Here is a 263,884-nt window from a genome sequence, read left to right as displayed (position 1 = left end):
TGCTGTTAATATTTTTTTCTAAATATTCCCTGCATACATTTTCTCTAATAGACTGATTCATTGAATATAAAATTTTCTCTATCAAATCAATTGTATATCCTGTTTAATTCAGAGATATGGAGGAATTGGCTGATGTCTTGGCATCAGGCCTCTACAAGGGGGTGGAATTAAAGGGCAGGAATCCAACTATGTCCTATAAGGATTTTATTATCGATGGGCTGGTACAAGCCATTGGAAATCGATTTGAGTCTTGGGTAGACACCATCACAATCAGTGCCTCAAAAATTCTCCACCTGGAAAAATGGCCAGTTGTAGGAAGTCCTGATGTGAAAGGTTAACTTTTGAGAAAAAGAAAATGTGTTCCCAGTTCTTTTTAATTCAACTTGTTATCTCCAAATGGTGATATTTTAATCTGGTTATGATTTAACAGTAAACACTTATCTATTTTAAGGTAATTTTAATCATGATGTAAGAACAAATCTGATAAGCCTTGAACTATTTTGTTTTTGAATAAACTTCAACGTCATATGAATGACAACTTTGTCGCTTAATGTATTTATTGGTGTACTTTTCTTCTAGGGCAATCATACTGAGGGAACAGCTGTTGTGGGGGTATTGGAGGGGACTGGTGGTGAAGGAGAGAAGAGTGGTGTGGTGGTAGAGGACAGTGATGATGTGCCTATGGTGGAGGGAAAAAAAATACAAAGGGAGACCATCAAATTTTATTTTTCTGAACTCTACATGTAGATGGTTTGGTTTATTTTGTTTAATTTTTGTTTAACGTCCTATTAACAGCCAATGTCATTTAAGGACGGCCTCCCGTGCGTGCGACATGCATGCGTGTAGTGAGTGCGTATGTGTGTTTTTGGAGGCTGCGGTATGTTCGTGTTAAGTCTCCTTGTGATAGACCGGAACTTTTGCCGATTTATAGGCATGTAGATGATTATGATTAACTATTGTATAAACTCCAGGAAACCATCAGATCAATATCCTTATTATCATTTATATCTATCATATTATTTAGTTAATTAAAGTTACCATTTTACACTTGCATCAGTTTTCAGTTTTGTTTCATTTCCGGATCCCCCCCGTCAATTGTTTCGTAAATCGTTCAATTGTTTTCCATTTCCGCTCTAAGTGTGTAAACCACAAAATTAATCTACCATATATGACATTCTAAGTGTTTTATATTTATATTCTTCTTTAGGTTTAAGTATTCTCCAAAATGGGAGGATTCCAAAATTGATGGAACCAGACATCATCATCGAACAACGTTTTACAGAAGGAAAAGCAGGCTGTGAATGTATTGAAAATCTGAAGACGGGCCTCAACTCTCTGTGGCTAGTTAAGGTAGGTTGACATACAATTTTGCATTGCTGTGAACATGTCTGATCATTGAAGAAGTAAAAACAACCACAAGATAAAAAAATTACTAAATAATTTCCCCTCATTTTGAAGTGCTGATTGAATTCCTTTGGTATATGATACCTATCAATCTAAAAAAAAAAAAAAAGTGTTTACATGTAAGTATGTCTCGAGAAGCAATTATGAAAAGAGGAAAAAGATAATTTTTGAAAGATCTGATCAAGATCCTTTCATAATTGGTGCTAATATATATATCCTTCCAGGATCTATTGGTAGAATTTTTGGTTTGGTTTATTTTGTTTAACGTCCTATTAACAACTAAGGTCAATTAAGGACGGCCTCCCGTGCGTGCGACATGCATGATTATACAGTGGACCCTCAATAATCCGAACACCTTCGTTCCCAGTCGAAACCGTCCGGATTACGAGTTTTCCGGACTGCCGAATTTCGTGTACCAGGTCAAAAAAAAATTGTCGCGTAAGAGTTATCTCCCTTGATTATATACAAACCGGGACGTTTCATAAACACGTCTAATTGTCAGACTTTTTAACAATAAATATACTTATGTTTCTGATATGATTCTTGTTTTGTTTTGTAGAAAGTAAAAAATAAACTATATTTTTTAAAGAACATGTAAAGTAAAAGTTGTTTTATTTATAGCGGGCATATGTGACCTACAAACAACACACATGTGTCACGTCCCGGAGGTTCACAAACACGTAGAAATTACAAACGTTATATACCTTAAATAAAATACCCGAATTTTACAACTTACCGTCAGTCCATGTTTTTTTTATGATTTTTACGTACCAGAAACCCCAAGCTATCTATTAAAAAGTACGCGACACCAGCGAGAACTAGACCCAAGATGTCCGATAATTATTAAACCCGTATTCACTTAACAATGTGACGCTTAGTTAAGTATCAGACGACTATTGACTAATTTGTGTGTAATCAACCCAGTTCTTGTGATCACTGCTTAATACGTAAATGTGTATGTAATTAATAACATGCATCTTTCAATGAGTCGTCGTTTCACGTAACGGTGTTACAAAGCCGATATCCGTGTTTACCCAATACAATTGTTAATTACCGATCATAAATTTATTACATGTATTTGAAATTGATTAATTATTGTATCACGCACTGTATGTTTGTGCATAAATTCTGTAACATTTAGGTCGTAGAGAAAAAGCAATGTACCGTTATAAAAACAAAAGCTACACATTGTAACACAGGTAAACACCCGGGGCTATGACCTGGCAGCGGTCGCTATGACTACGCACAGTGTTAAACGATAGTCTGTACAGCTGTCGACACGGGTGACTTGCCCCGACATTTTTTTCTCCTCGTGGTGAAAAAATAGTCCGGATTATTGAGGGAAATTTACTAATGAAAAGTACGTTCCGTTCCCAAAATCGGCTTCCGGAATCGGAATCCGAATTTCCGGACTGGTGAGTACAAATAACGTTACGGAAATCCGTTCCCGTGCATTTCCGTCCGGACTGTGAGTTTTCCGGACTATCGGCGTCCGGATTATCGCGGGTCTACTGTATATACATTTATTTTACAGGTTGGACAGGTTTCACCAATGTTTTTACATCTGTTTAGGCCTAGTAATACTACACTGACTACACAAATACACGACGATTTGAAACCTCTGTGCATTCAGCATTCTTGAAAGACTTGAAAGTATTTGAAAATCCGTAGATATGAACCTTAACAATTTTCCTTTTCACTATCTAGGTGTCATCACTAAAGCGCCTGTGTGTGTGACGAATCAGTAACACCCAGCCCGGCAGTTTAGATTTAAAATAACATCGCAGGTGAGACCTATTATAACCTAGGTTTTAGCTCGTTTTACATTGCTATTGACATGTCCTCTAAGCTTACCAAAATGGGGGAAATGGGCTTAATAGTTTAATAACCAACTACAGAAACAGCTGTTGATGGCAATGCTCATAATGAATCTCTGAACCCTCTGTAGCAACATAGCATACTTACAATTCACTACATCCAGCCTCTTCTTAACAAACATCTTGACGACGGAGGAGTTTGCATTACTTGTGCATAGCTCCTTAGTGTACGTCTTGCATTCCTTAGTCTCCGGATCAAAGGCAAATGAAAAACAGTCTTCTTTACACTCAGCGGCACATTTGACAGTGCTTCTCATGTTCTCATGAACGACCAACACATGATCAACGTATTCGGAAAGAGATACGTTGGTTACGCGAATAAATGAGGACATCATCTGTCCACGGGCAGCGTCCACCAAGTAAATAAACAATATTATGTAAACATCTATGTCGAAAAGGATAACTAGCATCATCACAAATAGCTGAATATATCCGCTACAGTCTATTATAGGATAGCTACAACAATGTTCCGTAGAAGTTTCTTGTTTGCTGTTAATAGCATGTCATCATTATTTCATCACTTAAAGCTCATGAATTATTAACACAGTTTATGAATAAAAGAGAACACTTCTTGTTAGTGCGGTTTATTGAAGCCTCTTAGTCGATTGGTAAGGGCGAGTAATATTATTAGGACAAAAAGATGAGTATAAATATGTAAAGACGGAATAACATCAAACAAACTAAATATGAAATTATATATTGTTACGCTTGATATACGATAGTTTAAAATGGAAAAAAAAAATTTGGTATTGTTAAATGCCTTATCAACTTTTATATAAATGAGGCTGGTGTGAGCCCTGGGGCCAGAGGGGCGGGGCCCCAAAAAGGGAACTTTGGTAAATTATTGCTTTAAAACCCTACTCTTCTTTAACCCTTGGTTGGATTGCATCCAAATTTGGTTTGAAACATTATTGGGGGAGGGAAATCATAATCTATATAAATGAGGCTTGTCTGACCCCTTGGGACAGAGGGGCGGGGTACCAAAAGGGGAACTTTGCTGAAATTTTGCTTTAAAACCCTACTCTTCTTTAACCCTTGGTTGGATTACATCCAAATTTGGTTTGAAACTTTATAAGAGGATGACAATCACAGTTGTTATCAATGATGCTTGTGGGGCCCCTGGGGACAGAAGAGTGAGGCCCAAAAAGGAGAACTTAACAAAAAATTTGCTTTAAAATCGTACTCCTTCTTAATGCCTTTATTGAGTACAACCAAATTTGGTTTGAAACATTTTAAGGGAACAGCAGTCATAATGTATATAAATGAGACAGGTTTCAGCCCTGGGAAAAGAAGGGTGGGGTGCCCAAAAGGAGCACTAAGGTTAAATATTGCTTTAAAATGCTACTCCTCATCATTGCCTTAATTGATAACAACAATATTTAGTATGAAACATTATTGGGGAAGGGAAATCCCTAATTGATATAAATTAGGCTTGTCCGACCCATTGGGACACAGGGACATGTCCCAAAAATGGGAACTTGGCTGATATTTTGCTTTAAGATGCTGCTCCTCCTTTAAGCCAAAAAGGATAAAAACCAGATTTGATCTGAAACATAACTGCCTGCATATAAATAATTTATGGTAATGATGCTTGGTTGAAAGGTGTGCCCCTGCTGTAAGTGTTTATCAGATGACCGTTAAGGCCCATGGGCCTCTTGTTAAAGACTGGTATGTCTCGGCCAGGGGGCAAAACCCGAAGCCTTCCACACATGGGCGAGCGCTCAACTGAAGGCCAAAAGTGATGCATTGTCAAGGGAGACATGTCCAGAGGAAAGTTGTAATGAAGAGAAAGATAAGATTCCACATTTACTCGCCTCTTACGATCATGCAAAAGGGGCAGCTGGTATAATTCTTATGCCCTACTTGAACGAAAGTTGAATAAAGGCTGATGGTTGTAAACTAGTGGATAACATTATGGTTAACGTTATGGTTAGCACATTCGGCTGAACAATGATGGTAATAGACAGAAGGTAATGTATTCAGGATTACAAATGTTAGGTTCATTGCCCGTTTAAAGATAGAATTATAATTACTTCATGTCGTTATACGAACATTTTGTCTTATTGTAACGAGATAGAAAACAGAATTATGACGGATGTGGTTCGTCATACAACACATTGTTTAGCACCAAATGTACACAAGCTGACATCTTTCCGAGACCTTGAAGTAATAATAACACGACTAGATAATCAATTATACATTATACCCAAACCGTTAATGTGTTTTTAATTGCTGTTTTAAATCAAAATACCTTCAATGTATCCCACCATTCTACAGAGAAATGTTACTAGCATGGTCTGATATTTATGCCTCCATTATTTTTGAAAAAAGGCCGGAAAATATTTGTCAGCCCGTGTTTTATAATCCATTGATTGTAAATGAAAATGGTACCACTTTATCTGAAAAAATATTTATAGATGCCGGTCTTGTATATTTAAAGGATTTTACTTACGAAGTTGTAGAGGGCTTCCTTCCCATCAGTGCAGTAGTGGAATTAGTCCAAGAAAATCATCCAGACATCAAAAAGACAGAAATATCCATTAAGTATTTAAATATCATCAGGCTGTTGTCTCTAGATTTTTTAAACACCATTGTAAACAACTGTTTCACGTGCACACGTGACACAACCCGTTATATCACTGAATATGAATGAATCGGGGTCACGCACTGTCTCACGGCACACAGGGGGTATCTATCGTGTTCTGGTAAGAATGAACTTTACAACACCGGCCGCGTTGTCGTTCTGGTCGAGTTGTTTTCCGGCCCAACGGGTGGATACTATTTTTCGAGCTGTACACGTGCCTCATTATCCGGTCGAATGTGTTGAACTGCACTATAAAGTTGTTCATAATGCGATTTTTACGAGACAGAAACTTCTAAGGTGAGGTTTTTCGGATTCGGCTGATTGTCCGGTTTGTCAGAAACAGTCAGAAGATGTATTTCATCTGTTTGTATACTGTCCAGAGCTATCAGTTTTAAAAGGTTTTATGGTTGAAATATTGGAGAATCTGTTTTCGACTAAATTGAGATCTTATGTTTTCTCTTCTTTCTGAACAACTTTCTTCTTCCTAATGTCTCCATTGACAATGCCTCACTTTTGGCCTTTAGTTGAGCGTTCGCCGCCGTGAGGAAGGCTTTTGGTTCTGTCCCCTATAGTCGAGACATACCAAAGTCTTTACAAATGGTAGTTGCTACTTCTGCTTAGCGCTCAGCATATTAGGAATGGGACGACTGGTTCGCCCGTTGTCAGTATAATGTGACCGGGTGGGATGTGCTGCTGGGTGTCTTCGGCAGTGAGGTAGCACTTTAAATCGGCAAAAGTTCCGGCCTATCACAAGGAGACTAAACACGAACATACCGCAGCCTCCAAAAACACACATACGCACTCACCACACGCATGCATGCCGCACGCACGGGAGGCCGTCCTTAAATGACCTTAGCTGTTAATAGGACGTTAAACAAAATAAACCAAACCAAACCAATCTTTTTTCGAAAGTAGCATGAAGCATGAACCTTTTTAAGAAATATTTTGTAAACGATAATAGAATGGTTTCTGTCGCTTTTGATGGTGTTATTGTCAGTTTTTGCGTATGTAATACAAAAGTGTACGGGTATATGTCACCTGCCATCATTCATGTTGAAAGCTAAATATCTGTGATTATACTGCCTGACAAAAATTCTGTGATATTTTAATTGTCTTTCTTATTATGCATTTCATCTTTGTTTGAACTGTGAGGAACCTCAGGGGCCCCAACCCCTGAGGCCCTATGTCTGGTATATTAAAATTTTATTTTTAAGATAAAAAAAAAACAGTGTTCGGGCTTGTGAACATTTTGCCTTGCCGGTACGGGATCGAACCCACCTCGGTGTAATATTATTATATTATAGCTCTTATTCAGCATACAGTGAACACACAAACATGTTTTTATATATGTGTGTTTAAGTAAATTGATTTTTTATAAATGGTAATATTCTACATGGTCTACAGCAAGTCATGAAAATTGAGATTGAAATATTTTAAATAAGTTAACATTAGTATCGTGCTCTAGATTTATTATTTGTTACTTCTTAGTAGTCGAATATGATGACTATGCCTCTGTTTGTGTTTAGACATAATAGTATATTGTTACGTCCTGATATTAATAGGACGACCTCGTGGGTTATCTCGAAAAATGTTCAAGCTGTAAAAAAAACCGAGTGTTTGTACGTCGATAAATCATTCCTCAACTTTTCAAAAAGAAACCAAATACCCATGAAGCTGGTTAGTCTCCTAAAATCAATCGCATATCACTTTCTATTCAGTCAACACTAAAATATAGAATCATCAAGGTCCGCAAATGTTTTCAATTTATATTTATTATTATGTTTTGCTCTGCAGAATGCCTGGTGCTGTGCCCAGACGATTTGAATGTGTTTTATGCTCAAAACGGACAAAGCCGAAAGAGACGCGTAATGTTACAAAGGAACTGAGGAAATTCTTGCAAAAGTCTTTTCTTATCGATAGCACAGACACTGATATCATCTGTAGCACATGCAGACACAGATTCAGAGATAGGCTCCCAATCAAAACAACCCATTGAGAACAGTGACGGGAACTTTCTACCTCCACCGCAGAAAAGATACCTGCCATCCAGTCCACCTTCTGTAAACTTGCCTATTCAGTCAACATCAAAGTCTCATGCATATTGCTCGTTTTGTAAGCGACCAGGGCCCAAGTTGATAGTTGTGCCGTCAGAGTGCCGAACATCAGTCTTCGTACGTCATAACATACTTATACCTGCAGGCACGAGATGCTGCCCAAGTCATGTTACAGATGGCACACTGGAATTATATTCCATGGAGAAACTAAAAACTACTGACCACGTCTTTGTTAAACGAACAACGGTATTAGATATGCTACAGCGAATGCGAGTTCTCTGCCAGAAACACCGGTATACATGTGTTGACTTTGGTGATGTACTGTTTTTATCGGAAACAGATTATATGTCACTAGTTGGATTAAGTAAAGACAACTTTAAAGATATTTGTGACGTTGTGACTGATTTGATACGGAACACGCCTGTAAGGAGCCAGCGAACATCTGTAGCCATCTTTCTATGCAAGATGAAATCAGGAATGTCGAACAAGTTTTTGGCAACAATTTTCAATATTTACAAGTCAAGTATACGCCGAGCCATATCGACTGTAAGGAAAGCCTTAATGACAAAGTTTGTCCCAGATAACTTGGGGTTTGGTCACATCTCACGCAAGGAGGTCATTAAGAATCATACACGGCTATTTGCTCAGATTTTATTTGGAAATGTTGGACAACAAGAAGCTATCCTTGTTCTGGATGGTACATATATTTTTATTGAGAAAAGTAACAACTTCCATTTCCAACGCCGATCATACAGCATCCATAAAGGAAGACCTCTAGTGAAACCTATGGTAATTGTCACAACAGGCGGCTATTACATCTCTATTATAGGACCATATTTGGCAGATTCCAAGAACAATAATGCATCAATTTTGAATCATATTCTCAAGACTAACATCCAAGACATCAGGTCGTGGATCAAGGAGGAGGATATTTTCATTATGGGCAGGGGATTTCGGGATTCCATTTCACTTTTGGAGGACCTAGGTATCAAAGCAGAAATGCCACGTTTTCTTGTGAAGCGGCAGAAATTGACAATTGTGTTTAAATCAGTCTTTTTAAGTTTAATATCATATATTATAACAGTCCTTATCTTATTTTACTTTAACGCTTGTAAATGAATACAGGACTTTCCTTGAATTTACCCCACGAACTTTTTTTTGAAAAGATGTTGCCATTCTTTAAATAGTTGACATAATTTACATACAATTTTTCCTTGTAGGTGAGATGGGTTGTAGAGTCATCAAATGCAAGGACCAAAGGCTGGAAATATTTGGACCACACTCTTCCTACTAATCAAGTGCCATATATCGGAGACAATATCCAATACTTCCGGCCACTTAGCTCAAACGATGCTGCTCTGCAGGTAGGGCGTAAGAATTGTACCTGCTGCCCCCATTGCATGATCGTAAAAGGCGACTAAATTTGGAATCTTATCTTTTCTCTTCTTTCTGAATGACTTTCTTCTTCCTAATGTCTCCCTTGACAATGCCTCACTTTTTGGCCTTTAGTTGAGCGTTCGCCGCTGTGAGGAAGGCTTTGGGTTCTGTCCCCTAGCCGAGACATTCCAGAGTCTTTCAAAATGGTAGTTGCTGCTCCTGCTTAGCGCTCAGCATATTAGGAGTGGGACGACTGGTTCGCCCGTTGTCAGTATAATGTGACCGGGTGGGGTGTCCTGCTGGGTGTCTTAGGCAGTATGTTTCAGTAAGGTAGCACTATAAATCGGCAAAAGTTCCAGACTTGAACAAGGAGACTTAACACGAACATAAAAATGTATCGCAACCTCCCAAAACGGACTTCAACATTTCAGACTGTCCGGGGTGTCAAACGTGATGTGTTCAAATATGGCGGTCTCCATCCTTCGCCGGCTTTTCTCCAAATGAATACTCGATGATTGTTTCTGATTTCAACTTTGCACTCATCACTGAAAATGACTTTCCTCCAGTAGTCGTCCACAATTTTTATGTCTCCCGTTTTTCACCGAAACCTGTTGACGAAATCGCTCCAAAAACTGTTGGTGGTAAAGGTGGTCTCTTAAACAATTTAGCAATATCAACAGGTCGATTACCTTGGAAAATCGTTGTATAACCTACTTCTCGGCCGCAATCAACTCCATGAATCTTTAAATAATGAAACCCCAGATTACTTAAGAGAAATTATTGAACCATATATTCATGATGAAACCTTAGTTAGATATCCACTCCGTACAGTTCGATTATTTGACCCCCCTTTATATCGTACAGTAACTTATTTTGAAAGTTTTTTCCCATCTGTGTTAAATGAAATGAATAGACTCGCTCCTGAAATCAGTAATATTCACTCCACTAATCAATTTAAAAAACTTTTAAATAACAATCACCATATTATATCCTCTACAACTGATGTATTTAAATATTCTGGCCGGCGTGATATAAACATTATTCTATGCCAATTAAGAAACAACGTAAGTAATCTAAATTACGACCGTTTTAATGATCATCTAATTGAATCTCCAATGTGTCAATGCAATCAATCTGTTGAAACTATATCACATTATTTCTTTGAATGTAATTTATATCAAAATCCTCGTCTAGTACTTATACAACATTTAAATCATCCACATCATAATCATTTTTGTACCAACGTCATTGTCAATGGATGTACTCTTTGTAATAATATTCAAAATTTTAGCATCTTGACACATGTCTCAAATTTCATCCTGCAATCAAAGAGATTTTGAAATCATGTCTGATGTATAATGATCTAATATTTTTAATATTTCGTTTTAACCCCTGGTGACTCCAATTATACAGCAATATAATTAAATAATTAAATAGACATCTAAATACATGTTTAGAATATGTAATATGAAATTGAGTGAACAATGTCTATTTATTCTTGATTACCAAATATACTTGATTAATGTAATAATGAACTCTGGGCAGTCTATTAACAATTTATCTTCTGTTAATCTATTTTATCTATAACCTTATTTGTTTGTGCTTATATGTAAGTGAGGTAATTCCTATAAAGGTCTTTTTGAAACAATCATTTTATTTTCAAGAGTTGGTGTAACTCTACTAACTTAATATGTTTCTATGGGATGAAATTGAATTTTGATCCTCTTCAGTGGATGGCTTGTGTGTTAAACATATGGACTTTATGGCCTGTATCTGTTGGGGGAATAAACTCAATATCATCATATAGATACACCTACTTTACAAAATACACTATGTTTGAATATTCATTTAGTAAATAATAAAGCAATTAGCAAAACTAAATATCCAAAGGGTTACTATTTAATGTTAAAATTAATAAATCCTTGTAATTATTAAGGAATTACCTCCCCTGATACCCTCACCAACCCTCCATATATGTATATAGGTCTGTGTTTGTTTACCATCTATTAAATATAAGGAAAGGACTAAGATAGGCTATGCCTGATGTCCAATCCTATTGACTTAACATCATGTCAATAAAATATGTTGAAATTGAAATTGAATCAACTCCATGTGCTCGATACACCTGTCAAATTCTTGTTAGTAAACAGCGCGAAAATGTAAACAACCAGTGGAAAAGCGCTCATGCGACTTGAAAGGTATGGCGCAACAATGGTTACGTGTGTATTTTGGCGAGGGTAAAGAAAGAAAAAAGTGTCTTTCTGTCCCGAGCAATTTAAAATTAAACCAAGCTATTGTTTCTTGTGTTGATGTTTCAGTTATTTGATCAACAAAATTCATTCAAAATTACCGGAATACAATATATTGTGATTGTGATATATCACAATATTTCTTCAGATATTGCAATATTGAAAATTGATTGCAATACCCAACCCTACTGTCAGTTCACAGACTTTCCTGTGCATATTGAAGCGAATTTAGGGGTTGGGGGTTGGATATTAGTGTAAAGATCGTGACTGTCATGCCCATTACAAGAGTTGAATTTGTTTACTATCTGTCATAGATGTGGGATTATTCGTGTAGTAAGAGCATGTTCATCGTACAACAATTATGTAATAGAGATGTATTATGTATAGTTTGTTTCAGTGAGCTAAAAGTAACGCATGAAAGCTGGTAGTTTCAAAACGATGGCTGGTCAGAGCATCACACTGTACATTATTCATTTACGGCCGCTATGTTTGGAGCCTTACGTCGTAGGCATTCAGCGTCTCAAGACATTGTATTTAATAACTTATCATTATTTAGACCTTACCTTGTAAATACATAATAAATCCGGCACGTAATAATTCCAGGTTTAAACGCATGCTATTCGCTAAATTCATGTATTGGATATTTAAGTCATTCCCTCTCGTAACTTTCAAAAACGCTACTCCTCCTTAACCCTTGGGTGGATTACTTCCAAAATTGGTTTGAAGCATCATCGGGGGAGGGCAAGCTTATTTTTATATAAATGAAGCTGGTCTGACCCCTGGGGCCCCAAAAAGGGAACTTTGGTGAATATTTGCTATAAAATCCTACTCCTCCTTTACCCTTGGGTGGATTACAACTAAATTTGGTGTGAAACATCATTGGCGGAGGGCGGTCATATTTTATATAAATGAGGCTGGTGTGAGCCCTGGGGCCAGAGGGGCGGGGCCCCAAAAGGGGAACTTTTGTGAAGTTTTGCTATAAATCCTACTCCTCCTTTACCCTTGGGTGGATTACAACTAAATTTGGTGTGAAACATCATTGGAGGACGGCAATCATATCTTATATAAATGAGGTTGGTCTGACCCCTAGGGCCAGAGGGGCGGGGCCCCAAAAGGGGAACTTTGATGAAATTTTGCTTTAAAATCCTACCCCACCTCAACCCCAAAGTGAATTATTACCAAATGGGTCAACATCCCATCAGGGCTCACGTCAGGGTGACCTGTTGGATTAGCCAATCAAATGACTACTTCCAGAATCTTGGAAGTGAATTTTATATGTCCGAATTAGCATGACTAGAGTGCATAACTTGTATAATCTGTCAATTTGTTTCAAGTAATTTCGTCCCATAAAGCATATAGCTATAAACTGTGCCGAAATGGTTTGCTTCAGATGCATGCTGTGACGAAATGTTTTGCTTCGATGACATCGACAAAATGCCAATTCGCCCTGAAAGTGAAATACACACATCTCGGAGGTCATCAGAACGTGACCCCTTATGAGATGTTGTTAGATGTTCATGTAACGTAGTGATAATGACCATCTAGATTTTAATTAGATTGATTTGGTGTAAACTTCATTGGAGGAGGACAATCATATTTTATATAAATGAGGCTATGTGACCCCTTTGGCTAGAGGGGCGGGGCCCCTAAAGGGGAACTTTGATGACATTTTGCTTTAAAATACTACTCTTCCTAAACCCAAAAGTGGATTATTACAAAATTTGGTGTGGAACATCGTTGGAGGAGGACAATCATATTCTATATAAATGAGGCTATGAGGCTGGTCTGACCCCTAAGGCCAGAGGGGCGGGGCCCCAGAAGGGGAACTTTTGTGAATGTTTGCTATAAAATCCTACTTCTCTCTAACCCTTGGGTGGATTAATACCAAATATGGTGTGAAACATCCTTTGGGAAGGGCGGTCATATTTTATATAAACGAGGCTAGTGTGACCCCTGGGGCCTGAGGGGCGGGGCCCCAAAAGGGGAACTTTGGTGAATATTTCCTATTAAATCCTAATCCTCCTTAACCTTTTGGTGGATTACAACCAAATTTGATGTGAAACATAAGGTGACGGAAATCATATTTTATAATGAGACAGGTCTGACCCCTGGGGAAAGAAAGATGGGGAAAAGGAGCGCTTAGGGTCAACATTTCTTAAAAATGCTATTCCTCCTGAATGCCTTAATTGATTACAACCATATTAAGTATGAAACATCATTGGGGAAGGGCAATCCTAATTGATATAAATGAGTCTTGTCGGACCCATCTGGGGCATGCTCAAAAAATGAGAACTTGGCTAAAATTTTGCTTTAAGATGCTGCTCTTCCTGGATAAGCTTAATGGATAAAAACTAAATTTGATCTGAAACATAACTGGCTGGGTATAGATAATTTTTGGTAATAATGCTGGATTGAGGGGTGTGTTCCTGCTGTAAGTGTTTGTCAGATGACCGTTAAGGCCCATGGGCCTCTTGTATATAAATGAGGCTGGTCTGACCCCTGGGGCCCGAGGGGCGGGGCCCAAAAAGGGAACTTTGGTGATTTTTTGCTATAAAATCCTACTCCTCCTTTACCATTGGGTGGATTACAACTAAATTTGGTGTAAAACATCATTGGGGAGGGCAATCATATTTTATATAAATGAGGCTGGTGTGAGCCCTGGGGCTAGAGGGGCGGGGCCCCAAAAAGGGAACTTTGGTGAATTTTTGCTATAAAATCCTACTCCTCCTTTACCCTTGGGTGGATTACAACTTAATTTAGTGTGAAACATCATTGGGGGAGGACAATCATATCTTATATAAATGAGGCTGGTGTGAGCCCTGGAGCCTGGGAGGGGCCCCAAAAGGGGAAGCTATAAAATCCTACTCCTCCTTAATCCTTTGGTGGATTTCATCCAAATTTGGTGTGAAAAATCAATGGGTGAGGGCGATCATATCTCATCTAAATAAGGCTGGTTCACGTGTGAGCCCTGGGGCCACAGTGGCGGTGCCCGGAAAGGGGAACTTTGGTAAATTATTGCTTTAAAATCCTACTCTTCTTTAACCCTTGGTTGGATTACATCCAAATTTGGTTTCAATTATTAAAACAGGATGGCAATCACAGTTTTTATAAATGATGCTTATTGTGCCCCTGGGGACAGAAGGGCGATCGTGGCCCCAAAAGGAGAACTTTACAAAAAGTTTGCTTTAAAATCGTACTCCTTCTTAATGCCCCATTGATTACAACCAAATTTGGTTTGAAACATTTTAAGGGAACAGCAATCATAATTCATATAAATGAGACAGGTCTGAGCCCTGAGGAAAGAAGGATAGGGCACCCAAAAGGAGCACTTAGGTTAATGTTGCTTTTAAATGCTACTCCTCTTTAATGCCTTAATTGATTACAACAATATTTAGTATGAAACATCATTGGGGAAGGGAAATCCCTATTTGATATAAATTAGGCTTGTCCGACCCATAGGGACAGAGGGACATGCCCCAAAAATGGGAACTTGGCTGAAATTTTGCTTTAAGATGCTGCTCCTCCTTTAAGCCAAAAAGGATAAAAACCAGATTTGATCAGAAACATAACTGCCTGCATATAAATAATTTATGGTAATGATGCTGGATTGAGGGGTGTGTTCCCACTGTAAGTGTTTCAGATGACCGTTAAGGCCCATGGGCCTCTTGTCATATTTAATACGCAGATTTTTGGTACCTTTGCGTATTCTTCGCAAATGACATTCTTCATTTGCAAGTCTATTTGATGATAATACCGTTTTGAGATTATTAGTATTTAATACGTAGAAATTTTGCTTTGCTGCGTATTAATATCAAATGCTATTTAAGGCTGATATTTGTTACTCTTACAGGTTGATTGGTTTTTATTGGTTTAACGTCCTATAAACAGCTTAAGGTAATTTCAGGACGGCCTCCCGTGCCTGCGATATGCATGCGTGTGGTGAGTGCGTATGTGTGTTTTGGGAGGCTGCGGTATGTTTGTTTGCCCTGCAGGTAGGGCGTAAGAATTGTACCTGCTTCCCCCATTGCGTGATCGTAAGAGGCGACTAAATTTGGGATCTTATCTTTTCTCTTCTTTCTGAATGACTTTCTTCTTCCTAATGTCTCCCTTGATAATGCCTCACTTTTAGCCTTTAGTTGAGCGTTCGCCGCTGTGAGGAAGGCTTTGGGTTCTGTGTCCTTGCCGAGACTTACCAAAGTCTTTAAAAATGGTAGTTGCTGCTCCTGCTTAGCGCTCAGCATATTAGGAGTTGGACGACTGGTTCGCCCGTTGTCAGTATAGTGTGACCGGGTGGGGTGTGCTGCTGGGTGTCTTCGGCAGTATGCTTCACTGAGGTAGCACTTTAAATCGGCAAAAGTTCCGGCCTATCACAAGGAGACTTAACACGAACATACCGCAGCCTCCCAAAACACACATACGCACTCACCACACGCATACATGACGCACGCACGGGAGGCCGTCCTTAAATGATCTTAGCTGTTAATAGGACGTAAATCAAAATAAACCAAACCAAACCAAACCTGCTGGGTGTCTCCGGCAGTATGCTTCAGTGAGGTAGCACTATAAATCGGCAAAAGTTCCGGCCTCTCACAAGGAGACTTAAAACGAACATATCGCAGCCTTCCAAAACACACATGCGCACTCACACACGCATGAATGTCGCACGCACGGGAGGCCGTCCTTAAATGACCTTAGCTGTCAATAGGACGTTAAACAAACTAAACAAAACAAAACAAAAATGGATGACAGAAACCACGAGGGAAGACGAGATATATGTCCACAACAAAATAAATAATACAAGAAACCGACTCCGGGCGTACTTTTAGAACTAACATGGGTGTTTTGATAGTAAATGTACATGGGGGCGCAGCTGCACAAATGTCTAACACGGCCATCGATGCTAACTATGATGAAACATTTTGCGATTCATTCATCAAGCCGATTAACCCGCAGCATCTGACATGCCACTCGATAATCTGGAGAAGATTAAAATATCAGCTACACCTTTGAATATTGAATAGATAGAAATATCTTATAAAACCATAGCTCTGTCTGTGTGTGCAGAGTTGAAATGTAAATTTGTTGTAATATAATAATCAGTATTGTTTTCTGTCTATCTTCCAGGATGTCTATACAATTTCACTTTGAGATCTTGTATGGCAATTTATTGTAATGCAGTCAATAGTCAAGAGTAATAATAATAGTTATTATATTTCATTTACTTCCTCTGTTCTGTTTAGGTATGATATTACTCATTTTGTATATTTCACTGCACTAAATATGATTAAAAAATGTAGCTCGATGATATTTTGTATGGCTATTATGCGGGATAGATGGAAAATGGGTTGTTTGAGTCAACTATTTAATATTTCACATTTGTTGTGAATTCTTCAAAAACATTCCTCTCGGTCACCAATAGTCGTTTTGTTTTTTCATTGGTAATTTTTTTATTGATTTTGTTTTACAAATGACACAAGTATAATTTAATCAAGGAACAGTATGTCAGTAGTTGTTGGATGTTTTTGAATGCAAAATATTGTTTTTTTTAATAATTTTGCATGAAATCTGGATTAAGTTAACTAAAAAAATGTGTGGGAAAATATCGCTCGCACGACATCATTATCATTATAGTTTACTTCCTAGTTGCAATTGCGTTCGAAGTCCAAATTTCAAAAATCAAACTGAACATCAGCGATATGGGCAGATGGCTTCTTGACGATAAATCGGGGACATATACTGGAAATGCATGAGTGCATTGGCATGATTACTGAAATATTCAGGTGATTGATGTAGAACCCATGGCCGTCTTGTGTACATTAACTGTGACAGCGTATAACTCCACGACGGACGGGCGATTTCTGTGCACATGTACATGATATGAACATGTAAGGTAAGGTATAGCCCACTTGACACATTCCTGTCCGCATCATTTCAGCGATTGGGTTGAGTATTATTATCTACCTAGACGATACCATATCAGATCGTCGCTTTGCATTGCAAGTCTGTCCTGCAGGTAGGGCGTAAGAATGGTACCTGCTGCCCCCATTGCATGATCGTTCCCTGGCCGAGACATACCAGAGTCTTTAAAAATGGTAGTTGCTACTTCTGCTTAGCGCTTAGCATATAAGGGGTTGGACGACTGTTCCACCCGTTGTCAGTATAATGTGACCGGGTGGGGTGTGCTGCTGGGTATCTTCGACAGTATGCTCCAGTGAGGTAGTACTATAAATCGGCAAAAGTTCCGGCCTACCACAAGGAGACTTCACACAAACATACCGCAGCCTCCCAAAACACACATACGCACTCACCACACGCACGGGAGGCCGTCCTTAAATGACTTTAGCTGTTAATAGGACGTTAAACAAAATAAACCAAACCAAACCAATTGCATTGCAAGCAGGTTTTGATGGTGTAAATCCCGAATACAACTGAAAATCGTCTGACCTTTGTGTGTGAGGGGGGGGGGGGGTTAAATTTTAAAGCTTTGCGTTTTAAGAGATTGTAGCTTGGTCAGTGTTTTTTTTTTTACTCCCGGTCCAGCTTTTGTTTTGCTCCCGGTTCATTGACTGATAGCTATGACGTAGCCTGTGAGAAAGTAGTCGGCACACAGTATTATTTAAATATTACAAAGTCTAAAGCTCCGATAAAATGTCTTTCTAATGTAATACTATTACTATGCCAAACCAAATAGGAGTCACTGAATGAACGTTTACAAATTAGAATTTTGATTTCATGAATATCTTTTGAACGAATCATTTTCCTTGCGTTTGAGTTTACGAACAAAGTCAGTGATATCACCCTTGCCCACCTGACCCGCACCAATGGCAGAAACAAGATGATATTACCCACACAGGACCGCTCCGCTGACCCACACACATGACAAACAAGATATTGTCCACACGGGACCGACGTGTATTCCCTGCGATTCTTAGTTTTATTTTTTATAGTTTTTTAACCAAAGTAACACACTCGACAACCCATAATAATCAGGTTTTATTGCCCAAATCTCCAGATTTAAAAGAAACGCCTTCAACGAACGTCTTGTATTTCGCGGAAAAATAGATCCGCTATGCTAGATGTGTTCCATCACTTACACGTAATTTGTTCCGAGGACGCAGGGAACAAACGGACAAACAAACGCGGAAATATCAACCTGGCCAATAAGTTAAACACCCGACGGTTTCACCAACATTCTAGATTTCATCAAAGGTACGTAATTTCGGTTAGGCAAGAATTTCCACCATACCATCGCGACGTAATTATCACTACCATTATCTCGCTTGTATGGTCCGTTAAGATTACAATTATAACAGTCCTTGTACCACCAAGCGCCTAATACGGTTTCAGGACAATCGAGGGGCGTTGTGTCCTTGTCGTGCGTGGAGAATCGGCGCCCGCCATGATAATCCATCGCGTCATCTGCAAAAGTAAGCAATACAACTAAAACCAAAATATAAAGTGGATAGAAACACATTTGGGTTACCTAGATAGCTTGCTCTGAAGTGTATATCTTATAATATGATGTCAATCGTCTCATAGGATCACGACATATTAACTGGTAAACTTTGTGTAAAAGAGACGGAGGTAGAAATCAAGGCGAAGTAGAACAAAAAAGATATTAGAGTATACATGAAATTGACTTTAAAACGTTTATTGGTAGGTAGTTGTGTCTGCATTAAACTGCATGATGCTCGCACTAGACCACTGTCCAGGAGGTATCTGGTTTGCTTTTAGAAGTAGTCAGCTGGCATTTATGTGATCTGTGATTACATTAGACAAATCAGGTTATTTGCACAAAGATGTTTACCATGCTTAGAAGTCAAACAATTACTAACTTCTGCGACATGCAGTGAAATACAGCATGCAAATTGTTTGTTTTTGAAAAAAGAACATTAACAAAGACAAAATTTCTAATTTTCAAGTTTAGATGTGTTAATGAATTGTTTGAAAACAAGATATGTGTAGATATGTGCCATCTGAGGTGTGTATTGGACGTGTACAAGGTTTTCCTTGAACAAAGGATACGGGATAGCAGACGACACTGCGATCAAGCAAACGACGGAACCAATTACGGCCTTCTAGCAATTTACCGTTAAACACTTTTTATTTAACAGTATTTGTCTTACAATAAAAAATCTTTTACAACAGCATAGTGATTCTAAAATTTATTTTCAAAACTGAGCATATACAAAATGTTAAACTATCTAAAAGCTGTTGATATGTATAAAAAAAGTAAGTGAGTAACCATGGTTTTGTTTGGTTTGTTTTATCTTGTTTAACGCATGTCTGTTACTGGAAGTTTTATATTTTCACGTTTCGCGGGTGTTAACCAATCAAAGTGGGGACCCGGCACGCGAATTTCGCGGGATGGAGTCCCGTTCTGACATTCCATCGTCAGTCACGACCCAGCAGCCGGTGAGTACAAAAGGTTTTTAGGTCTAGGGCGCGATTCATTCCTATATTTGCTACGGAACCATACCTAATGTCTGGAAGAGGTGTAAATTAGTCTATTTATAGCAGGGGTTTCCCTGTTTATTACGTCAGTGTCAAATGTAGGTCATTATTTACGTTAGTGATAAGGCTATCGTGTCGGTGTTTGCAGCTACAGTTTAGTGTTTTACGAAGTCGATATGCATTTATAGACTTAGGAATTTAACCAGTATTAGTAGAAAGTAATCATACACTTCTAGAGTTATATTAATACTAGTGAATACAGTGAAATTTTAGAAGTAAGCTAGATATGGACAACTTTTAGTACTTATATAGTATGTTATAGTTACGTTGTTGCGTCTGGTTTAAGTACCTGTCGTTAAGCTTTACCAATATAAATTGTTAAAGAACTGTTATTGTGGCGCTGCCCTGCATGTAGGGCGTAAGAATTGTACCTGCTGCCCCCATTGCATGCCTCCCGGTACACACATACGCACTCGCCACACGCATGGGAGGCCGTCCTTAAATGACTGGCTGTTAATAAGACGTTCAACAAAATAAACCAAAACAAAGCCCCCATTGCATGATCTTAAGAGGCGACTAAACTTGGGATCTTATCTTTTCTCTTCTTTCTTCTTCCTAATGTCTCCCTTGACAATGCCTCACTTTTGACCTTCAGTTGAGCGTTCGCCCCTGTGAGGAAGGCTTTGGGTTCTGTCCCCTAGCCGAGACATACCAGAGTCCTTAAAAATGGTAGTTGCTACTCCTGCTTAGCGCTCAGCATATTTGGAGTGGGATGACTGGTTCGCCCGTTGTCAGTATAATGTGACCGGGTGGGGTGTGCTGCTGGGTGTCTTCGGCAGTATGCCTCAGTTAGGTAGCACTATAAATCGCCAAAGTTCCGGCCTATCACAAGGAGACTTAACACGTACATACCGCAGCCTCCCAAAATACACATACGCACTCACCACACGCATGCATATCGCAAACACGGGAGGCCGTCCTTAAATGAACTTAGCTGTCAATAGGACGTTAAACAAATAAAACCAAAACCAAATAAATGAGGCGTTTGTTGACTGTCACTGAGTAGGGTAGGTTTAGGGGGAAACATATACGAGTCTCGTTGACCAGAGGCTGTAGCAGCTCTTCTGACCAAGAGCCATAGACTCCGACTACCAAGAGTATAGACCAGGGCATAGAGTAGTCTATCTGGAGTACAAAAGATAGATAGACCCGACCACGTTTAAAAATGTTTGTATTGAAGTAACGGTATTCCTGGAATACAAAACATCATATAAGAACGATGACATTAAAACTCACATGAAACGTTTCCGGAAAATCCTGTCACGGAGAGCTGGTACCCACTGGATTCGCTTGCGATGCTGAATTCCGAATACTGGGCATAAGCAACAACGCCAGACCATGAGACCAACTCTATCCGTAGGATGGAATCCTTGAGGGTGAGTTGGTGGATTATATCAAGTCCTATCAAAATACCAGTAAAGAAATATTTCATAAGTATACACAGTAATCCGTAACATTGTAGCAGTGGTACGTGATATGCTGTATCAAGGTGTCAATGTGTTACAATTCTTTTTTTGTAAAAGGTTGTTACGTACTTGACTAGTATCTGTTACAACTGAGACGGATGTAGAAACTGTTAGTAACATGTGTTTGTAACAACTACACAACTATTTTGTAACGTACTTGAATAGTAACTGCATGTCAATTTGTTATAAATGTTTGTAACAACTAAACACCTATTTTGTAACAAATAATCACGTACCTGACAGAATATTGCGTGTCATTTTGTTACAACGTGTCGCTTTACAACTATATTTGTAACAAACTGGCCAGCAATAACCTGCCAAGTATGTCAACATTTTTTTACAGAAAAAGTTATAACACATTTGCAACCTGAATAGCATCGTTCCTAAAACGGTGTATAATGCCCTAGTTAAACATCGTTTTTAATTTATTAGCATTTTTCCTACGGTTAAATTGAAATTCAAGAAACCAAAATTTTATTATTTGTCTTAGTTGGAATAAATAGTTATTTATATATTTCTTGTATATATTTTCGATGTATGATGAAAGCGTGTATTTCTGGCTTCATTGATGACCGTCGTCTGTCTAAAGATTATACATACCAACCCAAAAGTTTCCGTTCAAGTCTCCGAATCCATTTTTGTATTCCGCCCAATTTCTGTAGAAATTCACCTCTCCGTCCTGTCTGTTTTGTATCACCTGAAAATTCGTTATAATTAAGTCTTTATCTCCGATCCTGACTGACATGCATTAAAAACCAAACGGTGAATATAGATCTGAACCATACAGCTGATCAGTCCGAGGACTCTTCCGCGATGCGAGGTTATAGGTAAATCCATTAGGGTTGTCGGGAAAATAGTCTGAAAGGATGTTAAAAGGGGATATGCCACATAATTCATTTAACGTTATGATGTTTGATAAAGGTACTTAACACGGAACTGATTGTGGTTCCCGTTGAAAATCGGTGCGAAATGAAATGCTGCCTGACGCAATCCAAACAACAGTTGTGAAGAGCATTTGACTTGGTTACCTGCCGTAGTCCTTCCCCAGCATGGTACTAAGGCAGGTAATCAAGTCTTATTAAGTATTGTATTGCCATGCACGTGTATTTATAATATAACCAATTGGTTTAGTAACTTTATTGTGATTTCCTTACTAAATATTATCACAAATATCCTTGAACATTTTTACATGTGTCATGTAAATTGCCCGATGTAGCCGATATGATACAAGACACTAGTATCAGCTACCGAATTGCTACATATCACATTGTTTCTATATAGACAGATATATCAATATACTGTGCACTCAGTCGTAATCGGACTTGGCCGGTTTGAAGTGTTTTTCGGATTGTAGAAAGTTATTGTATATAATCAAATGTACAATATACTGATATTATACTTTATATTGTGTATAATAATAGTATAATCGTAGTTTATATACAAATGTAAACATCTTCTTTGTGACGATACTCGGTATTGCTGCATTGAATTTAGAAAATTCTCCTACAGTCCGATTTTTTTAAAAAAGAAGACGATTACTGGTAATTTTGTACAGTAGTACATATATCCTAGATTATGTCATTGTCTGACTCTCCCTTTCTTCTATCTCTTTCTTCCTACCCATCCTATCTCTTTCTCCCCTCCTAATGTGACTTGATGGGTTGTCCTGCTGGGTGTCTTCGGCAGTATGCTTCAGTGAGGTAGCACTATAAATCCGCAAAAGTTCCGGCCTATCACAAGGAGACTTAACACGAACATACCGCAGCCTCCCAAAACACCTATGACATAGACTAACATTATAATCCCCTTTGCATACACGTGACGTAACAAATATGGTCGACTTCAGCAAATATTTTTTTGCCCGTTGCCTATCATAACTACATATTTAAAATGCCGAGGTTGTAATGCAAAAAGAAAATAAAAACAAACATTTCAATATTATCCGTCGCGTTAAATCACGATCCTCTGCATGTTACCTCCTTCGGCCACATTTCGCTGGATTGGTACAAATGTGATTTATCAAGTTTAAGCTGGTGAACGATAAAAAGGCAATCTGCAATCAATACATATCACAAAAGAAATATTAACCATTGATTCAATCGCATCATATGCTTACAGTTTTCAGTAAAGATGACAACAGATAGAACCTGTTTGCGTTTCCAACAAAAACTGCCATTTCCGCATGTGTTCCTATTATATTGTCGCTTTTTATATGCTTCAACCTGTCTATGCAGTCTCCGATTGCCCGAGTCCCCAATCAGGCTATGTTATAACATTTAAGTTTAAAACGAACAAACAAATAAAAATGGAGGTTATATGAAATGGTACGCTTGTGGGTTAATGTTGCACCCCATTCTGTTGCTCATTGGTATATTCATGTAAAATATACTGGTTCGGTTTGGTTTGGTTTATTTTGTTTAACGTCCTATTAACAGCTAAGGTCATTTAAGGACGGCCTCCGGTGCGTGCGACATGCATGCGTGTAGTGAGTGGTATGTGTGTTTGGGGAGGCTGCGGTATGTTCGTGTTAAGTCTACTTGTGATAGGCCAATTAGTAGTGACCAGGAGCAGCAACTACCATTTTTAAAGACTCTGGTATGTCTCGGCAAGGGGACAGAAAATCCAAAGCCTTCCTCACAAGGGCGAACGCTCAACTAAAGGCCAAAAGTGAGGCATTGGCAAGGGAGACATTAGGAAGAAGAAAGTTGTTAATTAAGAAGAGAAAAGATAAGATCCCAAATTAAGTCGCCTCTTACGATCACTTACGCCCTTCCTGCAGGGCAATTGGCTATGGTGTATATATACATGTACATACACTTGTATACATGTGCTTTGTTACTAAAAATAGACATTAAAAATATTTTTTTCTTAAATTAAAAGAATTCCGGTTGATATCGAATATTCTTATTGTTATCAACACAACAACTTCACAATATCTATTGAATGCACAGTTAGGCAAACAATTTGTTTACAAGATGCAAAGCAGCAAATTTTTCGACCGTTCTCGGCTATAAATAGCCCCAGAGAACTAAAAAGCCAATGGGTGTACTTCATCAACCTACATTCTCAAACTCCATTTTAAACTGACCATTCTTTGATGCATTTTGACATAATTCTTTTTCGAACCACTATCTTTTCTCATATCTAGCACAAACTTATACATCATTCAAAAGTGTATATTTTAATGGCTTGTAACATAGCTTGCCTTTCATTTAAACAAATAAACATTACTGACTGTATACTGGACTTACAGTCCATGATCCGTTTTCTGTATCCAGGTCACAGAACACGTCATAATTTAATCCAGAATTCGGCCTGATTCTGAAAGACACCAGAGCAATAAGCAGAGTTCACTTGGCTACAGTCGGAAGGATCTACAACGATAGAGAATACAGGTTATATGCAAACATTTGTAAGGATAGGTCTTTATTTACATCACAACATGCGTTGATCAATGCTTATTACGCTCCATGCTACCCGCTTGATGTTCACCAAACGAGGAAAGTGCAAGGAATCAGGCAATCCAATTTAAATCTAGATGGTCATTCTCACTACGTAACATGAGCGTAGTGAGCATGACTATCTAGATTTTAATTAGATTGGGAATCAGGTAACTGGTACATCTTAGCCTGCCTGATAAAGGTGGTGATTTCAGAGCTTATATTGTGAACTTTCAATTTCCTGAAAGTTAATATACCAGTTTCAGAAACCTTCGGTGTCCATATGTCGTTGTTAATTTGGTAGTTATTAGCCAATTTCAGAGATAATAGCTGAATACTAACAGGCTTTGGTACGTAAAATCCAACAGCAACAATCTTGGGGACGTAAAGTTACCAGGCAGAGCTAAACAGCACCCAGGAGTATTAAGGGATCAAACAAAAGACATGCAAGTGTATAGCATCTGACCTAGGAATTCATGGAATACATTTGTACTTGTTTCATCAATCTAGATGTCATCACTCTATGTCAAGCATCAGTAAGATTTTAACGTATTTCGTCACTGTTACTTAAATAAAGTAACACAGTAACAAAGAAATAACTGTTGATGAGAATGTTCAGTATGTACCTCCGAATCCTCTATAAAAACACGACATACTTACAATTTACTACATCCGGTCTCTTTTTAACAAACATTTTGACGACGGCGGAGTTTGCATCACTTGTACATAGCTCCTTGGTGTATGTCTTGCATTCGTTGGTCTCAGGATCGAAGGCAAATGAAAAACAATCTTCTTTACACTCAGCGGCACATTTTACCGCGCTTCTCATGTTCTCAAAAGCGAACAACACATCATCAATGTAGTCAGAATGAGAAACGTTAGTAACTCGAATAAAAGAGAACATCATCTGTCCACGTGCGGCGCACGCGAAGTCGATCAGCAAAAACATGTAAACTAGCATTATCACATATAGAATACAATATCTTCAAGATGTTAGATAATTATCACTAGCACGTATAGCTAAAAGAAAACATCAGGTTCAACTTATAGAATAGCTACCGCCTTCACACTTAGGTATATTTTTCCGTTTATTATCAATTACTGCATTTCAGCAGGTGAAACTATGTTGTAAGAACCTCCTTAATTATTTATATCCAGTAAAACAACATGTAAGTAATCAATATTTTTCCACTTATTAACGAGGCCTTTTGCTTGTCAAACGAGACAGAATTAGGTCTCCTAGAGCACCATAAACGTACTAATCGGTATCGTAAAACCGACCATACTTGGTTATTTGGATTTTAACATCCACTTAAAAAGTCAGAAAAGTTCCGTATTAGTGCGGGTGGGAACGTAACATAAATAGAAGAAAACAAATTAAACAATAATGTGTTGTAAACTCACTGGTGATGATTGAAGAAGGTCGCAATAATGAAACGACTACTTTACTGCTCTTTATTAGTTGGACACATATATTATTACTCACCTAGGTCGGCATCAAAACACCTAGAGTCTAGACGGACAACCAAACAAAACCTGTCGTCGAGGCGGGCAGCCAAACAACCTATCATCATCTAGACGGGCAGCAAAAATACCTTTTCATACGATGGCGCATGTGAGCCATGTACTTACAACAACAACAATGATAATGTTGTACATGCAAACTTGACAATGTGTCAAAAGTGACATGTCGGCACACACGTCCAAGTAGTATATAGTTGTACATTTAAAACTTGACAAAGTGTCAAAGTGACATGTCGACACACACGTCCAAGTAGTACATAGTTGTACATTTGAAATTTGACAAAGTGACAAGTCAAATTGACACATTTTTCAAGGTCTCAGTACCCAACAAGAACTATTTAGATTTAGTTATTTAGGTACAGTTATACTTGATAACCCGTGGACCTTTTTGTACTAGATTAATTCAACAGTCTCAATATACCGCCACTCGTTTTCCGTAATCATACTTGTGCGCGCCGAGTTCATTTTTGATAACGACAAAGATTTATGTCTCGCATAGGGTATGTGTTTGCTGTAGACAGCCAGATTCCTATTACTTTCACAAAGGTCCGGAGAAGAATAGGTCCTGGTCTAAGATGTAAGTATTTTGGAATTAGCTTTGTCCAAAAATACTTGTCATACTTGTTAATGCAATTTTTGGGATAATGAAGGACGGGCCAACATTACAATTTAGTTCTAAAAGATCAGGAATCACTAAGATGAGGGAATTAGGGATGTTACCTGTGATTTCACTGAAAACGGCTTGAAACTCACAGTATGCATTAGACCTATCGTGAATATCTAGGAACGTCCTTTTCATATTTTCAAAAACCCTGATATTCTCCCATTAAGTTTGATAGCTTCAATGAATCAAACTCACGTTGAAACTGAACGATATTTGTGTTTATCAAGATACATGTATATAAAGGACAGTGCTTCTGCATAAAGCTTGGTTTACTCGTTTTGTTTGCTAATCAGAGGTCATACAACAACATATCACTATGGCCATATTATGGTAATGCATTTTAACATATGGAGTGTGATGACAAACGTATTAAAAATAAGTCGATAAAGTAAAGACGTTCAAATTGTATTTGACTAGTATAAGCTTCATGACAACCGGAATAAAACGACCCTAGAAGTTCTATTTATAGTAACAGTATCTGTGACAAGAACATGTTATGCTGAGTAGTATTAATGGCGAGGGGTGTGAATTAGAGGATGTCGTTTTATGATGGGTGGACTTCAATGATGACGATAGAGCCAACACTTAAAATCTATATGGTTATTCTCTCTACGTTACATGAACGTAGTGAGAATGAGCATCTATATTTTAATTAGATTGTCGCCTAGAGAGGGCAAATGGAGCTTTCAAATATTCAGGTTTTAAGACTAAAGAGTTAAGATTGTATATAGACAATGTAAAAATATGATAATAAAGATACATTGTTGTATGTGTTTCCGTTTATATACAGAATTATTCCCTGTGCGACATATCCTTTATTTAGTTAATTATCGCAAAATATTTAACAGCTAACCTCCCTCCGAGACCTTAAAGATCAGCGTCACACTTAACAAACTCTAACAAAAACAAAACAACTAAATGCGTCGTATACCAGAATAGAGGAAATACACGTAGTTGCTGAATAATATATGAATGTACATGGCACGAGAGGTGGATTCGTACATTATAAACGACTGACAGTACATTTGCTAAGGATATCTGGAGACGAAAGTATGTACATCGTATCGTAGAGACAATAACATAGACTTTAAAAGACATAAAAAAAGAAAAACAATAGTTAAGTGCAGCTGTGACCATCAACGATGACACGTTTAGTACGTAGATCACTTTAAACGTGTCTGGCGCAATGTATAATTTAAAACAACGTATTATCAACATTAAAGGTAAAATACAACGAAAGAAAGCACTCTCGACATTTACCTAGCATTTGGAGTCAGAAAAAGAAAGAAAGAAGCCGTGATGTGAATGAAGTCGTAATTCTATCTCGAATTCAATCAATAACTTCTTTTTTTCAATTTTTGCAATGAATCAAATTCAGGAGGTACAACTAGTTACTCCTCACTTTCAATGTCTCTTTGAGCAACATTAAGACAGATGTGTTCAATACTTGTTTTATACAGTTATTGTATGGGTGTGAGGAAAATAGCACTTTTTTTGTCCCCCGAGACATGAACGATTTCCCGATGTGTTCAACATATTATCAAGTATTTTTTACATTAACAAACTCAACTATAACTATATATTTTCAAGTGAATGAACAATTAAATGAATGAACTAATTGTAACATTACATTGAATAGATATTAGAGTTGTACCTGGATAAAAATCCTCTCCGACTGTTAACCATACACATACTGGTATAATGAACAAAACTGATATTACTGCCATACTCTCTGTTCAGTCTACTTAATCTTATGGGGTTTTTTTGTATGTTAACTCATAACATAACCAACTGTGAATAGATACGATTAATGCAATCAACATTCTAATAATATATCAAAGGTACATATGTATTGCTATAAGATCTATCTGGTCTTGTATATTTTGTACATGTACAGTTTTGCTGCTAAAATTAAAATAACACTGACAGTACTTCCTATTTTTAATATTGTTATTTTTTTACGTGTTGATTAAATGATATAAGTTGTTTAAAACACTTTTTGCGTTGCTTTTCAAATGATTGACAGTTTAAAAGTGAGTTATAGCAAACTGCTGCCTGTATATGGAGCCAGTGCTGCCCTGCACTGTGTATCTGACACGTGCATCATCATCTTCATCAATACTATCTTCATCATCGTCATCAACATCATCGCCGTCATCAGGAATCGGGATCTGCCTGTCCTTGCAGATGTTATGCAGTACAGCACAAACTATTATAACTTGACATGTCTTTTGTTGGGAAAGTCGTACTCCTCCGTGAAGGACATGCAGCGCTTTAGCTGACCGATGCCTCTTTCAACAACACTTGTTCTTTTATGAGCCTGTAAAAGATTTACCACCAGTTATCTTTACGTTGTCATCAAGGTTCGATTCCACAAATTATGCATTATATTAGGCCTACTTTTTGTTTACCTCTCGCTTTAAGCCCATATATGTATTATAGCATGGACTTACATGGAATTTAAATCCATGATAAATAACCAAAAGGCCCAGTGATCTGGTATTATCTGTAGTATGCTGGGATGAAGGGCTACCAAGTTTGTTCGAATGAGTGACCTTGACCTACATTCAAGGTCAGAGGGGTAAAATATGCTAAAATCTTTAAATGGCATCTAAATAACAAAAAGGCCCGGAGACCTGATATTGGCCCTGTAGCATGCTACAATGAAGGGCTGCAATATTTGAGGAAATCAATGGCCTTGACCTACATCCAATGTTAAGGTTCAAATAAACCATGATTTAAGAATTTAATACGCCAACAAACTTTAAAAAAAACTCCTGCAATAACTGCAGGGTCCAAATATGAAAAGATCACTGCACTGCAGGTGAGCCCATGGGCCCTTGTTTCTCGACACACATTTTCCAGTTATAAGTGTTATATATAAACCATGTCTCTCAATATCAATGAAGTAGTAGTGAGAATGACCTTCTTGATTTCAATTGTCCACCATGTCCTATCCCATTACCCGTGGCGGTAACCCGTAGCCCCCCGAAAACGTTTAAAAAATCTGTGTAGGAGTACATAACAATCAAAGGAACAACACGGATGCAGACATAATTGTTATTATTACTTTACTGACCCTTTGTAACAGCTTGACATTAGGAGTATGTAACCCCCACCAGCCACATAACTGCCATACTTGTTGAAGGTAGCACAAGCGCGTACAGGTCTAATCGGGTAAAAAGAAAAAGAAAATGTGTACAATATGGCATGGGGGATACAGATTTAAAATTTAATTGGTAAGTTGTCTGTGTACCATATCTTATTACCATAAATGCTTCTGTCTGGAAAAAACATTCTATTCTTTGAACAATTTCAGCAACAGGAAAACACACATTGAGAGCGCAATCACCATATTTTTCAAAAATGTCAAAGGGCAGAACTCGGTCAGTTTAAAGATAAATCCTTGAATTTCAACAGAACTTTCTAATGGTGTATGGCATAAGATATTTCTAAGGAATTTGAAAAGTCATTTCTTCAGCGCGGTTAAACTTGGAAATAGGAAATCCAGTGGCTAGACTATACAACACGGACAGAGTATTGGTCTTCTCTCCACCCCTTCCCAAATAACAACACAAATGCAAATATAAATTTGCCGAACTAGCGTGCCTGAATTTAGCAGTCGTCGTTTAATAATGCCTAGATAATCAGTAATATATTGGCTCCAGATGATCACAAAAACAATGGCTGTATGGAAGATTCGTATGACTATGATGTACAAACAACTCCCCATGATCAGTTCAACACCTGTCGCCCAGAAAAAAACGGAGATAGCCCCCGGAAATCTGTATCCAATTGGCTGGAAACAATTATGGCCCATAATAGGAGAACCTAGGGGTAACGTAGGACCAAGTAACAAAGCTGTCTAAGATCGAAAACGAAATAGTTCTAAGAAAAAATTTGCTGTGTCCGCACTGTTGAGATGGCAACTCGAATATGACCCTACACTACCACGTGTACGTACCCATACACGTACCCCGCGCACTCCATGCACGTGCAACCCACGACCGTCATACAGTGTCGATTGAGACAAATAATTCCCGCTATACTGTCGAAACGCGGGAATATTTAATTATCTCTCACGTCGGGTGAAGCATGCGGTCGCTAATGCATTTTACCAAATTAGAGTTGTCTCCCCTACACCATCTATCGCATGTTTGAAGACTATCAGGTATCATAACTACTCCAACAATGGTAAGAGGTTTTACACGGCGAGATACTTTTGACAGGCGCCGGTCGGCAAAATCATAGCCGATAGAAAAAGAGCCGACCAGCGTCCTCTGATGTTATAGGAGTAGTATCGTAACTATTTTACAGAGACTGTTACCATTCCCTTACAAAAATATGGATAGACATTACATCTACGTATTGTAATCATTAGAATTTTTAGCTCAAGATAATTTCGTTTTTGTGTGTATTTGGAAATTCGCTAAAGGGTGCAATTTTTTACCGAATTTTAGTCTGGAAATTTGCTATACACACGAGCGTACAATCTAATTAATATCTAGATGGTCATTCTCACTACGTTACATGAACATCTAACGACATCGCATAAGGGGTCACGATGTGATGACCTTTGAGATATGTGTATTTCACTCTCTGGGCGAATTGTCAATTTCTCGATGTCATCGAAGCAAGTCAGTTCGTCACAGCATTCATCTGAAGGAAACCATCTCGGCACAGCATGTATTAACATGTAGCTTTATGCTCTCTGTGACGAAATGACTTGAAACATATTGACAGATTATGCAAGCTATGCACTCTAGTCACGCTAATTCGGACACATACAATTCACTTCCAAGATTCTGGAAGTAGCCATTTGATTGGCTAATCCAAAAGGTCGTCCCGACGTGACCCCTTATGGGATTTTGTTAGATGTTCATGTAACGTAGTGAGAATGACCATCTAGATTTTAATTAGATTGACGAGCGTAGGTCTAAAAACACATAGACTGTAAGAAATTCCGCGGTCCTAGTGGATTTTTTTCTCACTGCAAATGCCTCAATAATAACAGCGATACTAGGCTATTGTTTTCAAGATATGACGACTTTCTTGGACGTAAGTAACTTGTCAATTGTGAATATTTGTTTAAATTAGTGCAGTTATTATAATTGCAATGGTTTTAAGACGTTTCTTCAGACTATAATACAGAGTGCATTCAAGAAGGAACTGTTGCTCATTTTCAGGAGTTACACAAGCAATATGTTTACTCAGCCTATTTGACATATCTAATTTGGGGTTTTCTTGCCTTAATGGGACACGCAACACCCATAAAATGTTATTCCAATTGAAACATATTCCCGATCGAACGTGTGGCATACAAATTAGATGTAGTCAGGAGATATGTTTGGCTGTAACAAACACCGGGAAAACGACAGAGCAACGCAAGAAATAAATTGGAGAGACAATAGCCCCCTCTAATTTACCCGAAATGATCCTGAGATGGTCCTGATCAAGTGTTGTTATCTTTCGGGTCGGTCCGAAATCCAAGGTGGCCGTCATGTAACAGTGCCACTATACTTGCTACAGAGTATGTATACTACGAAAGTATAAAGGTCTTTAGAGTTAGCTGACCGTTAAGGCCCTTGGACCTCTTGTTTTCATCCTGATTTTGAAATAATTTGGGGTTTCTTTCAAAAATTTGAAGGTTTCCAAAAAGGTCTACGTTGAGAAAATTAGCATTTAAATGCATATTGAATTTTTGCATCAAAACAAATGTTTGGCGGAAGATCACTCATGTCAATCGTCATAACAACCGGTTCTTTATGTCCTGACCGTGTCGTTCCCTTAATCCAAATTCAGTTCTGAGATTATGAGCCGATATCCTTGGCTAACCTTTTATCTGCCTGCATATAAAGCCGGGCTATCTACATGTACATATGCTTGTAGATGGAAACAGTTTTGAATGCAAAAATAGGAATCAAGTTTTCCTTTGCAGCTGACCAGGTATCATAGCTAGAAGCACCTGGTGTACATACGCCGATCGCGACTTGACACGTTCCTGTAATCCAGAGTAAAAAATAAACCCCATAGTCCGACCCCTAGTTCACTTGTTGGAAACCTTAAGTGATCTAGCGGTTGGACTCTCGCCCTGTGGTTATTATTTTCTTTTAGATCATAGGAACTTGTCAATCCCCTGTTGATGCTGTTTTTTAGTTATTGATATTAAACTGGTGATCAATTGGTGAAAACCGTGTTTGAAAACTAAAATAGAGAAGCTTTTTGTTGCACTATTTACGTAGAAATCTAATGAATAGAAAAGTACAAAGAGACGACCAGGTTAAGAGATGAGCTGATTGACTTATAATGGACTCCCAAGAATATATTTCATCAATTTTATATATTTTTTAGTTAACTCGACATACAAATTCGTTCACTAAATCGATTAGCTCTCGTGCAGGCTGCAGAAGAGCTACATGTATCTCATATTTCACAGCATATAATAGTACTGGTTCTATGGCATGATCAGGTATGTGCTAGGGATCGCTGAATCTAGCATTTAATTCGAATTCAGCTTCGTATGTTATTTGTTCTTATAATTCTCCCTTTGTTTTAATAACGTCATGTTGATGCGAAAAAGGATGTGATGTGAATTTCCCACTTTTCTGTCTTTTGTGTGTTTATATATATTTGCATTAACGATCACTGCATTTTTCCAATTTTTTAATTTATTCCTTGAGCGCACATTTACTAGTCGATAATCAAACAACATCATCAACTTATAAAACAACAACATCAACATACATAAGGAACTGTACATGTGACTTATAAAACAACATCATCAACATACATAAGGTACTGTACATGTGACTTATAAAACAACATCATCAACATACATAAGGTACTGTACATGTGACTTATAAAACAACATCATCAACATACATAAGTTACTGTACATGTGACTTATAAAACAACATCATCAACATACATAAGTTACTGTACATGTGACTTATAAAACAACATCATCAACATACATAAGGTACTGTACATGTGACTTATAAAACAACATCATCAACATACATAAGGTACTGTACATGTGACTTATAAAACAACATCATCAACATACATAAAGTACTTACATGTGACTTATAAAACAACACCATCAACATACATAAGTTACTGTACATGTGACTTATAAAACAACATCATCAACATACATAAGGTAATGTACATGTGACTTATAAAACAACATCATCAACATACATAAGGTAATGTACATGTGACTTATAAAACAACATCATCAACATACATAAGGTAATGTACATGTGACTTATTAAACAACAACATCATCAACTTATAAAACAACATCATCAACTTATAAAACAACAACATCAACATACATAAGGAACTGTACATGTGACTTATAAAACAACATCATCAACATACATAAGGTATTGTACATGTGACTTATTAAACAACAACATCATCAACATACATAGGTACTGTACCTGTGACTTATAAAACAACATCATCAACATGATAAGACAATGTATATTTCAGTCGTTAATTACAACACATTCTGATATAAGTGGCCTAAATAAGGAGTTCGGTTTTTTTATTATAATACTAAGCATTTAGTGAATAAAACTCATTTATTTTGGTGTAACGTCGAGTTGTATTAGTGAGTCATAAACATTCCAAAAAAACGAGGACTGTCAGCGCAAGGTTTAAAATAATAAAAAAAATGTGACCGATTTAAAAAAAAATGACTAGATATGCGTACAATACTAATTACAGTTGGGATTTTATTGGCACTCGGACGTAACGTTCACACAAAAATCATTTTATACACGTTAAAATCACATAAATATCATTCTCATAAAAAAGTAATAGATGGTCGAAAATTCAATTATGTTTGATTTAAGGTGCTAATATTAAATATGATAAAGAGATCTGTCAGAAATGTATACCGATAAAAACGGTGTATATATTTGACAGCGCTCAATAAGTGTCGGTAACTACATTAAATGGTCGTTATATATCACTATATACAGAAATAACAACCCTACTCGGTCTGTGTAATTTACAGTGACGCCCCATTAGACGACTTACGTCATATGGTGATGATATACCAAATATAGAAAAACATGTAATATCTTACCTCCAGACGTCTTCTTAATCCTACATTTCACACCTCTACTGTGTGTGTGCGCGTGATTATAGCCGTTATTTTTCATTCTGAGTCCTTGCCAATATGAAACTTGAAACGGAAGACTACATTATTTTAGAATTTTGGAAATGGCAGATGTAAATATTTCCAAAGATTCGTCAGTTTGAGATTCAATCAGTCGATTTTGGAATGAACCACCAGTTTTATTTATTTATTTTCAAAATAGACCAGATTAATAGAAATCGATTTGTTCACTTCCTAAAAAAAGGTATAATTTGAAATCCTCCAGATTAATAGAAATCGATTTGTTCACTTCCTAAAAAAAGGTATAATTTGAAATCCTCATAGAATCTATATAATAAAATATTTCTAGATGACGGCCAGCATTAATTCGATCAGCCTTTTTTACATCACACTGTCATACATTTTAGAGATACATGACACAGTTAATGTTTATAGAGTCGTAAATCTGCATTGTTAAGAATGTCAAAAGGGCCTCTTGACGCTCGAACGTCGATAGAAAGTGTCACTCCGTTAAATAGTAAATCACCATATACAACACTGCATGTCAGATCTGGTTAGTAAATCTGAGGTCTCCCAGGTATACGAAAATATGGCTACGTCACAGTGAACAGTCCACGCGTCGCTTTGTCGATACTTACTCTCAAGATGTGGCGAGCCTCCTTAAGTTGAACACTCTTCAAATAGTCCACCGATTATTGATTTAGTAGTTATATATCTTTTAAAACCCATGTTGTCAGCCATACCTCGTAATACATGTAAGTCGAATAAACACTGAGAACAGGCATATCTATAGTATCCAGACCTAATGTCCACCTCGGCAGTAAACTGTTTAAGGGCCATACACGACCTTTACTCCAATTTGAAGATTTTTCCAACTTCATTTTTTTCTGTATAAAATATTTCAATTTCAGTAATTTGTTACCATAAGCCACCCACCTACTAAGCTACATTCTCACGTACGCACGAACGAAATCTCTTTCGCATTTGTTGTGGCGGCTTGTAAAGACCACTGGCAACAAATCGGCCAATTTCGTGAATTTTCGGATTTTTACTTTGCATGTTATCGTCGCCGGGATGTTTAAAGTCCTGCAAATATTTACTAGTCTGATAGAAATTCACAAGCCTGAGTGGCACTTCCTTGTGGTGTGTCCAATTTCTCATTCGAAACACCTTAGATTTTCTGATGGTACAGAAATATACCGAATACGACATGATTCCGATACTTTCCGGAAACGGCCGAGATGTTGCCATTTACGTCTTTACGTACACGAATTCAATTTAGCTCTCCGTTGTGCCTTAATTTACAGCGTTGAGAAGGCGTAGTCTTTTCTTTCCAGACGTGCATAACTAATCACCATTCCCCGTTTGTTATTGAACGTTTTGGTACGATTGTTTACCGTATTGATCTCCCTTAATCCACGTGTCGGGTATTGACTTTTTCTACTAAAGTTAAGGTATGGTTGTTTATCTGATGTACTTACTGGCGGATTTAAGGTGGCGTGCCCCCCTCCCCCCAAATTGTATGAATTTATCGTAAAATATACTAGAATGCAGGATTTTGCATTTACCTGCCAAATTTTTTTCCAAAGGGGAGTACCCCCGGACCTGTCTTTCTATCAAAGTAAAAGCTGGGTTTTTTTCTCCGTGACAAAACATCGCCAGTTACGCGAGCAAGCTACCAAGAATGGCGCACTTTCGTTAAAACGTACAGCTCCCTTGTGTGAGATTTATAAAACTAGAGATAGATACATATATACCGCTCAGCAATCCAACACCCAAATACCTTGAGGATATTCCAGATAATGGATCAGGTTGGACCGGAGAAGTCAGTGATACCGAGCGGGTATCACTTCTAGGAAATGAGTGCAATCCATCATAGTTTGATAGCCGTGTGTACAATACAATTATTTAGATTAATCAATATCTAATCACACCGATAAGAGGAGAGAAAAGCTACCCTCACGCCTCTCTAAGCTGTGGCACGGTTCAACAGAAGTTCAGATCTGCAGTACAAATTATCCGTCTTAACGTGACTTCGCTTCACACAGAGTGTGCACGAAATAGATCTTTGGTAGCCAGATACATGTCCGTGTTTATAGGACCGGATCGTTGGATACTCCCAACTTAAAAAAATAAAATTGAATATATTTAATGTGGCCTTGAAGCAAAAATGTTTTAGTACGCTTTTTGTAGGTATTGAAAAATACACGTTTGCTAAAAGTATTTACTTATATAGTTTAGTTCTCTTGTACCAAGAAGGGCCCAATGGGAGTTTGGCGATAATCCCCATGCGTTGTGTTGCTTGAAATGGTAAACACTACCAGGATATATTCACAATCGATGTCTATTGAAGCTACTTCAAATTACTTTTCTTTACTGTTCTTGTCGATGACGAAGACATAAGGATGAAATGAGTGTATTTTATTTGAGGGCGATTATTTTTAATCCGAAAACATCTGTGATTTTCAAACCTAACAATTATGAAACACCACAAGGATTTAAGCCTAATGAATCTTGATTTGACTTGGGAACACAGTCCCTAATGTTCATGATAACATGCAACGGGCCGCTCGAAAGTTCTTCAACGAACTAGCCACCAGCTACTACAAGGAAACATCGCCTCAAAATGATAGCGGTACATTACTTGTTACGTTGATATGAATAGTTGTTTACCGATACAGCGTGTGTGATCCGTTGTTAAACCGCCTCGTTAACACTTGAAGGCGTTACGGAGATGACTGTACCCACTAAATCGGTGCACTAGATCAATTGCTTATAAGATAAAGTTACATAGTATACAACCAAAAGTGTCCATATCTACATCAACTAAAATATCTGGTACAAACTTATTATCATTTATATCAGCGTATCGCCAGTCACATTCCCAATATACACAAAACGTGTGTGTACATATTGATAGTAATCAGGGGTGAACTCCCATATCCAGAACCTGATAACCTCTTCTACTTTTCCAGTAGATTTTTTTTCAATGAAGCAGTACTTTATTTACAGGATCTAGGTGTGTGGTGTATAGGTATTGACTGGAATTATTCTACAGGATAAACAACTTCAGAACAATATGCCATTATTATAAAGACGTTGTGTCATCCATATACGATTGTTCGTTATGTACTAATTCACCTAGTTACGGAGATGAGTAGCGATATGGATATACTGATCCGATCACGATGGATGCATGTACGGTGAGTAACTATAGAGATATTCATTTTTAGGTTGTATGTTTTCTATAGTTTCTATAGCACGATGACATCTTATATAATCATACGGCAAACCTTGGCTGATACCGGTACCCTACAGTGATACTGGTTACGGAATCTGCCGAAGTATAACAGCTTTAACAACAATGCATCACAAGACATATCTTAACATATATATCTGGTTGTAGACTATTGGAACCACAGATTAAGACCCGAGGTGTGTGGTTCGATCCCTACCATACAGGTGAAGGCCATAAGTGTTTGGTTAGATCCCTATCCTAAAGGTGCAGATTCGAGGTGTGTAGTTAGGTCCCTGCCCTAAAGGTGAAGGTCATAAGTGTGTGGTTCGATCCTTACCATAAAGGTGAAGGTCATAAATGTGTGGTTCGATCCCTACCCTAAAGGTGAAGGTCAAAGGTGTGTAGTTCGTTCCATACCCTTAAGGCGAAGGTCATAAGTGTGTGGTTCGATCCCTACCATAAAGGTCAAGGTCAAAGGTGTGTGGTTCGATCCCTTTCCTAAAGGTGCATATCCGAGGTGAGTATTTCGATCCCTGCCTTACAGGTGAAGGTCAGAGGTGTATATTTCGATCGCTACCCTAAATGTGCAGATCTGAGGGGTGTAGTTCGATCCCTTCCCTAAAGGTGAAGGTCAGAGGTGTGTAGTTCGATCCCTACCCTAAAGGTGAAGGTCAAAGTTGTGTGGTTTGATCGCTACCCTAAAGATGAAGGTCAAAGGTGTGTGGTTCGATCCCTACCCTAAAGGTGCAGATCTGAGGGGTGTAGTTCGATCCCTACCCTAAAGGTGAAGGTCAAAGGTGTGTAGTTCGATCCCTACCCTAAAGGTGAAGGTCAAAGGTGTGTGTTTTGATCGCTACCCTAAAGGTGAAGGTCAAAGGTGTGTGGTTCGATCGCTAGCCTAAAAGTGAAGATCATGGGTGTTTAGTTAGATCCCTACCCTAAAGGTGAAGGTCAGAGGTGTATGGTTCAATCATTACCCATGCCGGTTTGTGTTTATTTTGGGAAATGAGACAAAGAACGGCCCTTGTGTTCTTGGGCAAAACTCTTTGTTTACAAATACTCACGATACAAATGTAGTATGTAATAGGCCTTTAATACGTTTTCGGTGGAGTAGCCACCAGTTACCAAAATGACTGTGAACTGTGTTGTTAAAAAACCCAGCATACAAACATGAAAATAACCACTACGATACATATAAAAACTAAACCCTAAGACACGTATATTAACTTAACACTACGACACTTATATAAACTTAACTCTACGACACATATATAAACTTAACACTACGACACATATATAAACTTAACACTACGACACATATATAAACTTAACACTACGACACTTATATAAACTTAACACTACGACACTTATATAAACTTAACACTACGACACATACATGTATATAAACTTAACACTACGACACATATATAAACTTAACACTACGACACATATATAAACTTAACACTACGACACATATATAAACTTAACACTACGACACATATATAAACTTAACACTACGACACATATATAAACTTAACACTACGACACATACATGTATATAAACTTAACACTACGACACATATATAAACTTAACACTACAACACATACATGTATATAAACTTAACACTACGACACATATATAAACTTAACACTACGACACATATATAAACTTAACACTACGACACATATATAAACTTAACACTACGACACATATATAAACTTAACACTACGACACATGTATAAACTTAACACTATGACACATATATAAACTTAACACTACGACACTTATATAAACTTAACACTACGACACTTATATAAACTTAACACTACGACACTTATATAAACTTAACACTACGACACTTATATAAACTTAACACTACGACACTTATATAAACTTAACACTACGACACATACATGTATATAAACTTAACACTACGACACATATATAAACTTAACACTACGACACATATATAAACTTAACACTATGACACATATATAAACTTAACACTACGACACATACATGTATATAAACTTAACACTACGACACATATATAAACTTAACACTACGACACATACATGTATATAAACTTAACACTACGACACATATATAAACTTAACACTACGACACACATATAAACTTAACACTACGATACATATATAAACTTAACACTACGATACAATATATAAACTTAACACTACGATACAATATATAAACTTAACACTACGACACATATATTAACTTAACACTACGACATGTATATAAACTTAACACTACGACATGTATATAAACTTAACACTACGATACACATATAAACTTAACACTATGACACATATATAAACTGAACACTACGACACTTATATAAACTTAAGACTAAGACACATATATTAACTTAACACTACGACACATATATTAACTTAACACTACGATACTTATATAAACTTAACACTACGACACCTATATAAACTTAACACACCGATACAATATATAAACTTAACACTACGACACTTATATAAACTTAACACTACGACACATATATAAACTTAACACTACGACACATATATAAACTTAACACTACGACGCATATATAAACTTAACACTACGACACATATATAAACTTAACACTACGACACATATATAAACTTAACACTACGACACATATATAAACTTAACACTACGACACATATATAAACTTAACACTACGACACATATATAAACTTAACACTACGACACATATATAAACATAACACTACGACACATATATAAATTTATAGTACACCTTATTTCTATCGTTTTTTATTAAATGTTATTACATAATTGACAGGTGTGTAGGTGTTTGTAGATTTTTGTGTGTTTAAGGTGGGAAGTATTATTACAATGGTCATGCGTGCCTTTCTGATTACTGGTCTTTTACATGCAACTAGATTTTGTGTAACAGAAGACCAAAAGATATAATAAAGGTTTACACCAACACACAAATATTGACACAGATAGCATATCACATTTATCATTACTTAACATCAACTCACACCCCATAAAACCAACAAACGTGTGATAACAAAATAGCCAGAGTATCACGTGACCCCACTTCCTATCGACCTACACAACGGAGATCATTCCAGGACAAAGAACGCAGACGTATATATGTATATTGAATCGAAATAAACGACATATAAAAACATTATGACTGTATACGACTTTATAACTGACCTTAGGGATGGGCACTGTTAATCCCCTAATAATTGGATTACCGGTATACGATGATAATACCCTAATGATTGGATTATACGATGATAATATGCTAATAATTGGATTACAGTGTATACGTTGATAATATCCCAATACATGTACATGTATATACGATGATAGTACCCTTTATTAGTTGGTTTGTTTTTTTAAGAAATAGGTGCAATCAGAGTCTAGTTCGCAATGGATAAATCAAAGAGGGTTAAAAAAAATATCTCTCAGTTGCAATGACAGAATAGCGGTGTTGTAATTTCAAAATCATCCACAATGTACATGTATATCGTGGCAGACCATAGGGACATGAGAATTGAGGTGCATTTGTTAAACGTTTGAAAGGTTGCTATAATGACAAGGTTATAGCATGTGTTGTGACCACAAGTGTGATTTGATGGCTAAACAAATCAACACGGAAATAACAAGAAAATTTCCCACAAGTCCCTGTGATACAGATTTACTTCAATGATCGTTTTATGGGAATTGATTTTGTAATGGTCAAGCTATGCTGACACCAGCGCTAGATTAAGTCCTCAACGACCGGATAAATCATTCCAATACTTCTATCCATAAATAATTTGTGTGAAAGTACCGTAAAACAGTGATCAGTTCTCTCGATAACGATTACTGGAAAACTCAGAACAGATAAAAATGCCTTAAATTGATGGATTGGTAATTATAGCGGCCTTGGTCAAAGGAGAAGATAACCGATCAATGCGTCTCAGGAAATCACCCATAATACAATGGGTAGTCCATAAATAATACTGCGGTAGACACATTGGGTAAATGTAGGAAAACAGAGTCGATCAAACACTTTTAGTCTTGCTAAAGTCACATATAGGTAGCGTTTCCTTTCCTCTTCTCGCAAGTGTTATTATATTTGTAGCCCGTAACAATTTGAACGTCTGTCAGTTCAAATTGTAGATGATATAGTTTACAGAGGTGCCAGCGACCTTTCGCAATATATCACTCTGTACACTGTCATTCCCAAATCCAGAATTAGGGAAAACCTTTGTTCTCTTTTGACAAATTTTCTTTTCCAAGAAAGGCGAACGGCGATATAGTTGTGGAATATAATGCGGCTGGAATGTTTGGGTTTCTGATCGACAACATCTTGTGAGTTTGGTGACCAGTTTTTCTAACAAACTACTAACATATCCATGGTAACCAACTGACCATTTTTAGACTAACTTGTCGTTGTTGTTCTACCAGACTGATTATATTGAGAAGCTTACCAGAACAGGTAACAGGGACCTTACAAAGACCTTTATTTCACCTAGATATACTGACGCTGTGCTATCTGTAAATAACAAAAACTTTTAAAATTCATTGACTCTTTCCATCGGATATACCATTTAGATCTTGAAATCAAGGACACGACAGACTTTTCGACATAAGCTACTTCCCTCGATCTTTACTTAAAACGTAACAAAATCGGACAGCTGACAATTATGCTATGTGATAAGCGTGATGAATTTAATTTCCCAGTTGTCAATATTACGTTTATAAATAGTAACAACACGAAAGACTGTCTTCCCTACGGAGGGTACATATCACAGTTGACTTCTGTATTCAAATACTTGTTCCAGTTATCACCTTGACTACTACTGACAAGGTTTCGAGAGATGCAGCCTGACCAAGGCAATGGGGAAGCCTTATGATCTCCTTTCCCTGTGCGATCCGAAGTCAGTCTTGTTCGATAGTCTTGTTCGATACTTGCTGGTGTGCCTTGTGATTCGGTTATCCTCGTTTTTAGAATGTGACATAACCTGATTTGACCTAGATTTACATAACGGGCGTCGTTGATGAATCAGAAGACGCTCGCCCTCCCGGAACATCAGGTCATATTGTCTTCGTTTCTACCAAAGGTCTCCGTACACAAATCTGTTTTATGTTCGCATTTTGATATCGTTTGGACAATTTTAGTTAGAATCACAGCTTTGTTTAGGACTTGCACAACTAAATCAGCCACTGTTTCACCAGAACCAAGTCCCAAATGAAAATGTGTGTGTAGATATTTTCTTGACTAATTGACATATGGAATAGGTATACATTCTATATACGAGAATAAAGAAGGGTGTATTCAGACTTGAAAAATAAAAAATATACACTCCTACTGAAAATAAAATGATGTAGGACTATAAACGGGAATTCACAGTGAGGTGTTTCCCCGACCACTTTAAACATCAGGGTTACTGTCTTCCAAGTACTGGCTTGCTCTTATATGCCGTTAAACCTATACAAACTTCAAGCTTTGATTTAATATAAATTACACACCATTTCAACTTCAAATGAGCGATTAAGGGGATGGAGTCACTGGTGATAACATACAGTAAAATGTTTAGTTGCTTGTATTAGTTAATGCCGGTATCCTGTGTTGTTTTATTGTCAATGTCCAATTAACAAGACAAAAGGAAATATCATCCCTCGAACACCCTCTCTCCCGCGCATATTCCCTTCGTTAATAAATAACATAACCTACCGTGGGCTGATCTATGCATTGCAGAACATTTACAAAACAACTTTTTTTATCGAATAGTTCTGTTAGTAATAGAATCACAGCTATTAGGTCCATTTCCATTGACTGTCAGCCTTCTGCTATCACTTTTTATACCAGTATATTTTTTTTTTCAGTTTGTAGCCAAAAACAATTAAAACCCAGATCAAACAGATAGTAACTACTGAAGAGAAATCCCATTGCCAAACTTCGCCCCTTTTCTATGTGGTGTGTGTAATTTTGTATCGACGTTCTGTGGCAGATTCCAGTTGGATGTTTGGCGCGTTGCCATGGGAATCAACAAACGTGGTTATTATTTCTGAGTTTCAGAAAAGAAAAAAAAATCCCACATGTCATAATTGCATTCCCAAGTCCGATCTAACCTTAATTTGTACCTGCAACCTGTAAACTCCAGACGGAATTTCGTGAGAAGGCCTCGCCGCTCCTCAAAGGTAAGATTAGATATTGATCAAATTTCATTATAGATTTAAACTGAGATCGAGAAACTCTTTTAGGCTTAAGTCCAAATGTTCGGGTTTTTTTTATACAAAGACTGAGACTGATGATTTTGATCTCTCGGATACGTTTATTTTCAAAAACTCAAAAACATCTTTCAATTAATCTTGAACACCCACTCCTAAAGAACGTTTCCTTCATCATAACTTTTGATTTCCCTACGCTTTCCACTACCATTCTCCAAACGTAAAGAACGCATGTTTTCCCTTGAGGAAGAGTTTTCTTTTCTAAGAAAGGCGAACAGCGATAAACGCACATAGTTGTGAACTGTACGGGGGCATATTTCGTAAACATGCGACTAGGGCTCATAGAAATACACTGAAGATGAAAACGTGAGAAATGGGTGTTGGCGCGACAGTAAAATGTCGCTTTGACATTATTTTTCTCTTAAATCTCGCTTTGGTACAGGTTGAGAACGCGTCAAAGCGCCATCACCCGATTGCCGTAATCATCCACCATACCCAGGACTATAGTACACTTGACATATAAATATCCGATTATTTTTATCCAAGTAGAAACTATCTCTACGTAATTAGATCCTGTATATAGTTGATGTGAATGCCGGTATGTGCTTCTAGGGAAGGTTATCGTGCTCTGGTCGATGTTCGTTAAATAATCAATGTATTTCCCCCTTTTGTACAGTTAATTTCGTGAGTAGCTCTGTTGTTATCTGTTTGAAACATTAAAACTGTAGATATGTGACATGTTATTTCTTACTAGAAATACTTCCGACCTCAATAGCTACACAAAATGAGCCGACCGCTCTGAAATATTTATACCGTTACGTGAGGAAGACTGCAAATACGTAATAATAAAAACAAGTTTATAACAATCGTAATTGTCCTTCCGAAATTACATTTTTTAAAGTTTCTTTTTGATTGAAGTATACAAAAGTCAGCAGCCTGCAAGTCTCATTTTACAAACGAGATGTCTCACCAATATAACGCCTATCTCACGCCAAGAGTCACTCGTAAAGAACATGGGTGCTAAAAAGATACCATCTCTTAATACCAGTAACAGGACTGTAAAGAGGACACACAGGAGTCACTGAGGCGTCATCTTTGTAAGACATTTAGGCCTTCATGATATATAATTGTTATGTATAGCGATGTATCCAGTTGCGCATGTTATGTTGCTATGATAAATTGATAGTAGACCTATACAACATATGTCGAACACTGGAGGTCGAGGACTCGTCAATGTTGTCTGAGGCCTTGATTTGCTGAAATCCATATAATGATAATATAATGTATCTTCATTTGGTCCCACATTTGGTTGAGAGATATCATAATTTGAAAAATTCAGAAGTGATATATGAGTATACATCATAAAAATCATGCAAACACACTCGCATTGCATTGAAAAATAAAAATAATAAACACGTGTGTCACCTTTACATATAGGTCAAAGTGGCAAAGAGGAAAATTCTACCATTTATAATATAGCATAAATTAAAACAGAAACAATGTGTTATAACGTGCTATATATATAATAACTGATGGTAAAATGATTCCATTAACATTTAATATTTATAAATACGTCAATAACAGCAGCGTCAGCCTATTTATAGATATTGTTGTAGCATTTCGTCAATAACAACAGCGCCAGCCAAATTTATAGATATTTGTGTACCATTACGTCAATAACAACAGCGCCAGCCTATTTATAGATATTTGTGTACCATTACGTCAATAACAACAGCGCCAGCCTATTTATAGATATTTGTGTACCATTACGTCAATAACAACAGCGCCAGCCTTTTTATAGATATTTTTGTAGCATTACGTCAATAACAACAGCGCCAGCCTATTTATAGATATTTGTGTACCATTACGTCAATAACAACAGCGCCAGCCTTTTTATAGATATTTTTGTAGCATTACGTCAATAACAACAGCGCCAGCCAAATTTATAGATATTTGTGTACCATTACGTCAATAACAACAGCGCCAGCCTTTTTATAGATATTTGTGTACCATTACGTCAATAACAGCAGCGCCAGCCTATTTATAGATATTTGTGTACCATTACGTCAATAACAATAGCGCCAGCCTTTTTATAGATATTTGTGTACCATTACGTCAATAACAACAGCGCCAGCCTATTTATAGATATTTGTGTACCATTACGTCAATAACAACAGCGCCAGCCTTTTTATAGATATTTTTGTAGCATTACGTCAATAGCAACAGCGCCAGCCTATTTACAGATATTTTTGCCACCGATTACTTTCAATTTTCTGACTGTAAATCTCATTGAAATGCTTTATGTACCTTGAATGTGTTTATCGACTCACTTTAAGTAACAGCTGTAGGAAGGCTATTCCAAAGTGCTAAACATTATTTACAGTATTTGTTGTTTTTTTAACTTTGTTATTTTATGTCTTCCCGTTGTGGAAGATCTTGCTTGAATGTCAAGGACACTGTTCACTTGGGTAATACAATTAAAGGGCAAAGAGTATTAATTATTTTTAACGTTACAACACATCATATTATTTAATTACATTGTATGTGTTTGAAAGGCAACCATTTTATAATCCGCACCCACACGTATTCGTAGTTTTCAGAAATAATTTTGCCTAGGCAAAAATCGAATATTGCCTAGGCAGAAATATTTTGCCTAAGCAATATTCGATTTCTGCCTAGGCAGAAATATTTAATTATGACATCATTCCCGCGCCATGGTTACACGATTTGTGCAAGGCTAGTTTCACGAATTGCCCAAGGCTGTTACACGATTTCTCCTTTTTTTGTACATTTCTGCATTCCACCATTCAGGAATAGTTGTCTTTCTATAAAGGGTCCATTTTGTTCCATGACGCAATTGCCTTGTTTACATCCTCTGTGAGATTTCACCTCACGTTTCCTCAAAGTTAGAAGGTTAGGAAGGTCGACACAACGTTTAATTATTTCAGTTTGGTAAGTTTGGGGTGTTTTATAATTTTAGTAGAACATGGATGGTAACATTCCGTAGAATTAAGACGGGACACATACACGGTAACAATAATCCTGTATTTCTAGTATTTTTCTACATTGTTTTGTTAACGATAGAAATGAATATTAAATAAAATATTTCACAAATAATTCCGGATCAAAAGCCACTAGTAATCAATGTTAACTCTTTTCGTCTAGAACAGAAATGTTTTCATTCCGCAATAAACGGGAATAATTACCGCACTTGTGGTGGGTCTACATCACCTTTCCAGACGGAAGACGGAAATACCAAGTGTTAATTTAATCCAATTACCGTTTTGTAATTTAGTCACGCTGTTTCTTTCGTAAACCTAATTATCCTTTCTATCGCATTTCCGTTGTACTAGTTTGGCATATACTTCTATGCAGAGGCCTTATTTTCCAAACAGACGACCAACTGACTGAAAGCGAAACATTTAATGACGGAGAGATTCTCATTCAGGGACATGAATCGCAACATTTAATATGGCTTGGAACACATTGACATGCTCATACCTTTGTACCTTATTCCAACATTAACGGTAAATATTCCTCTTACGATCAAACTTACAATAACATATCTATAAAAGTGGTCCAAGGTAAAAAGACTGGTGAGAGAAAAGATCTAAGACACGAATACACTCGCTCCTATGCAAAGGTTTTTTTTGTAGTTGAACGTTCTGTCAACAAATATGGCCATCCGGTGTGTACAAGGCGCATGCGTGTGGTGACTGTGTTATGGGAATGTTGCGTTATGTTCGTCTTGGTGCTGACTTTATAGTACTATCCCACTGAATTATACTGCCGAAAGTTCACATTACACCAAGTCCGGTCACATTTCACTGATGACTTTGTGTTATGATACTATGATGGACGAGACGGGACACGACGGAATGGGACGAACAGACATTAGTAACACTATATGCCTCAATTAAATGGCGGGGAAATAAAAAATAGTCGACGGTAAATTGATGGCAGAACATTATACAATTCCCATTCAGCACTTTTTCTGCAATTCAGCATTGCAGATGGTCGTTGCAACACAGGAACCTGTCACAATTTATTCATACAGACGTTGCTACATATTATGCTTCATGTACATTGTAGACACAGTACGATATTATCAACAGCTATCCCATAGGGACATAAATAGCGACTGGTGCCTGTGTGTTATAGTAATTACATGCCTAATGATTTGTTTTGACATAACGATGTTATGTAATACACAAACAAAAGTACATCTGTAGCGCGTGCTGGAATATGTAACCTTCAGGTAAGATAGTAAACACATTCCCTGAAAGCCTAGTTAGCTTAATTTGAATTTGGGGTACAAAACATTTTCGTCTTATTGAAAATTTAGTAAATCTTGAACTAAAGTATACAAATAACAAGAAAATACGCACATGTACAGGGAAATTCTAGCTCCAAGTCGATAAACGAAGGAAAATAGTAAAAAGGGAAGATTTGCGAAGAACTCTAAAAAAAGGACAAAGGAAATAGGACCGTGCATTTAGGGAGGGTAAGCGTCTTCTACTTCATCGATGTCACCCACCATATACCAAGAATCTAGGTCAGAGTGGTTAGAGGGGCCGCGGTGGCACAGTAGTAACACACTCGCCTATCATTTGGCGGCAGGGTTCGGTTCCCCGATCGGACGTGAGAAGGTATGAGATCAACCACCCGACTACGTGGATTTTCTCCGTGTACTCCGGTTTCCACCTACGGTAAGACCCGTTCGCGCTTCCATCCGGGCCCACAAGTGTGAGTTATTTTAAGTTGATAAAATTTTGTTACGCAATTGTTGTAAAATAAATGAAGGTTACAAATCTGGATAAAACCCGGTGCTATGATTAGATATGACGAACGTTCCCACATTCTCAATCAACTTGTGTATCTTTAGAACCCCTCTGTTGTATTCAATACCGAATCAGTCGTAATATTGCGGAAAACTGGAATGTTTTAAATCTCAGACTTATATTGAAAGCTGACAGGAGAAATTTAACGCTGTATATCTGATTTTTACCTATACGTTGACAGACCAGTTGGAGAGCTGTCTCACACAGATAAAGTTTCCTGTATTGTTGTGTGTCTTTGTCTTCTACAGTTACCAGGTATGACATTGCAGTCCAGTTATCAAATATACACCGGAACAGCGAGTAACAAAGCCCTTTGTTTTCATAAAAGGTATACTCTACATGTACTTTAAAATAAATATCTCTATTTCACAAAGATAACTTCCTCTCAAACAGATTCACATATGAATTGAATTTCAGTTTGGTGATGTCACTTTGCTTGCGGTGTTGTCACCAACTCTCAGAAGCTGTCTCATAGAAAATACACCAAGGGAGGTAATAGTAATGTCTTGCTCCTAGTTCTTCCCAGCGTTTATACCCCCCCCCCCCCCCCCCTCACCGATTCTCATGCATTTTAATACTATCTAGTTCCCTTATTCCCCTTTCACTCGAGAGAGTAGCTCTGGATATATACATGGTGTCTCATGCAAGTAATGAAATGTAATTTGCAGCAATGTTGTGTTAAGGGAGGAGGTCAATTTCAAAACTTTAGAAGGAGAAATGACGGTGGAGGATGAGGCGGGGGAGGGGGGACTACGTGTGAGTCATGTCTGATAAAACAAATTAACCTTTAACTTCATTGTACGTTCACATCCCCGTCACTTTTAACCTTTCGCCATCAATGGTTAGAAAATAGGTGATTGTAATGTGTGTGTGGGAAGGTTATATAATATACGTCTGTAGTACTACTGTTTTCTCTAGTGAAGATAACGGCGCTGTTCGTCAATCATGATTCAGACATTTTACAGTTCACAAACCTTAAGAATTACGTCAAATATCTTCCCTTCTGTAACTTAATATTTGTTCGATTTTGATGCTACCATGGATACCTTTCTGGATTTCCACACTTTACGATACCTAATAAATGGGCTTTCCGCTGTTGTAATTTCGTGTTTGTAGTTATAAATAAACTGTGTAAATTATCATTTATAGATGACATTCCTTTGTGTTTGGTGGGTGGGTGGGGGTATGGCCTCTCTCGACGATATGTCTCGATTTTCTGTCCAATTTATGTCTATTTTCTGTCCTATTTATGTCTATTTTCCGTCCTATTTATGTCTATTTTCCGTCCTATTTATGTCTATTTTCCGTCCTATTTCCGTCCTATTTATGTCTGTTTTCCGTCCTATTTATGTCTATTTTCCGTCCTATTTATGTCTTATTTATGTCTATTTTCCGTCCTATTTATGTCTATTTTCCGTCCTATTTATGTCTATTTTCCGTCCTATTTATGTCTATTTTCCGTCCTATTTATGTCTATTATCCGTCCTATTTATGTCTATTTTCTGTCCTATTTATGTCAATTTTCCGTCCTATTTATGTCTATTATCCGTCCTATTTATGTCTATTTTCCGTCCTATTTATGTCTATATTCCGTCCTATTTATGTCTATTTTCCGTCCTATTTATGTCTATTTTCTGTCCTATTTATGTCTATTTTCCGTCCTATTTATGTCTATATTCCGTCCTATTTATGTCTATTTATGTCTATTTTCCGTCCTATTTATGTCTATTTTCCGTCCTATTTATGTCTATTTTCCGTCCTATTCATATCTGTATATCCCGTCCTATTTATATCTATATTCCGTCCTATTTATGTCTATATCCCGTCCTATTGATGTCTATATATCCCGTCCTATATTTATGTCTATATATACGTCCTATTTATGTATATATATCCCGTACTATTTATGTCTATATATTCCGTCCTATTTATGTCTATATCCCGTCCTATTTATGTCTATATCCCGTCCTATTTATGTCTATATATCCCGCCCTATTTATGTCTATATCCCGTCCTATTTATGTCTATATCCCGCCCTATTTATGTGTATATATCCCGTCCTATTTATGTCTATATATCCCGTCCTATTTATGTCTATATATCCCGTCCTATTTATGTCTATATATCCCGTCCTATTTATGTCTATATATCCCGTCCTAAATTTATGTCTATATATCCCTTCCTATTTATGTCTATATCCCTTTCTATTTATGTATATATCCCGTCCTATTTATGTGTATATATCCCGTCCTATTTATGTGTATATATCCCGTCCTATTTATGTGTATATACCTCGTCCTATTTATGTCTATATATCCCGTCCTATTTATGTCTATATATCCCGTCCTATTTGTCTTTATATCCCGTCCTATTTATGTCTATCTATCCCGTCCTAAATTTATGTCTATATATCCCGTCCTATTTATGTATATATCCCGTCCTATTTATGTCTATATATCCCGTCCTATTTATGTCTATATATCCCGTCCTATTTGTCTTTATATCCCGTCCTATTTATGTCTATATCCCGTCCTATTTATGTCTATATATCCCGTCCTATTTGTGTCTTTATCCCGTCCTATTTATGTCTATATCCCGTCCTATTTATGTCTATATTCCGTCCTATTTATGTCTATATCCCGTCCTATTTATGTCTATATATCCCGTCCTATTTATGTCTATATATCCCGTCCTATTTGTCGTTATATCCCGTCCTATTTATGTCTATATATCCCGTCCTAAATTTATGTCTATATATCCCGTCCTATTTATGTCTATATCCCGTCCTATTTATGTCTATATCCCATCCTATTTATGTCTATATCCCGTCCTATTTATGTCTATATATTCCGTCCTATTTATGTCTATATCCCGTCCTATTTATGTCTATATCCCGTCCTATTGATGTGTATATATTCCGTCCTATTTATGTCTATATATCCCGCCCTATTTATGTCTATATATCCCGTCCTATTGATGTGTATATATTCCGTCCTATTTATGTCTATATACCTCGTCCTATTTATGTCTATATATCCCGTCCTATTTATGTCTATATATCCCGTCCTATTTGTCGTTATATCCCGTCCTATTTATGTCTATATATCCCGTCCTAAATTTATGTCTATATATCCCGTCCTATTTATGTCTATATCCCGTCCTATTTATGTCTATATCCCGTCCTATTTATGTCTATATCCCGTCCTATTTATGTCTATATATTCCGTCCTATTTATATCTATATATCCCGTCCTATTTATGTCTATATCCCTTCCTATTTATGTCTATATATCCCGCCCTATTTATGTCTGTATATCCCGTCCTATTTGTCTATATATCCCGCCCTATTTATGTCTATATATCCCGTCCTATTTGTCTATATATTCCGTCCTATTTATGTCTATATATCCCGCCCTATTTATGTCTGTATATTCCCGTCCTATTTGTCTATATCCCGTCCCTATTTATGTCTATATCCCGTCCTATTTATGTCTATATCCCGTCCTATTTATATCTATATATCCCGTCCTATTTATGTCTATATCCCGTCCTATTTATGTCTATATCCCGTCCTATTTATGTCTATATATCCCGTCCTATTTGTCTATATATTCCGTCCTATTTATGTCTATATATCCCGCCCTATTTATGTCTGTATATCCCGTCCTATTTGTCTATATATCCCGCCCTATTTATGTCTATATATCCCGTCCTATTTATGTCTATACCCCGTCCTATTTATGTCTATATCCCGTCCTATTTATGTCTATATCCCTTCCTATTTATGTCTATATTCCGTCCTATTTATGTCTATATCCCGTCCTATTTATATCTATATTCCGTCCTATTTATGTCTATATCCCGTCCTATTTATGTCTATATCCCGTCCTATTTAGGTTGATTTTCCTTCCTATTTGTGGCTATCTTTCCCGTCATATGTTCGTCTATTCCCTGTCCAATTTAAACTGATTTCCGGTCCTATTTACGTTTATTCCCTGTCCTATGCATGTCTATTTCGCTCCAATTTATGTCTATTCCCCGTCCCATTTACGTTTATTTCCTATCCTATGTATATATATTCCCCGTCCTACTTACGTCAATTTTCCGTCATATTAACGTCTATTTCCCATCCTATCTACTATTCCCCGTCCTATTTATGTTTTATTTCCCATCTATTCCCCGTCCTATTTATGTTTTATTTCCCATCTATTTCCCGTCCTATTTACGTCAATTTCCTGTCTATACCCGTCCTATTTACGTTTATTTCCTATCTACTATTCCCTGTCCTATTTACGTCAATTTTCCGGCCTATTTTACGTCTATACCCGTGATATTTACGTTTATTTTCCGTCCCATTTAAGTTCATTTCCCGCCATAAATACGTCTATTTCTCGTCCTATTTACAATTAAGTTTCCTGTCCTATTTAACTCTATTTCTTTCCTTTTTATGTCAATTTAAACAAATCAATTGCAACTAGATCCTCGTCATGTTCCACTGACGGAATAAAGGCAGATTGTCCAGAAATCCTAACTATTATCTTAGTATATTTATATGTTTATAGAGTTACTTGTAAACAGTTTCAAGAGTACATGTCTGTCCAGCTTGTAGATATACATTAGGTAATAGAATACCGGCAATCATACGAGTAATTCGCCCTCCTATAAAACCCTCTGGTGATCTGTTTGGTATTGTTGTCACTTCAAAGAGAAAATTATCATGTGTATACCCTTCATATCTTATCTATGATATAATATAAGTACTTAGACTCATCAAAACAAAGATAAAAGTGAAGACATCATTTGCACCTGTATAACTTTACAACAGGTGTATGCAGATACAGGTAGATAGCAATATACAGGTGAGAAAGGCACGTGAGACTTTTTTGATCTGACAGCAAATGCTTACATCTCAAGTCAGGGTTTAAAAACAACGTTTGTTTTTGTTTATGCAGGCAGACAATAGCTCTATAAACATTGTTTCATATGGATGGACAAACTTAGACAGTCTGTCTGAAAATTGAATGGATGTCCATTTCAGCTGACATCACCATGATAATTGGTTTGGAGTAGTTTTTGACTAGGGAAACAATTGGAATTAAAACAGGCCGATGTCCTGGAATCTCTGGGTGTCTATCACTTACACAAACATACAGATTGGTGTTGATATAAGTAACTAATACAGGTGTACTGTTTACATTACCCTATTCAGGTGTACAGTGAGCTCAGAGTGGTCAATACAGACAGGGTCTGGGAGTATTCTAATGGTCAGCTTGACCACAGACTTAAAGTTAATCCTAGTGGTCAACACAGTATTTATAAATCCTCATAGAGATACAATTTGACCATTTTTGAGAATTCTAAATGTCAGTTATGGCAGAGACGTATATGTCTATATGTGATATATAAGTCTCTGGTTCTGGTGAATTTCATTTAGTTCGGTACTGTGGTGAATGAGATCAAAGCCAGTTATACTTGTCTCCACAGTTAGTCACATTGCAAAACTGGATACAAAAATAGTATTGACCACTTCATATTAAGTAGATATAGCCACTGACCACTGGCTAACGGAACACTAGTTCAATTTCTCACAGCCAGTTACTGTTACATATGGTCAATGGTCAGTGGTAGCCGAGTACATGATCGTTTACTACCATTAAGGTACTGGACACCAGACAACTTCTAGGATGCATATTGTGGCAGCTAATGATTATCAACAAATTGCGTAAGTGCAACCATTTATTCACAATATCTATTTACTTCACACACTTTTATTTTACAATTAATGATGATTCACAGGTATTAGCACTATATTTATCCACAAAACCTCTCTACAGTGAACACTTTTGTCCGCTATAGAAAGACTTCATTCTTTATAGATATAACTGACAGCTTTCAAAGCACGAAAGGTATCCCTACATGTGAAACTTGTATCCAGGAAACTCACTGTAGGAAACGTCTCCAGGAAACTAACTGTAGGAAACTTGTCTTTAGGAAACTCACTGCAGGAAACGTTTCTAGGAAACTCACTGTAGGAAATTTGTCTTCTTGAAACACACGGTAGGAAACTTGTCTCTTCAGGAAACTCACTGTAGGAAACTTGTCTTCAGTAAACTCACTGTGGAAACTTGTATCCAGGGCACGCACTGTAGGAAACTTGTCTTCAGGAAACTCACTGTAGGAAACTTGTCTTCAGTAAACTCACTGTGGAAACTTGTATCCAGGGCACGCACTGTAGGAAACTTGTCTTCAGGAAACTCACTGTAGGAAACTTGTCTTCAGGAAACTCACTGTAGGAAACTTGTCTTCAGGAAACTCACTGTAGGAAACTTGTCTCCGGGAAACTCGCTGTAGGAAACTTGTCTTCAGGTAAATCACTGTAGAAAACTTGTCTCCGGGAAACTCGCTGTAGGACACTTGTCTTCAGGTAAATCACTGTAGGAAATTTGTCTCCAGGAAACTCACTGTGGAAACTTATCTTCAGGAAACTCACTGTAGGAAACCTGTTTCCAGGAACTCACTGCAGGAAACTCATTGTATGAAGGATTTCGGTTTTATTTGATTTAACCAATTTTCCCCTTTCTTTTCTTTTTTAATCCAAATTAAGGTTAAGACAGGTGTTAAGAATTTTACTTTTTTATCACATTTTTTACTCACCAGAAAAAAAATTTCATGTTGAATCGTTTAATGAATTAAAATGCTTTGATAAGGTAAATAATAATTATTTTTTTTATAAAGTCATAAAAATATATGCAATTCATTATTTTACTGTCATAAAAATTTCAATTATGAAAAGAAAAAAATAATAAAACTAGAAATTTTATTGATGTCACCTTTATAAGTCTGGAATACCTGATAGAGAGGTCAAAGCCATAACGGCTGGTCAGTAAAATGACCACAGTTTTGTGTGAAAGGTGTGGGATATAGCTTAACCCACCAAACACGATCGGAATCGTTATAACCATTTCTCATGTAAACATTTATGTTTTTCGAACCACAATGTTGATTAAATCATGGGGTTGTTAATTTTCAAAATCAATATGTAGTCATACAAGATTAATTTTGAGCCATTGAATATACAATATTTATATATATGACAGAGATATTAATTTAAAGGTATAGCACAGTGTGTATGTATTCTTACCCAATCTTAGGCCTAGTTGTTAAAAGGCACAGTTAAGGTAACTTATATTCCAGATGAATTGATATCAAAATGCATTTTATCCCATTTGATTTTTTCTTACAGTTTACCGATATCATTATATATTTTTTTTAATTTCAGTATTCATTTCATCAACTTGAATAATATTTTCATCAATAAATTAAAGCATTTTTAACAAAATAAGATAAATAAAAAAATGCTGTTAAGCTTACCAGACAATAAAATAACACTTTTTTTAACCATTTTTCACATCTTAGACCAAAGTTTTCGCACTACATATAATGTAAACATGGATGTCTGAAAAATTTAACTTCAATTTGACCACAAGTGCTGGTAATTCTATTTCAATTCACCACATCCACAGATCCCCTATAGATATTCATTGGCGACTATTTTATGACTGTCGGTGGTCCTTTGTAGGGGGAATGGCCATACTGATATACCATATGTAGATGGGTATTATTACCTGGCTATTATTACCTGGCTGTATTGACCACCTGTATAGTCACACTGATATACCATATGTAGATGGGTATTGTTATCTGGCTGTATTGACCACCTGGATAGTAAGACTGGTATCAATAGTCACTTTATAAGTGGGTAAATCACATACAAAACATTTACCATGTGTAATTACCTGATTATCCATATAATTACCTGGTTACCCATATAATTACCTGGTTACCCATATAATTACCTGGTTATCCAATTTAATTACCTGATTACCCATATAATTACCTGGCTATCTAGTTTAATTATCTGGTTACCTACCTGGTTACCCAGTATAATTACCTGGTTATTCAAATTAATTACCTACTAACCCAGTTTAATTACCTGGTTATCCAGATTGATTACCTTGTTAACCAGTTTGACTACCTGGTTACCAGTATAATTACCTGGTTATTCAAATTAATTACCTCCTAACCCAGTTTAATTACCTGGTTATCCAGATTAATTACCTTGTTAACCAGATTAATTACCTGGTTACCCATATAATAACCTGGTTATCCAGATAAATTACCTGGTTACCAAGTATAATTACTGATTGCCCAGCTTTATATCCAGATAACCTGTAATTTTAAACCAGGGAACCAGTAATTACAAACTAACCAGCTTTATCAGTAACCTGGTTACTCATTATAATTGCTAGGAAACCAGTATTATCACCAGGCAATCAGTATTATTGAAACGTAACCCGGTTAATAAATAACCTGGTTACCCAGTACAATTGGCATACAGGTACCAGTAACCAGTATTATCAACAGGTAACTAGGGGTTTATAAATAACCCATCGGCCAAATTGACAGGTAATCATCTATATAAATAACTTGGTTACCCAGACAGTTGCCTGGTAACCAGTATCATAGTATCTAATACATATATATATATATGGACTGTGTGTTGGCAATTCATGCCAAATCCCTGTGTGTCAGATATATTGTCAAATAATGAGCGTTAAATTATTAGATATGGTATGAAGTTTGGGGTACTTAATCATAATGACCACAGAACGACATTCATGACATGAACATAGCCAGTGACAGTATTAGTATTAGGTTCCGACAAAGACTAGGTGATCGGTAACTAATAGACTTGGAGTCTCTACCAAACTCTCAATCTTTTGTGTTCCCTGTTGATTTTTTATTTCTACAAAACAAAATATAAATACCTTTGTGCTACGTTCCACAAATGGTGGCCGGCTGTACACACTTAATGCACAGTGGTAGTTGTAATTTGAATCTACATCATAAGGATCAATTTTTTGTTGTTGAAATTAAAGGTAAATATACTTAAACTGATCCCAATACTGGAGGACACAGGTCAAAATTACCCAAAGAGATAAAAATCTGAACTTTACTGAGGATAAATGTCCACAGCGAATTGGGCATGTCTGATGATTTTTTTACATGTAGGTAATATACTTACAGGTGAGGTGTCCAGACCCTCGTTACAGGTGTGAGCTGATCATATCAGATATCTGTACCATGAGAAACATGGTGTTTATATTAAATCTGTCAGTTAGGACCTGTTTAAAACCATCAAAATTTTCTGATTTCAATCAATTTCATCCTGTAATTCTCAAATAGGCTCGGCACTCATTATATGACTGTCTGGTTATAGTCATTTGTGAAAATAGCCAGTGGTCAGTTACAAGGTGAAAACCAGAACAGTGTCCTGAATTTAACTCTGGGTATACCTGTACCTTTACATACCTAGAAGGAGATCAGATGATATCAGGTTTGTTGAAAACCTACAGGTGAATTAGAAATCATAGCAGTCATGGGACAGGTCATAGCATATTTAACTACACTGGATAATAAACATCTATTTATGGATAATTTGAAAGTATGACCACCAACTTCTATCAGTAATACAGTATTCTTTGGTATTACTTACAATGTATTAATGAATATCAGGAGGGACTTACATACCCAGTGTCTGTAATTGATATCTCAGATATCATACAATGATGATATTTTTGTCACATTTTAAGTTATCTTTATATTTTCAGATTTTTTTCGTTAGGATAAAAATCTTTGAAAATATCAATTTCTTACAGAAAACATACATCTTATTTACAGATCTAAAAGTGTAAATTTAATGCTGTCATCAGAGTTATCTCCCCCTAAGCTATTTATACTTCAGGATTACCCATCTTATTGATATATTGTACTTTGTGAACATTTCAAATATATTTTCATTTTGTTTTAGATTTTAATTTGATATGTACCTTTCAAGTGTCATCAATATACAAAAGTTGAAATTAATCTAAAAATGAGATGCATATGTCACAGTAGCATACACCCTTAAGGTAAATATTGCAAATAAAGGACACTTTTCCAGCTAGTTTTAACATATATTCTGTAAAAAAGGATGGCAAGACAGCAATCATTGAACAACATTAAAAAGGAAAATATTCAAATTTATTGATTTTTGAAGGATACGTTATAGGTACGGCAATACGTAAAATCTAACAGCATGTCCTTGTTATAGATATAATGTCTCTATAACCATAAAATATTATTATGTGACAGTAATTTAAACTATCTGTCTGTAAGCTTGAAATTTATGACAGAAATTACCTGTAAAATGAGAGATTAAATCAGATTTGGACTTTGATAAAGGCATCAAGTCCTATAGCTATCAATATTACCTAACAATATAATGTGACACAGGTGGCAGGAAATCATACAGGTGTATTGGATATGGTAGCTATAACACAGAAAAGTGTCTATTGACACTATACATGTATAACCAAGCAGATAAACTTCTGTAATTAGAATTGTGCATAAACATTTAAATTGAATATATGATGATTAAAAATTTATGGAAAATTTTGAAAAATTGTTGAAGGTTGTTAAATTCATATATCAATTAATATTTATGAATTTAAATGTTCAAAGTTTTTTCATTTGGTGATTAACCCAAGCCAATTATTTGACATATATGTATTATTTTTCTTTCAAAGACATAATTTATATGTCACATCAATCAAACTTGTTTCAAAAGAGTTCTTCTATATATAAGTGGCCTTTATACAAAAGTGTATATGTTATTAGACTTAAGATCACACTGAAGCTATTGTCTAATACCTTTTTGTCTTATCACTAAATTGTAAATTAAACATCATAAAGGGAGGTAACCATAATGTAATACAAATGACTCTGTTTTTTTTCTAAAAGTTGGATACATATGTATATAATATTTCTAGTCCATGATACAGGATACTAGTTTCTGCCAGATGTGCATCTGTAATAAGTCTAAATTGCTATTATGACCAAGTTATGATATTCAGAAAGGTGCCAAAGGTAAAATGACCCTTGCCTCCAGGAGTGACACAATTTTCATCAGCTAAACCCCCCAGATATAAGTGGCCATATTGATTACAGAACCTACATGTGCTTTTCTGTTGGGATCAATGCTGGACCAAATACCATGTAATATTCTCATCAAGGTTTAAAAGATTCACACATTGAAACTAGTTTATGTAACCATAGCAATACAATCAATAGTTCATGAAAATCCTCTTTGATCATCAACATAAAAAAAGTCTGACTTTAATCTTTCACGTTTGTTCGACTGATTACAAAAATGACTGCATGCTTCTAATCATCGTTTACTTTTATAGATGTAGACAAAGACCCACTTCTAATTATCTGAAAGTATGCTTCATATCAAAAGATTCTTCAAGTTATTCAAATGATACAGACAAATTCAAATTAGCAGAATAAAGTACTGTAAGCAATGAGGAGGAAGATCTGCCAAATCACACACTTTAAAACCGAAAACAAGCACTAAAATAACAAAAAAAAAAAATTCTATTAAATTTTTCATTTTCTGAAAACTGATTGTTAATCTTTCATAGATCTTAAAATTCATGAGTCAGCCAAGGGTTAAAATGCTTTAAGTTTAAATGGCATGTGCATACTTATTTTAGTTGTAATTATTTTTTCTTCACTTTTCTTTTTAGTTTTTTGAACTTTTCAAATTTTAGCTTGTTTATTTATTTCCTGGGTTGATCATCCTGTGAACATCCATAGTCATTTTGAAGTAGTGTGTCCTTATTGTAGCTGGTGGCTACCTTATAAAACAATTAACATACAGGAGGCCTTTTGTGATTGCAATTGCTACTCAGAGCATTATTACACTGTAGATAAATTGTCTTGCCCATGTATAGATATCAAGGACAGCACATATGGTCTGTGATGACAGCCCAGAGTAAGAATCGAATCACACACCTCAAGACTTTCATCTGAGATTTTTCATTTATTGACTTTACTGGTTGATTTATAAACACATTGCAGCACCAGACAACAGTTATTAACATGACCAGTGTCTCTACCCACAGATACAACAGATAGAATTTGTTTGGCTTGTCCTTTATTTGTGGATAAACCAATAAATCATATGTAGCAGCCTAATGCCAGAACAGGAAGTACCGTATGTAACAATTTGTTGTCCAGACTTTAATAATTATTAAATACAATCTTTGTGGTTAAAATATACTTCAAATAACTTTTCTAATGGAAAACATTTTAATTGTATGTACTGTATCTCATTTGATTCTAGATAAAATAACCCCTGGTACATATGGAAATGATTTAAGTTTCTATGTATACATTCCTTTGTCACAACTGTACAAAAGAATGTCTCCTGTTTTTGCAGTATATGTATTTCCTTCCATGGAAAAAGTTGTCTCCTCGGGAAATATATGTAGACAGATAATCCTTTAGTCATCAGATCAAACACCAAAATGGGGAGTATTTTTTTCTTTGAGGTGAAAGGATGTACTTGATATAAAAAGTATATTTTATTGGCATTTTCCAGAGGTAATGATGACCATTTAGATAAGATTTATATTCACACTTTAAGGTACCTCTCCAGTCCTATAGCCCATACTTCTCCCACCTGTATGGTAATAAAAAGAAGGGGCGTGTCAATACCTGAACAGTTATCCTGATAATGATCCTGTAAATACTGAAATCCAGTCTTTGGATTAACACTCTTTGTCAATCTGTTTTCATCAGATCAACCCGACTCTAATTTGTACATTACCTAGGTTATTTTTCCATCTGATGTTTCCGATTTTAATTTGTAGGATAAAAAGCTAGTCTTATTCATCTGCTCAATCCGACTTAAATTTTTGGATTAAAATCTCAGCATTTTCCCATCGGATATACCTCTTACTTTTATCATTAGATCACTGTAACATATATTTAAGTAACCAAATCTCTAAGGTTTTTTGTCCAAGTCAAAAATAAAGAATTACTTACCCTGTAAGTTTTCAGATTGTGTGATTTAGTCTACCTAGCTCTAGAAGGATTCCAGTCCATCAATCTGTTACTTCCATGTGCTCCTTAGAAATATATTATAAATTATACAATTTATAAATATTGAGGACTAGTGTGAGGGATGGTGGTACTTTTGTAAATTCTGAAAAGCTATTGGACTTCAACCCTTAAGTTAGATGTTATTTAACCTTAAATCTTTAATTTCACCATGAGGGAGATTAATGTTCTTGGGGACTTATAATGATGTTTATGATTACAAAATGTAAAACCTGAGTATTTTTATCTTGTACCAGGAATCACAGGAACATGTGTAAAGTATTTGTGCCAAGTCCCTCTGCCAGCTAGTATATAGGAATCAAACCTGCATGTCACAGTTAAAAAGTGTTTGGGGACTGGAGCAATGTACCCAATACTATACATATCAGGGGAATATATATAGAAACTAAACAAATCAGGTTAACTCTACCATACTGTTTTTCAGTTGTCATTACTGAAAGACTGGACTTCTTTAATTATACCATTATCAGAAACATGCATCTTAATGCACTACAGCTGCATACAAAGAACCACTGCTCCAAACCACACCACCCTGGTATCTGTTGTGATAATCTCCCCTCCATGATTCTTATCTTAATTCCTATCAGAAATCTGTATCCACATGCAAGGGAAATGAGACCACTTCAGTCCAACCCCCTCCCTCATGGCTCAGTCAGAAAATAAACAAAAGTGAGGCTCTACAGAACATGCCCTAAACTCTCAAATAAGAGATATTCAGTTTGGTTAGCATACAATTGTAGTTAACATTAACATATTTTCATAAATTCCTGCTAGATTTAATCAAAATATATAAAACATGTTTTTAATTATAGAATTATTCGTTCTGATATAGGATACAGTTTTACTGATATATAAAGTTTGGAAGAAAGGCATACTCAGAAACAAGGAATTTCACTGGAAAGATGACTAAAGTATGGACAAATGCATTGTGGGATGTATATCGATTGTGTGGATAGCTTGGTTAGTACACAGTTCTAACTGTATAGAGAACAGCATTCTCATCTCTTCATTATCATGCTGATAGCAATCTCTCAGCGCTTAGGTCCCTAGGGACTCATATGCATATAGCTAATTACCAAATTAGGGTCCTGTTACTAGACTCACCTAGTCAAAGCATGTTTAAGGGCATCTGGTCTCCAAGACACATTATCTGTCCAACAAAATTTAGATAAAAATATCCAGATCATTTAGTTGCCATGGAAATTAAAGATTTGGTTGAAAATTTAGAACTTTTATGTATTAGTGGAATAAATGAGATGCTAAATCTATCAAGGGATATTCTATACATGTTAATGACTACCCAGGTCGGTTTGTGTTTCCCAGGAAGCTGAGAAACTTGCCGGTCTCTAATGTTGTGGTTGTGTTCTTGAGCAAGATACTTTACCCTAATTGGTCTAGATTGCATGCAACCGGCCTTCCATATATTGTTCAGGTAGGTAGTCACCAACTACTACAAGAAGATTCTGCCTCAAAATGGCTGTATTAATGCATGTATTATTGTGCCTCATTTATATGGAACACATGGATTATATGGCGAAGCATGACTTGTTTGACATGTAATTATAAACCATTCTGTAAGTCCCACAGACTGTAGCACCTTGAGAGACTATCTAAAACATCTAAATAAACACTTCTCTTCTTTAACAGTTAGGTATCTGCACATTACTAAATTTTCCTAAAGATTCTAATATATTATCAAATTAAACTCCATTGCTACTTTGGGTAATCTTTCGATTATACACGAAAAATACATTATTTATATACATAATGGTACATAAAACACCTGTCATATTGTTTCTGACAGCCTAAAGGGATATACCCGTAATTTAGCACAGGAACAAACATCATTTAAATTTTGACAACATGGCATTCATGGGAGATTTATCATACATATCATGTTCAAGTCATTAACTGATCTTTGAACTTCTTTCTTCCCCTAAATATCACACAGTTGGTAAAAATTCTATAATTGCAGAAAAAAAACTACCACTCTTCCCAGGAGAGTTAAATCCGACAAACTCCAAGGGCCCAGCAGTAATCAGCATTGTCAGCTTAATATGGGGTTGCGGATCTCAAACAGTGACCATTATCATCATTTCTAAACGTGAAAACAAAATATCTATATTCTACCATACCAAAGACACAAAATCTTAAGCTTAGATACTATCAGATACTGTTTACATTAGAGATACTGGTATATTTCCATTTTCTTCCAAAAATATGAGATTGAAAATAGCTTACACTTGCATTTAGCTCATAATGTAGGACACAAGGGATTTTTTGTTGTTGGAGATATTGAATTCAGTAGTGGCATTCTGCATAACACATTTACTAAGATGAGGCTTAATGTAAAATTTTAGTCTCCAAACTGAATACAAAATGAATAATTGTATTGTCTTGAATCTAACTTAATCTTTCATATATCATATTGAAGTAGGAGGTAATTTATTTCATCTAGAATTTCTGTGCTTAAAATTACAGAAATTATTGCATTTCGTAACATACAGAAAAACTTTTTTTGTCACAGATTTAGAATAGTAACAGAATAATGAAATAGACAGCTAGGTGTTATAAAACCCTTGTGTGGTACAGCTACTCCATAAAAACTAATAAATACAGGTATATACAAATTGATCTTATCTAAAGTAATTTTCATCCATGCAAATAGATACCTCCATGAAATTTCTATAGGCTGCGAAAAATGTTCACAAAAAAAAGTTCAAAACGGAAATAGAGTTACGGTTCATAAATTGTAAAACTGTACATCTATAGAAATCTGATACAAATGGGGTTCTGTTGTGTAACTACAGGTGTGTAGCATACCAGATATGGGCTTAGAAATTAGATAATCCTTCTATATATGTTAACTATTGAAGAGAACCCTCGACAGATCAATCACAATATACCCATTCAAAGTATAATCAGCTTATTACATTAAACAAATTTTATCTACAATCAAAATTGAGAAAATGATATTCTTTTAAAATAGTGAAAAACTTTACTCAGACACATATTGGATTATTGCATATTTTGACAAGCAATGAAGAAAAAATGTCCTGAAAATATTTGCTTGATTTTAATTTTGTCAACCTAACAATGCTTTGAATAAATAGACCTTGGTATACTTTTCAAACACTGAAGGTGTCTACCGAAATTCTAGATCTTGCCTTTATATATTATAAAAAGAGACAGTGTCTAGTCTCAGGCTTCAAAACTGGAAAACGATTCATGAAAATTGATACAATCATATTACCCATTCTTTACAATAAAATTTGAAAAAGAATTTAATTTCAACGAAAATGGAGCTAAGAAAACATATATATATTTCACAGCAATGCATTTTCTATGGTGTAGATACCAATGCAACAAAGTTAAACATAATTGAAAACTAATGGGTGGTCCTTCATAAGTTTAATCGGTTGAAAACTTGAAAAATGAAAAAAAATGAAAATTTACACACTAGACTTATCAATCATGTCTGGTTATTTTCTCCTAGAGAATTTGATATCTTTAAATTTAAGGCTGAGAGCACACGACATACCCTGAGTAATGACACAGGTTATATATATATATATCCTTATCAAATGGTCTATTTCATATTTCATTAAACAACATTGTGATCAGAGTGTGGAAACACTATTTGGCCTGTACAGGGAATACAGACATCCTTCTGACCAATAATTTTTAGAGCATTATTGTTGACACATATTTCTGATTGGCATTTGTCATTTATCAGGTGGAAATAGGGCATTATCAGTACAATCTTCTATTGTCCATGTCAGTACCTCTACATGGATATAGTACCTGTACGTATAACAATGGGTATCAAGATCGAGATTTTACACAATGCATTTGTATACCATACCCTGAAAACTTTATATGCAGGAAGTAAAGCTCTTAAATATATTACAATGGATATTCCTGCAGATGTTTATATTACAAGGATATGAAAACACCTACAAAAATGTCATCACCATCATATCATCATCATCATTAACTAATCAATGCTTAAGTCACAAGTAACATCAGCCAACCATTAATCATATCATGTATCACAACAACAATCATCATCATCCAGTCAATTGAACAGTCACATAAGACAACATGTATCACAACTGATAAGGATTTTTATTAACAGTTTCATGATATTAACAGGAACATGGTACAGTAAAAGCAATACTGTATGACAGTATCAATACATGTAGCTACTAGCTCTTACAACATGCTAAAACTGACGTTATGTTGTATAAATGTATTATGGTATCTTTCAACAAAAGTCATGCTATTACCTTATAGGTTGGCAGTACCAAAGCAGGATGACACAATATGTATACCTCTTATATTAAGGGTCATCTATATAGCAGAATAATGTTGAATTTCAAACACGAATAAATAGCTTAGGGATGTATAGCCTTGTAAAATATCAACTGTTTTGGCTGGATTTGCTGTTTAGATGCCCCTTAACAGAACCTGTTGGGGATCTGAAAGTGCATTGTCGAATAATAACCAACCCTTAATTGGCCAGCGTAGTAAATAAACTTCATAGATAATGATCCGGACTCTATTTCTTATCATATCATTACATGAACCCCTGTGCCCATACTTGATACATTATTGTATTGTAATTACCCTCATCTTTATTTAACATTATGTCAATTTTCAAAGTGGACCCAGCTGCGTAAAAATAAGCACCTGAAGATTGCTACCTGAGCAGTAGTGATAGATAGATACCTTCTGTGGTGAATATTGTAGCCTACTTTGTCATAGATTTTGACTTGAAAGCAGGGCAATATATTTCTTCATGGACGCATTACAAGGCCACTTATGGGACATACAGTATAACAAGTCCTTGATTATTTCAATTCGTAAAAACAAAAAAAAAAGCTGATCAAAGAGTTTGTAGATCTAGGATTACAAGAGGATGGTAAGATGGTTGAATAAATAGGAATAGTGGACTTTTAATAATTGCACATTAATCATAAATGTAAGAACTATCTCTAGTGGACTCCGCCATGTTATCAGATAATATAGGCCTTCATACAATATGGCCCCATCCCCTCCTCCTCAAGGCCTAGCTCCCTGGGGCTGGCTATGCTGTAGGGTGACCCCTCACTAACAGCCTTAGTGCATCTGTCTCATATTTACATTCCTCAATACACAGAGGCAACACCCTCTATACAAAATAAACCCGCCCTACGGAAACAAAATTGATTGGCTGACTGCATACAGAGAAACGTGGGTGATTTAAGGTCACGGTATGGCTCCATTATTTTTGAGGGAGAGAAGGATGGTAATGTATTGGATCGGCTCATGTGCTTGCTCTGTGTGATATTGAGACGAGAGGTAGCAGACGGTTTCTCTCTGAATGTTGGATGTTTTGTTAGCTACCTCGTGTTAAACTTTGTGAGTGTAATCATTGCCGATATAATTGGAATAGTAATTAGTGTCATTGGCGTTCATGGATGTTTTATCAAGAAGAAGTTAATTTTCAACTTGTGCAGAGTTGGTAAGTACTAGACTAACTTTAACCTAGCTATTTTTTATTGGCTAAGAGTAAAGATGAAATGATGGATTCAGTGATTTCATTGGAATAGAATTTACTATAGATGTAGACATTATACATGTATGTGTATGAATTCTTGGAGAAATACATATGATTACATTTAATGGATTTGAGACCAAATTAAATTAACATTTTGCAAAAAAAAAAAAAAAAAATGGAATGTTAAAGTTTCAGTTTTAATAAAAAACTTTTAAATTTTGCTCAATTTTAAACTTTAACTTCTAGATTGTTGGTAAAATATTTTTTTAAACATCAACATCAATTTAGGAAGTTAAAAATAAGAAAATAAGGTGTTAAATTCCAGTCCTGGGTAACATTCACTTTTAGAGTTGGAATACAAAAACAGACCCCACACAGATTCCAAACTACAGGAAATGGTGTTATGTTACTATGAGGGAAGCCAGAGAACCACATGTACAGTCTTCATAATCTAGATCTGGAAGTTATATTGTTATGTATTGATTCTCCATGGACCTTGTGTAAAAAGATTTCAAGCTAAGAGGAGGGAAATGAAGTACACAAATTTCGTCAGTTTTATAAATAGTTTGGAATTTTTACTAAAAATCTGACATCAACATACATATCCCAATTTAGATTAGATTTCAGGATGTTCCAATATTTCACATGTATTTTAAAGAATTGGAAAAAATCCAAGTTGTAACCAGATTTTTTGACATAGCTAGCATTCCACCATATTGTTTCTAGATTGTGGGTGTCTGTGGTTAGTTTTTGGAGTCCAGGTAATACATTTTTTTGACAAGATAAAAACAACAATAGTATATAAGGTTTTAAGTATCAACATTACATGACTTGACCTCAGTTAGCAGTAGACTGTATGTGTAAGTGAACTTAACATGATGAAGCAAACTATGGTGCAAGTCGAAAAGCATAGTTAGCTTCATGCAAATTATGTAAAATCACATTTTCAAAACGGTACTTTTTACATTGGTAATTCCTTAACAAAGCCATGACACGTATGAGTTTGCTGTTTGATTCCTACACCAATGAACATGAAACTTGAGTTATTTTAGATTGGAATCATCTTGTAGTAGCTAGTGGCTACATCACATTGTATAAATATGGTTTTCAGATAATTTGAATTGAATTTATTTTGAAATGAACACTACAGGAATAATTTTTAGCATGTATAACATTTGTAAGACAGTTTTGACGCATTAACAGTGCTGTATTGAAATTATGTTTTTTCTAAAGTTTAGTTTACAAAAAATTTTTGAGTTGGACACAGGAGAGACTACATATCATTATTTTATATATATTACAATATTTTTTCTGCAACAAGCCTAAAAGTCAGGTTATGACAAAAAATTGTGTTTGTTGGTAATTAATATATGGATAAACTATCATCTCCTAAGGCATGCCAGATGAATATAAGATATTTATATACTTGCCTAGACAGATATGTAGCCTTATACAGATAGATACACGTGGTAGCTATAATTGTCTATACAGATAAATACGGTACCAGGTATATAGACTTGAATATATACAGATTTATAAATACTTTAGCTAGATACTTACCTATACAGATAAATACAGTACCAGGTAGTTTTATACAGATAAATACGGTACCAGATGGATATATAAACTTGCCTACACTGATGAATAGGTAGCTATATATACCGTATTTGACCTAATAAGAGCGCCTGCCCTAATAAGGGCGTCCCTACCTTTTTTCAAGGAAATAAATCTTTGACTGAGTGTCAAAATGGTGTTCAAAAGTAATAATGCATGTGAAAAGTTTTGCTACTTTATGTGTTCAATTTTCTTCAGCAAATTAAGTAACTGGAACACAAGTTTTCGTCACATTTTGTCTATTCCTACATATGACATGTCAGTGCAAAGAGCACCCGAAACTAAACACGCAAAAATAATAACTTACCATCTTTATTTGAAGATAGAGTAAAAGACTTCATTCTTGTAGATAAATAACTTTTGTTTAGAACAGAAAGCTTGTAAAAGACATTGTAAATCAATTATTAGGTCAAAGAAAACGATGTCTGATATGATCTGGGAAATAACCTGTGTCTATAAATAGAACACAAAAGAGTTCCATTTGAACATATTAATGGTGGAACACACGTTCTCCGGTCTACAGATCAGCTGGCATATATACAGGAATATTCAAGTGATGTTTAAGCTTAATATATATACCAGTATATGATAATGAATAGATATCTTCATCTGGAATATTTTTATGACTGAATATTTTACTGTTTCCACAGCCTTGGGTATTCTGCTATAAGGTATAGTCTGTTTCCTAAAACTTCAGAATAATTAATCTTAATAAGGGCGCCCCCACTGTCAATTACTCGGGCCCTGCACCCTTATTAGGTCAAATACAGTACATGTACTTACCTATACAGATAAATACGGTACCAGGTAGATATATAGACTTGTCTATACAGATAAATACTTTAGCTAGATACTTGCCTATACAGATAAATACAGTACCAGGTAGTTTTATACAGATAAATACGGTACCAGATGGATATAATTGCCTACACTGATGAATACAGTAGTTATATATATATACTTACCTATACAGATAAATACGTTACCAGGTAGATATTTATATACTTGTCTACACAGATAAATACGGTAGCTATATATACTTGCCTTGACAGCTGTCAAGTTTTTAAGACTATAAGACCTTTATGATGTAAGTTAAGTGGTATACCTTTCTATCTCATTTATCTTGCAAGAAAACAGAAAGAAATACCATACAATAATATATAACAACATCTTTTGATGATGAAAAAATATCTTTGATGGGTTTAAGGCTTTTTAAAGACATTACAGGCCTGGCTCTGGAAGATGAACGATGAACCACTCGTTTATAAGAATCAGAAAGATGGAGGATGTTTCATGTTATAAGAAACTTGTGTTCAGTGCATCAAGATAAAGCATACAGTTCTTTATAAAACTTGTGGCTTACATCCATGATATTTTTTCAATATTTCTTTGTGAGTAGGATTATGGGAGATCTTGTTTTATAAAATACTGTGGTATGCTTTGTGATATGAAGATGAGGCCCTGGTTTGTAAAACTATTTCTCAAGTTTTTGCAATATTTCTGGAACTAAAGCCTATCATGATGCAACTTTCTCATATTTGGATACATTCTGTACAGACCTAGGTTGGCGGTATACTGTGTGATCTTGTTCTAGTAATTTGGGTAAAATTTCCATTTATCTCCTATCACAATCATATGTATAAAAGAGGCTGCTGGTCAGCAGATTTATTATCAGGCATCACTCAAATGTATTTGCATATCTAAAATGGCATTATGGTACATCATTTCAAAATTCATGCTAAGTGAAAAAATACTATGCCTTTGATAATTATTTCATCTACAGTGGGCCACAGTGGCAGAGTGGTTAAGGTGTCTCAACACTTTATCACTAGCCCTCCACCTCTGGGTTGCGAGTTCGAAACCTACGTGGGGCAGTTGCTTGGTACTGGTCGTAGGTCGGTGGTTTTTCTCCGGGCACTCCGGCTTTCCCCCCACCTCAAAACCAGGCATGTCCTTAAAAAAGACGTTAAACAAAACAAACCAAATATTTCATCTACATTATGTAACATGTAACTGCAAATTGTAATCCTACAGTAACTGTATCGATTCATTACTGTGTTCAGTGACATTTTATGCATACAAGATGTACTGGTATCTTTTGAAGTTTTGGATTTATCAAATTTCAATATAGTCAATTTTAGACTTTATTAAATTCAAAACTTCAGTATACTCATCACTATATTTAACTGTCACTTAGTTTCACATTGAATCACAAGCAAACTGAAGTGTCTTTAATTGGTCTCATTTGATTGATAAAAGGCTCAGCTGTATATTTTACTGTAATTGTCTCATTACCAATCCATCTTATTGGGCCACAAATGACACACGGTATGTTTCATAGAAGTATAAAATCAATATTAAAGCAACATTACCATAATGTAACGAGCAATATTTTACCATTGGACTTTTGTGTCGTTACTTATTAAGGTACGAAGATTATACCTTGTCTTTTTTCATTTTGTTTGTTTCAATGTTTATTTCACTTAAAGCCATAAGCATACAAGTATAACAACATGTAAACAATAGTCTTTGATAATATACACTACCATCATTACATTATCATTACAAAATGTGATCTTGTGCATCGTATACAGTTGTTAAATATTCAAAAATACATTTGTACAAGAAAAACTGAATTATGAAGATGGACAGCTCTTGTATATTAAATCTGTAATACAGTTCCTAGTTTGTCTTGAACAGTATACTGGTAATAATAAATGAGTGGTTGATATTTCTGGAAAATGATAATGTCTTAATGCTGGGCTGAACACAATAATGGGTTATGTCAAGAGACATGTTTTTCTGATAAAGGAGAATATTTTGCTATGTTCTGTTAATTATATATTGCTTCCTTGATATTCTGTACTCAATATTTTGACATGTTCTTTCAGTAACGACATTCCTTAATATTTCATGCTGAAAACCTGGTTTCATTACCTGGTTAGATTTCTTTTGAATGATGCACACAATACAATGTATATTGTCTTGAATATTTACCTGTTACCATAATTATTGATTTAAATTTAATTTTCTGAAACTGTTGGTTTGTTTTAAGACTCAAGTGATAAAAGATTACACAAAATTCAGGATCAGATGACTGCACAGCTAATAAATGGATCACAAATTACAGTGTTCCAATAAAATCTACCTGGACAAATATTGAAATCATATCATTACTAGTGTCTGGTGTAAATATTTGATGGTTCAGACTGTGTGATGACTTGTTTTTAACTGATGAATATTTCATGCATTGACACGTATGTAGCAATACGATATTGCACCTGCTGGTCGACTGCCTTACTTTATCGCTGAGTAGTAGTACTATAGCGCCTATAGGTATAGTCTTTCATTAATGATTCCCTGATGCATAGGAATATTGCTTTCCAACTGTCGTTATCACTTCCTCTGTCTAGTCGCCATCAGAGTTTTTCACACAGCCTTCATTTGGTTTCCATTTTAGGGTGTAAATATCATATTTGCCATTTTTCTTTCTCTTTTTTCCTGTATGCAGGAGGATAGTACATGCAGATTGAAATGTGCAGCTGCAGTTTGGTTTTAGTTTGGTTTTTGTATTGTTTTATGTCCTTTCAACAGTTATGGTCATTAAAGAACAGCCTCCTTATGTGCAGGATTCATTCATGTATAATATATTTAATTTGTGAGTACATATACATGTTTTGGGACTTGAATGTGTTTTATCCAATGTTTGTCTCATTTTGATAGCACAGAACTGATGGCGACTTCATTCTGCTTTAGCCAGCTAGCTCACTGAAGCATTCTGCTGAAGACACCCAGCAGGTCACCTCAGCCGTATTTTTTGACAATATGGCAAACCAGTTATCACACTCCCAAAATGCTGAGAATTAAGCGAGAGTAGCATCTACCATTTTCATTGATTCAGGTTTGTTCGGCCAGGGGAAAGAACCCATAGCCTTTCTCACAGGGGCAAACACTCAACTAAAGGCCAAGTGAGGCATTGTCAAGGGAGACATTAAGAAGTTTGTTCAAAAAGAAGAGAAAATGATCCAAAATTTAGTCACCTTTTATGATCATCTAACTCCCTACCAATAGGGAATTTCAGCTGCATTGTTTAATTTGTATTTTTGACATTCCAAAAAAACCTTTCACCTTATACTGACTTTTCATCAAAATTTTGCTACGGTTTTCCATGGCCAAAGATGAACACCTGGGCCCTGTGAGCTCCCGCAATAGGTATCATGGAATCCAAAGCAGAGATGAGACCTAGCAATCTATACTCCAACTATCGAACTAACTAATATAAGTACATATAAATAACGAAATGGCTAAATTCCGACATTCTGGGAAATATGCTTGAATCAACTACGCATTTTTTATTGCATGGTCAAGGCAATAATACAATTATACATATTGTATAAATCTTATATATTTATGTATTAAACATGCAGACTTAAAGCAATTGACCTTTGTGTATGTTTTATATACATTTTGTATTTATAGGTTGACCTTGCTTTGACCTTCAGTGACTTTGGGGAGCACTGATACTGATGATTAATTTTTAAGTTTTAATTATCACTACGTTCAGAATTGTCTTGATGAAAAAAAATAGCCTAAAGAGATAAATTCCAAATAACATGCGTACATGCAGCTATGAATGACTGATTGGAAATTTGACAGTTTAATGCTGAGTGCTGATGAATGCCCTCAGGCCTTTGTAGTTTTCAATGTGTTCAAATTGGCAAAGGTATCTGGCCTAGGCCAAATGAAAAGGACTATTTCGAACGAATTGATAGCCATCAATTCTCTTGTTTCGCCATAAAACTGCACATTAAATGGGATTAAACTGTAAAATGCAAAAACTAATTTCCGATTTCAGAAATGAATATATCGGCTGTAAATGTTGAAATGTTTTACAAGGCTGACTGGGTTTAGAAGGGGAGTCTGCATACTGTATTACTGATAAAGAATTTCTGTGTTGAAGCACATTTTAAAACATACTATAACAAGCGTTTTGCTTTTAAGGGAAATGGCTTTCATGTATTGGAGTTGCTGCTATGAATAATGCATTGGTCCCTGCGAACAGCTTCATGGACATCCGTACATTGATCTTGAGTTGATGACATGCTACAGTAAATTGTGGTATACCCATGGAAACCGCCAAACATACCTCTCATAATGACCCTTTTCAATTTTTTTAACATTTTCAAGTTTTTCTTTACTCAAAAATTGGATATGTGATATTTACAATGGAGTTCATTGGTTAGTCATTTCATTGAGAAATTGCACTTTAAAGGGTTATTAACATTACACAACATCAATATCTTTTCATTCATTGCTTCTTTCCCAACAAATTTTGAAGTACTTAGTATTTGAATGCATTATGATATTTTTTTAAAATAAAATTGAATTTGCTAAAAAAAATTGGTGCTATTTATAAATATTATTTACTTTTCCCATTCAGTATTATTTAAGGTGATTATTATTCTTTTCCTGTAGAGAAAATTGTTCCTCAGGAATGGAAAATTGATAACAATGACATAAAACAGGTGTTCATGAATATTTTTATTGGCTGTCATGGAAATATTAACCTCCTCACCATAGCAAGCTGTTCTGTTCTTCTTAACCTCAGTATCATTCATAAAACGTTATGTTGTAAATGCATCCATAATAGAACAGGAAAGTTAATTAGCTGTGACATCACAACTCATCAATCATTGTAATCTATAGTCCACCTATCTTCCCTAAAAATCCATTATAGAATTTCCCATAAAGTTCATCTGGATCCACCCATTCTAGTCTGTAGGTCATATAGGGTTATAATGTCTTGGCCGTAATAAATCAAATGTCTGGGACATTCTTTTCGTGTATGTTGAAAAAACAATTACAAAGTTGAACACCTTTGGGTGCTATGGTGGTATATAGGTTTATCAGTATAAAGGATTCCTCTGTCACTACGACCCTTAGATCTTCGTCACTCAACCTGTTTGCACCTGATGGAAGTCATTATTACTGAATGGCGATGCAATGACTTGGAAACACTGTCGATGCAATGACTTGGAAACACTGTCGGGCAGTGTTGCAGGTGAGACCCCTAGAGGTCAAACTTAACTTGTAACCCTACAAATTGTAATTATACATTTATTGTGATTGATCAGATCTCTTTCATTTATAATTATAAGGACCTAATTGGAGTTGGATATAGCCTCAGTGTAAGCTGAGAAAGCTTATTTTTGTAGTTAAATCCAATGTAGTTAATCACACTTTCACCATGTCTTGTTAGCTTAATATTTCAAATACTTGATTTTGCCATTTATTTAATACATTTTCCTCAATTATTGATTGTATTTTACTCTATGATTGTAAAAAATGTTTGGTGTATAATGTTATATAGGTATATACTGTTGCTCAGCTGTCACATGAAAGAGTTATTAAGTACTTCTTTGGCTCAATTGGCATTGCATATCATGTTGGAAACCCAGATTTGTTTCCTCTCGGGCATTTGGTGCAGGAATGTGCTTTTCCTGTTCTTTGACACAATAAACAAAAGTCCACCACATTGATCTTGAAAAAACTAGAAACTAAAGTTGTTGTCAAACTAACAATACTTTGCTGTGTGGAACACAAATGATGGATGAGATGAGATGACATGTGCATTTTAGTGTTTTTGTAAACAGTCTTTAACTGTGCTAACTCACTTCCTGTAATTGTTGTATTTGAGTTGGTAGGAAAAGCTGTATGTATCATAACTGAATTTACTTTTAAGAAATACGAATTGGGCCATGATTTTAGAATAATTCACATGTGTTTGGGATGATGAGAACAAATGCTGCTCTGAATTTAAAAGGTGTTTCATTGTAACTTACCTTTTTCAAACAATTTGTAGTGTCTTCTGAACAGTTTGTGTAATCTGAACCCTCCGAATCCTTATATGTAGTCTATATGCCCTTGTGTACTCTGAAACCCTTATGTGATCTTAAACCTTTTTGTAATCTGAAACCTTGTGTAATATTCATCTGAACTCTTGTGTTATTTGAAATTATGTGTAATCTGAAACCTTGTGTAATCTGAAACCTTGTGTAATATTTATCAGAACCCTTAATTGTGTGATGTGAAATTTTTTGTGCAATCTGAAAGTAACCATTGTGTAATATGACATTTTGTGTAATCTGGAAGTGACCCTTGTATAATTTGAAATATTGTGTTATTTGAAATTATGTGTAACCTGAAACCTTGTGTAATCTGAACCATTGTGTAGTCTGAACTATTGTGTGGTCTGAAACACTTGTGTAATCTGAAACCATGTGTAATCTTTATCTGAATCCTTAATTGTGTAATATGAAATTTTGTGTATTTTGAAATTATGTGTAACCTGCGAAACCCTTATGTAATCTGAACCATTGTGTAGTCTGAACTATGGTGTAGTCTGAATACTTTCGTTATCTGAACTCTTGTGTAATCTGAACGCTTGTGTAATCAGAACCCTTGTGTAATCAGAACCCTTGTGTAATCTGAACCATTGTGTAGTCTGAACTATGGTGTAGTCTGAATCCTTTCGTTATCTGAACTCTTGTGTAATCTGAACCCTTATATGTGTCATCAGAACCCTTGTTTAATGTGAACCCTTTTGTAATCAGAACCCTTGTGAAATCTGAACCCTTGTGTAATCTGAACCATTGTGTAATCTGAACCCTTGTGTCATCAGAACCCTTGTGTAATGTGAACCCTTTTGTAATCAGAACCCTTGTGTAATCAGAACCCTTGTGTAATCTGAACCATTGTGTAATCAGAACCCTTGTGAAATCTGAACCCTTGTGTAATCTGAACCATTGTGTAAGCAGAACCCTTGTGTAATCTGAACTCTTGTGTAAGCTGAACCTTTGTACCAATACCGGTAATATATAAAAATGGTTTGTTTTTAGTGGTTTCATCGGTTAGATACTGAGTTGAAAACGGAATGTTTCCACAACTTGGTAAAGATCTCTAGTGTTTTGGATGAAAGTGTATACATGGTATTTTAACATACTCATGTAGAATGTCAATTTCATTTTAAATAGAAGGTAGTATTTATTGACAGAACATAGAAGTATTCAATATTTCGATGAGCATACAAAGAAATTCAATATGGGAGTAAACCTAGTTTTAACCATTTAGATTTAGTGTATGTAACTTGAATGGGATGAAACAAGTTTTGTTGGATTTAACAAGCATACATCACTTTATTCAAAAGTGTATGGCATATTTAACTGCAGTTTTATCTTCAAATAAAATTTGGTGGCAACATATCAGATTTCTTACAGAAAGAAACCTGTTGCTAGCTTTATGAGTAGTGGACAGATACATTAACTGTTGTTTGAAATATATATCCTTCATATGGGCAAAAATGAAGAAGAAATGATTAACAAATGTAATTATTGAAGAGTTTAACATGGTAAAAAATATATGAAGATTGACCAGAGCTTCAAACAAAATGGCCTCAATCTTTTATGGTGAGAAACTTACTTTAGCTAATAAATCTTGAGCCCTGAAAAATCTCCAGGCCTCATAAAGTTAAGTAGGTTTTGGACGATTTTCATCATATACTTGACAAGCACTTGTGTGGGATCAAGATGAACTTGCCTTACAGAGACCATCTAACTCATTCATTGGTATTGCTGGAATGAATTAAATGGATCTTTTACGAACTACCATTATTTTTTGTAAGTACATGTAATGAATCACCAAATTTGCTGAATGTCTCCTTTGCAACTTCAATTGTGAATTTTTAGCAAGTAATGAAAAACACATGTTTTAATAAAATAATGTCTGAGAATTTGCCCTAATTTTGTGTCTATACTTCAAAATCTTGTAGCTGTACTTTTCTGTTCTAGATGTGCCTGAATATTGGATTGCAATCTTTATTATGATTTAAACTATATAGACCTACAAATTGTTCCATACAACAAATCACATCTCTTAATTTATTATAATAGGATTGTACTTAAAATTATTGGTAAGGGTAAAAAAAAACCTCACATATCAGAAATAAGGATCATACATGTGACGAATATTGTCGGATGTCTTTAATTAAAGAACAATAAGTGATTGCCCTCATTTTTAGTATGTTAAGAGTAGATTTACATCTATTGGAGTCCTGATATGAAGTAGTACCTCTACTGGGGCAAATTCTGTAGACAAGCAATAAAATAAAGAACCTCACCATGATCTTGAGCAGTACGTTGTTTTAAATCTGAAGAAATAAGTAGTTACAGGGATCAAGCTGAGGACTTTTGCACACTATCAGTCTTTACCCTAATGATGTTCAGGATTTACAAATAAATGCACAGCCTCAAAATGAAAGGTAAATACATTGAGATGGGATATGTTACTCTTATACATGAAAAGAAGCTTTTTAAAGGGAGATTAAGTAAAAAACACAGCCTATAAGTGGAATTTTTGCTTTGAAATCATAATGGATGTAGTTCTAGTCAGCATTGCTTAAATAATTAATTTCTATCAAAAAGTACTGTTGAGCATGATTCTGATTTCTTTTAAATTCCCTTGAGACAGACATCCATGTATGTAAACATTTAACCTAAATTCTCTCATCTTTTTTATGGTTCAGTGATTAATGCCTTAAATGTTTGGTCATTTGTATGGGTCACTGACCGAAGCTATGTAAGATGTCAACTTTGATAACGGAAGGTTGAAAAAACCCAGGGGGCTATTTTGAAAATGTCTAAAGTGTCCGGTAGACAGACATATAAAAGGTACTCATCCAAACATGAATTGATAAGCTTTTCCGCCAAAAATGACAACCATGTGTTCATTTCACTCCTATCCAATAAAAATGGCATTGACCGCGTCCAGGTTGAAGATCGAATGATACAGTTAGTTGGTACCAAATTGTAAACAAGAAATGAGGTAGAGTTTTGTGAAATTTTTATGTTGAGTATTTGTTTCGGGAACAATATCAACATTAAATATGTATGACATACTCTTAAAGAACATGTAAAACGATTCCCGATAGGTATACATCACCTGCTAGGTATTCATCTCCAGGCATTGACCGATAGGTTGATTATACATTAGTGACCACAGAAAAGTCGGGATTCAGTGCCCAAGTTTTTGTGTGTGAAAATACAATTACTCCATATATCAATCTTATAGATGACATTGGTACATTTGTGGCCTCAGGTTTCTTCTTTGTTTAGATCCTCCATCCAATTAGACTTATTAATATTTTGTAGAAATGTCTGACAGATGATATATTTTAGCTGGTATAAATTTACAGTTAATTACAAGGACGATGTGTTAAAGCAGATTTCTGATGAAGATGACATTATTTCTAAATACTTATGTGATGTCATATATGACAATTTGATTTTTACCTGTGGTAAGGAGAATTTCAGTTGATTTTACACAAGATTAGTATGACTGTAAATTGGTACTTTCACCTCGCATCTTGTTTTCATCGAGCCATTTTATTGGACGAAAATTCATATTTACTTTATTGCAAATTTGGTATCAATATTTATTATGATAGGTTCAAACTCTAACTATAAATCCGACTAAAATATTTGAGAAATATCAAAAGACAATGTCTGGTACAGTTGATCCCTTGGTTAGTTTGAAGTCTTTGGTAGTTAAATGAATATGATAAAAATTCTGAAAATTTATTGAAGAGCAGATGACCTTAAACAAATCTAGTTGTATATATTGTAAACTTGTAAATATCATCCTGGGCTATGTTAAAGAGAATAATCTCATTCAACATTTACTGATGTGTTAGCTGGCTTTGAACTCTACCTGTGACATTTTGACAATAGCCACATCCTAACTGTCACTCAGGAATTTCAGCATGCCATTAAATGTTTATTATTGTCTGTTTAAAGGTATTTGTTAAATTTCACAGTGTCATTTTAAAACTGTAAAGTTGGTGTGAAATTGCCTTAGGTTGCATTTTCCAATGCAGGTTTTGCTAGTGAAATGAGGTACATTGTATAGGCTGAATTTAAATTGGTCTAGCTATTCATAAAAAGTCATATTATTACTTTTAATTCCTTTTATTGAGTGTGAATTCTAAAATTAATTTCATCTTGGATTTCTTTTACAAGTTCAGTTAGAAATGTCAACATTTTGTTATCATAGTCTAAATCTTTGCAGCAGTTTTGTTGAGAAGTTATCTTACATATTCAATACCTACTTTTGGTCACCATAGACATTGGAAGCAATAGTTTATTTTTCTCCGATCTATTCATCATAAAGTAAACAGAAACTGTATCTACCTGGTAGTCTCGCTGGGATTATGTATTTCCTATTGGTCAACAGGTATAATACAGGTGTTCCCAGGTGCTTCTATTTTAACTAACGAGACTGGACAATACTGCAGTCTTGTCAGGTGCCAGTATTTCCAACATGACCACCCTACCTGGACATTACTAGCTGTTCAAGGGTATAATACTGTTCTCAGGTGTTTGTGGACCTTAACGACATTTTATCAAACCTTTTCACCTGTCTAGATAATCGGCTGATGACAATAACTGTAAAGCTTTGGAGACCATTACATTTCACCCTTCATCAAGCTGCAGTCATTTCTTAACCATTAAGTCTTTAGTATTGGCAATAAATGAAACTTTACCGTATTTACTCTTTGGTGTGAGAGATAAAACTTAACCATTTTTATTTTTCAGTATGAGCAAATAGATGAAACTTAAATATTAACTGAATTTATTCTTTGGTGTGGGCGTTAGTTAGATGAAATTTTACTTTGGTGTGGGCGATAGATGAAAATTGACTGTATTTAATGTATTTATTCTTTGGTGTGGGAAAAAGATGAAACTTTAACCATATTTACTGTATTTATTCATTTGTGTGGGCGATAGATGAAAAATTTACCATGTTTACTGTTTTTATTCTTTGGTGTGGATGATAGATGAAATTTATATGTATTATTTAAAATCTATCATTTTTGCATTCATTGTAAAAGATTCGATCATCTTTAGGAAATGAAGTCAGCTCAAAGTAATTCCATTAAAAACCATCACTATAGAGTTGAGGAAATTTATTCAGCAGCTTTGATACCTACAGAAAACATTTTCAATGAACCAGTGACAAAAATTTCATGAAAGTGGGTTTTGTAATAAAAGTTAGGTGAGCAGCGATGTTGCATTGTTGTTATCTCATCTGTTATGACATTGTAACGGATGTAGGGGCGGATAGGGAGACAGGACACAAAACCCGACCAATATAACATGGCATATTTCAATAAAAACGCTTTAATTTATATCCGACATTGAAGCAAAAACTAAAAATACAGGTAAATTCTGCAGTAGTAATGTAATACTAGTTCGGGTCAGTGAGTTTTGTAACTTTCTGCATTCATATATTTGTAATTTGGATACAGTGAAATAGCAGACATCCATAAAATTAAAAGTCGGCTCTATTTCATGGTTCATGGACTCACCTTGGAAATGCTTGCTTATTAAAGGTAACAGTATACAAGGTTTATAACTAAGTAGGTATAAAATCTCGTCGGCTGTACAGGTACACAGACTGATTGATAGGTCCTCATTTCCTTTTGATTCACCTGGGGAAGTTGATGTCATAAAAACTTAGTAACTTATACGTAAGTTACAGGTAGGAGAAGTTCCCTTACAACATAATTGTGGAGGATATTGAAGACTTGGGTTTAGACTCGGGGAACAAACGTTAATACTATTTAGCCTCTCAGGGTATAATGATTTTAATACCTCTGTTTTAACTTGTGTAAGGTGTAAATTTTGTGATAATGAATACCTGTGTATAAAGGAGATTCCACAGGAGTGAGACATTTAAAAAAGGAAGGATTTTAAACAAATTGAAATGAGTGGGAGTGTAATGGCTTAGACTATCTGTGGATCTTACATTGAATCATATTATGAGATGATTCGGGATCTATAGCCATTGCCTTGATTAACATTATGGAGGACCCAGTCTGGATCTACAATGTGTATGTATAATTTATTTCTATATTGATATTCAGACAGAGTTTTATAAATGTTTATTTGGTTCAAGCACTTTATTTCTGATTTTAATGTTTTCATCAATAGACTGGTACACAATACATGCTTTGAGGAATATAATATCAAAAGAGATGAGTAACAGTCAGAAAAGGGAAATATGACAGGACGAGACAGGAATTTAATCCTGGAACCACTAAATATTCTTAACAAATATTTTATCAAACCACCAACCTAGTCGCACACTATATATACATCTCTTTATAATAATTCTTCAACCTGACACACATTGGTTGTTGTTCAGCTTTAAGCTTCAACCTGGAACACATTGGTTGACATTCAGCTTTAAGCTTCAACCTGGAACACATTGGTTGACATACAGCTTTAAGCTTCAACCTGGAACACATTGGTTGACATTCAGTTTTAAGTTTCAACCTGGAACACATTGGTTGACGTTCAGCTTTAAGCTTGTGGTAAGGACTGGTTTACTTGTTGTCAGTATAATATGACTGGATAGGGTGTTGGCTGCACTACCATGTCCAGGTATGACATTTCAGTATGATGGCACTATAGAAGTTTTCTTCAGTGGCAGAATCATTTGTTGTCATAATTGACATTAGTTGTTGTCAAACTTATTAATCACCAAACAAACTAAGAGCAACACACCTAGTTATCCACTGAGACATCAGAAGGAGATGGTGCTGATAGGGACTAAGACCTGATATCTCTGAAGCACTTTCATGATAAACTATGCTGCCTGGTTAATGTAAGTTCTTCAGGTAATAACTGCCATTTGGGTCATCTAGCAATTTGCATTTAGTTTTACAACATATTTTGCTAACATTATAAAAATTTCTAGGGGAAAATTTGATAGTGTATGTTCTATATCATTTCATACCTCAGAAAGAAAATTGATTGACCTCCTTTTGACACACTAAGTTTTCCTTTCTGATGAACCTACTCAATTTTACCAATAAGTTATGATTTATCAAACGATTTACTGATAATCTGAAACTTAATCAAAAGTTGGTATATTTCCCAAATCGACAGGTATGGCCAGTCTACAGGTAATGTCACAAGCATTCCTGAACCAAATCATTTGTGGATTTTTGGTGATCAGCATGTTGATGGACACTGTAATTTCATGATGGGAATCTCCAAATGGTTGAAAATATAACTGTATATGACACTGTTGAATGGTCTAGGATTAAAATGATTATCAGTCTGGTAATCAGTGTGATGGACACTGTCCAGGGAGTAAAAGCTATCCAGAGAAAAAAGCTGTCCAGCTATCCATTTGATCCAGTGTTAATCCTGGCCCTTGAATTGTAAGGGCATTATCTGGGGTCAAATTCTCTTGTCAAACAAGAGATAATGTATAATCATATCCCGGACATATCACAGCACCCAGTTACGCTAAATCCTCATTAACTGGGGTCAGGCTTGCTGTAAAACTGTTTATCTTTCGTGTCAAGTTTAAACAAATTTTTAAATCCATTTTTATCCAGTGAGAAAATTTCATTTATTTAATTCAGATTGACCTGATAACTGTATTTCAAAAGCCTTAACACCTAGCCGAGAGATTAGTCTCCACCTGTTTATCTTGGGTGTCACACTCTACCCCGGGTCTCTATGTGTGATAAAATGATTCAAAAACGACTCAAATATCAGGCCAGGTGGATGTAAACAAAGTATTCCAGGACTTAACACGAACCCACCTCTGACACTGGAGTAGGACCAGTGAAGTCTCAGAAGACATATATGGCAGATGACAAGGAAACAAGGTACGGTAAAAGAGGGAGCCATGTTAAAGACCCCATGAATAAGATCTTTATATTTGGTGATGCAGTTTCTCAGTGGCAATTAATTCTGGTCCGAAATGATTTACCTTAAATACATATTTGTCTTTTTAAGGCTGTATTTTGGGTAGCTTTTGATTGTATAGGTTTTTTTGCCAAAAGGAAGAGGCATCAGAGCTGTTGCTTTTAGATAGCAGTTTGGATGGTAGTTTTGAATTAGCTAGACCATAGGAGTTTTTTGTCCATGATAGTTATATGGATATTTGACATAAGATAAGTGAAAGGGTTCAAATTTTTTCTTTGGTCCATAGGGTCTTTTTATTTCCATCATCCTGATTTACTTCTGACTTTACAAATTAAACTAGTTTATTGAGAATAAGGTCTTTTGTTTTAGCTCACCTACCCAAAGGGCAAGTGAGCTTAATTATGCCATGGTGTGTCCGTCCGTCTGTCCGGCATCAGCTTTTTCATTTTAACAACTTCTTCTCAATAACCAAGAGGCCCGGCAGGGATTTGATATTGGGCCTGTAGCATGCTGGGGTGGAGGGATACCTAGTTTGTTCAAATGAATGACCTTGACCTACATTCAAGGTCACATGGGTCAATTAGGTTTAAATCTTGAAACAATGATTTGTTGATAGCCAAGAGACCTGATATTAAAAAAAGGCCAAAAGTATGCTGGAATGAAGGGCTAGAAAATTTATTGACATGAATAAACCTAGCCTACTCTGAATCTGATATTTGAATAAAGTGGTAATCAGCATAGTATCTGCAGAAATGACCTAGATCAACTTCAAAGTTGCTTTAGAACCAGGTGAGAGATACAGACCCATTGGACCTCCTGTTTTTTTTCTCATATGGTCTAAGGGCTGTGATAGTTCAGTTGGAAGCTGGACTGATCCAGGAAAGGTGTACAATCCCTGGATATAAGGCAGGTGCATGTTTACAATATATTTCTCAATAGAGATCATGGACCATCCTTTTCTGTTGTAGTTTGATCTTTGGGAAAAGACACTTACACCAATTATGTGTAAGACTTATTGTAGGCTGTTTAATGGGGTAGCCACAAGCTACTACAAATATAATTCACCTCAAAATTACCCTGGCAGCATGTTCAGAAGTGATAATTTACCCAGCAGAACTACAGTTTAGTGAGAATAAGGGTTTTGAATTTATTCGTGTCATCTATCAAGATTTCTGGACATTACAAAGTTAGACTTAGTTTCCTTAGGGACTTCTGACATTACAAAGTTTGACTGTAGTGACAGTGAGTGGGGGTTTGGATTTGTCCTGAGGCCCAGTGTCATATCTCAAACCCTAGTGTTAAAGGGTTGAACTATCTGCCCAGTTATCAGACAGATGGTGTTGACCCTGAGACCTAGTCTATCAACACCCTTAGGGCTACAGACAGCCACACTGGTCAGTCCTTACTGGTCAGTCACTACTGGTCAGGGGTATTTCTACCCATCAAAAATGGCAGTCGCACACACAGTATAAGTGACCCCATACAGAATCTGACCTGTCTATGCTCCATCATGTTACAGACTAAGATCGGAGGATTTGTTGTCCTTTGTGGTTCAGTGGAAGTTCTGCTTCAGTGACTACATAAACTTCACAATTAATTATTTCTCCACCCCGGAAGGTCAAAACCATTAGAAGTCTCCATGAATCAAATTTCAGGGATTATTAAAGGGTGTGATGGATATATTGTGAAAACCAAGATCAGTATTGTGATGGTGTGTATACAACAGTTATTGAGGGGAGCAAGAGCTCTATCACCAGTAACATATGGGCTACTAGCTGGTCATAAATACATTCAGTTGTAACCATAATTGTAGCATGATTGTCAAGACTGAAAGATCCATTTTAAACCTCTGAGCTAAGAAAATTGGAAATTGTAAGGTACTCACTGAGAAAAAAGGGTTCATGAAAATGTCATAAAGTGAAACATCTGTGCATTTTGATTACCATGGAAACAGCTGGTGTGTGTAGTAATGTTCAACCTCAGGTTTAAGCTTCTTTCAGAGTTGAATTCCTATACAGGATGATTCCAAGGAGAAAGTTACTTACTTGATATGTGAACATGATATGTGAACAGGGAAATTTATGGAAATGTAGTGTTTGAAGGATTCATGTAAGCAAGCTGTTTGAAACTTTAATTGTGATAGTCTTATTTCATCTACAGTTTCATTAATTGACTACAAGGCCAATATTATTTTTTCAGTTTTCCGTTGGATTATATACAATGTAGAAGCATGAGGGTCTGTAATAGTGTAGGGGATTGCTGATAAGGCCGAAAAAGAGGAAGTTTGATGGTGAAAAAAATCAATATACATATTGATGTGGACTGATAGCAGTGTAGAATTTATGATATTGTAGTGTTGGTCTTCTGTGGTTCAGGGAAACTACACAACCTAAACATCTCTAGCATTTGTGATGGTATTTCTTTATCACCTATCTTTAATGTTTCTCATGGGTTTTTCATTCAGTGTACAAAATATGCATTAGACGCATGTTTAAATTTTCATCATCCACGTTTATCCCTGTGGTGAGATTTTCATTGGGTGTTCGCTGTCTGTACATTATACTATAGACTATTTTTGTCTCTGTCGACTTCTGTGAATTTTAAAATTCCCATGGAAATGAGGAATCTGCCATCAAGTAAGTACTTTTTCCAGTTAAGTACATAACTCACTAACATTTCAGCATACACTCAGTCTGAGTAAGAATTTAAAAATATTGAAAACTTATTTCAGAAAATTTTTATAGACAAAGATCTCTGTATGGAGCCAATGTTACATTTGTCACGTCAAGTACTGAATGATTGCATCTGTCATATATATAATTCACTGCAGTAGTAGATCTTCTGTTTCACTCTGTAGCCTTTCACCTTAACAATGTTGTTACTGATGAGGTATTGACATTTCAGTTCTGTATGTTTGTTAGACTGAAGTGGAATGACCTTTTGACCTATACTATCAGCATATACATGTAGGCAAATTTTCGGCTCTGAGTGAAACTTTTATGATCTAATGGAAACAAAGACCTCTTTGTTAGGTAATCACTAGACCTAAATTACTTGTAATTAACTTGCACATTAAATCTTCCTTCAAATTAAAATTCAAGACAGACCTGTTAAAGTATACATGTACTTTAGGTATATGTTATCTTTGTGACGCCTTTGTGAGAAAGTATCAAGACCTTATTAAGCTAGCTGAAGTAGCTGTAATCATCTTTTGTCCAGATTGGAAACAGCTTGACCGATAAATGGCTATGTAGGAAGAATTAATAATTGTTCCTTTGGCAAATTCTTGTAATTTTTTTCCAAATGAAACATTTTCGCCATCAAATGTACTTCTTTGAAATTTTAGGAAACCAAATTTGTTCTTTTAGATGTAAATTATAAATTATGTTATGAAAAGAACACAATTCTGTGATTATTTCCTCTTTCCTTGAGTTAGGACCCTCTATAAAACTTAGGATCATCATGTGTGTCACAATATACTGGGCAGATTAGACAAGATGGGGGGTTTACACCTAGGTTTTAGATATTTGGTTGATAGTAGCTTGGATTTATTAGAAATTACAGTCTAATGTTAAGATTAGGGAAGTTGTCAGAGCATCCTATGTACCAGGTGTTTTGGGGTTCTTTGCCAGCTCCCTGAGAAGACCTGAAGTATATATATATATTATATTTAAAGGAGGTATGTTTTGGACCACAGTACTAAAAGTGTTCAAATAAGAAGTTAGGAATAAAATTATCCTGCTGTATTCAAAGTAAACAAGTCATCCATTGAGATATTTTTACACTACAGATTTAAAGATCAAATGATTTTATATACAGCCAAGGTACAAGAAACTCTAAAAAGATTGTGCTCTGGTTTATTTTTAGAAACATAATTATGCACAATCATAGGTAATTTCTACCTCAAGGATTTTTACAAATATTTGTACATTGCATCTTTAAATGTCAGGTGTGCGTGACTTTAAATTTTTAATGATTTATCTTAATGGCTTGTCAGGTTTAATTGACCTGCTTAGATATTATTTAGTCATAAAATGGGAGAACACTCAAAGTTAACGGTAATTATGCGGATGATTGTAAATATATTAATTACCATGATGATTTTCTGATGGATGCCAGGTTTTTGATGGATGATCCTTAATCCATCATGTTTACACATAAAATCTGTTTCCTTTTTTCAGATTTATTAACATACATAAAGGCATTATTTTTGATGAAAAATTGTGAATTCTGTATAACAAAAAGTACTCAATCAACCAGGGTCTATTAAGAAACAATTTGTATTAATTTGTAATTTTATGAATATTCAATTAAAAGAAATTGAATTTCTGTTCTTTCTAAGTGTGTAGTACGCAAGGTCCTGCTGCGATAGCTCAGTCAGTGTTCCCTCAAGATCTGAGGTGCAATTGGTTCAACACTCCCTACCCATGGCTGTCTGTGTTCTTCTGGAAGCTGAAAAACAAACTGGTTAGTGCTGTCATGGTTGTATCCTTGGGCAAGACACTTTACCTTATTGTTCTGGATAGTGATGGGCTTCCCACATGTTGTTCATACCAGCTTCTACAAGGAGACCCCACCTCAAAATGACCCTGGCCAATCTGGGTAATAAACCCAACAAACATTTTGACACAAACATATCTTAGCACATTATCGTAGATTAACTTAAAATTGAAGATTCTACTATTTCCATAAGGAAATGGAAAGTAAAATTAGCACACTCATGTTATAATTTAGCATGTATTAATGCAAGATAAAACAGTAAAATTAGATACCCTCAATTCAGTATGAATTCTTACAGTTGTGTAGACCTGTCTACATCTGATTGTACAAGGTTACATGCAGATCACATATTTTTCATTCAGCAGTCACTTTGATATATAATTCTACTTATATTTTGATATCAAAACTACTTGATATTAGATGTTGTGTCATGGACTTGGAGAATTTAAGACTTGTGAATGTGACAGAAAATTGTCGAAGGTATACAATTAAATCTCAATGACAACATACCCGTACACAAAAATGTACCCTATTTTTGAAAAGTCAAATGTTACACTAGCTGTCTGCTTGTATCTTGACCTTGCCTCTAGTTTATAGCAGTTTAAACATGGTAAGGCGACTGCATGGGTAGCCAGTTTAGAATATTTATAAGGTTTACTAGACAGACATCCCTATAAGGAATGGTTTGTATACATGCTCTGCCAGATTTTGCCTGATAACATTTAGAATTAATTTGATTTTATCAAACACCACATTACACTTTTCAAATTTCACTTAACAACATGCAGTCTGCCTGTATACCCAGTACACCTACTCTGCAGTAGTTCCTCTGATAAATGTCTGCTGCTAAGCGATTGTACCCACCAAACACTATAATGTAGTTACTGTGATAGATATCTGCTTCCTGTTGGCTGTACCCACCAAACACTCTACAGTAGTTCCTCTGATAAATGTCTGTTGCCTAGTAGTGACTCTATCCACCAAACATTCTACAGTACTGTATTTCCTCTTATAAATGTCTGCAGTCTAGTGGTTTTACACACCAAACACCCTACAGTAGTTCCTCTGATAAATGTCTGCAGTCTGGTGATTGTACCCACCAAACACTCTACAGTAGTTCCTCTAATAAATGTCTGCAGTCTAGCGATTGTACCCACCAAACACCCTACGGTAGTTCCTCTGATAAATGTCTGCAGTCTAGCGATTGTACACACCAAACACCCTACAGTAGTTCCTCTGATAAATGTCTGCTTTCTGGCACTGTACCCACCAAACACTTTACAGTAGTTCTGGTAAACATACTGTATCAGGGATCATTTTGGAGGGGGCCATGGGGTCATTGGCCCACAATTTTGCTGAATGACCCACATAATTTAGAAAAATCCTTTTAATGGCTATACATGGCCCATAAATTATATTACAGATTGGCCTTTCTCTTGAAAATGACCCATCCATTTGGTAACCCAAAATAATCCCTGAACTTTATAAATGTGTATTGTAAAATACACAAAACCTATAGAGGGTACACTTTACACAAAAAGGGAGGGAATGTTTTAAAGAGTAAATACAGTTTATACAAAAACCAGAGAGGGTGGGAATGTTTTACAGTTTAGATAGCAGCACTTTACGAAGCTTATCAACTGCTTCCCACCCTACTGTGCATGTAGAACATGTCCACACACTTCTGTAACACCAGTCTATCTGATAAACCCAGTATTTATTATCAAATAAAGTATTTTAAAATCAAAATGAAGAGTATTTTAACATGGGTTAAATCTAGACTGAGTTGGAGTTTGATTTAAGGATTTACATAAAAGAATTGGTTTTGGGAATAGGGATCTGGACCAGGCATATTTTGCAATAACACTGTAATGTTTGGAGATAACCTTGGGTCAGCTCTGGTCTGTTTAGTGTTTGAATGATCTTGAGCAGAATATATTGCTGTAAAAAACAAATATTGATGCGATAAAACCAAACTTGTAATGCAGTGGTTTTGGATGAAATACATGTATACATGTACTGATTTAGATTCTGAAGTCATATATGGACATTGCTTGGATTAAAGAAAAAGTAACACGATAATTAATATAGACAGGTGTGAAGATGTGGTCATAGCTGTATGTTCCTATACAGGCTTCTTTACATAAAGTGATTCATAATTAGCCGAAGATAAGTATGCTGTCCCTTAGGTCATTAACCAAAAGACCCTCAACTATTATAATGTGACTAAGACATCATTATGGACTTTGTGGTTTACAGGTTAATTTAAACATATACTCATTCCTGACCATAAATATACAACATTCATGTCTTTTTACGGCACTGTTTACATCCTTAAAATCTCAGCCTTAACCTTTGATGTAAATGATCAGTTCTGCCAAAACAAAATTAACATCACGATACGGAAGAGACTGTGATACTATCAGTCTCATTAATATTCATGCCCTTTGTGGATGTATAGATTTTGTGCTTTTTGAGGTGAGAAAATGTCGTCTACCAGTAATCATTATGTCATTATCAGATTACTACTAATTAGACCTACTGTAAAGGATACAGACTTTTATTCAAGGGAGATAAATCTGCTATTCAAGGGAGATAAATCATCTAAAAATAGTAAAAATGAACTGCATCTGAGCTTATAAATATGCAAAATAACTGATCTTTGATGAAACAGAAGAAGTATAATCCTCCTGAACCTGGTCTTATTCTCCTTGTACTGTTTTTAAAGTTTTAAAGTTTCTCCAAGAAAATTCATATTTTTGTTCATATTTTGCCCTTGTTTAAATTGACTTTGAATTAGAATTATTGCTTCTTTATTATGTTAATATTCTCTGGTTTTGATGTTATAGTGACATTCATGAATGGTCGGAACATTTTGGCATTAAAAAGGTAATAGGGTTCAATATTACCAAAAAAAAAACAACCCTACTTAAGCTTACATCATCACTATGTAACACAACCTATCACTGTAATATAGGCAAATTATGGAAGCCACAGAATTCAGAACAAAGTATCTGTTTAGGGGAGTCATAGCATAAAATGTCACAAGAATGATAAAAAACAAAGTGTTCACAATTTAGAGATAATTCATTTAGAGATGATTTAGAATTTGCATCAGCCACTCCTAATGAATATTGGATGAGACCGGCCTTAATGGAAACCCTGCATGTTTACAGCTAGTAAAATACATCCATGTGTCTCAAATATCGTAAAAAATGTATAAAATCTATAAATAGATCAGTAATATGATATCTATGCAATGTATCTCATTTGTAATTGAATCTCCTAAAACACAAACTGAATTGATGACACTTTCAATTGCACGATCGGGGATTAGGTTTCAAAATATAGCGAAATTTAAATTAAGGGTTTCAGTTGTCAATTTACCTAATATAGCCTTATCATTTATAGCAGGCATACTGTCAGGTTTTGTAATATGTCAAATTAGTATTTGTAGATTTATGGAACATTTTAACATCCTTTCATTCTAACAGTAATATCCAAGAATCTTTGGTAATTAGACAAATTAAATTCAAAGACAGTGACATACATCACATTATAAATTCTCCAATTATCAGTGAATTACGAAATTTCAAACACCATAAATTCTCCAGTTACCAGATTGGAAGAAATTGTCTTAATTACCATTGCATATCATTCTTTCTGAAGGCCCTGATGATGGTAATGCATCTTCACTAGCTTTATGTATTACAAGATAAAGACAGCTGGCTGTGTCATTAGCTCCAGACACACCATCACTTTCAGTACAAACAGGTTTTCAGAAGGGTTTTATGCAAATTAATAGTTTGTATTCATCTGTGATTCTCAATAAGGTATAATAAAGACTGACAATACATTCTTATTTAACGAGAAGTGTAATTAATCTTCTTAATAATTTGTGAGAAATTTGTAACTTAAATTTAACATTTAAATTGCCATAAATACTCAAATACTTAATTAAATCATAATATATTATAATAATTACATGTTTTAAGGTGTTAATTTTTAAGAGTAAAGACTGGGATTGATGAATGAGAAATTATGTGCATACAGCACCACTTATCTGAAGCTAAATATATGTTACAATGAGTACCATATTTCACATGTGTAGCAATTAATTAATTTTTCAGTAATTATAGCACACTTAAGAGAGAAACATTTCTGTCCACAGAATAAATTTGTGAATACATGATTTCATCACTCTTTACCTTGGTGTGACTCCCTTACAGTGGTTGATCTGGGATTTAATTTTCCAAATGTAGCAATTCACTGTTGGATGTTTGTGGGGATGTAGATTTTAAGATTTCAAAACATTCTATGAAATGTAATCCCTGACAGTTTTCACTCTAAACTGATTTCACTCCTTTCCATGAAATGTCTATATATTTAAATTCCAGAATTTTTAAACTGGTAACAAAATTATGGTCTTTTTCATGAGTTCAGGAGATGTGAATTCTAGACATTATATAGATAATCAAAGAACTTCCTGATTTTAACGTATTCTGTGGGAAATATGCAGAAGCTTGGATTATTAAATTCCTGATCATTTGTCTAGAATGCTCCTTTTCAGGTAATCCAAACAGGAGCTGAAGAAGCACAATGATTGGGTCTAAAGAGATACACATTGTAGCAAACTTTACTTTTCAAGGACAGCTAGGGTCAATTTTTCTTCCATGAGCTATTTAACTGTCAGTGAAGCAGTTATGAGCACAAAGGCTAAGCTACTTTTGTTACTCATCATAGCTTGATGGTTATCTCTAAAAGCCTGAATCCCTCCTCCTTATACAATCCAATGGACAGTATAATGTCAGCTCTCCACAAAGCCTTCATAATTTATGATGACTGGTCCCTCCCTAACAGTCATCTAATGATTCCCTATTACAACACGGGAACAAAAACAATGATCTGCGTGTTTAACTACAGAGCCCTAGAATATCTCCTTTAATGAGTTGTTGGACATTCCAAACTATCAGATTACCTCCCCATAGGAATAATACTAAAGTCCAGTCTCTGATACTGCTGAGTCACAAAACATCTGTTCAGCTTTATTCACTAATTGTATTACAGTGTTTTTTGTTTTTATTTTTTTCTATTTTGAATTTTTGAAGAATGTTGTGTCTCATATAATTAATTGCTATTTGTATTACTGGACAAAATGTGTTTTAAAAATCAAATTAAGAAAAATAAAAGAGTGGAAAATAACCCACTGATTACATCAGATCATGTTAACTGTCCACCAGGGGTACCCCCTCAAACTGGCAACATCACATCTGGTTACTTTGTGAAATAAAGACTATAAGATGGTGTACATAAATACTAGATAAGATACCAGCATGAAGTGAATTGCAACATGCAGTTGTTTTGTCCTTCTAGGACCTTTCAGTTTAAGGGCCCAAAGAGCAATTATGGGGGTCAGCATCCTGAATCAGCTTATAACTTTACAATGAAGAATGAAATGATGCTGATACTCAACGTATTTGTTGCATAATGTACATGTTCTGCTTTTGTGGTTCCCTAATGGACATGTGGGTCCTCCAGTTGATATTATTATCTATTTATGCCGAGGAACTACTACCTTACTTACAAAATGTACTGTCGAGGGGCTGTGATAAGATCAGTCAGCTAGAAAGCCAGTCATGTAACCTCAGGTGAAGATCTGAGGTGTGTTTTTTTGGGGAAGCTGAGAAATGCGCCGGTCTGTGCTGTTGTGGTTGTGTCCTTTGGGCTAGACACTTTACCAAGTTATTCCTCAGGATGGCATGCGACTGGACGGACCCATATGTTGTTCAGAGAGGTAGTCACCAACTACTGCAAGGAGACCCTGCCTCAAAATGATCCCTAGCTGCATGTTCACAGCTTCATAAACCTAGCATAAAAAAAATAATCAGCAAATTCAAATCTTTAAATTCCATGGTACTTTCTCCCAAGTCCAACAACCTTTACCCCAATGGTGTATCTTAATGTTCTCTTTAAACCAGAAAAAATTGGTTCTGTAAATATGATGGTATCATCTTTGCTGGACTCTGCACCCTTGTGTAACCTGTAAACCAATGATTTAGGGTCTGTTAGGTCCCCTTGAAGTACAGATGTCTTTACTATGCAGTCATCTTATAATCTGGACAAGGGTCTTATTGACTCCTATATCAGTGGCTCTACTCAAAGTGCTTCCTGTAAACCAGGGAAGGAAGCCGTGACTGTAACTCTGATGTCAGCCATCTGTTTGCAATCGTCTCCTTAGAGAAAAAATTCAATTTGCTGCTAAAAAATTCTCTGGAAATCACATTTCTTGCTGCTTTCTATCATGTGAAACCAACATGTAGTGTGGCCTGGATCGGATGTGGGAAGTTTTGTGGCACATGTATAGCACAATATGTGCCCCTTGTTTGTGTGTGGGTCTGTGTGATCACATGGGAAACAAATGAATGAATTACACATCCAAGAATCAGAGTGGTAATTATGGTAGGTATACATATGATTTCCAGCGAATGTGCTGTTTGTTCATTATCATTATTTTACTATTTCAGCTCTCTATCTAGTTGATTGTACAGAAAAGATCTATTGCAGTGTAGCCAACACTGTTATTTCTCATTATATGGGCTTTCTTCTTCTCTACTTTTAATAGACCATCAGAAACATTTTCAGCTTAAAAGAATATCAATATTTCAGCTCTTTTTTTCAAGTAAACCTTGTTAGTCTGGAGACTTTGGTTTGTGTGAACAGGAGAACCTTGTTAGTAAGGACATTTGGGTTTATGTGTACAGTAGAACCTTGTTAGTCTTGACTTATTGGTTTGTATGAACAGCTGAACCTTGTTGGTCTGGACACTGAGCATAATGTGTGTACAGTAGATCGAACCTTGGTAGTCTGGAGTCTTTGGTGGTGTACAGTAGAACCTTGTCAATCTGGACATTAGGCTTGTGTGTACAGTAGAACCTTGGTAGTCTGGAGTCTTTGGTGGTGTACAGTAGAACCTTGCTGGTGTGTAATCTGGACACTCAGGTTGTAATGTGTACACTAGAACCTTGTCAATCTGGACATTAGGCTTGTGTGTACAGTAGAACCTTGTCAATCTGGAAATTTGGTTTGTGTTTACAGTGACAGTCTAGACACTTCAGAGTTGTTTTTAGCAAGCAATTTCTGTTTTCCAGATCGTTTTAATTAGCACTGTTGATATCATATTTCATGGCAAGGTAACTGATTTGAAGTACATGCAGTAGATGTCTGACTATTCTCATTCCTTTTCTATTTTTATTTGTTTTAAATCACACAATAACAATAAAGACATTTTTCAGTTAATGCTTTGTTATTTGAAAGTTGTCAGGAATGATGAGATCCTGTTAAGTTCTTCTATGGTTACAGTTTTATAAGGAGGTTGTGGAAGTGCATGTTGATTGTTATCAAGTGTATTGATATCTCGGGCAAAAATCTTTCCTCTGGAGAGTGTCTCTAAGTGAAGACGATGATGTGTTACCTGTAAAATTTATACCCACACCTGTGTGTGTGTCAGAAATACAGGTATTTATAAGACTGTCACACCGATGTATTTGGAGCGAATGATTCAAGCTTTAGCATTACTATAGTATCAGTATAGATATCTATATGAAGTGTGAGACCATAACTGTATACTTATTGGGTCAGAAATACTAGAGGGATGTGTGAGATAGTATCCCACATACCTTAACAGGATATTTACCTGAAATGAGATGAGATTTACACCAGGCAAGTTCCATATTCTTATAAACTTTTTCTCTTTAAATTTATCCATTTCATGGTAAAAAAACTATTTGAATAATTTATCATTTTAAAATGTTTATCTTGCCTGTTTTGAAATTGTCATGAATGAACTAAATGTGTGCAATAAAGTCTTTACACTGGCATCCAACAAGACGTCTTCATTAAATGGGGGTTGGGGTGAAATATGGAAATTTGTGTTATATATAACACTGTCATTCGTGCTGAGATATCTTGCTTGCTGAGATAGAAGTGTGTGGGAACTACTGTGTGACAATATCTGATGCTAGTTGTAATACATTGTCACACTTAACAATTACTTAACAATTAAAATAGTGCAGATGTTTTTGCTTTATTTTCTTAAAACTAAATTGTCATTCATTGCAGGCATCTTAGTAACATACAATTATCTCTATAACGACTCTATGTCAATCATTACTATCGCCATCTTGATATCATATGTGAAAATGTATTTTTGTATTGAGGACATAATGAGTAATATACCTCACAAAAAATGACCTGGCGAAGGTTTAGAGAATATTAACACAAAACTATAAAAGCAACCAGTATGTCATACACTCTGGATTTGTAAGTTACTGATGACAGTGTAGAATTCCATTAGTGTAACATGTGGATTATGTTATATATCAGTACAGATACTATTATTGGATATATATTTTTAAACTGTCTCCTTCAAGTCTTCCTTTTTTCTAGCTAGGTACATAATTAAAGTCATTGCTATGTCTGAAACTTTGTCAGATTATTTGCAGTTGTGTTTTGTGTGCCATATATCATATGTTTGTTTTGTTTTTTTCAGACATGGTATAACAGACATGGCTAGTCGTACAAACTCCACTTCAGACCTGGTGTTCACTGATGGAGAAATGTCACCACGGTTACAGGAACTCTACTCTCCAATGTCAAACTTCTCCATGCAATCACAGGAAATACTCAATTCCTGTGTTCGAATCGGAGTATAGTACTCCGAGTAATCAGTATGATGACTATTCACACATTCAGTATACTCCCAATAGGAAGTTATCTGCCCCTGTTGCCCCGGACCCCCCACTGAGGACGTCGAGTGTGTCATCCTTTATGTCAGACTATACCCACAGGTCGTACATGACCAATCATGGCAGTGGGCACAGTAGTCATAGCAACAGTGGACATGGTAACAGTCGTGGAATTAACCATGGCAATGGACATGGTGGTGGCGGGGTCTCACAGTATTACAAGGGACAAAGCAATCCACATAACCAGCATCTACATCCACCGTCCCGACGGAAAACTTGGACACCTTCCGGATTAAAAGTCGGCATGACAGGAAACCTAAGTAATAGTAACAGCACAAGTAATGTGAGAAACTGTCATAGCAACGACCTGCTGGAGAATAACTATGATAGCATTGTTAATGGTCAAGTGAGAGGTGACGATTCAGAGATAGCACCACCCAGATTGGCACCAGTAAGCGGAATACTTCCCAGGGTAAGTTTTGATACAGGTATTAACAGAAGTACTGATTCTTGCTGTCGGGTGATAATCTTATTTCAAAAAGCTTCAGCAATTAAGAAGCCATTGTCAAAGTACATATTTCATCAATATTTTGTTCGCAACTTTTGAACAGATAAAAAATCAAAGCAATTTATCTTGCAAATTAGTTCAGTTTGATACTATCATATAGAAATTTGATACAGTATTTCTTTTCATGGAAGAAATGGACATCTCTATATGTATCTCATCCTACTATTTTTTCAGGACTTTTGACAACCTTTGCCTTTAATAATTAAATTAAAGCAATATTTGCAAGTACACTTGTATTAACCAAAGGCTGTTGAAAGTGTGCGTTATTGACCCTCAAAATCTGTCATCGTTCAAATAAATGCATATTAATAATCTTATTAAATTGTACAGGTGAAAGTGAGGTCAAATGTCATGTGATTAGCGTATCTTGAATCCAATCAATTAAGTTGGGTACTGGACAGTATTGATACCGATATTTCATCTCGTTGATTCTGGGTCTTGTTTCCTATACCATTACCAGTAAGCAGGGAGACATATTGATCACAAGTTTCATCTCGGATCAGTTTTAATTGCCTATCAGCGTCACCAACTGATTCAGACTAGATTTCACAGATTTGACCATTTACATCCATTTACATTTTCACACAAAAGACATGTGCTGTCTGTGGAATTTTTACACTTGAACAATGCTGGATAGATTGATCTGTGGCAGCTGATGGCTTGGTATTGATTTTGGTGTTTGTGAGTAGAGGTCTGCTTGTCGAGCAGTTGTTTAGCTCTGGCACAGGACATAGTGGATTGTTTAATGTATATGGAGGCCATTTCTAGTTGTGGAGAAGTTTTTTGCTTGATCTACATACATATATAAGTGACTTGAGGTTTGACATGACCTCGAATGTCCAGGTAAGTGTTAATGCTACCTGTCTGACCAATCCTACTGCCTACAAACATCTGTTTGACCCAGAAGAGTATAAAATGGCACAGTTGATAGATATAGTCATTTTGATTGAAAGAAAAAAATAATTTGGTACTTTCTGTTAATTGAAAAATCTAATATTCGGATTATAATATGTTTGCTTGAAGTTTAAAAAAGCTTTGTTCCAACAAAAAATCACACTGAAAATTAAATTAAATCTGAATTATGATACAACTACATATTATGTATGTCGAGATTGATTTCATAGAGATCAGAAATATAGTGAAATAGACTATACATTTACTCCCAATGAAATATTTATACTTACTTAAAAGATGTAAATAATACTCAAACATTCTATTGATTCTTGAGATTTACATATATAATGCATTATCTGTGTTGGATTCGTCTAAACTTTAGTCTCGTACCTGGTGTAAAGCTATATCTGATTGATGTGGAATGTCAGCTTTTGATGTATTTGTCTGTATAAAGAGGCCATCAATAGAATGAAAGTCAGCCATTTTTATCATAATTTAATCATATTCAGGTGTTCAAACCGTTCTGACTTACTTAAAGTGGTAATTGGTTGAGGTGTGGTATCAGGTACGCTGCTTAGAAGACTGCTTTCAATATAAACAGACACATAGAAGGTTCAGGAGATCTGCAAACAAATATCAATGTTGTTTCATCACAGCCTGGCATGTGATTCTCGTAAAATTGTTTTTGTCCCTATTACTGAGTTACCTGAGGGGCTTTATGAAGATGAATGCTGTTATTTAGAGGTACATGATTGCGTTTTACGGTTTATTCATGTATTGTTAAGTTGTTTGAAGATGTGCACTTCCCAACCTTGTACAGGTAATCAGAATTTAGCCTAGACTATGTCAGCAAGCCTTGTATTACAGGTTTTCATTAACTTTGTAATAGCAAACACTACAACAGTATTGTAAAATTCACTGTCCACACTGGCGCTCAAACTAGGGTCCTTTCAGTATATATAAGCAACCATCTACCGACCACCAGTCTAAAGGGAAATTCTTTTCAGCCTGAGCAGTTCAGGTGACCTATAACTCTCCACTTCTTCAACTTTATAGAAATAATTCAAACTTTATATATGACCAGAAGGTATGATTAAAGATGTATATAACATTTAGTTCTGATGGGTAAAGGGAGGTAATTGTCCTACCCATCTCACTCTCTCACTAATCATTTACGATGCATACAAGCAGAGCTTCATAATATCCTAAAATTGCCTGAAACATTAATTGAATGATTTAATTTTCTTAAAATAATTTGATCATCATTCTGAGATCTCCAGGTTCTGTAATTAAGAATTCAATCACTAATTAAAAAACCTTGCTGATATTTATACGGATGTTGGTAGATACTGTGAATTCAGGAAGTCATATCAAGGTCTGCTCCTCAGTGATAATGTACACTAAGTCTATGATAAAAAGTCATTGATATAACGATTGCATTAGAGATCAAGTATTTAGCAGTACAGGCAAAAACGTACAACACTGCATTTGGGTTCATGTTCTCACAGTATTGGTGAAATCAATTACTGGTGAATTTGTACCACACCAAATGTATTCCCCGTACTGGTGAAATCATACCACGCTGAATAAGGGTTTATGTATACTGCCAGTACTAGCAGTATATTTTTCCAGCTAATCAGGATAAAGACATCTCAATAAGCTGTACAAATTTACAATAAAACAGTTTCAGCTTTCTTTGATGCAAAGTGTCATTTTCGGTGGCAATGTGGCTAAACAATGTATTATATATAAAGTAAAATCATAATGTAAGTTATATTATTAGACAATACACATATAAAGTAGATAAGATATAATATAAAACAGAACTTGATATAAAGAAGATCGAATGACAGTAAAATAATTTGGTGAAGTAAGCTAATGTAGCAGAACTGGACTGGGCCGAATTCTGGTGGCCAGAAGCTGAAATGGTTATAGAGCACCCGTCTAGAGTTCAAAGGTCCTGTATGAGTCCTAGTCTGGTCGTTGCATTTTTCCTCTCCTGTTACATTTGGCGCCCAACTAAATACCCATGAAGGTGGTATAGGGTCTTGTGTGTGTCTTTTGGTCAAAGACTTTGTTGGAAGAGGGAGGGATGTAACAGAACTGGACTGGGCTGTACGTCAGTGTCCAAGTTACGGATGTCCGGGTTGGAGACCCAGTCTGGGCGTTGCCTTTTTCCTCTCCTGTTTCACTTCGTTTAGTTAAAAGGTGAAGGTATATGTATATCTTTAAAAGGATCAAATTTTCAATTCTATGCACAAATCCCAACTTAATGTGAAAACATAACAAAGTTTGAGCTGTATAGAGACATTCTGACAACATTTGTTTTCTCCAAGGTGTTGAAGTAGGTCCTCAGGGTCATCACAAGAAAAGTCAGTATTGTTTAAGTATACATGTAACAAATGGTGAATGTAGAAGTGAAAATTGGCTATATTGTGGTAACTACCTGACAAAGGCACTGGTAGCCTGGGGATGAGTTATGAATGTTCATTTTGATATCAATCGTAACAGCTTGGATGTTGAAAAAGATTCAATTCCATGTTAGCAATAGAGCTGAAATTTCATTGTTATCGGAAACTTGACCTAGCTCTGTCTTAATTGACTGATACTTATCTTTTAAAGTTCAGATATATGGACACGTCTTATCTATAGACATCTGCAAAGCATTTAATTGTGTTGTATTCAATGTGACACTGATAACTCAAAAAAAACCTAATTGAAATTAATGACTTACGATGATGATGGTGCAGAATTCTCAAATGTCTATAATATATATATATTATGTTCACCAGTATACTGTATTTATCATACACGCTATCAGTGTCGACTGTGACACCCAATGAATAGATGAGAAGGCCAGAAGACCCATTGTCGACATCCCTTTGGGACCTAATGGAGCGTTTGGTCTAACACACTCCACCTACAAAACAACCACAACTATTTACCTCTAGGGTATCTCAACTATGCATCACTTTGGTTTTGTCTATCTCTAGAATTCCATTTGTACCTTCTTCATGGTATCAGGTTGCCAGGCTATTCATAATGATGAAATTAAAAAATATCAATATATTGCAAAAACCTTTTTTTTTTTTATTAAAATGATGTCCTTAATGTAACTGCTGAGTATTCAATCAACCTTTCTGAATTTAGTTGTAAAATTAGCCCCACTAAGTTACTTCAGCATGTTTTACATTTCACAAATTTTAAACAATTTCACATGTTTAATTTCTTGTCTATTACTTTTGTATCTTTAAATTATATAAGAAATGAATTTTGTCAGTATTTTTTCAAGGGAAGCAGCTCATCCACAGAAACTAAAAGTATGGAGTGACCTTTAATTAAAACAAAGAAATAAACATCCAAAATCAGAAGAAAAAAAATTACCGCTTTGAGTACAGTTGGTATTTTTTTGAAGGGGACAACTGTAAAATGGAATGGGAATCTGGAATATAGCATTATCGCCCTAAAGTTGTTTAGGCTTTTCCTAACAGAAATAGTATTGACACTGTTATGGTTGGTCGGTCAGGTGATGCCCAGGGAAACATTTGGTATGAATGCCACAATAACAAAGTATAGATGGTCAGTATTAAAATTACAGGGACATAAACATTTCACACAGTGTAATAACTGAGACTGTGGTCCAGTGGTTTTCTAGTGGTCAGTGGGAGTGTCAAAAGTTAGTCTGTATTTAAACCTAAGGGTTGAACCTCTTTCAGGCTGGCTTGTTATCTTTTCTTGTCTATCCCTGTCTTGTCATCAGGAGGTAAGGCCTATCAATAAAGCCCAGCACCATGATTTCACAACCATTTAACTGTATCATACTATATGATTGAATGAGGTGACTAATGTGGAGGCCCTGTAGAGCTTTTTCTGTGCTTTCTAATTAGGCAGGCTGAGGAACCCTAGTAATAGACTGGCCACCAGCCAGGTTTTTGTAAAGAATAATTCAGCTGAATATAACACTAGGTTGTCTCCCCCTAGTTTGAAAATTGCGACATATCGTATAGACAAAATTATAATTTTGATTATAATTTTAATATTCTAGAGGCAGAGGACCAGTCTACTCTACGGTTAGAAATTACTATATTTTCTTTTTATGTCGCTGCCATGAAATGGGGGGGGGGGGGGGGCATATAGTGTTATTACCCATGTCCATCTCGTCCCATCCTGCCGCGTCCCGTCCCGTTCTGTCCTTGCCCCATGCATCTGGTCTCGTTGCATAACATCCAGGCACAGCCCCTTGCATCCAGACCCGTCCAGATACATTATGTAACTTCCTAGTCTCGGGAACTGCTGAAGTTTCGGGGTGTCAAGTGGCAGCGGAGGCATTTATGTCTTTACAGGCATTTTTTAGTTTTGGGTGAATTATATAATCATTCTTTGTATGTAAGAAGTGTTTGTTCACATTTTCTTTCTTTGATTATGTAACACAATGTATCATGTACATCAGTGAATCTAGAAAATATCTATTTGGTTGTTGCCCCATGGAGCATCACCACAATTGTCAACAACATGGTGACCGACATCATACTTATGAGTTGTTAGTTGTTAGAACATATTTTGCACAGATATTTTAGAAGAAAAAAAATCATTTCTGACTTCTGTTTTTACCAACGGAACCATTCATGACCTCGACACCATTTTGTTACAGCAATGTTTGACAGTGGTAAACATTGTGGTAGTTTTTGTTTGTTGACGGTGTGTACTGTCTCTAGATACTCAAACTTTCCACTGATAAGAAGCTCTCTCTCAAAAATATGTAGTGTTGACCTCTGATTGATCAGATATCAGATTCAAACCACTGTACGTATACTCTACAGTATTGAACATGCATTGTCTGTGTATTACATAAGTTATCTCCCTTTGTATGAAGTGATCATGGCCGATCATGTGTTTAATACTTCTGGGAAAAATGCTAAAGTTAACGACAGACCTTTGAATTATTTACACAATTATTACCAAGACTTATTTTTTTATTGTTTTTTTTCTTTCGGTTCAGAGAACGGAGAATTTTTCATTACTGGTTCGTTAACCCTAATTAAGAGCTTTTCCTTGCAAACCTTCCAGAAAACACTGAAACTCTCCACCATTCCTTACAGTAATGGCATAGATCAGTTGTTATTTGTGTGTTTTGGGATTACCCCAGACCACCTGCATCTGGTAAACATTACATACAAGGATACAGAAATGACCGTGGAAAACTAATTCATGTGAAGCCCTGTTAGCTTAATTACTGTGATGTTATTTTTTTTCTGAATATGAACAACTAATATACATCTTCAGTTACAATCTTAATGTAACAGCAAATTAATCTGTTTTTAATGGATGTTTTGAAATTAAAAAAAAATTATCAGCTGTAAGCAAATGGAAATATATGTTTGTCCAACAAGAGGGAATATACTGGAATTGCAGAATTTATTTTCAGAAGCTTCATTATTTTTCTTGTAAGTTGAGAGATGTTGATGTTGGATAACGGCTCAGTAACAATTGGTACCTATGGCTATGTAATCGATATTATGATAGGAAGTGACAGTTGATGATCCCATGGGGCCATATGTGGTCCCACACCGCTAATTGGTGATGTATGATATAGGAAAACACTGCAAGTAGATTGGCATCCTGGTTTGTTTTGGCATAGAAATCTATTTACCATCCAGTAGATGTTTGTATGTTCTGATCAAGGCCCACCTTGAGTTATTTTTGTCTTTAAAATGCTTGAAAGTAACCATGCAAGTGTTTCTCAGAATCAGACACCTAGTCTTGTCCAGTGACAACCAAAATCTACCAGGTAACCACTTTAGTATTCACAAATTTTGAAAAGGATGGGATGTAGATGTAGCAGGATGTATGGAAAAAAACTTGATATTAATCACTTTCAGATGTTGAATGCCCAGATCAGTGAACAGAGGTATATCTTCAATCCTATTTATATATTTCAGTTTCACTGTCATGCTGGTTATTAATAGTTGATGTTATCTAGATATTTCCAACCTTATGAAATACTAACTGCAATATAAACTAGCAATACTTTAATTCAATGATCACGCATCAGGTGAAGCATCCGCATCAGGTGAAGCATCCGTGCTAGATTTAATCACCCAGGTTTATATATTATATACTTGTTTGTAAACCTAAACATCTATTCCTTAGATGTTTTTACTAATACAATGCCTTTGAAGGTTTCTGCATTGTTAGCTTACATGTTTGATTTTTTTTTTCTGAGTAAAGAAAATTCTGGCTAGCTGCCTTGGGAGGTTTACTAATGTGAGGTTTGTTTGTGTGGATATCCAGTCAGAAGAATGATGATAGCCATAGACAGCCAGATGAGGGAGAGGAATGGCTTTGCTGTAAATGTCAAAAAAGTGTGATCACTTAAGAATTTATCATTGGATATTTTATCTTTTTATCTCTTATATTGATGGTCTTCTTTTTGGGAGTTATGCCCCTTTTATGATACATCATAAATCTTGATGTGTGATCTGAGTTCTTCCTCCTGATCAGGTGTTCACTCTGGTTTCAAGCCATCAAATCTCCTCAAACATTTACGGTAGGTTGTATGATGGCAATGTGATGACGTGCTGATGATTAGGAATGATACCGACACCCTGATCAGAGTATAAATGGTTGATAAAGAGGTTAGTTGAGAAAGAAGGCAGTTTGGAGGCATATTATATATCGATGTGATGATGTCAGAGATTTGAGATCCTTTCTAACTAGTGTGCAATAAAGATTATATAACTTTGACACTACTTAATTACCAAGTCTTTCAAAAAGCTTTGATAGAAAGAGTCAGATCAATTTATACCATAATGTATTTATTCCCACGAGGTGTAACAGTCATTAATTAAGATATCAGTAATTGCCAATTCCTCATTTGTTAGCTTCATGAATCCTGGTATGAAAGAGATGAATAGTTATCACAACATGCTGGCAAGGCTGGGTGTAGGTAAAAGAAGGAACTCGAGATGGGAGGGATATTTCTTTATGATTCAAGATTAAAGTGTCCATCTAGATTTCGGAGGTCCTAGGTTTGAATCCAAGTTGTGGTTGTTGCATTTTCCATCTTCTATTACATACTGACTGTAGGTGGAATAGGGTCTCATGGGTGTCTTCTGTTACATGTTCAAAGACTTTGTTAAAAGAGGGAAGAATGTAGTGGAATTAGATTGGGCTGAACATCAGTGGTTTTGTAGTTTAAATGGTTACAACATCCGTCTGAGAATTCAGGGATTCAAGGTTTAAGTCCCAGTCTGGTTGTTAATTTTTCCTCTTCTATTACCATGCATTAAAGAATGTGTGTAACATACCTAATCTGATGACTGGGTTATAGTCCAGATTAAATTGGTTCAGGTAAGCATTTGTTTCTTTAATACATTATTAGAATATATATAAAGTATGATGGAGATGTCAGCGTTTTCCTAAACTCTCCATCCCTCACCTTCCTCCTCCATACCTCCTCCTCCCCTCAACCTCCCCTCAACCTCATCCTCACAAAGGCTGATGCTTGTAAAAAAAATGAAAAAAGCATTGGCTCCTAAATTTACCATCAGGGTGTTGGGCTAACATACAATAGTGTTTGTATCCGAAACCCATTAATACGGTACATAGACTTATAATTTGTTAGGCCATCTGGTAGGTATAGTCTTTAAGTTTTATACAACAAGGTGAGACAAAATGATTTAAGATCATGACCTCTAGTATAATGAGTGTCTGTTTTGAATTTGTGATGTTACATGTTTAAAAACTTGCCAAAGCACATATTTAAGGTTGGTTATACATTTGTATTGTGACATAGAAAATCATTTTACCCCGGGCATCACTACCATGGAGACGGTGGATATTCGTAGCATCGTATGTACTGTTTAAGTGTTCTAACTTGAATTTTCCAAGATTTTGTGTTATTTTGATACTGTATAGATGTTTTTACTGAACTCTACGGTAGGTACTCTTAACAAAGCAAACATGAATTACTTCTAGATCTACCACCAACTGTGATGTGTAATTGTGTTCTTGAGGAAATTAAAAAGCTATTGAACAAGAATTTGTAGCTTTTTAAAGTAAGTTAATTCAGACAGGTTTAAGTGAAGTGGTTTAAAGGTTTTGCTTGAAAATAACACATCTAAGTTATATGTACTGTAAAACTAGTTATAGTTAGTAGGGTATATAAAAATTTAATGAAGTGTATATTATATACAGATGTGTTGGAATGTAGAAATATCTAACAAATTTATGTGTGTAACTTATTTCATTCAGTATTTAAAGATAAATTCTTGCTTATTTATGAAGATTTTCACCACCATTTCCAATTTTTCCAAAGAATGTAAAATACAGTTTCAGATGCACACAGTGCTAGACTATCTTTCCGAATCATTATTATAATGTAAGATATTGTGTAGGTATAATATGACTCATGTTCGTCATGAAGGTTAAAAAACCTTTAAGCTCTATTCCTATACCACAGGAAGAAACCTAACTACCACTTGTTAGCTAATATACTTTGGAAAAGGGTTGCTTTTTGTAATGCATCAAATTTCAGTATCAGGAGTTAGACTGTTCCATAATTCTTTGGAGAATTATGATAAGAAATGTGTGTTATTGGTACTTAAAATGTTAAAAATCAACATGAATCCATTTGAAACTTATATTTTATAATAAATCATAAAGGCAATTACTTGTAGTGGGTTCAACATTCAAACTAAGTTGACTTTGAAGATTTCTGCGATATTTATATGTTTACTGCTTCTTGTGGCAGATGTCCAAGTAAAACATTCAGGCACACAGGATGGGATGAAGTTCTCAAGAGTGTAATCAGGGTTCCAGAGATGCTTGTTTGACAGGCGGTAGATATTGTTTACTATATATACCTAGTGGATAAGTATCCAGTCTGATGTTGTCACTTGCATTACCATGGCGATGGTGATACTGAAGAGAAACCAGATGTGACTATGTGTGAGGATTGTCAGCCATTCTTATAGTTTTTTCCAACAACAACTTTACCAATGTAAAAATAATTAATAAATCTGTTATATGATTACCAGGATTTGGATAGAATTCAAGAATAATGAACAAGATTGATGATGAATAAATAGATTTGGAGTGATGATCATAATTATAGCGATGGTATTTTTACTATGATACTATGATTTTTTTAGTACCCCCATCCCTATTAGAGGTGGGTTTTTTTACTGCAAATAAAACTGTTGGCTGCCTAATACCAGGGTATATAGAATTAAGTTTTCACAACTATACCATAATATTTTATCCTGAAGTTGAGGATGGGAGTTATTGCAGGACAATGAGATGGCTGATTGTTAGCATTTTAGCTGAGCTTCAATAGACATTGGTAGGCCTGAATTAATGTTGGCTGCTTATATTGCTGGATATATCCAGACTGTTTATAAATGCCCTGCAAACATTTAACACAAATTTTTTGGACCCAGGAGGGTGTTGATATGAAGTAAATGGGGTATCTATCTGGTATATTAATATCATATCAACTCTGATATTCAACACAAGATATGTCTATGATCTCTGTATTGAAAATCATTCAATTGAAAATGAAATGCATGTAGTCACTGCCTGGTAGATTCAAGTACACCCTGTACATGTATTTAACTTCATGGACAATACAGGGACAAAAAAGATTCACCTTTGCCTTAATTTTACAGTTAGGTCACTGTCAATGGTAGAGAAATTCAAATTCCTGTCTAATGGTGCATGAAATGGAATTTTAGGTTGTCATCCTTTAAATTGAGTGTAAAATAAGCTTTACTAGATGTGAGTTTTAATCTATGTAATTATCAAATAGATTTCGTTTTTTATTTGAAATTCTATATACTGGTAGGTGAAATAGTCCCTTGATACTAACCTACACTAACTTTCTTCAATGCAGGGAAGAATAAGGACATATTACCTATATAGACTATTAAATACCTGCATGACTAGTTTTTTGGAATATTTTCAAATACCTTCAGAACTTTGCGGGATATGAATAACAGTCCAAATCTAAAATCTGGTTATTTCACAGAACTTGCTGACTTGTTTTTCTTTTCTTCGAATTGAATCTTTTTTAAAGAGTACGTGGGAAAAAACCTGATGTTCAATGTTCTATATTATTTAGGTAATTCCATAACTGTTGTTTCCAAGGGTCTTTACCTTAAATTTATACATAATATATTAGCCAAATAATCAAGTAATATTATATCCTGTTTTATGCAGCTGGTCAAGTGAACCAAATTATATTAATTTTCAATCTATTAGACTGAAAGTTCACATTTGAACAGTAAAATAAACACAATTTCTTTTATTTAAAAAGAAAGTGGAATTATAACTTATTGATCAAACAGTACTTCATCAGTTTCAAGTCTAGGTTCAGTTTATTAGGGGCCGTGGTGGCCGAGTGGTTAAGGTGTCCGAGACTTTATCACCAACCCTCTACGGAGTTCAAAACCCACGTGGGGTAGTTGCCTGGTAATGACCGTAGGCCAGTGGTTTTTCTCTGGAATCTCGGCTTTCCTCCACCTCCAAAACCTGGCAAGTCCTTAAACGACCCTGGGGTAAAACAAAATAAACCAAACCAAACCAATTATTAAAAGCCTTGTCAGCTTATATAATTAATTACAATCCGAAATGCAAGAACACTTGTCACCATTCTATTCACAAATTTTAATTCAACAACTTTTTTCATTAAATCAAAGCACTCAGATGTTAAATTACACTTTAAATTTCCTTGCAGATTTTTTTTAATTACTAGGTATTCATTATAGCAATTAAATGATTCACGTGTGATAAAATGATTTAGAAAAATGTTTATAATGTTTTAGTAAAAGTGTATTTGTATGACTACAATAAAACTCTCTGTATTGTAAGCACACTGTGTATGTCACATAGAACTTTTTATTTTGGTTGCTGGTGACCAGATTGTTTATACAAAAGAATAGGTTTAGTCAAGGGGACCGTAAAGACCTTTAAATCAGTGTTGGTAGAAATTTGATCTGATGTTGATAAAATCAAATGTAGGCTTATCAGCTTGACATTTAACAATCTTTTATCATCGGAAGTGTCATATTATTTTATATTGAAGGTCTTGCGTTTATATGGGTCTGTTTTCTACATCACTGTTTACATGTCATTTCAAATCAATTCAAATCATTGAAAAATGACACCTTAGAAAATGATGCTGATAAAATTATTCTTACATGTAATGGTTTCATTTTCATGCAGATTCTTGACTTAAATATTTGAAACTACATGATATTGGGATAATTTTGTATAATATATCCTTTGTGTCCCCATTGATACATCTGATCTCACTGACTTTGTCACAACAACTATTGAACTGGTGGTGTATGTCAGGGGGCGTATATAATTTGCATTTATACAAAGGTCACCCAAACTTTTTTATCGGAAATCTTTGAAATAAAAACTTACAACACAATGACATTTCTACAGACCATTTTGACACGAGTACAATGCTATCTGTGCTGAGGTCGAATATGAAATATGCGGTCTTCATTATTTGGTAGGGTTGACCATAACAGGTAAATGAGTGTAGAAACGATACCAGAGGATTGGCTTTATCTTGATCAGGTTGAATTATTTAACTGTTTGGCAGAGCATCCATCTCTAGTTCAGCTAGACAGCTCTTTTAGGTCTCTTTTTGAAAATAGATATCTAGCCCTACAGAGAAACAAAACTGTTGATTAGATAATTAATTACTACAGGGATAAATTGTCTATGTATTATGACATTAAATATATGGTAAAAGCTGACATTTTAGATTCCATGAACAAATTAAAGTCTAAAGTGACCTATTGCAATTGCCTTTTGTCCAAGGTCAACTAACATTGTGAATTATTTGGTCCCTACCCCTCAGGTAGGGAAAAAAGGGTCAATCAATTGATATTTCAAAAATTATCTTCTCCAGACCCAGATATGATTGATTCAAATGCTCTTCTTACTCTTTATATTTTGTTGAATTGCTATAGGTTTATATTTTACACTTGTATTTGTATACTTGGTTTGTATCATCAGTTTGGGATGAGTTTGATGGTATGCATATATTGATTCAAACTAACTCTGGGGGTTGATGGTGGGACCAAACTGGGTCAAATGGACTGAAATATATAAACTCTGGAATGAAAAAGCTATATATCTCTCAGGATTCAGATGATAAAATAGAGTAACTCGTCTAATTGCTGCAATGGAATTTTGGGTAAGCGGAAAAATGTGTCAACTTGCTCATCTGTGAATGAAATGGGCACTGTTTCTTTATTCTATGTATATAAGCAGACACATAATCTGACTTAACACTATAATTTCTGTAGGGTGGAGGAAAACCTGTCAAAAATCATAAATCTTTTCCTGTTTGGCTGCCGTCACCCTTCAAACAAAACCCTTTTAAATCTTGAGTGAGAAGGTGTGCAATTTAGGAGGGATTTCTTTGTTAAATCTCAACAAAAGTTGTCACTAACACCCCGTTTCCTGGTGGCTCCTTGTTCCCTTGAGGGTTACATAAATACCGCCACCCCGTTTTTTTACTGAGGTATAATATCAACACTGGCCCTTTAGATGAAGGGATATTCCTGGGAGCAGGGAAACAGAATCCCTATGTAACACGCCACAACCAGATTAGAGCTGGAGATTAAGACGTTGTAACAATAAATTCCATTACAGATCATGGTGTTTACAAAGTGTTTGGACACAATACCTGGATATAGATAGCATTAGATAAGATTGTAAGTCATGTTTTTGTACAAGATTATGTGTGTATCCATGCATTATTAATGACATAGTTTGGGAAAACAGGACTTTACTATTAATTTTGAATAGCGTTCACAAAGAAAGTTTTTATTATAGCTATATCTTTCAAGTATAGTCTCTCAAAATTCAAAGAAGAAAGATACAGCAAAATGTCCTTTTTAGTTATTTTTCTTTTAAAGTTGCAAGCTACCTGAAGTGTTGATTTGGGTATTACTTCACAAATAGACTCCAATTAATGGCCACCAGCCCCTCGGTTTAAGAATTTGTCTAGCTAAATTCTAATGCTAGATTATCTCCCCTAGTTAGAAAAGTCTGGAATCGCAGATTGTGTAAGAGATCAAAATTATAAGTCTCATTTTATTCATAATTTTAATATCCATAGCACACCTGCCAGTCTAGATCACATTTAAAGAAGGTGCCTCAGCCTTCTCAACACTTTGTTTTCTGTTAACATGCCGAATTCCAAGGTTGAATCTATTGCAAACAAGTCTATCAATCCAATTACTTTTTCCCTCTCCTGTTATGAATAAGGAAATCATTATTATCATTACATTATTTCTACTGAAACAAGAAAATTTACAAGAGAAATTAACTTTTTACCATATATATTTTTTGTCTCTCTAAATACTTATATACAGTAGTTTATGACAAATTAACAAACCATTTGAATTATCCATATATGGTTATATTAATGAATGGCATACAGTCTGTCATAATATTATGATAACAATACTTCTTTCAAATAGAATTGACTGAAGGCCTTTTCAGTGACAAAATATGACAGGTAATTAAAAAAAATGAAAATACAGCGGGTATGGCTTGTCCAAATATGGTTCTTTTAATGAATGGCCACCACCTAGAGTCTATGTCAAAGCAATATGATTTACAAAATGCGTCAGCATGGTTAATTACACGTTAATTTCAAGTAAAGCTTGAAAACCTTTACAAGGTCAGGTACACCATAGTGCAATTATTCTGATTCCAATTTCCGTTTCTTTCATTTTGAGTCTGCATGGTTTTAGTCATAGACAGTCTGAGTTATATAAATCTTCCAATCATGTCTGTTGTAGGGGGCCAGATTTCATTTTCTTTGAAAGGAAATCCCCCATGTCAATATTATGATGTTAGGTTGAATGGTCCAGGATGTTTGTAGAAGTGTGTAGTATTTGTGAACAGGTATTGTCACACAATAATTTACAGGTAGATTAAGACTGAATAGAAATATTTAAATAAAGGGATTTAAAAAGCTGAAATGAAAACAAGGAAACAAAATATTAGGAAAAAGATCTGTGGGATCAAATTGTTGTATTGTCATGGGTTTTTTCTTGATCTCTGATATATATAAAGTCATTTGTATTATTCATTGAGAACGGTATAGAAGTCTATTATGAGTCAATTAGCATTGTAAGACGTACTGTACAGCCAGGTACACTGGTGACCATTATAATTACCTTGCAGGTGCAAATTTACAATGGATCTAACCATTACAGTAAAACCCTCAATATTCCCTTTTAAGGGTGTTGAAGTCTAGACAGCATTAATTATAAGAACAGGAAATACATTTCAGACAGACAAGCATGGTAAAAATTTCCATTTGTCTTCCTTTTCGTTGTTTAATTTTTTTTTACTTTCCAAAAAAGTCCCTGATTATGATCCATTACGAAAAGAACAATTGATTATTGACAGGAAGTACACCCTGCTAAATATCATAGCTCAGTCACTCATGCTTAAGTTTGTGTTTTATTATATATGATTTGTTCAGGGCAACTACCTGTTATTTTCATTGAAGCACTGCTTATAATATTAATTTATCTTGTTCATCAACAAAAATAATTCAGGAGAAAATCTTTTGTACTTCCGATAGGTAAGATACTATATATTCTTTTCTATTGTCCTTAAAGATCATCTGTCCAACTCTACTCTGGTATATACAACAATGGGAAAGCTAGAGCCTATGTTGGTCAAGAGTGTTTGGTAAACAAACTCACTGTAGGGTGACGTCAGGCTTGACCGACTCCTCTGTTGGATTGTGTAACATAATCACTTTAGCCTGTGTCATCTTGATCTGGGTTACAATGGCTGGACAGAATAACAGAGGGGGGTAGGGTATATGTAGAATGTATTTACCTGTAGGTATACAAGTAAATTATCCTTGGATCCACACAGGTAACTTACAAAATGTACAGGTAACAGGATGTACAGCCATTTGTTACCTGACTGTCAGGCCAAAGGATCAGTAAGTTGTGACAGATTTGGGATGAATGTACCTATGGGTTATGGTCAGTTTGATTGACCAAGCAGATGGTCATTTGGAATACCTGTAACAGGTGTGTGTGCTTTTCCAGGTGCTTGGATTGAGGAATGGTTTTTCAGGTGTGTATAATAAATACAAGTTATGAAATGTTTTTGATGATGAATATATTTATTGTATATATGTAATGATATAATTATAGTAAGTTGAAGTCAAAATTTCATATTAAACATTGCAAAAATCTATTAATATATAGATTTACATATTTCAATTATACAGTTTGGTCTCAATTCTCAAATGAAATGTAGAAATACTGCAGGGTTATTGAATTAGCTCTTTTGATATAAATAACATCCTCCAGCTATATGCCAGATAATTTTTTTCTATAATGTTGGAAATATATAAGGCTACAATATCCTGATGGGTTTAAAGGTTTTGAATTACTTATGAACATATTATATACCTGTTAATGTTGATTGACATTTATATCTTAACTTAAGATAGTTTGAAGTATAGAGTGACAGATTATTTAAATGTGATTGGTACTTATGTTAGGAAATGGTTTCTTAATTTACACTTAAAGTAGTATATCGCATGTAAAATAATATACAAAATCATTTTTATTTTTCCTGGCAGATTTATATGAAGGAAGATACATAATGTCAGTGATTCTATGCCATTGTTATCATTACCACCAAAAAGGGGGATACACATCTGAAATACAATAATTTTCTTTTAAATTGTTCCTCATGTTAGTAATAATAATTAGACACCTGGCGCATTACAATGTACTTGATCTACACAAGTAGATATTGTTACAAAAACAACTTGCTTGACTTTGTTTGTTTTCCTATTTTATTGCATGATACTGTATATAAATTCTGTGTAGCTAACAATACTTTTTCCTTGTTTGAATGTTACCTTGACATTTATCGGTAGTAAAAATTGAAATTACTTGTACAGTTTTAACATATGGGTTGTTCTTATAGCAAGTGTTTTCAACAACATTTTAACTGCAACGGCTCAATTACAGAAAATGGCATAGAGAGCCTACGGTATGCAATGGGAAATGCATTTAGCTCAAACAAGAACCTTCGGGTACTTAGTTAACTTGGCATAAAACATTTTTGGTAAACTATAAATTGTTCTACTAAAATAGATTTTACAAATTATTGTTTGAGATAAGAGAGCCTCAAAATAACTACTTATATGGCCTGAGCCTGTTAAGTATCACTTCTTAATACGACCCATATTTTTGGTGTCTCTCAACAAGAATGTTGGTGTCTCTCGATCGAGCCGAATATTTGGTATACAGCATTTCATAATTGGCTAGTAAAACTCCTAGGATGAAGCTTTAAGCTGATAATTGATGAAAAGGTGGGTCGCAGTGGCCGAGTGGTTAAGGTGTCCCGACACTTTAACACTAGCCCTCCACCTCTGGGTTGCGAGTTCGAAACCTACGTGGGGCAGTTGCCAGGTACTGACTGTAGGCCGGTGGTTTTTCTCCGGGTACTCCGGCTTTCCTCCACCTCCAAAACCTGGCACGTCCTTAAATGACCTTGGGTGTTAATAGGACGTTAAACAAAAACAAACCAAACAAACCAAATGATGAAAAGGTAGAACAAATGATCTTGTCTCATGTTCAAGGTCCCAGAGATAAAATTTACTTAATCAAAGTACTTTAAGGAATTACTCTAATTAAAAAAGAATGTTGAAATCCTAAGATTTGATTAGCCAGTACCTGGAAATTTGCTTGGTGTGATGTGTATTCAAGGCTTACTATGCAATGATAAAAATAAATTTTAAAAAGTCAACAAAATGTGGTCAGTTATAGAGAAACTTAGCTTTGACTTTTCAAAAGTCAATAAAATTTGGTCAGTTATAGAGAAATTTAGCTTTGACATAATAAGCATACTTATACTGAAATTGGTCTAAAGGAATAATGCATGGCTATATGGCAGAAGCTAGCTGTCTTCAAAGTAACTTAATCTTAACATTTTTACTTATTGAAAATCTAGATGTCAAAACACCAAATGACTTGGTGATTTGGAGTAAGGAAATAGGTACAATAAGCATTACAGGGAAATCATTTAAAATGCCAAATAGCCAGATTTTTATCTTGGTCATTTGACCAGTTTGGCTGCAGGAAAACCAATTAACGGAATTGACTGATCTCTGACTGTGTGTACACAATATGGGGCCAACTTGACCACTGGTTCATTGATTGACAAACAATCATGATGACATTACCTGTAACTAAATCAAGGCATGTGTCACCTGTTGGTCATAACAATGTCCGCAGTGGTCAGATAACAACTGGTAATCATGGGTAATCAGGCGGATCAGCTGTAAGGGGAGAGATAATCGTTGCCTACATATCTTGTCTGAACTTCAGTTTGGAGAATGACTAATAACACAAATACCTATGTAAGCAATAATTTTGGCATGCTTCCACACAGGTAGATGGTTAAGGTAAGTATCTCAGGTAGATAAAGGTAAACAAACCTGCATTGTTTATTCACAGTCTTATTGTTCTTTGGAGAATACACAAGCAATTCCGCCTTGGTGTTATAGAGCAATAGTTTAACTATAACAGTTTTGTGTATTGGACAGGTATATGTATAGGTGTCAAGTCCATATTTAGAGATTCCTACGAGGTGAGTAGACCTGTTGGCTTCGTACTCCAATTATAGGTGACAAATCAATCAGCTGTGTATTGGGACATACTAATGTATATTAGTAGATATATATAGGTCTCTGTTACTCACATGCCTTAAGGTGGACGGTACTGTCAGTCATCATCCCTCAATGGAAGTTACTGGATTTTTTTACTATCAGACGTACAACCATGAAGCCTAGAAATATCTTGAATGTAAGTTACTTTCCTTCAGTTATGCTTGCAATTTCTTATTGAAAAAAAAAATCAATTTTCTCAAAAATTAATATTTGGCCGATGTGAGTGTCATATTTTCATTTTTCTGCTGAGTTCTAAAACAAATTAAACATACTTTTTCCAGATTTTGTAGCAGATGTCTGATATAGAATATTTCAAATTGAACTTTTCATATATAGATATTTGTACGCTAAGGAAGGGCTAAACATCAACATGGCGACACCGGGACATTTAAAGTTGTCACGTTTTGTAAAGATCATTTGTTTACCAGTGTGTAAGTTGGGAGAATTCTATTGTCGATCACTAGACTGCTGATCATCTGTCAATGATATGAAGAGCTTAGTTTCAGGGCATTTACGACACCATATTCTGACAGTTTTAAAAATCTTCAATAATTGAACGATTTCTTGTTAATTGATACTAGCACTGTGATTAGAAGTGGATTCTTCGTTCCACTCCGCAACATTTCCGGTCGTAAAATAAGATGACACTTAGATAGTAGAAAGAGTGGGCAAGGACAGTGGAATTTGACCTGGATGCACAGAGTTCAGACAGGTAGATTAATTTGGTGAATTAAGTCAATTAATGCCCATTCCAAAGGTAGAGTGCGTACATGATGAAAGGAATATTGGCTCTGAACATTTGAGGCATATCAAATAGTTTTTCAACACTGATGTTTGATCTGCATCAGTTATAAGTTCTGTAAATGTTAGATTCTGAAAAGAATACATGCATTGATAAGAAATTTATTTCAACAACTGCATTTCGAAGCTATCTTTTTGGACATGCAGAATTTGACTATATGAGTTATGAATCTCAGAGGTTAAGTGTACTACTAAATAGATGGAACCTTTACTACTGAATCTAATGGGGAATGGCAGGAAACTGGATTCGATCTACATGCATTTTGGATACTCTGTAAGGGAAGATCAAGGCAGGGACGTATAATCTTATTATATGTCCCTGATCAAGGTGAGCATCTTGTATGTGGCAGAGTCTTTGATTTGAAATTCTTCAGGGTATAACTGATCAACATGGTTTAATTAAATGATACTTTTTATTATGTAAATACAACACGTCATCAATATGATTATCTAAAAATGAACTTTAAAAGATATGAAATGACATATACCAGTGGTGTTGTCTTCAGTGGCAAAGACTTTGAGAAAGTGAGGAGTATACATACAACAAAACTATGTATATTTACTTAATTGCTGGTATATAGCCAAGAAGCCCAACCAGTTGTCCACCTACAGTTTGGAAGTAGCAATTAGGGTTCAAGGGCTGGTCATGTGGTACATCTAGGAGACAAAGTAAATTTTACTTATGTTAGCTGGTTGACCACTCATTGCATACATTGGCAGACTGTTTGTTTCTCGATCATGAAGGAGTGAAATGCTGCATGGGTTAACTTTACTAAGCTAAGTTTGTGGTAAACTTATATGTCTGGTCGCCTGGGTGAAACATCCGTTTTTAAATCCTACAGGCCTAGTACGGGATATATACCAATGAGGCGTATATGTCGCCATCACGACAAAATGCCAGTGTCGCCATGGTAAATAGTATATCCTTACATCACATGACACAGACTCGAGTCAGGTGTTGACCTAAAACTTCTCTAAGTAAACATATTTAAGACAATCATGAGGCTGTTGAGATAGCTACTTATCTGAAGGATGGCTGATATATACAGGTGAATTTCTTTCTTTTCACATTTATATTATTAGGATATTCTTTTCTCAGATTTACTATAGCTTTTTATGACAGGTATTCTTTGTAAAAGTTTCAGTATTGTAGTAATGCATTATTTGCTCTAGAGTTTTCAGTCAATCTTTGTCTACAGTAGTTCATGTTCTGTCATTCTAGATTAACTTTTATATTCCTGTTATTACATTATAAATGTTTTCTGTTTGAGATGTATCTAAATATCGTATGTACATTTCATTCATCAAGAGTCTTGATGAATGAAATGTACGTACGTTATTTAAATATAGATTAAAGGTTAAAAATTAAATCTGTGCTATTTAAATGATCATTAGGAAGTTTGGATCATTCATTTTTAGTTCCTGATTCATGCTTGAGGAATGTCATTTAATTGTTTTAAGGAATGGATATCATTTTAATCATCAATGGACCTGGACGAGATGGCCCCCGATTTGAATCATGATTAAAACGGGTGTTAAATGATCCAAGATATTCATAATAGAATCTAGATAAAACTTACAGAAAACTGAGCTATGAGTCACATCACTTCAAAATGTATCACAGTGATCAATACATGTTGATAGATCTATTTCATACCTGTGTGGTTTTATTGTGGTTGTTTGTTCACCTTTGACCTAAGAGGCATTGTGGGTATTGTTTTTGAATTCAGTTGGTGTGTATTTATTGCAGTGTTTAAGAACAGCGTAATCAAGTCTCATTCTTTAGAAATTAATGATATCAGAGGATGATTGTAAAATTCAAATTAGGCGTAATTATACAATTTCTGATGGTTTCAGTATAAATATATAGATTTCAACTGTAAAAAATATTTCATTAATTGTCAACTAATTATTGAGTGTATAGGTGCTGGGGTGCTTCAGATGGTTGTAGAACCCTTACCTATATGGCCATTCATATTATTGCTAAACGTGTCATCCTGGTTAGGGATACTTGGAGCCACTTCCTACTGACTTGATTGGCGTATATAGAAAGACCTGCTCATTTGCTCAATTGATAGAGCAGCATGTTTGTAAACCGGAGAGGTCCTTGATCCAATCCTGACACAATGAAATAAAAATTACCTTTGTTACATGTACCATATTGAAGATATTATTTATATGTATAGGTACAAAATATTGACATAATAAGACAAGTTGTTTTCTGGAGGGGGTAAATAATAGCTACTTCCTACCAACTTGGCTAGTATATATATGTAGTAACATCCAATCATTAGAGCATCACACTTCATGTAGTCCCATGTTAATTTGATCCTTAATGGAGACAATGGAATAAAGATAAAATATGATCACGACCTCTGAGTGAGTGAGTTCACATGCATACTGGTATTCAAACAGATGATGAAGGAAAAAATCTGTCACACCTGTGGTATATGATTTACAGTATATCAATTCTGTTTGTGATCTTTCCTGGGGGCTCATGCAGGTGTTAAAGATTTTACATTTTTTGACATTTTTGACAAGTTTAAATAAATGAGAGTTGAAATTGACATTTATACATGTTTTATGTAAATTGTTTTAAACAAAATTGTCTCCTGATGTAAAAAAAACAACACCAAAATAAAAACATCTTGAAATGTCATTTACAAGCAACAGGTCCAGGAATAAGATGGAAAAGTGTAATAATTTTTTTTTAAAAACCTGAAGGAAACAAAAAAGAATTTTGTTTTAAATATATACTGTAAATATACATATTTCAATGGTGAACTGATTTTAGCATTAATCTGATTTTAGTGCTTTTCCTACTGAAAACAGTGTGTTAAATTATGACATCATCATCATTATGCTAGCCACTTGAATTTGCCAAGATTATATAATATGTTAAGAGTAAATAAGCCACCATCTGCTGTTTAATGTTGCCTTGACTATTGACAAAATAACTACTATGTAATCCTATTTTTGTTTTCAAAATAATTTTCATTATAATATAGCCATGAACTATTGATTTTTCAAAACAGATTTTATTTGATTATTTCTGTCTTCCTGTAAAGAAAATCAAGTTAATTTTTACAAAGAAATGTGTAATGATATAAAAATGAAAATCAGCACAGACTATGTGTCTCTAATGTACTGTTGATGATACTGGTATGTGTGGTATTGTGTTGTGTGGTAATGAACTGATTACTCAGTGTTAATTGTCTGTAGATGAATATGCTGAAATCTCTTTTGGGTGTAATTAAACGAGAACCCTATCTGGCTCTCCGTATAGATTTAACTGTGGATGATGAGGTCGGCAATGACATTAGCTTTAATGACACACCTGGTGAAGGTAAAACGTTATACAACATAGCTTCGTAATCAGTTGACAGGTGGTATATAGCAGTAATTAACTCTCCTCAGGGATGTTAATGTGTATTACACCCCACAGGTAATTCTCAGGTGAAAACTTAAGGCCACACTGGCATTAGGTTTATATACCATTGATTTTGTCCTTATTTGGAAACAGTTATTTGACCTTGAGGGATATAAAAGGTCACTAAATAAGACTTGAAAGTCAATATTTAAAGGTCTGGTAGAAAATGTGACCATTAATTTAACTCTAGCCTAACTCAGATGAATGGTCAAACTAGTAAGATTTTAGTTGATAAGAAATATACACAACTGTTATGTAGGTATTAATTAATTGTCCTTATCATTGATAATAGTGGCCATTAAATTCAGGTGAACCTTATTTGAATGTAGATTTTCTTAATTGATAAGAGGTCAGTGATTGTCAGTTAATATAAAGCTTACATAATCCTCAAAATTATACCATGAACTTTTCAGGTAATATACCTGGTACCTCTGAATTGTGATAGTGTTATCTCCCTTAAAATAATGTTTGGTTTGGTTCAATGGCTTATTTTGTTTAACATCCTATTAACAGCCAGGGTCATTTAAGGATGTGTCAGGTTTTGGAGGTAGAGGAAAGCCTGAGTACCCCGAGAAAAACACTGTGGCCCCCACCTTAAAATAAATAAGTACTGAATATCCAATGTTTTATAAATAACTTGTCATAATAATTGAATATTGTGCAATTTCTAATGTCAGTTTTGCTTTTCAACAAATAAAATCAAATTTGATATTACTCTTAAATATTTCCTATGTTTATGACCTTGTGGAACTCTTGTAGATATAGATAATTAGGGAAGATAGGTAAAGTTCTGTGATTAGGTTTTTTCCTGCACACCTATAGTATTTTGTGGATGGACCAAAATCAATGAGAAGTAGAGTCCATTCACAATTACAGTGTGGTACAGGGATGGGAATATGACAGTCAAATGCTATCTGTGTATACAGGTGTATTATGAAATGCTGCAGGTGTGTATGGTGCTTAACACCTTCTATTGGTCAGCAAGTGTCCTGACCCTCAAAGGTGTAGGTGCATAAGGAGGACATATATAAAAGATGATGTCACTGTGGTCAGTCTGTGTCTGTCCTAATGGTTATGCATGACGATGACTGTACATAGCTAATACACTTCTACCTGTACATGATGGTCAGTTTTCATTTGTTCTTATGAATTATGCAAAGTGATGACTGTACTCTGACTAGGACCACCAATACACATGTAGGTTATGCCTGTATATATAGTGACTGTAATAGACCTGTATATGATTATAGTGACTCCTGTACAGTGTAACAGCTAGGTGATGACAGCTGGACAATTTACACAGCAGCCATACTTTGTTGTACATTTGGGATTTTGATCTACGATACATATTTTGGATTTCCCACCTGTGTTACATTACACGAGGATTCAATATTCTCCATATGTACAGTATAAGGTACAGATAACTTTTTACTGATTGTAATTGGTCATTCAATTTACTTCTGGTAGACAATCTTAAATACCTTGGTGTTGTAATGTTAAAATGTAAAAATGTGAACTTGATATATTTTATAACAATTGTAAAACAAGTTAATATAAACTTATATCATCTTGTTGGCCCTGATGTAATGTTATATTTTGGTACCACTTCAGAGGCCTGTATACACTCACAAGTTACTGTTATATAGAATGTTGGTTATCATTGACATCTGTGTGGTCAAATTCAGTATGCTTACAACATCTAAATGTACTTTAAAATCATTTGAATGCAATTATTTGTGTATCCAATGAATTAAAAATTAGCTCTCCGAAGGGTCCATTTTGCAATACTGTACAATACAGAGCTTAGAATTTAATTTAGAGGAAAAGACAAAAATGATAAATTGATGTTATAATTATAAAGAAATTAAGGGCATAGTGAGGTTTTGCTCTAATTAACCATATATTATATGTAACCTGTATATTTTACCTGTATAATTAAAAAGACAGTTATGGTAATTGACAGTGTCCCTTTATAAGCTGTGTATAGTACATAGTATATCAAAGTCCGGTACATACTACATGCAGGAAAGGTTGGTAAACGTTTCCTTGTCTTTCTGGTGTCTGAATGTAAATGAGGAGATCTGTGACTTGTTGACATGGCTGGGTGAACTTGACTATACTTATATATCAAACTTTTAAGATGAAGAATGCTTTATTGACTGTATCAAATCAAACTCATTTCATGTCTTTCATTATAGATATAAGGAGAGAATAAAGATAAATGGTAGGAACATATGATTAGATAGTAGCTATTTTTAATTCCCAACTTGTATGTACGCCTTAAATTTTTTTTAGATGATATTTGAATTGTTAATGACTTCAGCATGACTGTTGATTAAATGATAAATGTATCTTATAGGAGTGTAACGAGTGTGTACAGAGATCTATTGTCTGTGCGTATATACCTGCAAACATTTACCTGTCTATACCTACTTGTGCAGGGTCAATAAAACTGCGACACAGATTTGAGGGATTTACCTGTAAACAGTTGGATTTATGACATCAGCCGTTTGTTTAGAATCCTTCTGTAGGTAAAATTCATGCTGGTGTTTATTAACATATTATTCTACCTGCAGCTTCCATGGTGTGTGATCACAGGTAAAGGGATAGCTTTGTATCTATAGCATTGTGCTGATGTCACAAATTGGCGGTGTGACACCTTGTAGACATACATTTATCTCACCGACATTTCATTGACATTCTCTGAAAGGTTTCTCCAAACTAAATCTGTCTATAGTGGTTTTAGAAATTTCTGTCACAGTGATAAACCAGATAACTAAATGTATTTTAGAGTATTCTTCTCACATTTTATGAGAATATTATTTGATTGTGTGGTTTGGGAATATATGGAATAAGTTAATCTTGTGATGATACATAATGGCTGGGTGCTTCAGTGGCTTGAACGTTTGTATGGAATATGAAGAAGCATGTATAATGGAGCGTGACTAATATACAGGAAGTTGACAGTGATGTATGCATGCTGACCTGCTGTAGACTGTGGTGACATATTGTACAACATTTAGTATGGTATCTCATCCAACATGTCTGACAACACAAATGGACACCAGCCAGGTTTGTTGATTTGATGTTAAAGGAAGTTGGTTTGGATTTGAGATTCAGCTCTCCAATATGCCAGGAGTCGGATAATCTTTGTTGATGATTCCTGTATCTGTGTTTGTGATAATTTCTAAAGATGTCCTCAGCAAAATGCCTGGAAAGATACTCTGTTGATTAAAGGAATATAACTACTGATGCAGTTGATTAGACATTCCTTTTGGGAGTCAGCAAAAAAACATTTCTTGTGGTATAAATTTTCTGTTGTGTACACTTGGCATGACAGCATCAGGAACCTGATTGGAAAAAAATTCCCTACAGAACCAGAGGAGACGCAACAACACACAATTAAAAGGCATCAGATGTAGATTTAGTTGCTGCTTGGATGTTAAGTAACCATCTGCCAATGTTTCACAGTGGAGATCTCGAGGTAAAGACTTGATCATTGATCTTTGCTTGTGATATACAGTTTTACCAGTAGATATATCGATTGATGTAAGTCTGGGATAGAACAGTTGTATAGGTATCACCTTAACTATATCAATCTCCTGTACAGTTTTCACTCTCCATCCCAGAAATTTATCAAGATAAGATCGTGCTTGTCTGGTGGAAATGGATTTCACTTTCAAACAGAAAGATTAAATTCTGTCCTTAGGTGTATAAATGTAGTAAATACAGGGATTTATGTCACTGTTGTAATTGGTCAAATGCTTTACTAGATCCTTTGTAGATTCCTGGCAGAGAATATTTACTGATTTGAACAACTTAATATATTGTGTTTATATGTTTAATCTTATCAGTAAGATGTTTCCTATTTTCTTAGCAGTGCATCTAAACCCCCAACACTTGGAACAGCAGCTGGAACCTTCTAACCTTAGAAATCGTCCTTATTTTCAGTTGTTTTTTCATTCTGATTGCCTTGTTCAATGTTCAGCCATCGAAGCCTTTTTTTTATTGTTGATGTACTTTCTGTTGATACCCATGTTCAAACTGACATTAGTGTTTCCTCCCATGATGCTAGCTGGTGACTTGTTGTTGTCATTTTCTTCAATGGTGACTTGGATAAATGTTGACATATCAAAGCTAAATTTCCTGTATAATGGTCAATTTTTTATTTCAAAGAAATCAACTGTAGGAATAAGATAATATTTGCTGTATAATATGACAGCTTGTCTAACTTGTGGCCATCAATCACTTTGGCCTGGGGAGGCTGTCAAGGAGGCCTCCTTCTATAGGGGAAAGGTCAAGGTCAGCTGTATTTATATATATATATAGACGTGATGCAAGTGTAGAAATTAATATTTTTGAATTTATAGAATCACATGACTTCATTGATTGCTGATGCAGTATACCTTGAACCTTTAAAATTCTTTTTAGTATTTCTTTTGATAATGGTGAATGTAACTGTCTTCTCAACAGAAATTTATTAAATTGCATGTTCTGTTTGCAAACTTTGGCATAAAAACAAGCAGTAGGCATCCTCAATATATCATCGGTTTGATATCTTATAAAATTATGCTAATTACTGGTAATACCACCCGTTAGATAAATCATATATGAAAACGGTCAAAAGCTAGTTTGTGAAAAATGTTGGTTCATGAGTTTTTAAAGCTGCATCCTAGAAAGTTTGACATTATTTTCAAGATAATTTTCAGAAAATTATAGGTGAAAATTTTCATGAATCAAGGTTTTTAAAGCAGGGCGTGTGATTGTTATAGATCTGTGAAGTGGTTCAGCTGTGATAACAGGAGATTGCTAGGAGTCAGATGACAGTACCAGGGGATGTATAACTAATGGCTGATAAGTCCCAGGTGTGTGTCAGCCAGATGACAATCAACCTGGCTTACTTGTGGCATGTTTGCTACATACTCTGCCTGTATGTATATGATATATTTGGTGTAAGTCAATACAAGACTTATCTAGATATATATACCTTATCAGAAAAGCTTTGGGTCTCCCTAAAATAAATATTAAAATAAATGATCATTAAAATCCTGTGGTCAACCAACTGACCAATGAAATCCAGTGATTGGAATTTGTGAAAAACCTGAGGCTTTGTTGATGATTGATATGAAAACTCATGGATGTTTATTATGGGATAGGTAGAGTCCATTAACAGACAGTTACAAAATTCTCAAATCAACATCTCAGTACATATACCTGGATTATTAGATATACCTGTCACATACCTGCAATTCCTGCTGGCAAATCATGCTAACACAAACATGTAATTAACTTACAGACATGAATGTCTATACCTACAGATCTACTCCAGCCAATACTGGCTAAGGAAATCCCTAGGGGGTTACAATAACACCCAGCCTTTCTTTATTCCCATCACTTTAGGCAAGTATGTGCCACCATTTCAAGCGTCTAGTGTTCTCTTAGATGGAGGGTAGAAAACTTACAGTATATAGGTAGGTAGTAATTATACTACTTATAATCATAAAATAACTTTATCTTTGATAAAGGTATAAGATGATTACTTCCCCTGCTGAGAGGGGAATGGACCAGGGGACCACTGAGTAAAGATGGGGTAGTGTTACCTTTATAAGAGCTATACCACCTCATTTTATTGTGACACCTGGATGTCTACAGCTTTCTCTGTCTGCAAATGGCAATAAAAGGACTTGTTAGGGGAAAATTGTTTATTGTAAGAATTTTTTTTTTTCATTCATGGGCAATGTTTTACTCATGTAGTCGTCCACACTGTTAGTTTTTTTGTCCCTCTCCCCGAACTGTCTGGCATTTTGTCTCAAAATAATTTTTGGCATGTTTGAAGTGATTTAGCAGTGTATTGAGACACAAATAAAATGAAACTATAAAGAAAACAGAGGGTATATTCTAGAACTCCAATGGCTGTAAAAAAAAAAGCCACATTTCATATTGCATTTGTAAATCATATGGTTTGAAATTTATTTCTCAGTTTGTTCTGGTCCTGAAGACGTGTGATTCCATTATTTGCTGGCTTGAGGTACAATTTTATGGTCATATTATTAAATTAGTTTGTATTTATCTGGGGATATGATGATGATGGATCTCATTCAGTTTGCTTTGGTATTGTTTTGTTGGAAAACATACATTATTTGAAGTTAATAAAAGACTAGAATTCAAATACGATTTAAAAAAATCACTGAATTAATCGTGCTTCTATGAGAAAATATTTTCCAAACATTATATTGATCCACATGCCTGAATCCAATTAAAGAATCCTATTACTGAAAGATCAAAATATTTACATCCATGTTGCAGCTAGTGCAGCTCTTATGTCATTTTACTGGAATTAAATTCATTGACATCTTAGACTTCAAGCACTTTGTAGATAAACCTGATCCAGGTCAGAGTGAAGTTTGTACTCTGGGTGAATATCAGGGAACTGTGGATTTGGAATGTTGATGTACATAATTACAACCTATCATGTTACATTGGAGAATTTCACTTCTCTTTTGAACATTGATCAGTTTACTGGCCTTTACTGTAATTCAATTTAATTTAATGAAGTCAGACTGTGTGTGACTAGATGCCCAAAGTGATGGCATGTTTTGGGACATCCACACTAACCTGTGTTAATTGTCTATAGAAAATGACAATAATTTAATGTTCTACTTACTAGCAGTTCCTGGAGATCATTGAGCAGAAAAGATTTTATTAATCCGTATTTATAAATATTCTAGGTTTTTTAAGTCTAACATAAATATATGCAAGTGCTTTGGAGGCAACAAAGTAAGATAAGGAGTGTAGTTTGCACGTTCATGTTTATATCAAGTTGTCCGATACATTAACCAGTATGTACCTGGCAACCAAGTTTTGTATGTGTCGTCACATATTATATTCAGGCATTGAAAAATACATCAAATAAAACCATTAATCTGAAGCTTTCAACAGGTTGTCTTGTGCCCTAGTTTACAAAGTCTTTTTTAAAAGTCGATCCATATCAGGTTTTCAATGGATCTATATACTTTGTACTTGAAATTTTATTTAAAAATCCAAAATGAATCGAGGAAGAGTACCATTAGTCCTATATCATTCTGTCGTCCGACTTGAAAGTGTGCAATATAATCTTTAACTATACGCCAGTGACAGGTGATCTGGAATAATTGTCGCATCACAGACGAAACGTTTATCTACCCAGATTTAGTGCTAGATAGCGGAAAAGGGTGTGTGATGCTTTAAATATCTCGGCTGATAATGGATGGGTGTAATTGTTTCACATTTGTCAAGCAAAGGTCGTTGGAGTTGGACAGTGTCTGTCCTTTCGCAGTGGGCTCCACTGTTATCATTACTGGGTAGAATTTACCCCGATTTACAGTCACACGACTCGACTGTCACTGAATGATATCCCGTCAGTCCTACCTGTGATTTATTTTACCTGTAGAGGATTCACCTTCTGAGTGTTATAGCTAGGTGTTTTACATCCATTTGACAAAGGATAAAAATATTGTATAGTGGCAATGTTGAATCAGCATTTTATATTTTCCTCATGGACACATTCGATCTATATCAGGAGTGGACAAATCTGACTGTGTTACATCTGGATATAGGTTTATTATCTTCAGATACATGAAGCTGACAATGACAGTGGATTATAGTTTCATACCTCAGTATACTGTGACCACTTAAAAACAGTCGGTTTAAGTTAAAGTTTATACCTAAAATCATAGTTTATCTAAATACCTCAAATAAACTGACTAAAGTTTTGCACCTGGATATAGTAAAAGATACCTGTATGTACGTCACTAGATTGTTAGGTGACAAAGCCGTATTTTTGTCATACCAGTGAATTGAGGTTTTTCCAGTATATAGTACCAGTTATTTGGTGGCATGACTTAATTCTGTATGTACTGAATATAGAGTTAATGCTGAAATCTGGATCAGTATATACATACTGTAACAGAATCACTGTGATACCTGGATTTTAATTACTGGTGTTAGTGTTCAAGATGAGATTTCAAAATGGAATATGATATCTGTGGTGTAGGTATACACATCATCATGAAGCCAAATATGGTATGTAGGCACTGATGTCATTGTTATATGATAATATAAATATACCTGATGTCAGCTTACAGTGGTGTGTTGACCTATATAAACAGTTAGGTCTGTTTATAAACTAAATGTATTTACATGTATAATGTCATCACCAAACACACTTTCAGCTCTTACAGGGTCAGTCTATCATATCACATAATTTAGGATCTATATCTTGTGAAATAATTCTACTGCATCTGGTTTTTTATGCTTTACTATAATTTGCAGGAGATGTTTGAATTTGTGGATTCAGACTTCTTTATATCAAAACAAAAATAGTTGATCTATTTTATTATAGAATTTCATCAATTGTTTAGAATAGTGTAATGTATTTTATATTAGATATCTAATTTTCCGGTTACCAGGGTATCAAGATTTTGTTTACTTCTTTAAGACTTTCTGTCAGTATAAACAGCCTACAGTTTGTACCTCTGAACTTATAGTGTACCTTTGTTTCACTTCTAAAATCAACCGCAGGGAAATGTCAGATTAAGACAGTATGCTAAATGTGCCTCTAATTATGAAGAGTTCCGATAAGGAAGCATCTGGAAGCGTTTTTTGTTTGATATCCTAATTTCTTGCTAACTAAGTTGAGACACATCAACACTAACCACTGCCAGTAATCAGCTGAAGGCTTAGGGCTAAAACACCTGTACTGATTTGAGAAGCAAAGTTAGGTTAAAGTCTATTGTGTAATGTGCTTTGGTACAGAATGCAGGATTTTCGTACTGAAATTGTAAGTAAATAAGTGTTGTAGATGATGTTTAAATCGGATATCTGAAAACCTGTAATACTGTAAACCTGCATAGTATACTGATGATCACTTTGATGACTTTGTGCATTAGAATCATTGGACTTGATTATGATTAATTGCACTTTCTATATATTTTTTTCTGTGCCAGATACTGTAGGTGATAATTCATCATTTCACCAATCTGTTTAAATTCAATTAACTGCGTAAGTTTAACTGTGACAATTAAAGTATGCGTGTTTACAGTATTAATTTTCAATCATCAAAACAAAGGTTTCTTGTACAGTATTTAACTCTTCTTTTCTCTTTACAGTCACCAGCCCGTGGAATCATCAAGCCTATAGCATTCAAGCCTGTTGTTTTGAACCATAATTACGTCAACACTCGCCGGATGGTGGACCACAGGAAGTACTCTCAGCAGGATGATGGGTATGGGTCGCAGGACTATCCAATGACCAATCAGCGTAATGTTGCAAATATGTCACATGGATCGCTTAACACGGAGAGCGACCGATCGGCTAGTTTCTCGAGTGATGGTCACAGCAAACAGTTCAGTCCAGATCGGCCAGAGTCTATTCGCTCATTTCAAATGGACAGTGATCATTCGACGAGTTTTTCGAGTGATGGACAAAGTCAGAAACAATATACTCCAGAACGTTCAGAGTCCATACCTTCGTCAAATATGAGTCGCATTTCTGTGAATCGTTTAGATGGCTATGTGCAGACTCCTTCCCCTAGTGACAGCGGAGTAGGTGAGTTGGAGGCTATGCTGAAGGAGAAGGATGCAGAGATCAATACATTACGAGATGTAATGGAAAAAAATGAAAAAGCCATCTTTCAGGTTTATGAGGAAAAGAAAAAATCTTGGTCTCATGACATGAAACAAGTAAAAGATGAATATGATCAGAAACTTAAAGTACAGCAGAGAAAGTCATATAAAACAGAGCAGGTTTTGTCACTGCAGGTGTACAAATTACAGCAGGAGAAGAAAACCATGAAGGAGGAATGTGATCGGAGTAAAACCGAAAATGAAGAGCTGAAAGAAAAAGTGAAGTCATATGCGCAGGAAACTGAAAGACTAGAATTAGAAGTAGCAAACATTTCGTCACATAGTAAGTCAATTTCGGATGACAATGAAAGTGACTTGCATCTAACTGTGGACAGTTTGAATGACAGTCTTGCTCTTAAAACTGAAGAAGTTATTCAGCTACGTAAAGACTTAGAGGAAAAACAACAGGAACTCTTGGATAAGGATGAGGAAATTGGTGAAAAATTTAGAGAAATCGTTGCAAGAACTGATGAAGTTCAGTCTTTAAAAGACAGTTTGCGAAGGGTCTCTCTAGAATCTTCAATAGAAATGGACACATCTTGTGTTAGTGAAAAAGATTTAAAATCCGGAGGAAAATCTCCTAATTGTGATAGAGTGAGATCCCCTGGAACCTCCATCTTGGCTGGAGAAGGCCTTAATGAGGAGGTTCAGCGACTTCGGGATGAAATTGAAGCCCATCATGATGTTCTTGAGAAAGAAAGAGAACAATGGGCAGATGAAAAGAACAAAGTGATTCGCTATCAAAAACAGCTCCAGTTAAATTATGTGCAAATGTTTCGTAAAAATAAGCTTCTTGAAGCAGAAGTGGAACAACTGACACTGGAACTTGAGAGTAGGGATATTAAACTCATGTCTATCAATGGAGAGGAATCCGTGTGCTAGGGTGGCTATGTGCAATAAGGATTATGGTGCTATACTGTACTTTTACCAAAACATTATTCTTGGAAATCCTCAACTGAGTTATTGATATGTAGAAGAATTCCGAGTGATACGAAACAAGAATACCTGTGAACTTACATAGCGAATCAATGTGTATAGAAATCAAATATACATTTTGTGTATATATTAAGAAAATGTGAAAAAAATATTCATTTCAGTACAGAAACTTACATGATATTCTTACTTCTCGGAACGTGACTGGATCATGATGAGTGCAACAGAACATTCTGGTTTTTCATTGCCGTTTAGCAATTCGACAGATCTAGATTTCAGTTCTACTTAATTCACAAATCTATATTTCAGTGTTGAAATACAAGTACATATTGCATAGAGATTTGACGACAGGTTAGGTCAATGGCATATACATTAATACCAGTGTTTCTATTGATTTGTACCAAGAAATATTCCATACCATCCAATAATTAAGCCCATGCCTCATAGGAAATAGGCCCACACCTGTCTATTGGTGTCACTGTTCCATAAAATCACCAAACCCCTATACTTTGCGACTTGGGCATATTTTGAGATAAATATGATATACAAAATACAAATATAGTCAAATGAGAAGCCAGATATGTAATTTTCTCTGTTGTCATAAACAAACGTGACAGTATAATACTTCCTGCATATTGTATGGCAAGAATTTTTTTTTTTATGATAACTCCACAGCACTTTATAATCTTCTATGTTAATAACGTCTCCTAACTAATTCTATCATAAGATAATTATTTCCCTACCTATATTTTTTTTCAAAGACAGAGTTATCTGGAAAGCTGTGTAGCTAACAATAGATATCTATATCTACTTCAGTTTTAAGCTGATTATAATTACATATCAAAGGGAAAAAACTTAAATGATTTTCATATTAATACAATTTTATTAACTAGAAATAACAACAAAACTCCTGTTAGCATTCTTCATTTTTCTAATCTAGGTAAATTTTTACAAGATACAATATATACCAACATTTTCAAATGATTGCATGTTAGTAAAAAAATCCAAGCTTGCTTTTTTTTGGTTTAAAGTCAATGTACCCTCTGGCCTTTTCCACCAGACAAAAGAAATTTTGTCAGAAGATAAACAAATGACCACCCCAGATATTTCATCTGTTAAAAATGTCTTACCTTTGGCAGAAAGGGACAGAATTCACTCTGGCTAAATTCTGAGTTTAACTAATGAGGTAATAAAAAGCATTATAGGTAATATTATTAAAGACTGATACTACCTAGTAACAAGGGAAAGCCTGGCGAAACTGAATCTTTAGAAACATGAAACAATATTTAGAATCCCTGTACATGGAAATTATTTTTAGGCACAGCTGTCTCTTACGGGTCGTTAAGAACATCATTTCATTGATGTCTTTTTAAATGAAGAAAATTGGAAGTGCTGTGTTATAGAAAGACAATTTGATCCACAAATTTTAATAACAGAATTTTGGTCTTTTGTTTCATCACAAGATTTATAATGTCTGTTCCATCATAATATTATTGATTAATTGTAAGACTTAGATGTTAAAGGCAGCATATTTTTCTTATTAATGATTAACTTTTGTATACATTAGCAGTCGCTTGTTAAAGAAAAAAAAAATATGTGGATAGAAATTAAGTCCTTGTACTGGAACCTCTTGTATATTTATTGAAAAAACAATTTACAGAACAGATTATTCTTAATTGAGGTATATGCAGATCTTACTCTTGGCATTTAAAAATCTGGTCAAGTTACGTTACAGGTCAAGTGCAGCCTGGGGGAAATTATCCCTCCAGTTTTTCTTGTCTTTTCCCTTGTTTGCAAGGTAATTTTAATTACTGTAGTATATAATGTGAAAGCATATAATTATGTTCATCATATAGTTTCTGAAATATTGGTATGTCAAATACAAGTAGCAGTATGTTGAGTTGTATTTTTGACTAATTTTTCATACAAGCAAAAAAGCATTAAATAGAATTGTGATTTAAAAAAGAAAATACAAGAATATAATTTTTTGATATTTTTGTTTCTTCGGAACTTCAGGTATCTAAAATTACATTTTTGTATAATATTTTAATATGTTTTTCACTGGTAACCAAGTTTATGATTTATCAGAATTATAGTTTTAACGAAGTTTCTTCACTCTGAGTGAAACACATTACTGACTTCCATACTGATAAGCTTTTCCTGGATTCTTGAACTCTTGAATTACTGTGAAAAATTCAGTGAGTTTGTGTTACAGCCTGTTATTATTCCTGAGAAAATCTACATGATAAAAATCAGTCCAAAATTTATGAACATTACGCACCAGATGATATGACAATATAACTTACTGACCTTGTGGTTAAATTTTGAATTAAGAAAAACTCAGAGAAGCAGATATTAAAATAATAGGATGTTTTTGTAGGATATTTGATGCGTAAAATACTTAATGAAATAATACTCCCAATGTAACATTACTAATTAACCATTTCTTTTTATTGCGTTTTCTGAACTAAAATGACTGATTTACCTTCCTAATTACTACATACTTGTCTGAGCAGCTAGACCACTGCATATATTTTATACACTTCGGCACTCAATCCAGTCTTAGCAGTGTAGGGGAGATAAATCTTATATATTTAATGACAGATTGTGATATCATTTCTTACTGATACAATCTACTGCAAATCTTTGCAACATAATATGAAACTGCCTGAAAATGATTGATGGGATTACCTTAGTATTGTTGTTATGTGATTTTGAAATGCAAGGATACAGTAATAACCATTTTACTGTAAGGGGCACAGAATTGGAGGGACAGTGTATAGAGGATGGGGCACAAGATATGGTAAATATGGTACAGCTGTTGCCATGTTTTCTCTACATTGGTACTACCTATATAGATATGTACATACTAACCCTGATATTATATATAGCATTTACTTGAAGGAATAATTCAATATTCCAACTTCAGTTGTATGGAGTCTTTCGTGGTTGTTGAATTACAACCAGTGATTTTCTAGTCAAGACACAATTTTATTATCCATTTTAAGTGTGAGCAAGTTTATCCAGTCATTGTCATTTGTAGCTATGTGGAATATAGCAGCTTATTTTTGACCTTTGACCCTCCAAATCATTCCTTGTTTTAAATTAATGTCCTTCATTAAAATGATAACACACAATGATATAGAGATGAAAAAATGTTTGCATGGAAATAATAAAAAATAATCCTTCATTCATGCATTCAAATATATATGTATTTTACAGTTGTTGTGAGACAGTTTTTCTAAGATTTATTATTTCCTAACAGTTACAAAAATAAAAAGCATTTTATGCATGTGACCTGTTACTTTTGGGGGTCAAGGTCAGTTTGACAATTAGTCATAATAGAAATTTTGCATAACAGCAATTTTCATTAAATTGATTGGTCTTGCTTGCAGATCATTAAAAATGATGATTAATGAATAAATTCTATGAACATTATTTTCCTGGTTTGTGTTTTCATTGCAAGTTTTGCTGTTGTTTAAGTTGGAAAACTATTTGTATATGTATGTCGCAATACTTTTGGCCAGCTTGAAGGAGGGACTTGTAACCATAGCTGACAAAAAAGTTTGTAAGAAAATTCAAGGAAATATATACCTGATGACTGGTACCCTCTTACCAGTGTGCATGGAAAAGGAAAGGATTATGAGGGCAAGGGTAATGGCCCATTTTGGCTGATAAATGTTACAGAGAGTAGTCGACATAAACATCCAATACTGGTTGTGATATACCAAAGTCTATTCACATTCGTACCTTAGCTTCTAACCTCAAGGATATGTTTTACAACATCAATATTGGTTTGTGAAAGGAAGGCCAACTGTACTTTGATAAGCTTTTAGAATTAATTGACAATTGGACAGAGCTCGAGGTTCTAGACCAAGCACAGGCATATATATGATTATGTTGCTTAAGGACATTTAACATCGGCACATAGACATGACACTCTACTTCACACCCACAAAATCTATAGCTATTGGACAATGCAGCTGAAATGCTCATATCCATGAACCATTACATCATCCCCTTCGCAGATGAGCTATGTGCCAAAGCTCTCCTGCATTCAACCTCTAAGCATACTTGGCACACAAAACTGTCCCTCTTGTTGTTATAATGTGCTGCTTCATGACTAAACCTCCTAGTCATCAAAGAGTCTCCAGGAACATTGTGTTTCCATGCTGGCCAAGGAAACCCTACAGGATATCAAATCCCACCGCTGCCACCAAATGTAACGTTCACATGGGTACAATGGAGAGGTCACCCATCCAACAGCTGTCCATGCTCAACGTTGCTTAACTTCGGCACATAGACTGGAAACTCAACTGCTCAGCCACAAAGCACTAATGTACTATGTAGCTGCAATGGCCATATCCACGAACCATCACATTAGGTTATTACATAACCACCAAAACAAACAACCACCTCAGTTTTACTTTTCTACAAGTTGACAATACAATTACATGTTTGTTACAGCTAGGGTAATGTGGAGAATGATTGGTCCACTGACACTTTTAATCACACTGAAATTTCATACCTGGATATGACACTTTGGTTTGGTTTGTTTTTGTTTAACGTCCTATTAACAGCCAGGGTCATTTAAGGACGTGCCAGGTTTTGGAGGTGGAGGAAAGCCGGAGTACCCGGAGAAAAACCACCGGCCTACAGTCAGTACCTGGCAACTGCCCCACGTAGGTTTCGAACTCGCAACCCAGAGGTGGAGGGCTAGTGATAAAGTGTCAGGACACCTTAACCACTCAGCCACCACGGCCCCTGGATATGACACTCTGCCAGTCATATCATACTAACCACAAGCTTGTCAGTAATCAACCTGAAAGCTGAACCTCAAACAGCAGAGTGATTACATATTATTCATACTATAGTCTGTCCCTGTCGGGTAACAGAACTCACAACCTCCTCTTATGACCTTCATGTTTGGGTGGATCCTTAACCATAAGGCCAGAGGCAAATGTTTGACAAATGTCTCAATAGAGGTAGCCGATTTATTTTGGTCCCCAAGCAGTAGGTAGTTGGGCCATAATGCAAATCCCAAATTCTTCTGGGGCATACCACATAAGTCATCTTTTACAAAACATAGCTGATAATTAACAGCAAATTAAATTATTCCTGTCATCCCAAGGATAGCTAACACCCCAACAACAAATGAGAGGCCTACTTCGTTTGTCAATGAGGGTTATAGTAACTGGAACATTGACTTACTGGAACATTCACTTACTGACCTAAAGATTCATTAAGATTTATTCGTTTGGATTGAAAAATGGTTTCACTAATCAGAGACCTCTGTTTTGGTAACCATGACAACAAACTAGGTGGTGACTGGTAGGGGTTGGATGCCATACAGTTCATACTGTCTGTAGTAGAAATAAACAGTAATTTAGGAATAATTGTCCAGAAATTTACCTCATCTTTTAAAAAAGGAGCAAAAATCCAAATAAAACATTTTGAATTGAGAAATAATAATAATAATATTAAAATGGTCCCTTTTGTTATGGTAAAGAATACACACAGTCTCCATATATTTATTTGCAAAGGTGAATGTTTACCAGAAAAAAAAGATATTACAAATGAAATAAATAGAGGATATTGAATGATTTTCCGTTTAATATAACATATATTTCACAAGTATGACAGAATATCAATTTTTTTCACGAGTGCGAAGCACCAGTGAAATTAAATATCGAACTATTCTGTCATACTAGTGAAATATATGTTATATCAAATGGGTAACCATTCAATTTTCTTTTTACTGCATTTTATATACTTAAAAACAAAATAAGGAACATCGAAAAAATTAAGTGTCAAAAAGTGTGGGAATTCATGACATCATCTCTTTGTGACATTACTCCATGTCATCTTGACGGCGCCATTTTGAAAGAAGTTATCTACGCTATATAAGCGTTTTCTGCTGTTATCAGAGAATCTGAATGCATGAAGGTCACGTCAAATTAGTATTTTGTCAAAAACTGGTCAAAAACTGGTCTAAATATTTCATAAATACAGTAAAATAACCAATTCATATATCTTCGCTTCAATTGGAAAAACCGACAAGTTTCAATGAGGTTAATACAAAGGTTCACTCTGATTGGTCAAAAACGGCAAACTGATATTTTCACTGCAAAACTTATATTTTCACTGCTCATCGCTGTAGTGAAAATATAAGTTTTATTAACTTGATTTTCTATATTTCACCGGCAAAAATACAATAAATTAAAGTAAATAAGATAAAAAGAAACAAGCAGATAAAAAAATATAAATCCCGGCTTTTTGCTACACATGATTTTTGCGAATTCAAAAGGTATTTAGTAAATTAGAGTGTAATAGGAAGGAGTAATGAAAATACCCTATCAGCGCCTGGAACTATAGCAACCACTCACTTCTTTAACAACCTGTCAACACATCCTGCTAGGCTATAGGAAAATTCCCTCTTGCATGAGCTACAGTTAAGGTGACCTTAAGTTTCCCCTTTTATACTACTCTCTCCTTCACAAAAAAAATGCTTTGCCCCTGACCCCTCCATCCTAAAAAAAAATATTAAAAAAAAATATGTTATTTGAGTCCTCGAGGCCTCTCAATCTCCTATAGCCATTGATACTTTTAATATGTAATAGGTAGGAAGGAGTATTGAAAATGTGTTGGGCCTCGAACTAGTGACTCGTGCTTTCTGATGAGACGTCCCAACACTAGGATAAAGGTAAACAAATGCTAGCCTGAGATACTCTCCAAATTAATAAAAATAATTGTGATCCACATTTATCCACATTTGATTATTTAATTGAAGATATCATTATGTTAGTGTTTAGTCATTACCATAATTAAATCATAAATCAGTTGGTTGGGAGCCACAGTGCCAGGTTAGACCAATCTCTTTTTTTCGCCAAGGAAAAATAAAACCCGTCTGAAAAAGCAACATTTCAGTACTTTCAGCAATTTGATCGTGAAATTTCACTCAAGCTGATAGGTAAGGAGAGATAACTCCCCTTAGTTGACAGCTTTAGTAAAAGCTCATCAATTGTATGTCCCTTTAAAGAATATTTGTTATCAATTTTAACACAAAATATGACTAAAATACGCTATTAAGCTGTTGATTTCGAAAAGCTGGTCCTAAATGACACCAACTTGCGTTTGGACGTAAATTCGCAATTGCTGATTCCAAATCTGCTTGGGATCAAAGCTTGATTTGGACCCAAGCACCCAAACATCCGGTTGAGTCAGGCGCGGCCGAAATAGCTGTGGATTTTGACAGAATGCAGAGGCTAACCTCACTATTATGGATAATCGTCCTATTATGTCATTACCACCTGGTGTGGAGCTGTAAGTATTCATGTTTAATGATCGGTTAGTATGCCTGTCCTCAGAACTGGGGTCAAATTTAGCTGAACGGAGAAGATCATCACCTTCAAAGTGAAAGTTGTTTTTTTCATCAATTGTATTTTTGCTGCATCCACAAGCACTTGTATCTGGTAATTAACAACCAGAGTTAATATCGAATATCTTCGATTATATGTACTGAATAATTTTATGCGTATTGTATTTATCGAGGATATTGAATTTTAACTTGATGGGTTAATTATCAGACCAAAAAATGCCTGCATGTGCTGCATCACAGTGATCACATAGCTCGATCTGTTGACGACAGACGTCCTTCTAACAAATCTAATGAATGTATTTCGCTGAATTATAAAACGAGAAATATTATGTTAATTAGAATATTCGAATCAGTGGCATCATTGCAGGTGCAAAGAAACCTAGTTCTTAATTTCCTATTTGTGATATGCAGAGTTAAGCCTATATATTTGTTTTCTGTAACGTTACATTTGTAATTAAATTTTGCATATTAAATCTTTTAAAGATGATATGGTCGCCAACTATTTTAAAAGGTTAGCGAGAATCTGAAGACATATACATCTTTTACATTGACTGTAGCTGACTAGGTTGTTATCATTTATCCATCACAGTCACGCTTGGCTGCCATATAGAACACATTTGTTACAATAGGCTATATATAGCATTCTCTATGCCTGACTGAACCTGGTATATGTTGCCTGTAGCTGCGAAATGTCCTGGAGACGGTGTCCTGTTCTGTTGAAAATAAACAAAACAAAGTTATATAAAAAATTGAAAGTAGAAGAAATTATGTTGTTAAGGCAAATAATAAAATCACCATATATCTACTTGTCATTTTTTTATGAAGACTAGCATACATGTTAATTAACCTCTGAAACCTCCAATGAGGGAGATCTCAAAAATCGACATTTTTTTAGGTGATATTCCTCATGGGCTTGCGCAGGTGTAAATTACCTGGGGCTACAGTTTGATATTTAAATTTGACAACAATGGTTAATTTTAAAGAATAATGATAATAAAAAAAATAGAAGAAAACAATTAATTTAAAAAAAAAATGTTTTCAGAAATTTCATAGAAAGGAACTGTATTTAGTGAATTATATTATTAATGATGTAGTCACTTGAAATTTGCAACCAGTATACAAAGCAACTACTTATCTCCTTATTTTTTTTTTTTCATTATTTTGTTCTGAAATATTTCTAAATGTGTCAAATTATCTCCCTTCCTTTCTCAAATAATAATTACACGGTAATTTATTTCTTTTTGTTTTACTAGTAGTTCTATTATGACATTATAAAACAAACTTCTTAAAAAGTCTTTTTATTTTTTTCTGACCCAAATTGAAATCCAGATTTTTGTGGCAATTTACGACTTTATATAAGTATTGACCAAGTAAAGATGGCAGCAGTACAAACGCTGGTACTTACAGCTACGATTAAGAAAGGCATTATTGGCTTTCATGTGAGTAAATCTTGTTGGCAGATATTATCAGTGTTTGTTCTTGAAGTGATGTATCCTGGTTGTAATCACAAAATTAACTGACCATGTCAAATGAAGCCAAATACAGTTGTAATGTATACACCGGTCGGCAGGCATGCACGATGAGTGGTGACCGACCCTCTCTCACCAAGCCCCAGGCCAGGGCAGCTACACAGGTGGTGGGGTTGTTTTTATTACATAATCAGATTAGGGCCGAAGTGTCTGAGATTTCCAGGGTTTTATGAGGGAAGACTGCTCAAATCCGGGAGAAATTTAACCCCGATTCGGGAAATGTACCTAATCGGGATTTAGGGGAAATTTAATTGATTTTCCGGGCACTTCCCGCGTAATCCGGGAAGGTTGACACCTATGGACTAGTACTTGACTTGTTGGTCTGTAGTTATGCATATTGCATTTTGGGACCAATCTGAAAACAACATGGCCGACAGGCAGCCATCTTGGATTTTGATAATTGAAGTTTGTTATTGCTATTTCTCAGAAAGTACTGAAGGGATCTTTCTGCAATTTAATATGTAGGTTCCCCTTTGTCTGTAGTTATGCATATTGCATTTTGGGACCGATAGGAAAGCAACATGGCCAACAGGCAGCCGTCTTGGATTTTGATAATTGAAATTTGTTATCGCTATATTTCAGAAAGTGCTGAAGGGATTTTTCTCAAATTTCATATATAGGTTACCCTTGATCTGTTGTTATGCATATTGCATTTTGGGACCGATAAGCAAACAACATGGCCGACAGGCAGCCATCTTGGATTTTGACAATTGAAGTTTGATATCGCTATTTCTCAGAAAGTACTGAAGAGATCACTCTCAAATTTCATATGGAGGTTCCCCATGGTCGGTAGTTATGCATATTGCATTTTGGGACTAATCAGAAAACAACATGGCCGACAGGCAGCCATCTTGGATTTTGACAATTGAAGTTTGATATCGCTATTTCTCAGAAAGTACTGAAGAGATCACTCTCAAATTTCATATGGAGGTTCCCCATGGTCGGTAGTTATGCATATTGCATTTTGGGACTAATCAGAAAACAACATGGCCGACAGGCAGCCATCTTGAATTTTGACAATTAAAGTTTGTTATCGCTATTTCTCAGAAAGTACTAAAGGGATCTTTCTCAAATTTCATATGTAGGTTGCCCTTGGTCCATAGTTATGCATATTGCATTTTGGGATTGATCAGAAAACAACATGGCCGGCAGGCAGCCGTCTTGGATTTTGACCATTGAAGTTTGTTATCGCTATTTCTCAGAAAATACTGAGGAGATCTTTCTGAAATTTAATATGTAGGTGCCCCTTGGTCCCTAGTTATGCATATTGCAATTTGGGTCCAATTTGAAAACAACATGGCTGACAGGCAGCCATCTTGGATTTGGACAATTGAAGTTTGTTATCGCTATTTTACAGAAGGGTACTGAAGGATTCTTTCTCAAATTTCTTATGTAGGTTCCCCTTGGTCCGTCGCATTGCATTTTGGGACCAATCTGAAAACAACATGGTCGACAGACAGCTGTTATCGCTAAATCTCATAAATTTCATATACAAGTTCCCCTTGTTTGAAAAGTACTGGAGGGATGTTTCTCAATTTATACAGATTAGTAAGAGGAAGGGAAAAATTAAGAGAAGATCAATCTGACATGGAACCTATAAAGATCATTCAATGGTGGGTGCCAAGATCCCTCTGGGATCTCTTGTTTGTGTTCTTGGTTGTTTCCGGGGGCCTTCTCCCTTAGGTGGATGATCATTACATAAAATATAGCCCTTTCTAATAATTCTGCATCTTGATTTGAGTGATCTGTCTTCAGTATCACCAACATTAGCCAACATTACAAAAAGCATAGATGTCCACCATTCTGGATTACGTGGGAAGTGCCTGGAAAATTTTTGAATTTAAAATTTTTCTTTAAAAACTGATTTGGTACACTTCCCGAATTGGGGTTAAATTTATCCCGGATTTGAGCAGTCATCCCTCATAAACCCTCGGAAATCTTAATTTGACCCTGGACTGATTATGTAAACAAAACATCCCCACAACCTGTTATGATTACTGTAGCTGCCCTGGCCTGGTATCGGTGGTGAGAGGAGTCGGTCACTGTGCATGCCAACGGGTATACGTTACAACTGCGTCTAGGTGGCTTCGCTTGACACCGTCAGTTAATCTTGTTATTACAACTAGGAAACATCACTTCAAGAACAAACACTGGTCATATCTGTCAACAAGATTTACTCACATGAAAGCCAATAATGCCTTTCTTAATTGTAGCTGTCAGTACCAGCGTTTGTACTGCCGCAATCTTTAATTGGACCTTACTAATAAAAAGTCGTAAACTGTCACAAAAATCCGGATTTCAATTTTGGTAAAAAAAAAATGTTTTTGAGGAATTTGTTTTATGTCACAACAGAACTAGCAGTAATACAAACATAGTTGATAAATTACTGTGTAATTTTTATTTGAGAAAGAAAGGGAGATCATTTGATAAATACATTTACTGGGTAGAAATATTTCTGAACAAAATATATACAATTGTATATGAAAAAAAAAGTTCAGCAGATATATAGTTACTTTTGTATTTTAATTGGAGATTTCAAGTGACTATATCATTAATAATTCACTAAATACAGTTCCTCTCTATGAAACTTCTTAAAACATTTTTTAAAGAATCAATCATTTGTTTTTATTTTTTATTATCATTCTTTAAAATTAACTATTGTTGTCAAATTTTAATATCAAAATGTACTTATTAATAGCCTGAGGTAATTTATGCCTGTGCAAGCTCATGTGGAACATCGGCCCCTTTCATACACTTTCTCCCTCATTTTGGATGTGGAAAGATCTCCCTCATTGGAGGTTTCAGAGGTTGACATGTATGCAAAAGTTGTTACAGTACTGGGGCAGAGAAACTTATTTTTACTCATTTATATATCAGAGTTTGCATTGAAAATGTCCCTCATTTACATTTAAGAGAGCATTTTTAATCAAATTTAATTAACTGCTTCATCTAGAGATCAAACCTGTGACCTTTGGTTTTCTAATCTAACTGTCAACTGATCAAGCTGAAGAATTTTTTTTCTAACTAAGTATGTAGTATACTACAGCTAATATAAATATTTACAAGGGTTAAATAATATACAAAATCTTAAATTACAGCACCTTCAAAAGTTCCCAAAAACAATGAATTATTCTGATTGAGTAAGCCCCATTTTCAATGTCATATATATATACAGTGTATCACCTTAGAAACTTATTGAGAGAGATACATGTAATTGTTTCTCTGTTATGGAATTTAAATGTATACTACAAAAATGTAGTTTCTATTTTCAGAAAAATAACATGTCAATCTTGATGAAGACTTATCATATTTTTCAGCTGGCATAGAAGACAAACTTAGCTACTATGAAATGATAAAAACTTCTGATATCAGGCTACGTGTTCGACGCAGCGCTGACAAAAACCCAGGATTTGATATGAAAGAAATCTGGTTCAACACAATGGGCAGGTAAACATCTATCTTTGTAATATGGGTGGAGTGTTTGTAGGGCTGCAACGATTAGCAAGTTTTGCATTCGATTAATTGGTTATAGGTAATCGATTACTAATCGATAAATCCTTTACAAACATACAGTAAATCACGGTTATAACGAAATCCCAGGGGACCAACTGAATCAGTTCGTTATATTGATAGTTCGTACTATGTGTATTACAAATTTTATTGTTTTTTTTCCTAAAAACTTCGCTGTATGAAAATATTAAAATAAAAATGCAAGCAAGTACAAATTAAAAGTGATGCCATTATTTAAAATCAGTTATAACTTTCTGGTGAAACTTTTCGCGTGATGCAAGTGTGTACAAAGTTCTAAAAGCATCTGACGTATCATTTTGAGATTCAAGAAAACGGCTTATCTCGTGTAAATAATCACTCGCCGTAGCACCACTGATTACGGAATGTTCCTCTTCTGTCTTTATTTTCTCTTTCGTCTTCACTGTCTGAAATGTTCATAACATCTTTTTACAACATCTGCATCTGTCATCTCCGTTGTATTACTGACGAAATCAGTCATCTGTCACCGCGGTGACCTTTACCCCGGAAGCTTCGTTTTCACTAGCTTTCAGTCGCTTGATGATAAAACCATTGCGAAACATACATGTACTGTGTACTCACTAAGACATCTAATAATGGACTAACAACTCTACATAAACATCGATCAAACAACTCACTTTATTCAGAAGTCATCGAAAACAAAGTTTCTCGAAAACTCACCGATTTAATAGCCGTACAAATATGCTGTTATACCCTGAAACGTGCCCTTGTGTGCTTCTCGGTGAGACGGTCGTGATCACCAGGGCATGACTTTCAGACTTCGGAAGATGGGCTCGTACTATAGTGTTAAAATAACATGGAATTTCAGCCAACTGGACCGCTAAATTGGTTTGTTATAGACAATATTTCGCTATGTGAAATTCGCAATATAGTTATAGAATTACATAGAAGTAAGAGGGAGAATAGCTGGGGAATCAGAATCAGTTTTGCAATATCCATAAAAATCGCTATAAGAGTGTTCGTACATTGCATTTTGAGACCAATTGGAAAACACATGGCCGACAGGCAGCCATCTTGGATTTTGACGATTGAAATTTGTTATCGCTATTTCTCAGAAAGTACCAAAGGGATCTTTCTCAAATTTCATATGTAGGTTCCCCTTGGTGCTTAGTTATGCGTATTGCATTTTGAGACCAATTGGAAAACAATATGGCCAACAGGCAGCCATCTTGGATTTTGACAATTGAAGTTTGTTATCGCTATTTCTAAGAAAGTACTGAAAGGATCTTTCTCAAATTTCATATGTAGTTTGCCCTTGGTGCCTAGTTATACATACTGCATTTTGAGACCAATCGAAAAACAAAATGGCCGACAGGCAGCCATCTTGGATTTTGACAATTGAAGTTTGTTATCACTATTTCTCAGAAAGTACTGGAGGGATCTTTCTCAAATTTCATATGTAGTTTGTCCTTGGTGCCTAGTTATGCATATTTCATTTTGAGACCAATCAGAAAACAAAATGGCCGACAGGCAGCCATCTTGGATTTTGACAATTGAAGTTTGTTATCACTATTTCTCAGAAAGTACTGAAGGGATCTTTCTCAAATTTCATATGTAGTTTGCCCTTGGTGCCTAGTTATGCATATTGCATTTTTGAGACCAATCAGAAAACAACATGGCCGACAGGCAGCCATCTTGGATTTTAACAATTGAAGTTTGTTATCGTCGCTATTTCTCAGAAAGTACTGAAGGGATCTTTCTCAAATTTCATATGAAGTTTGCCCTTGGTACGTAGTTATGCATATTGCAGTTTAAGACAAATCGAAAAACAACATGGCCGACAGGCAGCCATTTTGGATTTTGACAATTGAAGTTTGTTATCGCTATTTCTCAGAAAGTACTAAAGGGATCTTTCTCAAATTTCATATGTTGGTTGGCCTTGGTACCTAGTTATGCATGTTGCATTTTGAGACCAATCGAAAAACAACATGGCCGACAGGCAGCCATCTTGGATTTTGACAATTGAAGTTTGTTATCACTATTTCTCAGAAAGTACTGAAGGGATCTTTCTCAAATTTCATTATAGGTTCCCCTTGGTCCCTGGTATTGCATTTTGGGACCAGTCTGTCCTGAAAACAACCTGGCAAACAAACAGCCATTATCGCTAAATCTCAAATTTCTTATATAGCTAGGATTACCTTGTTTGAAAAGTACTGGAGGGATGTTTCTCAATTTGCACAGATTAGTAAAATGAAGGGAAAAGTAGAGAGAAGATCAATCTGATATAGAACCTATAAAGATCATTCAATGGTGGGCGCCAAGATCCCTCTGGGATCTCTTGTTTGTATTTCCTGAAATTCAATACAAATGTATCTTGATTACTGTCTTTCTAATTTTAATTTAAATCTTCAGTTTCTGTAGGCACATGCTGTGTGAAAACTAAGTAGAAAATAACACTGGCATGTTGTATTAGAATTATACAGTGCTGACAAAGCATGACATATGAAGCTTTGTTTATCAGATGTGTTTTGTATTTTCAGAGATTTCCATCTAGCATTACACCAGTCTCCAGTCTTGAGTTCAAATTTCAAAGCAACTGCAATTAATGGGGACAAAAAGGAAATATTTGCCGTTGATAGGAGCAAATTTCTCTCTGGGAAACTTTACGGTAAGTACAGCGAAAGACTACAAGGAAGTTTTTCAGTGGGTAGGGAAAGGACTTGATGGTACATATTCAGGTTTGCTTACATATACAGTGGAACCTCTATAAACCAAACATACATGAGACATGGATATTTGTTCGGTTTACAGAGGGTGCGGTTTGGAGAAGTTGGTCGAAATGTCCGGTCAAATTCCGGATATAATTGGTCGGACAATGTTTTGTTAGGATGTACCCGATTAAAAAACCGGCATGTACGTACGTCGACAATTTGGTTTGTCTGAATGATATGAATATTATGAAAATTAATCAATGTATATATTGCAGATTATATAAGAAAGGCAAATGACTATGACTGTAGTTTTAAACAGTATTTGTACATGTACATCTGACACTTTACGATCGACCTACATTTTGTTACATCCGGTGAAGCTCCGTCATGTGGATGGCCAATATGGAATATTTTACACATCAAATAATATGAAAGGGTGTAAGATGTTTTGTTTCAATATTAATTACAATTGATCAGTTGATACTGGTGGTATTTCCGACATCGGTATTGGGCCACATTTAAATTAGATGCGAAACTCAGTATTCTAGCTCTACTTGCATTGAGAAGATAAACAAACCGCCGCACTTCAATGAAGTGTGGCCTTGTTTCATATATGTCGTGTTGATTATACACTAGGCCTATCGTCATAATGGCCCCACGGGTTGTATATCGGATACCTGTACAAATCGCCTACATGTATACGTAGGTCCCGAGACAATTAGGCTTCACACAATACCCGTCACATGTGTTGTTTCGCGGTTGACTGGCCTGACCTCGTGTCATGATTTCTCAGGTAAGGCTGGTTTTCAGAAGTAATATTTGGTATACTTTAACAGGAACCGGACAAAAAATTGGTCCGGTGTTCGGAATTCAGAGGGATCGGTATTTGGAAGTTTTTAAATACTATAATAAAGAAGGACAAATTCTGTACAATGACAATTCCTTCGGTATTCAGAGGTGTTCGGTTTTTAGAAGGTTCGGTTTTTAGAAGGTTCGGTTTTTAGAAGGTTCGGTTTTCGGAAGTTGCACTGTAGTATTGTTTTTTAAAACTGATGTTTCTTGTCATTCTCTCATGTTTTGAAAGAATTTGATTTTGAATGATGGAAAGTGTATAAAATTTTACAATTAATTAAACAAATTAATACATTAATTTTGTACTGATATAAGTTGTAAACATAATTCTTGATGTAGAAATCTTTCAGATTTTAAGAGATATGTTTGACATTAAGCTTTGTTACAATGTACATGTATTCCACTGGTTCAGATGACCCGGACTCCTCTGTACATGTTCACTGGGACGGTGAGATCATGACAGCCAGTATAGCAACCAAGGATGAGGTCTATTTTGTGGAGGTAAATTAGTGATATCATAGTCTTTTGATGAGGTTGATAAAGGTTGGCTTACATAAGAAGAATACATAACAAGGGAGGAAGTTAGAATTGTGAAATTGTAAATTAGGGAAATTTTAGCAGGATTATTAGAGGTAAAAGGTGGGAATGTAGACATTAATTTGAAAACCCATTGTAGTATTCAAATTTTTACAGATGCATATTATATATGACTATAATCCAATGTTGCTGTATTTAAGACTGATTTTGCCCTTATGTACTCACATGTGTGTTGTCATACCGAGGTGGAGTCTTTTGAATTTTGTAATCTTCATACTTCGTCACTTTATAATGGGGATTTTTGTTTCTCTTTTACTTGAAAATTTTGTTGATCAATTACCTAACTTAATTTTTTAAGAACCGTAATTTGGTGTTCATAATGTATATTAACTTTCATTTGTATGTTTTAAATACGCACTAATATAGTAGGCATTATACAATCACTATTGATCATTCCAAAGGGTACTTCAGCTATATAATTATGTACACATGTTCTTCATTTATCTCTACTTGGTGTGTCTTTTCTCCGCTGCTTCTGTAGCAAATTCCATCACACTTCAGAGACCCTCCATATTGATAAAAGTGCACTGGTGGTAAATAGAAGAGTTATTTTCACTTTTTTGAACTTATATACATGATCTACTCCAAAACTTTATACATCATCTATTCCAGAACTTAATACATGTATATACATGTTATATAAATTATTTACTCCAAGTATAGTTAGGATCTCTAATCTTCAAGGTGATATACAGTTCATTTTGTGCATTACAGCCATCTTGGAGACATTTCCCTCCCTCTGTCAATCAGTCAATGGTGTCCTACAAAAAATCAGATGTCAAGGTTGACCCTGATGCAATGATTGGAGGAGTGATGTAAGTGGAAAATCAGTGTTGTATATATATGTAAAAAAGTTATCATATACATGTACATTACATACAGTCAAACTTGTATTAAACAGTCACCCAAGGGACCAACATAAGACAGGTGGCTGCTAAAACCAGGTTCACCAGAAAATCACAACAAAAACCGAAGTTTTCATAAATATATTGCTTCTCAAAGAAATCCCCAATATTATAGTTTGTTTGCTCTTTTTCACATAAAGTTTGTCATATTCAGCCTCGGTTTGCATAATAACGCTTAATCCTGAAAAGACTCAACAGGTGTGAAGGGTCAGAGTGTGAAGATTTTCGTAAACAAAACAAATCATGTGACGATCAATAATAAAATCTGGTCATGCAATCATCTCGGCTGTTTACCTCTGGACACTATGGCCGCTTAATACGGGATGAGATAACGACTAGGGCCAGATTTTAGTGACCACTGGCTGTGTTCGACAAGTGACCGCTTATTTAAGGTTCATTATAAAGTATTTTCTATCGTGTGGACCACAGACTGGCCACATAACGGAGGTGGCCGCTTATTCAAGATGACCCTTTAAGCAGGTTTGACTATAGTTTAAGGATTTGATGACAGTGTAATTTTGCTGATCTTTACATACCCTAACTCTGAGCTAAACTTAACATATAAAAACAATTTTCAGTGAATTTTCGGACTATATACTTGGGTCTAATTTAGGCCTCATTTCCAATGCTGTATGTTGTAGTTCATCTTCCCCAGTGAAGTCATAAAAATTCCAAAAAACGTAAATCTGGGTTTTTTTCTGCAAGGACAGAAAATCCAGCAACCCATGTTTTCCCCATAATTTGACACAAAAATCCCTACTTGTAGTCAATCAGATTGCCAATTTCCCAAAATTGATGAGAAAAATATGTGAATAATGCTGGAGATGTCTGTTCACATGAAGGTTATGTATGGTCGAATGGAATCAGTTTTCTCAGAAAGAATAAATCAAGGGTTATTAAAAATTGACACCTTACTAAATAACTTCTAGCTAGAATACAGGAGAAAGGTGTTCAACATATCTGCAATATGCTGATGCATTTTCTTGTTCATAGGGGAGAATTTGATAAAGCTGATGACTTTGTTGGAATGGAACTAAATGATGGCATCAGGCTGTTTCCTCGGGAACCAGAACCAGACGAGAAGAGCACAGGTAAGATAGGACATGTATACCTAAGGTATGGTGTTACTTCTTGTTGCCTGCTGCTATTATCCGAAAAAAAAAATATTATATCATATTTTACCCAAACTTACTGAAACTTGTCCAAGTCACCTGTCACAAATTAGATTTACTTAAACATACTAGTGGAAGTGAGGTATATGTTCTGTTACAAGCTATGTTTAAAACCAACACTTGCATTGAGAATCTTTTAAATTGTTGGATATAATATTTGTGTAATATCTGCATAGTGCTTCTATTTTAGGCTTAATATGTAGATAAAACATGATTGATATTTATTTTTCTTATTTATTATTTCCCCTTCTAGGGCCCCAGAGACAGAAACGCCAGGTGGCATCCCCTATCCTTGGGCCTCGGACTGTGTGCAAATTGGCTTTAGTGGCTGACTTCTACTTTTTCTCCAATATTGGCCGAGGTGATCGCTTCCAGACAAGTGAATTTATGGTAAAGATATGATTCAACTGTGTATCCAATCAGGAATAGTACTTAACTGTGTAACTAGTCAGAAATAGTACATAACTGTGTAACCAGTCAGGAATAGTACTTAACTGTGTAACCAGTCAGGAATAGTACTTAACTGTGTAACCAGTCAGGAATAGTACTTAACTCTGTAACCAGTCAGGAATAGTACATAACTGTGTAACCAGTCAGGAATAGTACTTAACTGTATAACCAGTCAGGAATAGTACATAACTGTGTAACCAGTCAGGAATAGTACTTAACTGTGTAACCAGTCAGGAATAGTACATAACTGTGTAACCAGTCAGGAATAGTACTTAACTGTGTAACCAGTCAGGAATAGTACTAACTGTGTAACCAGTCAGGAATAGTACTTAACTGTGTAACCAGTCAGGAATAGTACTAACTGTGTAACCAGTCAGAAATAATACATAACTGTGTAACCAGTCAGGAATAGTACATAACTGTGTAACCAGTCAGGAATAGTACATAACTGTGTAACCAGTCAGGAATAGTACATAACTGTGTAACCAGTCAGGAATAGTACTAACTGTGTAACCAGTCAGGAATAGTACTTAACTGTGTAACCAGTCAGGAATAGTACATAACAGTGTTACCAGTCAGGAATAGTACATAACTGTGTAACCAGTCAGGAATAGTACTTAACTGTGTAACCAGTCAGGAATAGTACTTAACTGTGTAACCAGTCAGGAATAGTACTTAACAGTGTTACCAGTCAGGAATAGTACATAACTGTGTAACCAGTCAGGAATAGCTCTGGATACAGTGATTTTTATTTGCCCCTGTATAAAGAATTGTAACAAGGTGTGAATTTTTATCTCCCAATAATGTTCCAAATTGGATTTTTTAAAGTGGCTGCTTTAGCAAGAGTTACTAAATCAAACTCAAAAATTTAAAGGTTTTTAGTACCAGAATTTTCTTTTTAAAGCATTCATCTTTTTTAGCATTTTTTGCCTTTAAGGGCTTCTGCTAAAGTGTCCTTATTTTGGTTGTTGTGTGTTCATTTCTATGTCAGGGTTCTGTTGGTGTGTCCATTAACTGTGGGTGTGTCAATTAACTTGATGTATTAATTAACTGTGTGTGTGTCAATTAACTGTGTGTGTCAATTAACTGTGTGTGTCAATTAACTGTGTGTGTCAATTAACTGGGTGTGTCAATTAACCGTGGGTGTGTCAATTAACTGGATGTGTGTCAATTAACTGTGGGTGTGTCAATTAACTGTAGGTGTGTCAATTAACTTGATGTATTAATTAACTGTGTGTGTGTTAAGTAACTGTGTGTGTCAATTTACTGTGTGTGTCAATTAACTGTGTCTGTCAATTAACTGGGTGTGTCAATTAACTGTGGGTGTGTCAATTAACTGGGTGTGTCAATTAACTGTGCTAATCTGAATAAATTCATTTATACATTGAAATAAATAGTTTGCAGTTTGAGAAATTACATGCATATCAATCAAATTCAACACTGATATTGCAATTAAATTAGATAGCCATTTTGATTTAATTTTCATGAACTTTTTCTTAAATGAGATAATATTTAGACAAAATTTCACAGATAAATTCTTGGTATACAGGTATTTGCTTCCATCCGGGCCAACATGTTTCACCTTTGTGATTGTTGTAAAATAAATAAAGTTTGTATTTATATTATTGATTTACTGTTTGCTTTGACTTTTAAGTTTATATGTAGCCTAAGTGAGGTAGCATACACTCTTAAGTCTATATGTAGCCTAAGTGAGGTAGCATACACTCTTAAGTCTATATTTACCTTAAGTGAGGTAGCATACACTCTTAAGTCTATATGTACCCTAAGTGAGGTAGCATACACTCTTAAGTCTATATGTACCCTAAGTGAGGTAGCATACACTCTTAAGTCTATATGTACTCGTGATATACCGCTACAGAATATATTTTGTTCTACAGATCAGTTTGATAGACAGGGTTAATGGAATCTACAAAAGCACGGTTTGGACCGACAATAAGGTGAAGATAGTTAATGCAGGATTCGAAATTGCTGAGGTAAGTATATGTACAAAATTAAGTTGACAACCTGAGAGTCCTCTTGCACAAGGAGACTGATTATATTTTCTAGTCAGAGGGGAAAATACAACAAAATGGCCTACATCTATGGGAATGTGAAGTTATTTTGGTTGGGTGAGGCAACTTTATCAGACACTAAAATTGTCCTGAATCATAGATGACACGAAATAGTCATATGTGATATTATCAGTGAAATATTTTTTATCATGAAAAATGTAAATTTATGTGTTGATCCAATTGTAGCCCTAATAGTATTCCTAACCAGAAGCCTAATACAAAGTGACTTAAAGTTGTCATGTTAAGTGGTTGGTGCAGCCATAGGTATCAACCATCCTGGATTACGCGGGAAGTGCACGGAAAAGCATTCAAATTTCTCCTTAATCCTGATTTGGTACATTTCCCGAATTGGGGTTAAATTTATCCCAGATTTGAGCAGTCATCCCTTATAAAAGCCCGGAAATCTCAGACACTTCAACCCTGGACTGAGTATGTAAACAAAACACCTCCACAACCTGTTATAACTACTGTAGCTGCCCTTGTCTAGGGCTTGGTGAGAGGAGAGTCGGTCACCGTGCTTGCCTGCCGACCGGTGTGGCTTTGTGGCTTCATTTGACATGGTCAGTTAATTTAGTGATTACAACAAGGATACATCACTTCAAGGACAAACACTGGTCATATCTGTCAACAAGATTTACTCACATGAAAGCCAATTTAATGTCTTTCTTAATCATAGCTGTCAGTACCAGCGTTTGTACTGCCGCCATCTTTAATTGGACAATACTAATAAAAAGTCGTAAACTGCCACCAAAACCCGGATTTCAATTTGGGTCAGAAAAAAAGTTTAAAAACTTTTTAAGAATTTTTTTTATGTCACAAAAGAAGTAGTAGTGCATTCATAATCAATAAATTACTGTGTAATTTTTATTTGTGAAAGGAAGGGAGATAATTTGATAAATACATTTAGAAATATTTAACAAAACAAAAAACAAACAAAAATAGGTAAGTTACTTTTGTATACTGGTTGCAGTTTTCAAGTGACTAAATCATAAATAATTCACTAAATACAGTTCCTCTATGAAATTTCTTAAAACATTTTTAAAAAGAATTAATCATTTTTTCTATTAATTTATTAATTAACCATTGTTGTCAAATTTTGATATCAAAATGTACTTATCAATAGCCTGAGGTAATTTACACCTGCGCAAGTTCATATGGAACATCCCCTAAATGTAACAAAAAATGTCGCGATTTTTTTCACACACTTTCTCCCTCATTTTGGATGGGCAATGAGGGAGATCTCCCTCATTGGAGGTTTCAGAGGTTGACATGTATGGTGCAGCTCTACATTTTGTAGTTCAGACAGACAGCCAAGATTTATATGACACAAGTGTGTACAATTTGAAATTGAGTTATTCTTTTTATGATATTGAGTGTTTGTTTCTTAGTAGAATACTTACAATGGATCTGACCAAGGATATCTAGATATCAGATGTACTAGAGTAAACATAGAATAATCCTGGGATATGGCCGAGAATACCTAGAAATCAGATGTACTAGAGTAAACATAGATAATCCTGGAATATGGCAGAGAATACCCAGATATCGGATGTACTAGAGTAAATATAGAATGATACCAGGATATGGCCGAGAATACCGAGATATCGGATGTACTAGAGTAAACACAGATAATCCTGGGATATGGTCGAGAATACCCAGATATCAGATGTACTAGTCAGAGTAAACACAGAACAATACCAGGATATGGTTGAGGATACCCTGATATCGGATGTTCTAGAGTACCCGTTAACATTGAATATTCTCAGGATATGGCCAAGGATACCTAGATATAGAGAATACATGGTCAGTGTCTTAAAATATAAGCTGTATTTTGGTGAGGGTAACGAAAGACAAAAGTGGCAAGCCTTGCCGAGCCACTTTTGTCGTTCTGTCCTTAGCCAAAAATACAGCTTATATTTTAAGACACTGACCATGTATTCTATTTATCCTGCAACAGTCATAAAAAATAATCATTAAAAAATAATCATTTTGAAGTGAAACGGTGTCAAAAATGATAGCAATATGTTCGCTTTTTAAACGTTGTTTCACTTTGAAGTAGGTCAGTCGAATTGACGCAAGTGCTAAGATTCCAAAATACAGCTGTTTTCTGTCACTGCCGTATACAGCAAAAATATATGTGGTGGGTGTATTCCGATAATGCGGTGGCAGTTGACGCAAGTGCTAAGATTCCAAAATACAGCTGTTTTCTGTCACTGCCGTATACAGCAAAAATATATGTGGTGGGTGTATTCCGATAATGCGGTGGCAGTTGCAGGATAAATCAGATTTACTGGAAGAAAAACAGAATAATTCCACGATATGGCCAAGAATAATCCCGGGATGAGGTCGAGGATACCTAGATACAATAATGTATTAGATTAACCGGAATAAACAATGAATATCCTAGGATATGGTGAGGATATATAGATATCAGATGTACTAGTGTAAACACAGAATAATCCCGGGATATGACTGAGAATAATCCCGGGATATGGTTGAGAATAATCCCGGGATAAGGTGGAGGATACCTCGATATAAAACTAGTGTAAACACAGAATAATCCCGGGATATGGCTGAGAATAATCCCGGGATAAGGTGGAGGATACCTCGATATAAAACTAGGGTAAACACAGAATAAGCCCAGGATATGGCTGAGAATAATCCCGGGATAAGGTGGAGGATACCTCGATATAAAACTAGTGTAAACACAGAATAATCCCGGGATATGGCGGAGAATAATCCCGGGATAAGGTGGAGGATACCTCGATATAAAACTAGGGTAAACACAGAATAAGCCCAGGATATGGCTGAGAATAATCCCGGGATAAGGTGGAGGATACCTCGATATAAAACTAGTGTAAACACAGAATAATCCCGGGATATGGCTGAGAATAATCCCGGGATAAGGTGGAGGATACCTCGATATAAAACTAGTGTAAACACAGAATAATCCCGGGATATGACTGAGAATAATCTTGTGATATGGTGGAGGATACCTCGATATAAAACTTGTGTGAACACAGAATAATCCCGGGATATGACTGAGAATAATCCCGGGATAAGGTGGAGGATACCTCGATATAAAACTAGAGTAAACACAGAATAATCCCGGGATATGGCTGAGAATAATCCCGGGATAAGGTGGAGGATACCTAGATATAAGATTAACTAGGGTAAACACAGAATAATCCTGGGATATGGCTGAGAATAATCCCGGGATAAGGTGGAGGATACCTAGATATAAGATTAACTAGGGTAAACACAGAATAATCCCGGGATATGACTGAGAATAATCCCGTGATATGGCTGAGAATAATCCCGGGATAAGGTGGAGGATACCTCGATACAAGATTAACTGGAGCAAACACAGAATAATCCCAGGATACAGCCAAGCGTACCTGATAACATGTATCAGAATTTACTGGAGTAAACAGTACAACATGTGTTGTCCGTGTTTATACAATTTCCTGTTTTCTGTTACAGATAATAGTCCATGAATCATACACAGACAGCGGAGAAAACAACCACTACAACATGGCTAACCGTGTCAACGATATGTCTAATGTTCTAGATGTAAATACCTTTTAGTTTATAATAGTGTGATATATACATACATCTTACAGATAGTTCTAAGACTTGATTCTATATACATCAATAGTGGTTCAATTCATGACGTAATTTCAGAACGTCAAAGTGCTCCAGGGTATATTAAACTAGAAACATATGTAAAAATATTACATGGGTTATTTCTCTTGATAACCTGCTAATTATGTGATTAATCTTTATATTATTATAAATTCTGCATACATTTTTGTATGTATATATGAAGCCACAGAAAATTGTAGTAATAAAATACTGGTGATTTATGTGTCCAGATCTGTATACAAAAACTTTGTATGTACTCTTATTCAATCATGGTTTGTTATGTCACTGTTTCAGTGGTTTGGTGAATCACACGTCAAAGATTTCAAGAATATGTGTCTAGGCCATTTGTTTACTTACCAAGCATTCCGAGGAAAGCTGGGTCTGGCATACATAGCCTCTCCGTTCAAGTATAACCTTGGTGGAATTTGCTCGAGAGGTACAACAGTGTACGACAGTGACCCGTTAACTGGATATTACAAGTGTATGACATTGACCTGTTAACTGGACGTTACAACTGTATGACATTGACCTGTTAACTGGACGTTACAACTGTATGACATTGACCCATTAACTGGACATTACAAGTGTATGACAGTGACCCATTAACTGGACGTTACAAGTGTATGACAGTGACCCGTTAACTGGACATTACAAGTGTATGACAGTGACCCATTAACTGGACGTTACAAGTGTATGACAGTGACCCTTTAACTGGACGTTACAAGTGTATGACAGTGACCCGTTAACTGGACGTTACAAGGGTATGACAGTGACCCATTAACTGGACGTTACAAGTGTATGACAGTGACCCGTAAACTGGACGTCACAAGTGTATGACAGTGACCCATTAACTGGACGTTACAAGTGTATGACAGTGACCCGTTAACTGGACGTTACAAGTGTATGACAGTGACCTGTTAACTGGACATTACAAGTGTATGACATTGACCTGTTAACTGGACGTTACAACTGTATGACATTGACCCATTAACTGGACATTACAAGTGTATGACAGTGACCCATTAACTGGACGTTACAAGTGTATGACAGTGACCCATTAACTGGACATTACAAGTGTATGACAGTGACCCATTAACTGGACATTACAAGTGTATGACAGTGACCCATTAACTGGACATTACAAGGGTATGACAGTGACCCATTAACTGGACGTTACAAGTGTATGACAGTGACCCTTTAACTGGACTTTACAAGTGTATGACAGTGACCCGTTAACTGGACATTACAAGTGTATGACAGTGACCCATTAACTGGACGTTACAAGTGTATGACAGTGACCCTTTAACTGGACGTTACCAGTGTATGACAGTGACCCGTTAACTGGACATTACAAGGGTATGACAGTGACCCATTAACTGGACTTTAAAATTGTATGACAGTGACCCATTAACTGGACATTGCAAGTGTATGACAGTGACCTGTTAACTGGACGTTACAAGTGTATGACAGTGACCCATTAACTGGACATTACAAGGGTATGACAGTTACCCATTAACTGGACTTTAAAAGTGTATGACAGTGACCCATTAACTGGACATTACAAGTGTATGACAGTGACCCATTAACTGGACATTTCAAGGGTATGACAGTGACCCATTAACTGGACGTTACAAGTGTATGACAGTGACCCTTTAACTGGACTTTACAAGTGTATGACAGTGACCCGTTAACTGGACATTACAAGTGTATGACAGTGACCCATTAACTGGACGTTACAAGTGTATGACAGTGACCCTTTAACTGGACGTTACCAGTGTATGACAGTGACCCGTTAACTGGACATTACAAGGGTATGACAGTGACCCATTAACTGGACTTTAAAATTGTATGACAGTGACCCATTAACTGGACATTGCAAGTGTATGACAGTGACCTGTTAACTGGACGTTACAAGTGTATGACAGTGACCCATTAACTGGACATTACAAGGGTATGACAGTTACCCATTAACTGGACTTTAAAAGTGTATGACAGTGACCCTTTAACTGGACATTACAAGTGTATGACAGTGACCTGTTAACTGGACATTACAAGGGTATGACAGTGACCCATTAACTGGACGTTACAAGTGTATGACAGTGACCCTTTAACTGGACGTTACAAGTGTATGACAGTGACCCGTTAACTGGACATTACAAGGGTATGACAGTGACCCATTAACTGGACATTACAAGTGTATGACAGTGACCCATTAACTGGACATTACAAGTGTATGACAGTGACCCATTAACTGGACATTACAAGGGTATGACAGTGACCCATTAACTGGACGTTACAAGTGTATGACAGTGACCCTTTAACTGGACTTTTCAAGTGTATGACAGTGACCCGTTAACTGGACATTACAAGTGTATGACAGTGACCCATTAACTGGACGTTACAAGTGTATGACAGTGACCCTTTAACTGGACGTTACCAGTGTATGACAGTGACCCATTAACTGGACTTTAAAATTGTATGACAGTGACCCATTAACTGGACATTGCAAGTGTATGACAGTGACCTGTTAACTGGACGTTACAAGTGTATGACAGTGACCCATTAACTGGACATTACAAGGGTATGACAGTTACCCATTAACTGGACTTTAAAAGTGTATGACAGTGACCCATTAACTGGACATTACAAGTGTATGACAGTGACCCATTAACTGGACATTTCAAGGGTATGACAGTGACCCATTAACTGGACGTTACAAGTGTATGACAGTGACCCTTTAACTGGACTTTACAAGTGTATGACAGTGACCCGTTAACTGGACATTACAAGTGTATGACAGTGACCCATTAACTGGACATTACAAGGGTATGACAGTTACCCATTAACTGGACTTTAAAAGTGTATGACAGTGACCCTTTAACTGGACATTACAAGTGTATGACAGTGACCTGTTAACTGGACATTACAAGGGTATGACAGTGACCCATTAACTGGACGTTACAAGTGTATGACAGTGACCCTTTAACTGGACGTTACAAGTGTATGACAGTGACCCGTTAACTGGACATTACAAGGGTATGACAGTGACCCATTAACTGGACATTACAAGTGTATGACAGTGACCCATTAACTGGACATTACAAGTGTATGACAGTGACCCATTAACTGGACATTACAAGGGTATGACAGTGACCCATTAACTGGACGTTACAAGTGTATGACAGTGACCCTTTAACTGGACTTTTCAAGTGTATGACAGTGACCCGTTAACTGGACATTACAAGTGTATGACAGTGACCCATTAACTGGACGTTACAAGTGTATGACAGTGACCCTTTAACTGGACGTTACAAGTGTATGACAGTGACCCGTTAACTGGACATTACAAGGGTATGACAGTGACCCATTAACTGGACTTTAAAATTGTATGACAGTGACCCATTAACTGGACATTACAAGTGTATGACAGTGACCTGTTAACTGGACGTTACAAGTGTATGACAGTGACCCATTAACTGGACATTACAAGGGTATGACAGTTACCCATTAACTGGACTTTAAAAGTGTATGACAGTGACCCATTAACTGGACATTACAAGTGTATGACAGTGACCCATTAACTGGACATTTCAAGGGTATGACAGTGACCCATTAACTGGACGTTACAAGTGTATGACAGTGACCCTTTAACTGGACTTTACAAGTGTATGACAGTGACCCGTTAACTGGACATTACAAGTGTATGACAGTGACCCATTAACTGGACGTTACAAGTGTATGACAGTGACCCTTTAACTGGACGTTACCAGTGTATGACAGTGACCCGTTAACTGGACATTACAAGGGTATGACAGTGACCCATTAACTGGACTTTAAAAGTGTATGACAGTGACCCATTAACTGGACATTGCAAGTGTATGACAGTGACCTGTTAACTGGACGTTACAAGTGTATGACAGTGACCCATTAACTGGACATTACAAGGGTATGACAGTTACCCATTAACTGGACTTTAAAAGTGTATGACAGTGACCCTTTAACTGGACATTACAAGTGTATGACAGTGACCTGTTAACTGGACATTACAAGGGTATGACAGTGACCCATTAACTGGACGTTACAAGTGTATGACAGTGACCCTTTAACTGGACGTTACAAGTGTATGACAGTGACCCGTTAACTGGACATTACAAGGGTATGACATTGACCCATTAACTGGACATTACAAGTGTATGACAGTGACCCATTAACTGGACATTACAAGTGTATGACAGTGACCCATTAACTGGACATTACAAGGGTATGACAGTGACCCATTAACTGGACGTTACAAGTGTATGACAGTGACCCTTTAACTGGACTTTTCAAGTGTATGACAGTGACCCGTTAACTGGACATTACAAGTGTATGACAGTGACCCATTAACTGGACGTTACAAGTGTATGACAGTGACCCTTTAACTGGACGTTACCAGTGTATGACAGTGACCCGTTAACTGGACATTACAAGGGTATGACAGTGACCCATTAACTGGACTTTAAAATTGTATGACAGTGACCCATTAACTGGACATTGCAAGTGTATGACAGTGACCTGTTAACTGGACGTTACAAGTGTATGACAGTGACCCATTAACTGGACATTACAAGGGTATGACAGTTACCCATTAACTGGACTTTAAAAGTGTATGACAGTGACCCTTTAACTGGACATTACAAGTTTATGACAGTGACCTGTTAACTGGACATTACAAGGGTATGACAGTGACCCATTAACTGGACGTTACAAGTGTATGACAGTGACCCTTTAACTGGACGTTACAAGTGTATGACAGTGACCCATTAACTGGACATTACAAGGGTATGACAGTTACCCATTAACTGGACTTTAAAAGTGTATGACAGTGACCCTTTAACTGGACATTACAAGTGTATGACAGTGACCCATTAACTGGACTTTAAAAGTGTATGACAGTGACCTGTTAACTGGACGTTACAAGTGTATGACAGTGACCTGTTGTTAACTGGATGTTACAAGTGTACGACAGTGACCCATTAACTGGACGTTAAAAGTGTATGACAGAGGCCTGTTAACTGGACGGTACAAATATGACAGTGACCCTTTAACTGGACATTGCAAGTGTGTGAAAGTCTCCTTTTAACTGTATGTGGTTTGTCTTTTGATAGGTTTGCTTTTTTAATTTATTTGACAAACATTACACACAACTTCATAAATCCTACAGTTGCATCATTGAGGAAAAATGAAAATAAAGGAATTGAAATATCATCCTCTGAAAATGAAACTGATATTTATTGGTCATGGAAAAATTTAGAAAAACAATATTAAAGTAATTGAAGTAAATTAATGTATGAAATGATATGGAACGGTCATTATACAGTTAAGATAATAACACAGGACATTTGCAAAGTTCTGTCAGTGATACTTTTGTTCTGTCACAGCTGCTTATGTGAATGGGAAGCAGCAAGCCGTCAACACAGGTGTGAGCTCATTCCAGACACCAGGGGGCAGCACTGCCATGAGTTTGCCGTCGACGCTCACAGTGACGCACGGTATTTCAGACTTTTTTGCCTGATGAACTTTTTTGAAACATGCTATCCTATTTTCATTTTGTTTACCAATTTACCACCATTCTGATCTGGTATGTAATTTAAATGGTCTGATTAAGAATTCTATTGCAGATGTGTAATGACATTATAAGAAATTAACATCATAAAGTTGTCTTGGTAGTTATGCCAACTGAGTTGAAATTTACCAGTTTATAGGAACTTATTTTCAAAGAGTTTTCAAGTAATTTCTTATATGATTGGTTTGGTTATTAACTCGCCTGCCTGAAGGGCAAATTAGCTTACCTATACCAAGATGTGGCATCTGTTCGTCGGTCATCCGGACATCTGTCCAGCATTAATTTTTCCATTTACACAACAAATTCTCAGTTACGAAGAGGCCTAGAGCCCTTATATTTAGTCTGTAGCATGCTTGGATAACCTTGACCTGCTTTTATGGCTGCAAGGGTTGAATATGTAAAAAAACAAAAACAGAAACAAAAACAAGAGAGCTGGGTATGGCCCAGAAATGCTGGGTTGTTTATCAAACTGAATACACTTAGCCTACTCTATATAGAAATGAAGAGGTCATCAGCTTAGCATTCTACAGTGGAACTTCGTTAACTCGAAGTCGACGGGACCACGAAAAAACTTCGAGTTATCCGAGTGTTCGAATTAAGCGAGTTATCGTTTTTGGTAAAAAGTTTGGTCAATATTTGTCAACATTATATAATCATTATAACTTCGCTCTGTCGCTCATCAGTTTAGTGTGAAGACTGGTCAATACATGTAAATATATATGTAATGTTTCGTTATGTCACTTGTTATTTGGTGTAGTTTTGCCGATATACAGTCACGATAAAGTTTCTTTCACTTAGTCATTTCAATAACGATCTGATGTGCAAGTCATGTTTGCAAAAGGTAAACGATAAAACGGAATTCGACAAAATAACAAGTTATTAATGTCAAAACAAATAACCGTTTAAGTTTAACACAGATTGCATACAAAACGTAACAGAACCATTACCTTTTATTGGACATATATAAAATACTGTTTGATAGGCCTACTTACTTTTTATTGATAACCACGCCATTTTCATGTGTATTAGCACCGGAAGTTGGGCTGCGCATGTGCGTATAAAATGTTACTGTAACTGAGTTGGCGTTTTATCCGATTTAATAGACAGCACTGACCGTTACAGTTGTACTCTGAACACCTCGGCAGTAATTACGCTATTGTTTCAGCAGTTTAAAGATTTAATAGGCGCCGGTGACTGTGTCATTTCTACACCTGTAAAAACATCAGCCGGGTAGATCTACCCGTGTGTCAGAGATTAGTTCCGCTTGAGCGAACGGGTAGATGAGTTGTTGACTATCGTGTGTACTGATATCGGCGACCGCCTTGGGAAATTACCTGATGTAAGTAAAGCAGTACTTTTTATCACCAAGACTTGTTGTTATAAGATTCAACCGACAATTTCTTTTATGAATTTATGAAACACTTATAATAGCATGTAGGTTAGTAGTGCCGATATGTTCAGTATTACAAACGGAATTTAGCTCTTAAAAAATGTCGGCGCTTGCCACCGATCGACGAAAATTATACTTCCAGTTATTCGAACATTTCAAGTAGGATTTTTATTGTTGGGACCAAATTTTTACTTCGTATTATCCGAGTTTTTCGAGTTATCCGAATTCGAATTATCCGAGTTTTTTTTACTAAGATAAAGAGAGAATTCGGCCGGGACCGGCGAGGTACTTCGAGTTAAGCGGGGTATTCGAGTTATCCGAGTTCGAGTTAACGAAGTTCCACTGTATATAGAAATTAAGAGGTATTTAGCTTAGCGCATGAATGACAAATATCAACTTTAAAGTTGCATTAGCTGCAGGTGAGTGATACAGGCCCATTTGGCCTTTTGTATAAAATTGATGCATTTTTTGTGAACAAATCTGTCAAATGAAGAAGATGATTAAGAACTTCTGAATCCAGGTTCCCAAACAGTATATTCTAATTTTTGTGTCGCCTGAATAGGCGACATATAGGTATCACTATGTCGTGTCGTTGGTGTCGTCGTCGTCCACACAATGGTTACCATGTGATAACTTGAGTTCCCTTGGGCCAATCAACTCAAACTTTCAGACAGTGCTTCCTTACCAAAATGCTTGCTTGGGATTGATTTTTATGTTCAAATGTCAAAGGTCAAGGTCATTGTTAGTATTAATTAGAGTTTTCCTTAGTTAAACAGGCTCAAACTTCATACAGTGCTTCCTTACCAAAAATGCTTGCTTAGATTGCTTTTCCGGTTCAATGGTCAAAGGTCATTGTTACTGTAAATAGAAAGTCTGCACAATGGTTTCCATGCAATAACTTGAGTTCTCATAGGCCAATCAAACTCAAACTTCATATAGTGCTTCCTTACCAAAAGTGCTTGCGAGGATTGCTTTTCATGTTCAAAGGTCAAAGGTCAAGGTCACTGTTACTATTAATAGAAAATTGGTTTCCATGCAGTATCTTGAGTTCCCTTTGGTCAATCAAACTCAAACTTTGTAAGTGCTTCCTTATCAAAACTGTTTGCGTGGAATTGCTTTTCAGGTTTGAAGGTCAAAGGTTAAGGTCACTGTTACGATAAATAGAAAATTTGTTTCTATGTGATAACTTGAGTTTTCCTTAGCCAATCAGGCTCAAACGTCATACAGTGCTTCCTCACCAAAAGTGCTTGCTAAGATTGAAAATAGGTTTGCTTTCGATAACTTCAGATCCCTTGGGCCAATCCAACACAAACTTGATGCATTGCTTTCTTGCAGGAAGTGCTTGCTTGGGATTGCTTTCAGGTTCGAAGTTAAAAGGTCAAAGGTCAAGGTCACTGTTACTATTGAATAGCTTACTTTTAGTTATGGAGATTGGAATGCATTAGCTTTAGTGGAAAAAACATGTTTTTCTTAATGTCACCTACCTGTATTATGTTTCTGTATGACAAATGCAACATGATATAAAGAGAATGCACTGTATCATTTGTGAGTTCATTCATTGTCTGGAAATCATACAAATTACACTTGGAATAGATACAATGAATATATATATGCAAGCTTTTTTAAAAAAAAAATCATCTCCTAGCTTGCTGCACAGGTGACACATCCACTTCCGTGGAATACTTGTTTTTCTACATCTGGTTGCCAACATGTTTCAACCTTTAGCTGGTTGTTATCAGGGCCCAGCCTACATGGTATACATGTAGTTAGGAGTCTGTTAAATGATCATTATCATGAGTAGTAAATATATCGCCCATTATTACAGCATTATATCGTATACATATGGTATGTGTTATAGGCGCATGTTTGCTTGTATTCTACATATCACCATTGATTTTTCATCTTTTTCATATAATCCTGGGATATTCCTACAACAGAGTTAGGTAAGATCAGTACTCATACTCTTGTTTTCAACTGCTGGTACATAAGTTATAAGTTTTCATCCTCTGGTATTCAAAAGTAAACAATAACCTTCCCATGTTTCTAAACTACAAAACTCTTTTCATAATTTTTTTCCTCTTATAAGCAAAGATTGAAATAACTTCACTGTATTAATTTATTTACACATCCATTGACACATCATCACACATTTAACTGTAAACAATGCGTGTACATTTATTCCCACTAAAACCTGTAGTATGAGATTGTTATAGAAGATTGCTGATTGGTCAGTTATATTACTGTTATTAGGCCACAACTGGGGATGTGAACATGACCCAGATACATCAAGCTGTTCTCCGAAATCTTCTACTGGTGGCAAGTACATCATGTATCCCAGCTCAACGACTGGCTACCAGGCAAACAATCAGGTATCAAATTAATGGAAAAATATTCTGCTTTTCATGTAAAGCTTGCCCACCCATACAGAGGGTAATAGACTATCTAGATATGTCTTTGTCTGGTTCTGTCTATCTGGCATCAACTCTCATCTAAAACAAGCTCCTCAGAATTAGCAGGTGATAATACTTGGTCAATAGTATTCTGTGATGATAGACTGCAATGTTGGTTCAAATGAGTGACCTTGACCCAGTAAAAAGGCCACTAGATTAAATGTGAAAGTGTTTTCCTGGATAATACAGTGTCTATTCTTAGGCTGTAATATTTCAACTGTAATGTACTGCTATGATTGGTGATTAAGTTTGTTCAATTAAAAATTCTTCACTGTCTTTTAAGGTCACAGGGCAATCAAGTGAAATGCCCACTTTTTAGGTGATGAGGAAAAATGTTAAAAACTTTTAACAACTTCTTTATTTAAGATGCTTATATTATACGGTTATATATTTGGTATATAGCATGCTATGATAAAGATTATTTAGGGTTGTTCATGTCATTTACCTTGAAATTAAATGTTAAATTTTAGTGGTGTAACGATTCACCGATGCATCAATGTATTGGATCGCAGAGTGGTGCATCGATGCATCGTCTTTCCTTGATTTGTATCGCGATACCTGAAAATTTGTAGTCATCTCCCTTGACCAGCGATGGCCTACAGGTAGTAGTAAACGACATGGCTGACAAGGCCGCTCCAGCAGCTTATAAAACTACCTGTTGGGGTTATTTCAAATCCAAATTATCTAAATTCAAGAACTTTTTGTGGGAATGTGGACAAAGACTCAAATAATCCGGAAATACCACAAACATGAATACTGTACCATAGAATACTAGATATCTGATAGGTCATGTTTCTCATATATCGTGATACGTATCATATCTTAACCTCTGTATCGTGATACGAATTGTATTGCTACCCACCTTGTGATACACAGCTCTTATATTTATTGAAAGTGCTGACAATCCTGTGCTGTAACTTTTCATTCAATTTAATGTTAGACTACAAATGTTGTCAGGATATCTCTGATTGAAAAACTTTTCTCTTCCAGTTTTTCTCGTCCTGTAGTCGACAGTATGTGTACAAAGTGCTGGACGGTAAAGGCTTTGACTGTTTCTCTGGTAAGTAGTGTGATTTTTCACATTAGTGATAGTGACAGACAGATTTGGGGTATGAGGAACGGCCATTTTATTGTAATTTACAAATTTAATGCCCTGGTGATTGGTAGACTTAATCTGAAATCTGCCCATTTTTCATATCGGTCAAGGGTCCACAGTGACCAAACTGGTGATGACGGTTTGATGGTCACTCCCAAACTGGTCATAATTCATGATTGAACAACATTTTGTAAAGAAAATTCTTATTTCCTTAAGAAGCAAAGTGCAAATAGATAAATACATACAATAAAGCAAACTCAGAAATATTAATCAAAACAATAATCCAAAGTAGGTACAAAGATTTATTTTCAATATTACAGGATCATTCCTGTTTTGCTATTCTAATTTTCAGTGTATTTGTTTAATATTCAGTTATTTGGAAATTATCTCCCTTTGTTTCTAAAAATTTATATTAATCAATTATTAGTCTATACTACATAAACTATGTTGGCATCTCTAAAATGTTTCTTTTTGTTTATGATGGATATGGAAATACGAAATTTTGATATGTTTCCATCCCTTTTGCTATTTCCCATGACCAATCTAAGATGACGGTCTGTTGAAATGCTTTATCACTGTTCAGTACGATATGTCCACATTCACATCATTTGCATGTGAGTAAATCATTGTCAGTCATTACTTAGTCTAGTGTTTGTTTTTGAAGTGATGTTCCGTAATTCTTAATACAAACATTATTAATTAAATGTGCCATATTGCTTAAATGAATCACCACAAGCATCTGACTGGACGGATTTAACACATCGCTCAAGTCTCATTGTGTCAGACTCATTTTTTCACAAAGCTCCTATGTGTAAATACACAGCCCCATGGTCGGTCAGTCCCATGGTCAGTCCCATGGTCGTTCAATCTCATGGTCAGTCCCATAGCCAGTCTTTCATCTGTCCATAAACAATCTTTGTTATCACTATGTCCAAGTACTGGGAGGAGTTTTTTTTAAACTTCTAATTTAGCTTCCCCTTTATTCATTATGTCCATTTGAATCTGATCCATATAACAAAATGGCCAACAGGTGGCCATCTCTGATTTGGACAGTTGAAGTTTGTTTAATACTGGTATTTCTTGAGGACACTGAGGATTTTTCTCCAATCCTCTTTGTACTTAATTGTACCCATTTGATTTTGATTCTGCATGATTCAGAAAAAAGTATGGTCAACATTCAGCCATCTCTGATTTTGACTTTTGAAGTTGGTTATTGTTATTTCTTGAGAAATGCTGGAAGGCAGTTCATCTACAGTTGAAATTTGGTATTGCTATTCCTATTTAACAGAAAGTGTTTTTAGATGTAGCTTTCCATTGTTTTCAAATTGTTAAAGTAGAGAAAAAGATCAGTCCTGAATATAATACCAATAAAGTCAATGGTGGGCCCCAAGATCCCTCGGAGATCTTTGTTCTATTGTTGTTACCTTCCCTGCCTTATTTTGTGTGGTGCCTGTCAGTCGTCCTTCCATCTGTCCGGTCGGCCATCCAACCATCTGGCTGAATGTACAGCATCAACATTTCCATTAAAACAACTTTTTCTCATTAACCAAGAGACCCAGGGTATATATTGGACCAAGAGCAGGCTGCAATGCTGGTCTACCAAGTTTGCTCAAATGCATTCAAGGTCACAGGGGTCAAATATTCTAAAGTATTTAAATGACCTCATCTCAATAACCAAGAGGCAGAGAGACCTGATATTGGGCTTGTTGTATGTTGGGGTGAAGGGCTATCAAGTTTGTTCAAATGAATGACCTTTACCCATATTCAAGGTCACCTGTCAAATATGAAAAAAAAAAAAATTTTAACAAGTGTTCTCTATCAACAAGAGGCCCAGACACCTGATATTGGGCATGTAGTATTCTGGGGTTAAGTTGGTTCAAGAAAATGAATGTCCTTGACCTACATTCATGGTCACAGGGATCAAATGTGTCTTATTTAAATGACTTCCTCTCAGTAACCAAGAGGTTCAGGTAACTAATACTTGGCATTTTGCATGCTTGGATGAAGGGCTGCCTAAATCTTTAAACAACCTCTTTTTTATTCAACTAATGAATGACCTGGAACTACTTTCATGATCATGGTGATAATTTTTTTTGATTATTCATTGTTTTTGTTGAATAAGCAGGAGAGTTAGGGCAATATTTGGCAAGCAGGATACTGAATAAATTTTCTAAATGAACAAACTTTTTAGGATACTCTCATATTTGAATGAAATGCATAGTAATCAGCTAGCATTTACATAAATGATCTAGATCAACTTTTTAAAGTTGCCTTAGTAGCAGTTGAGTGATACAAGCTAAATACACAGACCCATTAGCCTCTTATTTGTTTTCTTAATGAATGATTGCATGCTTATATTGTAAGGAACTTGATCAGGGTAAATCTTCAAAACATAACCATAAATAAATTGTACACATTTAGATGTGGATCTGATATTTTTTTAACCCAGTTTAGAACTCTAAAGATGGCATTTAACAGTGACGTTGTAGACTTTTTGCAAAGGTTAAGATACATTTACCTGGGTCCCTTAATTTTTTGTAGTTTTGCTAGAAATGGAAGTTTTGTTTAAGGCCAGTATTAATTTCAGTGGATTACACTTTTTACCAAAATGTTTATTTCTTGACAGGCATGATAATTCCAAATTAAAAAAAAAATGAAACCTGTTTTTTTAGATCTGACATCCTGTCATTGACCATACCTACTACAGATAAACCTGTTTATTACAACACCTTGTCTAATTCCAGCATCTTTTGGGTGTACTTTTGGATCTAATTTGACATGTTTACTGTGCATTCAGTAGATTTCCTTATTAAAAGACATTTGATAAATTCAAAATTCAGCTGTTAATTTGCTTTGAATGATGGTTTTAATCAATTGCTTCTGCATCAAATGATTTGTTTCAAAAGCTTTTTATTCTTATTTTTAATTCCCCTAACAGAAAATTCAGGTAAGGATTGGTATATAACTGTATGCCTAATATTCCCATTGAATAGATTATACCTGGTGATAGTGGTTCACCAACATATCTATTAACAGAATTTTATTTGTGGCTTATGATTTCTGTATTTTGGATTAGTTTGGTTTAAACAGAGGCTTTGATTGACTGATAAATTCAAGATGCAAATCAGGTTTAGAATATTGGTAAAACTGAATTACTGTCACGGACTGTCACGGACTGTCTTATATATCAGGTCGTTGACAGAATAACAGAAAAAAAAGACTGTCTTCCAAATCTTTGTGCTAAATTGAAAACGAAGAGATGCCCTCATGTCTTTGTACTATATATAAACTGAAAATGAACACACCTTTCATGATTTGTTTTTATCGGTCCTGTAAAACTGGAAAGGAATTGAACCAAAATAACTGAAATCAAAGCACAAAATCGAAAAACTAGACTGTACCCCTAAAAATTAAACCATGGCTATCCTGGCGTGATTTGTTGTGCTTTAATTAACTGCTTGATATGAGATATCCTTAATACTAAAATATCTTTACTTATTTTAGGTCTGCGATATTCCATCATTTTATCAAGAGAGTGCCTAAAGTTCTTAGAACTCTTTTCAAATAGGAAAAAAATTACAATTTTTTCTTTTCCTTTTTCTTAACTTACTTACATTTTTCCCCCATATTTATGTTATTGTCAGGAGATACAGTCAACATGTTAAGATACATATTGGTAGTAATATTCCACAAATATGTAAATACATGTATTAAAAAATATATAAAAAAGTTAGTAAAAGCTGGAATATATTGTAAGAAATTTGCTTTAATATATATCTGACTAATCTGTAAATTAACTTATGTTATATAGTAACCATACGTGATAAGTCATTATTAAGATGACACATATATTGTAGTAACATAAATTCAGGTGCAAAAAGTAGGTCAACTTTTGTCATTTTTCTGCAATATTTTATGTATTTTCTTCATTTTCCTGCTTTTATTTTTCAACAGATTAAAAAAAAAATTGCAGAGTTGCGCGTACATTTAGAGAATTGTCTTCTCATTCAGCTCATAATATTGGCATCAGTTTTCTGCACCTCTAACATTTTGTAATGTCGTTTTTGCTGTCTTTATGAGTAACTATGAGCTAATACTGTCACCCCAGTGTCTGCTTTGATGTTGATGTCCCACCTACGCCATAGCTTAAAGTTTTAAAAAAACTCATAAATCCATAATTTTACAACCTACACCCTTCCAATTAAAAATTTACATTCACTAAAGGTCTAGGAGTTATGTCATTGCAAAATGATATGGAAATATTTTGTATTTTTTTTTAAAATTTTACCATGTTTCGGACTTGAATTTGTATGCATTAAAACTCACTTAACAGGGTAAGTTTTTAGAAAGCTTGTAATTAAGTCCATAAGTATGAATCATACCCCCTTCCAATGTGGTATGTACATTCATTAGGAGGTATATGAGTGATGTTATGGCAAAGTAATATGGAAATATTTTGGATTTTTTTTTACATCAAAAATAAAATAAAGTTTTTCTGTTATCAGTTACTTCAAAGGCTTTCAGAGTCCATAATAATACATCCTAACCCATCTCATTCGGTGTTTATAATCATTATAGTTATGAAAGATAGCAAATTGACTGTTGAAAGTATTTGGATTTTTTCCTGAATTTTCGCATGTTAGATTTAATTGTTCATCAAATGTAAGTTTGTTTTGATTACTTTCAGAATCTTAATCATGTTCACAAAAATATCTTTCGTTTGTGTACCAGATGCATTAAGGCATTGGCATTGAGAATTCATGTCTTTGTACGTTAATGAAATTTTAGTATAAACATTTGTGGTGGCTGCCGCCAGTGAGCTTTTCAATCATTGTTTGTACTTGTCTTCCTTGTCCCTACCAAAAGGAGGTCTGAAGAAAAATGACAATCGTTGACATATTTTTGGCACCTGAATGTTATATACCTGGTATTATTATTTAGTAGATGTATATGGTGGATTATCTTGTATTTATATATATATATAAATATATGTATAATATTGATATATTTCAATTACTTTTTTGTAATTTTGATTTTTGTTTTGATTTCAAGATTGAATATTTGTTATTGTCTATGATGGTATAATAAATTTTTCTTTGTTTTCATGGTAAATACTCAAATGTGATTGGTCGCAAAAATTCTTTTCATTCTTCTATGAAAAAAATTCCGAGAATGGCGCGAAAAATGTGACGTCACAATACGACAATTGACGTTGCATATTGATTTGAGAAAAAGAATCCCATTTAAAACCAGTAAAATTGTACATAAAACATCTTTTAAATTAGAAAATCATTTTCAAAAATCAAGTATAAGCGTTGATGTCAATTATTTTTTAGTTTCATCGGGGTATGAAACAAATTTTGTTTGCAAACTTCTGTAAGAATCCGCTACGCGGATTCATACAGTTTGCAAACAAAATTTGTTTCATACCCCGATGAAACCAAAAAAAAAAATGACATCAATGCTTAAATGAAATCATGTTGATTAAGAAAAGTATGGCAAGGGTATGGATTTCATTATCTTTAAAGGCAATGATTTCAATCCTTACTTTTAATTAGAAAGCTTACCTACGTAGATTCTGTTTTCTTTTTATAGTTCATGATATGCTTTAACAAACTTTACCAAATAAGGAAACTATTTCGAAATGTTGTGGTTTCTGTTACAATTCCATCAGGCAGACACCTGTTCAGTGGTGATGTATATTAAAATATTCATAGGAATTTATATACCCCAGTAGAATGTCTTATTAAATAAGATACTACATATTGATTTATTTTGCAATGTAGGTACAGTGGACCCGCGATAATCCGGACGCCGATAGTCCGGAAAACTCACAGTCCGGACGGAATAGCACGGGAACGGATTTCCGTAACGTTATTTGTACTCACCAGTCCGGAAATTCGGATTCCGATTCCGGAAACCCATTTTGGGAACGGAACGTACTTTTCATTAGTAAATTTCCCTCAATAATCCGGACGATTTTTTCACCACGAGGAGAAAAAAAATGTCGGGGCAAGTCACCCGTGTCGACAGCCGTACAGACTATCGCTTGACACTGTGCGTAGTCATAGCGACCGCTGCCAGGTCATAGCCCCGGGTGTTTACCTGTGTTACAATGTGTAGCTTTTGTTTTTATAACGGTACATTGCTTTTTCTCTACGACCTAAATGTTACCGAATTTATGCACAAACATACAATACGTGATACGATAATTAATCAATCTCAAATACATGTAATAAATTTATGATCGGTAATTAACATCATTATAACTTTTATTGGGTAAACACGGATATCGGCTTTGGAACACCGTTACGTGAAACGACGACTCATTGAAAGATGCATGTTATTAATTACATACACATTTACGTATTAAGCAGTGATCACAAGAACTGGGTTGATCATACACAAATTAGTCAATAGTTGTGGGATACTTAACTAATCGTCACATTGTTAAGTGAATACGGGTTTAATAATTATCGGACATCTTGGGTAGTTCTCGCTGGTGTCGCGTACTTTTAAATAGATAGCTTGGAGTTTCTGGTACGTAAAAATCATTGACTGACGGTAAGTTGTAAAATCCGGGTATTTTATTTAAGGTATTTAACGTTTGTAATTTCTACTTGTTTGTGAACCTCCGGGACGTGACACATGTGTGTTGTTTGTAGGTCACATATGCCCGCTATAAATAAAACAACTTTCACTTTACATGTTCTTTTAAAAACATAGTTTATTTTTTACTTTCTACAAAACAAAACAAGAACCATATCAGAAACATAAGTATATTTATTGTTAAAAACTCTGACAATATTAGACGTGTTTATGAAACGTCCCGGATTGTATATAATCAAGGGAGATAACTCTTACACGACAATTTTTTTGACCTGGTACACGAAATTCGGCAGTCCGGAAAACTCGTAATCCGGACGGTTTGGACTGGGAACGAAGGTGTTCGGATTATCGAGGGTCCACTGTATATGAGTAGAAAGAGAATGAGTTTGATACAAATGTTTAAGTTCTTATGAACTGTATACCTGGTTATTTTCACCCTTGACCAACACAAAACATATTCGCCCCGTTTTAAATTCGCCCTAAATGGTTTTCAAGAAATATCCTTTTCCTTGTTTGTAAAATCGAAAAATTCCTTTCGGAATTCTCCATACAGTTGCACTCGGAACACTCGGGACTTATCGAGTTCCCAATTGTCTTACCAGCATGACGTGTATAATGTAATCAGGTGTGAAATAAAGAATTTTTACCTGTGCTCAGATTTTCTTTTAGTCTCTACTGATTAAGGTAGTATCGGGTATGCATGGGTGATTTTAAGCAAATACAATCAATTGTAAGTTCACTGCACTGTCACTGATGACTGACCAGTATTTTCTCTTGTTCACATGTACATGAATGGAAGCCACAATTAAGCGACGGTGAACTCATAAAATTAATCTTTTCCATGGCAGGAATTTGATGCCACTCTGTATGTGATTTTTATCATGACTAGACTACATAATTTAAAAAAGACTGAATTTTTAAAATATTCTTTGTTAATTGGAAACGCTAAGCCTAGTACGTGATTTTACATTTGAAAAGTAAAAGGGTATGTTTGTGATCCGACTACACTTGGCTTATTTACTATGGTTTATAAATCTTTCAATTCAGTTTGAAATTTTCGCCTTCATCTTAAATTCACCCCATCTTCAATGGGTGAAAATGGCGAAAATTAAACGGGGTGAAAATTACCAGGTACAGTATTGAGAATGCAGGGCTGACTCAAATATGAGGTCGTGTTAGTTCACTCAGTAGGGTATTGACTATAAATTTAACCTGAGGTAGAGATTGGAGGTGTATTTAATCCCTACCCAATGCAGTTTGCGTTTCTCAGGAAGCTGAGGTCATGAACCACTCTTTGTTGTTATCATGTTTTGAGCAAGACACTTGCTTTGGATAACATACAACAGGTCTCTTGGATTATATTAATTGAGGTAGACACCAGCTACTACATAGAGACTCGACCTCAAAATGACACTGGCTCTTCAAAGGTTGATAAACATGAGCAGACAAACATTCCTCTAGAGAGGTTAACATGAATGAAATATTAACTATGAGCTTCCTTTGATCAAATGTATGTACTTATATTCAACAGGAAAGAAATTTAAATATTTGTTTTTATTACACACTGATTGTTTTAAGCCTTGACCTGTTTACTTCTAACATTGCTCTAATTAACTCGGACTTTGACCATTTAAGAAAATTGTTACCTAAGCCATGTGTATATACCCCCCCCCCATCCTTCCTATCTACATTGCCAACCGTAAGTTCCTATTTTGAGTTATATATAGTTTGTCAATAGTCGATATGGTTATTGATGATCGACAAATCCTCAAAATGCCAATAGTCGATATGGTTATTGATGATCGACAAATCCTCAAAACGCAACTTTTTTTTCAATATTATGTCTTTTTAGATTGAGTCATTTTCACATACATAACAATTTTTTTTGTTGGGATAATTCAAAGAGTGGAATGTTTAAAAAAACATTTTTCAATGCATGTTTGGGAAATTTTGGAAAAGGTTCATCTCCTGACTCAGCTGAAACTGAATCGGGATGGGTTATTTTCATGAAAATTTGCCAAAGTCGTTTACAAAACAAAGTAATCGTTAATGAATTGTAAAGTTATAATTTCTGATTCGCTTATAATATTTGAACAAGTCAAAAGAGTGTGTATAGTTTTTTATGGATGGCAGTGTATATTATAAATAACACTACTTCAAGATGTCAACTCAATAATGAAATATACAACACCAAGGTCATATAAATCTTCAGAAGTAAATTATGTTGGATTTTGGTAATTGTTCCATTATCCTCTGTTTCATCCCTCCACCCTCATTTTGAAATCTTATGACTTTGACCTGATATTTGATTTTAAGAAATTTATAATTTTAAAGCAATCTGTTTTATGTTGTGGATGAAATGGGAATTATATCATGACAAAGATTAATTTATCTACACAAAGAAAAAATCTGCATTGAATTTAATTAACAATTTAAGCAATTGATGTCAGGCTTGTGTTAACAGTGGCATTTTCTGTCCCCGTTGTTTTCCAGAAAAGAGCTCTGATCCTGGTAAATATATATATATATATATACATTGTATATGCATTGGGCAAGTCAGTAGATATGTAACAGCACCTCAAATCCTCCGCATTTATCTGTGTGAGATTACGGACCAATTTTTTTTTTTTTTTTTATGGAGGCACAGTAGTCTAATGGTAGGGCGCAGGGTTCCGTGATCGAAGGGTCGCTGGTTCGAGTCTGGCATGGGCACTCTGTTGTATCCATGAATAAAATACTTTAATCTTTTGTGTTCTAGTCAACGCAGCTGTAAATAAGTATGTGATAGGGCAGTGCAATGCCGTACTGTCTAAGCTGCTTGCACAGAAATGGCAGCTCCGGCTCTATGCTCCCAAGGGAGTTCCACCTTCACCAGTAGAATATTTATCTTACATAGCCTGGTCTACAGTCCTTACTGGGCAGAGTGACATACAGAAAGTAGGACGTCATCAACAAAATGTAGAGTACGAGCAGGCCAGAGAAATTGCTCCCATCTCTTCTTTGACATAATTCCAACAATTTATTGATTTCTCAAAGATATCCTCAGATATTGTTTGTTTATTCCATAATGATACAAATGTGTTTAGGGGGGTATTGAATTAGGCTCCGGCCATTCATGTGCCTGTCCCTCTGACTGACCCATTTCTGAAGTGTAATTCTAAAACGGTTTAATACTTTAATTTATGAAACCTGTTGCTCTAGTAATCTTTTGGTAGGGAATGGTTTGTATTTCTCATAGTTTTCCTGTATTCATGGAAAAATTGGTCAAAAACCTAAATATTGGACTTTATGCATACTATGTTATTCATACATGTATATATGCCTGGTAGTTTCCATTTCTTTAGTAGGGCAAGATCGGACGATTCCCATCATAATGTTAAATCGTTCAATCTTATCGCGAAATTGTCATTTATTTCATTGGTGACAATCTTTAATCTTAATAGGAGCATTTATGATTGAATTTCATAGAAATTTGCAATACTTTTACTAACTTGTGCAACCAAATAGAAATGGGTATGTTAAAAAGGACAATTTCTAGCCTAAACATTGTTATGACTATAATATGGATTAAATACTCATTTATATGCATGAATTTGAATCTTTTCCCAAAAATACACAGAAAAATCTAGTACTGCATTTACAGTACTGCTAACTGTTAGTTCCAAAAATTCACTGAAGAAGTACCGAAGCTCTCCTTCTATTGAAGTTGACAGTTATTTACTATTTTTCATGGACATTTTGTGATATCCAGAATCATGACCATTTAATGTCCAATTCTTCTTCATGCAGAATTTCAAGAGTATGCTGGCTTTAATTTGCTACAATGTCGCAATGTCTAAAAGATCCTAGTACATATTTGAGATTCAATATCCCAGTCTATTTGATACTTATCTCAAAATTAAACATATGATTGTTTGATATACAATGTATTTGTATAGGATGTAGTCCCAAAAAATATCCTGCTTGCACTGGGGCTCAGATTAGTACCCTCTCCTCTCTGAGTGAACAACCTACATACCACTAGACTAAAGGAATATACCACCGGCCTTAGCCTCTACCTGATATTTTACACCAGCGAACACTCACAGCTTGTCCCAATTTCCCAAATGTCTCCTAGTTTTGTTTCCAAGCCGGTCAGATATTCCTTGCCTGAATTAGCTTCCAATCCTTGGGCTAATGGCTTCCGAGGGTATTCGAGGTGTAGGGAAAAGTTAAGGTTATTTTCTCCAGGGTTGTGTAAAAAGCCCTCACTGAAGGTGATACCAGGATTTGTACATAATTTATTAAAACATTATTCGATGTCTAAATTATGCATTGATATGAATTAACATCAGAACGTCTTTGTTTCTGTGCATTATTATAGTTGAGTTCTGAAATGGAGAAGGTGATAGATATTGTATTCTGTAGTGTTTATACTAAGTTTCTAACAAGATTACACTACCACAGAGTAATTTAAGGTACCAGAATATATCAACAAACAGCCAAATAGAATGAAAGCACCTAGTTATTGTTGATAGGCAGTGAACCTTGATGGACAATTCCAGACTGTGAAGCATTGTGATGATGTGTTAATAACCATTAATGAGAATGTAAAGCATGACAGAAATGTATGTAACTTTCTGTAGAGAAGTTAAAACTAACAATAATGTACCTGTGTCGTACATTTCCTGTTCTGCTAATGTATGTTAAAATGTAATTCTTTTACAGAAATGCATTCAAGGAGGTTGACTTTTTACAATGTATGCTCGCTAGAGAAATTGATCCACAATTATACCACAAATTTAATGATAATTTAGGAAGTTCTTAATAGTTTATAGTTTGACAAGCAATGTCATTTGAAAAGAAAGAAGAGTTCTAAAAACCATATTATCCGATTTAGTGTTTTCAGTGGCTGTTTTGCCTACATTTCGATTCTGACAAAAGTATGGACAAACAATTTTTTTCCAAAATATAATCATTCCATTCATTTGCTATGTCATTTGTGGCAAAAAAAGGAAAGAAATGAAACACATAATGAGTTGATGTTGGTAAGTAATGATACAACGGATAGTTTTATGTTTTGTACAGAGGCCACTGGTGGAATTGGTCTTTGTGGGAACGGGAGGATAGATAAGGATGAGGAGTGTGATGCTGGCCAAAAGGGCGACTTGTGTTGTGACAAAGATTGCAAGCTGATTGGTCAGGCTACTTGTAGGTAAGTAACTAATTACATATGCTTTCTTGTAAGCCTCAGAGTAAGTGATGATTTTATTTCATATTAAAGCTGCTTGTATTGTAACACCCTTGGGTTATAAATGTGGCCCTCACAAGGGGCTGAGGAGATAAACATTGGCTAAATGCTTATAAACATAAGAAATCTTTTCTTCTGAACTGGATAACGAAAAAAAAAGATACTTTGTGTACAGCTGTTTCTGAGTGAAGTATCGTTTGTATACAGCTGCTTTAGGGTGAAGTGTCGTTTGTATACAACTTCTTTATGGTGAAGTGTCATTTGTATACAGCTGCTTTAGGGTGAAGTGTCGTTTGTATACAACTGCTTTATGATGAAGTATCGTTTGTATACAGATGCTTTATGGTGAAGTGTCGTTTGTATACAGATGCTTTAGGGTGAAGTGTCGTTTGTATACAACTGCATACGTACAGATGCTTTAGGGTGAAGTGTCGTTTGTATACAACTGCTTTATGGTGAAGTGTCGTTTGTATACAACTGATTTAGGGTGAAGTATCATTTGTATACAGATGCTTTATGGTGAAGTGTCGTTTGTATACAACTTCTTTGTGGTGAAATGTCGTTTGTATACAGCTACTTTAGGGTGAAGTGTCGTTTGTATACAACTGCTTTAGGGTGAAGTATCGTTTGTATACAGATGCTTTATGGTGAAGTATCGTTTGTATACAGATGCTTTATGGTGAAGTGTCGTTTGTATACAGATGCTTTAGGGTGAAGTGTCGTTTGTATACAACTGCATACATACAGATGCTTTAGGGTGAAGTGTCGTTTGTATACAACTGCATACAGATGCTTTAGGGTGAAGTGTCGTTTGTATACAACTGCATACAGATGATTTAGGGTGAAGTGTCGTTTGTATACAACTGATTTAGGGTGAAGTATCATTTGTATACAGATGCTTTATGGTGAAGTGTCGTTTGTATACAGATGCTTTAGGGTGAAGTGTCGTTTGTATACAACTGCATACAGATGCTTTAGGGTGAAGTGTCGTTTGTATACAGATGCTTTATGGTGAAGTATCGTTTGTATACAGATGCTTTATGGTGGAGTGTCGTTTGTATACAGATGCTTTATGGTGAAGTATCGTTCATATACAGATGCTTTATGGTGAAGTGTCGTTTGTATACAGCTGCTTTATGGTGAAGTGTCGTTTGTATACAGATGCTTTATTGTGAAGTATCGTTTGTATACAGATGCTTTAGGGTGAAGTGTCGTTTGTATACAGATGCTTTAGGGTGAAGTGTTGTTTGTATACAGCTGCTTTAGGGTGAAAGATCAAGGTTGTTCAACACTTTTGGTTCATCAAATACAAATGTGATAACTATATACATAAAATTGATTGTAAGGCCATTTGAATCGGTGATTGAATTAAAACACCATTTAACCATGTGTGTTAGGGCTATGAGAAGAATTTTTATCACAATAGTTTTATGACTAAAATTGGTAACAATATTATTTTTCCTCCACAGCTACATGAATTTCCCATGCTGTGACAGAATGTCCTGCCAGGTGGCTTCAGGATTCAAGAGGTGTAGATCTGAGTCTGGGTGTAAGAAAGCTTCAAACTGCAAGTATCCTTGACACTATGGTTGATTTCGCAGGCGACATATAAGTATCCCAATGTGGGTGGCGGTGGCATCCACACAGAGGTTTCCATGCCATAACTCTCAAGTTCCCTTGTGCCAATCTAACTCTTCATACAGATCTTCCTTATCACGAATACTTGCTTGGGATGGGATTGCTTTTCAGGTCCAAGGTCAAAGGTCAATGTCACTGCTACTAAAAATAGAAAATTTGTTTCAGTGCGATAGCTCTAGCTTCATTGATAGAAAATCTGTTCCATGTAATAACTCCTCTAATCACTAAATTTTCTGTGCAGGCAATAGATCCACTTCCATGGAATTCTTGTTATTAATATGTGTTTCTTAAATGTATTCAAGAAATGAAAGAAGCAAGAATCTGCTTGTAATGTCACCACCACAATGACCTTTGCTGTTTACCAGACAATGCAACTGGCAAACAAACAATTATAATCATATCATACCAATGGTAGATAACTTCCCTTTGAATAGATAAAATTTATCAAAAATTTCCGATGAGCCTTGACAAAAACTTTAAATCCTGTATGAACATCTCCAGGGCCATTGAGATGTATGCTTCAAATGTTACATTTAAAAAGAGATGAACTGATTTTGTTCGCATAAACGAACAGTCCCTTAGATTACTGCCAAAACAATGATGGATGGGCTAAGTAGATTTGACCGTTTCTTAGAATGTCCTATGTCAGAAAATTTTTAACATGAGGAGACTGAATGTTCCATGTTGTGTTGGATTCTTTAACATGTACAGTGGGATTGACTTTACCTGTCCTGTGGCCGCAAATGCTGATGAGAAAAAGCCCTGTAGTGACAAGTATGTTTATATTCAGTATTTGTGTATTTCAATAAAATGAAATTAATAAAAACAAAAATGTAAAAAATAAAATCTTCAATAGCCGTCTCTTGAGTAGCCATCTCTAGAGTTGGTTTGTAAGTAAGTTTCTACCTCAGGGATTTTTTTATGCCTATGTACATGTACTTATGTTTTCGATGACATGTTCATAGTTAATTGATGGTTTTTTAATACATTGCATATTCCATTCATAACTGAAGTCATTTTTTTACAAACATTACATTTTTTAGTTTCAAATTATTCATTATCTTTTCAACTGGAAATGATTTTCTGCATATTTTCAGAAATGACAAATAGCCTTTATATTGGAAACATGTTATTTTTGTCTTACATGGTCAAAAAAGCCTTGTTAAAAAATACTGTTTGAAAAGCATAAGAATTAAATTAAAGCAGAAAAGATCAGCTGAATTACAAGTTGTTTCAAGGCTATATACAGTTTAGGTAGTAAAAATAAACTCAGCAGACCAGATAATAAGATCATGCTAAAATAAGTGATATTTGATGACAGAAAATGGAGTAATAAGTCAGTGATTCTTTGTGATTTCAGCGGAGTTTGTAGGGGTGGTAAATGTCTTGACCATTGTCAGCAAGTCGGCAAAATCCCCTGTATCTGTGAAGGTAGGAGATGTTCAACAGGACAGTGGCTGAATGGTCACAACTGCCATGTATAGTCTGTCATGACTGCCAATTGTTAATTAAAGTCCCTTAAAGACGACTACTGATTATCATGACTAGCATTGATTTAGCAGAACCTGTACGTTTCTAATCTACCTAACGTTAAATAAATAAAGGGACAAATTTGGTTTGAGGAAAAAAAGAACAACAAAAATCAAATGTGATTTTAGATACCAATATTTAATTTAAGTTACAATCATCTCACAAAAGATTTTTGTCGTTACTTGATGAAGGAGCCGAAATGAGTATACAGTGTTACATTTCTATTTGTGTGTACATTCAGTGTTTAAAGATATGTTGAATAATGATGTATTATACAGCTGTTCCATCATTATATCTAGGAACTGGCAGTGATACTAGGGACATCATACAGCTGTTCCATCATTATAGCTAGGAACTGTCAGTGATACTAGGGACATCATACAGCTGTTCCATTCTTCTAGTTAAGAACTGTCAGTGATGCTAGGGACATCATACAGCTGTTCCATTCTTCTAGCTAGGACTCATCAGTGATGTTAGGGACATTATACAGCGGTTCCATCCTTCTAGCTAAGAACTGTCAGTGATGCTAGGGACATCATACAGCTGTTCCATTCTTCTAGCTAGGACTCATCAGTGATGTTAGGGACATTATACAGCTGTTCCATCCTTCTAGCTAAGAACTGTCAGTGATGCTAGGGATATCATACAGCGGTTCCATCCTTCTAGCTAAGAACTGTCAGTGATGTTAGGGACATTATACAGCTGTTCCATCATTATAGCTAGGAACTGTCAGTGATACTAGGGACATCATACAGCTGTTCCATCGTTATAGCTAGGAACTGTCAGTGATACTAGGGACATCATACAGCTGTTCCATTCTTCTAGCTAGGACTCATCAGTGATGTTAGGGACATTATACAGCGGTTCCATCCTTCTAGCTAAGAACTGTCAGTGATGCTAGGGATATCATACAGCTGTTCCAATCTTCTAGCTAAGAACTGTCAGTGATGCTAGGGATATCGTACAGCTGTTTCATCCTTCTAGCTAAGAACTGTCAGTGATGCTAGAGATATCATACAGCTGTTCCATTCTTCTAGCTAAGAACTGTCAGTAATGCTAGGGACATCATACAGCTGTTTCATCCTTCTAGCTAAGAACTGTCAGTGATGCTAGGGATATCATACAGATGTGTCATCCTTCTAGCTAAGAACTGTCAGTGATGCTAGGGATATCATACAGCTGTTTCATCCTTCTAGCTAAGAACTGTCAGTGATGCTAGGGACAACATACAGCTGTTTCATCCTTCTAGCTAAGAACTGTCAGTGATGCTAGGGATATCATACAGCTGTTTCATCCTTCTAGCTAAGAACTGTCAGTGATGCTAGGGATATCATACATGACCAACATTTCATGGGACATTGATGATGACCCAATGAATATGTTTCACAACACCTTACAATTTGTTACCTTTTTTCTTAAGTTATTGTGAAAATAATTGAAGATGGGCCTGTTCTATAGACAGGACTATATCATATCTTGTGTCTCTTACACTCGGCTTGAGATATTCCTGTCCACGGAACAGGCCCATGTAAGATTCCATATATCAATCAGTCAGATTTGAATTTGTCTTTGTTTATAGACACAAAAAGACATTGTTTGTTAATTCTCATATACAACATTTACACATTGGATACAGTAAAAATTGATTTACTGACCACTAGTGACATTGACAACATCTTACAATATCTACCAGAATGGCGTCTCCACTGTCATTGTGGATACCAACTTTACTGACACATTGTCATATCTGAAACATTGCCTCTGTCACATATAGTGTCAGTAAAGTCAGGATTCACTGTTCTGTATAATTATCAAACATCAGAGTTCAATATTCTGTTTCTCCCAGAACACAAAATTGAATAAATATAGTTTTTTGTCCAGTAAGTTATTCAATACTGTGAAATTATTATTTAGAATACTAAATATTTAGAATACACTAGCCCTCCACCTCTGGGTTGCGAGTTCGAAACCTACGTGGGGCAGTTGCCAGGTTGTAACTGACTGTAGGCCGGTGTTTTTTCTCCGGGTACTCTGGCTTTCCTCCACCTCTAAACCTGGCACGTCCTTAAATGACCCTGGCTGTTAATAGGACGTTAAACAAAAAAACAAAAAAACACACTATTTAGAATACAATTTATTTTTTCAGTTGTAATTATATGATACTGGATCCCTGTGATGCTCTTTTATTCCAGATGAGGAGAACCTGTGTCAGCGTTGCTGTCAGAGTGGCAACAGAACAGGGCCTTGTACACCATTACCATTGCCAAGTCATCTAAGTCAGCTTCAAGATGGTAGTCCTTGTAGTTATGGCTTCTGTGAGCAGGTAAATTACTGTTGATCATCTCGATACTTGAGGGGTTACTATCACATATGTTCTCTTCATTGTATGTGATTATAACCCCAGGAGCACCAGGCATGCTGAGGAACTAAATAAGTCGCCTCTTGTTGTATGGGCTACCTGCCTGTGAATGGGTAAATTTCACCAAAGACTCATAAGGTGTAGAATACCAAGCTCTGACAAAGATTTCTAACGGGTAGTATTAAATACTTTTTCCCAAACTGCGTTTACAGATATTAGATGAATGAAACGTGAGTGATACAAGACCATTGGGCCTCTTGTTTAGTAAAGGTTTGCTGTACTTATTCGCAAAGAAACAAAGAAACTAAGTCATGTAAAATAATGTTTATTAAACTTAAATTATTTTCTTGTAGGGTACATGTGCTAGAACTGGCACCATTGTGAAGAGGTTGTATCGAGTCCTCCGTTACTTCAGCATCAACCGAATAGGTTTGTATCAGTGTATCATAGCTCCATATTCCTAACGTAATGAGTCAGACTTCCAACAAAATAAAACAGTTTCAGCGAGTGCATTCCCACTGCACTACCAAACCACCAAAGTTATGTGATATGCATCAATTTTCTTTCCAGATTACCACCAGGTGATTCTACTCTTCTTTTAGACTGGTCACCCTTTCTCTAGATTATTAGAATTATAAATAACATTGAGCTTTATATAATTGTTGACATCTAGGATATGTCTGATACTAGCCTCAAACTAGGGGAGGTAATCTAGCATCACAATTTAGCTGGTCAGTCCTTAACTACCGGTAATCCTAGGGGCTGGTGACCAGTCTTCTGTTAATACATTACAGAGGAGGTGCTGAAGGACAGTGTTGTGTGGGTGATTCTACGCCTGTTTATATATTACAGAGGTGTTACTGAAGGACAGTGTTGTGTGGGTGATTCTACTCCTGTTTATATATTACAGAGGTGTTACTGAAGAACACTGTTTATATATTACAGAGGTGTTACTGAAGGACAGTGTTGTGTGAGTGATTCTACTCCTGTTTATATATTACAGAGGTGGTTCTGTAGGACAGTGTTGTGTGGGTGATTCTACTCCTGTTTATATAATACAGAGGTGTTACTGAAGGACAGTGTTGTGTGGGTGATTCTACTCCTGTTTATATATTACAGAGGTTGTACTGAAGGACAGTGTTGTGTGGGTGATTCTACTCCTGTTTATATATTACAGAGGTGTTACTGAAGGACAATGTTGTGTGGGTGATTCTACTCCTGTTTATATATTACAGAGGTGGTTCTGTAGGACAGTGTTGTGTGGGTGATTCTACTCCTGTTTATATATTACAGAGGTGTTACTGAAGGACAGTGTTGTGTGGGTGATTCTACTCCTGTTCATATATTACAGAGGTGTTACTGAAGGACAGTGTTGTGTGGGTGATTCTACTCCTGTTTATATATTACAGAGGTGGTACTGAAGGACAGTGTTGTGTGGGTGTTTCTACTCCTGTTTATATAATACAGAGGTGTTACTGAAGGACAGTGTTGTGTGGGTGATTCTACTCCTGTTTATATAATACAGAGGTGTTACTGAAGGACAGTGTTGTGTGGGTGATTCTACTCCTGTTTATATATTACAGAGGTGTTACTGAAGGACAGTGTTGTGTGGGTGATTCTACTCCTGTTTATATATTACAGAGGTGTTACTGAAGGACAGTGTTGTGTGGGTGATTCTACTCCTGTTCATATATTACAGAGGTGTTACTGAAGGACAGTGTTGTGTGGGTGATTCTACTCCTGTTTATATATTACAGAGGTGTTACTGAAGGACAGTGTTGTGTGGGTGATTCTACTCCTGTTTATATATTACAGAGGAGGTGCTGAAGGACAATGTTGTGTGGGTGATTCTACTCCTGTTTATATAATACAGAGGTGTTACTGAAGGACAGTGTTGTGTGGGTGATTCTACTCCTGTTTATATATTACAGAGGTGGTACTGAAGGACAGTGTTGTGTGGGTGATTCTACTCCTGTTTATATATTACAGAGGTTGTACTGAAGGACAGTGTTGTGTGGGTGATTCTACTCCTGTTTATATATTACAGAGGTTGTACTGAAGGACAGTGTTGTGTGGGTGATTCTACTCCTGTTTATATATTACAGAGGTGTTACTGAAGGACAGTGTTGTGTGGGTGATTCTACTCCTGTTTATATATTACAGAGGTGGTTCTGTAGGACAGTGTTGTGTGGGTGATTCTACTCCTGTTTATATATTACAGAGGTGTTACTGAAGGACAGTGTTGTGTGGGTGATTCTACTCCTGTTTATATATTACAGAGGTGTTACTGAAGGACAGTGTTGTGTGGGTGATTCTACTCCTGTTTATATATTACAGAGGTGGTACTGAAGGACAGTGTTGTGTGGGTGTTTCTACTCCTGTTTATATAATACAGAGGTGTTACTGAAGGACAGTGTTGTGTGGGTGATTCTACTCCTGTTTATATATTACAGAGGTGTTACTGAAGGACAGTGTTGTGTGGGTGATTCTACTCCTGTTTATATATTACAGAGGTGTTACTGAAGGACAGTGTTGTGTGGGTGATTCTACTCCTGTTTATATATTACAGAGGTTGTACTGTAGGACAGTGTAGTGTGGGTGATTCTACTCCTGTATATATATTACAGAAGTTGTACTGAAGGAAAGTGTTGTGTGGGTGATTCTACTCCTGTTTATATATTACAGAGGTTGTACTGAAGGACAGTGTTGTGTGGGTGATTCTACTCCTGTTTATATATTACAGAGGTGTTACTGAAGGACAGTGTTGTGTGGGTGATTCTACTCCTGTTTATATATTACAGAGGTTGTACTGAAGGACAGTGTTGTGTGGGTGATTCTACTCCTGTTTATATATTACAGAGGTGTTACTGTAGGACAGTGTTGTGTGGGTGATTCTACTCCTGTTTATATATTACAGAGGTTGTACTGTAGGACAGTGTTGTGTGGGTGATTCTACTCCTGTTTATATATTACAGAGGTGTTACTGAAGGACAGTGTTGTGTGGGTGATTCTACTCCTGTTTATATATTACAGAAGTGTTACTGAAGGACAATGTTGTGTGGGTGATTCTACTCCTGTTTATATAATACAGAGGTGGTACTGAAGGACAGTGTTGTGTGGGTGATTCTACTCCTGTTTATATTTTACAGAGGTTGTACTGAAGGACAGTGTTGTGTGGGTGATTCTACTCCTGTTTATATAATACAGAGGTTGTACTGTAGGACAGCGTTGTGTGGGTGATTCTACTCCTGTTTATATATTACAGAGGTGTTACTGTAGGACAGTGTTGTGTGGGTGATTCTACTCCTGTTTATATATTACAGAGGTGGTTCTGTAGGACAGTGTTGTGTGGGTGATTCTACTCCTGTTTATATATTACAGAGGTTGTACTGAAGGACAGTGTTGTGTGGGTGATTCTACTCCTGTTTATATATTACAGAGGTTGTACTGAAGGACAATGTTGTGTGGGTGATTCTACTCCTGTCATCTTTGCTGTGGTTGGTATTCATCGTCATATTTGAATGTGTGGTAAGTATCTGTCCTCCATTTAGTGAACTAAACATGGATATGAGAAAGCTGTAGTGATTTAACAGTAAAATATAGATAGAAAAACTAAAAAAAAATTTGCTATTTTTTAGTTTATATTTTGACTTTCTGTGTGGAGAAGATTGAACTTTTGATTGATTCTTATAAGATTTAGGGAGTATTTTTCAATGCAATGCAAATATAATGCTTTAAAAATCTTAACATGTCTGACTGTAGGAATATTGTCTTTTGACCCCAGATAGTGCAACCTATACTCTACCTGGGACTAAGAAACTAAATTTGCCAAGTGCTAGATTTCAGGAATCTGATCCAAAAGATTTAAATCTCAAAAACTAAATCAAGCTAGTTTGAATATTTTCCTCCCACACATCCTACACATTTAATAAATACTCCAAAGTAGTAATGGTAAATATATGGAGGATATTGAATGGTTTCCCTTTTAATAAAACATTTATTTTATGATTATGACAGAATATGGATATTTTATAGAAATATATTATAAAATATCGAAATGTTCTGTCATACGAGTGAAATATATGTTATATTAAACAGGAAACAATTCAATTTTCTTTTTAGTGCATTTTATATACTTAAAAACAAAATTAAAAACATGGAAAATTGAGTAGTCTCAACGCAATTTAAGCGTTTTTTCTGCTGTTATTGGAGAATCTTTGCATGAATAGCTAACATCAAGTGAGTATTTTGTCAAAAACTAGTATAGATATTTCAGAAATACAGCAAAATAACCAATTTATTTATCTTCTCTTTGTTTGAAAAATCGACAAGTTTCAATGAGTTGAACACAAAGGTTCGCCCTGATTGGTCAAAAACAAAAAACTTTTCACTGCAAAACTTATATTTTCACTGCTCATCGCTGCAGTGAAAATTTAAGTTTTATTAGGTTGATAAATTTCTATATTTCACTGGCAAAAATGCTCTACCATCAATAACACTAGAATATTATTAATGTAAGCCTACTATGGTCAAATAGATTATGTGATTGTGAGTTTTCAAAAGTCACATGTGAACTTTCTTCCCTAAGTAGGTAACAAGACATTTAGAAAAACAGGAATGTACTTGTAAAGTGTGGTTGTAAATTCATTTGAACAAAATCTTCAAGGTTCTTTAGAAGAAGATTATTGGAAATGATTGGCAAATTATCATTGCATCAATTGACAAGTGTTGTAAGTCATGGTGAGACTGAGAGATATAATGATGTTATAATTATGACATGTTTTAAACTGATGTGGATTTTTATGTCTTTAAAGGATGCAAGAAATGAGAAGAAAGAAAGTTTATCAAGGGAAAATATGACTAGGAGGGTATGTATAACAGTTAACGAGTTTTCTCCTCTTTGTGTATAATAGAATATTTTTAGCTCACCTGGCCCGAAGGTGAGCTAGTCCTAAAGAATTGAATGGATTTTCACCAAATCTGGTCAGGAAAATCCTTGGGGGAAGGGGAACAGAGTTTGTATAAATTTTTACTCTGAACCCCCAGGGGCCTGAGGGGCGGGGCCAAATAGGGGAAATAGGGGTTAATCCTTTAAATCACTATTTATCATAAAGTTATGAATGGATTTGAACCAAATTTGTTCTGGAATATTCTTGGGGGAAGGGGGAAAGAGTTTGTATAGATACTGACTCTGACCCCCTTTGGGCCTAAAGGGTGGGGCCAAATAGGGTAAATAGAGATTTGTCTTTATAGCACTACTAGTCAATAAAGTTCTAAATGCAAAATCAACCAAATTTGGCCAGGAACATCGTTTGGGGAAGGGGGAAAGAGTTTGGATAAATGTTTACTCTGACCCCAAGGGGCCAAAGGGGCAGGGCCCAATAGGGGAAATAGAGGAAATTCCTTTAAATCACTACTAGTCATAAAGTTATCAATGGATTTGAACCCAATTTGGTCAGAAACATCCTTGGTGAAAGGGGAACAGATTTTGCATAAATGGTTACTGTGACCCTCCATCCCATAACTATGTATGGCATCGCTGGACGTTAAGGGATAAACACAATTCTTATGTAAAAATAGGCCCAAGGGTCTTTCCCCACCCTAAGGGACTTAGTTTCTTTAAACACAATTATGTTGTAAAAATAATCTGTAGGGTCTTTCAGTCCCTTAGAGAGTATGTGTATTAACAAATTGAACATGAACATTATTTTGACATTTGGTCAAATCCAACCAGGTGAGCGATACAGGCCCCATGGGCCTCTTGTTTAAAAAAATCTGAAGTTTTTGTCTTCCTTCATCTTTTTTAGCCATAATATATAACCATTAATGCAATGTGTCCTATACACAATGTGTTGATTATGAAAAGGTTAAAGATTTGAAAACATTATTTCATATACATGTATAAAATATATATATAATTAATTTTGTTTTATAATTTCAGAATAAGGAAACTATCTTACCAAATATGAGTACTGGCATATCTGAAAAGATTCATTTCCCAATAATAAGGAGAGAGTTTTAATAAGAAGAATGAAAACATGGCATCAGCGAGGTTGGAAGCACCTAAATTTCCTGATTGAGGCAGACGATTATGTAAAATTTATTAATGAAAGTGTAGAAGTGAGGAAATGGTGTTTCAGTTGGTGCTTCTGAATGGACTGTTGGGAACCATATCATTCTGGTGAGAATATGGTAATTTTCAGGACTATTGTGAATATGGTAATATTATTATGAGGAGTGCCATAACCTCATGCTTTATTGAACCGATAAAGTTCAACAATTATGTATGAGGTCGAGAAGTTCTAGAAAACTGCCAGTTGTTGGTCTTCATTTAAGTGCTCAGATATATGTTTTACATGTTAAGGATACATATTTTTCTTTTAAGTTATTGCTCAACAATTGTTCAGTTACAAAAGTATATCTATTTTTTGAATTTCCATTAGATATCATGCAAGTTAGTTGCAGAAAACCAAGTGACCTGTCCTTTTCCTAGACTAGGTAAAACAGGTACATTACATAAAGACAAACTAGGTTTGTTACACTTGAGACTGTTATGTGATAAAAATTGTTTGGTACATATGTACTGCCATGTACGTGACACCCCCCTAAAATACCAGGTCAGTTGGAATTCCTTACATTCTTCCCTTACATGTATTGTGAATCAGACAGATCCTAGCTAAGGACTTTGGGTGGTCATACAACTTCTTACATTTCCTAGTGATTGACAACCTTTTTAATTGTGTGGTCAATTGAATATAACTTAAGTCAGTGCAATGATTTTAGTAGAGGCAGCAGAGTGATCGTAGTGTGTTTTATATGGAACTCCTTCCGAATGCGTTCACACTTGTAACAAACCTTTCAGTTTATGTTCCATGAACATTTATTTGGATTGATACTTTTGGAAATGAACTTGCCATGATTTTTATGGTGATCAAGGATTTTAAGGTCACTGAGTCAAATTTCAAGATCAAATTTTGTATCTTTTCATTGAAGAACATTTTGTTAAGACATTATGAAGCAAAGTTGGTCAACATTAGAAAAAGAGTCAACTGACTAAAGGTCAGGATTACTGGATCAAAAGTCAAGGTCAAACTTTATATCATTTCACTGATGAACATTTTGTTATAACATTATTGTTAGTCAAATTCATACAATGAGTCAACTTACCAAAGGTCAAGGTCACTGGGTATATAGTCACATCCATTTGGGTCCAATGGTTAAGGACAGAAATTAGAATGGATATCTGACAGTGGGCCTGGTGGTTATTGGGTGAGGTATTAGTGGGCCTGGTGGTTATTGGGTGAGGTATTGAACATTGATAAAACAAATCAAAGCCTGCAAATGAGTATTGTACCATACATGTCAGCCTCTGAAACCTCCAATGAGGGAGATCTCCCTCATTCCACATCCAAAATGAGGGAGAAAGTGTGTGAAAAAAAATCGCGACAATTTGTACTGGTGTTTGGAAATGAAAGGAAAGGAGTTATATCATAGTACATAAATTATATTGCAATTGTTTTTGAATTACCTGTTACAAATGTCAAATATCAACCACAACAATGTAAATGTATTGATGATTATGGGTGATATATATCCACACCATGTGACATTTTCTGGCCTATCATTGTTCCAGTATGAAGAATTTAACAAAACATTTATCACAATCCAACTTATTTATGTCAGATATAGAGGTTACACAACGAGTGGTTGCTGGATATAGAATTTATTTCACACTCGTAAGTTATTTTTTAAAAGTTGCAAAAGACACTCACTTTTATCCAAAAACCATGAGTCATGTGCTAAGTATAATTTCGGGTATGCAAATAAGGTGTACCGGTGATGTCTGCGACCCGGTGATGTGACGTCATTAGATTATTGATGCCGTCAATAACAATTGCAGCTTGGGTCAAAGTTCGAATTCTTGACCAATCAACAGACAGGAAGGTCATATTCCACTAGTGGTATATAACAGATATTTATCCAACAGTCAGCACATTTATACAATGGCTTGAGAGTGGAATAACACAGCGTATTGTGGTAGAAACAGTAATCTGCCCGGTAAGTTACTGTTCAATAACATTAATGTCATAAATGGATGATCATACCACTCTATGGTATAAGTACAGACTGTGGTGTTATCCATCTTCCAAGAGATATATTTTTAATCAGCATAAAATTTATGTGCTATTGAGTGAACATATTCAGTGTGAATAAGTTTATAAGAATACAGTCCATAAAAAAAAATTTGCAGGCAATTTGTTCAGCGCAGAAAATTGTTTACCAATTTTCTTGAATAATTCGTTAAAACTTCTGTGTGGTATGAGGCCTTTGAAATGTGATATACTACTTAAGACTTTTTTTGTTTGTAAAATATTGATAATCTGTATAATGAATTTTTGTTTGTTTGTAAAATATTGATAATCTGTATAAAGTTAAGATTTTATTACAGAGATAGACAGTGAGCACTGGAATTGATATGTTTCAGCTATTGATTGCTTGAAGCAGGCTGCCTGTTTGTCGTCTTTAGAATTAACATAGATTGCTTTGTTCTGTCCAGTATATAACTGTACACTAGGGAGTAAATGTGTGGTAGGCTGTGTTCTTTCAGGGAACTCGCATGATTAGTTAATTTTCTGGGGGTTTCAGGAAATATTTATCTTTGTACTCTGTAGTTCAGACCTTATCCTCAGGTCAATAAAATAATAAGGGTTTTATTATTTGTTACTGTTTGTAAAAATATGTGTTAAAAGTTCAAGTTATTCAACAATAAGGGTGGGTTTATGTCTTTCTAATTTTAGAACAAAAGGAGAAAAGAACTTAAAAATTGTGTGTATGTGTGGATGTGTAGGTGTGGATGTGTGCATGTAGAACATAAAGATTGTTTGGAGGTGTGGATGTGTTGGTGAGGGTGTTTGAGTGGGTATATGAAAGAATGAGAATACAAGCTTTTTAGGTCACCTGAGACAACCTATTGCGATCGCCTTTTGTCCGGCATCATCTGTCGTGCGTCATCCGTCTAAACAATTTACATCTGCAACTTCTTCTAAATAACCAACAGGCCCAGAGACCTAATATTGGGTGTGTAGCATGCTGGGATAAAGGGCTACCAAGTTTGTTCAAGTGGATGACCTTGACCTTCATTCAAGGTCACAGGGGTCAAATAAGCTTAACTCTTTAAACAATTTCTTCTTGATAACCAAAAGGCCAAGAGACCCAACATTAGGTCTGTAGCATGCTGGGATGCAGGGCTACCAAGTTTGTTCAAGTGGATGACCTTGACATTCATTCAAGGTCACAGGGGTCAAATAAGCTAAACTCTTTAAACAACTTCTTCTTGATAACCATAAGGCCCAGAGACCCAATGTTAGGTCAGTAGCATGCTAGGATGAAGGGCTACTAAGTTTGTTCAAATGGATGACCTTGACCTTCATTCAAGGTCACAGGGGTCAAATATGCTAAATTCTTTAAACAAATTCTTGACAACCATAAGGCCCAGAGACCTAATGTTAGGTCAGTAGCACGCTGGGACGAAGGGCTACCAAGTTTGTTCAAATGGATGACCTTGACCTTCATGCAAGGTCAAAGGGGTAAAATATGCTTAAATCTTTAAATGACTTCTTCTTGATAACCAAAAGTCCCAGAGTCCCAATATTAGGTCTGTAGCATGCATGGATGTAGGGCTACCAAGTTTGTTCAAATGGATGACCTTGACCTTCATTCAAGGTCACAGGGGTCAAATATGCTAAGATCTTTAAATAACTTCTTTTTGATAATCAAAAGGCCGAGACTCAATATTAGGTCTGTAGCATGCTGGGATAAAGGGCTACTACGTTTGTTCAAATGGATGACCTTGACCTTCATTAAAGGTCACAGGGGCCAAATATGCTAAAATATATCATAACTCAGGTGAACGTTAAGGCCCATGGGCCTCTTGTTTAAATTGCTTTTTTATTTTTTATATGCTATTGTTATATCTATTGCTAGTGTGTTAGATATGGCCTTCATTTAGTGTTTTTTGGAAAGATCTTCCCACTACATGAGTTCGATATGTAGGAGTGAAGTAATTAGGGTCTAATGTTGATCCTAGTAGCACTTAGATTAACAAACTTACAGAGATTGGATTGTTGTAACATAATTTCTTGAAAGAGGAATCTCATCAGTTGCATATATAATTGGATACACTTTCAGTTTCTGATGATGTTAGCCAATTATATAGCCATTGATATTGATAAATGCTGTTAAAAACTTGAATGTGAAGATGTGTGGAGATTGAAAGCCTGCATGCTATTAGGATATTTTTTACTGTTTGGTGATTGAACGTCTGCCTCCCAGTCCTGGCTATCCTATCTTACATAAGTATACATATCATATTTATCCTCAAATAAGCCCCTTACCCGAGTGTTAAAGTCCAGTACATCTGTATTGGTATGGAAATTTGGGAAGGGCTTTCTTTGTGAAACACTTTTCTTTACCTTTTAAAAAAGTGATGATTCTTCAAAAATGGAAAATGCCTCGGGGCATATTTCCGAACAAGAGTCTTATTTACAGACAAATATGGTAAATGTACATTCAGTGCAGGAATGAATATCAAATATGTGAATTACTTAAGAGTACCCGCTATTGGAGTCTTATTTGAATTTTTGTATGCTTAATCCCAAAATGGCATCACTTACCTAGACTCAACATACGGTATGAATGAAACATATCACAGATTGATAGCTTTATCAAGCATACTAAACAGGCTATAAAACTTGTTTTATTCTAATACTCCTGGAAAAACTGTAGTTAAGATGTAAAACCATCAGTCAATCTACAATAATATCTGTTGTGGTGTGAATAATTATCCTAGTACTACATATGGTCTGTGATTAAAACCTCCGTAAATGTATTTCTTTCTTTTTTATCTGGAGTAAATGATTGTCCCAGTACTATGGTCTGCGAGTATAACTTCTGTAAACATACTTCTTTCTTTAACTTAAGCAACTCTTATTATACTTATTAAAAAATATCCATCGAATTCAGGTTGATACGAAGCACTGGGTCACTCTTCTTTTAACATTTAATGTAAATGAAACTTAGATATCAACATGGAATGAACAGTTGTTGACATTTTTAGCCCACCATCATCAGAATTTATTTTGAGAATGGTTGGCGTTTAAGATTTGTATAATTTTTGTGGGATTGGTTATTTGTGATAAAGGAATGAACTAACATATTAATAAGGTGTACTTGTGATGGTGGAGACCTTGGTATACCAGGTGTATCATACAATTAGGTGTACCTGTGATGGTAGAGACCTTGGTATACCAGGTGTATCATACATTTAGGTGTACCTGTGATGGTGGAGACCTCTGGTATACCAGGTGTATCATACAATTAGGTGTACCTGTGATGGTAGGGACCTCGGGTATACCAGGTGTATCATACAATTAGGTGTACCTGTGATGGTAGGGACCTCGGGTATACCAGGTGTACCTGTGATGGTGAAGACCTCGGGTATACCAGGTGTATCATACAATTAGGTATACCTGTGATGGTAGAGACCTCGGGTATACCAGGTGTATCATACAATTAGGTGTACCTGTGATGGTGGAGACCTTGGTATACCAGGTGTATCATACAATTAGGTGTACCTGTGATGGTGGAGACCTCGGATATACCAGGTGTATCATACAATTAGGTGTACCTGTGATGGTGGAGACCTTGGTATACCAGGTGTACCTGTGATGGTGGAGACCTCGGATATACCAGGTGTATCATACAATTAGATGTACCTGTGATGGTGGAGACCTCGGGTATACCAGGTGTACCTGTGATGGTAGAGACCTTGGTATACCAGGTGTACCTGTGATGGTGGAGACCTCGGATATACCAGGTGTATCATACAATTAGGTGTACCTGTGATGGTGGAGATCTCGGGTATACCAGGTGTATCATACAATTAGGTGTACCTGTGATGGTGGAGACCTCGGGTATACCAGGTGTATCATACAATTAGGTGTACCTGTGATGGTGGAGACCTTGGTATACCAGGTGTATCATACAATTAGGTGTACCTGTGACGGTAGAGACCTAGGGTATACATGGTGTATCATACAATTAGGTGTACCTGTGATGGTGGAGACCTCAGGTATACCAGGTGTATCATACAATTAGGTGTACCTGTGATGGTAGGGACCTTGGTATACCAGGTGTATCATACAATTAGGTGTACCTGTGATGGTGGAGACCTCAGGTATACCAGATGTATCATACAATTAGGTGTACCTGTGATGGTGGAGACCTCGGGTATACCAGGTGTATCATACAATTAGGTGTACCTGTGATAGTGGAGACCTCGGGTATACCAGGTGTATCATACATTTAGGTGTACCTGTGATGGTAGAGACCTCGGGTATACCAGGTGTATCATACAATTAGGTGTACCTGTGATGATGGAGACCTTGGTATACCAGGTGTATCATACAATTACGTGTACCTGTGACGGTAGAGACCTCGGGTATACCAGGTGTAATATACAATTAGGTGTACCTGCGACGGTAGAGACCTCGGGTATACCAGGTGTATCATACAATTAGGTGTACCTGTGATGGTAGAGACCTCGGGTATACCAGGTGTATCATACAATTAGGTGTACCTGTGATGGTGGAGACCAAGTATACCAGGTGTATCATACAATTAGGTGTACCTGTGACGGTAGAGACCTCGGGTATACCAGGTGTATCATACAATTAGGTGTACCTGTGATGGTGGAGACCTTGGTATACCAGGTGTATCATACAATTAGGTGTACCTGTGATGGTGGAGACCTCAGGTATACCAGGTGTATCATACAATTAGGTGTACCTGTGATGGTAGAGACCTCGGGTATACCAGGTGTATCATACATTTAGGTGTACCTGTGATGGTGGAGACCTCAGGTATACCAGGTGTATCATACAATTAGGTGTACCTGTGATGGTGGAGACCTCAGGTACACCAGGTGTATCATACAATTAGGTGTACCTGTGATGGTTAGGGACCTCGGGTATACCAGGTGTATCATACAATTAGGTGTACCTGTGATGGTGGAGACCTCAGGTATACCAGGTGTATCATACAATTAGGTGTACCTGTGATGGTGGAGACCTCGGGTATACCAGGTGTATCATACATTTAGGTGTACCTGTGATGGTAGAGACCTCGATTATACCAGGTGTATCATACAATTAGGTGTACCTGTGATGGTGGAGACCTTGGTATACCAGGTGTATCATACAATTAGGTGTACCTGTGATGGTGGAGACCTCAGGTATACCAGGTGTATCATACAATTAGGTGTACCTGTGATGGTAGAGACCTCGGGTATACCAGGTGTATCATACATTTAGGTGTACCTGTGATGGTGGAGACCTCAGGTATACCAGGTGTATCATACAATTAGGTGTACCTGTGATGGTGGAGACCTCAGGTACACCAGGTGTATCATACAATTAGGTGTACCTGTGATGGTTAGGGACCTCGGGTATACCAGGTGTATCATACAATTAGGTGTACCTGTGATGGTGGAGACCTCAGGTATACCAGGTGTATCATACAATTAGGTGTACCTGTGATGGTGGAGACCTCGGGTATACCAGGTGTATCATACATTTAGGTGTACCTGTGATGGTAGAGACCTCGGGTATACCAGGTGTATCATACAATTAGGTGTACCTGTGATGGTGGAGACCTTGGTATACCAGGTGTATCATACAATTAGGTGTACCTGTGATGGTGGAGACCTCAGGTATACCAGGTGTATCATACAATTAGGTGTACCTGTGATGGTAGGGACCTCGGATATACTAGGTGTATCATACAATTAGATGTACCTGTGATGGTGGAGACCTCGGGTATACCAGGTGTACCTGTGATGGTAGAGACCTCGGGTATACCAGGTGTATCATACAATTAGATGTACCTGTGATGGTAGAGACCTCAGTATACCAGGTGTATCATACAATTAGGTGTACCTGTGATGGTAGAGACCTCGGGTATACCAGGTGTATCATACAATTAGGTGTACCTGTGATGGTGGAGACCAAGTATACCAGGTGTATCATACTTATATCTACAAATTTAAATTTTAGATTTGTTACTTATTTAATTATTAAAGAAATATACTTTGTACATTTATTGCGTATATAATGTTATACATACCCATGCTCATTTTATAATAAAATATTACTAATGGTTTTACAATAAAATAAAGAAAAAAATAATAGATAAAAATGTTTTGTTATTCTTTATGATTAATACCCCATATCAGATATGTCTATTGTAATTAATGTGTCCGTCTGTATTTGTGTTCCTTGACAAACACATGTGTTTCCAGAGAGGATCTTGAAATATATAAATAATCTAACATTGTTGAAATTCCATAAATGTGGATACACTATTGTGAATGTCTAATCTAATGTCAAGGCTGTATGACTCTTCAGCTTTGGTCTAGAGAAACTCAGTTGATTAGTTTACACGGCTAGCTCCAGGTACACATGCTATTTCTAGCCCTTCATTAAAAACGACACCAAAGGTGAAAAAATAGGTTTTATTTATAATAAAATATATGAATTCATTAACTCTATACAGTTATTTCCTAAATAGCATGAAGTTTATTCCATCTTTGCTATATTAGAATGTGTCATAATAAATATATTTTTATCAACATTTTGTCATCTTGCATTTTAAAAATGCACCTTTAACTACTTAACAGATTTTACATTGAATTACATCAAAACTATTCCAGGAACCTGTTCTTACATCAATCATAATACATCATACATACAGTTATATATATCATACATAAATCATACGTACAATGTATATCGTACATAAATCATAAATATACATATATCATACATACAATGTCTATCATATAAATCATACATATATCATACATAAATCATACATATATCATACATAAATCATACCATTATCATACATACAGTTGTATATATCGTACATAACTCATACTTATATCATACATAAACATGCCTATATCATACATAAATCATACATATATCATACATAAACATACATATATCTTACATACAGTTGTATATATCATACATAAATCATACATTTAAGCATTGAACTGTTACCAAATGGTAGTATACAGTCGATATGAATACAATTTGGGTGACAGATAAACGGGCGACATGAAATATTTATCTGTCACCCAAATTGTATTCAAATTGACTGTATAATACCATTTGGTAACAGTTCAATGCTTATATTTACATTCATATTTTTTTATTTACTGTAACTTAAGACACATTTTTTGCCACTTTCCCTATCACTGAACAGCCGGAATTTCCAGACGGAATAATATAGTCCCTCATGTGGTTATTAATAGCAATCACATAAAATGGTTTTTGAACAAATTTGGCGTTAGATTATATTTCATATTTCGCTAACTTATCCTAGCAGACGATGTTCAACTTCACAGGAGCTCGATTTTGGAGTAAGGCAGGCCTTTGACATCAGTGAATAACCACATACATATAATTCAGTATGCATACACAACCGGAAGCCATGTCGATACTGCCGATTTTTCACAAGTTTTTTTTTATATTTACATTATGTGTTGCATTTGCCATATATGTCGTTAGTAAACCAAATTGTATTCATGAGACTGTATACTACAATCTTACAGTGATTCGGTCAGAGTAGGAATACAGCCCCAGGTGTTACATAAATCATACCTATATCATACACAAATCATACATATACATACAGTTGTATATATCGTACATAAATTATACTTATATCATACCTAAATCATACATACAATGTATACTATATAAATCATACCAATGTCATACATAAATCATACCTATATCATACATACAGTTGTATATGTCGTACATAAATCATACATAAAGCATATATACCTATGTCATACATATACGTACAATGTATATCATATAAATCATTCCTATATCATACATAAAGCACACTTATATCATACATAAATCATACCTATATCGTACATACAGTTGTATATATCTTACATAAATCATAAATATACATATACATAAATCATATGTACAATGTATATCATATAAATCATACCTATATCGTACATAAAACATACCTAATTTACATAAATCATACACAATATTAATAGGAAATTTAATTAAGAATTTTTCAATAGAAATTTGCACATCTTTCTGTCATGCTGTGTGAATATAATCACTGATTTAGATAAACATCTAAGTCAAGTCCGTGGCATAATGTCAATGTCAAACATTTGTCAGGAATTTACAGATTAAACAAGGTGTTACAACAGTTTGCTGAACCGAACGAAAGCTGCCCAGAAAGATTAGGAATAAGTGTGGTTTTCTACATAAACGGACTGAAAAGATTTCACATTTTACATCCATAAATTATATCATATAATGCACAGTACTAGCTGTTTTGCATAACGTCTTACCAGAGGAGTAATTCTGAGTTGAAAAAGCACCTTTCATTGTCTTAATTCTATATGATTCTAAAAATAAAAAAACTAATTTTGATATAAAACACCTTTGTAACACAATTAACATTGGCAAGATTTTATCACAATCTAATTAATTTAGGCACAAGTTAATAGTCTTCAATCTTGAACTTTTTGAACGTCAAGCTTAAGAATATTCCACAGACCTCCCTTCTTCTTCAATTTCTGAAAGAAAATGAATTGTTATTGACACTGCATAACAGATTTGTTTTAAAGATTTGTTATCAAATCATGAAATACAAACTTCAAACGATTTTTTTGTTAAAATATCTATAATTTTTTCCTTATTTTTCTGGCTATCAAAAATTACATCCAAACAGGTGTCAACGGTATGCATGTTCTCCTTTTTGCCCACTTTCTGGAGAACAAAGAAATGTGTTGATCCAGCAAACGATGGCAGACCAGTTACGAGGGGTGTTCCAAAAATAATGTCACTTGCATCGGTGCTCATATAGCGGAAGTGCTTTTGTTCATTTTAATTTGCTCTGCCCTTCAAAATACTCTCCGCCAGCCAGAACACACCTTTTTAGCCGGTCAATCCATTTTTGGAAGCATTTTTCATACTCTTCAATGGGTACACCCATCAGACACTGACAAACAGCAGATCCAAGGGCATTTCTCGAATTGTATCTCCTTCCAGATAAATGATATCTAAGTTTTGGAAAGAGAAAATAGTCGCAGGGGGCCAAGTCTGGCGAATACGGAGGGTGCGGAAGGACGGTAACCTTCTCTGACTCCAAAAAGTCAGTCACAATACGTGCCTTGTGAGCGGGTGCATTATCATGCAAAAGTCGGACATACTTAAGTCCTGATTTGGGGCGGCGCCTTTTGTAGTAGTTCTTCAACTTTCTCAGAACAACGTTTTTATAGAACTTGCCTGTGACCGTTCTGCCTTTTGGCACCGGGATTTGAATAGCTGGACCCTTATTAGTGAAACAAAATAGCATACAAAACCTTCTTTACCGTTCGTATTCGTTTGGCAATACTTGGGCGTCTGGCATTTTTAGTGGCCCATATTCGGTTGGCAACGTTCCGCTTTGGTTCAAAATAATACACCCAGGTCTCATCACCAGTGACTATATTATCAAAAGCCTTTTTACTATATTTTGGGTACATTTTGAGAAGGTTTTTTTTGCCATTGTTACACGCGTCTTCTTTTGCTCATCCGTTAACAAATGGGGTATCCATCTTGCATTTATCTTTCTAACTTTTAGGTGTTTCTTCAAAATCGCATGAACTCTTGCTAACGACAAGTTTGTCATTCGAGCCAATTGTCTTACGGTGAATCGAGCATCAGTTTTGAGGATATTTCGGATTTTTTCTATGTTACCTTTGGTCGTAGTTGTTGCAGGACGACCTGGGTGAGCAGCATCTTTCAGTTGCTGCTGCCCAGCACCTTTCAGTTGCTGCTGCCCAGCACCTTTCAGTTGCTGCTGCCCAGCACTAAATTTACCTACCCACCTACAAACAGTCCTGTGAGACATTTGGCCCTCCCCATAAATGTCACACACCTCGCGGTGAATATCTTCAGCCTTTATGCCGAGTAATGACCTACCTTTTATATAGGCCCTAATTTCAAGAACATTTTCAGCTCGTTTTCCTGTCATTTTGTGTCTAGTCTAACGAATAGGCTATGAAACGATGTACACTGTACCGAGGCCAGTGAACGTGTGGACGAGATATCTACCTGTGTCACGAGACAGTGATCACTCAATCGACACGAGGTGGTTTTGTGCATAAATTGCACGATTTCCGCGAAATAAAGCACAGATGACATTATTTATGGAACACCCCTCGTATAGTCAAGGTAACTTATATAATTAAAGACAGTCTAAAATAATTTGTTGTTTATTTAACCGGTTTTAAGTCTGCTATTACAGCGTTACAGCCTTTGAACTGACTAGACAGTTTATTGTACCTTGTCTGGTTTTATTACAAAAAAGAGGGTGTAGGTTTACATGCAAGTCACACATGGGTCACATTTTCATGTGTTTTTCCCCCTAATGCAATACAGCACATATGCCTACTGAAATATTCTTATCCAGGTGTATCCCTAGTGGATACAGAGCCTTCTTAAAATATATTGTTTATGTTATTATTATTATTTTTGTTTATTTATGATGTTAGGAAATATAAGGAGCTAGCATAAAAGTACCTAGGGGTTGGGGCGGTTATGAAATATCAGGATACATAAAACATATCATATACAATTAAGCCATGATCATAAAAGCATCTGCAGGCGATTATTAAATATCAGGAGGGGGGTACTTTTATGAAGAATATCATGTATGTATGCCGCCCCCCCCCCCCCCCCCCCCTTGATATTTCGTAATTCCTACTCCCCAGGATACAATTTTGATGCACTAGAGGGCGCTCAGCCCAGTCAAGCAACATAATTACTGTACCTCCAAGGCCTTTATGCGCTTGTTGAAGTTTTCCGCGTTTTCTTTCAACTCTGGGTCTGTAGTAACATCTTCCAGACAGAAGGAGACGTGAATTGATTTCAAGTGTTTACAGCAACCTAATTAAGATTTTAGAAAACACATTTTAACTATCTTATTTAGTTGGGAGTGGTAGGTAGGTGATATTGTCCAGACACAACATTGAATCAATGATGTACTCCATTTCAGCTACATTTAACAGTTATATAAAAAAAACCATTTAAATGTAATCGACAAATGCAATATAGAAAAACAGGAAAACCTAATATCCTATTCATGTTGGTGAATTTGTGTACATGTTTTTTCTGCAGATTGGTAAGTGAGTTTGTAAGTATGTTTTTGTATATCGTAACCAGTATTGGATTAAAACATCAAAGAATACCACAATATAACAAAACCATAATTCAAAGTCAAAATCGATTAAACGAGGACAAAAAAAAATAACACAATATATCATGATTTCAATTGAGACTCACGAAAAAGTAGAAGGAGAATATATACCATGCAGGTGCTTCGAAAATGTGAGGTTTTGGTTACAAATGGTTGGTGTATACATAATATATTTTATAAAGACAATGATAAGACTAACTGTAAAAGTGAAGCAAAGCCTTGTCAGTAACTGGGGTGTGACTGAAGTCCAATGAGCGCAGGTTCTTCAGTCCTTTCCGACACATCGCTACGGCAACGTCCTCCACAACATCTACACAACCATGTAGGGATAGGCTGTACAGGCGCTGACAAGATTTCGCTTTAAAATAATGATGTCGTTACTGCATTTTACAAGACAGAAGTGTTTAATTGTCATCGCACATCATCTATCGTCTTTAATATTCAGGACTATTTGGGAAGAAATCTTTACATCGGGCATCATACAAATGTGTTATGTTCTTTACGTTATACTAATGGCAAGATATAGAACACGTGAATATCAGTAGTACTTACATTCCCCAGTTTGATTACAACCTTATTTTTATACATTTATCATGCCACCTTTGAGTACTGACCTATCAGTACGAATCCGTTGATATCCACTTGCTGTCCGCCTATACACAAGCGGTCCAAACCCGGTAAAGACTGCGCGATAATCTGTAGGCATTTATTGGTAAACTTCTCTGTGTTTGCACTGGAGAAAAAAACAACATCATTCTAAATATCAAAAAATAGTACCTAAATTAAAGAAAACAGACCTGTTCTGTTAAAAGTTTCATCGCCTACATGACTGGCCTATTGCTAGATATCGTCTCCACGACTGTGTGGCCTTAGTTACTGGTTTACATTTCCTGTATAAGATAGATAGTCTTGGACAGTTTGTATTGAAAAATTCTTTGTTATATCCATATTGGAAAAAAATTGATATATACCAGGGTACATCAGTAGTATCTAAATCTGATGAGACTATTTTTCACCAAATTGAACGATTTTCCCCCGTCGACACAAGTTCTGCTAGTTTTTGGTGAGCGTAGATGTGTCACTACCACCGGTGTAGATCATAAACCTGCGTCTATTTAATATTTTTAACATTGAATTATCTGATGACAGTTACAGTTTATTTGCAATACAAATGATGCTTACCACGGATATAAAGGAGCAATATCTAGCGATTGAATGAGTCCACATCCGGCTCCTAACGCCCACAATACGTCAGCACCCAAAATGTATGTGTTACTATGGTAACACACATCTTGTAGCATTCTGCTGTAGCAACTTGCTAACCACATACATCTGAAAAGGGAAACTTTATATAACAGAAATGTGTTACCTCCAACTCTTTAACCACATCGGTCTTTTAGTATGATGTGTGGCGGAGAACCAGGAGAACAACCACCGGCAACTGACCATAGGCCGGTGGTTTTTCTCAGAGTACTGCGGCCTTCCTACACCATCAAAATCAGATACTTCCTCAAATGACCCTGGCTGTTAATACGACGTAATAAACCAAAACGTGTGGTGGAAAGGTTGATTGTGTGATGGTTGTGAGTTAAAACGATGGATAGAGAAACTAAATCATAAATTATTTGACGATGGACCAACCAAAGCAATCCTACCATCATTTTACTTCTTCAACATTTTTTATTACTACTCTATTGCCAAAACAAACTGATAACGAGTGAATTATATTTAACATCAATTTATTAAATTTTTCATTCAAGCACGTAACACAAGGAGTACCACACAATGTCACGAGTATAAATGCTAGTATGGTGGATTTATACAGATGGCGAAGATGGAAACTTAATAACAGATTATTAACATGTCTGCGAGTAGACGAAACTACCTACACCTGTACTTGTCTGTGAACAGGCTTTGCTTCTTACTTGTGTATGAGTAGACGGGACTACCTACTTGTGTGTGAGTAGACGGGACAACCTTCTGGTGTATGAGTAGACGGGACAACCTACTTGTGTGTGAGTAGACGGGACTACCTACTTGTGTATTATAAGACGGGACAACCTACTTGTGTGTGAGTAAATTGGACTAATTACTTGTGTATGAGTAGATGGGACTACCTACTTGTGTATGAGTAGACGGGACTACCTACTTGTGTATGAGTAGACGTGACTACCTACTTGTGTATGAGTAGACGGGACTACCTACTTGTGTATGAGTAGACGGGACTACCTACTTGTGTGTGAGTAGACGGGACAACCTACTTGTGTATGAGTAGACGGGACTACCTACTTGTGTGTGAGTAGATTGGACTACTTACTTGTGTATGAGTAGACGGGACAACCTACTTGTGTTAAGTAGACGGGACAACCTACTTGTGTAGGAGTAGACGGGACTACCTACTTGTGTATGAGTAGACGGGACAACCTACTTGTGTGAGTAGACGGGTCAACATACTTGTGTATGAGTAGACGGGACTACCTACTTGTGTGTGAGTAGACGGGACTACCTACTTGTGTGTGAGTAGACGGGACTACCTACTTGTGTGTGAGTAGACGGGACTACCTACTTGTGTGTGAGTAGACGGATCAACCTACTTGTGTATGAGTAGACGGGACTACCTACTTGTGTGTGAGTAGACGGGACTACCTACTTGTGTATTATTAGACGGGACTCCCTACTTGTGTGTGAGTAGACGGGACAACCTACTTGTGTGTGAGTAGACGGGACTACCTACTTGTGTATTATTAGACGGGACTCCCTACTTGTGTGTGAGTAGACGGGACTACCTACTTGTGTGAGTAGACGGGTCAACCTACTTGTGTATGAGTAGACGGGACTACCTACTTGTGTGTGAGTAGACGGGACTACCTACTTGTGTGTGAGTAGACGGGACTACCTACTTATGTATGAGTAGACGGGACAACCTACATGTGTGTGAGTAGACGGGACTACCTACTTGTGTGTGAGTAGACGGGACTACCTACTTGTGTGTGAGTAGACGGGACTACCTACTTGTGTGTGAGTAGACGGGACTACCTACTTGTGTAGGAGTAGACGGGACTACCTACTTGTGTATGAGTAGACGGGACTACCTACTTGTGTGTGAGTAGACGGGACTACCTACTTGTGTAGGAGTAGACGGGACTACCTACTTGTGTGTGAGTAGACGGGACTACCTACTTGTGTAGGAGTAGACGGGACTACCTACTTGTGTAGGAGTAGACGGGACTACCTACTTGTGTAGGAGTAGACGGGACTACCTACTTGTGTAGGAGTAGACGGGACTACCTACTTGTGTAGGAGTAGACGGGACTACCTACTTGTGTGTGAGTAGACGGGACTACCTACTTGTGTGTGAGTAGATGCGACTACCTACTTGTGTGTGAGTAGACGGGACTACCTACTTGTGTGTGAGTAGACGGGACTACCTACTTGTGTGTGAGAAGATGGGACTACCTACTTGTGTATTATTAGACGGGACTACCTACTTGTGTGTGAGTAGATGGGACTACATACTTGTGTGTGAGTAGATGGGACTACCTACTTGTGTGTGAGTAGATGGGACTACCTACTTGTGTATTATTAGACGGGACTACCTACTTGTGTGTGAGTAGATGGGACTACATACTTGTGTGTGAGTAGACGGGACTACATACTTGTGTGTGAGTAGATGGGACTACCTACATGCGTGTGAGTAGACGGGACTACCTACTTGTGTATGAGTAGACGGGACAACCTACTTGTGTGTGACTAGACGGGACTACCTACTTGTGTGTGAGTAGACGGGACAACCTACTTGTGTATGAGTAGACGGGACAACCTACTTGTGTGTGAGTAGACGGGACTACCTACTTGTGTATGAGTAGACGGGACTACCTACTTATGTATGAGTAGACGGGACTACCTACTTGTGTGTGAGTAGACGGGACTACCTACTTGTGTAGGAGTAGACGGGACTACCTACTTGTGTATGAGTAGATGGGACTACCTACTTATGTATGAGTAGACGGGACAACCTACATGTGTGTGAGTAGACGGGACTACCTACTTGTGTGTGAGTAGACGGGACTACCTACTTGTGTAGGAGTAGACGGGACTACCTACTTGTGTATGAGTAGACGGGACTACCTACTTGTGTGTGAGTAGACGGGACTACCTACTTGTGTAGGAGTAGACGGGACTACCTACTTGTGTGTGAGTAGACGGGACTACCTACTTGTGTAGGAGTAGACGGGACTACCTACTTGTGTAGGAGTAGACGGGACTACCTACTTGTGTATGAGTAGACGGGACTACCTACTTGTGTGTGAGTAGATGCGACTACCTACTTGTGTGTGAGTAGACGGGACTACCTACTTGTGTGTGAGAAGATGGGACTACCTACTTGTGTATTATTAGACGGGACTACCTACTTGTGTATGAGTAGACGGGACTACCTACTTGTGTGTGAGTAGACGGGACTACCTACTTGTGTAGGAGTAGACGGGACTACCTACTTGTGTATGAGTAGATGGGACTACCTACATGCGTGTGAGTAGACGGGACTACCTACTTGTGTATGAGTAGACGGGACAACCTACTTGTGTGTGAGTAGACGGGACTACCTACTTGTGTATGAGTAGACGGGACTACCTACTTGTGTGTGAGTAGACGGGACTACCTACTTGTGTAGTGAGTAGACGGGACTACTTACTTGTGTGTGAGTAGACGGGACTACCTACTTGTGTATGAGTAGACGGGACTACCTACTTGTGTATGAGTAGACGGGACTACCTACTTGTGTATGAGTAGACGGGACTACCTACTTGTGTGATGAGTAGACGGGACTACCTACTTGTGTGTGAGTAGACGGGACTACCTACTTGTGTGTGAGTAGACGGGACTACCTACTTGTGTGTGAGTAGACGGGACTACCTACTTGTGTGTGAGTAGACGGGACTACCTACTTGTGTATGAGTAGACGGGACTACCTACTTGTGTATGAGTAGACGGGACTACCTACTTGTGTGTGAGTAGACGGACTACCTACTTGTGTATGAGTAGACGGGACTACCTACTTGTGTATGAGTAGACGGGACTACCTACTTGGGGGTTTTTTGAAGGAGAGGGGGCCAAAAAATTGGGGGAGAGGGAACCCATTGGAATTAGGGGGGAACCATTTGTTTAGTCCCGGGCCACCTTTTTAGAAGGGCTTCCTCGCGGTGGAGAATCCCTATTGGGTTGAGTAGAGGGAAACCACTTGGTTAGTAGAGGGAAATAGGGGGGGAGTGACGGGACAACTTTTGGAGACGGGGAAACCCGGGTGAGTAGGGGGGACCCCCCTTTTGGAGAGGACACATTGTTTGGAGAACGGGACACAGTGGGGGAAGGGACTCCAGGGGTGGGAGGACGGGAAACGGGAGAGACGGGACACCCGGGGAAGGGAAGGGACTCAACTTGTGGAGTAGAGGGTAACCTCTTGTGTAGGGTGACGGGACAACCTATTTGGGGTGAGAGAGGGCCTATATTGGTTTTTAAGACGGGCTCCCACTTTGTATGAGTGGGGGGAAAACCTCTGTGTGAGTGAGGGATACCTACGGTTGTAAGACGGGACTACCTACTTGTGTAGGAGTAGACGGGACTACCTACTTGTGTGTGAGTAGACGGGACTACCTACTTGTGTAGGAGTAGACGGGACTACCTACTTGTGTAGGAGTAGACGGGACTACCTACTTGTGTATGAGTAGACGGGACTACCTACTTGTGTAGGAGTAGACGGGACTACCTACTTGTGTAGGAGTAGACGGGACTACCTACTTGTGTAGGAGTAGACGGGACTACCTACTTGTGTGTGAGTAGATGGGACTACCTACTTGTGTAGGAGTAGACGGGACTACCTACTTGTGTATGAGTAGACGGGACTACCTACTTGTGTATGAGTAGACGGGACTACCTACTTGTGTGTGAGTAGATGGGACTACCTACTTGTGTGTGAGTAGACGGGACTACCTACTTGTGTGAGTAGACGGGTCAACCTACTTGTGTATGAGTAGACGGGACTACCTACTTGTGTAGGAGTTGACGGGACTACCTACTTGTGTATGAGTAGACGGGGCAACCTACTTGTGTGAGTAGACGGGTCAACCTACTTGTGTATGAGTAGACGGGACTACCTACTTGTGTGTGAGTAGACGGGACTACCTACTTGTGTGTGAGTAGACGGGACTACCTACTTGTGTAGGAGTAGACGGGACTACCTACTTGTGTGTGAGTAGACGGGACTACCTACTTGTGTATGAGTAGACGGGACTACCTACTTGTGTAGGAGTAGACGGACTACCTACTTGTGTAGTGAGTAGACGGGACTACCTACTTGTGTATGAGTAGACGGGGACTACCTACTTGTGTATGAGTAGACGGGACTACCTACTTGTGTATGAGTAGACGGGACTACCTACTTGTGTGTGAGTAGACGGGACTACCTACTTGTGTGAGTAGACGGGACTACCTACTTGTGTGAGTAGACGGGACTACCTACTTGTGTATGAGTAGACGGGACTACCTACTTGTGTGTGAGTAGACGGGACTACCTACTTGTGTAGGAGTAGACGGGACTACCTACTTGTGTGTGAGTAGACGGGACTACCTACTTGTGTAGGAGTAGACGGGACTACCTACTTGTGTGAGTAGACGGGACTACCTACTTGTGTGTGAGTAGACGGGACTACCTACTTGTGTGTGAGTAGACGGGACTACCTACTTGTGTATGAGTAGACGGGACTACCTACTTGTGTGAGTAGACGGGACTACCTACTTGTGTGTGAGTAGACGGGACTACCTACTTGTGTGTGAGTAGACGGGACTACCTACTTGTGTATGAGTAGACGGGACTACCTACTTGTGTATGAGTAGACGGGACTACCTACATGTGTGTGAGTAGACGGGACTACCTACTTGTGTAGTGAGTAGACGGGACTACCTACTTGTGTGTGAGTAGACGGGACTACCTACTTGTGTAGGAGTAGACGGGACTACCTACTTGTGTAGGAGTAGACGGGACTACCTACTTGTGTAGGAGTAGACGGGACTACCTACTTGTGTAGGAGTAGACGGGACTACCTACTTGTGTAGGAGTAGACGGGACTACCTACTTGTGTAGGAGTAGACGGGACTACCTACTTGTGTGTGAGTAGACGGGACTACCTACTTGTGTGTGAGTAGACGGGACTACCTACTTGTGTGTGAGTAGACGGGACTACCTACTTGTGTAGGAGTAGACGGGACTACCTACTTGTGTGTGAGTAGACGGGACTACCTACTTGTGTATGAGTAGACGGGACTACCTACTTGTGTATGAGTAGACGGGACTACCTACTTGTGTGTGAGTAGACGGGACTACCTACTTGTGTATGAGTAGACGGGACTACCTACTTGTGTAGGAGTAGACGGGACTACCTACTTGTGTAGGAGTAGACGGGACTACCTACTTGTGTATGAGTAGACGGGACTACCTACTTGTGTATGAGTAGACGGGACTACCTACTTGTGTGTGAGTAGACGGGACTACCTACTTGTGTAGGAGTAGACGGGACTACCTACTTGTGTGTGAGTAGACGGGACTACCTACTTGTGTATGAGTAGACGGGACTACCTACTTGTGTATGAGTAGACGGGACTACCTACTTGTGTGTGAGTAGACGGGACTACCTACTTGTGTAGGAGTAGACGGGACTACCTACTTGTGTAGGAGTAGACGGGACTACCTACTTGTGTATGAGTAGACGGGACACACTACTTGTGTGTGAGTAGACGGGACTACCTACTTGTGTGTGAGTAGACCGGGACAACCTACTTGTGTATGAGTAGACGGGACTACCTACTTGTGTTAGAGTAGACGGGACTACCTAGCTTGTGTATGAGTAGACGGGACTACCTACTTGTGTTAGTGAGTAGACGGGACTACCTACTTGTGTATGAGTAGACGTGGACTACCTACTTGTGTGTGAGTAGAGACGGGACTACCTACTTGTGTAGGAGTAGACGGGACTACCTACTTGTGTATGAGTAGACGGGACTACCTACATTGTGTGAGTAGACGGGACTACCTACTTGTGTTGAGTAGAACGGGACTAACCTACTTGTGTGTGAGTAGACGGGACTACCTACTTGTGTGGGGATAGACGGGACTACCTACTTGTGTATGAGTAGACGGGACTACCTACTTGTGTGTGAGTAGACGGGAGTACCTACTTGTGTAGGAGTAGACGGGACTACCTACTTGTGTGTGAGTAGACGGATCTAACCTACTTGTGTATGAGTAGACGGGACTACCTACTTGTGTGTGAGTAGACGGGACTACCTACTTGTGTATGAGTAGACGGGACTACCTACTTGTGTGTGAGTAGACGGGACTACCTACTTGTGTGTGAGTAGACGGGACTAACCTACTTGTGTAGAGTAAGACGGGACTACCTACTTGTGTGTGAGTAGACGGGACTACCTACTTGTGTTGAGTAGACGGGACTACCTTACTTGTGTAGTGAGTAGACGGGACTACCTACTTGTGTAGGAGTAGACGGGACTACCTACTTGTGTGTGAGTAGACGGGGACTACCTACTTGTGTATGAGTAGACGGGACACCTACTTGTGTAGGAGTAGACGGGACTACATACTTGGTATGAGTAGACGGGACTACCTACTTGTGTGTGAGTAGACGGGACTACCTACTTGTGTGTGAGTAGACGGGACTACCTACTTGTGTAGGAGTAGACGGGACTACCTACTTGTCTTTGAGTAGACGGGACTACCTACTTGTGTTTGAGTAGACGGGACTACCTACTTGTGTAGTGAGTAGACGGGACTACCTACTTGTGTGTGAGTAGACGGTCAACCTACTTGTGTATGAGTAGAACGGGAACTACCTACTTGTGTATGAGTAGACGGGACTACCTACTTGTGTGTGAGTAGACTGGACTACCTACTTGTGTATGAGTAGACGGGACTACCTACTTGTGTATGAGTAGACGGGACTACCTACTTGTGTAGGAGTAGACGGGACTACCTACTTGTGTGAGTAGACGGGACTACCTACTTGTGTATGAGTAGACGGGACTACCTACTTGTGTAGGAGTAGACGGGACTACCTACTTGTGTAGTGAGTAGACGGGGACTACCTACTTGTGTAGTGAGTAGACGGGACTACCTACTGTGTTAGTGACGTAACTACTGGGGATCACCTACTTGTGTATGAGTAGACGGGACTACCTACTTGTGTAGTGAGTAGACGGGACTACCTACTTGTGTTGAGAAGGGGACCCCTACTTTTTTGGGAGTAGGAAAACCGGGATAACCCCCTTGTGGTGGGAGAGGGGGACTACCTACTTTTTTTAATAGGGGGCCCCTTTTTTTTTCCCCTATTTTTTAAACCCCTACTTGTGTTTTATTAGAGGGACTCCCTACTTGGGGTAGTAGAGGGGAAAAAAACCTACTTGTGTGAGTAGCGGGCACACTTGTGTATATGAGGGACTCCTATTGTGTGTGAGTAGACGGGCTCCCACTTGTGGGGAGTAAGGGGAACCCTACTTTGTTGGAAAACGGGACACCTACTTTGGTGAGTAAGGGGACACCTATTTGTGAGTAGACGGGACCCTACTTGTTGGGGTAGAGGGACACCTACTGTGAATAGACGGGCCCCCCCTACTTGGTGGAGTAGACGGGAACCCCATTTGTGTGGAGTGCGGGACACCAAAATTGGTGATAGGGGAAACCCCTATTTGTTTTTAAAGTGGGGGGGAAATACTTTGTGTGTAGGAGTAAGACGGGACTACCTACTTGTGTATGAGTAGACGGGACAACTACTTGTGTAGTGAGTAGACGGGACTCCTACTTGTGTATGAGTAGACGGGACTACTACTGTGTGTGAGTAGACGGGACTACCTACTTGTGTGTGAGTAGATGGACTACCTACTTGTGTGTGAGTAGACGGGACTACCTACCTTGTGTATGAGTAGACGGGACCTACCTACTTGTGTATGAGTAGACGGGACTACCCTACTTGTGTATGAGTAGACGGGACTACCTACTTGTGTATGGAGTAGACGGGACTACCTACTTGTGTAGGAGTAGACGGGACTACCTACTTGTGTAGGAGTAGACGGGACTACCTACTTGTGTGTGAGTAGACGGGACTACCTACTTGTGTAGGAGTAGACGGGACTACCTACTTGTGTATTATTAGACGGGACTACCTACTTGTGTATGAGTAGACGGGACTACCTACTTGTGTGTGAGTAGATGGGACTACCTACTTGTGTGAGTAGACGGGACTACCTACTTGTGTGAGTAGACGGGACTACCTACTTGTGTATGAGTAGACGGGACTACCTACTTGTGTATGAGTAGACGGGACTACCTACTTGTGTAGGAGTAGACGGGACTACCTACTTGTGTGTGAGTAGACAGGACAACCTACTTGTGTATGAGAATACGGGTCAACCTAGTTGTGTATGAGTAGACGGGACTACCTACTTGTGTGTGAGTAGACGGGACTACCTACTTGTGTGTGAGTAGACGGGACTACCTACTTGTGTATGAGTAGACGGGACTACCTACTTGTGTGTGAGTAGACGGGACTACCTACTTGTGTATGAGTAGACGGGACAACCTACTTGTGTAGGAGTAGACGGGACTACCTACTTGTGTATGAGTAGACGGGACTACCTACTTGTGTAGGAGTAGACGGGACTACCTACTTGTGTAGGAGTAGACGGGACTACCTACTTGTGTAGGAGTAGACGGGACTACCTACTTGTGTGTGAGTAGATGCGACTACCTACTTGTGTAGGAGTAGACGGGACTACCTACTTGTGTATTATTAGACGGGACTACCTACTTGTGTATGAGTAGACGGGACTACCTACTTGTGTATGAGTAGACGGGACTACCTACTTGTGTAGTGAGTAGACGGGACTACCCTACTTGTGTGTGAGTAGACGGGACTACCTACTTGTGTAGTGAGTAGACGGGACTACCTACTTGTGTATGAGTAGACGGGACTACCTACTTGTGTGTGAGTAGACGGGACTACATACTTGTGTGTGAGTAGACGGGACTACCTACTTGTGTGTGAGTAGACGGGACTACCTACTTGTGTATGAGTAGACGGGACTACCTACTTGTGTAGTGAGTAGACGGGACTACCTACTTGTGTTGAGTAGACGGGACATCATACTTGTGTAGTGAGTAGACGGGACTACCTACTCTGTGTGTGAGTAGACGGGACTACCTACTTGTGTATGAGTAGACAGGGCACTACTCTTGTGTATGAGTAAGACGGGACTACCTACTTGTGTCTGAGTAGACGCGGACTACCTACTTGTGTGGAGTAGACGGGACTACCTCTTGTGTATGAGTAGACGGGACATACCTACTTGTGTATGAGTAGACGGGACTACCTACCTTGTGGTTATGGAGTGGGGGGCCTACCTACTTGTGTGGGTAGACGGACCCCTCTTGTTTTGGGAAAGGGCACCTATTGTTTTGGAGTGGGGGGACTACACTTGTGTGGAGTAACGGGACTCCTATTGTGTTAGAGACGGGACACCTCTTGTGTGGGAGTGAGGGGATCCCTATGGTGGAAGAGGGATCCCTACTTGGAGGAGTGGGGGACTCCCTCTTGGGTTTTGTAAAGGGCAACCTATTGTGTAGAGTAGACGGGACTACCTATGTTAATAGAGGGACACCTATTGTTGAGTAGAGGGACTCCCTATTTGGTGGAGTGGGGGGACTCCTATTTGGGTGAGTAGAGGGGATCCCACTTGTGTGAGTAGACGGTAACCTATTTGGGTTTTTAATGAGGGGGCACCTCTTTTGGTGAGTAGACGGGTCCCTATTGTGGGAGGGGGGGGGGGGGGGGGGGATACCTACTTGGTGGAGTAGAGGGACTATATGGTGTGGTAGAGGGGAAAACTTTGGTTGAGTGGGGGGAACCCTATTGGGTTGTGATGAGGGGGCCCTACTTGTTGAGTAACGGGACTACTACTTGTGTAGGAGTAAGGGAATACCTACTTGGTGTGAGTAGACGGGACTCCCTATTTGGTTTGATAGAGGGAACCTATTTGGGTTTTGGAGTAGAGGGAACCCTATTGTTTTGAGTAGAGGGGACCCCTACTTGTGTAGGAGGGTAAGGGAAAAGCCCTTTTGTGTAGAGTGACGGGACCCCTATTTGTGTTGGAGAGGGATCCCTTGGTGTGGAAGACGGGACTCCTACTTGTTAGGAGTAGCGGGCAACCTACTTTGTTGAGTAGACGGGAACCATTTGTGGTGAGAGAGGGATACCTATTGTTATATGGGGGGAAATACCACGGGGGTAGAGAAAGGGGGTAATACTTGTTTGATAGAGGGGACCCCTACGGGTGTGAGAGAGGACTACCTAAATTTGTTTATATAAAGGGACACTCTTTGTGTAGTAGAGGGGACCCCAAATGTGGAGGAGGGATACTCTGGGGTAAGTAGACGGGACACCTACGGTTTGAGAATAGGGGCAACCATTGTGGTGGGGGAAAATCCCACTTGGTTTGAGTAGAGGGACCCCTTTTGTGGTTAGTAACGGGACTCCTACTTGTTAGAGAAGGGGGGACACCTACTTGTTTGAGTAGACGGACTCCCTACTTGTGTAGGAGTAGACGGGACCCCTACTTTTGTGGTAGAGGGGCCCTACTGTGATAGAAACGGGCAATATTTTATGAGTAGAGGGGACTCCCTTTGGTGAGTAGACGGGACTCCCTACTTGTTGGAAAACGGACCCTACTTTGTAGAGAAGGGGGGACCCTATTGTTGAGTAGCGGGACTACCTCTGTGTGGAGAACGGGCATAGGTGGTAGAGGGGCCCCTACTTGTTTTGGAGTAGACGGGACTCCCCTACTTTTTGGGGTAGAGGGGACTACCTATTTGTGTGGAGTAGAGGGACTACCTACTTGTGTAGGAGTAGACGGGACTACCTACTTGTGTATGAGTAGACGGGACTACCTACTTGTGTGTGAGTAGACGGGACTACCTACTTGTGTATGAGTAGACGGGACATACCTACTTGTGTGTGAGTAGACGGGACTACCTACTTGTGTGTGAGTAGACGGGACTACCTACTTGTGTAGGAGTAGACGGGACTACCTACTTGTGTATGGGGTAGACGGGACTACCTACTTGTGTGTGAGTAGACTGGACTACCTACTTGTGTGTGAGTAGACGGGACTACCTACTTGTGTGTGAGTAGACGGGACTACCTACTTGTGTATGAGTAGACGGGACTACCTACTTGTGTATGAGTAGACGGGACTACCTACTTGTGTGTGAGTAGACGGGACTACCTACTTGTGTATGAGTAGACGGGACTACCTACTTGTGTATGAGTAGGACACCTACTTGTGTGAGTAGACGGCTACTACTTGTGTATGAGTAGACGGGACTACCTACTTGTGTATGAGTAGACGGACTACCTACTTGTGTGTGAGTAGACTGGACTACCTACTTGGGTTGAGAAGGGGACTCCCTCTTGGTTATAGAGGATCTACTTGTGATGGGGACGGACCTACTTGTGTTGAGAGAGGGAAACCATTGTTTGAGAGAGGGGACTCCCTCTGTTTTTGGAGTAGGGGGACCCCCTATTTGGGTTGAGTAAAAGGATCTATTGTGTGGTAAGGGCACCTAAACTTGTGTTGAGTAAAAATCCTTTTTGGGGGGGGGGGGGGGGTTTTTTGGGGGGGGACTCCCTACTTGGTGTGAGTAGAGGACTTCTTACTTGTGTTTTTTGGGGAACGGGACTCCCTACTTGTGTAGGAGAAAGAGGGGTCCCTATTGTGTAGAGTAGAGGGGGATACCTATTGTGTGTGAGAAAGGGGGGGACCCTCCTTTTGTGGGTATAGTGGGGAAACCCTACTTTTGGAGTGACGGGCTTCTTTTGTTGGTAGAGGGCTACCTCTTTTATAAAATCCACTTGTTGGAGAGACGGAAACCTATTGTGTTGAGTAGAGGGTTTTACTTGTGTATGAGAGAGGGATACCTATTGTGTGATAGACGGGACACTATTGTTGGGTAGAGGGACTCCTACTTGTTTGGTAAAAGGGTTTTCCCTACTTTGTTAGTGACGGGACCCCTATTTGTTTTGAGTAGCGGGAATTTACTTGTGTTGAGAGACGGGATCCCTATTTTTGATAGAAGGGACTCCCTACTTTGAGATTTGGACGGACTCCCTACGTGTTGAGTAGACGGATACCTACTTGTTAGGAGAAGGACTCCCTATTGTTTGAAGGGCGGGACAACATACTTGTTTTGAGTGGGGCTGGTTATATAACAACCCTTGAGTAGATGGAACCTTACCTATTTGTTTTGATTTGCCGGGACACCACTTTCTTTGAGTAACGCTACCACTTTTTTCTAGCGGGACCCTAGTCTATAACTTCCCTCTTGTTTAAGACGGACTACCACTTTTATATGGGGGGAAACCCCCTTTTTTTAAAAGGAATTTTTTACCTACTACCTACTTGGTGTTGAGTAGACGGGACTACCTACTTGTGTGTGAGTAGGAATGGACTACCTACATTGTGATTGAGTAGACGGGACTACCTACTTGTGTGTGAGTAGACGGGACTACCTACTTGTGTATGAGTAGACGGGACTACCTACTTGTGTAGGAGTAGACGGGACTACCTACTTGTGTATGAGTAGACGGGACAACCTACTTGTGTATGAGTAGACGGGACTTCTTACTTGTGTATGAGTAGACGGGACTACCTACTTGTGTGTGAGTAGACGGGACTACCTACTTGTGTATGAGTAGACGGGACTACCTACTTGTGTGTGAGTAGACGGGACTACCTACTTGTGTATGAGTAGACGGGACTACCTACTTGTGTATGAGTAGACGGGACTACCTACTTGTGTAGGAGTAGACGGGACTACCTACTTGTGTGTGAGTAGACGGGACTACCTACTTGTGTATGAGAATACGGGTCAACCTAGTTGTGTATGAGTAGACGGGACTACCTACTTGTGTGTGAGTAGACGGGACTTCTTACTTGTGTATGAGTAGACGGGACTACCTACTTGTGTATGAGTAGACGGGACTACCTACTTGTGTAGGAGTAGACGGGACTACCTACTTGTGTGTGAGTAGACGGGACTTCTTACTTGTGTATGAGTAGACGGGACTACCTACTTGTGTAGGAGTAGACGGGACTACCTACTTGTGTATGAGTAGACGGGACTACCTACTTGTGTATGAGTAGACGGGACTACCTACTTGTGTGTGAGTAGACGGGACTACCTACTTGTGTGTGAGTAGACGGGACTTCTTACTTGTGTATGAGTAGACGGGACTACCTAGTTGTGTATGAGTAGACGGGACTACCTACTTGTGTATGAGTTGGACCGGACTACCTACTTGTGTGTGAGTAGACAGGATAACCTACTTGTGTATGAGCAGAAGGGACTACCTAGTTGTGTGTTAGTAGACGGGACAACATACTTGTCTTTGAGTAGACTGGACTACCTATAACTACTCGTCTTTGAGTAGACTGGACTACCTATAACTACTTGTCTTTGAGTTGACGGGACTACCTACTTGTCTTTGAGTAGACTGGACTACCTACTTGTGTTTGAGTAGACTGGACTACCTACTTGTCTGTGAGTAGACTGGACTACCTACTTGTGTATGAGTAGACGGGACTACCTACTTGTGTATGAGTAGACGGGACTATCTACTTGTGTGTGAGTAGACTGGACTACCTACTTGTGTGTGAGTAGACGGGACTACCTACTTGTGTATGAGTAGACGGGTCAACCTACTTGTGTATGAGTAGACGGGACTACCTACTTGTGTAGGAGTAGACGGGACTACCTACTTGTGTGTGAGTAGACGGGACTACCTACTTGTGTATTATAAGACGGGACAACCTACTTGTGTATGAGTAGACGGGACTACCTACTTGTGTATGAGTAGACGGGACTACCTACTTGTGTGTGAGTAGACGGGACTACCTACTTGTGTGTGAGTAGACGGGACTACCTACTTGTGTATGAGTAGACGGGACTACCTACTTGTGTATGAGTAGACGGGACTACCTACTTGTGTATGAGTAGACGGGACTACCTACTTGTGTATGAGTAGACGGGACTACCTACTTGTGTGTGAGTAGATTGGACTACTTACTTGTGTGTGAGTAGACGGGACTACCTACTTGTGTGTGAGTAGACGGGACTACCTACGTGTGTGTGAGTAGACGGGACTACCTACTTGTGTGTGAGTAGATTGGACTACTTACTTGTGTGTGAGTAGACGGGACTACCTACTTGTGTATGAGTAGACGGGACTACCTACTTGTGTATGAGTAGACGGGACTACCTACTTGTGTGTGAGTAGACGGGACTTCTTACTTGTGTATGAGTAGACGGGACTACCTACTTGTGTATGAGTAGACGGGTCAACCTAGTTGTGTATGAGTAGACGGGACTACCTACTTGTGTGTGAGTAGACGGGACTACCTACTTGTGTGTGAGTAGACGGGACTACCTACTTGTGTGTGAGTAGACGGGACTACCTACTTGTGTGTGAGTAGACGGGACTACCTACTTGTGTGTGAGTAGATGGGACTACCTACTTGTGTATGAGTAGACGGGACTTACCTACTTGTGTGTGAGTAGACGGGACTACCTACTTGTGTGTGAGTAGACGGGACTACCTACTTGTGTGAGTAGACGGGTCAACCTACTTGTGTATGAGTAGACGGGACTACCTACTTTTGTATGAGTAGACGGGTCAACCTACTTGTGTATGAGTAGACGGGACTACCTACTTGTCTTTGAGTAGACTGGACTACCTACTTGTCTGTAAGAACGTGCGGGCAGTTGATGATGGTAATTGATTTGAGAGTGGACTCCGACACCTGTAGTAGACATTCTACTCCTGCTTCTAGTGATGCTCTGTAAGTAAATTAAATAAAATTGGAATTCACAATTGAAGTGACATCTTCAGACAGACACGGTTAAATCAATGTCATAACTATCATCTACCGGTTGCTGTTTACACATCTACCGGTAAGAGGGAGTTGGGGTCGGATGGAGGTGTTCTTGATAGTGCTCTTGCATTTTTATAATCGTTGTCTAGTGGTCTGGTTTATATTTTCTGGCTTTCTTGCAAAGGGAACAAACATTTTTCAACATTCAACAGTGCATCACTTGCTTATTACATATGCTACCGCAATGATACCTCAAACATAAGGGTATCCATCTAGTGACTAACTATTAAAGTCAACACTCATTCTCCTTTCCTCGTCATGTTTTGATGTATTTGATTATTCATAAAAGCAACAACATGTATTTAAACTGTTTGATTCTACCAGGTACACATAAAACCATATTGACCGCATCAAAGGTCCATAATTGATAAATACTAGTTGGGGTTATGACCTCGTGTTAAATAATTTTAAAGATTTTACTTGTACGATTTGTGTAAAGTTCAAATCTCTTTATACTGGAAAATACAATACATTCCTTCTAATATTTAATTTTGTTTCGCCGTAAAACCTTACTTATTTAATAGCACATTTTGTCCAAGGTAGATTTTAACTGCTAATAGGTAAATTAATTGTATATGAATACATTACCTGACAGCTTGGGCATAGTCTTCATCGCTCTCAAGTTCCAGCTGTTTCCTTGTATACACATCTACAACAACGACATATATTAGTCTTCATAAGTGAATTGGTTTCCTCCAATCAATGAGTATTTTCTAATGGCACACAATTTCCAGTGAAACTTTTTTTTTAATTTCTGCCAAGAATGCAAGTCCCAAACATTATCATCGATTTAATTTATATGCTTTATTATGGACGACATCTCATGTACTAAATAACATATGAAATTATACCACAACTACAAACATAAGTATGTAATTACACACCATACAACATATGAGAGGTTTATGATGGACCTTTCCTGTACACTGCGCGGTTTGATTCCTCCTGATTTTCCTATGGTATATTATTGACCCATCTTAGGGTGATGTATCAAAACAAATCTCACACAATTTTTCACAAGGGCTCTAATATTTACTAGGGTTATGACCTCGTGTTGAATAATGCAAAACGATTTATCGGTTACATAATTTTTCGCGAACAGGGAATTATCGACATCATGATCTCATTTGAAAATATGATGCGGTATGAAGTGAGACGTGTTCGGAGTTTGTTGATATGTCTGGCGGTTCCGCTCTCACCATCCGAGTTCTCCTTTAGAGAAGTGAGTAATCTCGGACTTGACCTAGATTTGTGTGGTAGGGCCGTCAATGAAACAGAAGTATTCTAATTTACTTCTTCGGAGCCCCTGGTCCTGTTCTTATTGTACTGTTTTAAGAGTTTCCATGCAAATGTATATTTATGTTAATTCTAATACCCCAGCATAGTAGAGGGTGAGGGTATACTGGAATCACCCTGTCTAGATGTCTGTATGTCATCCGCAAATGTCTGGAGAACTCCTCCTTTTGTTAACCAATTTCAATGAAACTTCACACAAATATAAAGAACCATATACAATGTAAAGATATGCATTAAGCTTTTCCTTTAAAATGTTGGCTTCCATGGTAACTGGTAACTATAAAAGGTTTTCCGATAAAAGGCCATAACTCGTCCAATTTCATTCAGCCTTGGTCAAATATTGTACCGAAACAAAGCTTATAATTTGACATTAGGTGTTTTCAAAACTAATACCATGGCAACGCAATCCTGGCTTCTGATTGGTCAAAATTTAGATATTCGCCGATTTCGACCAAATTTGTTATACAGGGGTATTAGGGGATGGTGAACAGCAATGCATATATTTTATTGCCACGACACTAACTATTGACTGTAGTTTTAAGTCTTTAACTGTCATTTATTGTTAGACCTCGTAGCAGACATTTGACCAGACACGTACTTGTAAGTCACGCTGTTTATACCCATACACCTGGAATATGTACTATTGGGGTGGAGTAGGAACGATACACAGGTAGGTTTGCTAAAAAAAATTGCAATATTTTATGTATTCACACCGTATGTAGCTACTGTCCGTTTTAAACCTATATATGTGATCCATATGTGGTTCTCGGTCCCTCTGTATTAGTCGTTTTCTTGAGAAACATCGGTGCTAAAGTCGACGCATGTTGTATAGTATGGCAACCACAGCGACAGTTGAAGACGAATCATTTTGGCATGTTTTGAACCTCCCTCATTATAATATTCATCTTTTACGCTTGACTGGTGTTATATACATGCATGTCGCGCATTATTAGTTGATTACGAGATCAGAAAGTAATGAAAAAGATCGATATAATTTCAATTGATGTACGGATGTTTGCTTTAATCAACATGGCGGACATCCATTTATCAAACCATCGCACACCTGTAAGAGACACGAATATGAATAATAGGTATAACGGAATACTGTTCCAGTGTTATTCGGTTTGAGTCATGATAGGACAGGTCGTTTCTACAATTATGCCCCGCATATATCAAAGTGCAAAACTACCTCTCTTCCGTCCTTGCTTTGTTGTAATAGTTACTTGGCCCCACCATGAAAATATCCATTAGAAATTAAAACAAATAAATTGTTATATGCATACATGGAATGTTTGATAATTTGAAGAAAACAAATACATATACACGTACATGTATGCTTAGAAATAGGATACATTTATGTGACGCATGGAATTATGTTTAAAATTACACTGGCATGTTATAGACGCCTCCCGATAAAACGTATACTAAATTTTAAGTCATTATAACGCTGTTGTAATGTTGTAAACATGAAAACCTGTATGAATATGTGAAATGTCATTCTCTCTGCGGATAAAACATTCAATACGTTTCTCCTGACATTGACCAAGACCATGATGTACTACAAAATGAAAAAACAGCCGTGTTGATTTGTAAAGTTGTGCCGCGGAAAACGTCACTATCAAGCACATGACGGTACTTTGCACATAACGTCATGTCACAATTCATATACATTTCTAAAAAATATAATAATTATTGGAATTCTCAAAAATGTATAAAAAAAATCCTGTACTTCCTTACATTTTGAATCTTTACAATGTTACAAAAATATTTAAATGAGGACTTTCACACTCTCTTTTTGCCAAATGTTGAACATTTGTAATTATTTGGGAAAGGGCTTTAATAATGTTGTTATTACTTGCGCCCAATCCTATTTGCTTTGATTTATGGCAATAAAAATATGTTTAAATCAATCCAAAACAGAAAGGTACATTTACAAAGTGTAGCAACATAATGGCGAATGTAACAACCACAAGCTAGTATCCGTGTATTTTTTTCCGGAACAGAGATTCGTATTCAGTCTCCGACTCAGAACGAGCCGACTCTTGTTAATCAGAAGGGATACCATTCCATCAGTACGTTCAGACAATGTGTGACAATGAAGGTATACAGACCAAACATAATCTCTCGTAACACTAAACGAAATCATGTTTTCAAAAATATTTTCTTGCCAATGAGGCAAGCTTACAATATTATTTTGTTAAAATGGTAATCATTAAGATATTAAATTATATCTAAACAGAATAATCGTATTCTAGGGTGGTCGGGTGGCATAGTGGATATCGCACTCGTTTTTCTACTAGGCCGACCGGATTCGATTCCCGATCGGACGTGAAAAGGTAAATAGGGATGCATGCCCTTCCCGACTACGTACTTTCCCCCGTATACTCCGGTCTCCTCCCACGTGATTCCATCTGGGCCAACACAAGTGCTTAATATAAATGTTATATAACCTGTTCGTTATGTTTGTAAAATAACTAATGCTTGAATAACCTGATTTTCCTATGTCCATCAAAGTTTGTATCATTAAAACATTACACGAACATATTATCATTGATTTACAGGAAAATTCAGAAACATATGGTCGCAAGATGTCTTAGTCATTTTTTTTCTTGCTATCTTTGCCATCTTTGATGTTTACTTGTCTCCGGGATGTTTACGCATGTTGCATTATGGGAAGAGGGAATCCCAACAGTTAATGATGGTTTAATTGTTGATCCGCCAATAAGTCTTTATTTAACCTTAATTTGTTAATGATCCCTTAAATGACCTTTCCAACAACACATTTTTAATGATTCATTAACTAATCTATCATTAGATATTTAATGAATCATGAAGACTTAATGATACTTTAATGATGGTTTAATTTAATGAACGTTCGAACAAACGGCCCCTGGTCGTTTTTATTTCGTCCTGGTAAACACGAAAAATGTAACCAGGAAGATTATCTATTATCACGATTATTCATCAACTGCTGCTGCTTTTGCGGCAGGGCCTTCCAGACACCATTTTGTCAGTGCTTACATACAGTGTACATATCTTTCAAGAAAATGTCTAATATAGGGGTCTAAGGATCACATATTCAATAGGTTTGAAAGTGGCAATGGTTGGATACAGTGTAAATGCATGTAAATTGGAAAATATTTGCATATCCTACATGTGTGTCGTTCCTTCCCCCACCGCTTTGGTACCCATATCCGGTGTTCGGGTGTTTACACACCTACATTTGACAACAATACAACACCCGTGACTCATACTGTTGATCTGAATTTGAATAATATATGCAGGTAAGCAAGACCCGTGTATCGTATAGTCAGGGACAACTACATGTGTGTAATGTGTTTGGACGACGTTGCAGTCTGAAAACAGGGAAGCATTCGACACTATCATTTCAACGGATTGTCAAACAGGACAACCGGACAAAATGGCATCTACACAAATTGCTCAAAATGTTGTCAGGGAAAAGGGACAAACTACCTGTGTCCATCACAAGGGACAGATATTGAATCTGTACTGTGAGACATGTGGCGATGTGATGTGTATTAAGTGTCTATCAAGCCTTCACAAAAGTCACTCCGTGTGTGGATTAAGTGAAGTGACCCCGAGGAAGAAGGAGGAACTTCAAAACTATCTTGAAAAAAACAGCCGAGCTCAAATTAAAAAGGATATTGGTTGTACTGAAACCGAAATGAATAAGAATTCGAACAACTTCGATAGCCTCTGCCAGGACGTGAAAACCCAAAGCACAAATCTTAAACAGGCTATCGATACGAAAACAGAAAACATTTTGTCTGTGTGTAAGCAAATGGAGGAAGGAAATATCAATGTTCTGAAAAAATTTAGGCAAGAACTTGTCAGTCGGTTAGAGTATTTTGATGATGAGCTACATGACGAACGCAAAGCAGTTCTTAGAGACGGATCTGATCTTCAAGTACACGACACCCTGGAAGAGGTTCGAGTTAAAGCAAACTTACCAAAGATGCCTATTTTGAGTACCACAAGTTTCCAACCCAACACAAACCCACAGAGCTACATGGACAGATATTTTGGTATGTTTACCACATCAGCCTATAGACCACAGCAGTACAAATTTCTAACAAAACCTATAGAACATGCATGTTTTGAATTAGGAAAAAACATACCAATCCAGGCTATACGCACAACGTCTGCGGGTGAAGCGTGGGTATGTTTGTCTCACAGCTAACAGTTGTGACCCTGAATACATATATGTTGGACTTTTTAACGATACTGGTGTTGAACAACAAACGATTCCGTGGGAATTGCCAATCTTGGACGCTAGTGTTTCTCCCACAACACAAAATCTGTGGATCTGTACAGATAATCATATCTATGAGCTGGACGTCAGCATGAAAAACTCAGAATCGCTTCTGAGAACGCAACCATCTTTTGGAGGAGGTTACAAGAGCTATACATGTCTCTGTGTTACCATGGATGATCATGTATTAGTAGGCGAGGAGGATGGAATCACAAAATACACAAAAGATGGAAGGGCCGTGATCAGTACACAACCAAGACAGTCTGGGATACCACTTGTGCCTGATGTAACAAAACTTGCGGAGTGCCGTGTTACGCGAAATGTTGCAGCCATCAGCCAGACAAGCAAGAGTTGGTGTAACTACAACGTACATTGTGTAGTCACATGTATGGACAAAGATCTTAAGGAAATCTTCACAAGCAACGGGGAACTTTCACGAAATATCCCGAGAGAATTCAAAATTGATCAAAACGAACTTATGCATGATATACAGTATGACACCGCAGGAAATTTGATAATTTGTTGTGATTCATATTTGCATGTTCTCAGTGGGAGTGGGGTGTTCCTTAGAGCCATCCCATCCGAAAGGATGGATCTACAATCACCAGGTAGGCTTAAAATGGCATGTTCCTTAGATATCGATGGCATGCTCTGGACGGGGTGGTCAGGGCAGCCTGGATACAAAACAAGAGTCAAACGATTACAGTACTGCAGAGAAAATGTGTGAGTGCGTGTCATTTTGCAGTGTGTGATCATAACATTCATTCAATATCGTCAGGATTTGATAAATATGTCCACGGTACGATAAAGTGCATACTTTCTTATACAGTTCTGTATGACAGACGATGACGAAAAGCGAAAATTGCGATTTATGATTAATCATTATTTCTCCTAATCGCTTAATTAATAAAATGTATCATTGAATTTGAATTTGGTAAAATATGTATAATAAGGAATGCGGCAATGCAAGTGTTATAGTTAGATAACTTCATTACCTTCCAGGTGTAGACTCTCTAGCTGTGTACACCAACGGGCCAAGGTTTCTAGAGTCTGTGGAAATAGGTTTACATATCAACATTGTTTTTTGGGTATTTTAAAGTATAATTGAATGCACGCGGAAATCACTGCTGTTATTGCTTGGTATCGTGTTTACCCACATAAAAACATAGAAAAACGTAAATGGCACTACATTTGCATAAACGTATTCAGAAATAAAAAAAAAAAAAATGTATGGAAAATCCTTATATTTAAAATGTCCTTCTATAATATAAATTTTACAGACATTTTTTGTATTTAAAATAAAATACTTGTTTTGTATTTCTTTAACATGTATTTGGCTCATAAAAACCGTTGCAAAATGTGCATCTGTATATACATTGTAAAGTATGAATTATATTAATAAGAGAAAAAAAACATTCACTTATGAAACAAGATTACGTGCTCCTGGTACCTCACCCCAGAAAAAGATAACAGTATAGGTAACTACATGAAAACAGGTGTCATAACTAGGTGAGTTTGACCATACAAAGTAAGGTAAATACAATATATTTAATTTGCATCACATTATGAGTCATAATATTGAAATGTTGTAGTTCTATGAATCTTAGCTCGAAATATATGTAAGCAAGTGGATTCAAATGTATACGTAGGGTGTGTGTGTGTGTGTTTGTGTGTATTAGTTTGTTTACTAATTAAATGGTTTACTACTTGAGATGTAATAAATTATTAATCTCCTTATAACTATCAATATTATCTTACCTTTTGTATATTCAAATACCATGGTCTCTCCCATTTTTATTCTCTCTCTCCCTCTTTTCTCATCCAATTATAATCGTATTGTACATGCTTTTCACTATTTAGCCATCTTATGATGTATACATATATTTAAAGATATCATTAGTAACGGATGTCTATAATGTTCATGTTACTTGTACCAAATCTTTGTGCTGTATATTGGCAATAAAATATGTTTAAACTAAAAAAAACCCAGACGTTTCAGTTTTTTATGAAGGTTAAAGTTTGATGTTACTTTTGTTAATGACCTTGTTGTTGACCTTGACCTTTTCCAGAAGTTTAGGAAGGTACTAAAAATGTCATGACTGTACTCGCAATGATTTTTAAAGAGAAGTCCGTTGGAGGAAAGGTATAACAACAGGCGTCATGGCATTACAGCCTAAACATACTAATCGTATCGTTAATAACAAACTAAGAAATGTTTTGAGCACCAAGAACCTCATATTGGTAAATACATTTTACATTAAAGCATGTACATTCAGTTTGATTACCGTCCTACAATGCAATGAATGATTGCTGTATGGTAGTCATATCAATGCCGTGTTGTATTTTAGTGATACATGCTATCCAGCGACTCCGTGACAGATCAAGGGAGGGAATACACGCAAGAGAACTATGCATATGAATTGTGTTCTACAAGCAAAACATTTACTTCAAACAAAACACACATATAACAGTTGTACGATTGTTGTGTCCATAACAAACTTACTTTGGAGGTACATCGTGTGTGAGAGAGATGAACCTGTTTCCACAGAGATGATTGCCGACTGACCTTCTTCCACTCGCGACTCACGCCAGCAACACGTCCCAGAGTTTTGGTGTCGAGGTAACGGAATACCAGATACAGGGCCAGCCTGCGTTGGCGGACTGCCTCCCGCCGGGATTTCGGAATATTGTCTAAAAGGGATTCTGGAAAATAAATTAAGAAGTTTTCGGTATCTTATGATTGGTACATTTAGCCAATTTTGACTTTTTTAATTTCTAAATTAATTTTACCGTTATCGTTACCGTATACCTGATAAAGATTATGATATAGGTAATTTGGCTTTGTTATCTACATTTATATGTTAACTGTCTATTTATAGCGCAGGACATTCGAGATAAATATCTACATTAGACTGTGAAATTCTGTATAGCGCTTTAAATTCGTGGGTTCAACATGCGAGGACTACACTATACAACGCTTCCTATAATTTGCGAATCCGTTGTACACGGTATATTTTTCAATCATTGTTTTTATACGTTGCTTTGCAGTCTATTTTCTCTAAGGGTGAATCCGTTTTTGAACGGGCACATAGCTTATCAATGCATATGAAAATGTTGCACTGTGTAGCGGGAGCATTCCTCTGACCGGGTTTTACTCTATTTAAACATAAACATTGATTTTTTTTGTGTTCTCTCGAAGTGTTCTTACGATATGATTTGCCGAAAATCAGCAAGCAGCTTAACAAATTAAGCTTACCGTCCGTCAACAGTAAGTCCTATGGTTAACCATGATACATACTAACAACTTATCAAGTTACTTCTGTTTAATTGGACAAACGTAATAATAGGCGTGTGGAAATACCATTGGATATGCTTTCAATCTAATTAAAATGCAGATGTTCATTCTCACTAATTACATGAACGTTCATGTGACTAGTGAGAATGACCATCTAGATTTAATTAGACTGACATGCTATTTAAATAAAATTTAAACTTATATTAGATAAACTGAAGATGAAATGCATTGATAACTTTACGGACTTATCATGTAGCATAATATATGTACACTTATCCCTACACATATTTGCGACCCATCTCATATATCATATCATTTGTAATGAATCCCTGTGTGTGACGCATGAGTTTAGGGGGAAAAAAACCCTGAGCAGGTCAGAGATACTATTTATCCGTTATCGGAATATAATTTACATCACAATTTTTATTTTTTGTTTTATCAACATTTACTTTGAAATTATGTAATTGGTTGTGGAGCTACATTTTCAGATTAATTATACTATGACACCTCTCCATAACGTCGCGGGGCCTCGGTGGCCGAGTGGTTAAGGTGTCCCGACACGTTATCACTAGCCCTCCACCTCTGGGTTGCGAGTCCGAAACCTACGTGGGGCAGTTGCCAGGTACTGAACGTAGCCCGGTGGTTTATCTCGTGTACTCCGGCTTTCCTCCACCTCCAAAACCTGGCACATCCTTAATTGACCCTGGCTGTTATAAGGACGTCAAAAAGAAAATAAACCACACCAAACCAAAACCATAACGTCGCTCGGTGTTGTGCTAAAATTTCACTGATATTTAGAACTCGCGGAGTTAAGTGGAAACGCGAATATAGCGAAAATGTAACCGCTATACAGTGTCATCTCGATGTAAGATAATATCATCAAAGTTTCAACATCTTATAGAGGACATACCTTGCGATGAAGTCCTAGAGAGCGATGAGCTACCTATGCTGTACAAAGAGTACTGGTCGTCAGTATCCATGACAACATGAACGTGATTTCCCGCAACGATTTGTTCTGCCCCCGCATCCTCCGCGTGTCGGTGCTTTTGATCTTCACATATCTCTGCCGATATAATGTCAGTCTTTTCATAATCCGAATCATATTGCACATTGACAGGGACGATTTCGTCTGAAATCTGGTCTTTGACAGAAGACAGAAGATAGTCACCATTCCTCTCGAAGCTGTCTTTGATACCAGGTTCAATCATTTCCGTATCGATATCAGGTTTTCTTTGGTCTGAAATATGAGATTCACTGAAAGTTCTCGAATTATCAGAGTGTATATTCGCTTCGTGATTGGGAATAGAAATAGCGGATAAGTCGGATACATCCTGCTTATCATGACTCGTCAACGTTAACTGCATGTTTAAACTCTCTGAATGTGTATTCCCTGATGTCATAGAGGGATCCCCTTGCATTGGACTTTTGGATGCTAATGTAACGGAGGAGCGTGTCTCTGAATACGGATTTCTCACCGATGTCCTGCTATGTACACTATCCTGACTGTCATATACTGAATTCGAAGATATGTCACTTCTAGAAGAGGATCTAAAATTTAATCTGTCCGTTTTCCTGTCTCTGTCTAAGTCATCAGAAGAATTTGATATTCTTTTTTTCCTTTTGTGAAAATGTTTTCGCCTACTCTTATATTTGTTATCATCTTTCCCCTGTGAATCTTCGTATTCATCAGAACAGTCATCTCTGTCAATATTCCTGAATCTCGCTTTTGGAGAATAGTCATTTTTCCTGCCTTGTCTCTTTTTCCTATAGTCTCTGTCCACGGACTGGTCATTTCTATTGCTTGAATTTGCGTCCCGACCATTCCTATATTTCGAGCTCGAAGACATGCTCTCTCTGGAATTTTTTGACCGTCCACTTTCCCTCCCTCTTCTATATAGATAGGCGTTGTGTGCGTGATGATCATTTGCATACTCAGAGTCTGTTGAATCGGGGGAATACTTGTTTCTTCTTTCTTTTTTAAACTTCGAGGCTTGAGACTGGTCGAATCTCTCATCTCTTGAATATCTTGAATCTGGAAACTGGCCGTTCCTTCGGTATTTTATGTTTTTTAATTTTGAGGAGCGATAATCGGTGTATTCCTTTCCATTTTTCGAGCCAGATGACTGATTACGTCTGTTCGATTCTTCCCAAATTTTCTCTGAAGACTCCGAATCTCTAGATTGTTCATTAGAATCTGAAATGGAACTGTGACCTCCTATCCCATCACACAACCGGCCTTTTGTGTTAACGGATAAATGCGATGGTTTGTAGACCTCGGTTGAAATTTCTTTCTGTTCTGATTTTTGTGCACTGCTTATACATTGACTTTGAACTTGCGGATTTTGACTCAAAAAATGATTTTGAACTTCTGATATTGAACTCGGAGAACCACAAATGACAGATGTTGGATCTAAGAAAGAGCTTCGAATGTCATATCTCTGTTCATTACTGTTATATGGTGGTCTTTGTGTGAGAGGGTTTTCGGAAGTCGTTGACTTTCCTACAGGTACATCTGTATTCACGCCTTTCACCTCATTGCGGGACACTGGCAAAGGGTTGATGGGATATTCAGGTCTTCGTGATCTGACAAAACTTGACCTTTGACTGACTGATCCGAGGTCATCTAAGCTTAGCGGAAAATCCAACAGCCACGTCTGTGTTGAAGAATCCTTAAAAGGCTGACATCCTTGGTCCTTCGTTTGCCCTGATGCTTTTATTAAATTTTTCTGTTTCATTACTGGCCTAGATGATCGCGTCTGGAAGGGAACAAAACTTTCTACACTTGGAGTCGTCGTACCTATAGACACATCCCTTAACCAAAGTTTTTCAAAATCTGGTTTAATGTCTGTTACTGAATTAGATGAGTTTTCGGGTATTCCTTTCTCGGATTGTGAACCCGATGACTTTGGAGTGCTATTTTTATCATACTGCGGATCTTGTGACCTTAGACTGGATGACTTATTAGCATCTTCTGAACAAGGCCAGTATTGTTTTTGATCACTAAACCTGACCCGTGGCGACATTGATCTATTGCGAACACCAAGTGATAATCTATCATGTTGAATACTTTCAGCACTCTTTGACCTATCCTGGACTCTTTGTCTTGACTCCGGCTTTCCTGCCACTCCTGAAAGTTCTGACTGTCCGCGTCTCTGGAAGTCATAATCCGCCTGTTGCGTGAAGTGATTACTTCCCATCTGATTTGATGGCTTAATTTCTATGGTATATTCCGGGTCTTGTTGTCTCAGAGAATTAGGAACTGACCGATCCTTCAACGTATCCGACAACTCCCATAAAATACCATTTTCGTCCATAAACTGTTCAAAGGTGGCACTCTCGATATCTTCAGGTTCCTCAATGCTGTGTTCTGTAAATTAGGACAATCTCAATTAAATCACAAAATGTTTTGAAAGCTGAATATACGTAAAATATTTTGAAAGCTTAATATACATAAAATATTTTGAAAGCTCAATACTTAATTTCCGAATAGAAAAAATAGTGATAAGATATCAACGAACTTTATGAAAATGTTATCAGTTGTATGACTACAAATGGTTTATCATAATATAGTTTTCATAATTCCATCGATAATACTATAAACGTACATATTTTAGCGATGTTCAAGCTAGAAAAATATCTCTTATTTTGTTTTTCGCTGGTTGTAGATTATCTATTATTAAATATATGCCAAGCAATGTCGGTGCGTAAAAATAAGGCCATGCGTTAAAATTTGAGCACGCCAAAATAAGTACGTTTACATTCACCATGATACTGTACACGTATACATTTTAGTGGTAATAACATTTTAAAGTATTTATAAGTATAATCAAGATTGCCCTGTTTGTATTTTAAAAAGTTCAGTTTGTACCATAAGTATCCATACACGATGAATTACCGACACAACACCCACTCCATTACGTTATACATATCAAACACAGTGGTAGCAGACATGCCGTTCACCTAGGCGACCAGGGCTTGATTCCCCGATCGGACGTGTAAAGCTAGGGGGATACCTGCACGACCTCGTGGTTTGTTTGCTAGGTTTATCACCCGGGAACATTTCATTTCGAGGCGGGGTATCCTTGTAGCACCTGTTCATTACCTTACTGGACAACATATGTGAGGCCCATCACATGCCCGACCACGCGTTGTCCTCGGGTACTCTGGTTTCCGGGCAAACAAGCGTGATTGATATAAGTTAATATAATTGTTTTCGCAATTGTTGCAAAGTACATAAAGTTTACATTTGAACACCCGATTGAATCCGTAAATAATTCACACATAGACATATAATGACTATAAAAACTTACCATAGTCAACAAGCGACATAACGTCTGAAAGCGAGTTGTCATGGTCACCGTTGCCATCGACAACGGAGGACGAAGACGACCGAGATACTCCTTGTCCTTGACTTGGTTCTGAACAACAAAACACAATTATCTTCATCAAAATTACAATAGATGAGAACACATATTCAATATTTCCGATATCTAAGTCCTTTCGATATGGTGTTTCCCAATTGCCCCAAAGCAATTAAATCCCTCGGAATGTGAGACAGAAAAAAAATGCTGGCCGATAAAATCTGTATCAGTCATAAGGGTAGACATTAAAACGGAAATCAGGATAAAGGTTATCAACGACATTTAAGTAAATGGTATAGTGCGGGACAAAGCAATCATAAAATATTAGTTTTTATTAGAATTATTTTCTTAACATACGAATGAAAGGTGTAAAAAAATTACCTGCTTTTGGTGTCTGATGGGTAGCTTTGTGGTTTTGTTCTGCTGTCGGTATATTACAGTGACTGCTATCATCTACTTTAGTTTCAGATGGTTGTAGACATGTAACTAATTTCTGTGAGACATCAAAACTTCAATTAAACATGCTTAGATATGATGTTGTACAGAGGCAGCATTGTTCTGTTTATAAGTTTGATCTTGCTATTGAACAATCGGTCTTGAAAAAACACAAATTGCTAATGCATTTCTGTCTTGTCACCCATTGCTATTTCAAAATCCGTCATACAAAATACATAGAGGGCGATTGTTGGAAAATAAATTTGTTGTCGATATGCATTGAGGTCATGTGACCTCTGTGTGTGCTTATTGATCCTTCTAATTTGTCAAGGACACAATAAACTATAGGTATAACAAATATACATATACCTTTTCAAACGAGTGCAAAAACATGAATTATCAGTAGATAATATATACAAATGAATAACATTAATTAAATATATTGATTAATATAAATTGAGAAAAAGACTTATTCGTCAGTGATGGCATGGTCCCAAAGTGTTGATAGGTGAAATAAGAATATGCTGACAGAAATGTCAAAATCTAGACGAGGAGGTACAATAGCACTAGTTATCAATACATTTCATAATAATTTTCAATATTGTATTTCACAAGAACGTCAGCACATGTGTATATTTAGAACCGTGTTACTATTACATGTGAATCAAACACAATGTGACATACAAGTTACGCAAACGTTGAGAGCCTAAATGCATCAGCAGTGTCTATCACATGCGATATGTTATCACATAAGTACCACGTTTTAACCTGGTTTGTCTCCTCGTTAATTCTTAGATTCGTTGGGAAAGGTTAATGTAAAAATGAAATATTATTTATATCATTTATTTTCCCAGTTCTTTATTCTGATGAAATGCTTACTAAGTCTCATTCCCCTCTTTTCGAATGGAATATTAACTTTTTACCTTAACTGATTTCGAAATGGGACTCATCACATTCATAATATATACATGAATATATCGCATTTTTGATTTATATACAACATATGAACACCATTTGAATAACATCGTTCTATTGTTAATTAGGCACTAATGACAAATATCAATTGATTTGACATATCTTTATACCTATTATATGTCGACAAAAGCATGATGATTATTCTGGGAAGATAACATCAAACATGTAAAAGAACAGGGAACTATCACTACACCGATACATGTGTGTCAGTAGGTTTCCGTTCACCTGTAAACTTTCTCCGATGTTTCGCCATTTCATTCGAATTGGAATCGGGCGTATTTAACAAATCAGAGAAAGTTTCCATACCCCGTTCTATACAATCTCACTTACGGCAATTACTACACGGACGAAAATGTATTTTTACGTTAGAAGGTGAATGTTTCTTAGGCTGAAACTTCAAGGAGAGAAAGTTTTCGGGTAAAACGTATAGCAGACCTATTTATATAATTCCAAATGATTCGTTAGTGGATATATAAACAAATAAAACAATAACAAGAAAAAACAAAGTTGTTTGATTAAAAAAAGATATGCATTAAAACAAACCTGTATCAAATAAAGAAAACAGAAATGAAAATAGAAAACTACATGCAGTCCTTCCAATCCTTCCGATATTTTTAGTCACATTCGCTTAACGATTTACGAACGAAAAACATTCGCCTTATTTCATTTTCCTTTGTTTTTGAAAGATACAATATACATCATTAATGTGGATTTTTTTTACATCACTGATGGAAGTTCGTACCCTTGTGATGCGAAATATCACACTCTCGATACGGTTATTATATAGAGTTCTTTGTCTTCAACGTTATGTAAACGTAACAATTCTATATTTAGCGCAAATATATCCTTTGTTGATGAATCGACTTTCCCTATCAAGCTTATAATTTTTTTGACTTGCGCACTTTCTAGATTAGTAAGGTGTTAAAACGAGATTATTAGGACAATTTATCTAGGGGAATTCAGTATGTAACCGGCATGAACCTGTTCTATTTTGGACGATATATGTTTTTTTTCTTGTAATGATGAAATCTAAAAAAAAAAACCATTTGTCAGTAAACTCAAATCCAAACCAACAACAAAGGAAACATGAGCTTACCGAAGCAAAACTAAAGCTAGGTGGTTAAATGTGTGGAGTAAAACAAGCTATCTGTAGATAATCGTATGTAGCATGTCCACCTGTGATTGGTCCAGAGTTGATGAAGCTACGCCTTTAGAATGTTGAGCAGTCTGTGGGTTTATCGTCATTTCATTTTTCATTATTTCCGCTCCACGTGATGGCATTTCCGATGATCGAGCTCCGTAATGAACCGTTACCCCAGGCGTCTGCTTACTTCCTGTATGTTGAACTTGTGATAAATTAACTGGATGACCCGTTCTTGCGTCAACTGGAATGTACATAACATAACCTAAATGGTTATTTGGATACTCTTTTGTTATACTTTCGCCTCTAATAGATTGTCCAGTTTCATCTGATCTTGCCATTTGAACTTGTCTTTTCTGAATCCCATCTTTAACAGAATAACATTGACTTGGCCGGACACTAGTTGTCTCCACGATATGACCTTGTGTTCCAGGAATGACGTTTGGTCTAATTATATAGCCCTGCTTTGCTTTTATATCATTTAAGTGATCTTGTCCTGAAAACCTTTGAGCCGTAGAAATATCTGTATCTGTATTCCCCTGACCTGTGACCTTTGCGAATGGTCCGATGGGATATCTTTGTGAACTTGAAACATCTGTTTCAATATTCCCTTGACCTGTGACCTTTGCGAATGGTCCGCTGGGATATCTCTGTGAGCTCGAAACATTTGTTTCTATATTTCCCTGACCTGCAACCTTTGTGAACGGTCCGGTTGAATACCTTTGCGATGATGATATAGTGGTGGTGAATGTTGGTATACCAATGTGTCGATTCTGAGACGCCGAATCATTGCGAATCTCGGGAATAATATTTGGAAATGAACTCTGTGGAAAACCATGATTATAGTGGTGTATGGTGGAGTCTACGGGCTGAGTAGACAAACATGTGTTCTTCAATTGTTGATTCAGTTGAAAACTTCGCTGAGAATTAGTGGTCTGCTTTAGCTCAGATTCACTCTTAGGTCGCGGTACAATTTTTTGCCGTGCAAACACCTTTCCCTGAACCATCTGCTGTGGAGGAGGATTCATTGATAGGGTTGTCTGACCAGACAGACTCGTAACTGGAGCTGTACTCGGACCAATACCAAATGATTGTTGATTGTTATTTTGGTTTCTAGAAAATTCAGAAAAGGGAATATTCTTATTGACTCCCGATGTTTGTGGAGTAAATTGCTGGAAATTTCTTTCTGCAACGGTTGATTTTGTTGAATGTAGGCCGCTATGTATTTTACTATGAATGCTTTGGGGCTGAAGTGAACTTCCAAATAGCCATCGGTTTTCTGCATTTTCATTATTAGTCTGGCCGAAATAGAAAATACTATTATCTCTTTGAGGTCTGATAGGTACAGAAGTATTTGGTACAGGATCTGCAAGGTGCCCGGAATCAGTGGCATAATTGCCATCTGTGATCCCGTCATAATGACCTCTGTTCTTTGTACCCGATCCTCTCTGCTCTGGGTGATAGGACAGGTGTTTTGTAGAGTCCATTTCGGTCTGCTGATCCTGTGGCAACAAGGACTTGTCTAGACACGCTGCCGTTTTGGGATATTTATTTTTTAATCGTTGTGGTTTATCATCATGACTAATGTTTCGATGTTTTTCTGAAGCATTTCGGTCGAAGTCCGATTCTGTATTTGGAACGTCAATTTCAGGGTCGTCGGTACTGTAATTATCACTTAAACAATTCTTCCGCAAAATCTTTTGCCAGGGGTGGGCGTTTTTATCACTTTGTGGCTTACTTGCACGGGCTTTATCTTCATTTGTGCTTTGTCTGAAACAGCAATTGATGGGTATGAAAATAGCACAACACGCTATGCATCAACCGCCTTTTATGGTCACTTGTATAATTTCTGTCACATTAATAGGACTTTATCAAAATATACCTCTTTTACTGGTACCAATGTCAAATTTTGTCATGAGATAATTCCCTTGAACTGTTTTAAAGACTTCATAGACTTGCCTGTCATAAGAATTTGTTTACATGAAATACCACAACGGATAAGCTAGCATTTGTTGTTACAATACCAGAAAAATGGGATTATATTTTCACGTAATAACATAGAGGTTTTGGGAAAAAACATCTGATTAAATTAACCTTACCCTGTCGAGACATCATCCAGACCGGAGTTCATATGCACCTACACAACAAATAGCATAGTACTTATTCAAGATATGTGTAATTCCAGTAATCCCCAGGAATTGCTTTTCGTTTTACTTTTTTTTTCGTATTTGCATTTCTTTTTTGTAGTCATTTCGCAGAAATAGACTTTGCCAGGTTTGTAGATTGTAAATTGCATCGGCTTACAGGTTTCAAGGATAAATAATTAACAGCAAATTCAAAAAAGTACTCAAATTTAAAGATTTATGCAATTAATTATCAGAATAAAACTGAGTGTATTCGGGGAAAAGCATTATTGATTTAGAACTTACTTTGCTGAAGTTAGCCGATTTTAAATTGGAATCTTGCGACTTTGCCCGGACCTTCTGGCGGTTATGAGATAACCGCTGATCTTCCTGGTCTGATTCCATGACATCAGACACGTCGCCAAGGGTATGCGACCTTGAAAGATCAACTTCGGACATTGACCTAGTTTTGATTTTGTGTAACTCACTTTCGGCTTTGTCTGCTCGATCAATCAAACCACTGATGAATTGTTCGAGTTTACTACGAGCGGCAACCTCCTTCTCGGCAGCGGAACTCAGGAACGTCTTTAATGAATCAAGATCTCTGCAAAACACAAATGCATTAGATGCATTAATTCTTTACATTTGTTCAAGTCAATCGTGTTGTAATGCAATATCTTAAAACGATCCACTGCTCAATAGCTAAAGGTTCTAGCTCATGGGTCAGTAAGAACGACTTACAGTGTTAAAGTATGGAGCCTACCTTTCTTTCTCCTGAAGTTTCCGTTCTCTTTCCTGAACTTGATTATGTAGTTCTGTCATCTTGACGTCTTGGTCGCTTGCTTTCTGCGTTAGGTCCTTAACACTCTCCATCATGGCAGTCTTCTCCGCTTTGGCATTGGCAAGCTCATTCTTTGCCTGTATAAGCTCCGCCTCCTTGTCTGCCAAAACGGTCTTGAAAGCAGCCATGTTGTTCTCCTTGACCTTTGAAAGTGTTTGCTTTGCTCGCTCCAATTCTTCTTCCTTACTTTGAAGCAATTCCGTAAGTGCCTGGTTATTGCTATCGGCTTGTTCTGTTAATGTCTTGGACTGCCAGATTAGTTTTTCGTGCACATTCTTCATGCTCTCAAGTTCATGGAAAGCTTCTTGTAGTTGGTTGTCCTTTGCCTGAACAAGGTGTTTCAATCTGGCTGTTCCCTCGTTGGCCTTTTCGTAGAGATCAACACTTTCCTGGACTAAGTCACTCTGTTCGGATCTACAATATAAAGTGATTATGGGGTTATGCCATATAGCTTCGTTTTCGTGGTTTGGCTTGGTTTTATTGGTTAACGTCCTATTAACAGCTAAGGTCATTTAAGGACGGCCTCCCGTGCGTGCGACATGCATGCGTGTGGTGAGTGCGTATGTGTTTTGGGAGGCTGCGGTATGTACGTGTTAAGTCTCCTTGTGATAGGGCGGAACTTTTGCCGATTTACAGTGCTATCTCACTGAAGCATACTGCCGAAGACACCCAGCAGCATATTGGCACAATAATAATAATAATATAATGTAATTAAATTACCAATCCACGTTATGTTCTGATTGATTTTGAGAGATTAAATAGTCAGATTCAGATTAAGGCCGGTTGCGTTACTGTACTTCAATTTATTCAGGCTTGCGTTCTGACTGGTAACGGGCATAATGGTTTAGAATGGCGCAGCCGGATAATGTTGGAAATCATTACCATATTATTAATTCATAATTTTTGAGTTGGGACTGTCCGTTTTATCAACGGAAGTGTTATTTATTATAATGCGAGAACCATTTCTCTAGATGTATATGTCATTCTAATGTTCAAGTCTTTTATAGGCTTACTATGATTAAATTAAGTATGTATGTTAATATACGTATATCCAAATACCAGTATAAGTATTCTAATAAGTGGCCAATGTCAATTTGTGATAGCAAATACAATTCCCAGGTATTGTTCTACAAAATACCTGATAGTTAAAACTCGTATTTTGAACTTACTTGAGTTTGTCGAGTTCCCTATTGACTTGATGAAGGTGTTTTTCTTTGGTTTGCACCGTCTCCTTTAAGACAGCACGGTCTTTGTCAGCCTGCTCTAACAGCGTATTTGTTCCCTGAACTAAGCGCTCCCTTTCCTTTTCCAAGGCTTCCACTCGACCCTCGGCCGCGATCAACTCATCCTCTTTTCTATCCAGGTCAATACGTGCCCTTGCCCTTAGGGTGTCGAGCTGTCTGTTCACGTCTCCTAACATGTGTTCCCGTCTTCCGAGTTCTTCCCTCAAGACGGTGTTCCCCGTATTCGCCTCTGAAAATAGCTCCTCAACCTCCAACATAAGAGACTCTCGTTCACGCCTTACTTTATCTAGGTCGTTGTTGGCACGATTCAGTTGACCTTCCTTTTGTCTAAGGTCATTGACAAGGTCCCGGATGACCACCTGCTGGTCGAGACACCGATTTTCGGCAGCTTCCTCAACACCTAGTATGATGTCCTCCGCTTGATAAAGAGCTTCCGAAGCCTGCCACTCCTTGTGTCTTGACTTCAACAATTGGTTGTTTACGTTATTGAAACTTTGCTTTAAATCATCTCCATTTGGCATACCCATCTTATTGAGATTTTCTCCACCTGATTTAGGCAAAATGTTTCTATTTAGTTTATTTTTTATTTCAGTTTCTTTTGCCTTTTTTACTTTCATCTCCAGAATTTTTGCCTCATCGTCATAATATTTCAACATGGAGCCGTAACTTCCTTCAGAAGTCGATGACCTTGGAGAAAACTTTCCTCCGTGCTTAGTTTTAACATATTTTCCTGAAGTAACTAATGGTTTCTCCTTTGTTAATTTGTGATTAAAAACATCATTCCTTGAGCGGGGTTTGACACATCCCATTTTAAATGAATGCTCTACGTCAAGATGGAGCTTAAGGTCCCTCAAAGCAGCGAATCGGCGTTTGTTTCCACACTTGGGACATCGGTATGGGATCATATCGCTAAGGATGTCGGTTTCACTGGTACTGACGCTGGACACTAATGAATCATGCCGTACTTTACTCTCCATGACGACGCCAATACGTACAGCCAGGTCAGAGTTCACACTATCTTTGTCGCTCCCGGATGATCAGCTTTATTCCTGAAAAATACATTTTCAGTTCACATAATTATTATGATCATCAAAGTTACCTACTAGGTATATATTAGCTCTATATAAAACAAGTCGAGTGACCATTCGGTGCAGTAATTGCTCATGCGTGCATCATTGAAGCATTATTCTCATGTACCATGAAAAAAAGCGACGACAGTTAACAAACAAAGAGCTATCCTTGAAATATACTATTCTATATAACACAAAGAGCTGTCCTTGAAATATACCATTCTATATTAGACAAAGAGCTATCCTTGAAATATACCATCCTATATAACACAAAGAGCTGTCCTTGAAATATACTATTCTATATAATACAAAGAACTGTCCTTGAAATATACCATTCTATATAACACAAAGAGTTGTCCTTGAAATATACCATTCTATATAATACAAAGAACTGTCCTTGAAATATACTATTCTATAAAATACAAAGAACTGCCCTTGAAATATACCATCCTATATAACACAAAGAGCTGTCCTTGAAATATACCATCCTATATAACACATAGAGCTGTCCTTGAAATATACCATTCTATATAATACAAAGAGTTATCCTTGAAATATACCATTCTATATAATACAAAGAACTGTCCTTGAAATATACCATTCTATATAACACAAAGAGCTGTCCTTGAAATATACCATTCAATATAATACAAAGAACTGTCCTTGAAATATACCATTCTATATAATACAAAGAACTGTCCTTGAAATATACCATTCTATATAATACAAAGAACTGTCCTTGAAATATACCATTCTATATAACACATAGAGCTGTCCTTGAAATATACCATTCTATATAACACAAAGAGCTATCCTTGAAATATACCATTCTATATAATACAAAGAGTTATCCTTGAAATATACCATTCTATATAACACAAAGATGAGATGATTAAATCTGATGTTAGTACATCATTGTCTATATAGTGGACCATACTGATGAAATGAACTCCGTATATTACAAGATTACGTATCACTCAGACATGTGTCTACATATGTCGCTGTATTCAAACTCGTACATACTTTATTATCCAATGACATATAAATTGTAATTTACAAAATGGAACATTTCGCATTTATTGTGTAAGCGTAATGTGACGTCGGTTTGTCGTAAAGCTATGCTATCTACGACATCAGTTTAATGCATGTGTCACTTTGCTTGTTGGCAATAGACGATTCGACATCATATTTCGTATATTGGTGTCACAAAGTGACTACAATGTGTATACTCATTAAGTGCGATTTTACTTGAGTCCTCAGATACCAGATATAAGTGATACTTATCCATGTGTATACATTTTCTATTCATTTAAAATCATTCGTTAATGATTAACCATTAATATTGATACTGCTTTAGATATATAAATGTGAATTTAACTTTCCATAGATTGAATGATAATGTAGACCCTATGGGACCGCTCGATTTGTGTCGCTAACATATACATGTAATGAGAAGAAGCGTTGGCGTTACCGCGGTGCTACAGTAACCGGGTAAGTGTAAATCAAACAACAAATTTAATTTCAGTTTGCAATATCGAATTTCAAACTTCTTGCTATATAGTTTTTGTTCTATAAAGAGTCAACTAATGACATATTTCATTTGAACGCATACATGTACATGATGCAAAAGTGATGTTTATAATAAAGAAAACAATACAAACATATAATTCATATGATTAATATCCTGTATATAACGCAGTTTTTTAGTACTACATAGGTTCATGGTGAATTCATGCATACTAGTTGACATATTATTTACGACGTTTTGAAACATTATGGTTCTTAAATTCAAGAAGAAGTACCACAAATTAATCAAAATCAAAACTACTAATTTCTGAATCGACAGTTTCTAGATTTAAACACCAGGGATTTAGAGACTTCACGTTAATCATGAACACGGCTAATACAGTCATAGCATGTTCGTAAGATGTTCTGATTCTTAGAGAATATCTTACTTACCCACACACTCCTGTTCTGATAATATTTCATTTTGAAGTTTCCCAAACAAACTTGATGTACAACGGCTTGATATTGATTTTTACCGTCCGGATTATAATCCCGTACAGAATAAAGACTATCGATTTGGAATGCCGTGATGTATGATTAGCCTTGGTGAACACAACCTGTTACCTACTACACCCTCAACTGAACAGTTATATCTCAAGATGTCGCCCATCTTTGTAAAATGTTTATTGTCACGCCCAGTTTAACGTTATTGACTGATATCAGATCCATATGTAAGGAGACGTTATCCGGAGGGAATGTACTGAAAGTTTTACCGTAGGCATCATACTGAGACCTATTACTTCCCAACTCTGTTTTTACTGAATATGATGCATAATTTACCCACCCAATTGCATAATATATCATATGTTGCAACAAATCTATATGGGCATATTCCCTGTCGTAATTGTACTGTGTTGAAATGTACAATTCACATCCATGCATGTGTTTAAATTGTGATCCAGGTATCCATTTAATATAATTGACGATTTGTCTCCACGATCATATCAGTGTAACGACCACCCATCACAGCCATTGAAACATTCTTTTGTTACGAACATTGATGTTGTGCAGTGGAATAAGCTGTGGGTATTACTGGCTAAGCGATTATGTGACGTAGATTGTGAGTTCGAAGCCCAGTCAGGGCGCTAATAATAAAATTGCCTCCCTTCGTCATTTGTGATACTATGTTATATATATGTTTCCCCTGTACTGTGATACCGTACTATTTTATTTTATACTTACATATAACACAATACATATTTTCTTCCTACTACATGACCTTGTGTGCTTGAAGCTAGTAGTTTCTGACTCATTGGATGCTAGGTCCCCCACTTTACCAGATTTATCTTAAAATAATAGTGAAGCATCTTTCATTTGATGACAACAAGAACTTAATTCCTGTTACATTACAATCTGAGTCAAAAATGTCGCTTGAATGTCGAAGGATAATATTATCGGGGTATCTATGTCGTTATTTACAGTGTTGCGGTCAATATCTCATATCAATGTTATGAACAAACATTCAATATCTAATATATCTGTCCACCCCTTGAGGAGGGAGCGTTAACGTTGCTTACGGGTTTTACAACCATCACAACAGATAAAGCATGTTCCCGACACTTACCTGTAACTAACGACACATTATTGAATTGGTAAAATTAAGTTGCAATCGATATTGTTCAAAATGAAGTTAATTCTTAGCATTAAGGTCAATGAATTAAAAAATGACATGGTTATTATAGCTGATTACTGATTTGATATAAAAGTATATTGCCTTCTTTTAAAATCAAAACTATGACATTTGCAGGGTATTGGCGACCCTGATACACTTGGTGACAGGAAGCACGATCTCCGAATAAGTACTAGTTGTCACAGCAAGCTATGTTTGATATGGTGAACAGTTAACACGGGTCTCTGATTAGTCAATGTTTATGTGTCATTTTTGCACGGTAAACACAGGTCTCTGATTGGTCAATGTATATGTGTCATTTTGCCAGGGTAAACATAGGTCTCTGATTGGTCGAGGTTTATGTGTCGTTTTTGCACAGTAAATACACGTCTCTGATTGGTCAATATATATGTGTCATTTCTGCACGGTAAACACAGCTTTTACATTTTTCATTTGAAACAATACGTGACTGTACCAATATATATTCAAAATTGTAAATGTTTCGTTTGTAAAAAGTTTGTTTTCACCTGCCCTTGTTAGGCCCTTATGACCTTGATAGTGTTGATTGGCAGCTAAGAATTTTCAACTCACTAACTTACATATTACATCCATTAGTCAGAAATAAACAATTTTCTTTTACAAGTATTGTCTTGAAATGTATCCTAATATTGGTCACTCTTTACTTTAAATGGACCATACGATCGATGTAGTGGTCTGTTGGTGTGTACTTCATTTTAAAAGATAACAATACGTGTTTTAAAATAGTGTATCTAATCCTCAACTAACAAAATAAACATTCTGCACCTTTCCTGCATTTGATTGTGTCCATCATCTTGGTAAACGGAGGTAGCCAATATCACATCACAAATATTTTCTCAACGCGCCATTGATTGAAGTGCAAGGTTGAATGTATTCAAATTTCAGAGCATCAGCAAAACAGTATGTTATTGTGACAATTACATTCGTTCGTAAGTTCAACAAATGACCTAACATGTCTGCCAGCTGGACACAAACTCTTCAGTCTAGTGGCCAGTATGTTTTTGTAGACTTATCCTTGTATTCTTTCGACCATATTCCTTAAACATTGTGTCATGTGACGGCGACCTTTTCAAAAAATGTGCTTGGAAAAAAGTGACTGTAAGCAAACTCCGTCAGGCCTTTTATCTATCGATGTCTACTTTATATTATCGCACTGTTAGGATTTACATACAAATTGACTAAGTACGGACCAGTGCAGTGTTTCAAAAACATCGTGTTTACATGTACGTATACAGGTAAGAGTTCTGACTATCGACCAAGACAGTGATCAAAATTAATATCATCTAGATGGTATGAACCTTTCTGACGATATACACATATAAGAAGGATATTCCCCTGCATATAAATAATAACGCTATTCAGCAAAGCTTCCAACGTTACTTATACATAATAGCATACCTAACAAATTCTGATTCTATAAATAAAACATCAGTATATAAACCAAACTGTGAACACTCTGATGTGAAAACAAAACACAGCACGATAGTTAATAGGGAAACCCCGTCTATATATAGAACCAATAATCAGTCTTAGATACAAAAATCTTACCTTTGAAAAAGTTCTTCTCTTCGGATACCGACTGTAGTTTTACTGGTTTATATCCTAAATCCTGATACACAAGACGCTTGAGCACGGACTGTTACCACAGTATAGAGACATCCTCGGGGTGATTCGATTTGAAGTGTGAAATACCTGAGCAGATGTTCTGTTTGTGACTTATGATGATGCTACAGCAGCTGTGATAAAGTAACCTTTGTTTAACGTTAGTCATCGCCACAAAGTGGGATCGGAGCAATAGTAGAGTTATTTCCATGAGTGTATCAATTCTCCTGTCTCTCCACTGAATGGGGCAAGCACATTATAATGGTTATTTTAGTGAGCTTCATTGTAGTTCTCTATGAATATCGTACCAATATTGTTGAGCTTCATCCCAACAAAGAGGGATACCCTACAACGCGAGGGCAACAATCACAGTATTGCGCTTCGTTCTCGTCAACAAGTGGGATCGTCCACCATCGTGAGGGCTACTTTAGTGAGCAATCACACAGGGAGATATACGTCATGAGCTGTCACACTATCAGAGTAGGACTGGTATATAAAGGTCGTTACTTTTAAACCTTCAGTGAGTTTTCGAGTCTGACCAATGCCTTACTCACCGCAGAGTGAGCCAGGAACATCAGCAACCCTCTCTCAACACAATGCAGGGCGAATAGATGTAAAGACTTATATCATGTTTGGCTTGGAAAACAATACTCTTGTTTATTGTTTGTTATGAGTTGTTATGAATTGAAATATTTTCACACATTTTTGAAATTGTCAGTTTTACATATGTATTATCGGCATTTCACTTTAGGGCATATCTTTGCATCAACTTGTTATTGTGAAACAAAACATCCTAAGGACTAGACCTCCTGGTGTTACCTTTATATCCTAAAAACTAGACCTCCTGGTGTTAACTTTACGTCCTTTCTAAGGACCAGATCCCTCGTGTTACCTTTACATCTTAAGGACTAGACTCCTCGTGTTAACTTTACATCCTAAGGACTATACCTCCTGGTTTTATCTTTACATCCTAAGTACTAGACTCCTGGTGTTACCTTTACATTTTAAGGACTAGACCTCTGGTGTTACCTTTACATCTTAAGGACTAGACTCCTCGTGTTAACTTTCCATCCTAAGGACTATACCTCCTGATGTTACTTTAACATCCTAAGGACTAGACTCCTGGTGTTACCTTTACATTTTAAGGACTAGACTCCTGGTGTTACCTTTACATCCTAAGGACTAGACTCCTGGTGTTATCTTTACATCCTAAGGACTATACCTCTGGTTTATCTTAACATCCTAAGGACTATACCTCTGGTGTTACCTTTACATCCTAAGGACTATACCTCTGGTTTATCTTAACATCCTAAGGACTCCTGGAAGACCATCACCTCGTATCTGTCAAACGTAATATCTTCATTAAGTACACCCGGGGAGCATGAATGAATATTTTATAGGATATCTGATATAATAGATTATGTGCCGATCATGTAGTGCCAGAAGCATGTACAATGTTATTTTCTGTGGTACAGTAACATTCTTCATTGGCAGTAGTTCAGTCTGCTGTGGCTGTTTCATTTGAGTGCCAAGAAGTTGTTTACAGCATAAACAGACTTCGTGTTACATTATCTATCATATGACTATCTTTGAAGGTAGAAGTTCAGTTTATTTCAAAGCAAATAGATTCGACCTAACAAAGGACTTAATATGTAGTTATTGACCTCAGTGTGCTAGATGCATACGTGTGATGAGGGTGTTTGTGTTTTGGAAAGCTTTGGTATGTTCATGTTGTCTATTTGTGATAGCGCAAATCTGATGTCGACTGTATAGCGCCATCTCATTGAGACATAATGCCGAAGACCAGCAGGACGACTCATCCCTGGTCACATTATTGACAACAGACAAACATGTAATTCCACTCCATTCCTAGATAATCTGAAGAAATGTGAGATAGAATGTGAAATAAAAGATACGGGGAGACACTATAGTCAAGAGAAAGAGAAAGATGGCCTTCCCATCTCAATGGAAGGGGTTACGGTGAAAAACTTATGTAGGCAATTGCTGTACTGCTGGGAGCGTATACTACTGTGGCTGAGACCTTGTTTGAAAAAAACAACGTTGCTTTCGAACGCAGTATAACTTGTTTGTGAACTCAATGATATTGCTAGGGAGTGTAAGCATATTCTATGTTATGATATAGCAATACAATAACATTCAACATTGCGTTCGTAATCAATACTATTTCTTTCGAACGAAATATTGTTTCGGAACTCCCTTAACAGCAGACGTAGTATACACAAATTGTCACATAAAATGCATCAAATGACATCCACGACAATAACTCTTAATTATCACCAAAAATGATCGCTTATAAAACCAACAATTACGTATCAAATGTAGAGGCGGACTGCGATAAAATTTCTCTGTGATGCAATTAATTATGTGTTGTTTTCAATCGGTCATAATAACTCTTTGTAAGACATGTAGTACTTCTAATTTAAAAGGACAATAATTTAATAAGTGCACTTACCGTGATATTGTGACATGATTATGATACCTGTATACCATGCGTTTGTTGCCGAACCATAAAACACGCATGATCCGCGGTTTTAAAAGTCTGTCCATTGTTTTATACTCATATTAAAAGCTATATTTGACGTTTCATGGCCCCCCTCTCCATGTTTTCCTTACAGCAGAATATGGATCTATAAACACCGCAGCATATATCAAATACATTATGATACAAAAAAGCATCACTGATTCCGGAAACACTGCAGCCAGTACTACTACGATCCGATCGTTTGTTTACAATCTGACACCGGCTGCGTACATCAATTATGCATAACCGGATTCCCTACTAATAATCAAGAGGCCCAGCATGAACCCGGGTTAAACTTTCACTAAAAACAACGATCACATATCAGAACATCAACATCGTAAACAAAGGCATGGTTGGATGTCGATTACTCTCATTTTCATTTCTAATCCATCTGACATTCCTTTTGGATTTCTCTCCTTTTTGACCACCAGCATCACTGACGACTATGTAGCATTATTTCATTGTTCATTATAAATCTTGTATCTATTTCTTTAGTTGTAAATCCCTTAAGTTATTAGATCACTATTCGCAGAAAATGACACGAAAGTGAAATAACGACATTATGAGAGTTCTTGATAAGCATTCATATCTAGGTATAAATTTTACCTCACATTATAGTTTATTTTGAGTTCAGCTTGTATTATTTTCCTGGAATGACTGCGCCAAATAACATGTACAAAGGGGTAACGGGAGGATAGTTCTCTACTTCATTATAAGGTAATATATCGTACTAAATGTGAACAACTTGAGTCAATATCATACAAGGAAGGCTATTTATGATACATCAACGAATCTCTTCTTTAACAGGACATCGTGGTCTTCTGTGTTACACGCGAATGCAAAGTATACATGACCAGCGAGTCTTCGGACAGATTAGCTGATTATTAGAACACAGGTTGACAACAGACTCTTTTTTATGAATCAATTGGAATATCAATTAAATATTAGTTTCTTTCGGTGATTTAAAACACTAAGATGTGAATGAGAAACAGGACAAACATCGATATTTAGTTTAAAATAAATTTGGGTATCACCAAATACTAGTCAAACTTAATGATGCCTTGAAAACGACATATTGTAGCTGTGATGTGATTAATGGACCGTGACGATGATAATTTATATCAAGTCGTTGTGGTCGATATCTATTAAACTCCTATAAGTACACTCATTACAGGTAAGAAACCTTTGAAGATTCTAAAAATAAGAAAAGGACTTTTATTTAATTTTGCACGGAAAAGAATTTGCATTCCAATATACAATTAAATTCATATAAGGATTTTGCTTGTTTGTTTGCTCCTTGACTTGCAAATAAAAATAATTAAAATGAAGAAAGCAAAACATTTTGCGAAGGCAAGACTTTGATATATACACTATAACAGCATTGTAAGAATCTGAAATCAGATTTTAGAAATTGTTAGAAGTTATCTTACTAATGGGGAGATGTTAAATATAAGTGTCAGATTTAGTTCAGTGTCTTTACTCTTGTTTCAATATCTTTTTTGTATACTTAATTTGTTGTATATATTTATATCGGTAAATGGAAATTGTCAAATAAAATACTGTAGTTAGGCATCGGTATCTAGGAAGATTAACTTCCCTTTATTCAAACAATGAGATTAATTTGCTTAGTACGAAAGGTACATACATGTATTTTCAGTTTGACATTAAAGCCAATATTATAATTTGCACTTCGATGTAAATTGTGTTGCTTCTCTCTAAATGTTATCCAATCTGAGCGTTCGCCCCTGTGAGGAAGGCTTTGGGTTCTGTCCCCTGGCCGAGACATACCAGAGCCTTTAAAAATGGTAGTTGCTACTCCTGCTTAGCGCTCAGCATATTAGGAGTGGGACGACTGGTTCACCCGTTGTCAGTATAATGTGACCGTGTGGGGTGTGCTGCTTGGTGTCTTCGGCAGTATGCTCCAGTGAGGTAGCACTAAAAATTGGCAAAAGTCCCGGCCTACCACAAGGAGACTTCACACAAACATACCGCAACCTCCCAAAACACACATACGCACTCACCACACGCATACCTGTTGCACGCACGGGAGACCGTCTTTAAATGACCTTAGCTGTTAATAGGACGTTAAACAAAATAAACCAAACCAAACCAAACCAAACCAAACCGTCAAGATATAGAGTTTGAATTTTTTAATACGATAATGTGACGTTTCTTAATTGATAAAAACTAATTTGGTTTGAGTTGGTTTTGTATTATTTTATGTCCTATCAATGGCTATGGTCATTTAAAGACGACCTCCTTTTTGTGTGAGATGCATGCGTGTGGTGTATAAGTGTTTTTGGAGGCTGGGTTATGTTTATGTTAATACAATGTAAAAACATCACCTTCAAGGGATCCATGTACATCAGTATTTGAAAAAAAGTTATTAACAAAAATAAGAGCAACCACTGTTTCCTTGATATCGATTTTATAATCGTAAGAATAGCGAACCTGCTTCTCCACGAAGTCATACGCAAACAAAGAATTCAATAATTACTAACTGGTCTCAAAACATGAAATCTTCATCCGCTAGCGGTCCAGTATGATATTTTCCAAACCTATCTACCAAACAGTCCTCCCATGTGATGGTGGTGGTTACCGGATGCTCCCGCGGGTGGAGGGTGATTACCTTTCGGGCATGCGCAAACGTAACCATACTCTGGTAGAGCTGGAAAATATCACAAATGCATTGTACATTATTTCACATTATTTTCTTCAAAGTATAGTTCGTTTATAACTGTGATAATTTTTGAGCACCTTACATTTGTGGACTTACATTTAGTAGAACAATATGGCATGAAATCAAAATAAGCTGAAGGAGAAATATGACATACACATATAGTTAGTTATAGTCCACCAAAAGTTGTATATCTTCAGTTTTAATTGGAACCGTGAACGTTTGAATAATTATTTGATTGAGAATCCAGAATTCACAGTCCGAATGATTCTGACTATCTATCTGATTAAATATCCTGCTAGGTTCGGATAGTAGCCAGAACTTCTTACTATAGGATTTTGTTTTATTCGTTTTATCGATAAACAAAATGTACTCGTTACGTCTGAATAGTAAAAAGCATTTTCAGACGTGCGCCCCCAGACCGGGTCGGGAATAAAATGCATTTTCATATAGAAAGGAATTCTGACCATCATCCGCCCATGGTAGTATAAGCGAATAGAGATTCGAAATGATTCGGACTACAGAATCCATTTTTTTTTTTTACTTCAAAATGCATTCCATAAATTACGAATAAGCGTCGGAATGTATAAAGTTAGTGTCCATACATAATACATCATTGCGCCTGGAAAGACGAAAAATAGTCATTCTTGTACATCCGTAATGATTAGATAAATGTTAACGTACAGGAAGTGCTAGTACAGATGCCGTGTTGTGTACGGACGTGGTTGGCGTGTGTCGGATTTCCCTTGTAACAGCCGAGGTAGTAAGGGAACTCCGTGTTGGCATGGTATCTGTACTTTCCATTCACCATTCGGCCGTGGCATTCATCAAGTTCTTTATTTGTAACCTCACGCCCGAGGTCCGACGCCATTGGCCCATAGATTGGGAATCCATCAAATGCGACTCCAAGAAGCTCGTCAGCCTGGTGTTGAAAAAGGTACATTGTGCAATTTAGTGACTGGGTTATTGAAGAATAACACTGAGATATTGGGTGTACATGATGGATCACGATATCATATTATATCCACAAACATCCAATAGTGTCCTGCTCTTGTGTATTCCTATGAAATGTCACCTTTTGTCCCAATACACCCCCTTGTCCCCGATTTAATATTTACATGTACACCCATGATTGACCTATTACCAATATTTGAAGTATGACCCCTTACCTCGCCAGTGTATAACCAGGTACCCGGAATCTTATGATAATGGTATATCCCGTGATTGTCGGTATGTCCTCCGTAGTGGTCAAACCGTTCTCGTCCGGAACCCTCCACGGCGTTCTCTCCATCAGCATCCAGAGGATCGTAGATCATAGAACCTATTGTAGGATGTCCAAATTAAGTATTTTGGTGAAAATCGTTTGTGTGCAAAAACGACTTCTGGCTGAATTATTTCGATCTTCTTGTTACATATACATGTATTACAGAATGGCAGAATGTTAAATAGACCTTATGATGCTTTACATATATTGTCCGGGAGGTTTCATCTTTAAATTGTACCAGGACTTCATGATTCATTTGTATGGAAACAAAGCACATTAATTAAAATATATATTTGAAGAATCACACTTACATGTAGCGCTGTCTCTAGCTGAGAATAATTAGGACAAGTTATATCATGCAGCAGAAATATTTACATTTCGTCTTTTAGAAACCACTTTATTTTGGTTATGTGTTGCCTTTTTTAATCGATTTGGACTTGGATATCATTTATTTAACTGTATTTTCTGATTTACGCAGGTAAACCGAATTAATGGATAATTGGAAAGTTGTAAACATTTCTTAATTATGATATTACCATTCCTACATATTAAACGGAAGTTTTGAATGTCATTTGAAAACCATTTACTGTTTAAATAACAAATTAATTAAATATCTATTTCAATACCCGCCATGCTCTCACTGATTATCAGGCTATGTTTTAGCCAATCGTGGTCCGCGATAGATTGTTGTGCTGTTCATGCTATCGTTATTCGGATAGGTCCCTTAGGCAAACATCTGGTAATGTACCTGTAATCGTCATTCCGATAGGTCCCATGGCCAAACATCCGGTACTGTGAGCAAACGTAGGGTTTTTGGGGAGAGTGTACACGTCGCTGCGAGTTTCTGGATGGTTGGGGTTCACCCTTTCAAAAGGATGGTCTGGGAGACCGTTCGATGTCAAAGTAACACTGAAAATATAGGATCAATGGAATTAATGATTCTGGTGACAATAATTGTCAAATACTTTCACATACGATGTCACTCGGGCTATCTAGAAAACCACAAGAAAAGGAGAGAAATGCATCAGGAAATTCCGAAAACTTGTATTAGGAGTAGCTTAAAAGCCTAGATAACGACGAACAGAAAATATAACCATATTGAAGGCTTATGACTATAAGGAAGGCTTATAATAAGTAAATTTTAGCAATATCATTATATATTATTAACAGCCAATAATTGGTGAGCAAAAAGGTAACAAACGAAACAACATAAACTAACTAAATATGTAAAAATTATGTTGGAACATACGCGTAAATACAATAAAAAGATAATTGTGGCTATTTTAGTCATACCTTGTGGTTAAGACCGACGACTATAGAAACTCTCTCATTTAACATGTGGTTGTGATATAGATATAAATATTGTATTACCATTTAAAACTGTCCCAGTATAGCACATTTGTAGTGTTGTTGAGGTATTTATTGGATACAACAGCACGATACTTTAGAATAACACATTTTCCTACACTGTGTATTATAGTAGTACAGTATCCATGGACGCTGTATCTAGAACATCTCTAAATATTTAGCATTTTACAAAACTGTACCGTTAAATTGATATTTGTTAATCACAATCTAACACTATTATCACCTCTAAAATTATTAGCCTGCTTAACGTTATCCTTATGTAGTTGTTTTACAGTTACATTTTGAGGAATGCATCCGTATCTTCTATCGTATTATTTGCTTTCAAAACAAAAACAATAGAGGATATCAGCATACTAACGAAACCATAATTCAAACTCAAAATCAATTAAAGAGAACACCATATAAACGAAAATACAGATTTGCAAGGAGACTCATGAAAAAGGACGTGAGGAATAAGACCAGGTGTTCCGGAAGAGTAATCGTCTTCGACTTAATGGACGATACCCGCCATACAAATCAAGGTCAAATCTGGGTTAAGTCACAATCTCAAATGAGAGCTAGGGTGGTGACAAAGTTTATCGCTACGAAGATATATTTGAATACCTTCCACTGATGTATGCTACACATATGAAAAATCTAAATATAGAACGCACGTGCCATCACCGTTATCTTTGTATCCCACGGTTCCCCCATATTGTCCACTGTTGTGGAATTGTTTAGCCTCATGTACGGTAAGAGCGCATGCGCCACACACCAGGAAAGCTAAGGCCAAAATCTGCTTCATGATGAAATCTGCAATGTAAACCAGTATCATGCAAGAGACAATTAGATGCAGATTTTCATCATATAATTACCGAACATTAGAACAACAATACAAATTGAGCTGAAGTTACTTTATATAAGCTGTTAAAACACATCAGAAAAAGTTCATTCATAGTCAATTCATCACGAGAAAATGCATAATAACGGTAGTAAATGATTTTAAACATGTCCAAATATTTAAAACACTCCTAACATCGTTCATCATCCGTTACATGTTGACTACGAAAATATGCGACATTAGCGATGTGGTGATGAAAATAGAAGTAAGAAAAAGTAGATTTTTTCATTACAGTAAGTTATTGACAAAAATAGTCTATTAATTATCCTGCATTGTCTCAATAAATAACATATGCAACAAATCATTTGCCTATCTAATGCTTTACACATGACAAAACATTCTATGGTATTTAACACCTATCTTAATATACCGTTTTTATGAAACAGTTTTACCAGCACAACCTACCTGTAATGGTAATATTCTTGGCTTGTAGGTCCAGCTGAATGTCGACTGATTTATATAGTAGTTTACGGAATTCCTGTATCGGGAGGTTGATTAAAACATGTGTGATAAACTTTCGCGTTTACAAACAAGCCTTGATTTTGAACCAGTGATACGTACCAGATTGAAATAGCAATACTAACACGAACACTTCACGCATGTTTATGATGAGGAAAGAGAGTTTGTGACTCGTAACATTGTACTGTACCTTGAATGAGACACGGCATCAACGTTTACGGCACCTCTTATTACCTGACCAGAAATATCCATATCTGTAAAAATATATTTGAGTTATGCTATGCTACGTCAACACACACTGGCTACTATTTAAGCTTAGCCCCCCCCCCCCCCCCAAAAAAAAACCCCCAAAAAACAAGTGAGTAAATGGGCATAAAAGAAACAATATCAAACAAACGAAAGGTGTACAAATGTAGATATATAAACTGGTACACTCACGTATAATTTAACATTAAAAAGTGGCTATGGTATATATATATAAGATACATCAAAATCGAGTGAATGTTAATTTATTAAATGTCTAGAAATGCAGAACCACACTGGATATCTCAGACAATAATACAACAATTTGTGTTTAAAATATCACATAATAATACACAATCTCAATCATCAACAGATAAAACAACACATGAGAAAACAGATAAACATTTTTATTGTGAACATCCGGATCGCACCCGGCCAGTAAAACTGGGACGGTGTCATGTTTCTGAGGAGTGTTTTATTCATGAACAAGCATCTAAGCTGTAACATATCAGTGGATAGCTCGGTCGCTGGGAGATACATTAACGTAAACGACTTTTGTTAATTAATTGAATGGAGAGTATATTGCCATGCCTGTATCTCGAGCTCTCGTGGTCCTCTTTGTTTGTGTCCCAATTTGGTTGCTTAATATTACGTAATTGAAAATGCAAACACCACTACATCACAAGTTAGTTCATAAGAGCTATATGTCGAATGCCTGTTAATAGGACGTTAAACAAAATAAACCAAACCAAACGTTAATCCAATTGGACAGTATTCTATAGGTCTTTAATGCTCGTTGGTAAACCTGGTGTTCAAATTTTCACCACATCGATGATCTCATTACACTTGATTGCACCTGTTTTGGGGACACATGGCTATTTTTTACCCGTTTGGTTTGATTTGTTTTTGTTTAACGTTCTAGTAACAGCCAGGGTCATTTAAAGACGTATCAGGTTTTGAAGGTGGAGGAAAGCCGGAGTACCCGGAGAAAAAGCACCGGCCTACTGTCAGTACCTAGCAACTGCCCCACGTAGGTTTCGAACTCGCAACCCAGCTGTGGAGGGCTAGTGATAAAGTGTCGAGACACCTTAACCACTTGGTCACCGCAGCCCCTATTTTTTGTTTTTGTTTGTTTTTGTAATGTTTCTAAGGGGCGAGCAAGGACAATATTCCTTATTATACTGGAACAAATCCCAACAAATTAACAAAAAAGAGTCTGTTACCATTTAAATTATATAGAGACGATTACCACGCTACTGTAGGTCATTTCAAATTAGGTCTTGAAACAGAAACCTGACCAATTGGCCGTCAACAACATCTGGAGAGAGGGGGTCGTCGACGAGGAAGACGCCTACTAGGATATCCTTGCCTATCTAAGCTTTGTTCCTTATTTACGAATTTGTTTATAAGTCAGTAACATTTTGTTGTTTTGACAAAAATGTCCAGCAGGTACAGAGATGATGTATTCCACGGACCCGTCTGGCTGCCTTGGTAATCACTATCCAAATAATGAATAGTAGAGAAACCAAAGATGTACTGCTGATTAAAACTTTAACTTAACGTTAACCAAACATCAAATTCAGCATATGTATCATCTACAATCGTACAGTAACCTATATGCATGAACATCTTCTATAAATGGTTCCTATTATTATCTAAACATAGAATAAAAACAGCTTGACATTATACTGAACAAAGTCACTGACGTATAAAATGTAGGACAATTTAATATCCGTAAACATATCAAAACAGTTGCTGTTTCATCATGAAAACAAACATACAATGTACATATAAATCTTGTCAGTTATGTATGTAATAGAGGTCAAATTACCATCCGTAACATGCGTTCTGTAAAGCAACATTAGAAGTACCAAACCAAGTCTCTAATATAAGAAAACATAGCCCTTTTATTAGAACAAGAGACTTTTACCATATCACGGCCCTACACAATATTATGTTTCACTTTGAAATCCTTTAAAGTCATATATGGTCTACGATAATCATGTGAAAATGTGATGACCGGTTTTCAGGGAAAAGACTCACAGGTTGATTACATCAATAAAAAATACCTTGTGGTAATTCATTTTCACCGATATTATCGTAATTGACTAGATATTGGCGATAGCGTTCAGCCGAATGAAAATCGAAGCTAATATATTATGCATTCAATGATATCCCAGAGCCAAAGCGTTGATCTAAAATCGACAGCTAAACATGCACAAAATCAAAGGTGACACGATTGTAAATTTAACTCCGATGTGTTTTATACGGATATGATCAGTGTTTGTCGTGAAACGACGGATAAACATTTTCACTTCACTCATGATTATAAAAAGAAATACTTATCTGCTGAAATCTTCCAATGATAAATACATACAATAGGGTCTATTTTCTGAATGAAAAATACTGAGGTGTTCCGGAAACTGTGAATTCTCCAAAACTCACATGTACCCGTATACACATGAGAATGCTACAGAAGGTTGTCAGTTTCGACATATATCCTCTATATATATTGTTTTTTAACTGCTCGGTCATGATCGATCAAATATATTTAGACGGAAAAACAAATAGGACTATGACAGAGGAAGTTTTGTCAACAAAGAAATTGTCAAATATAGTTGGGTCCTCTATCGTAAAGTATCATTCCTTAATGTTAGAGTGTTGTCATACACGTACAGGTCTGGTAAACAACATTAAAGCTGATACAAAAATAGCTCCGTTCCTCTTGGCCTCTTTAAAGTAATGTTATTTAATTATATCGTCTGTTCGTTAAAGAATCTCACTGTTCTAATTGCTGAGAGACAATGTGATATCACTAATACGCTTATAACAATTCTTAAAGCTGAAAGTTTAAAAGCTTTGATGCTATATTAAAACAAAAAGAACAAAAAAAACCGAAAAACAAAAACATTCCACTTTTCAAAACGCTTCAGAGATGTTCCCCTTCAATAACGATAACTTCCAGTCTTTGTATCTACGAAGTGCAGACATTTTAGATTGTCCTGCTTGGTTACGCGTCCGTAAATGCATAAAGGTTGTATAAGTGTAGAAGGAATATGATGTATCTACGTGATCATTTCACTAAAAACTTGAGATAGCGTGGGTAGTTAGTGGGTAATTATCAGAAAATGATAAAGTAAGAGTTTTAAGGTCTGATTAAGTGTTTTATCAAAGAAAATAATTTTCAATTGTTTTTAATTACTAATTTATAAACTTTAATCGCTAGTTGCGTTTGCTCTGTATTTACGTATCGCCATTTTCACTGAAGGTCACGGTTCCGCCATATGTTCCGTCGTTATGAAACTTTTTGGCTTTTTCAACCACTTATCATCAAGGCAAGTTTCAAACACAGCTTCATGTTTTCTGCAAACAGCAACATTGGCAATTACGATACTTCACTAGATGGGAATTATATCTTATTGACATCACAATACATCGGCATTACCACAGATACTTTAAAAAAACTTTGTACATCTTTTCGTTAAGCATAATAACTGTTAACATTTTCTATATTCAATCGACCATTCAACACTCAATCTCCCTGCAATACTATTTCGGAACAAACATTTTAGTTTAAATATCCTATGTATGAGTCGTCCTATATAACATGGATAATTATCGTGATATTGATAATTATTGTATTGACAGTATGATATATATAGAGGTTACACAACGAGTGGTTGTTGGATATGGGATTTATTTCACACGAGTAAGTTATTTTTTAAAAGTTACAAAAGACACGAGCTTTAGCGAGTGTTTTTTGCAACTTTTAAAAAATAACTTACGAGTGTGAAATAAATTCCATATCCAACAATTTCGAGTCGTGTGACCTGTTTCTACCACAATAATATCGGCTTGAATCAAAGGGAAACGTGGCCAAGTATAATTTCGCGTATGCAAATAAAGTGTACCGGTGACGTCCGGGACCCGATGATGTGACGTCATTAGATTATTGATGACGTCAATAACAATTGCAGCTTGGGTCAAAGTTACCGTGTTAGCCAATCGAAATGCGTACAGAGTTTATACCACGTGTGGTATAAACAGATTGTTAATCAACAGCTGTAATGATTAACTGATGGTCTGAGAGTTGAATAACACAGGGTATTGTGGTAGAAATAGAGGTTACACAACGAGTGGTTGTTGGATATGGAATTTATTTCACACGAGTAAGTTATTTTTTAAAAGTTACAAAAGACACGAGCTTTAGCGAGTGTTTTTTGCAACTTTTAAAAAATAACTTACGAGTGTGAAATAAATTCCATATCACACAATTTCGAGTCGTGTGACCTGTTTCTACCACAATAATATCGGCTTGAATCAAAGGGAAACGTGGCCAAGTATAATTTCGCGTGTGCAAATAAAGTGTACCGGTGACGTCCGGGACCCGGTGATGTGACGTCATTAGATCATTGATGACGTCAATAACAATTGCAGCTTGGGTCAAAGTTCACCGTGTTAGCCAATCGAAATGCGTACAGAGTTTATACCACGTGTGGTATAAACAGATTGTTAATCAACAGCTGTAATGATTAACTGATGGTCTGAGAGTTGAATAACACAGGGTATTGTGGTAGAAACTAGTATTACAAAATATTTACATGTATATCTGTAGGTACGTTAATAGTGCTACAAGTAACTGTTGGACCTGAAAAAATTCCAAGACCTACATATCCTTCTTTTTACGGCTCAGAGTCTCTAATGTCGCCGACCTAGATACACCAAATCAGAATATCTTCTTATTCCATATCTCCATCATCATGATAATGTATTTGTCTTGTTCTACAACCTACTAGGATGACCCGAGCTTCGAAGGTCACTCGCCACGTCGGAATGTATGGGAAGTCGTCACGCCAAGACCATGCCCATGTCTGTCAATCTAGAAAACCTTTTATTTAAACCTCAATGCTGTTACTTAAAGTTGTCGTGAAATATTAATATCCTATGTATGAGTCGTCCCATATAATATGGATAATCATCGTGATATTGATAATTACTGTATAGACAGTATGATATCTACTAGTATTACAAACTATCTACATGCATATATGTAGGTCCGTTAATAGTGCTACAAGTAAATGTTGGACCTGTGTTTTTACCAGCCAACGAGGTAACTTTTGAATGTTCAGCGGCTGAACATACGACAAACGACATTCAGATTTTGAATGTTCAGCCGCTCAACATACGACATGCGACATTCAAAACTTCATATCTTGTGTTTTTACCAGCCAACGAGGTAACTTTTGAATGTTCAGCGGCTGAACATACGACATACGACATTCAGATTTTGAATGTTCAGCCGCTCAACATACGACATACGACATTCAAAACTTTATATCTTGTGTTTTTACCAATCAACGAGGTAACGTTTGAATGTTCAGCGGCTGAAAATACGACATACGACATTCAGATTTTGAATGTTCAGCCGCTCAACATACGACATACGACATTCAAAACTTCATATCTTGTGTTTTTACCAGCCAACGAGGTAACTTTTGAATGTTCAGCGGCTGAACATACGACATACAACATTCAGATTTTGAATGTTCAGCCGCTCAACATACGACATTCAAAACTTCATATCTTGTGTTTTTACCAGCCAACGAGGTAACTTTTGAATGTTCAGCGGCTGAACATACGACATACGGCTGTTAATAGAACGTTCATTCAAAATCTGAATGTCGTATGTCGTTTGTTCAGCCTCGTTGGCTGGTAAAAACACAAGATATGAAGTTTTGAATGTCGTATGTCGTATGTTGAGCGGCAAAATCTGAATGTCGTATGTCGTATGTTCAGCCGCTGAACATTCAAAAGTTACCTCGTTGGCTGATAAAAACACAAGATATGAAGTTTTGAATGTCGTATGTCGTATGTCGTATGTTGAGCTAACTTCATACAGCCGCCCATGTCAGTCAATCTAGAAAACCTTTATTTAAACCTCAATGCTGTTACTAAAAGTTGTCGTGAAATATTTCGTGTTGTAAAACTTTTCTCATCATTGCAACTGGAAATATTTTGTATCAACTGATATCATCACTACTTATGGCCCGAATGGTCTTACATGTACTGTGGGAGGAAACCGGAGTACCCAGAGTAAACCTACGTGTTCTGGCAAGTGAAACTTTTTCACGCTTGATCCAAGAATCGAACTCCGGTCGTGTAGGGGAACAGCGAGTGTTACCAAAGTGTCACCGTCCACGCATAGTAATCACGCATAGGCCCCAAAATTTGCATTTTGATCAAACAAGGACAAAACCAGAAACGTAACATAACCACTGGTAACAAAATGAGTATAAAATAATAATGGCGAATTGTAACAAGGATGACTACCTGATAAAGTAGGAAGATAGTATTCTCAGCATAACTGTTTCATTTGTAACCCACAATGTCTGTACAGTGTAATTCAAATGAATCTTATTTGAAAAAAACTCAAAAATTATAGATGAACTATTTCAGAGCATAGAAAGGTCTTGGCTACAATGACTATTTATTCGTCTAGAGGGGTTGTTGAATATATTTATTTCTTCAAGGTTTGTGGGAAAGTATTTATTAAAGTTACTTAATAAACCATTCCGGGATACACAAACCCATTTCAGAGATTAAAATATTCGGATTGTTATGACGACACATATCTGATATGTGGACATAGTTGTGATTCTCAGTAAGAAAGATATTCGCGGATACCTGAAAGCGAGGTCGTCAGTAAGGAGTACGGGTACTTAGTAATCTTAGACACAGTTATACAGACCCATATTAGTACCCAAAGACTGACTGACGTTAAGGACACTTGTACTGACAAGTTATGGAGATATTCGACCAGCAGAATATCGTATCTTAATCCCTTGGGAACTTGAATGGAGTCAAATAAAAGTGCCATTTCACTACAAATATGATATCACAGACGCCTGCGTAATATATATATATATATATTTTTTTTTTCAGTTTTAAAATCTGTTAATTCATCCTTTTGCATATTATAGGTACATGAAATGCATAGAAAAAACATCAATTATAGATACAGTTTTACAGCAGCACAATATCATTTTTTTTGAGAAGAGCATCAAGGGTGACAGTGATTTGGTATACATAACAGTAACATTTTAGAAAATGCGTACATGAATATACATTGAAACAATGTTTAATGGCTAATAGAAATACAGTATGTATTGAACAATTAAGATAAAGATGTACCATTGTTGAATTATATATAGCTTACAGTATTAGGAGATTGATAGGTGTACATATATAGTATTGAAGAGTTGTGACATATATATGTATAGTAAGTTGACCATCACTTGCATAAACTGGAGATGTTGCATGATTGTAGAGTATATAATATATCTAATGGGTTTAAGAAACAGCAGAAATGCAAGCTACCTGAGTATTATTTTTTGAGACTTATCCCCCTTTGATTACAAGCTATATCTGGATCTGCATATAATATAAAAAGGCTATTGAAAGTAGCTATTGTTAATTATTGATTTTATGGCATGTTCTTATATAAGGCAAGTAGTGAATAGAGTAATAAAACAAGAAATACAAGATTGTTTTCCCTCAATTGTTTACAACATTTATGCAGCTTTCACACATGTATTGATACAGCAATGGCCTGTGGCATTCCTGTATCTTTAAGTTATAAGTTCCCCTTTTATAATAATCTGGGTCAT

General features: G+C 36.5%; 6 protein-coding genes and 1 long non-coding RNA gene across 28 annotated transcripts; 3 read left to right on the top strand and 4 right to left on the bottom strand.

Moving 5' to 3' along the window:
• Nucleotides 1-18,525: 18,525 nt before the first annotated feature.
• LOC117338948 (angiopoietin-related protein 7-like) lies at nucleotides 18,526-25,794 on the bottom strand. Its single transcript, XM_033900313.1, has 5 exons — nucleotides 25,658-25,794; nucleotides 24,777-24,846; nucleotides 22,126-22,222; nucleotides 21,296-21,460; nucleotides 18,526-18,964 (listed from the first exon to the last, which is right to left on the bottom strand). The coding sequence occupies exons 1-5, from the start codon at nucleotides 25,792-25,794 to the stop codon at nucleotides 18,711-18,713; spliced, it is 723 nt and encodes a 240-aa protein (XP_033756204.1). The 3' UTR covers nucleotides 18,526-18,710.
• Nucleotides 25,795-44,612: 18,818 nt separating this feature from the next.
• Nucleotides 44,613-135,246, top strand: LOC117339162 (leucine zipper putative tumor suppressor 2 homolog). Of its 11 annotated transcripts, XM_033900586.1 has the most exons (4): nucleotides 67,907-68,097; nucleotides 88,870-88,994; nucleotides 97,576-98,243; nucleotides 130,360-135,246. In XM_033900586.1, exons 3-4 carry the CDS (start codon nucleotides 97,635-97,637, stop codon nucleotides 131,755-131,757), a joined length of 2,007 nt encoding a protein of 668 aa, XP_033756477.1. In that variant the 5' UTR covers nucleotides 67,907-68,097; nucleotides 88,870-88,994; nucleotides 97,576-97,634; the 3' UTR covers nucleotides 131,758-135,246. The 11 variants fall into 11 exon arrangements, with proteins under 11 accessions (XP_033756478.1, XP_033756481.1, XP_033756477.1 ...); XM_033900587.1 differs by lacking the exons at nucleotides 67,907-68,097; nucleotides 88,870-88,994 and adding an exon at nucleotides 44,613-44,712; XM_033900590.1 differs by lacking the exons at nucleotides 67,907-68,097; nucleotides 88,870-88,994 and adding an exon at nucleotides 55,201-55,305.
• Nucleotides 135,247-139,033: 3,787 nt separating this feature from the next.
• LOC117339393 (ADAM 17-like protease) lies at nucleotides 139,034-193,653 on the top strand. Of its 3 annotated transcripts, XR_004535183.1 has the most exons (25): nucleotides 139,034-139,131; nucleotides 144,033-144,162; nucleotides 146,745-146,872; nucleotides 148,180-148,268; nucleotides 149,079-149,179; nucleotides 150,263-150,360; nucleotides 150,695-150,831; nucleotides 152,790-152,885; nucleotides 156,447-156,536; nucleotides 156,903-157,044; nucleotides 162,029-162,139; nucleotides 165,541-165,546; nucleotides 165,854-165,972; nucleotides 167,044-167,113; nucleotides 170,088-170,096; nucleotides 178,826-178,952; nucleotides 180,458-180,559; nucleotides 181,338-181,400; nucleotides 181,987-182,057; nucleotides 184,349-184,479; nucleotides 184,869-184,944; nucleotides 187,955-188,043; nucleotides 189,330-189,383; nucleotides 190,457-191,789; nucleotides 191,821-193,653. XR_004535183.1 is itself a non-coding variant. In XM_033900955.1 (24 exons), exons 1-24 carry the CDS (start codon nucleotides 139,065-139,067, stop codon nucleotides 190,535-190,537), a joined length of 2,187 nt encoding a protein of 728 aa, XP_033756846.1. In that variant the 5' UTR covers nucleotides 139,034-139,064; the 3' UTR covers nucleotides 190,538-193,653. The 3 variants fall into 3 exon arrangements, 2 of the variants coding, with proteins under 2 accessions (XP_033756846.1, XP_033756847.1); XM_033900955.1 differs by having other exon boundaries at nucleotides 190,457-193,653; XM_033900956.1 differs by lacking the exon at nucleotides 170,088-170,096 and having other exon boundaries at nucleotides 190,457-193,653.
• Nucleotides 193,654-194,179: 526 nt separating this feature from the next.
• Nucleotides 194,180-199,201, top strand: LOC117339089. 10 transcript variants are annotated; one of them, XR_004535068.1, is made up of 3 exons: nucleotides 194,180-196,125; nucleotides 196,179-196,230; nucleotides 196,391-199,201. It is a non-coding gene; the product is annotated as an uncharacterized LOC117339089 (long non-coding RNA). The 10 variants fall into 10 exon arrangements; XR_004535065.1 differs by having other exon boundaries at nucleotides 196,267-199,201; XR_004535067.1 differs by lacking the exon at nucleotides 196,179-196,230 and having other exon boundaries at nucleotides 194,180-195,984; nucleotides 196,267-199,201.
• A 1,328-nt stretch (nucleotides 199,202-200,529) lies between these two features.
• Nucleotides 200,530-236,566, bottom strand: LOC117339217. Its single transcript, XM_033900689.1, has 12 exons — nucleotides 234,521-236,566; nucleotides 234,089-234,196; nucleotides 230,689-233,145; nucleotides 228,987-229,186; nucleotides 227,479-227,533; nucleotides 221,503-221,563; nucleotides 220,721-220,819; nucleotides 205,048-205,197; nucleotides 204,480-204,598; nucleotides 204,065-204,223; nucleotides 203,440-203,555; nucleotides 200,530-201,199 (listed from the first exon to the last, which is right to left on the bottom strand). Exons 2-12 carry the CDS (start codon nucleotides 234,105-234,107, stop codon nucleotides 201,134-201,136), a joined length of 3,501 nt encoding a protein of 1,166 aa, XP_033756580.1. The 5' UTR covers nucleotides 234,108-234,196; nucleotides 234,521-236,566; the 3' UTR covers nucleotides 200,530-201,133.
• Nucleotides 236,567-238,704: 2,138 nt separating this feature from the next.
• Nucleotides 238,705-246,888, bottom strand: LOC117338947 (paramyosin-like). The gene is made up of 5 exons (XM_033900312.1): nucleotides 246,731-246,888; nucleotides 240,824-241,947; nucleotides 239,577-240,068; nucleotides 239,120-239,417; nucleotides 238,705-238,827 (listed from the first exon to the last, which is right to left on the bottom strand). Exons 2-5 carry the CDS (start codon nucleotides 241,873-241,875, stop codon nucleotides 238,786-238,788), a joined length of 1,884 nt encoding a protein of 627 aa, XP_033756203.1. The 5' UTR covers nucleotides 241,876-241,947; nucleotides 246,731-246,888; the 3' UTR covers nucleotides 238,705-238,785.
• A 4,849-nt stretch (nucleotides 246,889-251,737) lies between these two features.
• Nucleotides 251,738-256,007, bottom strand: LOC117339216. Its single transcript, XM_033900688.1, has 6 exons — nucleotides 255,921-256,007; nucleotides 255,289-255,427; nucleotides 254,016-254,176; nucleotides 253,173-253,324; nucleotides 252,688-252,925; nucleotides 251,738-251,994 (listed from the first exon to the last, which is right to left on the bottom strand). The coding sequence occupies exons 2-6, from the start codon at nucleotides 255,417-255,419 to the stop codon at nucleotides 251,885-251,887; spliced, it is 792 nt and encodes a 263-aa protein (XP_033756579.1). The 5' UTR covers nucleotides 255,420-255,427; nucleotides 255,921-256,007; the 3' UTR covers nucleotides 251,738-251,884.
• Nucleotides 256,008-263,884: the final 7,877 nt, after the last annotated feature.

Source organism: Pecten maximus, chromosome 12 (genome assembly GCF_902652985.1).
Source record: "Pecten maximus chromosome 12, xPecMax1.1, whole genome shotgun sequence".
Taxonomy (NCBI): Eukaryota; Metazoa; Mollusca; class Bivalvia; order Pectinida; family Pectinidae; genus Pecten; species Pecten maximus.
The sequence above is the reverse complement of the archived record's forward strand: the minus strand, read 5'-3'. Positions and strand labels throughout refer to the sequence as shown.

Bases quoted from the DNA above. Each gene is read 5' to 3' on its own strand.
- LOC117339162 (XM_033900587.1), top strand. From the start codon at position 97,635: ATGGAGAAATGTCACCACGGTTACAGGAACTCTACTCTCCAATGTCAA. The intron at 98,244-130,359 runs GTAAGTTTTGAT...TTCTCTTTACAG, and splicing joins TAAGCGGAATACTTCCCAGG to TCACCAGCCCGTGGAATCAT.
- LOC117339217 (XM_033900689.1), bottom strand. The intron at 221,564-227,478 runs GTAATGAAGTTA...TCGTTGTTGTAG, and splicing joins AGAGAGTCTACACCTGGAAG to ATGTGTATACAAGGAAACAG. The intron at 204,599-205,047 runs GTAAGCATCATT...TTTTTTCTCCAG, and splicing joins ATTGCTCCTTTATATCCGTG to TGCAAACACAGAGAAGTTTA.
- LOC117339393 (XM_033900955.1), top strand. From the start codon at position 139,065: ATGCAGAGGCTAACCTCACTATTATGGATAATCGTCCTATTATGTCAT. The intron at 146,873-148,179 runs GTAAGTACAGCG...CCACTGGTTCAG, and splicing joins TCTCTCTGGGAAACTTTACG to ATGACCCGGACTCCTCTGTA. The intron at 189,384-190,456 runs GTATGTATAACA...TTATAATTTCAG, and splicing joins GGGAAAATATGACTAGGAGG to AATAAGGAAACTATCTTACC.
- LOC117338947 (XM_033900312.1), bottom strand. From the start codon at position 241,875: ATGGAGAGTAAAGTACGGCATGATTCATTAGTGTCCAGCGTCAGTACC. The intron at 240,069-240,823 runs GTAAGTTCAAAA...TTTATATTGTAG, and splicing joins AGGGAACTCGACAAACTCAA to ATCCGAACAGAGTGACTTAG. The intron at 239,418-239,576 runs GTAGGCTCCATA...TGTGTTTTGCAG, and splicing joins AAACTTCAGGAGAAAGAAAG to AGATCTTGATTCATTAAAGA.
- LOC117339216 (XM_033900688.1), bottom strand. From the start codon at position 255,419: ATGAAGCAGATTTTGGCCTTAGCTTTCCTGGTGTGTGGCGCATGCGCT. The intron at 254,177-255,288 runs GTGCGTTCTATA...CTATATTTTCAG, and splicing joins AAAGATAACGGTGATGGCAC to TGTTACTTTGACATCGAACG. The intron at 251,995-252,687 runs GTACGTTAACAT...GATATTTTCCAG, and splicing joins CATCTGTACTAGCACTTCCT to CTCTACCAGAGTATGGTTAC.
- LOC117338948 (XM_033900313.1), bottom strand. From the start codon at position 25,794: ATGAGAAGCGCGGTAAAATGTGCCGCTGAGTGTAAAGAAGATTGTTTT. The intron at 24,847-25,657 runs GTTTGTTAAAAA...GGTGTCTTTCAG, and splicing joins AACTCCGCCGTCGTCAAAAT to AATCAGGCCGAATTCTGGAT. The intron at 22,223-24,776 runs GTAAGTCCAGTA...ACGAATTTTCAG, and splicing joins CAGAAAACGGATCATGGACT to GTGATACAAAACAGACAGGA.